Consider the following 288,358-nt stretch of genomic DNA (forward strand, 5'->3'; position numbering starts at 1 on the left):
AAAATGACTAAAGTGAAAGTCACCCAATAAAATACCACTTGAGTAAAAGTATTTGGTTTTAAATATACTTAAGTATCAAAAGTAAAAGTATAAACCATTTGAAATTCCTTATTTTAAGCAAACCAGATGCCACAATCTTCTTTTTTTACGGATAGCCAGGGGCACTCCAACACTCAGACATAATTTACAAACGAAGCATTTGTGTTTAGTGAGTCCGCCAGATCAGAGGCAGTAGGAATGACCAGGGATGTTCTCTTGATAAGTGTATGAATTGGACCATTTTCCTGTCAAAATGTAACGAGTACTTTTGGGTGTCAGGGAAAATGTATGGAGTAAAACGTACATTATTTTCTATAGGAATGTAGTGAAGTAAAAGTAAAAGTTGGCAAAAATATAAATAATAAAGTAAAGTACAGATACCCAAAAAAACAACAGTATTTTTACTTAAGTACATTACACCACTGCCTGGGAGTAGATTCTACGCCTAGTAGGGAGCAGGCGTAGGGTGTTAAATTTGGACTATCTTCTTTCGTGATATGTTCAGAAAATAATAGCAATCTATATTTTCTAAAGTATGTGAGTCTAGCGTTCATATTTCATAACCTCCGCAGTCTTTTCAAGTTGCCTATGCACGAGTCAATAGCAAAATAATACACTTGATTTATGCTACATAGCATGCTAAATGTGTCTAATAAGATATTAGCAAACGAATAGATGAGCTGCCACCTCCACTTATTTGCCAAGACAGAGATCAAATAACAAAATATACAGTGAAACAAAATCACATTGATTGATTATCAGACAAGTCAAGGACTTTTAGTCGGGATATAGCCTAGGCTACTACACGAAAGTAGTAGAAGAGCAAAATAAGGCAAATGTTTGCCGTTTTTAATATGATAATTGATGACCAATGAGCCCCACCCCGCTGCCCGCTAGACTAATTTACCAATCTACAAAAGGTTTTGCTGACGTGCTAATTGAGTGACTGCTAATGCACAACCAAACTTCGAAACTGCACCTTGTGTATTCTATTATTCTAACTCTCAACAGTAAATTAGGACCCCGACTGAGTATCCCCCCACAAAATAAAAAAATATCTAAAATTGGGCTGCGTCCTTCTGCGTCCAGTTGCCCATCCCTTCTTTAAAGTATTTAAAACGGTTGGATGACTTTGGGAGTTTCAGTAATCAACAATATGATAAATGCCTTCAATGGCAATAGCCTACTTTATTCCAATATTTTCGTCATTTTAGTGATATTCATTCCGACATTAATTATCGATTGAAACATCCAGTTGTGATTAAGAAAACGTGCATGCATAGTGGTGATGCGACGTGATGAGCAAAGCTACATACAATGTTTAGAACTGCCACGAGTAACGGGCGCTGCCTTTCAATCATCATTATGAAGCATAATGAACGCACATTGCTTATGCCGGACCTAGCTACGACTAGTCTTATTTTTGGTTGGTGCAACGGGTGTACATTTTGATCCCAGTCGGATGTAGCTATGCCCGACCTAGCATTTAAAGACCAACTTTTTTCTTTGCACCCAACTGGCGCAACCAGCCCCTGATTGGTGAACCACTGATCCATTCACAGCTCTTTGTCTGTTGGCAAAGTTAGGGACAACCACATCCACACATACAAACAATGCTTTAACATAGGCCTACCATGTTTTCAACTTACATATTTTACACACTATGGCTGCGTTTACACAGGCAGACCAATTATTATATTTTTTCCACTAATTGGTATTTTGACCAATGGCCTCTTGGGACATCACTGGAACATTCCTATGGAAACGTTAGGTAATGACCTAATGAGACTTAAGGGAACGTTCTCTAAAGTTGTGGGAACGTTTGTTGTTACCTGGTCAGATTTCCCCATCATATTCAGGTGACTTGGTAGCCCTTGCAAAATAAAAGTTAAATAACTTACCTCTGTTTCCTCTCCTCCACTGTCCTCTTCTCCATGTTCTCCAGGTGCTCTGTGAAGGTCTTCAGTAGCTCTCTGCTGTACATCTTCTGGGCCAGGTTTGTCGTCTCGATCAGATACCTCCATCCCTCCATGTCACACTTGTCCTGATGGACCTCTCTTATGTTCTTCTCCCCGATTTCCCTATCTCTGCCCTGGTCGACCTGCATCACCGTGCCACAGATGTGTCTCGCCATCTCCAGCCACCACCTCTGCTCTCCTCTTCCTCCTTCACCTTTTCTTTCTCCTCATTGTCCCCATATTTCTTCTCCATCTTCATCTCCAACTCCATGGTTTCCATCCTCTCCATCTATGTCGCTATGCGGAATTCAGTGTCAGAGGTTCTGGTTTGCTTCCACTCCTGCTCCAGCCTGTTGTACCTCTGCCCGTTCTGCTCTCTTGGGCCAGGTCTCTCTGAAAGCAACCCAGACCCTCCTCCAGCATGGTCTCTTCCTTGGCCATGGTCCACTTGGAAGGGATCTTTTGCTGCTTTTGTGGGACCAGTGCAGGCAGTGCGGGCCCAACGGTTCTCGCCTCCCTGGGGCTCCAGTTGCCCATGTGGGTATTCACAGAGGCAGCGAGTCCGGGAGAGACCTGGAGCTAAAAAAACATATACTATATGATCATATATCCGTCAAAGTCACTGAATTTATCAATAATTGCTCTGAAATTGTTGCACGTAGGCTAGATATTATCAGAATGGGGTTCCCGCTATATGACTCTGCTCTTGTATCTTGCGTTCTATGACGATATTATTGCTCCGCATAGTGACGTCATAAACAAATTGACATGAAACACCCAAGATAATGAATGTATCTCAAATTATAGCCTACCTGAACATTAAGCCTAATTGTTATCATGTCTATAAATGTAACCTATTTGACCAGTAGATGGCACCAGTAAGCCTAGATATACTTTCAAATACTGTCAATAACTTATTACATTTGGCTTTTGTTTTGCACTTTTTCCCTCGAGTAAAATGGCACAGTTGAACTCACACAATAAACGAGACTCGCTCAATGAATGAGAAATAAAAATATATAAAAATACAGCAATTTAATAAAATACTATGTCACCAAACTATAAATTGTCAGGATTCTCAACCTATAATCTGGGATGTCAGAGTGTTGCAGACAGGTTGTAAAAAGGGTGGCTATCTGTCACCCCTGGATGATTTGTACCACTGAACTCTCTCTTCAGTGCTCCACCACCACCCTTCATCTGTCTGTAATCACACACTTGTCTCTCTGACTCAGCATCCTCACATGCACAGAGTGAATGTGTACAGTTATGTCTCTCAGCATCCTCACAAAGTAAAATGTGTTGAAGCAAGCATAAAACTGTGTGTGAGTGAGTGAGTGAGAGAGTTTGTGTGAATGTGTGCGAGAGCAAGAGCACCCTGCAAAATGTATTATTAATAATTACACTGCTCAAAAAAATAAAGGGAACACTTAAACAACACATCCTAGATCTGAATGAATGAAATAGTCTTATTAAATACTTTTTTCTTTACATAGTTGAATGTGCTGACAACAAAATAACACAAAAATTATCAATGGAAATCAAATGTATCAACCCATGGAGGTCTGGATTTGGAGTCACCCTCAAAATTAAAGTGGAAAACCACACTACAGGCTGATCCAACTTTGATGTAATGTCCTTAAAACAAGTCAAAATGAGGCTCAGTAGTGTGTGTGGCCTCCACGTGCCTGTATGACCTCCCTACAATGCCTGGGCATGCTCCTGATGAGGTGGCGGATGGTCTCCTGAGGGATCTCCTCCCAGACCTGGACTAAAGCATCCGCCAACTCCTGGACAGTCTGTGGTGCAACGTGGCGTTGGTGGATGGAGTGAGACATGATGTCCCAGATGTGCTCCATTGGATTCAGGTCTGGGGAACGGGCGGGTCAGTCCATAGCATCAATGCCTTCCTCTTGCAGGAACTGCTGACACACTCCAGCCACATGAGGTCTAGCATTGTCTTGCATTAGGAGGAACCCAGGGCCAACCGCACCAGCATATGGTCTCACAAGGGGTCTGAGGATCTCATCTCGGTACCTAATGGCAGTCAGGCTACCTCTGGCGAGCACATGGAGGGCTGTGCGGCCCCCCAAAGAAATGCCACCCCACACCATGACTGACCCACCGCCAAACCGGTCATGCTGGAGGATGTTGCAGGCAGCAGAACGTTCTCCACGGCGTCTCCAGACTCTGTCACGTCTGTCACGTGCTCAGTGTGAACCTGCTTTCATCTGTGAAGAGCACAGGGCGCCAGTGGCGAATTTGCCAATCTTGGTGTTCTCTGGCAAATGCCAAACGTCCTGCACGGTGTTGGGCTGTAAGCACAACCCCCCACCTGTGGACGTCGGGCCCTCATACCACCCTCATGGAGTATGTTTCTGACCGTTTGAGCAGACACATGCACATTTGTGGCCTGCTGGAGGTCATTTTGCAGGGCTCTGGCAGTGCTCCTCCTGCTCCTCCTTGCACAAAGGCGGAGGTAGCGGTCCTGCTGCTGGGTTGTTGCCCTCCTGCGGCCTCCTCCACGTCTCCTGATGTACTGGCCTGTCTCCTGGTAGCGCCTCCATGCTCTGGACACTACGCTGACAGACACAGCAAACCTTCTTGCCACAGCTCGCATTGATGTGCCATCCTGGATGAGCTGCACTACCTGAGCCACTTGTGTGGGTTGTAGACTCTGTCTCATGCTACCACTAGAGTGAAAGCACCGCCAGCATTCAAAAGTGACCAAAACATCAGCCAGGAAGCATAGGAACTGAGAAGTGGTCTGTGGTCACCACTTGCAGAACCACTTCTTTATTGGGGGTGTCTTGCTAATTGCCTATAATTTCCACCTGTTGTCTATTCCATTTGCACAACAGCATGTGAAATGTATTGTCAATCAGTGTTGCTTCCTAAGTGGACAGTTTGATTTCACAGAAGTGTGATTGACTTGGAGTTACATTGTGTTGTTTAAGTGTTCCCTTTATTTTTTTGAGCAGTGTATTTGCCCTTTGTAAAATAGCTATTATTTAGTGACTAGCTCCCAGATAATACCTTATTCCCTATATATTGAGCTACTTTTGACCAGGGCCCATAGGGCTCAAGCCTAAAATATTGCACTATATAGGGAATAGGTGCCATTTGGGACGCAACTAAATGTCTTGCAGGTGACCTGGCGATTCACAGTAAGGAAGCAATTCCATTTTGTTCCCCTGGTTATTCTACTGAGCTTTTTTTTTGGTAAAGTGTCCCAAGGTTAATGCAGTAGGCCCTAATGCAGTGGGTTTCGATGAACACTGGCATTTAATAGAACCACCTGGAGCAGCTCAGATTGGAGGTGGATTAATTTAAGAAATGCATGGTTTTTCACACAGTTTTCATACACACCTAGTTGGTACTGTATGGGGACTGTAAATGGCATTGACATTGTGGACTAATGAAGGTGTGTACCCAGTAATCAAATTAAATATCCCATTTATAGAAGACTACTCTTCTACTGTTGTTTTGTTATCCAACATGAATAACACATTTACTTTCATTTATGATACATTTAAGTATTCCTTAGTCAAGGCTTGTAAGTGTTTATACTTGTGATTGATATGTGTGGATGGCTAATCTGTTAGCATATTATTTATGGGGAAATATACCATCAGTTGTCACAGTGTGTATCATTTGTGCATTGTTTCACATAAGCGTAGAGCGATGGTTTAGCACCACAATTAAGCAGAGACAGGGGTGCGTCCCAAATGGAACTCTATTCCCTATATAGTTCACTACTTTCAGCCAGGACCCATAGGGCGCTGGTCAAAAGTTGTGCACTATGTATGGAATAGGGTGCCATTTGGGCCGCAGACAGGGTCAGCAGCACAGACAGGTAGACGACCACTTTGGGGGGAAAGTATAGGGATTACTATAAGGTGTGTAAAGTGGTGTACCTCTGTAGCTCAGCTGGTAGAGCACAGCGCTTGTAACGCCAAGGTAGTGGGTTCGATCCCCGGGACCACCCATACACCAAAAAAATGCACGCATGACTGTAAGTCGCTTTGGATAAAAGCGTCTGCTAAATGGCATATTATTATATTATTAACGTGTGTTTAACAACAAGGTACAACAAATACTGACTCTCAAGATTTTAAATGAGAAAGGGTGGAACATGTCTTGTAAATTGTCTGACAATTTTTCTGATTAGGGTGCATCAAATAAATCATCAGTAAGCCTACTGGAGGGATTTTAAAGCTTTCAACATATCACAAATTTGATCCAATTGATGCTATTTCCATTTATAAACTTAATATTTACTGTATGCAGGTACTCATACTCTCCTGGTCACCAATGTGCCTCTTATCTCCATATCCCCACACAGAACAACTTGCAGGAACTACTTCAAAACATACATAGTGGAAGGTCTTCCTATTGAGGACATTTGCTGCTGGCTCATTTTGACAGCAGAACGTTGGTAAGAATACCATGCATGCACCTCCCCTATGGGTATCTGACAGTGCACAGTCCTTATCCACCAAGTCTGAAAACAGACAACCTAGTGCTTCAAGCATTCAATTGTACACAGCGGACCTCATTTATCAACCATGAGCAGCACCAATACGTGTGTAAATTGGTCGCAGGCCCAATAACCAATTTCTTTTCACAATTATTTCTGCATTCACTAGTTTTCGTAGTTTGAGCAGGTAAATAAACAATTTCTGAGGTCAGGTGTAGGAATAATTTGTTTAATCTTGAATGTGTTTGTGTATACATTTTCTGGCCCCACTTAAAACTAAGTACAACTTAAAAAAGGCTTTATATAGCATACATAAAGGCTCTATAAGCACTACATAAATGCTTCACAAATCATCTATAAGTGTATGTCATACTCTATAAATGGTATATAAACATAAATAGTGCAGAATGTAACATTTGGCAGTTCACCCTACAGTGGGAATGGTTATGTCACCCTTTATACACCATTTATAGCGCATGACATATGCTTATAGATGATTTGTTAAGCAGTTATGTAGTGCTTATGAAGCCTTTATGTATGCTATATAAAGCCTTTATAAGTTGTAATTTTTAATAAGAACAAATATATGTATTTAAGGCCCAGTGTTATTACATTTCAAACATGGCAAACATGTCCCTCAGTGTTGAATTTCTAGGTGAACTTTGAAGGCAGCGATGGATGGGATCAGCATGCACAGTGCACACCGCAAAGGCTGTTACTGTGGCAACCAGGTAAATTGGGATGTGTGGGGGTGCAGCCAGGTTGTGATCAAGATAAGCCGTTGGCGAAATATGACGGAGAAGTCTGCTTCCCTGAGTACGAGTGTACTTTATACACACACACACACATATATATATATATATATATATATATACATACATACATATGCAGTACCAGTCAAAAGTTTGGACACACCTACTCATTCAGGGGTTTTTCTTTATTTTTACTATTTTCTACATTGTAGAATAATAGTGAAGACATCAAAACTATGAAATAACACATATGGAATCATGTAGTAACCAAAAAAGTGTTAAACAAATCAAAATATATTTTATATTTGAGATTCTTCAAAGTAGCCACACTTTGCCTTGATGACAGCTTTGCACACTCTTGGCATTCTCTCAATCAGCTTCATGAGGTAGTCACCTGGAATGCATTTCAATTAACAGGTCTGCCTTCTTAAAAGTTAATTTGTGGAATTTTTTTCCTTCTTAATGCGTTTGAGCCAATCACTTGTGTTGTGACAAGGTAGGGGGGTATACAGAAGATAGCCCTATTTGGTAAAAGACCAAGTCCATATTACGTTAAGAACAGCTCAAATAAGCAAAGAGAAATGACAGTCCATCATTACTTTAAGACATGAAAGTCACTCAATCCGGAAAATGTCAAGAACTTTGAACATTTCTTCAAGTGCAGTCGCAAAAACCATCAAGCGCTATGGACCGCCTCTCAAGATGACCGCCACAGCAAAGGAAGACCCAGAGTTACCTCTGCTGCAGAGGATAAGTTCATTAGAGTTAACTGCGCCTCAGATTTCAGCCCAAATAAATGCCAAGAAACATGAGCAATGGATATTAGACCGGTGGAAATCTGTCCTTTGGTCCAAATTTGAGATTTTTGGTTCCAACCACTGTGTCTTTGTAAGACGCAGAGTAGGTGAATGGATGATCTCCGCATGTGTGGTTCCCACAGTGAAGCATGGAGGAGGAGGTGTTATGGTGTGGGGGTGCTTTGCTGGTGACACTGTCTGTGATTCATTTAGAATTCAAGGCACACTTAACCAGCATGGCTACCACAGCATTCTGCAGCAATACACCATCCCATCTGGTTTGCGCTTAGTTGGACTATCATTTGTTTTTCAACAGAACAATTACCAAAAACACACCTCCAGGCTGTGTAAGGGCTATTTTACCAAGAAGGAGAGTGATGGAGTGCTGCATCAGATGACCTGCTCTCCACAATCCCCTGACCTCAACCCAATTGAGATGGTTTGGGATGAGTCGGACGGCAGAGTGAAGGAAAAGCAGCCAACAAGTGCTCAGCATATGTGGGAACTCCTTCAAGACTGTTGGAAAAGCATTCCAGGTGAAGCTGGTTGAGAGAATGCTAAGAATGTGCAAAGCTGTCATCAAGGCAAAGGGTGGCTATTTGAAGAATCTCAAATAGAAAATATATTTTGATTTGTTCAACACCTTTTTGTGTTCATAGTTTTGATGTCTTCACTATTATTCTACAATGTAGAAAATAGTAAAACATTAAGAAAAACCCTTGAATGAGTAGGCGTGTCCAAACTTTTGACTGGTACTGTGTACTGAACAAAAATATAAACGCAACATGCAACAATTTCAAAGATTTTACTGAGTTAGTAAAAGGAAATCAGTCAATTGAAATCAATTTATTAAGCCCTAATCAATGGATTTCACATGACTGGGAATACATATATGCATTTGTTGGTCACAGATACCTTAAAAAAAAGGTAGGGGCATGGATCAGAAAACCAGTCAGTATCTGGTGTGACCACCATTTGCCTCATGCACCGCGACACATCTCCTTCGCATAGAGTTGATCAGGCTGTTGATTGTGTTCTGTGGAATGTTGTCCAACTCCTCTTCAATGTCTGTGCGAAGTTGCTGGATATTGGCAGGAACTGGAACAGCTGTCGTACACGTCGATCCAGAGCATCCCAAACATGCTCAATGGGTGACATGTCTGGTGCGTATGCATGCCATGGAAGAACTGGGACATTTTCAGCTTCCAGGAATTGTGTACAGATCCTTGTGACATGGGGCCGTGCATTATCATGCTGAAACATGAGATGATGTCGGCAGATGAATGGTACGACAATGGGCCTCAGGATCTCGTCATGGTATCTGTGCACTCAAATTTCCATAGATAAAATGCAATTGTGTTCGTTGTCCGTAGCTTCTTCCTGCCCATACCATAACCCCACCGTCACTCTGTTCACAATGTTGACATCAGCAAACCACTCACCCACACAACGCCATACACGTGGTCTGCGGTTGTTATGCCAATTGGATGTACTGCCAAATTCCCTAAAATGATGTTGGAGCGGCTTATGGTAGAGAAATGTCCATTAAATTCTCTGGCAACAGCTCTGGTGGACATTCCTGCAGTCAGCATGCCAATTGCACTCTCCCTCAAAACTTGAGATATCTGTGGCATTGTATTTTATGACAAAACTGCACATTTTAGAGTGGCCTTTTATTGTCCCCAGCACAAGGTGAACCTGTGTAATGATCATGTTGTTTAATCAGCTTTTTGATATGCCACACCTGTCAGGTGGGTGGATTATCTTGGCAAAGGAGAAATGCTCACTAACAGAAACGTAAACACATTTGTACACAAAATTTGAGATAAATAAGCTTTTTGTGCAAATTGTCAAAGACTCCAATCACGCAAGTCATAGACTGTTGTCTCTGCTACCGCACAGCAAGCGGTACCGGAGCACCAAGTCTAGGTCCAAAAGGCTTCTTAACAGCTTCTGCCCCCAAGCTGTAAGACTGCTGAACAATTAAGCAAATGGTCACCCAGACTATTTACATTGACCCCCCCACCCTCCCCTTTTGTTTTTACGCTGCTGCTACCCGCTGTCTATTATCTATGTGTAGTCACTTTACCCCTACCTACATGTACAATTGACCTCGACTAACCTGTACCCCCGCACATTGACTCGGAACCGGTACCCCTTGTATATAGCATCATTATTGTTATTATATTGTGTTACTTTTTATTTTATTGTTTATTTAGTAAATATTTTCTTAACTCTATTTCTTGAACTGCATTGTTAGTTAAGGGCTTGTAAGTAAGCATTTCACGGTATGGTCTACACCTGTTGTATTCGGCACATGTGAAATTTTATTTGATTTTATGAAACATGGGACCAACACTTTACATGTTACGTTTATATTTTTGTTCAGTGTGTGTGTGTATATATATATATATATATATATATATATATATATATAAACTCAGCAAAAAAAGAAACATCCCTTTTTCAGGACCATGTCTTTCAAAGATAATTTGTAAAAATCCAAATAACTTCACAGATCTTCATTGTAAAGGGTTTAAACACTGTTTCCCATGCTTGTTCAATGAACCATAAACAATTAATGAACATGTACCTGTGGAACGGTCGTTAAGACACTAACAGCTTACAGACGGTAGGCAATTTAGGTCACAGTTATAAAAATTTAGGACAGTAAAGAGGCCTTTCTACTGACTCTGAAAAACACCAAAAGAAAGATGCTCAGGGTCCCTGCTCATCTGCGTGAACGTGCCTTAGGCATGCTGCAAGGAGGCATGAGGACTGCAGATGTGGCCAATCAAATTGCAATGTCCGTACTGTGAGACGCCTAAGACAGCGCTACAGGGAGACAGGACGGACAGCTGATCGTCCTCGCAGTGGCGGACCACGTGTAACAACACCTGCACAGGATTGGTACATCCGAACATCACACCTGTGGGACAGGTACAGGATGGCAACAAGAACTGCCCGAGTTACACCAGGAACGCACAATCCCTCCATCAGTGCTCAAATTGTCCTCAATTGGTTGAGAGAGGCTGGACTGAGGGCTTGCAGGCCTGTTGTAAGGCAGGTCCTCACCAGACATCACCGGCAACAACGTCGCCTATGGGCACAAACCCACCAACGCTGGACCAGACAGGACTGGCAAAAAGTGCTCTTCACTGACGAGTCGCGTTTTTGTCTCACCATGGGTGATGGTCGGATTTGTGTTTATCGTCGAAGGAATGAACGTTACACCGAGGCCTGTACTCTGGAGCGGGATCGATTTGGAGGTGGAGTGTCTGTCATGGTCTGGGGCGGTGTGTCACAGCATCATCGAACTGAGCTTGTTGTCATTGCAGGCAATCTCAACGCTGTGCGTTACAGGGAAGACATCCTTCTCCCTCATGTGGTACCCTTCCTACAGGCTCATCCTGACATGACCCTCCAGCATGACAATGCCACCAGCCATACTGCTCGTTCTGTGCATGATTTCCTGCAAGACAGGAATGTCAGTGTTCTGCCATGGCCAGCGAAGAGCCCGGATCTCAATCCCATTGAGCAATTCTGGGACCTGTTGGATCGGAGGGTGAGGGCTAGGGCCATTCTCCCCAGAAATGTCTGGGAACCTGCAAGTGCCTTGGTGGAAGAGTGGGGTAACATCTCACAACAAGAACTGGCAAATCTGGTGCAGTCCATGAGGAGGAGATGCACTGCAGTACTTAATGCAGCTGGTGGCCACACCAGATACTGCCTGTTACTTTTGATTTTCTGTTACTTTTGATTTTGACCACCCCTTTGTTCAGGGACACATTATTCCATTTCTGTTAGTCACATGTCTGTGGAACTTGTTCAGTTTATGTCTCAGTTGTTGAATCTTGTTATGTTCATATAAATATTTACACATGTTAAGTTTGCTGAAAATAAACGCAGTTGACAGTTAGAGGACGTTGTGCCAAGAGTGTGCAAAGCTGTCATCAAGGCAAAGGGTGGCTATTTGAATAGTCTCAAATATAAAATATATTTTGATTTGTTTAACACTTTTTTGGTTACAACATGAGTTATTATGTGTTATATGTGTTATTTCATAGTTTTGATGTCTTCACTATTATTCTACAATGTAGAAAATAGTAAAAATAAAGAAAAACCCTTGAATGAGTAGGTGTGTCCAAAATTTGGACTGGTAGTGTATATATAATATATTTACACTGACTGTACAAAACACCTGCTCTTTCCATGACATGTACTGACCAGGTGAATCCAGGTGAAAGCTAGGATCCCTTATTGATGTCACTTATTAAATCCACTTCAATCAGTGTAGATGAAGGGGAGGAGAGAGGTTAAAGAAGGATTTGAGGCTGTTCTGAGGGCAAAGGGGGGTGCAACTCAATATTAGGAAGGTGTTCCTAATGTTTTGTACACTCAGTGTATATTTTATAAATGTGGGTGTGTGCATTAATGTGCTTGTGCTTAAGTGTCCATAACAGTTCGTTTTACACTTTTAATAATTCCCTCCATTGATTCCTTGTTGCTTAATTGGGGCTCAATTCAATCCGCGTTGTGGAAGTTCAGAGGTACAGCGTAATTGAAATGTAAAGGCAATGTTCTAAATATGAACTGGAGACAGTGTCCAAGATGGCTGACCATTTTTTTCAACGTAATCTACTCATGTTTGCATACGCCGTTTCGTGGTGGTTGCCTTCTGCTTTACAGAGCCGATAATGGCTGTGCACTAGCACAGTGCACACTGGAAGCAGCGGGAGCAGCGACGACGTCATCACGTCTTCCAGAAACATGAGAGACATTGGATGAATACAACATTTTATTATCTTCGGCTGTGAGTGATGGAACAAAATCGGCCTTGAAGACAATTACTTAAAACAATTCAATAGATATTTTTAGCACCAAGGTGATAGCGAAAGTGTCATTTTAGGATTTTTTAAATTGGGTTATGGGGCCTTCAGCGATACAGATTGAATAGAGTTGTTCTCTTGTGTGGTAGCTTCTGATGAGCAGTGTTATCTTACACCCCTCACTATGTCTGTCTTGTGTGTGTGTGTGTGTGTGTGTGTGTGTGTGTGTGTGTGTGTGTGTGTGTGTGTGTGTGCAAAGGCATCATGCCCATAGGGGGCACGTGCCCCTCAGATTTGTCCTGTTCAAAAAATTTATAAATATATATATTAAAATAAATATTAAAAAAATTTTTTGTTGTTTCTCTGTAATACTACTAGCTACCTAACAATCTTGTGAAGTTGGCTTTAGCTAGGTTCCCAATCTCCCAACCCCATACCTAGCTACCAAGAAGCCATTTCAGGCTATCAATCAAGTTAGAGTAGCTAGCTTGTCTATCTTAGCTCGTATGCCTGCTGGCAAGGTTGGTAGACTTTAGAAAAGCAAGTAATTACTACATGTACTGAATAAGACTTACATTTCAAAAAAATAAACCACCAGTCAGGAGGATACAGACATCTCAATAGGTATGCTTAGATATGCAGAAAAATAAACATATTTTTTACATAGAATTAAGCATAATGATTATGGCTCTAGATTGCAGCAAAAAGCTCTTTCAGGTGTTTCAAAAATGCAAAATTCTCCAACTTTCGGACGGATGGGCCTAGCCCCCCTGCAGACCACCCCTCAGACATCCTCTCGTACTCTGTGCCTCCTCACATTTTTGGGGTGCATGACGCCCCTGTGTGTGTGTGTGTGTGTGTGTTTGTGGGCCCTACACTCAGCTTTTATTTTTAGGGAACCTTGTCGTTGATCAAGCATGGTGCCAAAGGACTTCCAGGGAAGGACATAGCTAAAACTCCAAGTATGTTTCCACAGCACATCCATCACTGTCCAGCTGACAGCTGTCTCACACATACACGCCACTGCACACTGGGCAGAGCTCACACAAGCATATATCTCTGGCAAAGTCACCCACAGGCATCCGCTTTTGACCGTGGCCCAACAATTTGAATGAGGGTGGGGGTGGAGGGGCGATAGGCCTACAAGGCAGAGGAGTGTTGGAGTGATACAACATGGTCAACATTTTCCCTTGACCCGCCAGCACATATATCTTCACAAAGTGACAGTTGTTGGTGTGGGGGTTAATAATAGAAGTAAACATTGACAGACACTGAACTGTTAGCTATGCCTGTAATTATTTAACAACTAATGTTTCCTTCAATTGGCCCCCTTACTTTTGTGTGGGATGAAAATGACCACAGATAAACAGAGTTTTTCCTTTGACTGAACTGCGATGGAGACTGTTTATTTAATGTCATAATGTGTTTTGAAGTTGAGTATTGAAATCTAAACATTGCTATTTTAGATATCGTGGAAATAATGAGTCTCCAAATAAATATAGAGCGCCTGTCCTATATAAGCTATCCACAAATAAATGTTACTAATTTTAAGAGTAGGCTAACAGAGTAGGCTAATAGAAATTGTAAAATGATCAACAACATACACATGCCATGTGTGACCTACATGGGCTCTGAGCAAAATTCATATTTCCCCCGCCTTATAGATGGAATTGTATCGGGTGTGCACAGGTGCAACCTTGTTACGTCTAGTCTATGAGACCAGGCTGACCTGTGCCGCATCGCGCGCCCTTACAGCGTTTTTATCTTGGCGCACTCGTGAGACACAGCCGCGCACTTCAATCCGAAACCCGCAGAGCAATGTTCGGTACAAACGAACACGGAACTATTTTGAAACAGTCCAGAGCAGGTAGGCGAACATTATATTAAATACTAAGAAATGAAATAATTTTACTGACGTATAGCCTATTGTTTTTGTGCAGGAAGATAATGCGCGTCTGTAAGTATATCGAGGAGTAGACAAGCCTACCTGTGGCAGATTAGCCGCCTATATGAATCTAAATCGACTTTTACATGCATGAGGGTTATGATATCGTGTAAAACTAGTTTACCCTTCTCTCTGGAAAAAAAGTTAACTGTAAACTGTATATCCAGAACGGATACAATAGTGAGTCGTGGTTGGTGCGTTATTAATTCTGTCAACTTCAAGTCTGGTGCAACGTGGAAGCACTGCCATTGTTGACCCAATAATTGTACTTAATTTCTACAAGATTATTAATGTTATTTAATTACATAAGGCATCGTTTTTATGAAGTAAATCGCATTATTTTGGTGATAACACAAATAATACAAAAGAGCGTAGTGTAGCCAATGTGTCTATAATGCTGTGTTTTAACATGGTAGTTACACAGGCAGGTTCAGTGGTGGACAAAGTACCGCTCATACTTGAGTAAAAGTAAAGATACCGTAGTAGAAAATGACTGAAGTGAAAGTCACACAGTAGAATACTACTTGAGTAAAAGTCTAAAAGTATTTGGTTTTAAATATACTTCATTTAAAAAGTAAATGTAATTGCTAAAATATACTTAAGTATCAAAAGTAAAAGTACATGTATAAATCATTTAAAATTCCTCATATTAATCAAACCAAACTGCACAACAACATTGCTAGCAACAACATTGCATTTACATTTTAGTCATTTAGCAGATGCCCTTATCCAGAGCGACTTACAGTAGTGAGTGGATACATTTTCGTACTTTTTTCCATACTGGCTCCCTGTGGGAATTGAACCAACAAGCGCCGAATTGAACCAGCAAGCGCCGTGCTCTACCAACTGAGCCACAAGTCACCATCAGTCGATTCTTGTAAAAATGTCAATTCTGAAAATGCTTCACTGTACCTATGTTTGTTGCGGAAGGACCGCAGTTGTACAGAAAAAACATAGGTACAGGTAAGCGTTTTCAGAATTGATATTTTTACAAGAATCGAATGGCGACTCAATGTCCCGCGACCAGTTACCAAAACTCAACTCTGCCTCGATATAAGAGAATGGAGTTGAGTGTTACTCCACTAGTTATAGGTGTGAATACAGTAGGATTACACATTGTTACATAACAGCTGTGATACCTGGTTTGGCCCCTGCACAATTTCAAGGATTTGCATATAAATCCATATGAGGTGCCAACAGACCACCTCACATAACCTTTTGAGTTGTTTTACATTTACATTTTAGTCATTTAGCAGACGCTCTTATCCAGAGCGACTTACAGTTAGTGAGTGCATACATTTTTTTCTCATTATTTTTTTCTCATACTGGCCCCCCGTGGGAATCGAACCCACAACCCTGGCGTTGCAAACGCCATGCTCTACCAACTGAACTACATCCCTGCCTGCCATTCCCTCCCCTACCCTGGACAACGCTGGGCCAATTGCGCGCCACCCCATGGGTCTCCCGGTCGCGGCCGGCTACGACAGAGCCTGGATACGAACCAGGATCTCTAGTGGCACAGCTAGCACTGCGATGCAGTGCCTTAGACCACTGCATCACTCGGGAGGTTTTCACAGAGGCTGCTAGTGGAGAAGACACACATAGTCGACAGTACTACAGAAACACTGCTGAATATTTCATTGGGCTTCCATTTGACAAAAAGCTCACATGAGGCCAATCAGGCCATTCCTCTTGCTTTTCCTTTACAGAGAGGAGAGCTGAGCTAGGGCCATTACAAACTCCATTAGATTCCCCCTCTCCCTGATACCCCAGATAATGGAAAAAAATTAAGACTTCAGAGAGAAAGGTTTGAGACAACCCAACAAGCCACTGTAGCTGTAACAGGGTTCAATGAATCAGCGTTGAGATGCAGAGTTGAGTGTTTTACCTTTTGATTAGTGATATGACATGAGGCTTAGGAGTGAACTGAAAAGTGACTGATGCAATGGGCTGAGAAGTTCATGCTCGTCATTGTTTTACAGAAATTGTGGAGCAATAGCTCTTTCCTTAACTTTGGCAACAGCAGGCCAAGCCAGAGAAAAAATGGCAAACATCTGTACCAGCATGTTGGGGTCTAGCGCATCGGGGAAATCCCCTCCCCCTTCCTTTATTTCCATGCCTTACTGTACTTAGTATTTGCTTCAGTGCAAGTGTGTAGTCTACCTATACATTTTTAAAGGAAATGCAATATAGGCTAACGGAAGAATGATTCGAAAGATATACAACAGTGACATAGTGAATAAAGACATCTTATTTAAAGATTCTTATAGATAATCCCTGAAACTGAAACAGGGACTACCTGGTTTCCTCTTTCTATCTGTGGTTTATTTATTAGAACCTTTTATTTCTTATCCACTTCTTAAGAGCAAGGAAAGTAACGGATAGGGTTGACTGTGGAATTCAAAAGTCAGACGGTAAGATTACGGCTAGGCATAATCTCACCTCCCATCCATTCACTTGCCCTCACTTATTTTACACCCTTCTGACTAAGGAGTTGTTGCAGGAAAGTCTAATTGCGGGTACTGGCCCTTTAGTGTCATTGAATGCCGTCACTAGCAGTCACATTCCAGTATTTTATCTACATAGACATCTTAGGAGATGCAAACCATTTTTCAGGAGCGGGACACTAATCCGGGCGCTTATAAGAAATCCCGCTATGCCCTCAGACGAACCATCAAACAGGCAAAGCGTCAATACAGGACTAAGATTGAATCCTACTACACCTGCTCAGAGGCTCGTTGGATGTGGCAGGGCTTGCAAACTATTATGGACTACAAAGGGAAACCCAGCCGCCAGCTGCCCATTGACGCAAGCCTACCAGACGGGCTAAATGCCTTTTATGTTAGCTTCGAGGCAAGCAACACTGAAGCATGCATGAGAGCACCAGCTGTTCCGGACAACTGTGTGACCACGCTCTCCGTAGCCGATGTGAGCAAGACCTTTAAACAGGTCAACATTTACAAGGCCGCGGGGCCAGACGGATTACCAGGACGTGTACTCAGAGAATGCGTGGACCAACTGGCAAGTGTCTTCACTGAGATTTTCAAACTCTCCCTGCCCGAGTCTGTAATACCTACATGTTTCAAGCAGACCACCATTGTCCCCATGCCCAAGAAAGCGAAGGTAACCTGCCTAAATGACTACCGCCCAGTAGCACTCACTCAGTAGCCATGAAGTGCTTTGAAAGGCTGGTCATTGCAACAACACATCTGCCACGCTGAACCTCAACACGGGGGCCCCTCAGGGGTGTGTGCTTAGTCACCTCCTGTACTCCCTGTTCACCCACGACTGCGTGGCCAAGCACAACTCCAACACCATCATTAAGTTTGCTGACGAAACAACAGTGGTAGGCCTGATCACCGACAACGATGAGACAGCCTATAGGGAGGAGGTCAGAGACCTGGCAGTGTGGTGCCAGGACAACAACCTCTCCCTCAATGTGAGCAAGACAAAGGAGCTGATCGTGGACTACAAGAAAAGGAGGGCCGAACACGCCCCCATTCACATCGACGGGGCTGTAGTGGAGCGGGTCGAGAGTTTCAAGTGGCCACCCGGACTATTTGCATTGACCCCCCCGCTGTTTATTATCTATGCATAGTCACTTTACCCCTACCTACATGTACAAATTACTTTGACTAACCTGTACCCCCGCACACTGACTCGGTACCGGTACCCCCTGTATATAGCCTCGTTATTGTTATTCTATTGTGTAATTTTTTTATTCATTTTTACTTTAGTTTATCTAGTAAATATTTTCTTAACTCTATTTTCTTAAAAATGCATTGTTGGTTAAGGCCTTGTAAGTAAGCATTTCACGGTAAGGTCTACACCTGTTGTATTCAGCGCATGTGACAAATACAATTGATTTGATTTGATTTGCTGTTTGTAAAATGTGTCACTCCTGTTCTTTGTTGCCATTGGTCAAACTTGTCTCTCATTACCACTCTTCTCCTCTCATTACCGTGAGTGTTGTCATGGCACACAAAACTGCCACTCAAGCCAAGTGCGGCTCTCCATTTATCTAATAAGACAAAACATCATCTTCATTATCATCATCTTCCCTGTCCCCTACAAATGACCTTGGTCTGATACACCCTCCATACCCCAGCAGGGCTTTTAAATCTAAATCGGATCAAACTCTTCCACAATTTTTTGTTGATTGTGGAAGAGTTTCCAGCAGCAGAACCAGGCTATCATTCTCACCAAGGCGTCTCTCATCAGGTCCTTCCTCTGCCACCAACCCACCACCGACTCCCTTGGGTGACACCATAATTTTCACCTGCCATTCGGTTGCCAGATTGAAAGTGGTGTTCACACCTCCATTACCCCAGCGTACTACGTGTGGGTCTCTACTGGGCTTTAGATGTGAAGGCAGCTGGGTGTCACGCCCTGGCTCTGGGGACACTGTTATGTTGAGCCAGGGTGTGTAATTCTATGTTTGTATTTCTATGTTGGCCTGAGTGACTCCCAATCAGAGGCAACGAGGGTCAGCTGGTTGTCTCTGATTGGGAGCCATATTTAACTGTCTGTCTTTCACTTTGTGTTTGTGGTTTCTTGTTCGTGTTGGTTTGTGTTGAAACCATAGACGTCACGTTTTTCGTTTGTTGTTTTGATCGTGTGATCATTAAATAAATATAATATGTTCACCTTCAACGCTGCGCATTGGTCCTCCTCTCTGGTAGACGATCGTGTCAGAAGAAACCACCAAGATGTGACCAAGCAGCGTGTCCAGGAGCCATCGCCAGGGAGATCCCTAACAGATCTCCTTCGCCTCCTCGACTGGGTCAAGCCGAGTGAGGAAGAGAAGGGCTTGACATTGTGGCAGAAGGGCGAAAGGCTGGCGAGGGACATGGAGACCTGGTCCACGGGTAGGGGAGACGCCCAGAAATTTTTTAGGGGGGGGCTAACGCCGTGGACGACGGGCCAGCAGGAGACCGCGGCAGAGCGGCCCAGCGGATTGGCATAGGAGGCCGCCAGGTTACGGGGGCCACTGGTCGAAGAGGGGGTGGAAGATGTAGAGGCACGGCGAGAGGTACTGGCGTGTGTTGCCAGTCCGGTCCGGCCTGTTCCTGATCCCCACGTAGGGCCAGTGGTGTGTGTTCCCAGTACGGTCCGGCCTAAGTCTACGGTGCGCATCGCCAGCTCGGCCCGGCCCATTCCTGCTCCCCGCACCGAGTCAGTGGTGCGTTTCGTCAGCCCTGTCCGGCCCGTTCCTGCTCTCCGCACCACGTCTGTGGTGCGCGGCCGCCAGCTTCGGCCCGGCCCGTTCCTGCTCCCCGCACCAAGTCTGTGGTGAGCTTTCGTCAGCCCTGTCCGGCCCGTTCCTGCTCTCCGCACCAAGTCTGTGGTGCGCGTCGCCAGCCCAGTCCGGCCCATTCCTGCTCCCCGCACCAAGTCTGTGGTGCGTTTCGTCAGCCCTGTCCGGCCCGTTCCTGCTCCCCGCACCAAGTCAGTGGTGCGCGTCGTCAGCCCGGCACGGCCCGTTCCTGCTCCCCGCACCAAGTCAGTGGTGAGCTTCGTCAGCCCGGTCCGGCCCGCTCCTGCTCCCCACACCAAGCCAGTGGTGTGCGTCGTCAGTCCGGCACGGCCCGTGCCTGTTCCACCCGGTGGCGGGTCCGGCACCGGTCGGGTGCTGCGTCACGCCGGAGCTAGAGCAATCCGCTCCACCAGTGTTCAGTTCAACTCTGGTCAGCAGGGCCAGATCGGACCAGGGGTACTTTGGGGGTTAGAGAAGGAGTGGGGATCATGCCCGGAGCCGGATCCGCCGCCTAGGGCGGAGTGCCCACCCGGTCCCTCCTGTGGTAGTGAAGTTGGCGCGGTCGGAGTCCGCGCCTTTAGGGGGGTACTGTCACGCCCTGGCTCTGGGGACACTGTTATGTTGAGCCAGGGTGTGTAATTCTATGTTTGTATTTCTATGTTGGCCTGAGTGACTCCCAATCAGAGGCAACGAGGGTCAGCTGGTTGTCTCTGATTGGGAGCCATATTTAACTGTCTGTCTTTCACTTTGTGTTTGTGGTTTCTTGTTCGTGTTGGTTTGTGTTGAAACCATAGACGTCACGTTTTTCGTTTGTTGTTTTGATCGTGTGATCATTAAATAAATATAATATGTTCACCTTCAACGCTGCGCATTGGTCCTCCTCTCTGGTAGACGATCGTGACACTGGGTCAGCTCTCTCCTGTGTCTTTCTATGCATGAAAGGAGAGAGATAGGCCCAGCGCTCGTTCTGCTCTCCTCCATGACCCTGCATATCCTTCATTCTACAGCTTGGCTCCTCCTGCTGTCTCAGAAGCGTGTTCTCTCAGGCTGGATGGAGCTCAATGCCTTGGCATTTCATAGCTGTCGTTAGTCTCAGTGGAAAAACCATCAGCTGTGAAATTGAGAATAATCATGTGGAACGGGATTGGTGTGGAGCAGCTCGAGCTGGAGTCTTCACTATCATTTGACTCATGGCAGCACTGATGATGTACTCAGCCCAGGAACAAGCTCCACAATCCAAACAAAAAGGTCCTTTAAAATGTCTATGACATTGTACATTCTCCATGTTTCTCTCGTATTTTTAACCAGAAGATAGGCTAGGTTTTGCTTTTTTGGTATCAAATCTGACCATTTTGACTTATGGCGATGCCAAGGAAGCTCTTTAAAACCTAGACGTATTTATACATTAAAAAAAAATCTTAGAATGCCTCATTGTTTAACTTTCTAACATAGTATTTTACTCATTAAGTCACTGAGTCTACGAAATGCGTAGGTTCACCGTGCTCCCTGATGATGAGGGCTGAAAGGGGAGGGGGACGGACTTGGGCACAGATGGTGGCACCACCTGTCCTGTGGCAGGGCCTAAATCCTACATTTGTCAGGGCTACTCACCACGACTGGTGCCCCATGGTGTGTGCCCCTTCAGACGGATCTCATGTCAGACAGTTACACTGCCGATCTTTAGCTCAGTGGGAACAGGTAGTCCAGTGGATAAAAGCCCAAAAAGACTGTTGTGCACTTGTGCACTTTCGCATAAAATCTCATGCTATAAAAATTTTCTCATGTACCATTAGCTATCAAGAAGTGGGGGAAATGTTTAAACAGTCACTAGCCTAATACTGGGAGGTATGGTATGGTCCTTCTGGTCAACAGCTCTAAATTGTGCGCCAGTGAATCATTTCAATCAGGATGGTAGTCGTGTGACTAAACTGATGACATAAGCCTGAAGATTTAGCCTAACAACGGTAGTGTTTTTGTCTTACTTTCATGACTCTGACTCTGGCTCTCGTTTTGGAAGGCTCTCACGAAAGATTGCTTTTCTACAACTTTCCCTCATACGCAGTCTCTCTTTTGACCGGCACTTTCTGATCACCCATCAGAGAGAGAGAGGGGTTGACTGAAATAAGTGTCTTTGGCGGTGATTAAAAGTCAAAAGAAGACAGCCAATCTGTCCCAGTCCCCATGTTATTCTTCCTTTAAATTGATAACCATGACCTTTCCATGGCTGCTCTGGTGTAAAGAGAGCTGGACAAAGTATCCCCCCAACCCAACCCCACAGCTCTCTGTAAATCTCCAACAAACTGTAATATCTCAAGCTTAAGAAAGAAAAACACTTATTTAAGGCTCTGTTGAGATGTGACAATTGGCAGGGAAAGATCAATAGATGGGTGAAATGACACAACAAGTTGGCCAATGCTGGGCTGTGATTTAGCCTACTCTGCAGAGAAACTATAGTTCATTGGTCTACATGTTGGCTAGTTGATTAAAACGTGTTCCTTTATCTCTCTTATTCACCTCTCTGATATACTGAACATCTCTGTAAACGAGTTTCCTTTAAAAGGTCAGAGTGATTGTCTTGCTAGTGAAACACAGGTGGAATAAGACTTGCCCTCAAGAAAACACCATCTCTGTGTTAGGCCATATTAAATGTTTTAGTATGTGCAGTCTGTCAAGATGTTTTATTTTAATACCAGTTATTGCTAAGTATTGACCAAGTTATTTCACACAAAAAGAACACTAACCCCGATAACAATGTTTGAAGACGCTTTCATCCGAAGTTGATTTGCTATCTTTCCATTTAAAGGTCAGAGAGACCTTTATTGGCAGATTGGATAATATGATGATTGATATTGTGCCTATTAACACGACATTCACAACAATACTGTATAGCCTACACACATACATTATATATACAAAACGATGTGGACACCCCTTCAAATTAGTGGATTTGGCTATTTCAGCCACACTCGTTGCTGACAGGTGTATAAAATCGAGCACACAGCCATGCAATCTCCATAGACGAACATTGGCATTAGAATGGCCTTACTGAAGAGCTCAGTGACTTTCAACGTGGCACCGTCATAGGATGGCACCTTTCCAACAAATCAGTTCGTCAAATTTCTGCCCTGCTAGAGCTGCCCTGGTCAACTGTAAGTGCTGTTATTGTGAAGTGGAAACGTCTAGGAGCAACAACGGCTCAGCCGCGAAGTGGTAGACCACACAAGCTCACAGAACGGGACCGCCGAGTGCTGAAGTGCGTAGCGCGTCGGTCCTCAGTTGCAACACTCACTACTGAGTTCCAAACTCGGCTGGAGTGTTGTAAAGCTCGCCACCATTGGACCTTGGAGCAGTGGAAACGTGTTCTCTGGAGTGATGAATCACGCTTCACCATCTGGCAGTCCGACGAATCTGGGTTTGGCGGATGCCAGGAGAATGCTACCTGCCCGAATGCATAGTGCCAACTGTAAAGTTTGGTGGAGGAGGAATAATGGCCTGGGGCTGTTCTTCATGGTTCGGGCTAGGCCCCTTAGTTCCAGTGAAGGGAAATCTTAACGCTACAGCATGCAATGACTTTCTAGACGATTCTGTGCTTCCAACTTTGTGGCAACAGTTTGGGGAAGGCCCTTTCCTGTTTCAGCATGACAATGCCCCCATGCACAAAGCGAGGTCCATACAGAAATGGTTTGTCGAGATCGGTGTGGAAGAACTTCACTGGCCTGCACAGAGCCCTGACCTCAACCCCATCGAACACCTTTGGGATGAATTGAAATGCCGACTGCGAGCCAGGCCTAATCGCCCAACATCAATGCCCGACCTCACTAATGCTCTTGTGGCTGAATGGAAGCAAGTCCCCACTGCAATGTTCCAACATCTAGTGGAAATCCTTCCCAGAAGAGTGGAGGCTGTTATAGCAGTAAAGGGGGGACCAACTCCATATTAATACTCATGATTTTGGAATGAGATGTTTGACGAGCAGGTGTCCACATAATTTTGGTCATGTAGTGTACACTAAGGCACAAAACGTTTTTTTGTACTACATAATAGCTCCGTGCAGTCTAATTTCTGAAGTGAATAACTAAGATCTGATGGAATACACTGCTGTCATGTAATTAGTATAATAAATCCCCATAAAAATCAGTCTAAGCTAGAGATATCTGTTTTTTTGCATGGCCTGCATTTTAATCCACCGCATCCACCATTATCGGCCTTCCGCATCTGCAGTGAAAGGTGGCAGAGCTACGGCTGTGTTTGTCAGAAGTGGTCTTCTCTGTAGCATCCAAACGGTTTGGCCTACAAAACTATTATGAAAAGGTGAGTCTCTTGCGAACACGTACATGTCGGTTGTTGATGCCCCCAAAACTTGTCTGAAGGTAACCCGGTACCAGTTTAAAAATGAATGGAAGGGGGGCCTCCCGAGTAGCGCAGTGGTCAGAGGCACTGAATCACAGTGCTAGCTGTGCCACTAGAGATCCTGGTTTGAGTCCAGGCTCTGTCGCGACCGGGAGACCCATGGGGTGGCGCACAATTGGCCCAGGGTAGGGGAGGGTTTGGCACTAGCGACTCCTGTGGTGGGCCAGGCACAGTGCACGCTGACTCGGTCGCCAGGTGTACGGTGTTTCCTCCAACACATTGGTGCTGCTGGCTTCCAGGTTAAGCGGGCACTGTGTTGTGTTTCGGAGGACGCACGACTCTCGACCTTCGCCTCTCCCATGTCTGTACAGGAGTTGCAGCGATGGGACAAGACTGTAACTACCAATTGGATACCACAAAATGTGGGGTGACTATGGTGACTATGGTCCCAGCTGCCTTGAGATCATTGACAAGATCCTCCCGTGTAGTTCAGGGCTGATTCCTTACCGTTCTCATGATCATTGCAACTCCACGAGGTGAGATCTTGCATGGAGCCCCAGGCCGAGGGAGATTGACAGTTATTTTGTGTGTCTTCCATTTGCGAATAATCGCACCAACTGTTGTCACCTTCTCACCAAGCTGCTGGGCGATGGTCTTGTAGCCCATTCCAGCCTTGTGTAGGTCTACAATCTTGTCCCTGACATCCTTGGAGAGCTCTTTGGTCTTGGCCATGGTGGAGAGTTTGGAATCTGATTGATTGATTGCTTCTGGCTCCCAGGTGTCTTTTATACAGGTAACAAGCTGAGATTAGGACCACTCCTTTTAAGAGTGTGCTCCTAATCTCAGCTCGTTACCTGTATAAAAGACACCTGGGAGCCAGAAATCTTTCTGATTGAGAGGGGGTCAAATACTTATTTCCTTCATTTAAAAAAATAAACATTTTTGACATGCGTTTTTCTGGATTTTTTTGTTGTTATTCTGTCTCTCATTGTTCAAAACCTACCATTAAAATTATAGACTGATCATTTCTTTGTCAGTGGGCAAATGTACAAAATCAGCAGGGGATCAAATACTTTTTTCCCTCATTGTAGTACAGAGAGCCTCTGTATTTGAGTCTTCTAGAAACACCTATTTTAAACACACACTATGAGGTCACGTCTCAAATAGGGTAGTAAAGAGGGGTGTGACTTTCACCTACCCTCAGGAGGACTGCTAGCCTGACTACCCATCCAATTCGCTCTGGCTAAACGCCACGCCCACTAGTGTTTCTTCTCCACGATGAGTCTGGATTTGCTTTCCTCCCTGACTCCTGTAGAATGCGAACACATTCTGACCATACTGATTGGTCCCAGAAGCCGATGGGTTCGGCCAGAGCCGGCCTACATGATGACATTATCAATATTTGTTACTCTGATTGGTTAGAGATGATCTAATCACTAATTAATTTGTTTTGTACAATGGGATCTGTATCTATTTCATAATTATTTTACCAACATTTTCAAAAATCTACAAACAAATATTTTTTACATTGCTCCCCTAATGAAAAGGCCTGAGTTAAACATAACACCTTCAAATTAAATTATACAATTATTATACATTGGGGTAAAGGGGGTGTTTGAGAATAAAAACCTAATTCTGAAGGCATATAAGCAAATAAATGAAATGAACTTGTGCTCATCTAAGGACTACTCCTCTAGATGATGCATCATGGGTGAATAAAACTTTATTTAAAAACTGATTGGAGTTTTTACAGGAACTTGAAAAACTGTTACTGTAATGAGACACATGTCCACAGACACTGTGTTTGTACATAATAATTATGATAGATTCATGTAAACTTCAAGTAGTATACAATTGTTATGATTTAAGGACAAGCTACAGCAACATATTTTGTGTTTTATTCAAATAAGTTAGGTTTTTCAACAACAAAAAATATATAAAATGACCCAAGAATTTAATCTGGATGCATTTTTTGGTAATGAGAATTTGGGGTGAAAATGAAAGAAAATCTGGAGAAAATGTAAATTGTATTTAAAATAAGAAACTTTCCCATAAACTAGACATATTAGTCCTCAGAATGATAGTGTAGGGTTTGCACAAGGTGCTTGAGGTGCTCAAAGTACTTGAATTTGGCACTCTGAAATTCAAGTTCTGGAATACCTTGAAAATCTGACATTTTCTCACGTTGGTACTTGAAAAGTACTTGAATTAAAATGGGAGGAGAACAGAAAATCAGCAAATATGTTAATATGAAAAATATTATAAAAATGTATTGGTCTTGCGAATTAATTTCCAGGCAGACTACCGAGTTTTATTTCCTCACGTGTTTCGCATTCTGGTTGCCAAGCGAGCTCGCTCATTTCACCAACACTGCCACTCAGCCAGGCAGGTACAGAACTGACTGATTAGGCGCCGCCAAACATCACATCGATATCTAAAACGCCAGGCAAATGTAGATTCAACCCTGCCTGGCAGGATATTGATGTTTATGAATGGGTTTTGCCAGACCCAACCAGGGATGGAGTGGAGGGTAAACGCACCTTTTTATTTGTGAAATAGCGTTTACTCACCTTTTTATTTTATTAATGATCATTTACCCACTTATTATTGCGTTCCCAGTGTTGATCAACGCTCAGAAGGCTTCTTGATCTGAGTTCTAATCGCGCCTACCTCTGCGAATGAGTGGAATCATGAATGATTCATGTATGCTCGTTATGTTCGCCTGTTTCCCCGGATTTGCCTTGTTAGCAGCGCATTAATTCACCACTCTGTCCAACGAGAAACGAGCTACCTCAGCCCAGACCTACAGTGGCAAGTAGCAGAGAGATGCCACTGACAGTGGGAATTATTTTAACATCCCTCGACCCCTGCCATGTCAACAGACATCCCCCAAACAAACCCCCTCTGACTCTCGGAGAATGAGTGTACAATTGGTAAATAGTCACTGATATTTCAGTGAGATGTCTAGCTAGCTAGGTAGCTCAAGGGCTCTGGCTACAGTGAGGGAAAAAAGTATTTGATCCCCTGCTGATTTTGTACGTTTGCCCACTGACAAAGACATGATCAGTCTATAATTTTAATGGTAGGTTTATTTGAACAGTGAGAGACAGAATAACAACAAAAAAATGTCAAAAATGTTATAAATTGATTTGCATTTTAATGAGGGAAATAAGTATTTGACCCCTCTGCAAAACATAATAATAATAATAATAATAATAATAATAATAATATGCCATTTAGCAGACGCTTTTATCCAAAGCGACTTACAGTCATGCGTGCATACATTTTTTTGTGTGTATGGGTGGTCCCGGGGATCGAACTCCCTACCTTGGCGTTACAAGCGCCGTGCTCTACCAGCTGAGCACGGCGCTTGTAACGTGACTTACATGACTTAGTACTTGGTGGCAAAACCCTTGTTGGCAATCACAGAGGTCAGACGTTTTTTGTTGTTGGCCACCAGGTTTGCACACATCTCAGGAGGGATTTTGTCCCACTCCTCTTTGCAGATCTTCTCCAAGTCATTAAGGTTTCGAGGCTGACGTTTGGCAACTCAAACCTTCAGCTCCCTCCACAGATTTTCTATGGGATTAAGGTCTGGAGACTGGCTAGGCCACTCCAGGACCTTAATATGCCTCTTCTTGAGCCACTCCTATGTTGCCTTGGCCGTGTGTTTTGGGTCATTGTCATGCTGGAATACCCATCCACGACCCATTTTCAATGCCCTGGCTGTGGGAAGGAGGTTCTCACCCAAGATTTGACGGTACATGGCCCCGTCCATCGTCCCTTTGATGCGGTGAAGTTGTCCTGTCCCCTTAGCAGAAAAACACCCCCAAAGCATAATGTTTCCACCTCCATGTTTGACGGTGGGGATGGTGTTCTTGGGGTCATAGGCAGCATTCCTCCTCCTCTAAACACGGCGAGTTGAGTTGATGCCAAAGAGCTCCATTTTGGTCTCATCTGACCACAACACTTTCACCCAGTTCTCCTCTGAATCATTCAGATGTTCATTGGCAAACTTCAGACGGGCCTGTATATGTGCTTTCTTGAGCAGGGGGACCTTGCGGGCGCGGCAGGATTTCAGTCCTTCACGGCGTAGTGTGTTACCAATTGTTTTCTTGGTGACTATGGTCCCAGCTGCCTTGAGATCATTGACAAGATCCTCCCGTGTAGTTCTGAGCTGATTCCTCACCGTTCTCATGATCATTGCAACTCCACGAGGTGAGATCTTGCATGGAGCCCCAGGCCGAGGGAGATTGACAGTTATTTTGTGTTTCCTCCATTTGCGAATAATCGCACCAACTGTTGTCACCTTCTCACCAAGCTGCTTGGCGATGGTCTTGTAGACCATTCCAGCCTTGTGTAGGTCTACAATCTTGTCCCTGACATCCTTGGAGAGCTCTTTGGTCTTGGCCATGATGGAGAGTTTGGAATCAGATTGATTGATTGCTTCTGTGGACAGGTGTCTTTTATACAGGTAACAAGCTGAGATTAGGAGCACTCCCTTTAAGAGTGTGCTCCTAATCTCAGCTCGTTACCTGTATAAAAGACACCTGGGAGCCAGAAATCTTTCTGATTGAGAGGGGTCAAATACTTATTTCCCTCATTAAAATGCAAATAATTTTATAACATTTTAGACATGTGTTTTTCTGGATTTCTTTGTTGTTATTCTGTCTCTCACTGTTCAAATACACCTACCATTAAAATTATAGACTGATAATTTCTTTGTCAGTGGGCAAACATACAAAATCAGCAGGGGATCAAATACTTTTTTCCCTGACTGTATAAGACAGGTAGCTAGCTATAACTAGCTGGCTACAAGGAGGAAGTTAGATGCTAACGTTGAACAGAGCCTGACCTCAGCAGGAGCAATTGACTGAAATTAAGCTAGCTATAATCAAAAGATCGGCCACTATAAGTTCTCATAACAAAATACAATTTCTTTATAGAGAGTAGTGAGACAGACAGTGGTGAGTCAGGCTGCAATGAAGGAGGCAAAAGAGATACACTGAGAGAGGAAGCATTGAAGCAAGCAGGGAGAGAGGTTAGTAGTACAGTGGTTCCCAAACTTGGGGTCCGGGACCCATGTGGGGTCCCCTAAAATGTAAATAGGGTCCCCTGAGCGAGTCTTTCATCTTATCAAACACATTAATTACTTGTTTCTCTTCAAATGGGTATACAATACAAAAATGTAGGGTTAACTAAGTGCCTTTTACACGGTCAGAATTTAGTTTCATGCATTATGCATTGGGACAGCCTGTAGGACCTAAAATTTACAATTTAATATTATGTACACTGAACAAAAAAATATAAATGCAACATGCAAAAATGTCAAATATTTTACTGAGTTACAGTTCATATAAGGAAATCAGTCAACAAATGACTGGAACGAACTACAAAAATCTCTGAAGCTCGAGACACTTATCTCCCTCATTAACTTTAAGCATCAGCTTACCGATCACTGCACCTGTACACAGCCCATCTGTAATTAGCCCACCCAACTACCTCATCCCCATATTGTTATTTACGTTGTTATTTATTTTGCTCATTTGCACCCCAGTATCTCTATTTGCACATCATCTTCTGCACATCTATCACTCCAGTATTAATACTAAATTGTAATTATTTTGGCCTATTTATTGCCTTACCTCCACAACTTACTACATTTGCACACACTGTATATAGATTTTCTATTTTCTATTGTGTTATTGACTGTACGTTTTTGTTTATTCCATATGTAACTCTGTGTTGTTGTTGTTTTTATCGCACTGCTTTGCTTTATCTTGGCCAGGTCGCAGATGTAAATGAGAACCTGTTCTCAATTGGCTTACCTGGTTAAATAAAGGTTAAATAAAAATAAATAAATAAATTATCAGTCCGGACTTACCACGCATGTATGTGGTAAATAAGTAGTGAAACACGGTTAATTGAGTAGAACTTGTAAGGTAATAATTAATAGTAAGTTAATTTATTTTTTTCATGAGGTTGTGGCGATATACTGTCATCTGTTGGCGACTTATAACAATTGGACAATAGGAACTATTACAAATTGATGGTCCTTGAAAATAAATATGAGTGCTTGAAATAGTACTTGAAAAGTACGAACCCTGTAGTTGATTTTTGCAGATGCATCATGGTTTTGTAACTAAATTTGCTACAGACACTTTAAAACTGGTTTCATGAGAATCACCCTGCTGTCCTTCACAGAAATGTGAATGAGGTGGCTGTAGAGGGAAAATGTGGTTGGTGCAAGCCACTAACCCACTTGGTTGGGCCATTTAAGATTAGGCCTACAGGTATTTTTGACAGCTGATTTTATTGCATTTTTTAAAAGAGAAGGAAACTAATAACATCCTTTCAGAAGGTGTTTAGACGTGGGACACAGGGGTGGCATGACACACATGTATGTCTCCATCCTTTCCACTCCACTGTTTTCTATCAGTCCCCATACGACTTGAACATCCTACGTCAGTGTGTGTGTTTGTGTGTATGAGTGTGTGTGTATATGTGTGTGTGTGTGTGTGTGTGTGTGTGTGGAGGAATGAGGACAGGAGGGGGTGGTTTAAAAGACTGTGTCCTCCCAGGTCCAGAGGAGATGTTTTTTCCCCTCCCTCTGCAGATCTCTCGCCTACTCTTTATACTCGACTGCGGTGTGTGTGTGTGTGTGTGTGTGTGTGTAGTTTTGTCCTGAAGGAAGGATGTGATGTTTTAATCCCTAGCTGAGTCAACCGTAATTTAGAATTGAAAATGAAATGGAGGTATTCCTGCAGTGTGGAGGTGAGCCTGCCAGGGTAAAAGCAGGGATGATTGAAGAGAACTGTAGGCTACATTGTAAAAAAATAAGAAAAGGAAACTAATGATGTTCTTGCATGTATTACATGTAACTCCGGTGACTCAAAACCATGACATCTTGACCTCTTTTCTCTTTAATTTAGCACTGGCAAATAACAGTGCACTCATCATTACTAGGCTCATAGCAACCAACAGATTCAGACTTAATATGTAACCTACATTTATATTTAAATTTAAGTCATTTAGCAGACGCTCTTATCCAGAGTGACTTACAAATTGATGCATTCAACTTAGGATAGCCAGTGGGACAACCACCTTTTTTATGGGGGGGTGGGGGAAGGATTACTGTTATACTATTCCAGGTATTCCTTCAAGAGGTAGGGTTTCAAGTGTCTCCGGAAGGTGGTCAGTGACTCCGCTGTCCTGGCGTCGTAGGGGAGCTTGTTCCACCATTGGGGTGCCAGAGCAGCGAATAGCTTTGACTGGGTTGAGCGGGAACTGTGCTTCCGTAGAGGTAGGGGGGCTAGCAGGCCAGAGGTCGATGAACGTAGTGCCCTCGTTTGGGTGTAGGGTCTGATCAGAGCCTGAAGGTAAGGAGGTGCTGTTCCCCTCACAGCTCCGAAGTCAAGCACCATGATTTTGTAGTAGATGCAAGCTTCAACTGGAAGCCAGTGGAGTGTACGGAGGAGCGGGGTGACATGAGAGAACTTGGGAAGGTTGAACGCCAGACGGCTGCAGCGTTCTGGGTAAGTTGTAGGGGTTTAATGGCACAGGCAGGGAGCCCAGCCAACAGCGAGTTGCAGTAATCCAGAAGGGAGATGACAAGTGCCTGGATTAGGACCTGTGCCGCTTTCTGTGTAAGGTAGGGTCGTACTCTGTGAATGTTGTAGAGCATGAACCTGCAGGATCGGGTCACCACTTTGATGTTAGTCGGAGAACGACAGGGTGTTGTCCAGGGTCACGCCAAGGTTCCTTGCACTCTGGGAGGAGGACACAATGGAGTTATCAACCGTGATGGCGAGGTCATGGAGCGGGCAGTCCTTCCCCGGGAGGAAGAGCAGTTCCGTCTTGCTGAGGTTCAGCTTGAGGTGGTGATCCGACATCCACACTGATATGTCCGCCAGACATGCAGAGATGTGATTCGCCACCTGGTTATCAGAAGGGGGAAAGGAGAAAACGAATTGTGTGTCGTCTGCGTAGCAATGAAAGGAGAGACCATGTGAGGATATGACAGAGCCAAGTGACTTGGTGTATAGAGAGAATAGGAGAGGGCCTAGAACTGAGCCCTGGTGGACACCAGTGGTGAGAGCACGTGGTGCAGAGACAGATTCTCGCTACGCCACCTGGTAGGAGTGACCTGTCAGGTAGGACGCAATCCAAGAGTGAGCAGCGCCGGAGATGCCCAACTCGGAGAGGGTGGAGAGGAGGATCTGATGGTTCACAGTATCAAAGGCAGCAGATAGGTCTAGAATGATAAGAGCAGAGGAGAGAGAGTTAGCTTTAGCAGTGCGGAGAGCCTCCGTGACACAGAGAAGAGCAGTCTCAGTTGAATGACCAGTCTTGAAACCTGACTGGTTTGGATCAAGAAGGTCATTCTGAGAGAGATAGCAGGAGAGTTGGCTAGAGACGGCACGCTCAAGAGTTTTGGAGAGAAAAGAAAGAAGGGATACTGGTCTGTAGTTGTTGACATAGGAGGGATCGAGTGTAGGTTTTTTGAGGAGGGGTGCAACTCTCGCTCTCTTGAAGACGGAAGGGACATAGCCAGCGGTCAAGGATGAGTTGATGAGCGAGGTGAGGTAAGGGAGAAGGTCTCCGGAAATGGTCTGGAGAAGAGAGGAGGTGATAGGGTCAAGCGGGCAGGTTGTTGGGCGGCCGGCCGTCACAAGTCGCAAGATTTCATCTGGAGAGAGAGGGGAGAAAGAAGTCAAAGCATAGGGTAGGGCAATGTGAGCAGGACCAGCGGTGTCATTTGACTTAATAAATGAGGATCGGATGTCGTCAACCTTCTTTTCAAAAGTCATCCACAGAGAAGGAGGAGGGAGGGGGAGGAGGAGGAGGATTCAGCAGGGAGGAGAAGGTGGCAAAGAGCGGAGATGGTGGCAAAGAGCTAGTAGTATGTTAGAGTGGTTTTCCCATTTTCAAAGGTAGTAGTACATTTTGTCCTGTTGAGAAATGTCAGAAGCCCTTCAGTAACACATTTTAATCTGTGCAGCTGCAGCTTGAGGACCTCAGGTTTTTCAATGTTCAATTTAGCACAGGGGCAAACGGACATGGCGGCCATTTCGAAGTTTCTTTGGCCTCATGGTGTTTCTTCTCCTCCGATGACTTTGCTTAGTTAGCACCTGAGTTTACAGTTTTCTCATTAAGTCTAACAAAACGTTTTGTTCTGAAAATTCTAGGCCATTCCTTTTTATTCGAATTTTATAGTTTATCCTTTTAGTTCTTTCAGTACCCATACGGAAAAAAATACATTTCAATATATTTAACGTCATGTAAAACGTATTTCAAATACATGTAGATACATTTGCATCTTTGAACAAATGTATGTAATACCTTAAAATGTATGCCACATATGCATGCACATACATTTGCTCAAATGCATGTAATGCCTGACAATATTCCTGAAATGCATGACTATGACATCTAGTCTACAGGGTAGCCAAAGTGGTTCCTAATTCGGTTTCTTAAATTACTCTTTACGTATTGATCAATCAAAAAAAAAAAAATTGTGATTGCACTAGGCAGTTAAAAATACAATTATTTGAGTTATCAATTTAAACAAAAACTATACGTCAATCAACGCTCCACAATATGCCAAAGTGTAGGTCTAGGAGTGTAGGTCTAGGTCTTGCGCTTCAAAGGAGTGGTATTATACAGCTCTACAGTGGATAGTTAACTGTGTTATGGTGCGTTCGTAACCAAGTGAGAAGTGGGAATTTACCACATCTGGGAAAAATTCATGATTGGCCTGGTAATTACTAGTTACTTAAATCAGCCATGAATCCCCTTGTGACAGGGGGAATGGAACCTTGTTGTGTGCAACAGAGAGGGGCAATTGAATGCATGATTCACAAAAAAATTTTAATGCCCAGTGCAGTCAAAAACTTGATTTTCCTGTATTTTTATATATAATATATATATATATATATATATATATATATATATATACAGTGGGGGAAAAAATATTTAGTCAGCCACCAATTGTGCAAGTTCTCCCACTTAAAAAGATGAGAGAGGCCTGTAATTTTCATCATAGGTACACGTCAACTATGACAGACAAATTGAGCATTTGTTTTCCAGAAAATCACATTGAAGGATTTTTAATGAATTTATTTGCAAATTATGGTGGAAAATAAGTATTTGGTCACCTACAAACAAGCAAGATTTCTGGCTCTCACAGACCTGTAACTTCTTCTTTAAGAGGCTCCTCTGTCCTCCACTCGTTACCTGTATTAATGGCACCTGTTTGAACTTGTTATCAGTATAAAAGACACCTGTCCACGACCTCAAACAGTCACACTCCAAACTCCACTATGGCCAAGACCAAAGAGCTGTCAAAGGACACCAGAAACAAAATTGTAGACCTGCACCAGGCTGGGAAGACTGAATCTGCAATAGGTAAGCAGCTTGGTTTGAAGAAATCAACTGTGGGAGCAATTATTAGGAAATGGAAGACATACAAGACCACTGATAATCTCCCTCGATCTGGGGCTCCACGCAAGATCTCACCCCGTGGGGTCAAAATGATCACAAGAACGGTGAGCAAAAATCCCAGAACCACACAGGGGGACCTAGTGAATGACCTGCAGAGAGCTGGGACCAAAGTAACAAAGCCTACCATCAGTAACACACTACGCCGCCAGGGACTCAAATCATGCAGTGCCAGACGTGTCCCCCCTGCTTAAGCCAGTACATGTCCCGTCTGAAGTTTGCTAGAGTGCATTTGGATGATCCAGAAGAGGATTGGGAGAATGTCATATGGTCAGATGAAACCAAAATATAACTTTTTTGGTAAAAACTCAACTTGTCGTGTTTGGAGGACAAAGAATGCTGAGTTGCATCCAAAGAACACCATACCTACTGTGAAGCATGGGGGTGGAAACATCATGCTTTGGGGCTGTTTTTCTGCAAAGGGACCAGGACGACTGATCCGTGTAAAGGAAAGAATGAATGGGGCCATGTATCGTGAGATTTGGAGTGAAAACCTCCTTCCATCAGCAAGGGCATTGAAGATGAAACGTGGCTGGGTCTTTCAGCATGACAATGATCCCAAACACACCGCCCGGGCAACGAAGGAGTGTCTTCGTAAGAAACATTTCAAGGTCCTGGAGTGGCCTAGCCAGTCTCCAGATCTCAACCCCATAGAAAATCTTTGGAGGGAGTTGAAAGTCTGTTGCCCAGCGACAGCCCCAAAACATCACTGCTCTAGAGGAGATCTGCATGGAGGAATGGGCCAAAATACCAGCAACAGTGTGTGAAAACCTTGTGAAGACTTACAGAAAACGTTTGACCTGTGTCATTGCCAACAAAGGGTATATAACAAAGTATTGAGAAACTTTTGTTATTGACCAAATACTTATTTTCCACCATAATTTGCAAATAAATTCATTAAAAATCCTACAATGTGATTTTGTGGATTTTTTTTTCTAATTTTGTCTGTCATAGTTGACGTGTACCTATGATGAAAATTACAGGCCTCTCTCAGATTTCTGGCTCTCACAGACCTGTAACTTCTTCTTTAAGAGGCTCCTCTGTCCTCCACTCGTTACCTGTATTAATGGCACCTGTTTGAACTTGTTATCAGTATAAAAGACACCTGTCCACAACCTCAAACAGTCACACTCCAAACTCCACTATGGCCAAGACCAAAGAGCTGTCAAAGGACACAAGAAACAAAATTGTAGACCCACACCAGGCTGGGAAGACTGAATCTGCAATAGGTAAGCAGCTTGGTTTGAAGAAATCAACTGTGGGAGCAATTATTAGGAAATGGAAGACATACAAGACCACTGATAATCTCCCTCGATCTGGGGCTCCACGCAAGATCTCACCCCGTGGGGTCAAAATGATCACAAGAACGGTGAGCAAAAATCCCAGAACCACACGGGAGGACCTAGTGAATGACCTGCAGAGAGCTGGGACCAAAGTAACAAAGCCTACCATCAGTAACACACTACGCCGCCAGGGACTCAAATCCTGCAGTGCCAGACGTGTCCCCCTGCTTAAGCCAGTACACGTCCAGGTCCGTCTGAAGTTTGCTAGAGTGCATTTGTATGATCCAGAAGAGGATTGGGAGAATGTCATATGGTCAGATGAAACCAAAATAGAACTTTTTGGTAAAAACGCAACTCGTCGTTTGTGGAGGACAAAGAATGCTGAGTTGCATCCAAAGAACACCATACCTAATGTGAAGCATGGGGTTGGAAACATCTGCTTTGGGGCTGTTTTTCTGCAAAGGGACCAGGACGACTGATCCGTGTAAAGGAAAGAATGAATGGGGCCATGTATCGTGAGATTTTGAGTGAAAACCTCCTTCCATCAGCAAGGGCATTGAAGATGAAACGTGGCTGGGTCTTTCAGCATGACAATGATCCCAAACACACCGCCCGGGCAACGAAGGAGTGGCTTCGTAAGAAGCATTTCAAGGTCCTGGAGTGGCCTAGCCAGTCTCCAGATCTCAACCCCATAGAAAATCTTTGGAGGGAGTTGAAAGTCTGTGTTGCCCAGCGACAGCCCCAAAACATCACTGCTCTAGAGGAGATCTGCATGGAGGAATGGGCCAAAATACCAGCAACAGTGTGTGAAAACCTTGTGAAGACTTACAGAAAACGTTTGACCTGTGTCATTGCCAACAAAGGGTATATAACAAAGTATTGAGAAACTTTTGTTATTGACCAAATACTTATTTTCCACCATAATTTGCAAATAAATTCATTAAAAATCCTACAATGTGATTTTGTGGATTTTTTTTTCTAATTTTGTCTGTCATAGTTGACGTGTACCTATGATGAAAATTACAGGCCTCTCTCAGATTTCTGGCTCTCACAGACCTGTAACTTCTTCTTTAAGAGGCTCCTCTGTCCTCCACTCGTTACCTGTATTAATGGCACCTGTTTGAACTTGTTATCAGTATAAAAGACACCTGTCCACAACCTCAAACAGTCACACTCCAAACTCCACTATGGCCAAGACCAAAGAGCTGTCAAAGGACACAAGAAACAAAATTGTAGACCCACACCAGGCTGGGAAGACTGAATCTGCAATAGGTAAGCAGCTTGGTTTGAAGAAATCAACTGTGGGAGCAATTATTAGGAAATGGAAGACATACAAGACCACTGATAATCTCCCTCGATCTGGGGCTCCACGCAAGATCTCACCCCGTGGGGTCAAAATGATCACAAGAACGGTGAGCAAAAATCCCAGAACCACACGGGAGGACCTAGTGAATGACCTGCAGAGAGCTGGGACCAAAGTAACAAAGCCTACCATCAGTAACACACTACGCCGCCAGGGACTCAAATCCTGCAGTGCCAGACGTGTCCCCCTGCTTAAGCCAGTACACGTCCAGGTCCGTCTGAAGTTTGCTAGAGTGCATTTGTATGATCCAGAAGAGGATTGGGAGAATGTCATATGGTCAGATGAAACCAAAATAGAACTTTTTTGGTAAAAACGCAACTCGTCGTTTGTGGAGGACAAAGAATGCTGAGTTGCATCCAAAGAACACCATACCTAATGTGAAGCATGGGGTTGGAAACATCTGCTTTGGGGCTGTTTTTCTGCAAAGGGACCAGGACGACTGATCCGTGTAAAGGAAAGAATGAATGGGGCCATGTATCGTGAGATTTTGAGTGAAAACCTCCTTCCATCAGCAAGGGCATTGAAGATGAAACGTGGCTGGGTCTTTCAGCATGACAATGATCCCAAACACACCGCCCGGGCAACGAAGGAGTGGCTTCGTAAGAAGCATTTCAAGGTCCTGGAGTGGCCTAGCCAGTCTCCAGATCTCAACCCCATAGAAAATCTTTGGAGGGAGTTGAAAGTCTGTGTTGCCCAGCGACAGCCCCAAAACATCACTGCTCTAGAGGAGATCTGCATGGAGGAATGGGCCAAAATACCAGCAACAGTGTGTGAAAACCTTGTGAAGACTTACAGAAAACGTTTGACCTGTGTCATTGCCAACAAAGGGTATATAACAAAGTATTGAGAAACTTTTGTTATTGACCAAATACTTATTTTCCACCATAATTTGCAATAAATTCATTAAAAATCCTACAATGTGATTTTCTGGATTTTTTTTCCTCATTTTGTCTGTCATAGTTGTCGTGTACCTATGATGAAAATTACAGGCCTCTCTCATTTTTTTATGTGGGAGAACTTGCACAATTGGTGGCTGACTAAATACTTTTTTCCCCCACTGTATATATATATATATATATATATATATATCTGTGCTTTGGGCACAGGTGGAGCAGGCCGTCACGAAGGATCTCACATCCTCAGTCATGTTTGGCCACCAGAATCTCAGCCTCAGGAACTCCAGTATCCGATTAACCCCTGGATGCCCAGTTAATTTAGAGGAGTGTCCCCATTCTAGTACTCGGGAAAGGGCTGATCGCAGAACATAAAGTCTGTTAGTGGGACCCCATCGGGGTCAGGTTCTCGGGTCTGGGCTTGGCAGACCGTGGTCTCAATACTCCATATCACGGGGGCCACAATGCGGGAGCTGGGGATGATGGGCTCGGAGTCCCTATCCTCATTAGAGACATCGTGTTGGCGGGACAGGACATCTGCTTTCTGATCCCGGGCAATAGGCTAGTGTGAAGTTGAACCTGTTAAAAAACAGAGCCTGCCTGACGAGCGTTTAACCTCTTGGCTTCTTGAATGGAGACCAAGTTCTTATGGTCCGTCCAGATCACGAAAGGATGAGGTGCCCCCTCCAACCAGCATCTCCACCCCTCAAGGGCCCACTTCACTGCCAAGAGCTCCCGGTTGCCTACATTGTAGTTGCATTCCGCTGGCGAGAACCACTTGGAGAGAAAGGCGCATGGGTGCAGTATCTTGTCCTCATTGTTCCGCTGTGAAAGGACCGCCCCTGCTCCAGTGTCCAGGGCGTCCACCTCTACCACGAAGGGATGAGTAGGATCAGGATGGATCCGGAGGTAAAACGTCCCTTGAGCTCAAACGAATGCCCTTTCAGCCTCAGGGGTCCATAAAAAACCGTGAGAGGCGCTGCCACCGCACCAAAGTTGCGTATAAAACACCTGTAAAAATTGGCAAACCCGAGGAACCGCTGGACTTGTTTGAGTGAGGCGGGACTGGGCCAGTCGGTGACCGCCTTAACCTTTACAGGGTCCATTTGGATGCCGGCGGTAGAGATAATGTGACACAGGAAAGAAACTTGGGATACGTGGAACTCACATTTCTCTATCTTGACGTATAGTTGACTCTGCAGGAGGCGTCTCAGGACTTGGCGGTCGTGCAGGATGTGTTCCGGAAGGGTCTTGGAGAAGATCAGGATGTCGTTGAGGTAAACAAAGAGGAACCGATTCAACATATCCCTAAGAGTGTCATTGACCAGTGCTTGGAAGACTGCCGGTGAGTTCGATAATCCGAAGGGCATGACTAAATACTCATAGTGGCCACTAGGAGTGTTAAAGGCAGTTTTCCATTCATCTCCCTCCCTGATTCTCACCAGATTTTAAGCGTTGCAGAGGTCCAGTTTGGTGAAGAATTGGGCCCCTTGGGCCAACTCCAAGGCGGCGGACATCAGGGGTAGGGGGTAATGATTCTTAAATCGTAATCCTGTTCAGCCCTCTGTAATCGATGCAGGGACGCAGACCTCCATCCTTCTTTCCCACGAAGAAGAAGCCTGCACCAACTGGGGATGTAGAGTATCGAATGCAACCTGCCTCCAGTGACTCCCGGATGTAATTGTCCATGACTGCTGCTTCAGGGGTCGAGAGGGAGGACAGACGGCCCCGGGGAGGTGTGGAGCCGGGTAGGAGTTCTATGGCGCAGTCGAATGGACGATGAGGGGGGAGGGTGGTGGCTTGCCTCTTACTGAGAAGTCTTGGTCTTCGAGGGATGCTGGGGAACGCGGTGAGGCTCTTGGTGGGGGTCTTAGGCATTTAGTCTGGCAGTTCTTACCCCAGTCTAGTAGGTGTCTCGTGGACCAGGAGAATAGTGGGTTATGTAGCACTAGCCAGGGGTACCCTAGGATCAGGGGATTCTCAGGAGCAGTGATCAAAAGAAAACTAAGAGTCTGAGTGGTTCACCCCAACCTGCAGTAGAATGAGCTTGGTCAGAAACTCCACCTGGCCGGAGCCGATGGGGCATCCATTGAGAGCTTGAATCTACAGAGGGATGGGACATTTCACGCAGGGGATTTGTAATTCTCTGGCGAAGTCTTGGTCCATGAAATTATCCGCGGCCCCGGAGTCCACAAAGGCTTGAATGTGGTGCTGATGGTTGTCACAGTGGAGGGTTGCGGGTAGTGACAGACGGTGACTAGGTAGCTGTGTGTAACTGCACAGCTCGTCATTGTCTCCCCTTGTCCTGGCGAGCCCTGGCGAGCCCTGGCGTTTCCCGTCAGCTCTGGGCATGTAGCACGGAGATGGCCGAGACCTCCACAGTAGAGGCAGCAGCCTTCGCGCATGCACCTGTCACGTTCCTGTGGGCTCAGATGTGTGCCTCCCAGCTGCATGGGCTCCTCAATGCTGGGCTCGGGGGGCTTGGGGTGCTCAGGAAACCGGGATAACCTGGGGTGGTGTCAAAAAGGCGCTGTCTCACACGTTGGATGCGGTTGTCAATCCTGATTGCCAGCGTTATCAGTGACTTGAGGTCCTCTCCCAGTTCCCGAGTGGCCAGTTAATCCTTGATGGAGTTAGACAGACCCTGGTGGAAAGCGGTAACCAGTGCCTCAGTATTCCACCCGCTTTCGGCGGATAGTGAAGAACTCAATGGCAAGTCAGCCACTGGTCTGGCCCCTTGGCGGAGTCTGAACAGTCGGCTTGCCGCTTCTCGTCCACCGACTGGGTGTTTGAAGACTCGTCGCAACTCGGCAGTGAAGGCTAATATGGAGCTACAGGATGGTGGCTGCTGTTCCCACACCACCGTTGCCCACGCTAGGGCCTTGCCCGAGAGTAGAGAGATGATGTAGGCGATCATGGCCCTATCGGTGTGGAACGAGGATGACTAGCTCGAACACCAGAGAGCACTGAGTGAGAAACCCTTGCATCCTCCCGGGTGGCCGTCATACCGCTTGGGGGCTGGGATCTTGGGTTCCCTGGAGGAACTACGGCGATGCCTGTAGCACTGGGCGATGAGACTTGGGCATTGGCTCCTCCTGGGTTGGGGTTGGGCCGTGGTTGGAGGGAATCGGTAAGTGCCTGCAGGGTCTCTGATATTTGGGAGAGTTGTTCTTGCTGCCGCCCCAGCAGTGCTTCTTGGTGGGTTATAACATTCTTGATCTGGGTGATCTCTGCTGGGTCCATGTTGAGAGGCAGAAGCTTGCTGTGACGTGATGAGGTTGGACCCAGGAGCAGAGAAGAGACCAGATGAGGAATCAGTGGTTTAGGATAAACGTAAATACTTTACAGAGAATTGGTAACAGATGGATCACAGTAATACTGGTGAAACAACAAACACTAGGGCTAGAAAACTCACTCAGGAGACAAACGCAAGTCTTAAAAGGGAAATCATATTTAGTGATAGAACACACCTGAGTGTCATTATTGTCTCTAGGACGGTCTCTGCCGCCCTCTGGTGGCAGGTGGAAACATGACAATATCCACACTGTGAGGCTGGAATAATACTGTGAAATTGTGAAAATTATGATAATGCCCTTTTAGTTTAAAGGTCCCGAACAGTCATTATGATTCCCATGTAAAATAGTCTTTAAAGTGACTAAAATTTCACCCATAAGATTTTTGGGGGATAGAAATGCTAAAAATTTGAGATTGGCTAACTACCAGGAAGTTTGAAAAAAAAACTAACAGGCTGAGTGGATGGGGAGCTTATGTTCATTAGCTCCCCTTGACTGACAGCTCTTTGAAAAGCCTATATCAAGAAACTTGGATGCAGTAAAATAATCTCAAGCAAATTTGGTGATACACAAAGCAACTCAAACAACATCGAAATTGCATCAATGTACATTATTTTTTTATACATCTCCCGTTTGGCATGTCTCTTGTGATGAGGTTAACAGCAGCACTGACGGAGGTGTTGACATGACAACTCCATCACAATTTTGAACGACCCTTCCCCCCTTTTGTTCCATGCTGGCTGAAGACCTAGCTAGCCAGTAACTAGCTAACACCAGACACAGATGAAAGGGGAGATGTAAAAAAAATATGTATCTTTGCCATAGATGAATAGTGTAAACCTTTTATTACTACAGTCAAATGTTGGCACCAGTAGAGTAGCTATGTAGCTATATAAACCAAGCCCCTCCGCAAACTGGCCTTCTCCGATGTTGGTTACGTGGCGGTACTTAATTAAATTAGGTAAGAGAATATCATGTTACCATTGGTGTATTCAAATGAGAGCTAGGGTGATGTCACCTTATCCCCTTAATAATCCCGCCTCTTGAATCCAAGTCTTTGACATGGGGGAGGGGACCAGTAATGTTAAGATCACATTTTATCAATGTAGAAGCAACAGTAATTTTTCATACTTTGGTCATCATACTTTGATCTGGTTTCATCCAAATATCATCCAATTTCATGAAAAACAAGATTTCAACTGTTCATGACCTTTAAGAGCTGTTTGAGAAGACCACCTGAGACCCCCGGATTGTCATGCCAGTTAATGTGTTATGTTGTGTTCTGTGAGTAAAGGTTAAGCTTCTACACTGCCTGTTCTGTAGTCTTAATGAGACTGTGCTTGTGATACCAAAGAGCCTACTAAAGTTTCATTGTTAAGATAGTCATAATGTTGTGAAAATATGATTTGTCCAAATACATTTTAAAATGTGTTTACCAAATATATATAGAAAATACATATTTTCTAAAATACATTCTTTCAGAAGTGAGAGAGCACGAGAGAAAGAGAGAGAGAGAGAGAGAGAGCGCAAGAGAGTGTTGTTCTCTTGCTGTGAGTTTTACATTTCACTCCAAACCTTCACACTATGAATTGTGTCCCCTTGAGCATTCTGTAGCTATATTTGGAAAACCCATTCACCTTGGTAATTTCTCTGTTTGGCCCAATTAGGTGGGGAGGAAAGTTAAAGTTGTGGTGAAGAAAGCATCATCAATGCCAAATATAGACTTTGAATATCCACATTTCCCCTGTATTAGGCCTACCCTTCGATTAGTCACCCAGTTAAGCTATCACTGTAAGATAATATATAATGTAAGAGTTGTGCTGACTCCCTTAGTAGCATTTCTGGCTGCCATGGGGGACAAATCAATTCAGCAAGCTCAGGGATTATTATATATATTTTTAATTAAATATTAGCCTTTTCAATTTGAAATTACAGATGTGAGAAAACAATGGTGGTTTTGCTTTTGCAATATAGGGCTGTCTGTTCAAATGCCAGTATTATATATAGTGCCTTCAGAAAGTATTCATACCCCTTGACTTATTCCAGATTTTGTTGTGTTACAGCCTGAATTCAAAATGAATTAAATATTAATTTTTCTCACTACACGTTTTTAGAATTTTTTTGAAAATTAAATACAGAAATATCTCATTTACATTTTAGTCATTTAGCAGACGCTCTTATCCAGAGCGACTTACAGTTAGTGAATACATATTTTTTTTTTATACTGGCCCCCCGTGGGAATTGAACCCACAACCCTGGCGTTGCAAACGCCATGCTCTATCAACTGAGCTACATCCCTGCCGGCCATTCCCTCCCCTACCCTGGACGAATTGTGCGCCGCCCATGAGTCTCCCGGTCGCGGCCGGCTGCGACAGAGCCTGGATTCGAACCAGGATCTCTAGTGGCACAGTTAGCACTGCGATGCAGTGCCTTAGACCACTGCGCCACTCAGGAGTACGTATTGTATTTACATACAGTACCAGTCAAAAGTTTGGACACACCTACTCATTCAAGGTTTTTTTCTTTATTTTTACTATTTTCTACATTGTAGAATAATAGTGAAGACATCAAAACTATGAAATAACACATATGGAATAATGTAGTAACTAAAACAAGTGTTAAACAAATCAAAATATATTTTATATTTGAGATTCTTCAAAAAGTAGCCACCCTTTGCCTTAATGACAGAGTTGCACACTCTTGGCATTCTCTCAACCAGCTTCATGAGGAATGCTTTTCCAACAGTCTTGAAGGAGTTCCCACATATGCTGAGCACTTGTTGGCTGCTTTTCCTTCACTCTGCGGTCCAACTCATCCCAAACCATCTCAACTGGGTTGAGGTCGGGTGATTGTGGAGGCCAGGTCATCTGATGCAGCACTCCATCGCTCTCCTTCTTGGTCAAATAGCCCTTACACTGCCTGGAGGTGTGTTTTGGGTCAATGCCCTGTTGAAAAACAAATGATAGTCCCACTAAGCGCAAACCAGATGGGATGGCGTATCGCTGCAGAATGCTGTGGTAGCCATGCTGGTTAAGTGTGCCTTGAATTCTAAATAAATCACAGACAGTGTCACCAGCAAAGCACCCACACACCATCACACCTCCTCCTCCATGCTTCACGGTGGGAACCACACATGCGGAGACCATCCTGTTCACCTACTCTGCGTCTCACAAAGACACGGCGGTTGGAACCAAAAATCTCAAATTTGGACTCATCAGACCAAAGGACAGATTTCCACCGGTCTAATGTCCATTGCGCGTGTTTCTTGGCCCAAGCAAGTCTCTTCTTCTTATTGGTGTCCTTTAGTAGTGGTTTCTTTACAGCAGTTTGACCATGAAGGCCTGATTCATGCAGTCTCCTCTGAACAGTTGATGTTGAGATGTGTCTGTTACTTGAACTCTGTGAAGCATTTATTTGGGCTGCAATCTGAAGTGCAGTTAACTCTAATGAACTTATCCTCTGCAATAGAGGTAACTCTGGGTCTTCCTTTCCTGTGGCGGTCATCATGAGAGACAGTTTCATCATAGTGCTTGATGGTTTTTGCGACTGCACTTGAAGTTGTTGCTACAATTTGAGTCGACCTGTGGCCAATTCAAATGTTTGGATGTCATTTAGAAAGAAACACACCTGTCTAAGTCCGAGGAACTGTCCGTAGATCTCTGAGATAGAATTGTGACGAGGCATATATCTGAGGAAGGTTGTAAAACAATTTCTAATGTGTTGAAAGTTTATTGTCACCATCATTGGGAAATTGAAAAAATATTAAACTCCCCAGAGCTGGCTGTCCGACCAAACTGAGCAACCGGGCAAGAAGGACCTTGGTCAGGGAGGTGACCAAGAACCCAACTGAGTTCCTTGGTTAAGATGGGAGAACCTGCCAGAAGGACAACAGTCTCTGCAGCACTTCACCAATCTGGGCTTTAAGGGAGAGTGACCAGACAGAAGCCACTCCTGAGAAAAGGCACATGACAGCATGCCTGGAGTTTGCAAAAAGGCACGTGAAAGACTCTGAGCGCATAAGGCAAAAGATTATGTGGTCTGATGAGACAAAAATGTAACTCTTTGGCCTGAATGCAAAGTGCTACAGTGGGGGAAAAAAGTATTTAGTCAGCCACCAATTGTGCAAGTTCTCCCACTTAAAAAGATGAGAGAGGCCTGTAATTTTCATCATAGGTACACATCAACTATGACATACAAATTGAGAGAGAAAAAATCCAGAAAATCACATTGTAGGATTTTTAATGAATTTATTTGCAAATTATGGTGGAAAATAAGTATTTGGTCACCTACAAACAAGCAAGATTTCTGGCTCTCACAGACCTGTAACTTCTTCTTTAAGAGGCTCCTCTGTCCTCCACTCGTTACCTGTATTAATGGCACCTGTTTGAACTTGTTATCAGTATAAAAGACACCTGTCCACAACCTCAAACAGTCACACTCCAAACTCCACTATGGCCAAGACCAAAGAGCTGTCAAAGGACACCAGAAACAAAATTGTAGACCTGCACCAGGCTGGGAAGACTGAATCTGCAATAGGTAAGCAGCTTGGTTTGAAGAAATCAACTGTGGGAGCAATTATTAGGAAATGGAAGACATACAAGACCACTGATAATCTCCCTCGATCTGGGGCTCCACGCAAGATCTCACCCCGTGGGGTCAAAATGATCACAAGAACGGTGAGCAAAAATCCCAGAACCACACAGGGGGACCTAGTGAATGACCTGCAGAGAGCTGGGACCAAAGTAACAAAGCCTACCATCAGTAACACACTACGCCGCCAGGGACTCAAATCATGCAGTGCCAGACGTGTCCCCCTGCTTAAGCCAGTACATGTCCAGGCCCGTCTGAAGTTTGCTAGAGTGCATTTGGATGATCCAGAAGAGGATTGGGAGAATGTCATATGGTCAGATGAAACCAAAATATAACTTTTTGGTAAAAACTCAACTTGTCGTGTTTGGAGGACAAAGAATGCTGAGTTGCATCCAAAGAACACCATACCTACTGTGAAGCATGGGGGTGGAAACATCATGCTTTGGGGCTGTTTTTCTGCAAAGGGACCAGGACGACTGAGCCGTGTAAAGGAAAGAATGAATGGGGCCATGTATCGTGAGATTTTGAGTGAAAACCTCCTTCCATCAGCAAGGGCATTGAAGATGAAACGTGGCTGGGTCTTTCAGCATGACAATGATCCCAAACACACCGCCCGGGCAACGAAGGAGTGTCTTCGTAAGAAACATTTCAAGGTCCTGGAGTGGCCTAGCCAGTCTCCAGATCTCAACCCCATAGAAAATCTTTGGAGGGAGTTGAAAGTCTGTTGCCCAGCGACAGCCCCAAAACATCACTGCTCTAGAGGAGATCTGCATGGAGGAATGGGCCAAAATACCAGCAACAGTGTGTGAAAACCTTGTGAAGACTTACAGAAAACGTTTGACCTGTGTCATTGCAAACAAAGGGTATATAACAAAGTATTGAGAAACTTTTGTTATTGACCAAATACTTATTTTCCACCATAATTTGCAAATAAATTCATTAAAAAATCCTACAATGTGATTTTCTGGATTTTTTTTTCTCATTTTGTCTGTCATAGTTGATGTGTACCTTTGATGAAAATTACAGGCCTCTCTCATCTTTTTAAGTGTAAAAACTTGCACAATTGGTGGCTGACTAAATACTTTTTTCCCCCACTGTATGTCTGTAGAAAACCAGGCACAACACCATCCCTACCATCACCTGTCTAACACCATCCCTACCATGAAACATGGTGGTGGTAGCATCATGCTATGGGGATGCTTTTCAGCGGCAGGTACTGGGAGACTGGTAAGGATAGAGGGAACAATGAATGGAGCCAAATACAGGCAAATCCTTGATGAGAACCTGCTTAAGAGTGCAAACAATCTTAGACTGGGGGCGAAGATTTACGTTCCAACAGGACAATGACCCCAAGCATACAGCCAAAGCAACGCTGGAATGGCTTCAGAAAAATAATGTGAAAGTCATTGAGTGGCCCAGCCAAAGCCCATCTAACTTAGCAGAGCTTGAGAAAATCTGCAGGATAGAATGGGAGAAATCCCCAAATCCAGATCTGCAAAGCTGATACAGGCATACCCAAAACTGTAATTGCCACCAAAGGTGCTTTTACAAAGTATTGACTCAGGGGAATATGTACGCATACCACGCTGTACCTTGGTCTGATCCGTCTATCAACGAGCGTGACAGAAGATCCCACCACCAACGGACCAAGCAGCGTGGCCAGGAAGAGCAGACATCCTGGACATGGGAGGATATTTTGGACGGTAAGGGATCCTGGACTTGGGAGGAGATCCAGGCAGGAATGGATCGCCTCTCATGGGAGCAGATGGAGGCAGCGAGGGAGGATAAACGGCGACTCTGAAGGTCACGACGACGAAGGAAGCCCGAGAGGCAGCCCCAATAAAAACATTTTTTTGGGGGGCACACGGGGTGGTTGGTGAAGCAGCAGGAGGCCCTGAAAGGGCTGACTGTGTAGGAGGAGGAGGCCGCTATGATAGAGGCCCTCCAAGACCTGAAGCTCAGCACTGAGAGAGGAGGCCACCACCTTACGGGGGCTGTTAGCTAAGAGGGAGGCGTTGCAGGAGGCCCACAGGGAGAAGGAGTCAGTGGATGCACTGAGAGAGGAGCTGGCCAGGCAACAGGAGGAGCTGAGAGAGGAGTTAACCCTCCAGCAGCAGAGAGCTCAGTCCTTAGAGCAGAGGCTGGCTGAGTCAGGTTTCAGAGTAGAGCCAACTCCCCGCACTCGCGTTAAGGAGCGTGGGACCGTTCAGGCACCCTGTTATGCTGTGATACTCACTGTGTCTCCAGTGCGCATTCACAGCCCGGTGCGCTTGGTGCCCGCGCCCCGCACTTGCCGGGCTAAAGTGAGCGTCCAGCCAGGACGGGTTGTGCCTGCTCCTCGCACCAAACCAGTGGTGCGTGTCTCCAGCCTGGTACGGCCCGTTCCTGCTCCTCGCACCAAACCAGTGGTGCGTGTCTCCAGCCCGGTACGGCCCGTTCCTGCTCCTCGCACCAAACCAGTGGTGCGTGTCCCTAGTCCGGTACGGCCCATTCCAGCGCCGCGCATCCGACCTCCAGCGAGGGTCCTCTGCTCCACCCCGGTGCCAGAGAAGTCCGCTCCACCTGTGCCTAGTCCAGCTCCGGTCAGCTGGTCCAGTCCGGTGCCAGAGCAGTCCGCTCCACCGGTGCTAAGTCCAGCTCCGGTCAGTGGCTCCACTCCAGTGCCAGAGCAGTCCGTTTCACCGGTGCCCAGTTCAGCTCCGGTCAGTGGCTCCACTCCAGTGCCAGAGCAGTCCGTTTCACCGGTGTCTAGTCCAGCTCCGGTTATCTGCTCTTCCCCCAAGCCGAAGCCATCCGCTCCACTGGGGTCCGAGGCGGAACCAGACGTCAACCCCTCTCCAGGGTCGGGGTCTCCCACACCAGGGTCCAGACAGGGCTTGGTGCATCGCGGGAGGACTGCCGGGCCGGAACCAGATGTCGGCCCCTCTCCAGGGTCGGGAGGACTGAGAGGGGAAGCATCGCGCCGGGGTCCAGACCGGAGTGCAACGGGGAGGCAGGAAGGGAGAAGAGGTTAATACCTACGTTGCACCCGAAGTCGGAGCCGCCACCGAGGCTGGATGCCCACCCGGACCCTCCCCTAATGAGTCATGTTGTTGCGGCCGGAGTACGCACCTTTGGGGGGGTACTGTTTTCTCTAGTTGGTTTGGTTAGGGTGTAAATTCTAGATTTTCTATTTCTATGTTGGCCGGGTGTGGTTCCCAATCAGAGGCAGCTGTCGATCGTTGTCTCTGATTGGGGATCATACTTAGGCAGCCATTTTGCCTACCTTAGTTGTGGGATCTTGTTTCTGTTTTGGCTTGTGTTGGTGTAGCCTGTTGAACTTCACGTTCGTTTGTATTTTGTTGTTTTGATTCTGTATTCAGTTAATAAAGGAATATGTACGCATACCACGCTGCACCTTGGTCTGATCTGTCTATCAACGAGCGTGACACATGGTGATTATGAAAAGCAGCTTGAATGAGTACATGATGACCAGATTTGTTATGAATTTAGATATTGACACCATTAGGCTACATTATGCAAATCAAGAAAAAATGTTTACCTTGCGAGGCAACACTTTAGTGCTTTACAGATGAGTTAGCCATCATGACATGTCCTATCTTACTCAATCAAATGTACTTATAAATCCCTTTTTACATCAACAGTTGTTTGTTCGTTCCTCAAAGGGACTCTCAGTCACACATGCCGATATAGCCTGTCAATGGAAAGCTGTCTCTAGACCCCTGTCGAAAGCCCCCCCCCCCCCCATTACCTAGAATCCCAGTCTAGCTCTTTCTCCTCGTTAGTGGTTACTGAGAATCCCTGGCAAGAGCCGGGCTCCTGGGCTCAGTCCAGACTGAAAGGCCACTGGGCTCCTGAGCAGGTGTCCCCCCTCCACTGACTGTCACTGGCATGTTAATCAGCTAGGATTAGACCTAGCAGTGTGTACAAATGGGATAGAAAACCATCTAAACGACACCTCGTAGTTATCCTCTTAGTCGTCCTGCGCTCCCTGGCGTGCTAATGCTAATGCCTGACCCCCAATGCAAGCAGAATACGCTTCCCCTCAAAACGGAGGGAAACAAGCTAGAGCATTGTTGGCTTGAGCTGCGTGTTTGGAGCCCTATGCTAATGGTAAGATGGAAAGGCATGGGTAAGGGGTGTGTGGAGAATGGGGGGTCATATTGTAGTATGGCACTTTGATTGAGATGTCATCAGTGCATCTGTCCCCTGATGCGCTCTGTGGCTTTACTTAATCTACTTAATCAGTATTATCCAAGGGCAATTACTGTCTGTGCTCTTTAGCAGAATCACAATACACAGTGGCCTCTTATAATCCTGAGTCTGAAGTTAGATATGGTAACTGTAAAATGCTTTTTTTGGTTCACCTTGTAGTGTTTTTTTGTGTTCACTGCTTTGCTGTCTCCCATCCTAACAGTTTATTCACATTGCTCACTACATTGAGCTACCTTTTTGCTGAAATCTACCCTTGTGGGTGTTTGCATGCCACCGGCCCGCCACAAAGAGTCGCTAGAGCAGGATGAGCCAAGTAAAGCCCCCCGGCCAAACCCTCCCCTAACCCAGACAACGTTGGGCCAATTGTGCACCGCCTTATGGGGCTCCCGATCATGGCCGGTTGTGATACAGCCCAGGATCGAACCCGGGTCTGTAGTGACACCTCTAGCACTGTGATGCAGTGCCTTAGACCACTGTGCCACTTGGGAGGCCTGGAGACAAGTTGTTGACACGACAATGTTACGGTAGCTGGCAAATGAGTTTAGGGGGGGTTGCTAACTAGGCTAAGCCTAAACAACTTCAGCTAGCTAGCTAACCATCTTGGCTAACTGTGGGTCGAAACAGTTCCCTTATTTACGGTTAGCTGTGCACTGCTCTTTCCTAGCAAACATAAGGCTGTCTCCAAAACTGACGTGTATCCAGTTTCGTTCACATACAGTGGGGAAAAAAAGTATTTAGTCAGCCACCAATTGTGCAAGTTCTCCCACTTAAAAAGATGAGAGAGGCCTGTAATTTTCATCATAGGTACACGTCAACTATGACAGACAAAATGAGGAAAAAGAATCCAGAAAATCACATTGTAGGATTTTTTATGAATTTATTTGCAAATTATGGTGGAAAATAAGTATTTGGTCAATAACAAAAGTTTCTCAATACTTTGTTATATACCCTTTGTTGGCAATGACACAGGTCAAACGTTTTCTGTAAGTCTTCACAAGGTTTTCACACACTGTTGCTGGTATTTTGGCCCATTCCTCCATGCAGATCTCCTCTAGAGCAGTGATGTTTTGGGGCTGTCGCTGGGCAACACAGACTTTCAACTCCCTCCAAAGATTTTCTATGGGGTTGAGATCTGGGGACTGGCTAGGCCACTCCAGGACCTTGAAATGCTTCTTACGAAGCCACTCCTTCATTGCCCGGGCGGTGTGTTTGGGATCATTGTCATGCTGAAAGACCCAGCCACGTTTCATCTTCAATGCCCTTGCTGATGGAAGGAGGTTTTCACTCAAAATCTCACGATACATGGCCCCATTCATTCTTTCCTTTACACGGATCAGTCGTCCTGGTCCCTTTGCAGAAAAACAGCCCCAAAGCATGATGTTTCCACCCCCATGCTTCACAGTAGGTATGGTGTTCTTTGGATGCAACTCAGCATTCTTTGTCCTCCAAACACGACGAGTTGAGTTTTTACCAAAAAGTTCTATTTTAGTTTCATCTGACCATATGACATTCTCCCAATCCTCTTCTGGATCATCCAAATGCACTCTAGCAAACTTCAGACGGGCCTGGACATGTACTGGCTTAAGCAGGGGGACACGTCTGGCACTGCAGGATTTGAGTCCCTGGCGGCGTAGTGTGTTACTGATGGTAGGCTTTGTTACTTTGGTCCCAGCTCTCTGCAGGTCATTCACTAGGTCCCCCTGTGTGGTTCTGGGATTTTTGCTCACCGTTCTTGTGATCATTTTGACCCCACGGGGTGAGATCTTGCGTGGAGCCCCAGATCGAGGGAGATTATCAGTGGTCTTGTATGTCTTGTATTGGTCCTGTATTGCTCCCACAGTTGATTTCTTCAAACCAAGCTGCTTACCTATTGCAGATTCAGTCTTCCCAGCCTGGTGCAGGTCTACAATTTTGTTTCTTGTGTCCTTTGACAGCTCTTTGGTCTTGGCCATAGTGGAGTTTGGAGTGTGACTGTTTGAGGTTGTGGACAGGTGTCTTTTATACTGATAACAAGTTCAAACAGGTGCCATTAATACAGGTAACGAGTGGAGGACAGAGGAGCCTCTTAAAGAAGAAGTTACAGGTCTGTGAGAGCCAGAAATCTTGCTTGTTTATACGTGACCAAATACTTATTTTCCACCATAATTTGCAAATAAATTCATAAAAAATCCTACAATGTGATTTTCTGGATTTTTTCCCCTCAATTTGTCTGTCATAGTTGACGTGTACCTATGATGAAAATTACAGGCCTCTCTCATCTTTTTAAGTGGGTGAACTTGCACAATTGGTGGCTGACTAAATACTTTTTTCCCCCACTGTATTGTAGTTTTTGACGTCTCCATGTTCCCAGTGTATTGTAACGACTTGGGATGAATTTAGGCCTACAGTCATGAGGCTGAAAGGGGATATAGGCTCTTGTACCCCCCCTGTGGAGGAGGAAGAGGAGGAGGAGGATTAAATTGCTGTGACTCTTCGTCACATCAGTGAAGTGGAATCCCATCCAGAGCTAGCCCACCTCTTTCTGGCAGCCAGAGCCCACAGCACTTCTAATCTCTTCCCATTCAAACGCAGCGTCAACTCACTCTCCCAGTCCTTATATATAATTCCCCATATTACCATCACGCACATGACCTATATTTTGGGTGAGTCACCAGATTAGGCTGGTGGGGGGTTGTTTTATAGGTAGGAGTTTATGCAACTGAGCCATTGTAGGGTGTCAAACATACGTAGCAGTTGTATTCAATGAACTGTGAAGATTCCAGGTTATTTGGGGATGGTTGAACTAGTCAAAGTGAAACCAGGTTTCAGAGAGAGTTAGTGGGTGATGTGTCACCATGCCTAAAGTTTCTCAAGGTTGTGAAACCTACGGTTACTTTTGTAACCCCTGTTCTCTGAAAATAGAATGAGGTGTCTCACATTGGGATATGGCCAACTCCCGTATCGCAGACATGCTCTCCGAAGCCGGGGTAGTCCCAACACTATCACCCCTCAGCGGCGTCGAGCCAAAACAGTTCCTTCGTCTCGACCGGAAAATCAAGGAAATCTGCCTTTTCTACATCAAAGTGCTTCTACATCTACATTGCTTGCTGTTTGGGGTTTTAGGCTGGGTTTCTATATAGCACTTTGTGACATCTGCTGATGTAAAAAGGCTTTGTAAATAAATTAGATACATTGATTGATTTGATTGATTGGACAAGTTGAACCACATGGCTCTCTCCCCCACCACAGCAAGGCTCATGGTGCGCCCACAGCCTTGAATGGAGCCTCTGGAGGCACGGAGGTTGAGCTCTGCAATGATGCAGATCTCCTCCCATACGTCCTGGTTGGCTGTGCGGATGGCTAGGAGATTTCCCATCTCGAGCAACAAATCGGCCTGGTAAGCCAACAGTAGGACGTTAGGTTAAACGCCCATACTGAACGTGCAGCAGACTAGTAGACCTTCTGGAAAATGGAGGTGGAAAAGCGCTCCGTCTTCCCAGGGATAGTGGTGCCGGTCAGTGACGAGGGACTGGGGTTAAGGTGATTGGCCAGTGACGGCTCAACTACCGGAGGCTTGCCAGCTCCTCCATGTCCTTAATGTCCATGTAAGCAAAGTGCCTGGTTTGGACCTTTCTGGACAAAGTCTTGTCCTAGTTGTGTTTGGCTTCGGCCACGCAACCTGGGACCACTGGGAGGAGTTGCTTTCCCGGGACGTTGCGAGAGGGGAGTCTCCTCCCATCGAACCAATCCCTTTCGGCACTGCAAACCTCCACGGGTGCGGGCCACTCGATATGGAGCCTGGCCACTGCCCGTTTGCAGACATCAATAAGCCCGAATTTGGCATCGGGCAACGATGCTCCGCTGAGGGCAGAAGAGAGCCTCGAGCCGTCGGCTTGAGCTTCCTCCTTTTCCTCGTCTAGGTGGAAGAGACGGTTAATGCACGCAGGACTCAGGGTTAATGAGTGCTGCTTTAGCATGCTCAAAACCCAAGCAGGTGACATGCAGAGTGTGTATCCTTGTCTGCTATCGTATCCCCACATGGACACAGGTGTGCCGGTGCTGGGGCAGGAGATAGCCGTGTGATGCTAGCTACCACAGGATACTTTTTCGGTCAGTTGTTCCTAAGTTCATCAGCGTTAACCTTGCGGTTCGCCTGAGAACAGTTAAGCAGGAAGACAGGGATCAAGTCGTGCTGAGGAGAGCTTCAGGAGTGTAGTGATTTTCGCAAGGAATAGAGCGAGAATCACTAGAGGACGGACGAGTGGCGCCTTATAAAGAGGGAGGGGCTCACCTTATTCGCCACTCGGCCTGTCTGTCTTGTGTGATTGACGTTGTGAGATTGGTTCTTCCAAATAGTGATCCGCTCGAGCGAATCCCAATGTGAGACACCAAACGATTATTTGAAAGATAACTGATTTTCCATTGCCTTTAGTAACTGCTGCGTCTAAGCTAGGTCCTTAGGTGGATGCAATGACTTTCTCTGAATTGGTGCCCTATACAACTATTCTCATATAGGAAATAGGGTGCCATTTCAGATGCAGAAGGATCTGGCTAGTGGCATGGTGTGCAATGACGCAGAGATGGTGTTTCAATGATAGTGGCAGCAAAGAGAAGTTAAAGAAGAAGTTGCTGCTATTTGAGGACATAGTTGCTGTTGATTTGATCCTATTGTGGACAGAGGGCTGAAGCCCTCCCAGATGGCATTTGACAGATGCCCACCACCCCTCTAGTCTAGCCATTGCCCTTAGTTAGAGTGGATCCTCCTCTAACTCTACCAACACTCGACCTAACCCCATTCCCTCCCCCTCCCTGTTCTTCCTCCTCTCTTCCTCTGTTGTCTCCTCTCCAGTCCCTGTATCCTTTTGTTTGTCCCTATTTTCGCTCTCTTCCATTCCCTGTCTTAATCCCAATTAGTCCATTCCTTACTATTTCCCCCTCTCTTTATCCCCCTCCTTGTCCCTCTTTCCTCCTCTCTGCTCCACTCACCAAAATGTTCCTACAATCAGCACTAGGATGCCTGTCCTTGGCTTGGTCCATGTCCTTTCCTATATGATCATCATAGTGGCTGGATGCTTACCAAGTATTTTGGCCACAATGGGATGCTTGCTTAGCATCTTTTATGTCCTGTCGCTACTTTTCTACACAAACACCAAGCACAGGCTCTCTTTTCTTGTCATTAGTTGATTACGTTTACTGGATACACTCTTCCAAAAGGGTTATTTGGCTGTCCCCCGTAGGAGAACCCTTTTTGGTTCCAGGTAGAACCATTTTGGGTTCTAGGTAGAACTGGGTTCTACATGGACCCCAAAAAGGTTCTACCTGGATCGAAAAAGGGTTCTCCAAAGGGTTATCCTATGGCAGAGCTGCCTAACCCTGTTCCTGGAGAGCTACCCTCCTGAAGGTTTTCGCTCCAACCCCAGTAGTAACTAACCTGACTCAGTTTATCAACCAGCTAATTATTAGAATCAGGTGCACTAGATTAGGGTTGGAGCGAAAACCTTCAGGATGGTAGCACTCCAGGAACAGGGTTGGCCAGGCCTGTCCTATGGGGACAGCCGAAGAACCCTGTTAGATTCTAGATGACACCTTTGTTTCTAAGAGTGTACAGTTGTGAAACACGTACAGCATGGCTGTTTAATTCCGGTCCTCAAGGACTGAAACGCTTCTGTTTTTTGTTTATACCTGGTAGTTAATTGCACTCACCTGGTGTCGTTCCAGGTCTGAATTAGTCTACCTGATTAGAAGGAGAGAATTTTGGGGCCACCAAGAGATTTTGTGCAATTTTCAAGGGAACTTCAGAGCTTTCTTCTTCGGGCCTTTGTGCTCCTTCAGGAAATTAAAACTTGGGGAAAAACTGTGTATTTTATCATTCTGTGTGAATGTCAGCAGCAAATGCCACCAGATGACAAACAGCTCCCTGTGTGAGTTTACTACCATCCTTATGAGAGGGAACAGAGCCTGTGTGTCTGCATGGCTACGCTGCCAATTGAAATAACGAGGGGAGATGAGATTGCGTTTCTTCTTAAAACTCACAGTTGCTTAATGGAGCAGTAAAAACAACCTTTTGCATGAAAACCCTCTCAAGGCCTTACTCCAGAAAATGTCCCCCCAGTTGCTGAAAGACTCATTTGCATCAGATAATTTGGCTATATTCTGGCGAGTGGTTTGGCGAGTGGCGACAATCAATGTATTGTTTTCCTTTGCCTTTACAAGGGCTGTTATAAGGAGCCAAGCTGTCATGAGTGGTTTTCTACCATGTCTTACAAGGGCATCCGGCATTGGGTGATAGAAGTGACCATTCATAATGCTCTACACACAGGTGGTTGTGACATAGACTGCATTAGGCTCCACTTTCCTCCTGACCTGTCTTTACTGTGTAACACATACACAGATAACAGCAGTTTAACACGGAGGTGCAGCGTCTCCTGACACCAGTAGATACTGATAGCCAAGGTCGTAGGTCAACCGGGGGAGGGCACCTGCTCTGTCTCAAAGTGGCTTTGTAAAGCCTCAAACCGGGCTGGGTCGCTGACGAATGGAGTGGCAGCATGAGTGACAGGGGGCTGAGGTGTGGAGGAACGCGGTGGCCGGACGAGCAACACAGCAACTGCTGCCCACACATCATTAATCACCATGGAGAACTATGGAGGCCCATAGAGCTGGGGACAGACAGGGCCTTTTATAATGGGTCTGGCCTGGTCAGAGCAAAGGCCCTAACAGGTTGCTTGTGCTTGAGTGTGCTTTGTTAGTGTGTTTGGGGGGATGCCTGAGTATGTTTTCGTGTTTTGATGTATCTACGCCTATGCATGCTTGTGTTCGTGCGAGAGTGTGTGTGTGTGTGTGTGCATACAGTAGGGCAAAGGTCTGCACTTTGTCTAAGTATAGTCCGATGTACCCAGAGAAGAGGCATGAAACAGATTGCCTATATCACATCTATCTCAGCCAGCTTGTCATGTCGGCCACTGGAGAGACAAAGGGCTGCGGGTGGTGGCAGTGAGTGGGTCGCACTCGAGTAGAGTGTGTGTGTGTCCAAGGCGAAAGTGTGTGTGTGTGTGTGTTTGTCAAAGGCTAGAGTGTGTGTGCGTGTGTTAAGGGCTAGAGTGTCTACGTGTGTGTGTTTGTGTATGTGTGTGTGTGTGTGTTATCAGCTCTGAGTGCCACAGACACAAGTGGCCTAATTAAAGAGCTGGCATGTTTCGGACCCGGTGCAGCCTCTGCTCTGCTGTTAAATGCTGCTCCATAATCTTTGTGTGTGTGTGTGTGTGTGTGTGTGTGTGTGTGTGTGTGTGTCTGTCAGCACAATCCATGCCAAACCACTGCAGATGTTTGAGTACTCGAGTCAAGGTTTGTATTAGAAAATTAATCATTTTGTGTTTCAGAACAACCAGTAATTAAAACAACCAGTAGCATATTCTAAACGTTTTTGCTTTCAGCCCTGTTTCGCGCTAACATGTGAGTTCTTGTGTTGTCGAAATTATTTGCTTGAGAGTACTCGAACACAGACATTCTGTCAGATACCCATCTCTACTTTAAGAGTTTGCACTTATCTGAACTAAGTTCATTAATCAGGAGTTGAATGCTCACACCCTCTTATAGGCACTTGTGATAGGCACGGTTAATCGATTAATCAAATATCCGAACGAACATAAGTATTCGATTACTTGAGTGAGCTTTAAATGTATTATTATTATTACAGTTTTTGGTGGCCTATTTTAACAATGAAAAAGCTTTGTCTAAATTAAATGTAAATGATCCTTGTAACATTGTTACCTACAAGGATATACCATGACATTTGAAATTCTTAATGTAATAAAACAACAAACTTTTTGTGACACTCTGGCTCTAGGACTTTTGTATGTGAGCTAGAGTGTATGTTGTTTTGTTGGGGATTTGGGTGTTTTTCTATGTTTGCAGGTCTGTGGGTTGTTTTTCTAGGTGTTGTATGTTGTAGTCAATGACTCCCAATCGGAGGTAACGAGTGTCAGCTGTCGGCTCGTTATCTCTGATTGGGAGCCATATTTAAACTGTCAGTTTTCACCTTTGTTTTGTGGGTTATTGTTCCAAGTTCAGTGTATTGTTACGTTAGGACTTCACTATCGTCTTTTGTTGTTTTTACGTGGTTGCTTTATAAATAAAGTCATCATGTTCACTCCACGCGCTGCGTATTGGTCCGCTCCTTCCGACGATCGTGACAGAATAACCCACCATAAAGGGAACCAAGCAGCGCGTCCAGGAACAAAGGGTCTGGACATGGAAGGAACTGGTGGAAGGTAAAGGGTCCTGGACTTGGGAGGAGATCCTGAGACGGTATGGATCGCCGACCATGGAACGGAGACGGTGGAGAGGGCGATGGCCATGCAGAGGAGCAACGCATAGCAGGGCACATCGACGGAAGGACTGAGAGGCAACCCCAAGAAATTTTTGGGGGCACATGGCTTGAGGCGAGGAGCAGCAGGAGGCTGACAAGGCAGAGCACAGAGGGCTGCCAGGTTAAGGGGGCTGATGGAGGCAGAGAAGGGACGGATTCAGTGGGCTACCAGGTTTTGAATGCAACCTAATTTGAATAACAGTGCATTGAGCTACTGCTGTGCATTTAGCCCTCCAGTCTACCCTGACATCGGTATGCTATTTTCCCCACTTTAAATAGCAATTACCCGCCCACAAGACCTGACACAGATCAATACAAAACACCTTTTGGTATCAGAATCAGTTCTATCGTGGCGAAAATCAGACTTCTCTTTTACTGTTGCTGTTAGTGTTAGTCAAAACTACCTGAGAAAAGCAGTCTGTCTGTCCTCTGTTTACCTCTGCCAAGGCACACTTCACACAGCATACAGTAGAAATCAGTGTATTAAGTGTATCAGTGAATGGCGCCTCGGTGGATGACCTTGTTTTATATAACCTTGATCAATAAAGCAGCCATTCGTGTTGATGTATCTAGGCCTATGCCTGCTTGTGTGCGTGTGTGTCAGGTACTGTATATAGCCTCTCTGTCTTGACTCATCTGTCTCTTTGGGACTAGCCCTTTGTCTATCGGTCGGTCTGGTCTGGCTGTCCGTCCGTCCATCCACCCGTCTGAGCTCCTCGTTTACCCGTCCTGGATAAAAACATCTTTATGCCGTTTAAGACGTCGTGTCAGCTTTGTGTTCGCAGCCATGTTGCAAAACATTTCGGAGGAGATGTGGGAAGTCTGAGCCCCTCCACACCCAAGGAGGATTGGATGTTTTAATTACCCCGATGTGTCTCCCTATTTACGGATCACAGATCATTTACCTCTCGCTGTCTTTCTACCTCTCTATCCCCTCTTCACATCTCCCTTGTTCTTTTCTCTCTCTTGTTCTCATTTTGTCTCTCTTATTCTTTTCTCTCTCTTGTTCTTTCTCTCGGTCTCCCTTTTCTCCTCCCAATCTCACTCTCTCTCTCTTTCTCTCTCTCTTTTCAACCCATCTCAAAGTTCTGTGATCAGAGAGGGCAGTGCCAGCGGATGAACTGTTGGAATCATAGAAATAGAATGATACATCAAATTCTATGGTTGGTGTTGTTTAGCATGAAAACGAATGAAAAAGCCAGGTACAGTATGAAGATAGGATAAAACTGCTTCTCCAGTAGAAATCCCCGATCACACTTGCAGGCGACATCATGGCGATGTTGGCTAGCTAAGCTCATGCATAGAAACACGTCATCGGGTTTAATGGCCGTCTCGCGCCAAACTGCGCATGTGCAGGCCATCAAAGGCACTCCTTCGATATAAAGTTGTTTTTGACAAAAATGAAAACATGTCAGATTGTCACTTTCACAAGGTTGGAGTAATAACATGTTCAACTACTTAAAACCTTGGCTCGAATCTAGATTGTGCTTTTAGATTTTTAGAAAATTAACAACTAAGGCAGAATCTTTCACTTCTCTTATTGACTTTTCAAACCCCGGCCTGGTCTGTTTGGTCTGTTTCGCAAGCGTTCCCGGATGTCTCGCGATGTTGCGCCTCTGGGTTAAGAAACTCTGTGGTAGGAGTTTTTGTGACCAGGTAGGAACCAAATTGTTGGTTAGTGTTATGTGTATTAAAGTAGTCAAAAGGTTAGGATATGGTCCCATATTCCTAGCACGCAATGATTACATCAGGTTTGTGACTCTACACACTTTTTGGATGCATTTGCTGTTAGTTTTGGTTGTGTTTCTGATTATTTTGTGCCCAATTGAAATTAATGGTAAATAATTTATTGTGTAATTTTGGAGTCAAATAATATTTTTCTAAACACTTCTACATTAATGTGGATGCAACCATGATTACTGAATGAATCGTGAATAATGATGAGTGAGTAAGTTACAGACGCACAAATACTGTATCATACCTAAGACATGCTAACCTCTCACCATTACAATAACAGGGGAGGATAGCATTTTTGCAGGGGGGTATGATATTTGTATATCTGTAACTTTCTAAACTATCGATGCCAGATGCCCAGCAAAGGGCTACCTGTCATCAGCATCTGGCTCCGAGGAGCATTCCTCTGAGACGAGGCCATACCCCAAACGTTTTAATAAAATACTATATTGCATTCCGTCTCGGTTGTTCATTCAGTTAAGCCTGTACTCGATTGAAATGACAATACAACAGAACAGATTAACAGGAGTTACATTTACTCGCAAGGGTGGTCTAAAAAGAGCCTCATGTATGTATATGAGGCTCTCAGGTGTTCTGTGTCTGGCTGCTCTATTCATAGACTGTTCCCCTGGACTCTATGGGTCCCTTGAGAGTAAGTAATAAATAATAACAATGCCTTGTAGTATTTATAGGGCATGTTTCATTTGACCGCTCATGTACGGTAGATGTTTTACATGTATATTGTTGCGACCCTTGTCTAGGTAAGCCAGTTAAGTCGATCCTTCCCAAGTTGGTTAATCCTATTGGAGCAGTGGTTAGCGAGTTTGCCTACGTGCTTGGAGACCCGGGTTCGAGATCCGGTTCGAGACCCTCAAGGGGCGTTGTGGTCATTTAAGTTATGCTTAAATGACTGGTAGGTTACAAAATACACAAACATGGGAAAAGGTTACATAGTACAAGTTTCAACCCTTTATGGAACTGCTGTCAGTCCGTTGTTCTGTCAGTGGGTTGTTCCAATTATACTACCAATTATATGATCCACAGCCCTCATTTATCAAATCCCATTGATAAATTAGGCAGCCTGCCTGGTGTGGAAAGGATACAGTCAGCCCATCAAACAGATGGCGAGAGCAGGTGGAGAGAGAAAGAGAAGGATAGAGAGAGAAGAAGAGAAGTAGAGGGCGGAGGGAGGGAGGCAGGGAGAGAACAAGAGTGAGTGAGAGAGAGAGGGAGGGAGTGAGCAACAGAGAAAGAGAGACAGGCAGAGACAGAGAGAGACAGAGAGAAAGAGAAAGAGCAGACAGAGAGAGAAATAGAGAGAAAAAGAGAGAGAGAGAGAGGGCCTGTACATTTCCCCTGGTACTGTGTAGAACAAGGAGCCAGTTTAAAAACTGTCCATCAGCTCCCTCTCTCTCTCCTTTAATCCGGCACTGCCGGGGTCGCTCACTCACGGGCCACCACCGCACGCTGCTAATCGCCTTCCCAGAAGGCCTGTGTGAACGGCTGAGGGGCTGCACGGGGCACTGACTGGGCCGTTGCATGCAGCTGTTGAGGACTGTAAAATATCACTGTATTCTGATATAGTCGTCAGGGCAGAGGAAACAGTGTGTGTGTATATGTGTGTGTCTCATCATGGATTATACTAGCAGTTGACAGACAGGCCCTTTAAGTGTTTTGGTACATTGTTCCCTCAACAACTGGTGGAGGGTCAGGTGTGTTGATCGTGATCCTAGATCAGTTATTAAGGCCCTCAGTTTTCTATGTGCTCATGTATTGCAAAGCCTACTAACTAGCCAATGCGACTTGTGAATCAGCCCTTAAAGGCCTAGTGCTGTAAAAAAAAAAAAAAGATTTTCCTGTATTTTATATATATTTCCAAATTATGAGGTTGGAATAATACTGTGAAATTGTGATAATGCCGTTTTAGTGTAAGAACTGTTTGAGAAGACAGCCTGAAATTTCAGCCTGTTTTTGTGGGGTGGAGTTTTGGCCTTCCATGGTGACATCACCATGCGCTAAATTAGAGAGTTCCAAACCTCTCTGCCAATAACAGCTAATTTTCTGTTTTCCCCTCTCCACTCCCAGACAGTCCTAGCAAAATTATTGCTTGAGAAATTGCTCTTTGCATTTTTTCCCACTTTCACATTAAGGTACTTAATTCGTCAGGGACTGGGAAACTGGTCAGAATTGAAGGAATGATGGATGGTGCTAAATACAGGGAAATTCTGGATGGAAACCTGTTTCAGTCTTCCAGAGATTTGAGACTGGGACGGAGGTTCACCTTCCAGCAGGACAATGTCCCTAAGCATACTGCTAAAGCAACACTCAAGTGGTTTAAGGGGAAACATTTAAATGTCTTGGAATGGCCTAGTCAAAGCCCAGACCTCAATCCAATTGAGAATCTGTGGTATGACTTAAAGATTGCTGTACACCAGCGGAACCCATCCAACTTGAAGGAGCTGGAGCAGTTTTGCCTTGAAGAATGGGCAAAAATCCCAGTGGCTAGATGTGCCAAGCTTATAGAGACATACCCCAAGAGACTTGCAGCTGTAATTGCTGCAAAAGGTGGCTCTCCTAAGTATTCTTGTTTTGTTCACCCCAAAAAATATTTTGCATCTTCAAAGTGGTAGGCATGTTGTGTAAATCAAATGATACAAACGACCAACAAAATCCATTTTAATTCTAGGTTGTAAGGCAACAAAATAGGAAAAATGCCAAGGGGGGTGAATACTTTCGCAAGCCACTGTAAATTAGGTTACTTACATTGTGTCTTCCAACGCCCCTGGGATAATGTACATTTGCTGCAGCATAATGACAACTCAGCGACACAATGGTAGGGATTAACTGAGCTGGGCTTGGGTCATTGATAACTCATTGTCTCAACGCATCCTTATAATGCTGTGAAAGGATCCAGGAACCCACATGATTTGGGTGGATCCCATCCTCTTTATAAAATTAGCTTTGTTTCCAGAAGTTATTAAAATTGTCAGTAAATGTTACACCCACAGAGCTGCATTAGTCACGTAGCCAGTTATGGAGGGCTAAAAGTCTGCTGAAACGGGCATTTGTTGGTGTCAAGCAGAGACCCAATCAGTTCTTTGTAATCCATCTTCAGCTGTTCTGAGCTGCCCTTCATAATGTCATTGAATCCCACATTAACTATGATAGACTCAATTTCCGATGAAGGTTGAAAATGTGTGGGAGCAGCTTATTGATGTCCTGTACTCGTGCTCCTGGATAGCACAACGTTTTTGCTCCAGGGACTGAGGCATTTCTCACTGTTGAACTGCCCAATACAACGGCCGGAGAAGGGGATGGAGAAATCTGCTCATTCCTACCCCTCCCACAACTCGTGGAACCTTTCACGGGCCCACGAGAAGCAGGATAGCATACGCCCGGAGCTCCCGGCGATAGGTCCAGACCTCCCACAGCAGGCAGTGCCACGTCAGATTCAGACAGAGGGAAAGGAGCCGAACTCGACGACGAAGCTGCTGCTGGAGTCAGCGTAGTTGGAGTCAGCACAGCCGTCGCAGCCACAGGCAGTCCCAGCGATTAAGGTAAATCAGCACCAGGGCGGCAAAGCTATTCCTAATGTCAATCTGGAGTATAACGTCCCTTTTACTGCAGTGGGCTAAATCAGGGAGACACAGAGTGTTTCTTCATAGTCTTAAACAAATCTACTTTGAAACAAAAGTATACACCTCACACACATGGTTATGGGCAACAACAAAAAAGAAGACACCTGTACCATGTCAGATATAGAGTTGAAATGTATTCAAATTTTTAGTTTGCGTCCCAATATTACACTTTATATACATCACAGAAGACTGAAATATAACACAACTGTTTGACATAGAAACACCGGATTTTCAGCGTAATAAAACAAATAAAGTTGATTAATTATGGAAAATATTAATAACATTCCACCCATGAAGCCGCTAGAGGGCGATTTGTTCATTTGACTGCAGTAAATAATAAAGGTTCGCTTCCCTTTTATCATCCCTTTTCAGTGGAAAGTTTCCAACTGAAAAAATAAAAAGTGATAAATATTTACACATTTCTGGACATTCATGATGTGTGGGCAGTGTCGTTTCTAGGCAGTGCAATTTCTAAGAAGTCAGTCGGTGTCTCAACTTACTGTTAGTTAGGACAGTAGAATACACAACGTGCAATTTCAAAATGTGGTAGTGCATCAGCAGCTTTCCTCTTGTAATGTCAGTCACTGACAGTCACTCAATTAGCCCATGTCAGCTAATATTTTATAGATTGCTAGGTAAGTTAGTCTAGCCAGCTATTGTAGTAATCATGGTCGAATTACTGACCGGGCACGCAAGGCCCTAACCTCCAGGGGGGCCCCATTGATTTTGTTAGTTACTCTCACTCAGATATTATATGAACATGGCATAAGTCATGGCAAAATGTGTAGAATTGCTGGAAATTAGCTTTACAATTGCAAAATGTTCTCTCTATCCCATGGCAAAATGAACTGCAGGAAATTAGCTTTAAAACGGACACATTTTACTCTCCACAGCCAAGAGGGTGGCAACTAAAAGGTTTTGCCCGCTAAAAATGGCTCTGTGTGTGGGGACGTGTGACATGTGCTCATCTAAGTTAGGATTTGACCCTGAGAGCAAAAGCACCAGCAGTTTCAGAAAGCCAGGAGTTGAAATGAGGCCATGGTGAGCTCCTGGGTGAAGTTTCCAGGTACAGATCTAGGATCAGCTTCCCCTCCACAATCCTAACCTTAACCATTAGTTGGGAAAATGCAAAAGTGCACCAATATCTGTTTCTAGGGAAAACTTCACCCTGTACCCCATGGCGATGATGTGATTGGGGGAGGGCAGGGTGTGGGTTCAGGCATGCCATGGATCAGGTGAGAATAGGGGATATCCTTAATCTCAGAGGCCTCCCCATAACAAGCCGGGTTAATAGATCATGTCAGGTCATTATCTGTTTCCAACTTCTCTTCAACATTCAATCCAAGCTGCTATAAATTGATGTGACTCAAAGGTCAGCCCTACTCACAAGTTTAAGTATATGTTCTAAGCACAAAAACACACATATTCGCGTACACACATAGGCGCACAGAAGACACGCTCAGAGTAGACACATGCTCAGAGTAGACTATACACACACAATACAAACACACACACACACACACACACACTCAACCCTACTCCTTCTCTAGTTTCCCAGCTGCCAGCTGATCTGGGAACAGCATTCTGTCACCATCTTTATGAGGTGCAGCGAGGGAGAGGGAGGAAGGAAGGGAGGGAGGGAGAGAGAAAGAGTGTGTTGGGCATAAAACATCCTTTACGGCCTGCTTTTATGTGCCTGTCTGAGACACATCATGGTTTTATTCTCTTTACCAACTCGGGACAGGCTGATGAGTGCTAGTATTTACAGGGGTAGAGATATGCTGGGCCATCGTCTAGGGGGGTCGTCTACTGTACATATGGTGCTGGGCACATAGCCTCATATACTGTATGTGGTGGTGGGTTTTAAAGCACATTTCCTTAAATTATACACATTTTGCCATGGGGCAGAGAGAACATTTTGCAGTTTGTATGTATATAATTGCAAGAAATTAGTTTGAAACATTTTCTCTCAGCCCCATGGCAATATGTGTAGAATTACAGGAAATTAGTTTGAAACTGACATTTTACACTTTTTGCAATGGGGCTGAAAGAAAATGTGAAATTTTAAAACAAATTTCCTTCAATTAAACACATTTTGCAATGGCTTGTGCCTTGTTCTTATGCTATCTGAGTGACTCAAACATTACAAAATCAAAGGGGGCCACATGCGCGCCGCTGCTAAATGCATATAGGGGAAACACTGCATAGCCTTGTGTGTGGTGCTGGGTACCTCGTGTGTGGTGCTGGGTACCTAGCATCGTGTGTGTGGTGCTGGGTACATAGCCTTGTGTGTATGGTGCTGGGTACATAGCCTCGTGTGTATGGTGCTGGGTACATAGTCTCGTGTGTATGGTGCTGGGTACATAGTCTCGTGTGTATGGTGCTGGGTACATAGCCCCGCCCCGTGTGTATGGTGCTGGGTACATAGCCTCGTGTGTATGGTGCTGGGTACATAGCCCGTGTGTATGGTGCTGGGTACATAGCCTTGTGTGTGTGTCATGCTGGCTGGCTGTACCAGACATTAAACTGTTAGTGTGTTTCTACTCAGCCACTGTTGGCAGGTGAGTCACACTCTGTCACCGGGAGATCAGCCAATGATTGGTGACCTTCAATGGGCTGCCTCAAGGGAAATCCCAAAATGTTAGCGGTAACTTTCGAAATCATCGAAAACTTTCAAGGACTTTAGGTCATTTTCATAACATGTAAAATATAAAATAATAAAATAAGTTTTAATTATGTAAAATAGAATGACAAAGCAGTAAACCATTATCCTAAATATAGCCTAACCCATCAACTTAGTGAATACCGTTGGTGTTTAAAATGAGGGTTTCAGCATGGAATATCCGTTATATTTTTACACGCTTTTATTTATTTTACTATGTCAATAGGTCTTTGTTGTAAGTGCTTTGATGCCGAACTGGTGGCAGTTGTGAAAAAGTAAATAGTTGGAAGAGTTTATTGCAAATGATGTCATTGTTGATTACATGTTTATTTTCTTCATTAATTACCCTTACAAAATAACAAATTTAAAAAATCACATTCCAGCAACATAGCACCCTGTATCCCACTGCTGGTTTGCATTTGAAGCTAAGCAGGGTCAGTCCTGGGTGGGAGCCCAGATGTAGCTGTAAGTGGTAAGAAATAAACATGTGAAAAATAAACGTGTGAGAAAAAAAAGTCACGTGTGGGAACGGGAAAAATTCACGTGAAACTTCACACGTGCCCGAAAACCACTTGTCTAATACAATTGAATAAATAATAATAATCTTCATGTGAAATGTATCACACGTGTCCGAAAACCACGTGAAAATGAATGACTTCCATTTTTCACGTGTTTTTCCCTTGTGCTACATCTGGGCTTCCATCCATCTGGGCTTCCATCCAGGGACCGACCAGGACCAATCCTGCTTAGCTTCAGAGGCAAACCAGCAGTGGGATGAAGGGTGCTATGTTGCTGGAATGAATGTGTCAAAACTTGCAAGGAAAGAGGGAGGCAGGAAACTGGGAGGCATTTTGTTTAATTGCGTTATCATCCAAAAGAAATCACAGAAAACTATTTTTTTGCATCCATTTAAAATGTATTTGTTCTCGCATTTAAAAATGATTTCCTTGCAATATTCTGTTTTACTATCAATACTATTGGGTTCATGTTTTGCTTTCAATATCATTATTTTTGTTTGAAATGCTAAGAATTTTGTTCTCGACTTCAGAAGTTTTGCTTGATAAATTGCACAAAAGTAACTCACTCACTAGAGGGTTGCACCATATAATAACACTATTACTCTATTAAAGGTGTTTAAAGTGGCAATTCTTTATTGAAAAAATAACAGAGGACTCCCCGCCACAGCTTCAGTAAAAAGCTGAGGGATGGGCTGGAGAAATATAACCACTCTCAAATCCATAGACTACGCTATGGATGCAAAGACTGACCATCCATGTTTAAAAAAATGATAGTTTTAACCATATTTAAACAGTGGTTATTTACATTTACTTTGTTTACAAACATTGGAGTTAAACAAGCTTATATTCTGAGTTCTGATTGGGTATGACAGTTGAACTAAGCTTATGAGGCATTTATACGTTATGTTCTTCAATAATCAATGGGTACACATCATGAATTTCAAAATGATGTAGCAACTAAGGATAGCCCGTTTAACAGGCAGTGACCATCAAACAGCAGAACTATGTCGCCATTTGAACCTGATCCATTAACCTGCCCCAGAAAATGTATTCTGTCTACTGTTACACAAATGTCCTGCAAAATATTTTCCTTGTCCCGCATTTGGGCTTTTTAGAAGTGGTCACCTTAATTCCACCGGTGGAAACATTGCTACTGCAACGTGTTAACACCATCTTTTCACATGTGAGGAGAATAACATTATTTCTATGCCACATTTGAATTTGCAATTCCACATGTGAAATTGTCACAGACTGACTTTTCTTACATGTGAACCTGCAAGTTAGATTTTCACATGTGAAAGTGAGTTTTTCACATGTGAAACTGCATATCCGATTTTCACATTGGAAAGTTTTTAACGTGAAACGGAAAATGTGTGAGGTGAATCTCAGAACACTCAGGATCAATGCACAATTCAATTTATTTAGGCTGAGCTTTCGGTCGTCAGACCTCCTCACATGTGAAACTGAAAACTTGACATGTGTTTTTTTTGTACGGGTAGGCTATTTTCTCTTGAACCGTACCATAGGTCTGTCTATACACTAGATGGACAATATGGACACAGATATATACAGTACCAGTCAAAAGTTTGGACACACCTACTCATTCCAGGGTTTTTCTTTATTTTTACTATTTTCTACATTGTATAATAATAGCGAAGACATCAAAACTATGAAATAACACATATGGAATCATGTAGTAACCAAATTTCTTTTAAACAAATAAAAATATATTTTATATTTGAGGTTCTTCAAAGTAGCCACCCTTTGCCTTGATGACAGCTTTGTACACTCTTGGTATTCTCTCAACCAGCTTCATGAGGCAGTCACCTGAAATGCATTTCAATTAACAGGTGTGCCTTGTTAAAAGTTAATTTGTGGAATGTCTTTCCTTCTTAATGCGTTTGAGCCAATCAGTTGTGTTGTGACAAGGTAGGGGTGGTATACAGAAGATAGCCCTATTTGGTAAAAAACCAAGTCCATATTATAGCAAGAACAGCTCAAATAAGCAAAGAGAAACGACAGTCCATCATTACTTTAAGACATGAAGGTCAGTCAATCCGGAACTTTTTAAGAACTTTGAACGTTTCTTCAAGTGCAGTCGCAAAAACCATCAAGTGCTATGATGAAACTGGCTCTCATGAGGACCGCCACAGGAAAGGAAGACCCAGAGTTACCTCTGCTGCAGAGGATAAGTTCATTAGAGTTAACTGCACCTCAGATTGCAGCCCAAATAAATGCTTCACAGAGTTCAAGTAACAGACACATCTCAAAATCAACTGTTCAGAGGAGTGTATGAATCAGGCCTTCATGGTCAAATTGCTACAAAGAAACCCCTACTAAAGGACACCAATAAGAAGAAGAGACTTGCTTGGGCCAAGAAACACAAGCAATGGACATTAGACTGGTGGAAATCTGTCCTTTGGTCTGATTAGTCCAAATTTGAGATTTTTGGTTCCAACCGCCGTGTCTTTGTGAGATGCAGAGTAGGTGAACAGATGATCTCCGCATGTGTGGGGGTGCTTTGCTGGTGACACTGTCAGTGATTTATTTAGAATTCAAGGCACGCTTAACCAGCATGGCTACCACAGCATTCTGCAGCGATACGCCATCCCATCTGGTTTGCGCTTATCATTTGTTTTTTCAACCTGTTTCAGTCTTCCAGAGATTTGAGACTGGGACGGAGGTTCACCTTCCAGCAGGACAATGACCCTAAGCATACTGCTAAAGCAACACTCAAGTGTTTTAAGGGGAAATATTTAAATGTCTTGGAATGGCTTAGTCAAAGCACAGACCTCAATCCAATTGAAAATCTGTGGTATGACTTAAAGATTGCTGTACACCAGCAGAACCCATCCAACTTGAAGGAGCTGGAGCAGTTTTGCCTTGATGAATGGGCAAAAATCCCAGTGGCTAGATGTGCCAAGCTTATAGAGACATACCCCAAGAGATTTGCAGCTGTAATTGCTGCAAAAGGTGGCTCTACAAAGTATTGGCTTTGGGGGGGTGAATAGTTATGCACGGTCAAGTTTTCAGTTTTTTGTCTTTTTTCTTGTTGTTTCACAAAAAAATTATATTTTGCATGCCAAGGGGGTTGAATACTTTCGCAAGCCACTGTACTTTGAAGAATCTCAAATATAAAATATATTTTGATTTGTTTAACACTTTTTTGTTTCCTACACGATTCCATATGTGTTATTTCATAGTTCTGATGTCCTCACTATTATTCTACAATGTAGAAAATAGTAAAAATAAAGAAAAACCCTTGAGTGAGTAGGTGTGTCCAAACTTTTGACTGGTACTGTATATTTCTTATGAATATTTTATATGAATACATTTATTAAAAGTTATTCAAGTATAAATTACCAAGATTTTCATAGATTTACAAAAATGATCTGTTAATTACCAAATGTACAAAAAAATCAGGTAACTTTGGTACATTTGCAGTAGTTTTTCAACCCTAGTTGTGTGGGAGAAACGGGCGGTAGCTGGCTCTTTGCGTACGCTTGTGTGTGTGCATGTACCTGCTTGTGTGTGTGTGTGTGTGTGTGTGTGTGTGTGATTTGTATGCTTGCACTTGCTTGCATGTGTGTTTTTGGTAGAGACGCTGCAGTCAATAGAGCTTGCTCCAGGTGGCACAGTTGGCCCTCTCCTGTGCCAATCTCTGATCCCACTTTAGGGCCACCCATCGCTCAACGTTCGCTCACTACAGGGCAGGCACTACCCAACTACCCACACAGGTGCCAGGCAAAGAGAGAGGATAACCATTTACATTGGAAACTCTGCCAAACCTTAACTGAACTGGCCGAAAACCACGTTGTTAAGCGGTTTGTGGTGTCCAGATGGGTTGGTCCTCATTCTCTAAGCCTCCTGTGTATTATTATATTCAGGTTTTCATTTTAACTGATCCCATAATGATAACTGACTTTCTGAGCTGCTGAATTAATGGTTATGTGGATGGGACTGCCATATTTGTGTCCACATATTTAAGGCTATGTAACGACCCAGTTATACCGAAAGCTACAAAGTAGTAAGGAATTGTTGAGCTCTCTCTTTGTGGGTGTTGTCACGTTGCCTTTTAAGCATGGGGTCAAAGCTGGCTAGCAAGACCCTCCCTCCTCTGATTTGCATAAACTTGGGATTTTCTGATCTCTGGTCGCCGAGCTCATACTCGCCAACTGTTAAGTCACTTAATGTATCCTTGTGTCTCCTCCCCCCATTGAAAATTAATGGTTTCCAGTTGTGAGTTCGCTAGAGGTAATGCCTTCTGGTTTCAAATGGGACACTTTTTAATACAATATAATATATGGCATTTAGCAGATGCTTCTATCCAAAGCGACTTACAGTCATGCGTGCATCATGATTACGGATGGGTGGCCGAGTGGCAGTGGTGTAAAGTACTTAAGTAAAAATACATTTATAGTACTACTTAAGTCGTTTTTTTGGGTATCTGTACTTTACTTGACTATTTATATTTTTGACAACTTGTACTTTTACTTCACTACATTCCTAAAGAAAATAATGTACTTTCTACTCCATATAGTGGCTTGCGAAAGTATTCACCCCCCTTGGCATTTTTCCTATTTTGTTGCCTTACAACCTGGAATTAAAATTGATTTTTGGTCATTTTTATCATTTGATTTACACAACATGCCTACCACTTTGTAGATGCAAAATATTTTTGGGGGTGAACAAAAGAAGAAATAAGACAAAAAAACAGAACACTTGAGCATGCATAACTGTTCACCCCTCCCAAAGTCAATACTTTGTAGAGCCACCTTTTGCAGCAATTACAGCTGCAAGTCTCTTGGGGTATGTCTCTATAAGCTTGGCACATCTAGCCACTGGGATTTTTGCCCATTCTTCAAGGCAAAACTGCTCCAGCTCCTTCAAGTTGGATGGGTTCCGCTGGTGTACAGCAATCTTTAAGTCATACCACAGATTCTCAACTGGATTGAGGTCTGGGCTTTGACTAGGCCATTCCAAGACATTTAAATGTTTCCCCTTAAACCACTCGAGTGTTGCTTTAGCAGTATGCTTAGGGTCATTGTCCTGCTGGAAGGTGAACCTCCATCCCGATCTCAAATCTCTGGAAGACTGAAACAGGTTTCCCTCAAGAATTTCCCTGTATTTAGCGCAATCCATCATTCCTTCAATTCTGACCAGTTTCCCAGTCCCTGCCGATGAAAAACATCCCCACAGCGCGATGCTGCAACCACCATGCTTCACTGTGGGGATGGTGTTCTCGGGGTGATGAGAGGTGTTGGGTTTGCGGCAGACATACCGTTTTCCTTGATGGCCAAAAAGCTCCGTTTTAGTCTCATCTGACCAGAGTACTCCCACATGCCTTTTGGTGAACACCAAACGTGTTTGCTTATTTTTTTCTTTAAGCAATGGCTTTTTTCTGGCCACTCTTCCGTAAAGCCCAGCTCTGTGGAGTGTACGGCTTAAAGTGGTCCTATGGACAGATACTCCAATCTCCGATGTGGAGCTGTGCAGCTCCTTCAGGGTTATCTTTGGTCTCTTTGTTGCCTCTCTGATTAATGCCCTCCTTGCCTGGTCCGTGAGTTTTGGTGGGCGGCCCTCTCTTGGCAGGTCTGTTGTGGTGCCAATTTGGACTATTTTGTGTATGTCCATTACATGAAATCCAAATAAAAATCCATTTAAATTACAGGTTGTAATGCAACAAAATAGGAAAAACGCCAAGGGGGATGAATACTTTTGCAAGGCACTGTACATTTTCCCTGACACCCAAAATACTTGTTATATTTTGAATGCTTAGCAGGACAGGAAAATTGTCTAATTCACGCACTTAAAGAGATAATCCTTGGTTATCCCTACTGCATCTGATCTGGCGGACTCACTAAACACAAATGCTTTGTTTGTAAATTATGTCTGAGTGTTGGAGTGTGCCCCTGGCTATCCGTAAATTAAAACATTCACTTTCACTTGAGTCATTTTCTATTAAGGTATCTTTACTTTTACTCAAGTATGAAAATTGGGTACTTTTTCCACCACTGCCGAGTGGGAATTGAACCCACATCCCTTGGGGTTGCAAGCTCCATGCTCTACCAACTGAACCACATGTTCTACCAACTGAACCACACAGGACCACTCCTTACCATGAATGATTCATGCAGGGCTAAAGTAGGATACAATGTTTACCCTGCCATTGTATAGGGCTCTGTTCCCTCTGCCTAAAATTGTTTGGCTTCAATTGGTTTCAATTGAACATTTTGGTTAAGGTCCTAGATGTTAATTTGGGGGCCTTTGTGCCCTGTCCTGGACAATTATCTATCTAGGGAAATGCTTGCATAAGGCTATTCAGCTTACTTATACAGTAAGTGTTCATTCAGTGCCAGCACACCAACCTTATAAAAACATCCAGGCAACCCTAGTCGTCACACAACCTTGAAAAGCCTATCATTCCATGGCTTAGCTGCTTTCATACAACATGTTCATTTGTAATATTCCTTCACTCATTTCATGTGTACAGTGAATTTTAACTGAGCTTCAAGTATAAACTCCACAACTAAATCATTATCATGTTAATTATGGCACTATTATCATTTGAAAAGCACAAAGCTAAATATTTGTATTTGTATTTATTATGGATCCCCATTAGTTCCTGCCAAGGCATCAGCTACTCTTCCTGGGATCCAGCAAAATTAAGGCAGTTAAACAATTTTAAAACATTACAATTAATCTCACAACAGATTTCATAACACATTAAGTGTGTGCCCTCAGGCCACTACTATCCTACCACATATCTACAACACAAAATCCATGTGTACGTGTGTGTATAGTGAGTATGTTATCTTGTGTGTGTATGCATGTGTCTGTGCCTGTGTGTGTGTCTCTTTACAGTCCCCGCTGTTCCATAAGGTTTATATTTATCCGTTTTTTAAATCAGAATTTACTGCTTGCATCAGTTACTTGATGTGGAATAGAGTTCCTTGTAGTCATGGCTCTATGTAGTACTGTGTGCCGCCTATAGTCTGTTCTGGACTTGGGGACTGTGAAGAGACCTCTGGTGGCATGTCTTGTGGGGTATGCATGCGGTGCATTCAACCTGTCAATACCTCTCACAAATACAAGTAGTGATGAAGTCAATCTCTCCTCTACATTGAGCCAGGAGAGATTGACATGCATATTATGAATGTTAGCTATCCATGTACATTTAAGGGCCAGCCGTGCCGCCCTGTTCTGGGCCAATTGTAATTTTCTTAAGTCCCTCTTTGTGGCACCTGACCACACGGCTGGACAGTAGTCCTGGTGCGACAAAGCTAGGGCCTGTAGGACCTGCCTTGTTAAGAAGGCAGAGCAGTGCTTTATTATCGACAGACCTCTCCCCATCTTAGTTACTGTTGCATCAATATGTTTTGACCATGAAAGTTTACAATCCATGCTGCGATGTTGGTTTGAGATATGTTGATCAGAGTTATATGCAGATGACTCAGCGACATTTGTACCAAGCTTGATTTAATTTCATAACATGAACTCCACATCTTCGTACCAAGCTTGATTTAATTTCATAACATCAACATAATAATAATATGCCATTTAGCAGACGCTTTTATCCAAAGCGACTTACAGTCATGTGTGCATACATTTTGGGATCGAACCCACTACCCTGGCGTTACAAGAGCCATGCTCTACCAATTGAGCTACAGAGGACCACATCTTTGCTGTCTGTCAATCTCATGTAATCAGGGAGCTATTACAGGTGTTACACACTTTCAAAGGAAAGCTATTCCTGGTTTGTTCTTCTGAGGAATAATCTTTAGTATCTGATCTATTAGAAATAAGCCGAAAGATGGTTCTTATCTTGCAGTGTCTCGACTCGGTAGTTGGTACTGTAATGCTGCAATGTTGGTTTAAGATAAGTTGATCAGAGTTAATACATGTGCGATTAAAGCATTTGAAGGGACTTGCAAGCTAGTTTGAACAATTCATTTGGTCAAATAGAACTCTGTTAACTCACATAGCCCTAATGAATGTACTACAGCACTAATTATTGTGGAAATAAAAAGAGGTGGGATGGATGATATCCAACTCTGGTCCTGGTGATAGCTACTGGGTGCTGTAAAGGCTTTTGTTCCAACCAAGCACTAACTCACCTGTTTCATAGTCTTCTGTCTGGACCTTAATCATCAAGGATCAGTCAGAAGACCATGATACAAGTGTGCTGGGATGGAACAAAGGACTGCACATCCAGGTGCTCTCCAGGGCTGGAGATGGAGATCCTTGAGAAATAATGGAGAGGTTGTGAGTTTTCCTCTTCAACTTCCCGCCATAAAGATGAACTGTGCACTTCTGTCCCCTTGTGGTTGTTCTGGAAATATTCACACTAAGGCTCCAGAAGCATTGTGTGGCCCACCTTTGAGATCTATTACCATCAATAACCAACAATGGCCAAGTATCTGATGACTTTTTCGCCACTTCACTCCAGCTTCAATCTATATAAAACTCCATCGAAGTTTTAAGAGCCATTTCATTGTTGCACATATGCATTATCAAGACTGCTTGTTTTAGAAATGATTCATTGCATGGGGAGTATAGCCCTTTTGTAAGAATATGTGAAGAATTTGTGTATATGCAAATAAGGCACATATCATTTTCTTTATTTTATCATCAAAATATTAAACAAGTACCTGATATACTAAGAAAATGTATAAATGAGTGCATTATTAAAGTGAGATTTGAAAATAAATGTCATCCCAGAATTCCCACCAAAATGCCTGAACTCAATTCATTATGTTGTCCATGCCAGTGAAATGTTGTATGTGCTATAATTCAGTCAATATCTGATGGATTTTAACACATTTAAAAGTTTGAAGTATCTTTATCCATTGTCCAACTGTTACATTTATCAGTATTGTATTTTTAATATTTTAACAATTTTGACGACCATTGCTACAGTAAAGGAATCTTAATCTGGTTGATGCAAAAATCAGTGTTGCGTCTCAGCCTTAACTGATCCTAATGTATTTACATTTGGTTGACCTCTCCCAGGGATGAAGAGGCCCAGGAGCCCTGGGCTGCTGGAGAATGTCTTCCCCCCCAAGGCCGAGGAAGATGAGGAGGATGAAGAAGAGGAAGAGGAGCGGACCGCCCAGGGGCGGAGGCCTAAGCGGGAGAGGAGACAGGGCAGTGTGACTCTATGTGAGGTGTGTGACATCCATAGGAAAAATAAGGAAATGTCCCGCTCTGTGCGTGTGTCTGTGTGTGTGGGTGTGCGCGCCTTTTTGAGTTTGTGCCTGTGTGTGTGTGTGCGCCTGTGTGTGTCTGTTTGTGTTAGGGATGTGAATCTTTCCTTTTAAGCACGATTCGATACGCCTCTAGATACATGGGCTCCGATACGATACAGGAATGATACTTTTAGTTTAAAACGATTCGGTGCGATTTGGTTTGATTCAATACGATACGATTCGATGTACTAACATTTGTAGCAGGAACACATTCATTTTCCATTCTAAATTAAAATCTGATACTGATTGAGCTCAGGAGCTGGGCCTTCAGAAACTATTCATACTCCTTGACTTATTCCACACTTTGTTGTGTTACAGCCTGAATTCAAAATGGATTAAATACATACAAATTCTCACCCATCTACACACAATACCCCATAATGACAAAGTGAAAACATGTTTTTAGAAATTTGTGCTAATTGATTGAAACTGAAAAACAAGAATACTGTATCTCATTTACATACAGTGGCAAGAAAAAGTATGTGAACCCTTTGGAATTACCTGGATTTCCTCATATATTGGTCATAAAATTTTATCTGATCTTCAACAATAGACAAACACAGTGTGCTCAAACTAATAATACACAAATTATTGTATTTTTCTTGTCTATATTGAATACATAATTTAAACATTCACAGTGTAGATTGGAAAAAGTATGTGAACCCCTAGGCTATTGACTTCTCCAAAAGCTAATTGGAGTCAGGAGTCAGCTAACCTGGAGTCCAATCAATGAGACGAGATTGGAGATGTTGGTTAGAGCTGCCCTGCCCTATAAAAAACACTCACAAAATTTGAGTTTGCTATTCACAAGTAGCATTGCCTGATGTGAACCATGCCTCGAACAAAAGAGACCTCAGAAGACCTAAGATTAAGAATTGTTGACTGGCATTAAGTTGGAAAGGGTTACAAAAGTATCTCTAAAAGCCTTGATGTTCATCAGTCCACGGTAAGACAAATTGTCTATAAATGGAGAAAGTCCAGCACTGTTGCTACTCTCCCTAGGAGTGGCCGTCCTGCAAAGATGACTGCAAGAGCACAGCGCAGAATGCTCAATGAGGTTAAGAAGAATCCTAGAGTGTCAACTAAAGACTTACAGAAATCTCTGGAACATGCTAACATCTCTGTTTACGAGTTTATGATACATAAAACACTAAACAAGAATGGTGTTTATGGGAGGACACCACGGAAGAAGCCACTGCTGTCAAAAAAAACCCATTGCTGCACATCTGAAGTTCGCAAAAGAGCACCTGGATGTTCCAAAATATTCTGTGGACAGATTAAACTAAAGTTGATATGTTTGGAAGGAACACACAACACTGTGTGGAGAAGAAAAGGCACAGCACACCAACATCAAAACCTCATCCCAACTGTAAAGTATGGTGGAGGGAGCATTATGGTTTGGGGCTGCTTTGCTGCCTCAGGGCCTGGACAGCTTGCTATCATCGCCGGAAAAATGAATTCCCAAGTTTATCAAGACATTTTGCAGGAGAATGTAAGGCTATCTGTCCGCCAATTGAAGCTCAACAGAAGTTGGGTGATGCAACAGGACAATGACCCAAAACACTGAAGTAAATCAACAACAGAATGGCTTCAACAGAAGAAAATACGCCTTATGGAGTGGCCCAAGAGAGCGGTTCACACCAGACATCCCAAGAATATTGCTGAACTGAAACAGTTTTGTAAACAGGAATGGTCCACAATTACTCCTGACTGTTGTGCAGGTCTGATCCGCAACTACAGAAAATGTTTGGTTGAGGTTATTGCTGCCAAAGGAGGGTCAACCAGTTATTAAAGCAAAGGGTTCAAATACTTTTCCCACCCTTCACTGTGAATGTTTACACGGTGTGTTCAATAAAGACATGAAAACGTATAATTGTTTGTGTGTTATTAGTTTAAGCAGACTGTGTTTGTCTATTGTTTTGACTTAGATGATCAGATCAAATTCTATGACCAATTTATGCAGAAATCCAGGTAATTCCAAAGGGTTCACATACTTTTTCTTGCCACTCTAAGTATTCACACCCCTGAGTCTACATGTTAGAATCACCTTTGGAAGCGATTACAGCTGTGAGTCTTTCTGGGTAAGTCTGTAAGAGCTTTGCACACCTGGATTGTACAATATTTGCAGATTATTCTTCTTAAAATTCTTCAAGCTCTGTGAAGTTGGTTGTTGATCATTGCTAGACAGCCATTTTCAAGTCTTGCCATAGATTTTCAAGCCAATTTAAGTCAAAACTTGCTTAGCTTTATTCCATTTATTTTTATCCTAATAACTCCTTAGTCCATGCCGATGACAAGCATACCCATAACATGATGCAGCCACCACCATGCTTGAAAATATGAAGAGTGGTACTCAGTGATGTGTTGGATTTGCCCCAAACATAACACTTTGTATTCAGGACATAAAGTTAATTTCTTTGCCACATTTGTGCAGTTTTACTTTAGTGCCTTATTGCAAACAGGGTGAATGTTTTGGAATATTTTTATTCTGTACAAGTTTCCTTCTTTTCACTCTGTCATTTCGATTAGTATTGTGGAGAAATACTCAGTTTTCTACTATCACAGCCATTAAACTCTGTAACAGTCCTTAACGATTACAAGCATACCCATAACATGATGCAGCCACCACAATGCTTGAAAATATGGAGAATGCTACACAGTATTATGTTGTATTGGATTTGCCCCAAACATAACACTTTGTATTCAGAGCAAAAAGTGAATTGCTTTGCCAAATTTTTTGCAGTATTACTTTAGTGCCTTGTTGCAAACAGGATGCATGTTTTGGAATATTTTTATTCTGTACAGGCTTCCTTCTTTTTACTCTGTCAATTAGGTTAGTATTGTGGAGTAACTACAATGTTGTTGAGCCATCCTCAGTTTTCTCATATCACAGCCATTAAACTCTGTAACTGTTTTAAAGTCACCATTGGCCTCATGGTGAAATTCCTGAGCTGTTTCCTCCCTCTCCGGCAACTGAGTTAGGAAGGACGCCTGTATCTTTGTAGTGACTGGGTGTATTGATACACCATCCAAAGTGTAATAACTTCACCATGCTCATCTACAATTAGGTGCCCATTCTTTGCGAGGCATTAGAAAGCCTCCCTGGTCTTTGTGGTTGAATCTGTGTTTGAAATTCACTGCTAGACTGAGGGACCCTGCAGATAATTGTGAATGTAGAAAAATGTAGAAAATCATAATTCCACTTTGACATTATGGGCCAGTGACACAAAATCTAAATTTTATTTCATTATAAATTGAGGCTGTAACACAACAAATGTGGAAAATGTCAAGAGGTGTGAATACTTTCTGAAGGCACTGTATATGGTGTGTGTAGCCACATGAACTGAGCCATAGGGCAGAAAGCATATTTTGACCGTTTGGAGCTGCTCGTCTCCCTCTCCAACCATAAGCCTACAGTGCGTTGCGCAAAGATTATTGCTGTTATGAATTTACAACTTTACCCTGTTCATGTAAAAATTATCAAATGCAAAGACTGTTTAAATATTTTTTCATACCCAGGCAATCCCTGGGTGAAAAACCTGAAATTCACTACTTTATCTGCTTGCTCTGCCCTCAAATTTAGCCTCACATTGAAGTGTTTTACCATTTTCTCTTCAGGACAACCAGGGCTACAAGTAGAACACAAAACTATTTGACATAAACAGTTGCATTCATGAGTTTTATTGACAATAAAAATAATATAAAGAATCCAATGCAAAAAATAAGACTCTAGCTCAAACACACAATGTTAAAGAGGGGTTGGAAGCACTAAATCACTCCAATATGACCGTGGGACTCAAGGAGTTTAAAGCAAAACTACCAAAACTATTTCTTAGGTAAACCTGGCAATCGAAAAGATCCAATCAGCAGTTAGATGTGCAATCAGTAAGATGTGAGTTGTGTTCACTTTGGTAGCCTACACAACTCCGCAGGTAAAACAACATTTTCTATAGCGCATTTGCTAAGGATGACCCAGCAAATGACATTGGTTGTCACCCAACTAATAAAGCCTATAATTTGACATTGCGAAAGCCATTTTGCAAGCATTTGAATGCTGAAGATGTATGAATATTAGAACAGGGATATGATCTTTTTGGCAGGAGCAGCTGCGCTCTGTGCGCACAGTTGTTATCTGACTTGGAGATCAATGACTGTCATATGCATTTGCGTGCTTTGTTCGATAGCTACTGAAGGAGAGGACGCAAAAACATAGAGGTATTTTCAGCGGAGGGAAATAAAATTATATGAGTAAAAAACATTAGTGAACCTGCGGTTCGAAACATTTGAATCGATTTTCGGACCGATTCATGTTACATTTGGTTCGGTTTGGGCTCTCAAGGATCCATGCACTCCTATCTTAAACATTTGAACGGGCACTAATGCATATCAGTGAATCGTTACATCCCAAGAATGTGTGTGTGTGTGTGTGTATGACAGCGAGAAGCCTTTTTGTAGAGTTGTTTTTTTGTCCAGCCCCCGTGTCAAGGTGGATACAAAACCAGATAATTAAATAGAACATATCATTCTAATAGTAGTAAAAGTACAGTGTACATAGAATGTATATCTCTATGTGTAAAAACATCTCTCTTTTCTAAGGTGTGTAAAATCCAGCTTAACTCATTGGCCCAGGCCCAGATCCACTACAACGGCAAGACTCACCAAAGGAGGCTTCACCAGTTCAGCCTCGCCAAGGCCTCCAGCGCCACGCGCACACACACAGGTACTGGACACAGACACATACACATTTTAGTGTTGTGTGGCAGTTAACTCACCTGGCTGCTCCTCTCTCTTTCTCTGCTGGTTTAGCTTGCATCTAGGTTGGGGCTCCCTAAGTATATGTGTGACTGTGTGTATATGCATAAGCCTGAGTGTGTGTTTGTGTGTGTGTGTGTGCACGCCATGACCTTGCTTCTTTGGAGAACAGCACTCGAGTCTCAGTCACTGTGTGAAATTAGACCAAAGACAACTGCACCCTAGAAACACTAGGTAAAAAGACAAGGGAAAAACAATACATAACTTATCTCTCAAGAGATACATAAATATGCAAAATAAATGTGTAGGTTGACTCACTGTAAGTAAAAATCCTAAAAAGAACAAATATTTGAAGTAAAATAAAAGGCAATTTATACTTCAAATTGCTGACTCACAGACAGCAAAAATATGTGTCTCGGGGTTGCTTCTTTCTTATTTCCTTCATATTCCCACATCTGTTTCTGTGACAAGCCATTAATCAACTGAAATCATCTCCACCTGTGTCGCTCAGTCAGCCATACTGGGTATGTTCACATGCACACAATAATGCAATTATTGTGAATAGTCAGATTAAGTATTCAGAGACCCTTTACTCAAGACTTTGTTGAAGCACTTTTGGCAGTGATTACAGCCTCAAATCTACTTGGGTATGACGCTACAAGCTTGGCACACAAATACAAATACAAATATATGGGGAGTTTCTCCCATTCTTCTCTGCAAATCCTCTCAAGCTCTGTCAGGTTGGATGGGGAGCATCGCTGCACATCTATTTTAAGGTCTCTCCAGAGATGTTTGATCGGGTTCAAGTCCGGGCTCTGGCTGGGCCACTCAAGGACATTCAGATACTTGCCCCAAAGCCACTCCTGCGTTGTCTTGGCTGTGTGCTTAGGGTCGTTGTCCTGTTGGAAGGTGAACCTTCACCCCAGTCTGAGGTCCTGAGCGCTCTGGAGCAGGTTTTCATCAAGGATCTGTCTGTTCTTTGCTCTGTTCATCTTTCCCTCCCTGTTCTTTGCTCTGTTCAGTCTCCCAGTCCATGCCGCTGAAGAACATCCCCACAGCAAATTCAGTTGATTGGACATGATTTGGAAAGGCACACACCTGTCTATATAAGGTCCCACAGTTGACAGTGCATGTCAGAGCAAAAACCAAGCCATGAGGTCGAAGGAATTGTCCGTAGAGCTCCAAGACAGGATTATGTCGAGGCACAGATCTGGGGAAGGGTACCAAAACATTTCTGCAACATTGAAGGTCCCTAAGAACACAGTGGCCTCCATCATTCTTAAATAGAAGAAATTTGGAACCACCAAAACTCTTCCTAGAGCTGGCTGCCCGGACAAACTGAGCCATCAGGGGAGAAGGGCCTTGGTCAGGGAGGTGACCAAGAACCCGATGGTCACTCTGACAGAGCTCCAGAGTTCCTCTGTGGAGATGGGAGAACCTTCCAGAAGGACAACCATCTCTGCAGCCCTCCACCAATCAGGCCTTTATGGTAGAGTGGCCAGACGGAAGCCACTCCTCAGTAAAAGGCACATGACAGCCCGCTTGGAGTTTGCCAAAAGGCACCTAAAGACTCTCAGACCATGAGAAACAAGATTCTCAGGTCTGATGAAACCAAGATTTAACTCTTTGGCCTGAATGCCAAGCGTCACGTCTGGAGGAAACCTGGCACGATCCCTACGGTGAAGCATGGTGGTGGCAGCATCATGCTGTGGGGATGTTTTTCAGCGGCAGGGACTGGAAGACTAGTCAGGATCGAGGCAAAGATGAACGAAGCAAAGTACAGACAGATCATTGATGAAAACCTGCTCCAGAGCGCTCAGGACCTCAGACTGGGGCGAAGGTTCACCTTCCAACAGGACAACGACCGTAAGCACACAGCCAAGACAATGCAGGAGTGGCTTCGGGACAAGTCTCTGAATGTCCTTGAGTGGACCAGCCAGAGCCTGGTCCACTCGATCTAACATCTCTGGAGAGACCTGAAAATTGCTGTGTAGCGACTCTCCCCATCCAACCTGACAGAGCTTGAGAGGATCTGCAGAGAAGAATGGGAGAAACTCCCCAAATACAGGTGTGTCAAGCTTGTAACGTCATTCCCAAGAAGACTCAAGGCTGTAATCGCTGCCAAAGGTGCGTCAACAAAGTACTGAGTAAATGGTCTGAATACTTATGTAAATGTGATATTTCTGTTTTTTCTTTGTCATTATGGGGTACTGTGTGTAGATTGGTGAGGGGGGGAAAATGAATTAATCAACTTTAGAATAAGGCTGTAATGTAACAAAATGTAGAAAAAGTCAAGGGGTCTGAATACTTTCAGAATGCATTGTATCATACACTGCAGTTGAGGACCAATGGGAAAGTAATTCTGGTTTGAAAGTTGATCAACTTGTAACCCCACTTTTGAGAAAGTTGCCCGTGAATGTTTTGGGACACCTACTGCAGAGCTCTTCTTTGTCAACACCCATTCAACATCATTCACACCCTCTTAAGCCGTAGGCCATTTGCTAAACAGAGTGAATAAGTTAGTGTAGTAAACAACCAAAGAGTTCAAGACTAAAGGTGGTGAAAGTAGTTTCAAAAAGTAGTAGTAAAAATACACTTTATCTATTCCTTGGCCTATATACTAATCTGATTTTAGTGCAGGTCATGTTGTTCTTTATATTACCGTCTCTGGTAAACACAAACTATATCAAATAAAATCAACGTTTATTTGTCACACGCACAGGATACAGAATGTGTAAATGGTATAGTGAAATGGTTACTTGCATAGTGGAGTCTTTTGTGTAGACATGTAAACAATGAACCATAATCCCAACTCTAATTCCACGTTCAAAACAACTGGGAACTCAGAACTGGGAACTGGGAAATCTCTGACTTCCGACTTCAGTGCGTTCAAAACAACTGGGAACTCAGAAAAAAACGAGCTCCGACTGGGAAATATCTATTTGAACGGTCATCCAACTCGGAATTCCCAACCGGGAACTCAGGCTTCTTTCTAGAACTTCGGCTTTCCGACCTGAAGATCACTGATGTCATGATTTGACCTTGTATTTTTCCAAGTTTCCGGTTGCGTGAATCTGCTGGTACAGTAGCTAAAGCTAACCAACTAGGTTAAATGTTATCTAGCTAGCTAGCATTAGGCTAGCAATGCAAAATACTTTCTGAGATACAAATAATATTACTACACAAATCATACAAGTAACGTTAGCTAGCAAGCCAGCCAGCTAACGTTAGCTAGCTAGCTAACAGTAAGCTTTAATTTGCAATAAAATTGACTTTCAGACAAAATTAGTTACTTATAATATCTGAAAATGTAGCTAGACTCTTACCCGTATACATGGATGAACACTTCTCCCTCTCTGTCATGGATGCCGTGGTTCAAAATAAATAAAATCAAATTGTATTTGTCACATGCGCCGAATACAACAGGTGAAATGCTTACTTACAAGCCCTTAACCAACAATGCAGTTTTAAAAAAAACTAAGTGTTAAGTAAAAAATAGATAAGTAAAAATAAAAAAGAAGAAAATTAACAAAATAACAAATAATTAAAGAGCAGCAGTAAAATAACAGTACCGAGGCTATATACAGGGGGTACCGGTACAGAGTCAATGTGCGGGGGCACAGGTTAGTCGAGGTTGCCCTTAGTTTGAAGATGTAATCCGGAGGTGTTTTATACAACAGCCTTCTGTGTTCTCTTTTCGACTCTCTCCGCATTTGTCAATCATCTATCTACTTCCACCGGGCATTTCACTGATTTCAAAACTCAGTCAACTTCTTCCGTGAAAACAGCACATCACTCACTGTCTGTCATCAGAAGACTCTACAAGTGCAAGTGCTGGTTAAATTATTTTTTGGGGGGTGGGGTCGAGGTGAGGAGGAGGATTATTTAAGATACTGTTTGAAGAGGTAGGGTTTCAGATGTTTTCGGAAGATGGGCAGGGACTGTGCTGTCCTAGCTTCAGGCGGAAGCTGGTTCCACCATTGGGGTGCCAGGACAGAGAAGAGCTTGGACTGGGCTGAGCGGGAGGGCCAAGAGACCTGAGGTGGCAGAACGGAGTGCTCGGGTTGGGGTGTAGGGTTTGAGCATAGCCTGAAGGTAGGCAGGGGCAGTTCCTCTTGCTGTTCCGTAGGTAAGCAACATGGTCTTGAAGTGGATGCAAGCTTCGACTGGAAGCCAGTGGACTGTGCGGAGGAGCAGGGTGACATGAGAGAACTTGGGAAGGTTGAAAACCAGACGGGCTACAGCGTTCTGCATAAGTTGCAGGGGTCTGCTGGCTAAACAAACTAGGCTCGTAATTTAACGGGCTTTAATTTAATTTGATTCGTATTTACAGATGGCATACAAGTTTGTTATTAAGGCACATGAAAGTTCACATGTTCCAGAAGACATTTCTGCCAAAAAACACATTTTGATAAAATAAAATAAATAAAAACGTTCAAATGCCTCTCCTGTGAAGTAGTGACGTGTGACATACGCCAGCTTCTTGAAACGGGTCACATATACCAGGCGGTGATTCAGCCCGACAGAATGCTCTCAATGGTTCATCTGTAGAAGTTTGTGAGGGTTTTAGGGGCCATGCTGAATTTCTTCAGCTGCCTGAGGTTGTAGAGGAGCTGTGTCGGTGTGGTGAGACCATTTCATGTCCTCAGTGATGTGCACGCTGAGGAACTTGAAGCTTTTGACCCTATCCTCTGCGGCCCCGTTGATGAGGATAGGGGCGTGCTCCCTCTTCTGTCTCCTGTAGTCCACGATCAGCTCCTTTGTTTTGTTGACATAGAGGGAAAGGTTATTTTCCTAGCACCACTCCGCCAGGGCTCGAACCTCCTCCCTGTAGGCTGTCTCGTCGTTGTTGGTAATCAGGCCTACCACTGTCGTGTCATCAGCAAACTTGATGATTGAGTTAGTCTTGCATGGCCATGCAGTCATGGGTGAATAGAGAGTACAGGAGGGGGCTGAGCACACATTCTTGAGGGACCCACAGGTTGAGGGTCAGCGTGGCAGAGGGGTTGTTGCCTACCCTCACCACCTGGGGTCGGCCCGTCAGGAAATCTAGGACTCAGTTGCACAGGGAGGAGTTCAGACCCAAGGCCCTGAGCTTAGTGATGAGCTTGGATGCCACTACGGTGTTGAAAGCTGTGCTGTAGTCGATGAACAGCATTCTCACATAGGTATTCCTCTTGTCCAGGTTTCTTGTCCACTATACAACTAGAAATATACCATATCACCAACATTTTCCAAAACTTCGGTTGAAGCGTTCATATAACACACACACACACACACACACACACACACACGTACACTGGAGGGTGTGTCTGTGAATGGAGCGGTGCTGGCAGCTGGCACGGGGGCAGGCACAGCTTCCCTGGCAGTCTCCCTCGCAGGGCTGTGAATGGTTCACTGAACCTGGCACCGTGATGTCAACTGACAGCAAGGAGCTAAAGCCCGAGAGGATGGAGCGAAGGAGCAGTAAGGCCAGGAAAGAGAAAGCAGAAGGGAAGAGAGTGGTGGAGTGGAGAAGGGTTAGGGACAGATGCATGTATTTCTTTCTCATTCTCTCACTTATTCTTCACTGTTTTAGGGTCAATGCACCACAGGTAGAAACAGGGTGGACCACAAAATGTGTTCGTAGCGGTTTTCGAATAGCTGTCGGTAATCCAGTTGCAAGATTGAGACACACATCAAATAAATCCAATAGAAAGAAACATTTGTCCAAACAATGGCTTGATGAATAAAACGTCAAACGTTTTATTTGTAGAATCCAAAATGATAAGATGCAAGGTAAACAAGGGTTCCACTATTTCAGGTAAACAAAATAAATCAAGGTAAAACGTGTGGTACAGAAAATCTACCCCTTTCCCGGTATCCCAAACATTTGCCATAACTTGTAGGCCTTACTTCCTATCTCTATATACTGTGGCAGACCAGGGTGTTTGGTCAAAACGTTTACATAGATCAGACACGGACAGAATTGTATTAGCTTGGTTTCAAGGGTGTGTATTATCTCTGGTACTGAGCACAACTATACAGGAATAACCTCTCTTCCCCAGTCCCCACTCCCGTGTGGTGCCCTTCTGGCAGCTTTATGGGACTCGTCCAGCTGGTGAGCAATCAGCCCCTTGATTACTCACCAACCACAATCAGCCCCAATTAGTCCTGGCCGGAGAGCCCGTCGAGACCTGGCACGTCCAGCAGAGAGAGCCATCGCTGCGTGATGTAGACTCCGTCTGTCACCAGGCCTCGACGAGTCTCCCCCTGCTGGCTAACCTGCGGTACGCCACAATACCCAATAGACAGGTTGGCCGACAACGTCACGAAAATTATGCGCGAGCATCGATGGGGCCTGAAGCTATTACATTTACATTTGACATTTAGCAGACGCTCTTATCCAGAGCGAGTTACAGTTAGTGAGTGCATACATTTTCATACTGGCCCCCCCGTGGGAAACAAACCCACCACCCTGGCGTTGCAAGCGCCATGCTCTACCAACTGAGCTACAGGGGACTATCCATTGTTATTATTCTGAATGGTAGCTGCCATGTGGGGAATCGTAGGTGGCTTGTTTCAGCTAGTTTTAGCTTGTTCTTGATACCATGTGTTGTTTTGAGATGTTTTGACTGATTTCATGTCAATGCTAATATGGTTAGAATTCTCTAGCTAGCTAACCAACAACTCTAACAATGTATTTGAGAGACAAGAAGTGCTCATTGTGCTCGTTTATTTATATTTTCAATAAACATTGGAGAGGAAATATAGTTTACATGTTGTCAACAATCTAAGCCTACCCCGTCTGTTTTGCCCCATAGTTGCACACGCGTCGGTTTTGTTGCTAAACAACCAACCTGTCTATATGTGGCTTCTTGGTGGGCCCACCTGTACTTCCAACTAATTGAGGCTAGAGGGCGTAATTGACCTATTCCAATTCAAATCATAGGACCATAATAAGAGACCACATAACCAAATGAATGCATAAACCATATATTTATATGACTGCGGTGTGAGGTGATGCAGAGGCAGATATTGGGAGATTTGCAGGACTACTGCTGAGGTGTGGTGGTCTTACTGGCACTTTTACAGTGGCTGAATCATCACCCAGGTGGGTGCTACATTTCAGTAGTGGACAATCCAGCCTGATCTACGGAGGAGGAGCTGTGAACATCGAAGACAACGAGGTGCCCGATGAAGAGCTCCGTGGCCTGTCTGTCAGATGTCACTACCTCTCTGCCTGGCTGTACCATCAATGCTCCCTCCGCTCAAGATACTACCTCTCTAAATTGTCTATCATGTCCCTGACTGAGTCTGTAATACCAACATGTTTCAAGCAGACCACCATAGTCCCCGTGCCCAAGAACTCTAAGATAACCTGCCTAAATGACTACCGACCCGTGGCACTGACGTCTGTAGCCATGAAGTGCTTTGAAAGACTGGTCATGGCTCACATCAACAGCATAATCCCAGAAACCCTAGACCCACTCCAATTTGCATACCGCCCCAACAGATCCACAGATGATGCAATCTCTATCGCACTCCACACTGCCCTTTCCCACCTGGACAAGAGGAACACCTACGTGAGAATGCTATTCATTGACTACAGCTCAGCATTCAACACCATAATGCCCTCAAAGCTCATCACTAAGCTAAGGATCCTGGGACTAAACACCTCCCTCTGCAACTGGATCCTGGACTTCCTGACGGGCCGCCCCCAGGTGGTAAGGGTAGGTAACAACACATCTGCCACACTGATCCTCAACACGGGGGCCCCTCAGGGGTGCGTGCTCAGTCCCCTCCTGTACTCTCTGTTCACCCATGACTGCATGGCCAGGCACGACTCCAACACCATCATTAAGTTTGCCGACGACACAACAGTGGTAGGCCTGATCACCGACAACGATGAGACAGCCTATAGGGAGGAGGTCAGAGATCTGGCCGTGTGGTGCCAGGACAACAACCTCTCCCTCAACGTGACCAAGACAAAGGAGATGATTGTGGACTACAGGAAAAAAAAGAGGACTGAGCACGCCCCCATTCTCATCGACGGGGCTGTAGTGGAACAGGTTGAGAGCTTCAAGTTCCTTGGTGTCCACATCACCAACGAACTATCATGGTCCAAACACACCAAGACAGTCGTGAAGAGGGCACGACAAAGCCTATTCCCCCTCAGGAGACTAAAAAGATTTGGCATGGGTCCTCAGATCCTCAAAAAATTCTACAGCTGCACCATCGAGAGCATCCTGACTGGTTGCATCACCGCCTGGTATGGCAACTGCTTGGCCTCTGACCGCAAGGCACTACAGAGGGTAGTGCGTACGGCCCAGTACATCACAGGGGCAAAGCTCCCTGCCATCCAGGACCTCTATACCAGGCGGTGTCAGAGGAAGGCCCTCAAAATTGTCAAAGACTCCAGTCACCCTAGTCATAGACTGTTCTCTCTGCTACCGCACGGCAAGCGGTACCGGAGTGCCAAGTCTAGGTCCAAAAGACTTCTCAACAGCTTCTACCCCCAAGCCATAAGACTCCTGAACAGCTAATCATGGCTACCCGGACTATTTGCACTGCCCCCCACCCCATACTTTTACGCTGCTGCTACTCTGTTAAGTATTTATGCATAGTCACTTTAACTCTACCCACATGTACATATTACCTCAACTACCTCAACTAGCCGGTGCCCCCCGCACATTGACTATGCAACGGTACCCCCCTGTATATATAGCCTCCCTACTGTCACTTTATTCTATTGTATATATAGCCTCCCTACTGTCACTTTATTTTTACTTCTGCTCTTTTTTTCTCAACACTTTTTTGTTGTTGTTTTATTCTTACTTTTTTGTTTAAAATAAATGCACTGTTGGTTAAGGGCTGTAAGTAAGCATTTCACTGTAATGTCTGCACCTGTTGTATTCGGCGCATGTGACCAATAAAATTTGATTTGATTTGATTTGATTTGATCATCTAAAGCTGTGGAAGACCATCACCCAATAACTTCCAGATCCTCCTACATTTGTTTTAATAAATTGTTTTCTGTTTGTTTTGTTTTTAAAGCGACTTTGTGATTCAACGTGTAATGAAAAGTTGTATATAAAATAAATATATTATTATTATATATAGAAATTAAATGATTCTTGATGAGCATATGATTTAATAAACAAATATTTGCATAACCAAGAAAATACGAAAACTGGCTGCAACAATGTTTATCATTCTTCTTTGGTGTATGGTAGATTTTTAGAAAGCTAAATGTTCTTAAAATCCCTGTCAAGAATTATGAGATCCAGTAAAACCAAAAAGAGGGAGGCCAAAAAGTGGTGGTTGTAACTTTAATTATTTGTGGACATGGGTGTTGTTGACAATTCAGCCATAGCCTTTCTTGAGACAAGATGCAAGGTCATGAAATGACATTATTATCCTTGAGAGTTGAACCGATAGTTCAAGACAGTAGTAGAAACCTCACCTATTGACAAACCAATAAGAGCAAGCTTTCTTCCCTTTTCTTGGTTGAACTGTTCTAGGCACCCATTCTCTCTCCTGTACACCCCTTCTTTTTCATTTCATCACCAGCTGGGGGGTCTTGAAATTGGATGCAAAATCAGACAACAAGAATCATTATAGTTAGAAATTATGGGGGCGATTTTTTCCTCCGCCTCAATATCCTGGAAGGCATTTACTTTCTAAAGGAGAAAATAAAAATAGAAAAGGGGGAGAAGCTTAAGAGGGACAAACAATGTGTCATTCTCCTTTAGAAATAGAAATAGAGATATGGATTTTCTCCTCAACAGTTCCTGAAAAAAGGGCTGCATGGTAGAGCAACAAAGTAAGGATGTAAAGCTTTACTTATTTTCTCCACATTGTACCACTGCAATACAGACGCATACACATATGCATACACTTGCACAAACACACACACACAGACACACACACACACACACACACACACACATACACACACACACACTGTGTGAGTTGTGTGGCATGGAAATGAAGCTGGGCTGTGAAATAGGACATTATCAGCTGGAGTTGAGGTGGTCTGGCCTCATTTCACAGTGGAGACTGGAGAGTGGCGGCCATTTTGAGGAGCTCCTTTGGGGAGCTGTCATAAGAAGCCATTCTCAACGGTTGAAGGCCTGGGGCGTAGAGAGTGATGGGAAGGTTCACGATGTGTATGGAGTTTGTACTGTGGGTTCCAGGAGGTAATTTGTAGGTCAGAATATCAGTGTGCGTGTGTGTGTGACTGACTATATTTCTATGTACATATGGCTATGTTAGGCAGGCAGCAGGAGTACTCTCTTTCTTTCTCTCTTTTTTTCTATCTCTCTCTTTTCTCTGTCTCTCTCTCTCTCTCTCATCTCTTTCCCATTTCTCCATTCTCATTCCATCTGGCCTTTTATCTTGGTTATTTACATAGGAGATGTCCTTGTCCATATGGCTTCCCCAGTCAACCTCAACCGCTCCTGAAATACATTGATTTCCATACATCAGCAATTTACATTTTGAACACACACGACGCATGCATGGATACATGCACGCACGCACGCACGCTGGTTTACATAATCGGTTGGAGTTGTGTACCCACCCGCTGTGCGGTCCTCCGGCTCTGGGGCAACTTTGCAGATTTATTTGAATCCAGTACCTTCAAATGAAGTGTATAACTGTCAGTGTGTGTCAGTGTCGGCCTTCCCAGCCGCCGTTATTCGGGTCGACAAGGGAGCCAGAGCGAAACACACAGGCTGAATCCACACACATATGCACGCCACACACACACACAACCAAACACACACACCGACTGAGTCCACCCCGGCGCTCGCTGACATTTATGTTTGTGTTCCGAGGTCGACGAGGCTCAGGGAGAGCAGGGGAATTATTCAGCTTTATTGAAATTATGATAATGTGTTAAATGATTATGTCTAGCCTTGTCTAGTGTTTCACTGTAAAAGCCTTAACCAACACTATGGTGAGTACATTACAGTAGATGACCAAATATGGACTGAATCTGCCTGTGTACATGCCATGATAGTCAATGTTTCTTTAAGGTAATTGATTAGCTATAAAGCCCACACCTAGTTGTCCAGGTCTGAATCAGACACACATTTAGGAAAGAACAACAACTGTGACAGCATGGATCTTTCTGAATTCATCTGTTTTTGATTCCTTGCATCCTACCTCCTCTAGCGTTTTGGGGGCCATGAGATTGAGTTGCTGCCCCCCCACCCACCTCTCGACCCCTTGGGAAAAGTTTTTTTTTTTTTTATTGGACCCAAAACATGACTCAAAAGCAGGGCCAGACTAACCAAATGTGACCGACCGTCTCGATTCTGTCTGTTTGTAGCAACATTTGAAATTGTGTTTTTTTTACATTGGATAAAAGTCGAGACTCACAGCTAGAAAATGGTATATCATACACTGCAGTTGAGGAACAATGGGAAAGTAATTCTGCTTTGAAAGTTGATAAACTTGTAACCCCACTTTTGAGAAAATGGCCCTTGAATGTTTTGGTACAGCTACTGTAGAGCTCTTCTTTCACTACACCAATTCAGCATCGTTCACACCCTCTTAAGCCTTAGCCCCACCCATCTCTTTAAGGATTCACATGTGAGGCCATGTGGTAAACACACGATATATCAAATCAAATCTAAGTTGATTTGTCACATCCACAGGATACAGAAGGTGTAAACGGTACAGTGATGTGGTTACTTGCATAGTAGCAATATCAAAAACAGAAAGTGTCCAGATAAAAATATTTTATACATATTTTATCATTATTAGATGATGCTTACCCGACACACTTGTCTAAATTGATGGGTCATGTGAAGGAAATGCTATAACCACATCTAGCTAAGTGGATGGGTCACTATTGTCTATGAAATACAATAGATGGCCATAATCACCCCCAGACACACCTGGCTAATTTGATGGGTCATATAATAATCCAGCCGAAGTGGAGCCTTTTGTTTAGACATGTAGCTAGCTAGGTAGCTAGCTAGATAGATAAACAATGAACCGGCATAATCCCAACTCATACTACTACCAATACAAACATTGTCATAGCTGTAGTATGAATCTGCAGGTAGCTAAAGCTAACAAACTACGTTCAATGTTAGCTAACTAACATTAGGCTATAACTAGCAATGCAAATGGATTTCTGATTCGAATAATATTACTACACAGATCATACACATAACGTTAGCTAGCGAGCCAGCAAGCTAACGTTTGCTAGCTAACAGTACGCTTTAACTTGCAATAAAAACGACTTTCTGACCAAATTCTGAAAATGTAGCTAGACTCTTACCCGTATACATGGATGAACACTTCATGGCAGACTGGAACCATTTAACTCCGTTTTGTTTGTAGCTACATCTTGTTTGGCCAGCGTTGTGTCAAGTCACTCCGGTTCACACTGACCGGTTCACACTAACCGTGGCGTGTGCAGAAAGTTGCCCATCACTTTTTTCCAACTGATCTGTCGATAGCGCCTGCTAAATGCAGGGCATCAATGTTGTTGAGAAAAGCAGCAAAACCTTTGTAGTTCTCGATGGCGAACGTAATATCGTTAAAAAAAACGGCGCGATAGAAAGGACTGTCAACACATACTGAACTCACGTTATAGACAGAAGCATGCTGCTATATGGCAGACCAATCCAAACTGGTGGCAGCATCATGCTGTGGGGATGTTTTTCAGCGACAAGGACTGGGAGACTAGTCAGGATCGAGGGAAAGATGAACAGAGCAAAGTACAGAGAGATCCTTGATGAAAACCTGATCCAGAGCGCTCAGGACCTCAGACTGAGGCGAAGGTTCACCTTCCAACAGGACAACAACCCTAAGCACACAGCCAAGACAATGCAGGAGTGGCTTCGGGACAAGTCTCTGAATGTCCTTGAGTGGACCAGCCAGAGCCTGGTCCACCCGATCTAACATCTCTGGAGAGACCTGAAAATAGCTGTGCAGCGACGCTCCCCGTCCAACCTGAGAGCTTGAGAGGATCTGCAGAGAAGAATGGGAGTAACGGCCCAAATACAGGTGTGCCAAGCTTGTAGCGTCATACCCAAGAAGACTCAAGGCTGTAATCGCTGCCAAAGGTGCTTCAACAAAGTACTGAGTAAAAGGTCTGAATACATATTTAAATGTGATATTTCAGTTTTTTATTTTGAATAAATTAGCAAAAATGTCTAAAAACCTGTTTTTGCTTCGTCATTATGAGGTATTGTGTTTAGATTGATGAGGGGGAAAAAACTATTTAATCAATTTTATAATAAGGCTGTAACTTAACAAAATGTGGAAAAAGTAAAGGGGTCTGAATACTTTCCAAATGCACTGTATAGATCGTACCTTCGTTGCACATGGGGGTTCTGGCTGTGCTACTTACCCAGTCAGACATTCCAAACTTTATTTTCTGCTTCAGCAACGTGAAAAGGATTATTTTATTTTAAAAATCTACCCTGTAAAATGCTCTTTAATACTACTTTGTGTTATTTCCAAACAGATGCATCTGCATTGTTGTGCAGTTGTGTAGTTTCTCAGGTGGTGGTGGTGGAGAGGGTTCAGATACAGTGTGTTTTTAAAAAGCCATTGTAAGTAGACTGATGTTTCTGCTATCTGGCAGGGACTATGCAGGTATGAATAATGAAAGGAAAACAGAATAGTTGTGAGAGCCAGTTGGATGGCAAGCGGGAGAGAGAAAGAAGACAAAGGTTAAGAGGAAACAGTTGGTTCTGGCCAACACCAACTCATCTCCATCTCTTATTCTCTCTTTCCCAGGCTCTCCCACTCCCTTCCTCTCCCCCTTGTCTCCGCACCTCTCTCTCTCCTCACTCTCACTCTTTATTCTCCCACTTTCTCTCTCTCCCTTTCCCCGTACTCTCTGTTCCTGTCTCTATGTCTCTCCCTCTCCCCCATGGCACCCTGATCAGTGTAGCATGAAGCTTTTAATTGAGGCGCATGTGTATCATTCCTGTGAGCTGCGGCAGATTGGATTAGCAGAGCGATGTGTCATTGAGTTGCCTGACAAAAGACTACCACTGCACGGAGGGAAGTAGAGTGAGAGAGGCAGGCACAGAGAAGTGAGAGAAAAAATAGGCTGCTCTGGAGGGTTTCTTTTAGAGAACGTTAGGGAACATTGTGGCAATGTTTGCCAGGAATCTGTAGCTTCATTCCAGAAGAAGACACCGCTTCAAAGGGATAGGAGTTTAAAAAGGAATCACAATACCCGGCACCATGCTTCTAGGTAAGTAATGTTTACTAAGTGGATGTCTGAGAAAAGTGTTGAAGTGTGGTCGCAAACTTGACATTTAATTTGTCTCGCAGGTTTCTTGATAGTCTGTAAAAACAGTGGTTGTCAGTACTGTACACACATTGTGTTGCATTATTAAATATTGTTAGCCTATTTGAAATAGCATTCATAGCACTCTTACTGTCGGTTGTCATTTGTGACAGACACAGGGAATCCGTGTAGTATAGTTATCCCTGTTACTGTCAAGTGTCCATTTTCAACGGTAGAATTCAGTGTATGCAGGAAAAAAACACTCAGAGTAAAGCATCCTTGTTTTTCCCTGATTTGACCCTTTGAGAAGAGCAGAGAAATTAACAATTGTAATGTCGTTTCGAAGGGAAGGACATAATTGATATCGCTGACCATATTGTTACAGACAATTATGTCATCTCTCATCTGTGGTCCTGATTAGCTGATCTAGGCTAATTGTAGCCAATTGATGATACACTCGTGTTTTGTCTGGTAATAATACAAAAAAAAGGTTGTTGTTCGAAATATCTTGATAAAAAACTAATTATAATATTAAAAATGTATTAAATAAATATATCTGATGTCCCATCTGTATGTATGTACTTTGCCTTCAGAAAGTATTCACACCCCTTTACTTTTTCCACATTTTGTTGTGTTACAGCCTGAATTTAAAATTAATTAAATAGAGGTTTTGTATCACTGATCTGAACACAATCCCCCGTAATGGCAAAGTGGAATTTTGTTAGTAGAAAATGTTTGAAATTAATAAAAAACTAAAACCTGGTATGTCTTCAGTGAATAAGTATTCAACCCCTTTGTTATAGCAAGCCTAAATCAGTTAAGGAGTAAAAATGTGCTTAACAAATTGCATAATAAGTTGCATGGACTCATTCCGTGTTCAATAATAGTGGTTAACATGATTTTTGAATAACTACCCATCTCTGTACCCCACACATACAATTATCTGTAAGGTCCCTCAATCGAGTAGTGAATTTCAAGCACAGATTCAACCATAAAGACCAGGGAGGTTTTTCAATGCCTCGCAAAGAAGGGCACCTATTGGTAGATGTGTAAAAAATAAAAAAAGCAGACGCTGAATATCTCTTTGAGCATGGTGAAGTTATTAATTACACTTTGGTGTATCAATAAACCCAGTCACTACAAAGATACAGGCAACCTTCCTAATTCAGTTGCCAGAGAGGTAGGAAACTACTCAGGGCTTTCACCATGAGGCCAATGGTGATTTTAAAACAGTTACAGAGTTTAATGGTTGTGATAGAAAAAACTGAGGATGGATCAACAACATTGTAGTTACTCCACAATACTAACCTAAATGATATAATGAAAAGAAGGAAGCCTGTACAGAATACAAATATTCCAAAACATGCATCCTGTTTGCAACAAGGCACTTAATTAAGTAATACTCCAAAATATTTACTTTTTTGTCCTGAATACAAAGCGTTGTTTGGGGCAAATCTAACACAACACATCACTGAGTACCACACTTCATATTTTTAAGCATAGTGGTGGCTGCATCATGTTATGGGTATGCTTGTCATCAGCAAGGAGTAGGGAGTTTTTTAGGATAAAAAGAAATGGAATACAGCTATAAGCACAGGCAAAATCCTAGAGGAAAACCTGGTTCAGTCTGCTTTCCAACAGACACTGGGAGACTAATTCACCTTTCAGCAGGACAAAAACACATGGCCAAATCTACACTGTAGTTGCTTACAATGATGACATTGATGTTCTTGACTGGCCTAATTACAGTTTTGACTTAAATCGGCTTAAAAATCTATGGCAAGACTTGAAAATGGCTGTCTAGCAATGATCAACAATCAACTTGCCAGAGCTTGAAGAATAAAACAAATAATAATGGGAAAATATTGTACATTCCAGGTGTGCAAAGCTCTTAGAGACTTACCCTAAAAGACTCACAGCTGTAATCGCTGCCAAAGGTGCTTCTACAAAGTATTGACTCAGGTGTGAGAATACTTATGTAAATGAGATATATCTGTATTTCGTTTAGAAAAAAATTGCAAAAATTATGAGGTTTTGTGTGTAGACACAACAAAATGTGGAATAAGTCAAGGGGTATGAATACTTTCTGAAGGCACTGTAGACGTTGAATAATATCAGCTAGCAATGAACACTGGCTGCAATGCAAGCAGTACTCCACCGTGGCATAGCCCAAGCCCCACGCTACTTTCTTTAAACAAGATTAGGGAGATCAAAGGGAGGAGGTTATGAGGAGATAGCTCTGTGGTTGCCTTGTGGTGATGCTGCAGCTGTTTTTATTCTCCTGCCAGTATCACTTTGAGCTTGAGCTGCTGACAATCTTTTATGGAGAAATTGTTGGATGCGTCCCCTATTCCGTATTTAGTGCAGTACTTTGAGAAGAAAATGGTGCCATTTGGGACGCTTCCCTTGTCTGTGTCAGAGTGTTGAGCGATGGAACAGTGGTGTGGTGTGAATGCTCTGCCGCTGTTGTTGTCCTCAACCAAGTCAGTTATATCATCCATAATTGTTGAGATTATGATATAGTTTCCTCATGTCTTAGATTTGTAGCTCTAAATTGTCACAAGCCGGGCTAGAACTCCGGTCTCAAATGTGTAGAGCTGGGGGTACTACCCCTTAGCCACAGAGGAGATGTTGTAGGACCCAAATGAAACACCCAAGGCAATACTCCAGGTAAGTAGATTTAATGTTCCAAAACAGGAGGCAAAACAAAACAACTCCCCGAGGGGAGAAAAACAAACTAAAGATAACTTCGAATAACTTACTAGGACTGACACGGTGGGACAAAGCAGGAGACACATAGACAGGACGCAATAACCAAGTGAGAAACAAGGGGAAAACACACAGCTAAAATACTCAAGGGGAAACAAGGCACAGGTGACATAGATAAGCTAATTAGGACACATGAGGAAAAACTAAGGCAAAGGGGAACACAGCTGACCTCTAGAGGCCAGGAGACAAACAGGGGAAGCAGGAAGCTGACATAAATAGAGGTTTCTCTTTAATTTTCAGTTCTAAGTGAAAGTTGAAAATATGTATTTTACAGATGTTGAAAATATGTATTTTACAGCCATTGAAAATACATACTTTTTGGTCCTTTCTACGGCCAAATTTAAATCGTACATAATTTCACTTACATCTACATGTCACTGACTGTAAATCGATCTGGATAGAAGCATCTGCTAAATGACCTAAATGTAAATGTAAATGTAAAAATTTACCACACAGGGTATTATTCTAATGAGCCCCCAAACAAGACCAAATTTGGTCGGTCTTGACCGGACCAAATATGAATCAATCATAGATGTCTATGTTTGGGCCAAATCTAGGCCGGACCGGACCAAATCTGAACCAATGTTTGGGCCAAATCAAAGCCAGTCCGGACCAGACCAAATCTGAACCAAGTTTAGCACGAACAAAGGCTGGTCCGGACCAGACCTAATCTGAACCAAGTCTGGGCCAAATCAAAGCTGGACCGGACCAAATCTGAACCAAGTTTAGGATAAATCAAGGCTGGTCCCAACCAGACCAAATCTGAACCAAGTTTGGGCCCAATCAAAGCTGGTCCGGACCTAATCTGAACCAACCATAGACTTCTATTTGTGAGCCAAATCAAGGCCGATCTGGACCGGACCAAAATCAAAGTCTGTGGATGTTGAAATCAAGGCCGGCCCGGACAAACATTTTTTTCATTGCATTCCCCTGATCCTAAATGCGAGTTTGATAAAATATAGATGATGATGTTGTGTTATTGTTGTTGATGATAATAAAGATTATGATTACAGTGGCAGTAATGATTGCAGCGATAATGCATAGCATAGTCACCATATGTTTTCACCAGCATCTAGCTCTATTCTCTTCTCAATCCTTTTTTTCAGTTCTGGTCACATGTTTGCTACCCACAGTGTGTGGCACATTAAGGGTGCATTCAAGTCTCTGGTGTGCCCATGGCGCGTCCCCCGTCCCCCTGTCCCCCCCGCTGCGGGCCACATTGCTGAGATTGATGGCTAGTGTTAGTCATTTCAGAGTGGTGACAGCATGGGATTGATTAGCCTGTCTGATAATGTCACTGGGAGCTGGCACACTGGCTGGTATGTCTGATGACCCCCCTGGGACAGGCATATGTTCCGCCCACACCCCGGGGATGCCCACAATGGTTCTGGTGCAGTGGATAGAATAACCAATGCTAGACAATACTTCCTTAAAGGCTTAATGACATCATTTCTGGTTGTAAAATGGTTTGCTTGGTTGAGAATAGGTCATATAGCTAACCTGCCTACAACCTACTGGTCTCTGCTACAACTAGGTACAGGTGTCTTTTTCATTTCTAGATCAAGTCATCATGGCAAAGTTGTTATATTGTTAGGTCGCTATATGGTTGCCAACCTGTATACAACCTGACTATGACATCATAATTAAATAATTCCAACCAGTTTTGCCCTCTGGGACAATCCATCGTTTTTCTTCCTCTATTGGCTAGGTCAGTGTTCTGACCATTGTCAGAGAGATTTTATGTATTTGGCATCCCGCTGAGTATAGACTATGAACCCATGAAGCCCATGGAAATTTGTTTTTTTGGCTAGATGTTAGGATTTGAGGAAGATACATCATAGGAGTGACATCTATCAGGGCCAGGTGCGTAGGAGCGACTCTGGCATTAAATGCTCATTTCTAGTGACTTTTGAGAAAAGGATACAGACAAATCTTAACTTACAAATGGGCAAATTTACAAGGCTAAGAAGGGCCTTGCAGAGAGGCACTTACTCTGTTACAGTCCAATCAGTCTTAGGACCATGGCCATTCATACTGTACTGAATACCAATGTGACTGTTAATGTGGATACTGTATATTCAATTAAACAACCATTTTATACTCTTTCTCTGCTACTGTATGACTAATTTCCTAGTATTTTTCTCACTTCCCCTATGGCAGGTTGTTACTACTGCTTCTCTACATACTGTATGGTTTGAAAGTTAACGTAATATTTTCCAAGTTAAATACAGTTATTATACTGTATTATAAACTGGGTTGTTCGAGCCCTGAATGCTTATTGGCTGAAAGCCGTGGTATATCAGACCGTATGCCATGGGTATGACAAAAATTTATTTTTACTGCTCTAATTACGTTGGTAACCAGTTTATAATAGGAATAAGGCACCTTGGGGGTTTGTGATATATGGCCATTATACCACGGCTAAGGGCTGTGTCCTAGCACTCCGCGTTGCGTCGTGCATAAGAACAGCCCTTAGACGTGGTATATTGGCCATTTACCACACCCCCTCGGGCGATATTGCTTAAATAATAACCAGCAACATACACAGTTAAAAACTGTTTTAATTTTTAAAAGGTAGGCATGGAACTGAAATTAGTCAATCTCCACTCTACACAATTATCAAAAATAAAATATAGTCATGGCTGCCTCTCTCTTTCATGAAGTAAACACATGCAATGCACCCTCTAGACTTAAAGACATGCTCCGGAACTTTGGCCACTACTAAGTATTTTTTAAACCTCCCGCTTTGGGCTGGATATGTCAATGTGTACATACATAATCTATGAGCAAAATTACTGATTTACCTTAATTAGCCACAAAATCCATAGTTTGAAAGTGAATGTTTTCTGGAAGCTGTGCGGTGCCAATTTCCCTAAATATTTCCCCACATGGGCCAGCTCCTTAGCAATTCGAGTTTCAGCCAATGAGCTTCAGCCCCTCGCCATTTGAGTGACAGCTAGCAAGATGCACACACAGCAGAGCGAGAGTGAGAGCAATGACGTGGTGCACATATCTGCACATATGTGACGTAGTACGCAATTTTCGGGGGCCACTTTTGGCTCGTGAGTACTACTTTCAGAACTACTGGCTCAAAAGTACCAGATAATCTCTTTAAGCTGCTATCATTTCATCAGAGATCATATATGATAATTCAGATTGATTCACACAATGACAGATCATCAGTCTATGAACTCTATGAGCTTGGAGAGGCACTTCTCACAATCTTACCTGTTAGTTTGTGGCCTCTCTCTCTCTCTCTCTCTCTCTCTCTCTCTCTCTCTCTCTCTCTCTCTCTCTCTCTCTCTCTCTCTCTCTCTCTCTCTCTCTCCATGGCTGTCACTCTCCTGCCATGATCATGATAGCACTGAAGAGGTCTTAACAAATGGAACACCTTCATGACCCATAATCAGTGTGATGAAGTTAAAGACATCTCAGCAGAAAGCAAATTTGCCAGCTAGTTTGCCAGGGATGGTGTGCGGGCAGTTGCCAAGAACCTTACTTACGTCCTCTTTTTTTAATCTTCTTGACTAGTGGCACATCCATTGCTAACTTGCTGACCCTATGATGCAGACTAACACAATGATTCAAATCAAATCAAATCAAATTGTATTCGTCACATACACGTGTTTAGCAGATGTTATTGCGGGTGTAGCGAAATGCTTGTGCTTCTAGCTCTGACAGTGCAGTAATATCTAACAAGGAATATCTAACAATTTCACAACATATACCCAATACACACAAATCTAAGTAAGGAATGGAATTAAGAATATATACATATATGGACGAACAATGACAGAGCGGCATGGACTAAGATACAGTAGAATATTATAGGATATAGTATATACATATGAGATGAGTAATGCAAGATATGTAAACATGATTAAAGTGACTAGTGTTCAATTTCTTAAAGTGGCCAGTGATTTCTAGTCTATGTCTATAGGCAGCAGCCTCTAATGTGCTAGTGATGGCTATTTAACAGTCTGATGGCCTTGAGATAGAAGCTGTTTTTCAGTCTCTCAGCTTTGATTGTGCAAATAATTCTGTAGCTAGTAAGTATTCTTGGCTTCAAAACATTCACTATCAGTTTTTCACACAGCCAGAACTACCCAGCCTTAGCTAGTTAGATAAAACGTTGCGTTATGGTCCCCTGGAAGTTTTGTCTAGTTCCCAGTTAATTTGTGGAATTTCTTTCCTTCTTAATGGGTTTGAGCCAATTAGTTGTGTTTTGACAAGGTAGGGGTGGTATACAGAAGATAGCCCTATTTGGTAAAAGACCAAGTCCATATTATGGCAAGAACAGCTCAAATAAGCAAAGAGAAACGACAGTCCATCATTACTTTAAGATATGAAGGTCAGTCAATACAGACAATTTCAAGAACTTTGAAAGTTTCTTCAAGTGCAGTCGCAAAAACCATTAAAGTGCACTCTTTGGGAGCAAGGATAAATAATTGGGACATAGCCTGTAAGTCATCATGAGTCAGATAGTTATGCAACCATGCTGAATGTCTGTCTGTGCAGTGTCAGACTTGATAACCATAGCATCTCCCTGGTTGTATATAGGACAAATTCTGTAAGATTTGAAGAAGCTATTGCTATTTTTACCTTTCGAACATATCTTTATCTCTCCGATTTTAATTTGACCTCTATGAATGAATCGAATGGCTTGAAACAACTCATGTAACAAGGAAAATATCCTGGCAATGGGTAAAAGTCATGATGCCGTTGACCTTAACAATGGCCCCTTCTGAATAGCTCTTTATCTCTCCGATTTTAATTTGACCTGTACGCATGAATCGAATGGCTTGAAACACCTCATGTAACAAGCAAAATATCCTGGTACTGGATAAAAGTCATGATGCCGTTGACCTTAACAAAATAGCCCCATAACATCAAAGATCCACCACCATATTTTACAGTAGGTATGGGGTTATTTTCTGCTCATGCATTCTCATTTCGACGCCAAACCCACCACTGGTGTGCGTGGCCAAAGAGCTCTACTTTCATGTCATCTGACCAAAGCACTGGTTCCAACCCAATACCAATGCTGTTTAGCAAACTCCAGGCATTTACATTTATTGGATGACATGAAAATAGAGCTATTTGGCCACGCATACCAGTGGTGGCTTTGGTGTCGAAATGAGAATTCATGAGTAGAAAATAACTCCATACAGTGCCTTGCAAAAGTATTCATCCCCCTTGGAGTCTTTCCTATTTTGTTGCATTACAACCTGTAATTTAAATTGATTTTTATTTGGATTTCATGTACTGGACATACACAAAATACTCCAAATTGGTGAAGTGAAATGAAAAAAAAACTAACGGAAAAGTGATGTGTGCATATGTATTCACCCCCTTTGCTATGAAGCCCCTAAATAAGATCTGGTGCAACCAATTACCTTCAGAACTCACATAATTAGTTAAATAAAGTCCACCTGTGTGCAATCTAAGTGTCACATGATCTGTCACATGATCTCAGTACATATACACCTGTTCTGAAAGGCCCCAGAGTCTGCAACACCACTAAGCAAGGGGCACCATCAAGCAAGCGGCACCATGAAGACGTAGGAGCTCTCCAAACAGGTCAGGGACAAAGTTATGGAGAGGTACAGATCAGGGTTGGGTTATAAAAAAATATCAGAAACTTTAAACATCCCACAGAGCACCATTAAAATTATAAAAAAATGGAAATAATATGGCACCACAACAAACCTGCCAAGAGAGGGCCGCCCACCAAAACTCACAGACCAGGCAAGGAGGGCATTAATCAGAGAGGCAACAAAGAGACCAAAGATAACCCTGAAGGAGCTGCAAAGCTCCACAGCGGAGATTGGAGTATCTGTCCATAGGATCACTTTAAGCCATACACTCCACAGAGCTGGGCTTTACAGGAGAGTGGCCAGAAAAAAGCCATTGTTAAAAGAAAAAAATAAGCAAACATGTTTGGTGTTCGCCAAAAGGCATTTGGGAAACTCCCCAAACATATGGAAGAAGGTACTCTGGTCAGATGAGACAAAAATTGAGCTTTTTGGCCATCAAGGAAAACATTATGTCTGGCGCAAACCCAACACCTCTCATCACCCCGAGCACACCATCCCCACAGTGAAGCATGGTGGTGGCAGTATCATGCTGTGGGGATGTTTTTCATCATCAGGGACTGGGAAACTGGTCAGAATGGAAGGAATGATGGATGGCGCTAAATACAGGGAAATTCTTGAGGGAAACCTGTTTTAGTCTTCCAGAGATTTGAGACTGGGACGGAGGTTCACCTTCCAGCAGGACAATGACCCTAAGCATACTGCTAAAGCAACACTCGAGTGGTTTAAGGGGAAACATTTAAAATGTCTTGGAATGGCCTAGTCAAAGCCCAGACCTCAATCCAATTGTACACCAGCGGAACCCATCCAACTTGAAGGAGCTGGAGCAGTTTTGCCTTGAAGAATGGGCAAAAATCCCAGTGGCTAGATGTGCCAAGCTTATAGAGACATACCCCAAGAGACCTGCAGCTGTAATTTCTGCAAAAGGTGGCTCTACAAAGTATTGACTTTGGGGGGGTGAATAGTTATGCACGCTCAAGTTTTCTAAAATATTGTGCATCTTCAAAGCGGTAGGCATGTTGTGTAAATCAAATGATACAAACCCCCCAAAATAATCATTTTAATTCCAGGTTGTAAGGCAACAAAATAGGAAAAATGCCAAGGGGGGTGAATACTTTCGCAAGCCACTGTACCTACTGTAAAATATGGTTGGTAGATCTTTGGTCTTATGGGGCTATTTTGCTTCCGCTAGTCCTGGGGCCATTGGCATATTTGATGAAGCAGAAATTCATACAGGTCACGTGGTCCTCTGTAGCTTGGTTGGTAGAGCATGGCGCTTGCAATGCCAGTATAGTGGGTTAAATTGCCTGGACCACATGTACGTAAAATGTATGCACGCATGACTGTACTTTAGATAAAACTGTCTGCTAAATGGCATAATGAAAAAATAATAAAAAATGAAGATGGCATAGTGAACATATTTCATTATACAGTGGGGAGAACAAGTATTTGATACACTGCCGATTTTGCAGGTTTCCCTACTTACAAAGCATATAGAGGTCTGTAATTTTTATCATAGGTACACTTCAACTGTGAGAGACGGAATCTAAAACAAAAATCCAGAAAATCACATTGTATGATTTTTAAGTAATTAATTTGCATTTTATTGCATGACATAAGTATTTGATACATCAGAAAAGCAGAACTTAATATTTGGTACAGAAACCTTTGTTTGCAATTACAGAGATCATACGTTTCCTGTAGGTCTTGACCAGGTTTGCACACACTGCAGCAGGGATTTTGGCCCACTCCTCCATACAGACCTTCTCCAGATCCTTCAGGTTTCGGGGCTGTCGCTGGGCAATACGGACTTTCAGCTCCCTCCAAAGATTTTCTATTGGGCTCAGGTCTGGAGACTGGCTAGGCCACTCCAGGACCTTGAGATGCTTCTTACGGAGCCACTCCTTAGTTGCCCTGGCTGTGTGTTTCGGGTCGTTGTCATGCTGGAAGACCCAGCCACGACCCATCTTCAATGCTCTTACTGAGGAAAGGTGGTTGTTGGACAAGATCTCGCGATACATGGCCCCATCCATCCTCCCCTCAATACAGTGCAGTCGTCCTGTCCCCTTTGCAGAAAAGCATCCCCAAAGAATGATGTTTCCACCTCCATGCTTCACGGTTGGGATGGTGTTCTTGGGGTTGTACTCATCCTTCTTCTTCCTCCAAACACGGCGAGTGGAGTTTAGACCAAAAAGCTATATTTTTGTCTCATCAGACCACATGACCTTCTCCCATTCCTCCTCTGGATCATCCAGATGGTCATTGGCAAACTTCAGACGGGCCTGGACATGCGCTGGCTTGAGCAGGGGGACCTTGCGTGCGCTGCAGGATTTTAATCCATGACGGCGTAGTGTGTTACTAATGGTTTTCTTTGAGACTGTGGTCCCAGCTCTCTTCAGGTCATTGACCAGGTCCTGCCGTGTAGTTCTGGGCTGATCCCTCACCTTCCTCGTGATCATTGATGCCCCACGAGGTGAGATCTTGCATGGAGCACCAGACCGAGGGTGATTGACCGTCATCTTGAACTTCTTCCATTTTCTAATAATTGCGCCAACAGTTGTTGCCTTCTCACCAAGCTGCTTGCCTATTGTCCTGTAGCCCATCCCAGCCTTGTGCAGGTCTACAATTTTATCCCTGATGTCCTTACACAGCTCTCTGGTCTTGGCCATTGTGAAGAGGTTGGAGTCTGTTTGATTGAGTGTGTGGACAGGTGTCTTTTATACAGGTAACGAGTTCAAACAGGTGCAGTTAATACAGGTAATGAGTGGAGAACAGGAGGGCTTCTTAAAGAAAAACTAACAGGTCTGTGAGAGCCGGAATTCTTACTGGTTGTTAGGTGATCAAATACTTATGTCATGCAATAAAATGCAAATTATTTACTTAAAAATCATACAATGTGATTTTCTGGATTTTTGTTTTAGATTCCGTCTCTCACAGTTGAAGTGTACCTATGATAAGAAATTACAGACCTCTACATGCTTTGTAAGTAGGAAAACCTGCAAAATCGGCAGTGTATCAAATACTTGTTCTCCCCACTGTATGTTAGCTGTGAAAATCAAGGACATTGTTTTCAGTGAAGAAAGATCGGTCAGTCAGTCTGTTTAAATCTGCCGTGGTGCTCATTAGCGAAAATAGCATTTGTTCTGTCCAGACAGTTCTTTCTCTGTCTCAGTATCATGCATGGTTGATGGATTCTGGAGGGCTCCACCACTGATGTAATTCCCTGCTCACTGAGCGCTCCAAGTCTAGAAAAGCCTTTAGGCTGTGATGAAATGTTCTGCATTAAGCAACAGTATCTACTTGGAGGTTTTTATCATGTGGTTTTGCCATCATCGTCAGAAGGCTTAGGTTGCCTTCCAAGATGGCTAGATTTGAGCTATATAAATTGGTACTGTAGTACTTTTAGATGTTAGCCAAATGCTGGATACCTGATTAAAATGTAATGACTTCACACTACTCTGAATCTATATCTCACTAGTTAAAACCTGGAAATAGGCTAAACCTATTTAATTCTGACAAATACAATACAAAGGACGAGGGCCTGTATTCACAATGTGTAGTGCTGAGTAGTACTGAGCAGGGTAGTGCTGATATAGGAACAGTTTTGTATTTTAAGTCATAATGAATCATATTATATGGACAGGTGGGACCTTATCCTAGATTAGCACTCCTACTATGTGATGCTTCTTGAATATGGCCCCTGGTCTCTCACTGCCCCAAATAGCACATTGTCTACATCACATCTCTAGGAAACAAAACACTTTGTCAGCAGTAAGGAGTCACACATTGATATCTGCCCAAGTGCTGCTGACTTGACCGATAATCTTGCATGCCACAGTATCCAGTGAATTGTCACGACAACCGAGCGGAAATATGCAGGTTTCAGGAGAACCGACCTCACAAAAACGTGGCCAGCAAGCCTTAAATCTTTCCATTATAGGGATGGATATAGTAAAGGGAGAGGGTTTTTCACACATCCTGATCCAAATATGCACAGGAGCTAGGCAAAAAATGAATGTCCACTCACTGTTTGCTGTTGCCAGTTTGAAGTGGTAGAGGTTGTTCACCACAGTATTTGGAATATACTGCTGAATATACAAGCTGTCATCATTAGCTTCATATTAATACAAAAATGACCAAACCTTAGTAACGGCCCTCTGGTAATGTCTAAAAATCTATGTCTCAAACTAATGGCTGAAATAGCAGTGTCTTATTTTTCTTGTCTCCAACGCTATTAAGAGGGCACTTCAAGCCTCTTTGCTTGCCACTCTCCCAGTCTTGCTGAGACTCAGAGGAACACTAATACTCTGAATGCGTCTAATTGGGAAGTCGATCGGATGGAGAAAGACACCAACGGACATGAAATATGTTTGCTGGCACATCTGCCGAGCACCATTCAATGGAGCGATTGGCCCAGCCTTATCTTAATGGGTGCAGATGGTGTCAGTTTATTTTTAGGGGGTATTCAGAGGTCCTCACATTCCTACAGCTCAGCTATGCTGAGTTCATCCTTAAGGAAATGGTAACAGAATCTGTGGAAAATCTCTGTAGCTTCCTCTCTGCATTCATGATTGAAATACTGTAGATCGGTACTAGTGAATCCCAAAATCATGGTGTTTGTAACATTCTTATTCAAGAACATTTCCCCAGTCACTATACGGATTAAATTTGAACCAAAACAAGTTAGCACTCAGCTTCCTGATTTTACCTTTATAATGCCTGGGTGTAGGACCCACAAGTGTTCCCTTGATAACCGTTGTCTAACACCAGGGTGTGTTCACCTGAATGGGTGACCACCAGTTATTTGCTTTGTTCCCCTGAAGAGGGTGCCTGGAATAGGTCTAGTTGCTGTAACACAGGCTCGTTCCCCAGTAAGTAGCATAGCCTCTGAGAAATACAGACATGACTCAAATGCTATGCTCAACGTAGCAGTCATGGACTGTTGCCACTGGGCTGCCTCCTGTTGATAGTTAGAGCAAACATCAGTATAACGAGGAAGAAGAAGGAGTGCACCATTTATTTGCACCTGCTGTAGAGAATGTTTAGTCAACTGTTTATATAGCTATTGATAGATTATTTGTCACTTTTTGTAGAACAGCAACATTTCAGGTGGCAAATTGGAAGGACACTACTGGCATTCTAGCCATAGGCAACTGGACAATGTACATATTGGCCAGTGTTATCTAGTGTTGATTTTTCAGTGTAACATTTCTAGTGTTGATTCAGGTGTTAAATTAACACTCATTGGTGTAAACAAAACAAAAAACAGTGTTGGTTTTAATAACCAGTGTTAAACCAAACCACACCCATCATTATCATATTTCCCAGCATGCTCTACATTGCAGGTAGATTTTTGGAATTGTTTGTTTCAATATTTATGTACATTAATTGATTAATATATCTTATGCTACTCAAATGTAAATAACATACAGTGGCTTATTCCACATTTTGTTGTCTAAAAGCCTGAATTGAAAATGTATTAAATATATATTTTTTCTCACCCATCTACATAATGACAAAGTGAAACATGTTTTTAATATTTGTAGAAATGTTTTTGAAAATTAAATACAGAAATATGAATTGTTTTGCATTTTAATGAGGGAAATAAGTATTTGACCCCCTCTCAATCAGAAAGATTTCTGGCTCCCAGGTGTCTTTTATACAGGTAATGAGCTGAGATTAGGAGCACACTCTTAAAGGGAGTGCTCCTAATCTCAGCTTGTTACCCATATAAAAGACACCTGTCCACAGAAGCAATCAATCAATCAGATTCCAAACTCTCCACCATGGCCAAGACCAAAGAGCTCTCCAAGGATGTCAGGGACAGGATTGTAGACCTACACAAGGCTGAAATGGGCTACAAGACGATCGCCAAGCAGCTTGGTGAGAAGGTGACAACAGTTGGTGCGATTATTCGCAAATGGAAGAAACACAAAAGACCTGTCAATCTCCCTCGGCCTGGGGCTCCATGCAAGATCTCACCTAGTGGAGTTGCAATGATCATGAGAACGGTGAGGAATCAGCCCAGAACTACACGGGAGGATCTTGTCAATGATCTCAAGGCAGCTGGGACCATAGTCACCAAGAAAACAATTGGTAACACACTATGCTGTGAAGGACTGAAATCCTGCAGCGCCCGCAAGGTCCCCTGCTCAAGAAAGCACATATACAGGGCCGTCTGAAGTTTGCCAATGAACATCTGAATGATTCAGAGGAGAACTGGGTGAAAGTGTTGTGGTCAGATGAGACCAAAATCGAACTCTTTGGTATCAACTCAACTCGCCGTGTTTGGAGGACGAGGAATGCTGCCTATGACCCCAAGAACCCCATCCCCACCGTCAAACATGGAGGTGGAAACATTATGCTTTGGGGGTGTTTTTCTGCTAAGGGGACAGGACAACTTCACCGCATCAAAGGGTCGATGGACAGGGCCATGTACCGTCAAATCTTGGGTGAGAACCTCCTTCCCTCAGCCAGGGCATTGAAAATGGGTCGTGGATGGGTATTCCAGCATGAAAATGACCCAAAACACACGGCCAAGGCAACAAAGGAGTGGCTCAAGAAGAAGCACATTAAGGTCCTGGAGTGGCCTAGCCAGTCTCCAGACCTTAATCCCATAGAAAATGTGTGGAGGGAGCTGAAGGTTTGAGTTGCCAAACGTCAGCCTCGAAACCTTAATGACTTGGAGAAGATCTGCAAAGAGGAGTGGAACAAAATCCCTCCTGAGATGTGTGCAAACCTGGTGGCCGACTACAAGAAACGTCTGACCTCTGTGATTACCAACAAGGGTTTTGCCACCAAGTACTAATTCATGTTTTGCAGAGGGGTCAAATACTTATTTCCCTCATTAAATGCAAATCAATTCATAACATTTTTTACATGCGTTTTTCTGGATTTTTTTGTTGTTATTCTGTCTCTCACTGTTCAAATAAACCTACCATTACAATTATAGACTGATCATTTCTTTGTCAGTGGGCAAACGTACAAAATCAGCAGGGGATCAAATACTTTTTTCCCTCACTGTAAGTATTCACATCCCTGAGTCAATACTTTGTAGAAGCACCATTGGAAAGCGATTACAGCTGTGAGTCTTTCTGGGTAAGTCTCTAATTGTGCAACATTTGCCCATTATTCTTTTCAGTGTTCTTCAAGCTCTGTCAAATTGGTTGTTGTTCATAGCTAGACAATAATTTTCAGGTCTTGCCATAGATTTTCAAGCAGATTTAAGTCAAAACTGTAACTCGGCCACTCAGGAACATTCACTGTCTTCTTGGTAAGTAACTCCAGTGTAGATTTGGCCTTGTGTTTTAGGTTATTGTCCTGCTGAAAGGTGAATTAATCTCCCAGTGTCTGGTGCGAAGGATTTTGCCTGTGCTTAGCTCCGTTCCGTTTATTTTTTATCCTGAAAAACTCCCCAGTCCTTAACGATTACAAGCATACCCATAACATGATGCAGCCACCACAATGCTTGAAAATATGGAGAATGCTACAAAGTAATATGTTGTATTGGATTTGCCCCAAACATAACACTTTGTATTCAGAACAAAAAGTTAATTGCTTTGCCAAATTTTTTGCAGTATTACTTTAGTGCCTTGTTGCAAACAGGATGCATGTTTTGGAATATTTTTATTCTGTACAGGCTTCCTTCTTTTTACTCTGTCAATTAGGTTAGTATTGTGGAGTAACTACAATGTTGTTGAGCCATCCTCAGTTTTCTCATATCACAGCCATTAAACTCTGTAACTGTTTTAAAGTCACCGTTGGCCTCATGGTGAAATCCCTGAGTGGCTTCCTTCCTCTCCGGCAACTGAGTTAGGAAGGACTCCTGTATCTTTGTAGTGACTGGGTTTATTGATACACCAAAGTGTAATTAATAACTTCACCATGCTCAAACGGATATTCAATGTCTGCTTTAGAAAAACATTTTTTTACCCATCTGCCAATAGGTGCCCTTAATTGCGAGGCATTGGAAAACCTCCACGGTCTTTGTGGTTGAATCTGTGTTTGAAATTCACTACTCGACTGCAGCTTATTAAGTGACTTGTTAAGCACATTTTTACTCCTGAACTTATTTTGGTTCGCCATAGCAAAGGGGTCGAATACTCGTTGACTCAAGATATTCTAGCTTTTTATTTTTTATTAATTTGTAAAAAAACAAAAAACAAAAAACATAATTCCACTTTGACATTATGGGGTATTTTGTGGAGGCCAGTGTCAAAAAAAAATCTCAATTTAATACATGTTTTATTCTGGCTGTAACACAACAAAATGTGGAAAAAGTCAGGGGGCGTGAATACTTTCTGAAGGCACTGTACATTATTCTAAACTAACCAAATCTGTTACTTGAACTTATTGCACCTGTTACCGAGGTGGTTGTTTCAGTTTAGATGGTTTAGGTAGTCTCATATCTTAGTCTTCCAACCCGGCAGTCATTTTTTGGGCTGTATTCCAATACTAATTACACATCACTTTGCAAGCCAGCATGATGTGACTTGCAGGCCTGATGTGGCCTGTAAACCATACGTTTCAGGGCACTGTATTAGGGTAAAACTATGCCCTCAAAATTAGGCCTCATGAAATATGTGTTGTATTGTGTTAAATGGCTACATTTTTATGATAACATATTCACTTAGGATCTCACTTGGTGAAGGTCACAAGACTTAAAATGGATAAATGCAATAACCATGTCTCTGTAACTATCAAATACAGTCTTGGGTGGTAACTGTACAATTCACTCGAAAGGCAAAGCACTCTGGGAAATATGCAAATAAGTCTTTAAACTAAGCAGTGAGTTAATTTAACACAGAAAAGTGTGGACCCATGTAGACACTGGGCTGTATTTACCTGGCTGTAATAGACTACTTGGTTGTAATCTGGTTATTTGAGGACTTACAGTGCCTTGCAAAAGTATTCATCCCCCTTGGCGTTTTTCCTATTTTGTTGCATTACAACCTGTAATTGAAATAGATTTTTATTTGGATTTCATGTAATGGACATACACAAAATAGTAGAAATTGGTGAAGTGAAATGAAAAAAATAACTTGTTTCAAAAAATTCTAAAAAATATATAACTGAAAAGTGGTGTGAGCATATGTATTCACCCCCTTTGCTATGAAGCCCCTAAATAAGATCTGGTGCAACCAATTACCTTCAGAAGTCACATAATTAAATAAAATCCACCTGTGTGCATGATCTCAGTATATATACACCTGTTCTGAAAGGCCCCAGAGTCTGCAACTGCACTAAGCAAGGGGCACCACCAAGCAAGCGGCACCATGAACACCAAGGAACTCTCCAAACAGGTCAGGGACAAAGTTGTACAGATCAGGGTTGGGTTATAAACAAATATCAGAAACTTAGAACATCCCACGGAGCACCATTAAATCCATTATTAAAAAATGGAAAGATTATGGCACCACAACAAACCTGCCAAGAGAGGGCCGCCCACCAATACTCACGGACCAGGCAAGGCATTAATCAGAGAGGCAACAAAGAGAACAAAGATAACCCTGAAGGAGCTGCACAGCTCCACAGCGGAGATTGGAGTATCTATCCATAGGACCACTTTAAGCCATACACTCCACAGAGCTGGGCTTTACGGAAGAGTGGCCAGAAAAAGGCCATTGCTTAATGAAAAAAATAAGCAAACACGTTTGGTGTTCGCCAAAAGGCATGTGGGAGACTCCCCAAACATATGGAAGAAGGTACTCTGGTCAGTTGAGACTAAAATTGAGCTTTTTGGCCATCAAGGAAAACGCTATGTGTGGCGCAAACCCAACACCAGTCATCACACCGAGAACACCATGGTGGCGGCAGCATCATGCTGTGGGGATGTTTTTCCATCGGCAGGGACTGGGAAACTGGTCAGAATTGAAGGAATGATGGATGGCGCTAAATACAGGGAAATTCTTGAGGGAAACCTGTTTCAGTCTTCCAGAGATTTGAGAATGGGATGACGGTTCACCTTCCAGCAGGACAATGACCCTAAGCATACTGCTAAAGCAACACTTGAGTAGTCTAAGGGGAAACATTTAAATGTCTTGAAATGGCCTAATCAAAGCCCAGACCTCAATCCAATTGAGAATCTGTGGTATGACTTAAAGATTGCTGTACACCAGCGGAACCCATCCAACTTGAAGGAGCTGGAGCAGTTTTGCCTTGAAGAATGGGCAAAAATCCCAGTGGCTAGATGTGCCAAGCTTATAGAGACATACCCCAAGAGACTTGCAGCTGTAATTGCTGCAAAAGGTGGCTCTACAAAGCATTGACTTTGGGGGGGTGAATAGTTATGCACGCTCAAGTTTTCTGTTTTTTTGTCTTATTTCTTGTTTGTTTCACAAGAAAAAATATTTTGCATCTTCAAAGTGGTAGGCATGTTGTGTAAATCAAATGATATAATCCCCCCAAACATTCATTTTAATTCCAGGTTGTAAGGCAACAAAATAGGAAAAATGCCAAGGGGGGTGAATACTTTCGCAATCCACTGTATTAACCAGAAAAATAGTTTACAACCAGAAAATGACGTCATTAAGACGTCCACTACATCAAAAATAATGGTATTTATTTGGCACTCTAAAAAGGAAATGGGAAATTTGGAGGAGCTGTGTCCTCTTTAAATCTATATAATCAAAGTAAACAGGCTTTCAGAATGCCCTGCTGGTCCAATGACTCGAGGACACCAGCAGTAGATGTAACCTTGAACAATTCATTGTATGTTTTAAATGCCAGTGTGAAAGTGGGCTCAGAGTGCAATAAGCGAAAATAGGGCAGATTACCATGGGAGGCCTGAACTTGGCTGGATGTTACCCTGCAGGAAGACTTTCTCACTAAGCCGTTGGGTTGCTGTGTGCGTGTTTGTGTGTGTATGCGTGTGTGTGCATGCGCATGTGTGCGTGCATGGAGAGTGACAGAGTGAAAGAGAGTTTGCCTGGAAAATTACAGGGGTGTTTTTTGCTGTCAAGAAAAGGAAGGGCCCCTTCTCTCTCTCTCTCTCTCTCTCTCTCCATCCATCCCTCCCTCTCTCTCTCTCCACCATCTCACTCTCTCGTTTAGCTCCACTGTAGCTGTCGATGGTAGTCTGCTTGTCTAATGGAAACTAACAACTCTTCCCCATCCTGTCAGCCTATTGTCCTAGTCTATAAGCAGCAAATAGCATCATCATTATTGCATAAGCACAGTATAGTACAGTAACTGATTTTATTCCGTGACTAAATAAATTATTTGTAATATATCCCTCAAAGGAACGTGACAGACTGGAAGAAAACAAGTTTTAAAATGCTCATTATGTGAGAAACGGTATGTTTTGCACGATTAGAAGTAGCCATGGTTGATGAGCGTCGTGACGTAGTTACAACGGTGTGTTCAATTATTAGTGTACGTAGTCCTCTCTCTAAAGTCGTTCCAATTTAATTGTGTTGTTTTTTCAGCCATGATTCTCCATCATTTGTGCAAAAGGAGAATGAACAACAGAGACTGAATGAATATTTATTTTAAATAGATTTGGGGGATGACCTCGTCTCTGGGGGATGAACCCCAGAGCCAGACACAGGGATGGCAGATAGCCCTTTGATGGGCATTTGGCATCAGGACCCCACTGGCTGGGTGTAAAATGCTGTATTCTGATGCTGGGACCCTCAGCTGGTGGCGGTGGGGAGGAAGAGGGGTGACGGCGTAAACTTTTGCTGCAAGTGCGAGACAAGGGCTAAGCAATTATTTAAATACATCTCATGATTTCCCCCATTGGTGAGAATGAGAGCAAGGTGATTATTGAACTGCTATGCCCATAGGTATATTAGGAAGCCTGGTGGAATTACGTTATTCTGCTGTAGCTCATTGGCTAATGGCAACAAGTGACTGTAATTCCGCATGTGGTTAATTGATAGTGAAGGAAGAGTGACCTGACGTTGTCCTGTTGATGATACTATTTGTAAACATAACAAATATAAAGTTCCCACTGTGCCCATGTTAGGAGAAAATTCCATCAACGTTCGACCATGCATACACAGTACATGGTTGCCATGTTCTCAGAATATACAATAGTAGTGTTCTAGACACGTTTTATGGGATGTTGCAAAAACATTCCCATGTGTCCAGTTTTCTGAGGGTTAGGAGAATATTCCATCAATTTCCCACCAAACATACACAGGATATGGTTGCCATGTTCTCACAATATAAGATATTAATGTTCTAGACATGTTTCATGAGAGGGGTATTTTATTAGGATTCCCATTAGCTGTTGTGAAAGCACCTACTCTTCCTGGGGTCCACACAAAACATGACATATTACAGAACATATGTAATGTTTAGAGTGTGCAAAGCTGTCATCAAGGCAAAGGGTGGCTATTTGAAGATCTGAACGTGACTCCTGCAGTAGAGAGAGAGAGAGAGAGAGAGAGAGAGAGAGAGAGAGAGAGAGAGAGAGAGAGAGAGAGAGAGAGAGAGAGAGAGAGAGAGAGAGAGAGAGAGAGAGAGAGAGAGAGAGAGAGAGAGAGAGAGAGAGAGAGAATCCCAAACCTTGCCAACATTGTAATGAAATATTTTTGAGGGGTAGAACGTTTCTTTGGGACCATCAGGCGAGGTCCTGACAACTGATACAGAGAAATCTTCCTGCAACGTTCCCATTAAACGTGTCTAGAACATGAATATCTTATATTCTGAGAACATGGCAACCATGTTCTGTGTATGTTTGGTGGGAAGTTGATGAAATATTCTCCTAACCCTCAGAAAACTGGACACGTTCATGTTCTTGTAACGTTTCCATGAAACGTGTCTAGAACATTAATATTTGAAGTTATGAGAACATGGTAACCACGGTCTGGGTAAGTTCTATTTGACATTAAGGGAATGGTCTCTTGGAAACATTCCTTGCACATCACGGGAACATTACTATGAAAACGTTAGTTAATGACCTAATGAGACTCTTAAGAGAACGTTCTCTAAAGTTGCTGGGTAGCCAACCCCTGAATAAAATCCACACTTTTAGTGACACTTTCAGTTTGAGCGAAGACAAAATGAATTGATCTCAGAGCGACAATATGGTGGATCCTAAGGGATGGCGTCAGCTCTGAAACACTCTTTTGAGGCGCTCTGTCACTGCGATCCTCTGCGTTGAAAGGCTTATTACCCTTTTCCTCATCAAAAGAATGATAAGCACTGGGACGGTGAGTCACCCAAAGAATAATCCTCAAAATAATAGCGATTAAGCCTCTCCTCCAGTTTGCAGTGTGCCATAATTTCTCTACCTCATAAGCTTTTATACCCACTCTATGAAATGGATCATTGCAAGGATCTACACTCCTATCAGCCATGAATATGGTATCTTTCTCTGGGGAAGTCGAAGCCGGGTTTAAAGAGGAAAACTGTTTTACAATCAATTCAATAGATCGCAAAGGGCAACTCTTGTGTAGCATAAAAAATGCATATATATATACATACTTACAGACATACACACAGCAAATATAAGGGTAAGATTAAAAGGCATGTGTAAGATTAAAAGGCATGTGTTAAAAAGCATGATTCAATGCACAGTCGACCAGTTGACAACAAAGACAGCAAAATACTGAGTGTGTGGTTAAAAGTGTCAAATGAAGGCCAAAATGTGGTATAAAAAAGGTAAAATATAAAACTCTACCTTGTAGCCAAAATATTTTTCTGAGCCAAATATAAATGCACACACAGTTGATGTTAGTACCCGCTTCTATGGAGCAAAATATCATAAATTACATTTCTCGCCCTGGTACTTTTTGTGACTTAATGCTTGGAAATTATTGAGATCAATTGCAGATTTATGTGAGAGAGAGAGAGAGAGAGAGAGAGAGAGAGAGAGAGAGAGAGAGAGAGAGAGAGAGAGAGAGAGAGAGAGAGAGAGAGAGAGAGAGAGAGAGAGAGAGAGAGAGAGAGAGAGAGAGAGAGAGAGAGAGAGAGAGAGAGAGAGAGAGAGAGAGAGAGAGAGAGTCAAGGTCCCCAAAAGTCACAACTGATAGGCAGATTAAGCACCCCATTGGAGGTGAAAATGTTCCCTTACTTTCTGCTCTATCACACACACACACACACACACACACACTCACTCACACACACATTCTATTTAATGGATCCTGATTGCTATTAATGTGTGCTGATGGTAATATCTCCAGGGGTAGTGTTCACCTCCATCAAGATCAAAAGGAATATAATTGGCTATTTAAGCCCCATTCACTCTCTCTCTCTCGTATTTATTTTTAGTTATTTATTTAACCTTTATTTAACCAGGTAAGCCAGTTGAGAACAAGTTCTCATTTACAACTGCGACCTGGCCAAGATAAAGCAAAGCAGTGCGATAAAAACAACAACAACACAGTTACATATGGAATAAACAAAAACGTACAGTCAATAACACAATAGAAAATAGAAACTCTATATACAGTGTGTATAAATGTAGTAAGTTATACATTTACATTTACATTTACGTCATTTAGCAGACGCTCTTATCCAGAGCTACTTACAAATAGGTGCATTCACCTAATAGCCAGTGGGATCACCACTTCACAATGTTTTTTGTTTTTTTTGGGGTTGGGGTAAGGGGGGGGTAGAAGGATTACTTTATCCTATCCCAGGTATTCCTTAAAGAGGTGGGTTTCAAATGTCTCTGGAAGGTGGTGAGTGACTCTGCTGTCCTGGCGTCGTGAGGGAGCTTGTTCCACCATTGGGGTGCCAGAGCAGCGAACAGTTTTGACTGGGCTGAGCGGGAACTATGCTTCCGCAGAGGTAGGGGAGCCAGCAGGCCAGAGGTGGATGAACGCAATGCCCTCGTTTGGGTGTAGGGACTGATCAGAGCCTGAAGGTATGGAGGTGCCGTTCCCCTCACAGCTCCGTAGGCAAGCACCATGGTCTTGTAGCAGATGCAAGCTTCAACTGGAAGCCAGTGGAGTGTGCGGAGGAGCGGGGTGACGTGAGAGAACTTGGGAAGGTTGAACACCAGACGGGCTGCGGCATTCTGGATGAGTTGTAGGGGTTTAATGGCACAGGCAGGGAGCCCAGCCAACAGCGAGTTGCAGTAATCCAGACGGGAGATGACAAGTGCCTGGATTAGGACCTGTGCCGCTTCCTGTGTAAGGCAGGGTCGTACTCTTCGAGTTATGGAGGTAAGGCAATAAATAGGCTATAGTGCAAAATAATTACAATTTAGTATTAACACTGGAGAGATAGATGTGCAGAAGATGATGTGCAAATAGAGATACTGGGGTGCAAATGAGCAAAATAAATAACAATGTAAATCACAATATGGGGATGAGGTAGTTGGGTGGGCTAATTACAGATGGGCTGTGTACAGGTACAGTGATCGGTAAGCTGCTCTGACAACTGATGCTTAAAGTTAATGAGGGAGATAAGTGTCTCCAGCTTCAGAGATTTTTGTAGTTCGTTCTAGTCATTTGCAGCAGAGAACTGGAAGGAATGGCGGCCAAAGGAGGTGTTGGCTTTGGGGATGACCAGTGAGATATACCTGCTGGAGCGCATACTACGGGTGGGTGTTGCTATGGTGAACAATGAGCTAAGTTAAGGCGGGGATTTGCCTAGAAGTGATTTATAGATGACCTGGAGCCAGTGACGAATATGTAGTGAGGGCCAGCCAACGAGAGCATACAGGTCACAATGGTGGGTAGTATATGGGGCTTTGGTGACAAAACGGATGGCACTGTGATAGACTACATCCAATTTGCTGAGTTGAGTGTTGGAAGCTATTTTGTCAATGACATCGCCGAAGTCAAGGATCGGTAGGATAGTCAGTTTTACGAGGGCATGTTTAGCAGCATGAGTGAAGGAGGCTTTGTTGCGAAACAGGAAGCTGATTCTAGATTTAACTTTGGATTGGAGATGCTTAATGTGAGTCTGGAAGGAGAGTTTACGATCTAACCAGACACCTAGGTATTTGTAGTTGTCCACATATTCTAAGTCAGACCCGCCGAGAGTAGTGATTCTAGTCGAGCGGGCGGGTGCAAGCAGCGTTTGATTGATTTAGTTTTACTAACGTTTAAGAGCAGTTGGAGGCCACAGAAGGAGTGGTGTATGGCATTGAAGCTCGTTTGGAGGTTTGTTAACACAGTGTCCAATGAAGGACCAGATGTATACAAAATGGTGTCGTCTGCGTAGAGGTGGATCTGAGAGTCACCAGCAGCAACAGCGACATCATTGATATACACAGAAAAGTCGAGTCGGCCCGAGAATTGAACCCTGTGGCACCCCAAAGAGACTGCCAGAGGTCCAGACAACAGGCCCTCCGATTTGACACATTGAACTCTATCTGAAAAGTAGTTGGTGAACCAGGCGAGGCAGTCAGTTGAGAAACCAAGGATATTTAGTCTGCCAATAAGAATGCGGTGATTGACAGAGTCAAAATCCTTGGCCAGGTCGATGAAGACGGCTGCACAGTACTGTCTTTTATCAATTGCGGTTATTATATAGTTTAGGAACTTGAGCGTGGCTGAGGTGCACCCATGACCAGCTTGGAAACCAGATTGCATAGCGGTGAAGGTACGGTGGGATTCGAAGTGGTCGGTGATCTGTTTGTTAACTTGGCCTTCAAATACTTTCGAAAGGCAGGGTAGGATGGATATAGGTCTGTAACAGTTTGGATCTAGTGTGTTGAAGAGGGGGATGACCGCGGCAGCTTTCCAATCTCTGGGAATCTCAGACGATACGAAAGAGAGGTTGAACAGGCTAGTAATAGGGGTTGCGACAATTTCGGCTGCTAATTTTAGAAAGAAAGGGTCCAGATTGTCTAGCCCAGCTGATTTGTAGGGGTCCAGATTTATGCAGCTCTTTCAGGACATCAGCTATCTGAATTTGGGTGAAGGAGAAGCGGGGGGGTGGGGGCATGGGCAAGTTGCAGCGGAGGGTGCAGAGCTGGTGGCCGTGGTAGGGGTAGCCAGGTGGAAAGCATGGCCAGCCGTAGCAAAATGCTTATTGAAATTCTCGATTATCGTAGATTTATCGGTGGTGTCCCAAAACCTTTTGGAGTTAGTGCTACAGGATGCAAATTTCTGTTTGAAAAAGCTAGCCTTTGCTTTCCTAACTGATGTGTATATTGGTTCCTGACTTCCCTGAAAAGTTGCATATCGCGGGGGCTGTTCGATGCTAATGCAGTACGCCACAGGATGTTTTTGTGCTGGTCAAGGGCAGTCAAGTCTGGGGTGAACCAGGGGCTATATCTGTTCTTAGTTCTGAATTTTTTGAATGGGGCATGCTTATTTAAGATGGAGAGGAAAGCACTTTTGAAGAACATCAAGGCATCCTCTACTGACGGAATGAGGTCAACATCCATCCAGGATACCCGGGCCAGGTCAATTAGAAAGGCCTGCTCGCTGAAGTGTTTTAGTGAGCGTTTGACAGTGATGAGGGGTGGTTGTTTGACCGCGGACCCATTACGGACACAGGCAATGAGGCAGTGATTGCTGAGATCCAGGTTGAAGACAGCGAAGGTGTATTTAGAGGGTAAATTAGTCAGGATGATATCTATGAGCGTGCCCATGTTTACGGATTTAGGGTGGTACCTGGTAGGTTCCTTGATAATTTGTGTGAGATTGAGGGCATCTAGTTTAGATTGTAGGACGGCCGGGGTGTTAAGCATATACCAGTTTAGGTCACCAAGCAGTACGAACTCTGAGGATAGATCGGGGGCAAGCAATTCACATATGGTGTCCAGGGCACAACTGGGGGCTGAGGGGGGTCTGTAGCAAGCGGCAACAGTGAGAGACTTATTTCTGGAAAGGTGGATTTTTAGATGTAGAAGCTCAAACTGTTTGGGCACAGACCTGGATAGTATGATAGAGCTCTGCAGGCATCTCTACAGTAGATTGCAACTCCGCCCCCTTTGGCAGTTCTATCTAGACGGATAATGTTGTAGTTCGGGATGGACATTTCTGAATTTTTGGTGGCCTTCCTAAGCCAGGATTCAGACACTGCTAGAACATCAGGGTTGGCAGAGTGTGCTAACGCAGTGAATAACTCAAACTTTGGGAGGAGGCTTCTGATGTTAACATGCAAGAAACCAAGGCTTTTACGGTTACAGAAGTCAACAAATGATAGCGCCTGGGGAGTAGGAGTGATACTGTGGGCTACAGGGCCTGGGTTAACCTCGACATTACCAGAGGAACAGAGGAGGAATAGAATAAGTATACGGCTAAAGGCTTTAAGAACTGGTCTTCTAGTGCGTTGGGTACAGAGAATAAACGGGGCAGATTTCCGGGCGTTGTAGAATAGATTCAGGGCGTTATGTACAGACAAGGATATGGAAGGATATGAGTACAGTGGAGGTCCTCTGTAGCTCAATTGGTAGAGCATGGCTCTTGTAACGCCAGGGTAGTGGGTTCGAACCCCGGGACCACCCATACGTAAAAATCTATGCACACATGACTGTAAGTCGCTTTGGATAAAAGCGTCTGCTAAATGGCATATTATTATTATTATTATTATTATTATTATTATTATTAGGTACACCTAAGCAGTTGGTAACAATGAAAGAGATAGCATCACTGGAGGTACCGATTGAGCCGGACTCCGCATGTATGGGGGGTGGGACAAAGAAGCTATCTGCGGCAGGTTGAGCGGGACTGGGGACAACTGATAATGGCGATGAAAGTTTGGGCTGAGGCTAAACAAATAAACAGGATGGGGTACCGTGTAAAGGAACAGTCCAGCGGGCATCAGATGTGTAGCTGAGTGATCATAAGGTCCAGTGAACAGCAATAGGTAAGTCCGGGAGCAGTTCGTAGGCTACTACAGCACAGGCGAGCAGGAGGCACGGCTGTTGATTGCGCGTGCTAGCGGGCCGGTGCTAGCAGATGGATCTTCGTGGTCGTCGCAACGGGAAGCCTGTTGAAACCACATCAGACGATTACGTCGGCAGACCAGTCGTGATGGATCGGCGGGGCTCCGTGTCGATCCTGGCTCGAGGCTAGCTCAATGCTAACTGGTGCTAGCTTTGGGACAAGTGGTGATTAGCCAACAACAACATCCATTCGGTTGCAGCTAGCTAGTTGTGATCATCCGGTGTTAAGGTCCAGTGATTCAGTGATTCCGGCAGAAAATCCTAAATGCTCTGGGTCGATAGCACGCTGTGCAGACTGGCCGATAATTGTCCAGGCTAGAGCTGGCTGGTAGGTAGTGCAGGCCACGGACAGTGGTGAAGACCGCTAACGGTGGCTAATAGCAATAGCTAATAGCAAGTAGCTAGTTAGCTGGCTAGTTTCAGCTGTGGGTTCTTGATAAAAGGTATGAAGAAATAATAGAATCCTTTCCACATTGGGTGAGGCGGGTTGCAGGAAAGTATATTTAGTTAAGGATGGAAAGTGAGATAGAGAAATATATACGAAAAAAGACAAAAAAACTGGCTATTCACACGAGGACACAACAGAATACAGGACCGCACTGCTATGCCATCTCTCTTTTCCCTCTCTCTCTCTCTTCCCTCTCTCTCTCTGCTGACCAACCTCCTATAGCTGTACCACAATAGAAATGTGTGTGCCAGCTGCAGTACTCCAAACTTGATTTGGATTAAGTGCTGTCCTTAATCCTTAAAATGTTCTGGTTATTTTTGGACAATTTTGCACATTGAGAGTTCTGCTTACTAGACAGAAGGACAGAAATGTGTAGATTGAAGTACTCAGTATGGCAGTAGGGATTGGCACGGTTATTCGAATATCCGAACAGACATTAGTATCCAATTACTTGGGAGAGTATTCATTTCTGAGAGAAAGGTTTTAAAGGCTTTGTCTAAAATTCAATCAAATGATCTGTGACATTGCTAGATAGCTTACAAGGATAGACCATTACATTCAAAATTGTAATAAAACAACTGTTTTATGACAGTTTTTATGAGTGCGTCCCTTAAAAAAGACACCCCGGTAGCCTACACCCAATACCTCAAGTTGTTGTTATTGTCGGTCAATCAAAGCAGCGCTACAGTCAGAGGCTCCATTTATTTATTTTTTACCTTTATTTAACTAGGCAAGTCAGTTAAGAACAAATTATTATTTACAATGACGGCCTACACCGGCCAAACCCGGACGACACTGGGCCAATTGTGCGGCGCCCTATGGGACTCCAAATCACGGCCAGTTGTGATACAGCCTCAAGCACTGAGATGCAGTGCCTTAGACCACTGCGCCACTCGGGAGCCATCCATGTGTAGCAAGTGAAGTGAGATTTAAAATTATGGAATTAAGTTGGCTAAATGAGAAGGAGTAGGCTATAATGATCAACCAACAGGTAAGCTGTTGTTTCATATGAATCGAGTTGTTTTAGACAAGGATGGGAAGTGCAGCAAAATAGCCTAAATTAGCTGGCTCCTGTAGCTAGCTAGCTTCTTTACAACAATTTGATGCGGTCAAGACAGGCACTACCAGATGGTATGACAGATAACCTATTTGTCACAGCGACGTGTATGCGGTAGGCGAAGTCAAGAGCAGGACACCGAGCTACTGGCAGAAACTTTACTGGATGCAGTTCAAATACAAAGTACAAAGGCAACCTCAATCAGAGAGGAAATAATATGACCCGCACACATGGGCAACTGCCGCAAAGACCAAAACAATTACGCACAATACACAATGAGAAACAGAGGGTTATAAAGGGAACACAATAAAACATCATGGGAAACAGGTGTAAACAATAAAGACCAAACAAGACAAACACAGAAACATCGATCGGCAGCAGCTAGTACTCCGGGGACGACGAACGCCGAAGCCTGCCCGAGCAAGGAGGAGGAGCAGCCTCGGCTGAATCCGTGACACTATTGCAGCACCAAGTTTGTCTAACTAGCGTGAGTCGGTTTGGCTTCTCTCTTGCCCTCTCTCTCTCTTTCTCTCTCCCTCCGTGCCACACTGACTGTCACACACACCGGCCCCTGAAAGCGGAGCGCATCGCACCGGTTCTCTCTCAAGTCTCCATTGAAGTTTAAAAATTATATATTTTCTTTAAGACATTTGTATTTTGACTATCTGGATATCCGAAAAATTATCATGATATTATTCGAATAGCAAAATAATTTAAAATTCTCATCCCTATATGGCAGTCAGAATTTATTTCAAGGAGAGGTGTGGCTTTGTATTCATTTCCAATGAAAAGGTCCACAAGATGTCAGTCTGAGTGCACAAGGATGATAGGTAGTCATAGTCTACCAAGTAGCTTGGGAGGTGTGTTGATCACCTCCAGTTGACACCGCCAATACAGCAAAGAGTTGTCGGTGACAATTGAATTCCAGTCTTAGCCCATTGTCTTACGCCAGACAGTATGTCAGGTAGAATTGACAACACCTGTTGGAAGACAATGGATTTTCAGCATCTGTATGTCCTCCACCCACCCTCTACAGGTACACTGTCCCAGGTCAACCCCCTCCTGGCCTCCCTGTCCCTCCCGGGACGGCCCCTCCAGACCCAGCTGGACATCAAGCACTTCCTGCCGCTCCACGTCAATGCCTCCTCCTCCTCCCCCCTCAACCTCTTCCCCAACTTCAACAGGGTGAGCTGCTCTCACACACATGCATGTATACAGGCATGCACACACTAGGGTTGGGAGGTATCCAGATTTTCATACCGTCATACCGTTTCTGTACCATACCGGGGTATATGGTATTACAGAGTGTGCACACAAGGGGCGCACAAATGGGAGGGCGCACAAATATATTTAGGCAACAGGGATCTTGATCCAGGAGGGGATTGCATATATCTGCTGTAACCAAGAAGCTTGATCTTGACATCTAGCCACATAGTTAGCAAGTTAGCAAACCAAATGCATAGCTGGAACCCAGAGCTGGATATCATTTATTTGACACATCTTTGATTTCTTATAGTTCTACTTAATTTATAATTATAAGCAGTGGCGTCGCACGCACCCCCGCAGCCTCAGCGAGGGAATTGAAAATCATATCGTCGGTATTTCAAAATACCCCGATATACGGTATAAACGGTATATCGCCAAAGCCTAGCACACACACACACACACACACACACTGTTCGGGAGTATGTCCAGTTCCTGTCTTATTACCTGTTCCCTTATGTACTTGATGACATGTACAGTTGAAGTCGGAAGTTTACATACACCTTAGCCAAATACATTTAAACTCAGTTTTTCACAATTCCTGACATTTAATCCTAGTAAAAATTCCCTGTCTTAGGTCAGTTAGGTTCACCACTTTATTTTAAGAATGTGAAATGTCAGAATAATAGTAGAGAGAATTATTTATTTCAGCTTTTATTTCTTTCATCACATTCCCAGTGGGTCAGAAGTTTACATACACTCAATTAGTATTTGGTAGCATTGCCTTTAAATTGTTTAACTTGGGTCAAACGTTTCGGGTAGCCTTCCACAAGATTCCCACAATAAGTTGGGTGAATTTTGGCCCATTCCTCCTGACAGAACTGGTGTAACTGAGTCAGGTTTGTAGGCCTCTTTGCTCGCACACACTTTTTCAGTTCTGCCCACAAATCTTCTATAGGATTGAGGTCAGGGCTTTGTGATGGCCACTCCAATACCTTGACTTTGTTGTCCTTAAGCCATTTTGCTACAACTTTGGAAGTATGCTTGGGGTCATTGTCCATTTGGAAGACCCATTTGGGACCAAGCTTTAACTTCCTGGCTGATGTCTTGAGATGTTGCTTCAATATATCCACATAATTTTCCTTCCTCATGATGCCATCTATTTTGTGAAGTGCACCAGTCCCTCCTGCAGCAAAGCACCCCCACAGCATGATGCTGCCACCCCCGTGCTTCACAGTTGGGATGGTGATTTTCGGCTTGCAAGCAGCTCCCTTTTTCCTCCAAACATAACGATGGTCATTATGGCCAAACAGTTCTATTTTTGTTTCATCAGACCAGAGGACATTTTATCAAAAAGTACAGTCTTTGTCCCCATGTGTAGTTGCAAACCGTAGTCTGGCTTTTTTATGGCGGTTTTGGAGCAGTGGCTTCTTCCTTGCTGAGCTGCCTTTCAGGTTATGTCGATATAGGACTGGTTTTACTGTAGATATAGATACTTTTGTACCTGTTTCCTCCAGCATCTTCACAAGGTCCTTTGCTGTTGTTCTGGGATTGATTTGCACTTTTCGCACCAAAGTACGTTCATCTCTAGGAGACAGAACGTGTCTCCTTCCTGAGCGGTATGACGGCTGCGTGGTCCCATGGTGTTTATACTTGCGTACTATTGTTTGTACAAATGAACGTGGTACCTTCAGGCATTTGGAAATTGCTCCCAAGGATGAACCAGACTTGTGGAGGTCTACAATTTTATTTCTGAAGTCTTGGCTGATTTCTTTTGATTTTCCCATGATGTCAAGCAAAGAGGCACTGAGTTTGAAGGTAGGCCTTGAAATACATCCACAGGTACACCTCCAATTGACTCAAATGATGTCAGTTAGCCTATCAGAAGCTTCTAAAGCCATTTTCTGGAATTTTCCAAGCTGTTTAAAGGCACAGTCAACTTAGTGAATACATGCTCAACTTCAGTCCTGGAGGGCAGCAGTGTTGGTTGGCTGTCTTCTTATGTCCTTGCCATACAATATCAGACCAAATTAATTGTTGGAAAATGTCTTGCCAATCAAGAAATCAGCAGGACTCGCGTTGTGTAACCCTCCCTGACCTTGTAGTTCAGGGGTGGTCATGGACAACAACCCTCCTGAGGAGCTATACCCCCCTGCAGGCTTTTGCTCCAGCCCTGCTCAAACACACCTGATTATACTAATCAGCTGCTCCTCAAGACCTTGATTAGGGTCATGTTCATTAGGCCCCAAACGGAATCAAACCGACTGAAACAGGGAATACCTGGACCTGCACTAATTTTCACTTTCCGTTGTGAAGCATTCTAAAGGTTTTCCGTTGCGTGCCCTGATGAACATGAGCCAGGTATGTTAGAGCAAAGGCCTACAGGAGAGTAGCTCCCCAGGAGGGTTGGTTGACCGCCCCTGTAATAGTTAGACACAACTAAATCTGAGTAATGTTTGGGTTTAGTCTGGCTTGTTTTGTGTGCGACAGATGGACCCGGTCCAGAAGGCGGTTATCAACCACACGTTCGGCGTGGCACCGCCCAAGAGGAAACAGATAATCTCCTGCAACATATGTCACCTCCGCTTCAACTCCACCGTAAGTCAGTCAATTCCGTTACAACGATAATACAGGCTGAAGCTATCCTCCTCTCTGTCAGATCGTTCATCACTCTGACGGTGTGTGTGTGTGCGTGTGCGTGTGCATGTGTGCGCATGCGTTCTCCTGTTCCTCTATCTCTGTGAAAGTTGTGAGCCTTTCTCCGCCTATCAGCCAGAAAAAGCAGTAAACCCAGACACCCTCTCTCTGCTGGCATCCAAATCCACACATAGAAGAACCATCGCAGTCCACACTCACAAAAACTGACACTCACACTCACACTCACTGAGCACACACACACACTCACTGAGCACACAGAGACTCATGAACACAGAGGCAATGCTCAATACATCTGTGGACTGGTCCATTCACGAGAACTAATTAAATTTTTGGGGCTCAAGCTATGCTTATCAAGGAATTGAAGAACTGCTTGATGGGGCTATTATGTACTGTATATATACAGTGCATTCGGAAAGTATTCAGACCCCTTGACTTTTTCCACATTTTGTTACATTACAGCCTTATTCTAAAATTGATTACATTCTTTTCCCCCCTCATCAATCTACACACAATACCCCATAATGACAAAGCGAAAACAGGTTTTTAGAATTTTTTGCACATTTATTACAATTAGAAAAACTGAAATACGTTATTTACATAAATATTCAGACCATTTGCTATGAGACTTGAAATTGAGCTCAGGTGCATCTTGTTTCCATTGATCATCCTTGACATGTTTCTACAACATGATTGGAGTCCACCTGTGGTAAATTCAATTGATTGGACATGATTTGGAAAGGCACACACCTGTCTATATAAGGTCACACAGTTGACAGTGCATGTCAGAGCAAAAACCAAGCCATGAGGTCGAAGAAATTGTCTGTAGAGCTCAGACACAGGATTGTTTCGAGGCACAGATCTGGGGAAGGGTACCAAAACATTTATGCAGTATTGAAGGTCCCCAAGAACACAGTGGCCTCCCTCATTCTTAAATGGAAGAAGTTTGGAACCACCAAGACTCTTCCTAGAGCTGGCCGCCCAGCCAAACTGAGCAATCGGATGAGAAGGGCCTTGCTCAGGGAGGTGACCAAGAACCCATTGGTCACTCTGACAGAGCTCCAGAGTTCCTCTGTGGAGATGGGAGAACCTTCCAGAAGGACAACCATCTCTGCAGCACTCCACCAATCAGGCTTTTATGGTAGAGTGGCCAGATGGAAGCCACTCCTCAGTAAAAGGCACATGACAGCCCGCTTGGAGTTTGCCAAAAGGCACCTAAAGGACTCTCAGACCATGAGAAACAAGATTCTCTGGTCTGATGAAACCAAGATTGAACTCTTTGGCCTGAATGCCAAGCGTCACGTCTAGAGGAAACCTGGCACGATCCCTACAGTGAAGCATGGTGGTGGCAGCATCATGCTGTGGGGATATTTTTCAGCGGCAGGGACCGGGAGACTAGTCAGGAACGAGGGAAAGATGAACAGAGCAAAGTACAGACAGATCCTTGATGAAAACCTGCTGCAGAGCGCTCACGACCTCAGACTGGGGTGAAGGTTCACCTTCCAACAGGACAACGACCCTAAGCACACAGCCAAGACAACGCAGGAGTGGCTTCGGGACAAGTCTCTGAAAATAGCTGTGCAGCGATGCTCCGCATCCAACCTGACATAGCTTGAGAGGATCTGCAGAGAAGAATGGGATAAACTCCCCAAATACAGGTGTGCCAAGCTTGTAGCGTTATACCCAAGAAGACTCAAGGCTGTAATCGCTGCCAAAGGTGCTTCAACAAAGTACTGAGTAAAGGGTCTGAATACTTATGTAAATGTAATATTTCAGTTTTTTATTTTTAATAAATTTGCAATAATAAAAAATAAAAAACAGTTTTTGCTTTGTCATTATGGTGTATTGTGTGTAGATTGATGGGAGGAAAAAAACGATTTAATCCATTTGAGAATAAGGCTGTAACGTATCAAAATGTGGATAAAGTCAAGGGGTCTGAATACTTTCCGAATGCGCTGTATAAACTGTGTAACTAGTTACCAAGTTGTTTGCCAAAATCCTTTCCCCTTTCCTCATTTCTTGTCACTTTTGGTTGCTGTTCTGATGCTGAGATCCAGAGATCTCATCTCCTCTCATACTGTTTCTTTGTCTACTCTATGACCAGAACCAGGCTGAGGCTCACTACAAGGGCCACAAACACGCACGCAAGCTGAAAGCCATGGACGCCCAGAGGAACCGTCAGAGGGGCCAGGGCTCCATGGCAGGGAGGGAGAGAGACAGGGAGAGGGGGAAGACTGGAGTGTCAAAGGCCCTACCAGCACTGATGGACCCCAGCCTCACAGAGGGAACAGGTAAAATACCAGGTCTGGAAAAAAAAGTTCCACTCTCGCCTGCTCTCCTCCTTCCTTTGAAGTAAGGGTTGAGATCTGATTGCCATCAGCAGTTAGGATTCATGTCAGATCAGTGATCATAGCAAGGAACATGCATGCGGAGGATGTGGTATTGACGTGTTGGAGCAGAGCTGTTGTTGTAAGCTATCCTGGAATCCACATTGAATATTGTTCTGTTTCGCCATTGTTTCAATTCATTGAATAAGTGTGGATTCCAGGTTAATTGTAACCTTGTTTTCTGTCCGCAAAACAGTTCTCACAGCAAAGAAACTTGCCAGTTTAGGTAGACAAGACAGCTACTCTTAATCCAAGTTTGGAATGCTACTGCTAGGGATTGCATTGCATGCAACCCATCTTCACGACACTTGTGTTGAATCCGCTTTAAAGATCACAGATTTCTCACAGACATCGTAAAAACCTAAGTTACGGTAGGAGATCATTCCTGCTAAAAATATTGATAATTTTAGTGCTGTTTTGTGGACAGAAAATGTCGGCCATGCCGTTTACCAATCAGAACAGTATCTTTGTCTTGTCATTTGTCAAGCCATTTTTCTCATCTGAAAATAACCCCATCTCCTGTCGCTCCTTCCTTCGCTGTATTTACAAGACTCATCTTCTTTTTCTATCGATTCTCTCCTTTGTTCACCATATTTCAATTCCATTTAACGACATAATGATAGAGCCTTTATATCCAGGGTAACCATGGCAATTGATTGATGGAGAGAAAGGGAGAGGGAGAGAGAAAAAGGGAGAGAGAGAAAAAGGGAGAGAGAGAAAGGGAGAGAGAGTGAGAGAAAGGTGAGATTATTGATTTATTACAAACATTCTAGTATACAGTGCCTTGCAAAAGTATTCATCCCCCTTGGCGTTTTTCCTATTTTGTTGCATTACAACCTGTAATTTAAATGGATTTTTATTTGGATTTCCAAATTGGTGAAGTGTAATGAAAAAAAAACTTGTTTTAAAGAATTCAAAAAAATAAATAACGGAAAAGTGGTGCGTGCATATATAATCACCCCCTTTGCTATGAAGCCCCTAAATAAGATCTGGTGCAACCAATTACCTTCAGAAGTCACATAATTAGTTAAATAACATGATCTCAGTATATATACACCTGTTCTGAAAGGCCCCAGAGTCTGCAGCACCACTAAACAAGGGGCACCACCAATCAAGCGGCACCATGAAGACCAAGGAGCTCTCCAAACAGGTCAGGGACAAAGTTGTGGAGAAGTACAGATCAGGGTTGGGTTATAAAAATATATCAGAAACTTTGAACATCCCACAGAGCACCATTAAATCCATTATTAAAAAATGGAAAGAATATGGAACCACAACAAACCTGCCAAGAGAGGGCCGCCCACCAAAACTCACAGACCAGGCAAGGAGGGCATTAATCAGAAAGGCAACAAAGAGACCAAAAATAACCCTGAAGGAGCTGAAAAGCTCCACAGCGGAGATTGGAGTATCTGTCCATAGGACCACTTTAAGCCATACACTCCACAGAGCTGAGCTTTACGGAAGAGTGGCCAGAAAAATGGCATTGCTTAAAGAAAAAAATAAGCAAACACGTTTGGTGTTCGCCAAAAGGCATGTGGGAGACTCACCAAACATATGGAGGAAGGTACTCTGGTCAGATCAAGGAAAACGCTATGTCTGGTGCAAACCCAACACCTCTCATCACCCTGAGAACACCATCCCCACAGTGAAGCATGGTGGTGGCAGCATCATGCTGTGGGGATGTTTTTCGTCAGCAGGGACCGTGAAACTGGTCAGAATTGAAGGAATGATGGATGGCGCTAAATACAGGGAAATTCTTCAGGGAAACCTGTTTCAGTCTTCCAGAGATTTGAGAATGGGATGGAGGTTCACCTTCCAGCAGGACAATGACCCTAAGCATACTAAAGCAACACTCAAGTGATTTCAGGGGAAACATTTAAATGTCTTGGAATGGCCTAGTCAAAGCCCAGACCTCAATCCAATTGTACACCAGCGGAACCCATCCAACTTGAAGGAGCTGGAGCAGTTTTGCCTTGAAGAATGGGCAACAATCCCAGTGGCTAGATGTGCCAAGCTTATAGAGACATACCCCAAGAGACTTGCAGCTGTAATTGCTGCAAAAGGTGGCTCTACAAAGTATTGACTTTGGGGGGGGTGAATAGTTATGCATGCTCAAGTTCTGTTTTTTTTGTCTTATTTCTTGTTTGTTTCACCCCCCAAAAATATTTTGCATCTTCAAAGTGGTAGGCATGTTGTGTAAATCAAATTATACAAACCCCCCAAAATTCCATTTTAATTCCAGGTTGTAAGGCAACAAAATAGGGAAAATGCCAAGAGGGGTGAATACTTTCGCAAGCCACTGTATTCCTGTCTTTGACCATCGTTGTTATATGTTTACTTTGACAATGTACAGTGCCTTCAGAAAGTATTCACAGCCCTTGACCTTTCCACATTTTGTTGTGTTACAGCCTGAATTTCAAATGGATTCAATTGAGATTTTTTTGTCGCTGACCTACACACAATACCCCATAATATCAACGTAGAATTATGTTTTAAAAATGAAAAGCTGAAATGTCTAGAGTTAATAAGTATTCAATCCCTTTATTATGGCAAGCCTAAATAAGTTCAAAAATAAAAATTGGCCTAACAAGTCACATAATAAGTTGCATGGACTCACTTTTTGTGCAATAATAGTGTTTAACATGATTTTTGAATGACTACCTCATCTCTGTACCCCACACATACAACTATCTGTAAGGTCCCTCAGTTGCGCAGTGAATTTTGAACACAGATTCAACCACAATGACCAGGGAGGTTTTCCAATGCCTCACAAAGAAGAGCACCTATTGGTAGATGGGTAAAAAAACAAAAAACTGATATTGAGCATGGTGAAGTTATTAATTACACTTTGGATGGTGTATCAATACACCCAACCACTACAAAGAAGGAAACTACTCAGGGATTTCACTGTGAGGCCAATGGTGACTTTAAAACAGTTACAGAGTTTAATGGCTGTGATACGAGAAAACTGAGCTTGGCTCAACAACATTGTAGTTACTCCACAATACTAACCTATTTGACAGAGTGAAAAGAAGGAAGCCTGTACAGGATAAAAATATTCTAATACATGCATCCTGTTTGCAATAATACTTTTTTTACCTGAATACAAAGTATTATGTTTGGGGCAAATCCAATAGATCAGATCACTGAGTACCACTCTCCATATTTTCAAGCATAGTGGTGGCTGCATCATGTTATGGGTATGCTTGTAATTGTTAAGGACTGGGGAGTTTTTCATGATAAAAAAGAAACGGAATGGAGCTAACCACAGGACAAATCCTAGAGGAAAACCTGGTTCAGTCTGCTTTCCACCAGACACGGCCAAATCTACTCTGGAGTTGCTTACCTAGAAGACAGTGAATGTTCCTGAGTGGCCGAGTTACAGTTTTGACTTAAATCTACTTGAAAATCTATGGCAAGACCTGTAAATGGTTGTCTAGCACGTTCCATGTCAATAAAGTATATTGAATTGAAATGAAATATTCAGAGAGCAACAGACTGAGAGATGTAGAGATACACTTATGTGGTTGTAATTGTAATTTTAAATGATCAAATCAATTTGACCTATGTATGTATCTAGAGAGACAGGTAGAGAGAGGCTAAACATGCTACCAGTGTCGAGCACTGCTCTCAGTAAACACAGCAGAATCTACATTGATTAGCTGCTCTGCATGTGTATTTAATTGAATCCAGCTCTCACATGAATCCACTGTCTTTGGCTGCCTGATATAGTTGCCAAGTTAGTGCTGGCCTTTCTCTCCCCATGTAGCCCTAACTCCATTGTCTGACGTCAGATAGAGATTAGAGTCAGTTGAGGGGCTAGTGGTGTGTAGGACCTGTCGGAAGACAATGTAACCCCAATCCCTGTTTGTATGTGAATAACACATGTACGATAACTCTCAAACAGCAACGTCTCTCTCCCCAGGCCTGCTATCGGCTCCCCAGCCCCCCACCAGACCGAAGCTGGATGACACCCTCCAGGGGGTCTCCCCAACCCCTACGCCCGTCTCGGAGACCTCTTCCCTGGACGCCTTGGCCCTCCTCTCCCCCCAGGTCTCCCCTGCTGCCTACCAGCTCTCGGAGCTCACGTCAGACGGTAGCCCTATGGAGGGTCCCAGCCCGACCCCGGACTCCAACCCGCCGCTGGAGGGCCAGGGGGAGTCCCCAGGGGCACCAGAAGGGGAAGAGGAGACCAGGCATGGCAAAAAGAGCCCCCCCGCCAAGCAGCACCTCCACTGTCCCATGTGCAAAGTCACAGTCAACTCCTCGTCCCAGCTAGAAGCCCACTATAGCGGTATGCACTGCAATATGTCTATTTATTTATTTATTTATTTATTCATTTATTTTACCTTTATTTAACTAGGCAAGTCAGTTAAGAACAAATTCTTATTTACAATGACGGCCTACACCGGCCAAACCCGGACGACGCTGTGCCAATTGTGCACCGCCCTATGGGACTCCCAATCACGGCCGGTTGTGATACAGCCTGGAATCGAACCAGGGGTTCTGTAGTGATGCCTCAAGCACTGAGATGCAGTGCCTTAGACTGCTGTCTATATGGTGTTTTCTATTGAGTGATAAGTAGACACTATTTAAATGGTGACCTATGATTCTGATTAAATTAACATTTTAACTGATAAAGGAATCAATAGCCATGTGGTCGTGTCTGTGAATGGTGTCTGTGATGTGTCTGTGGTGTCCTAGGCTCCAAACACAAGCAGATGCTGGAGGGCCAGGCGGGTGCTCAGGCGCGACGCCGAGGCAAGGTAATGTCATCGCCTAGGCCGACGTGCAGGAGCAAGCAGTCAATCAGCAGCAAGGCCAGGGTGGGCGTGGCCCTGGCTAGCCAACCATTCCACTGCGAGATGTGTGAAGTGTCCGTCAATTCGGAGACGCAGCTCAAACAGGTGTGTGTGTTTCTGAGTGTTTTTGAGTGTGTGTAGTACAGCTTCAGTATATATATGCCATGCACTCAGTCCTTGCATGTGGAGCTCTGTCTATGAATTTGAGAGGGGTTACATTTCCCTAGTCCTATCGCTCAGCTGTAGACGAAAACAAGTGGGATTTTCAAATGTATTTCGAATGAATCCCACAATGGAGCTTTTAAGGGATGTTTCACTCAAGGGGAAAAAAGGGGAAAAAAGGTGAAAAAGGGGGAAAAAGTATTTGATCCCCTGCTGATTTTGTACGTTTGCCAACTGACAAAGACATGATCAGTCTATAATTTTAATGGTAGGTTTATTTGAACAGTGAGAGACAGAATAACAACAAAAAAATCCAGAAAAACACATGTCAAAAATGTTATAAATTGATTTGCATTTTAATGAGGGAAATAAGTATTTGACCCCTCTGCAAAACATGACTTAGTACTTGGTGGCAAAACCCTTGTTGGCAATCACAGAGGTCAGACGTTTCTTGTAGTTGGCCACCAGATTTGCACACATCTCAGGAGGGATTTTGTCCACTCCTCTTTGCAGATCTTCTCCGAGTCATTAAGGTTTCGAGGCTGACGTTTGGCAACTCGAACCTTCAGCTCCCTCCACAGATTTTCTATGGGATTAAGGTCTGGAGACTGCTTAGGCCACTCCAGGACCTTAATGTGCTTCTTCTTGAGCCACTCCTTTGTTGCCTTGGCCATGTGTTTTGGGTCATTGTCATGCTGGAATACCTATCCACAACCCATTTTCAATGCCCTGGATGAGGGAAGGAGGTTCTCACCCAAGATTTGACGGTACATGGCCCCGTCCATCATCCCTTTGATGCGGTGAAGTTGTCCTGTCCCCTTAGCAGAAAAACACCCCCAAAGCATAATGTTTCCACCTCCATGTTTGACGGTGGGAATGGTGTTCTTGGGGTCATAGGCAGCATTCCTCCTCCTCCAAACAGGGCGAGTTGAGTTGATGCCAAAGAGCTCGATTTTGGTCTCATCTCACCACAACACTTTCACCCAGTTCTCCTCTGAATCATTCAGATGTTCATTGGCAAACTTCAGACGGCCCTGTATATGTGCTTTCTAGAGCAGGGGGACCTTGCGGGCGCTGCAGGATTTCAGTCCTTCACGGCGTAGTGTGTAACCAATTGTTTTCTTGGTGACTATGGTCCCAGCTGCCTTGAGATCATTGACAAGATCCTCCCGTGTAGTTCTGTGCTGATTCCTCACCGTTCTCATGATCATTGCAACTCCACGAGGTGAGATCTTGCATGGAGCCCCAGGCCGAGGGAGATTGACAGTTATTTTGTGTTTCTTCCATTTGCGAATAATCGAACCAAATGTTGTCACCTTCTCACCAAGCTGCTTGGCGATTAACTTGTAGCACAGTCCAGCCTTGTGTAGGTCTACAATCTTGTCCCTGACATCCTTGGAGAGCTCTTTGGTCTTGGCCATGGTGGAGAGTTTGGAATCTGATTGATTGCTTCTTTGGACAGGTGTCTTTTATACAGGTAACAAGCTGAGATTAGGAGCACTCCCTTTAAGAGTGTGCTCCTAATCTCAGCTCATTACCTGTATAAAAGACACCTGGGAGCCAGAAATCTTTCTGATTGAGAGGGGTCAAATACTTATTTCCCTCATTAAAATGCAAATCAATTTATAAAATTTTTGACATGCGTTTTTCTGGATTTTGTTGTTGTTATTCTGTCTTTCACTGTTCAAATAAACCTACCATTAAAATTATAGACTGATCATTTCTTTGTCAGTGGGCAAAGGTACAAAATCAGCAGGGGATCAAATACTTTTTTCTCTCACTGTAAAACCTAACATGCTTTGCTTTTGTCCCTCAGCACATGAGCAGCAGAAGACACAAAGACCGGTTGTCAGGAATGCCCCAGAAACCGAAGTTCAGCCCTTATACTAAGAGCCAGCCAAACCCTGTTTTAGCGGTGAGTGTCCGTCCAACACACACACACACACACACACACACACCAACTACCCCTCCTGTCCTGCCCATTCATTCCCACACAGCCAGCGTTCTTATTTTTTCGCCCCCTTTCCCCCGTTCTTGTGTCCTCTCTGCAGAGCGTGAGATGGAGTGGTTTCCCATTTGGGGGGGTGACCTCGGCCATAGGGAAACTGGCCAGCCACTGCCACCTCAGCACTTACAACCCTCAGGTGAGGGCCAAGGGCCCGAGAGAGAGATTGGAAAGGAAAGGGGTCCATATTCTACCATGCCATCTGTCATGTAGATATCACTAAATGCAAAAGCTGAAATCTGCATGTTGTGACAGTTGAAAACCAGCTGGCAAAACTGGTTGCAATAACGTCGCTACGAAGTCTTTCATGGCGTCATGGTCAGGTTGTATACTGCTTATATGAGGATGTTTTGTGAATGTCTTTATAGCAACCGGAGACCGATGTCTTTATCTGGTTGTCTGGATGTTTTACCAGATAACCAAACTATGACGTCCATGACATCAGACGTCTTTACCTGGATGTAACAGAGACCAGTTGGTTGTATTTTAGTTATATCCGGTCTTCTAACCCAGAAAACCAGTTTATAGGCTGAAAATAACATCATTAAGACGTCAGGGGCCACATTTTACCCACTTAGGAAGGAGAAGAACCTGAATTTGAATTGGGCTACTGTCTTAGGTGGCTCTGGTCACATAAAAGGCAAACACACATCAATCAATCAATTATAAAGCCCTTTTTACATCAGCAGATGTCACAAGTGCTATACAGAAACCCAGCCTAAAACCCCAAACAGCAAGCAATGCAGATGTAGAAGCACGGTGGCGAGGAAAAACTCTGTAGAAAGGCAGGAACCTAGGAAGAAACCTAGAGGAACCAGGCTCTGAGGGATGGCCAGTCTTCTTTTGGCTGTGCCCATTGTCTATCTATGGGGTTAATGAACTGAGCGCTATAGCGTGCTGCTGTTATATCGGATAGCTGAGAAAGGGCCATGTTTGGGAATAGGCATGGTCACGTTCTTCCACAGTTTAATAACTACAAAAATAACTTCTTGAAAGTTGGTGAGGCCAAATATACTGGCAGGCACAAAAATGTCTCTCACACACTCATGTAAACATAGCCTCACTCACACACAAACATTGTCACATAACCACAACACACACGCAAGCACATGCTCACATACACACACACACACACACACACACACACACACACACACACACACACACACACACACACACACACACACAGACAGACAGAGGGCCACACAGGATTTGTGTTTTGCCAGCTGCTGGGTAGAGGCAGTGTCTTAGGTCCTGGTCACAATCTTGTCTGGGATATTTAAGGCCAGCTCATGAGGTTGCCAACAATCCACACTGGCTTCACACAGATTGATGGTGATGGACATTCACCATCATGTTTCATTCACCCTCACTCTGACATTAATGTTGTGGTTGCCTTAATAAGTATGGGCCTGAGCTAGAGTATATCACTGTAATGACTAGAAATACTTTTTGTATACAATTGTATGGGCTTGAATAGAGACATGGTGACAGGTGAAAATACTTTCTGGCCAAACAATAGCTAGGTTTCCATCTAATTAGCGACAAATTGTCATGGAAATATTCTAAAATATGCGTAAAGAAAATATGCGCATTTTCCCACCAGTGATGTGTTTCCACCAAACTGGCTTCCACCAACAATCAGTTCGTGATGACATAATGCACACAAAAGTTTTTATGTACCAAATACATTTTGTAAGCTTGTGTTTCCGTCGCATTTTCAACTCTACCGATAGTTTTGTCACAAAAACTGTTGCGTAAAATAGCAACTGTGCCAACTCTGGTCTTGGCACGTCCGCTCTAACCAACAGCCCACATATACAGTACGGGTAGGCTAGTCTACATGATGAGATTATTATGGATAAGAGCAAGAATATTTTTATTTGTCAAACGGCAGGCAAGCATCAATCATCATGTCACCAGAATAAGACCCTCAATATTTATTGGAAAGGAGCATCAAGATCACTGTGCACTTTCACAACCCTGTGAAGTTCATAACTTATTTAATCTGTAGCCTAATCAACTGCATCGTTTCCTGAGTCATAGTGGGAGGACCACACACCATATCATCACATGACTCCAAGTTTACTTCGATATGATGGTTATTATATCAATATTTGCGCATAAAGGCATTTCCACTGCCAATCAAATAATTTGACTGACAAAAAAATACATTTATAAAATTGTACCGAAACTTCCTGTTTCCATCACAGCTGTCGTGATTTTTTTTATAAGCTATGACTTTACTCGTATATAAACTGTGGATGGAAACGTGGTTAGTGACATGAATCAATCAAAATAATTGATGACTTACCAGGGAATAAAGAAAACCAGCAGTACCACAGACCTTGAGGTGGCTGGTATTCAATCAAGTGCAGATAGTGGGTTTTTCAAATATTTCTTTGAGAAGTAAGTTGAATTTGCACAGCAGTATGTCCTGGATGGAGGGAGTTATCGAAAATCCACTATCAGGAATTTACTGAATACCAGACAAGGGTCAAATACATACTTTTGTATATATAGTGGAAACCCTTTTTTCGTTGCATGCTCTAATGAACGTGACCTGCCGCAGACTCGTACTAAAAACCCTATGGTTCCTCTCTTCCAGACCAAACTGGCCCTGCAGAAGCAGCTGTCCAAGGCCCTGTCGGCAGGTTTCCTGGCCAGCCACATGAACCCGGCCACCCTTTGCACCATGGCCTCCAATCCACTTACCCTGCGGGGGCCCCCGGGCCCCGGTCACACAGCCCTCATCCAGAACCCCCTGCTCAGCCCCGCGCTCTTCAGGCCCGCCCCGGGGCCCCTGAGGGCCACTCACACGCCCATCATCTTTTCGCCGTACTAGCTGAGTTTGGACAGGCCTGGATCAAATTGACCTAGCCTGGACAAGCCAAACTTGGACTAGCCTGGATCAAATTGGCCTACATTTAAATTTTAGTAGAGCAGACGCTCTAGCCTTTCTAGATGAAAAATAAGGACCCTAATTGGAGCTACTCTGAGGCCCTGTCCAGAAACAACCCTTTACCCCCCATTCTAGATGAAAAATAAGGACCCTAATTGGAGCTACTCTGAGGCCCTGTCCAGAAACAACCCTTTACCCCCCCCCCCCCACCTTGTAACTTGTGTACAGTACTATATATAATTTTATACTGTATAAAATGATTGGATAGATACTGTATATAAGCAAAATGGTTGGAGCTCCACTTTAACTTCTAATAGGCTAAGTGGTATGTTCACCCTATCGCTGAAACCCATCCAATCCTTTCGGATCTTCACAACTGCATAGAGGTTAGTGGTTGATTTTGGACAGGGCCTAAAACATTTCTATGCAGCCAATGAGAGCAGAGCAGCGTGCCACCAAGTCCAACATACAAAACCCCTTACTGGCTACGGTGCTACACACTGGAGAACCAGAGATGGCCGTGGCGTTTCAGCCACAAAACTGTTGCCCTTCTCTCCCGTTGGCTCTCTGAAGACTGTCGACTGCATGCTCCAACGTGGTCTGGAGGACCCTCTTTGAAGCCATGACGACGAACTATCGAGTTTTATTTGTTTTGTGCTATTTATTAGATGACGATAGAGAAGTAGGCCTATATTTATGTCCGTTGCCAATGTCCCCTCGCTTTTCCAAACAGTTGCATTCTGGGAGTAGGCCTACACTTTCAGATTTCCCCTGTCCAGTATTAATCTGTCACCTTTTATCAAGGATACTGTTTTATTTGTGTTCTGCTTTCTGCTAAGGTGCTTTTCAACTAACACTTTCACTGAAACCCGGTATTAAATCCCAAAAGAACAAACCTAGGTATGTTGACTCAAATGTTATAGGTTGAGCCTCTCTCTCTCTCTCTCTCTCTCTCTCTCTCTCTCTCTCTCTCTCTCTCTCTCTCTCTCTCTCTCTCTCTCTCTCTCTCTCTCTCTCTCTCTCTCTCTCTCTCTCTCTCTCTCTCTCTCTCTCTCAGCTCTCTCTCTCTCTCTCTCAGTACTTCAGCTTTCTAAAGCCTTGTTGATGTTGGCCAACCTAAATAAACAGGTTTGGTTTGCCAGGTTGCGGCACCGATCACGGTAAATGCTGCATATGTCGGCTCAATCGGAAATGACCTTCAAATGTCAATTCGCTATAACGCGGAACTACCTGATCAGTTAGAATCCTGGCCTGGGTCTGGGAACATGATGCCAATGTGAGACCCCGAGTCCCAGCAACCACAGACCCATCAGACAACACATTATTAGTAGTTCTGTGTGGCTCAGGCAACGGCATGGTCATGTGTTCAATTCTCACAGGGAACACATACACCTACTAAAGAATGTATGCACTCACTGTACTTCAAGTCGCTCTGGATAAACAATGTATGCCCTGCTCTCAGCATTTGACAGAGAAAGAGACATCAATGTAGCTGGTCCCAGATCTGTATATGCTTTCAAGATATTCAGAGGAGCTGGCTCAAGCAGATCTGAAGCCAGGCTAACATTGAGGGGTATTAGAAGGTATCGATGAGGTAAGGGTCACGCTCTCTCGTGCTCTTTATTTTCTCTATTTCTCCCTTTCTTCCCTCTGTTTAAAAATCTGTATTAGTACAGCCCCAATTAGCCCCCCACTCAAACTGAATGGAAACAGGAATGTTCAGGGAAACAGGAATAAAGAGACAGAGAGAGGGGGAAGGGAGAGAGAGAGGGAGAGAAGCCTGCGTTCAAAACAGCCATAATCTGGGGCTTATTCAGGAGGGGGCAACATCACAGAACATTTATCATTTAACATAGAAGTATGTCACATAGATAAGCAGTCCTCTTTGTCATAGAGAATAGGCAATCATGTCCACTCTATACGGTGCATTTCTATCTGCAAAGTTCTGAAATGTTTCACTCTTTTGAACAGTCTCCAGATGCCACCAAGCAAACTCTGTTGATGGGAGTCTGAAGTAAAGGAGCTCCTTGGTAACAAGTGGGAATCGTTTCCTGATGCTGTAGGCTGATAATGTGTAATATGAGGACTTATTAAAAAAGGTTGCTCCTCTCAATCACTTTATGTTAATTCCTGAGGAAGCTGGTAAGTGTTTCACAGAAGGGGACTATTGAAGATGTAACACCTCTGTAGTATTAAGCTGCTACTATCCCTCAGTTTTGTATCCTTTGTTCCATGTGTCATCCGGTGGACTACATGGGTAGCTTAATTTTCCATCCATTGCAATAATGTAAATTGGTATTCGTAAAGAAAATGTCTATATAATGTCTGTATCGTTGTACATGACCTTATAAAGAATACAGATTTTTCATAGAGATGTGTCTCCTGTGTTACCTTACTGTACAGTGCCTCTTGTTGTTACACTGACGCACAAATGTAAGGACACATTTATTCTCTGGCTGTTACAGACCAATCATGCCCTCTGCTGGCCAGATCTGCTATCTGACATCTGAGATCACACAGAACCAGGAAGCCACCATCGACAGAATACAAGCCACTCCTACTCCTCAGAAAACTAAACTTATCTCTGGTTCTCTTGCTATGTTTGTTAGTGTGTGCATCAAAATGGCAGAGGCCATGGATCAGTTGTCCGATCAGTCTGGATCTACTGAAGGATCCAGTGACTATTCCCTGTGGACACAGGTACTGTATGGGCTGTATTAAGGGCTGCTTGGATCAGGAAGATGACAGGGGTCTACAGCTGCCCCCAGTGCAGACCTTTATCCCAAGGCCTGTTCTAAACAGAAACACTATGCTTTCTGAAGTGGTGGAGAAACTGAAGAAGACAGGAGTCTAAGCTGCTCCCCCTGCTCTGTCCTTTGCTGGACCTGGAGATTTGGAGTGTGATTTCTGCGCTGGGAGAAAACTCAAAGCCATGATGTCCTGCCTGGTGTGTCTGGCCTCTTACTGTGAGACTCACCTCCAGCCACAATGAAGTAGCTCCATTAAAGAAGCTCAAGCTAGTCAAAGCCTCCACACAACTACAGGAGAAGATCTGCTCTCATCATGACAAACTACTGGAGGTGTACTGCCGTACTGATCAGCAGTGTATCTGTTATCTTTGTATGATGGATGAACATTAAAGCCATGAGACAGTATCAGCTGCAGCAGAAAGAACTGAGAAACAGGTAAAGATGGGAACTCCACAGTTAGATGTAATATGCCTCAATAACAATGAGGAAGTGTTTTAGTCTAAGGTGATATAACTGAAAGAGAGAAAAAATCTGGCAATGCCCAGAAATGTCAAAGTACACACACAACCAATCAAATCAAATCAAATGTTATTTGTCACATGCACCAAATACAACAGGTGTAGGTAGACCTTACTGTGAAATGCTTACTTACAAGCCCTTAACCAACAATGCAGTTTTAAGAAAATAAAAAAGTAACACAAAAAAATAACAACAACGAGGCTATATACAGTGGAGAAAAAAATGTATTTAGTCAGCCACCAATTGTGCAAGTTCTCCCACTTAAAAAGATGAGAGAGGCCTGTACACGTCAACTTTGACAGACAAATTGAGAAAAAAAAATCCAGAAAATCACATTGTAGGATCTTTAATGAATTTATTTGCAAATTATGGTGGAAAATAAGTATTTGGTCACCTACAAACAAGCAAGATTTCTGGCTCTCACAGACCTGTAACTTCTTCTTTAACAGGCTCCTCTGACCTCCACTCGTTACCTGTATTAATGGCACCTGTTTGAACTTGTTATCAGTATAAAAGACACCTGTCCACAACCTCAAACAGTCATACTCCAAACTCCACTATGGCCAAGACTAAAGAGCTGTCAAAGGACACCAGAAACACAATTGTAGACCTGCACCAGGCTGGGAAGACTGAATCTGCAATAGGTAAGCAGCTTGGTTTGAAGAAATCAACTGTGGGAGCAATTATTAGGAAATGGAAGACATACAAGACCACTGATAATCTCCCTCGATCTGGGGCTCCACGCAAGATCTCACCCCGTGGGGTCAAAATGATCACAAGAACGGTGAGCAAAAATCCCAGAACCACACGGGGGGACCTAGTGAATGACCTGCAGAGAGCTGGGACCAAAGTAACAAAGCCTACCATCAGTAACACACTACGCCGCCAGGGACTCAAATCCTGCAGTGCCAGACGTGTCCCCCTGCTTAAGCCAGTACATGTCCAGGCCCGTCTGAAGTTTGCTAGAGTGCATTTGGATGATCCAGAAGAGGATTGGGAGAATGTCATATGGTCAGATGAAACCAAAATAGAACTTCTTGGTAAAAACTCAACTCGTCGTGTTTGGAGGACAAAGAATGCTGAGTTGCATCCAAAGAACACCATACCTACTGTGAAGCATGGGGGTGGAAACATCATGCTTTGGGGCTGTTTTTCTGCAAAGGGACCAGGACGACTGATCCGTGTAAAGGAAAGAATGAATGGGGCCATGTATCGTGAGATTTTGAGTGAAAACCTCCTTCCATCAGCAAGGGCATTGAAGATGAAACGTGGCTGGGTCTTTCAGCATGACAATGATCCCAAACACACCGTCCGGGCAACGAAGGAGTGGCTTCGTAAGAAGCATTTCAAGGTCCTGGAGTGGCCTAGCCAGTCTCCAGATCTCAACCCCATAGAAAATCTTTGGAGGGAGTTAAAAGTCCGTGTTGCCCAGCGACAGCCCCAAAACATAACTGCTCTAGAGGAGATCTGCATGGAGGAATGGTCCAAAATACCAGAAACAGTGTGTGAAAACCTTGTGAAGACTTAGAGAAAACGTTTGACCTGTGTCATTGCCAACAAAGGGTATATAACAAAGTATTGAGAAACTTTTGTTATTGACCAAATACTTATTTTCCACCATAATTTGCAAATAAATTCATAAAAAATCCTACAATGTCATTTTCTGGATTTTTTTTCTCATTTTGTCTGACATAGTTGACGTGTACCTATGATGAAAATTACAGGCCTCATCTTTTTAAGTGGGAGAACTTGCACAATTGGTGGCTGACTATGCATAGATAATAAACAGCGAGTAGCAGCAGTGTAAAAACAAAGGGTGTGGGGGGGTATCAATGCAAATAGTCCAGGTGGCCATTTTATTAATTGTTCAGCAGCAGTCTTATGGCTTGGGGGTAGAAGCTGATAAGGAGCCTTTTGGACCTAGACTTGGCGATCCGGTACCACTTGCCGTGTGGTAGCAGAGAGAACAGTCTATGACTTGGCTGACTGGAGTCTTTGACAATTTTTTGGGCCTTCCTCTGACACCGCCTAATCCTGGATGGCAGGAAGCTTGGCCCCAGTGATGCACTGGGCCTTATGCACTACCCTCTGTAGCCTTACAGTCGGATGCCGAGCATTTGCCATTCCAGGCAGTGATGCAACCGGTCAGGATGCTCTTCGATGGTGCAGCTATAGAACATTTTGAGGATCTGGGGACCCATGCCAAATCTTTTCAGTCTCCTGAGGGGGAAAAGGCATTGTCATGCCCTCTTCACGACTGTCTTGGTGTGTTTGGACCATGATAGTTTGTTGGTGATGTGGACACCAAGGAACCTGAAACTCTCTACCCGCTCCACTACAGCCCCATCGATGTGAATGGGGGCTTGTTTGGCCCTCCTTTTCCTGTAGTCCACGATCAGCTCCTTTGTCTTGCACACGTTGAGGGAGAGGTTGTTGTCCTGGCACCACACTGTCAGTCTCTGACCTCCTCCCTATAGGCTGTCTCATTGTTGTCGGTGATCAGGCCTACCACTGTTGTGTCGTCAGCAAAATTAATGATGTTGTTGGAGTCGTGCTTGGCCACGCAGTCGTGGGTGAACAGGGAGTACAGGAGGGGACTAAGCACGCACCCCTGAGGGGCCCCAGTGTTAAGGATCAGCGTGGCAGATGTGTTTTTGCCTACCCTTTCCACCTGGGGGTGGCCCGTCAGGAAGTCCAGGATCCAGTTGCAGAGGGAAGTGTTTAGTCCCAGGGTCCTTAGCTTAGCTCGCATCACTGGGCAGCTCGCGGCTAGGTTTGCCTTTGTAGTCCTTAATCATTTGCAAGCCCTGCCACATTCGACGAGCGTCAGAGCCTGTGTAGTAGGATTCAATCTTAGTCCTGTATTGATGCTTTGCCTGTTTGATGGTTTGTCTGAGGGCATAGCGGCATTTCTTATAAGCGTCCGGATTAGTGTTCCGCTCCTTGAAAGTGGCAGCTCTAGCCTTTAGCTCGGTGTGGATGTTGCCTGTAATCCATTGCTTCTGGTTGGGATATGTACGTACGGTCACTGTGGGAATGACGTCATCATCGATGCATTTATTGATGAAGCCAGGACTGAGGTGGTATACTCCTCAATGCCTTTGGATGAATCCCGGAACATATTCCAGTCTGTGCTAGCAAAACAGTCATCTGACCACTTCCGTATTTGCTTGTAAGCAGGAATCAGGAGGATAGAAATATGGTCAGATTTGCCAAATGGAGGGCGAGGGAGAGCTTTGTATGCGTCTGTGTGTGGAGTAAAGGTGGTCTAGAGTTTTTTTCCCTCTGGTTGCACTTGACATGCTGGTAGAAATTAGGTAAAACGGATTTAAGTTTGCCTGCATTAAAGTCCCTGGCCACTAGGAGTGCCGCTTCTGGATAAGCATTTTCTTGTTTGCTTATGGCCTTATACAGCTCATTGAGTGCGGTCTTAGTGCCAGCATCGGTTTGTGGTGGTAAATAGACAACTACATAAAACATAGATGAAAACTCTCTTGGTAGATAGTGTGGTCTACATCTTATCATGAGGTACTCTACCTCAGGCGAGCAATACCACAAGACTTCCTTAATATGAGACATCGTGCACCAGCTGTTATTGACAAATAAACACACACCGCCACCCCTCATCTTACCAGACGTAGCTGTTCTGTCCTGCCGATGCACGGAAAACCCAGCCAACTCGGTGAAACATAAGATATTACCGTTTTTAATGTCCCGGTGGTAGGATAGTCTCAAACGGAGCTGATCCAGTTTATTCTCCAGTGATTGCACGTTGGCCAATAGAACGGATGGTAGAGGCGGGTTACCCACTCGCTGACAAATTCTCACAAGGTACCCGGACCTGCGCCCCCTGTATCTCCGTCTTTTCTTCATGCGAATGACATGGATTTGGGCCTGGTCCGGGAGAAACAGTATATCTTTCGCGTCAGACTCATCAAATAAAAAATCTTCATCCAATTCAAGGTGAGTAATCGCTGTTCTGATATCCAGAAGCTCTTTTTGGTCATAAGAGATGGTAGCAGCAACAATATGTACAAAATAAGTTACAAACAATGCGAAAAAACACACAAAATAGCACAATTGGTTAAGAGCCCGTAAAATGGCAGCCATCCCCTTCGGCGCCATTATTATCTGAACTGTTGTTAGGCTAAACTTAGCTTGACTTTGAGCAATACATTGATTGTCATCGAGTTTATAATAGGGCACACAATGTTTAACATTTCTCAAAGTCATATTTGTAAATGTATCGATATTATTTATTTATCTGTAGAAAGAGTGGGGGGAGAAACGTCAAAAATCCCAGAAGAGAATTCAGGAGCGTGAGAAGGAGATTCAGGAGCTGAGGCAGGCTGTGGATTCTGAAGGTGAGTGTTGGAGCCGATATATATATATATATTTACATTTACAGGCTGTCTGGGCTTCTGTTCAGAAATGAGTGAATGGCCTTGTTGAAATGGACCCCCCTCGTCTCGCTGTGTCCTAACAGTGCTCAGCACAGGCAGCAGTGGAGGACAGTGACTGGATCTTTTCTGATCTGATCTGCTCCATTGAGAGAAAGCACTCTGAGGTGAAGGAGCTGATCAGAGCCCAGGAGAAAGCTGAAGTGAGTCGGGCTGAAGGACTCCTTGTCACGCCCTGGCTCTGGGGACTCTGAAATGTTGAGCCAGGGTGTGTAGTTTTTGTGTTATATTTTCTATGTTGATGTTCTAGATCGTTTAGATCTATGTTGGCCAGGGTGGTTCCCAATCAGAGGCAGCTGTATCTCGTTGTCTCTGATTGGGGACCATACTTAGGCAGCCTGTTTGGCACTAGTCGGTGTGGGATCTTGTTCTGTTAAGGTTTGTTTTGTGTAACCTAGGACTTCACGTTTCGTTTGTTTGTTGTTTTGTCGTGAGTTAAGTACTTAATAAAATGTACGCTTATCACGCTGCGCCTTGGTCCGTATCTTCCATAAACGATCGTGACACTCCTGGAGCAGGATGTGGCTGAGCTGAGGAGGAGAGATGCTGAGCTGAAACAGCTCTCACACACAGAGGATCACATCAATTTTTCTCCAGGTGACATCACTAACTTAGCCATTACAGATGATAAGGTACATCTATCTCTAGATTTATTTTCCATGGAAATGTGCTTGAATTATAGTAACGTTTTGTCTTTCTCAATCCCTTCTACTGTTTCCCTCTCTCTGTAGAGTTTCCAGTCTCTCTGTGTCTCTCCTGGATCTAAAGCCTTACCCAGCATCATTGTCTATCCACGCGTCTCTTTTGAGCATGTGAAGAAATCAGTCTCTTAACTGAAAGATCGACTACAGGACATATGTAAGGAGGAAATGGACAAGATATTTGGGAAAGGTTGGTCAATTGTATTTCAAGACCAAATAATATATTTTTGCTAGTCATAAAATCTAATAGTAACTGCATGAAACCCTCAAAAAGCTATAAGTATAGAGGCCAACACTAGCCACACCCTCCACAGTACCTGCCTGGAGCATCGTAATGCGATGGCAGACAGATTTATTTGACCTAGGGCCAAAACAGAACGTTTCCAGCAGATCCTTCTTACCATATGCTATGAGGCTTTTTAACACGAACACTTAGTTTTTTATTTTCATTGATGATGTGCTGCTTTCAATGTCTGTGTGCCCTTGTTGTGTTTTTATGGTGAATTTATTGGTAATGTATGTATTTGCTGGTGCATTCAAATTTTCCCTCTGGGGGATTAATAATGTACTATCTTATCTTGTCTTAAGTATATGGTTAATGTTTATGAAACTGAATAGTTTGTGATATGAGTCTGTCTCCATAGTGACTACATTTCAGATTGAACACCTTGCTGAGCCCAAGACCAGAGAGGAGTTTTTAAAATGTGAGTAAACTGGCAAACACAAACATGTCTGTTTGCTTTCTTTTAAAAAGCCAAGTACCTTGTTGACTATATCCAAGAAATAGCAGAGTATTTGGAATGAATATAACAAACATTAGCTAACAAACAAACAGAAGTGCATGAGACACACATACACACACATAAACGCATACATACAAGCGTATCACTTTCTTTTTCATCTTCTTAGACTCTTGCCAGTTGACATTGGATCCAAATACAGCACATACTAGCCTGTGTCTGTCTGAGGGGAACAGAAGGGTGACCAGGAGTGATAAGGCCCAGTCCTATCCTGACCATCCAGACAGATTTCCCTCCTACCAACAGGTGCTGTGTAGAGAGGGTCTCTCTGGAACCTGCTACTGGAAGGTAGAGTGGAGCGGGGAAGGGATTCATGTAGCTGTCTCAAAGAAAGGGATCAGCAGGAAAGAAGATGGTAATGAGTGTGTGCTTGGGGGTAATGATCAATCCTGGAGGTTATACAGCTCTTCATTCAGCTGCTGTTTCTTCCACAGTAATAACAGGACTGATATCCATGACACCTGCTCCTCCAGAATAGGGGTGTGCCTGGACCACATGGCAGGAACTCTGTCCTTCTACAGCATCTCTGACACAGTGACCCTCCTCCACAGAGTCCAGACCACATTCACTCAGCCATTCTATCCTGGATTCTTTATTCGTATTGGAACTTCTGTGAAGATACTGACACCTACTCAGTGATAAAGCTATCAGTCTGCTGGTATCAATTTTTTGAGCTTTATAGATTGATTTTGGATTGCAGACATCATAGAGTACAGTACACTCATAAAAAAAAAGGTGCTATATAGAATCTAAAAGGGTTCTTTGGCTGTCCCCATATGAGAACCCTTTGAAGAACCCTTTTTGGTTCGAGGTAGAACCCTTTTGGGCTCCATATAGAATCCTTTCCACAGAGGTTTCTACATGGAACCAAAAAGGGTTCTACCTGAAACCAAAAAGGGTTATCCTATGGGGACAGCCGAATAACCCTTTTGGAACCCTTTTTTCTAAGAGTGCATAATAAGTTTGCTTCATTTGCATATACAGAGGTGTAAATAAAACCAAGTGTAACAGACTGAGCCTTTGGCTCTTGAATGAACATGAACACATAATGATGAGACATACATACACTTCAATGGTGGAAGTTTGATTGACAGATGAAAGGGACCAATCATCGTTGAGTTTAGTTTAGTCAGTCTGGGAGTGGAACACTGCTGAACAATTCCAGGGGAGGAGTCATTTGTAGTTGATCATTAAAATATTTTGACTTAGTTGTTGCACAATATATTGCACTATAACTGAAAAGTGTGTATTTGAGACATTATGGAAAACGTTGTACGGAGGATAGTGAGACACGTGCACTACATGCACTATAGATAATTTTTGTCTCTGTGGTTTATATGTTTGTTAAATAATATTCACAATTTTTGTGGTCCTCTGTAGCTCAGCTGGTAGAGCACGGCGCTTGTAACGCCAAGGTAGTGGGTTCGATCCCCGGGACCACCCATACACAAATAAATGTATGCACGCATGACTGTAAGTCGCTTTGGATAAAAGCGTCTGTAAATGGCATATTATATTATTATTTATTCGTATCACATGCAACAACTTAATCAAAGTAAAATGAATTGTACTTGCAAGGATACACTACCGCCTATTTTTCATTTGGGATCATCTCAGTGTTTTCAATTAAGACATACAGCAATTGTGAATCAAATAGCTTTTATTAAAGTATTAGTGGTTAGGGAATGAGTCATTACATGGTACAGAATTCATATGCATTATTTAACCAACATGAAAAAGAGATGTGTGGGGGGGGGGGGTTAAACAGGCTTTAGTGTCTTAGTAAACATAGGCTTTAGCTGTGGGGTTAAAGCAAGTATTTTCACAGAGGGTTTGGAGACAGTGGAAGCAAATTAAGATGAATTGGTTTTGCAATAAAGGCAGTTGCACTGCTGTGGCAGTGATTCACATTATATACACTTACATACATGAAAATTAATGGTAGAAACTACAGGTTTGGTCAACTGGTACTCTATGTATAGTATAGTATACAGGTCTGGGTTTGGAAACCTGGGCCGTGTTCTCTAGGCACCAAACAAAAGAAAATGCACTTTTTAGGTAGGGACTACCTTGACTTGTCCAATAAGTAACACTAATGTCCGTGTTCTGTTGCAAAACGTTTTAAAATGTTTCTGTTCTGTGCCACAATGAACAAGACCCAGGACATCACTGATACTGAAGTACTGCCTCCCCCTTTGTTACAGTTTGTAGGAAAAGTCTGTTTCACCTCACCTTCGATCAATTGATCCAACTATTTATCTGTTTAGTTGAAAATTAAAGTTGAAAATTAAATTAAAATTAAAATAGAGAACTTGTCTGTATGAGATCATTAGCGACGGTGATGGTGCATTTATGTGCTGTTGGAATAATCAGTGACTGTGAGTCTGTGAGCATGCCCACATTAGGCCAGGATTAGATTGAACCCCAGCTTTATATTATCTCTTTGCAAAACAAGTCAATGTGTCAATAAAAACTAAAAAGGGTTGAATCGGATATTAAAAACATTCTGATTCTAAACGCAACAAGAGAATCAAAGCACAGTTGACTTGCATCAGCCAGGTTAAAAATGTTAGAGAAAACAAGTGCTTGGTATCGGCCCATTGGGATTTAAGGGTTGCTCTTACATCAGTGAAAAGTAGTAGTTGATGGGCGGCTTTCTTAAGGAGATGCTGGTCTCAGCACGGCTGCGTTGTAAATGTCCCTATGTGTAATACCATACATTGCCACTAGGTTGTGCACCTCTTCAAAACACTCTTAAGGAGAGTAGACGTTAAAAAAGTGTCGGGAAAATGAGTGTGTAAGTGGCTGGTTAGTCTACCGTCAACTCAACACATAAGACACGTTGATAAAACATTGATAAAACAAATGATTGCTATTGTACAAGGTATATATAGCACACCAGTGGCAGGATTTACATTTTTCCACCAGGATCGTGAAGAAATCTTATAGTATAGCTCCTTATCTTTGTTGTCACGTCAAAACAGAGCTTTTGATGACTCGAGATTTCATCAGAATGTCCTTTCATATCTAAAACTCAGGCAGTGAATGAATACATGGGTGCGTAGTCTACCTACAGCACATGAGTGACGTTTCATGAACGTCTCATGAACATTTTGTGTTTCTTGCAGATGTTAGGATCCTTCATTTGAGCTTAGACCCCTTTGTTAGACTCAGTGTATTTCATTTGTGACAGTGGTCTCATTCTCTCATCTTTCTTCACACACAGCAAAAAGGTGATGGCATAAGATGTAATCTTTATCAAGACAATACACCCAAATGACACTGTGTTCATGAACTGGTCAAATTCACAACATATATGCCTATAGGGAAAGTGTGTGAGTGTGTGTGTGTGTGTGGGGGGGGGTGAATAATAATAATAACAATAATTAAGTAATACTTTCGTCGTATAGGGGGCCTAAATCAGGTCTTCAAAATACATATTTATAAAATATCCAAAAGCACTACATAATCATTCATGTCACTGTAAACTTTATGTCAACCTTTGGTTGTTTGTAGGTTGGTAAAATGATATAAGCATTTATGAATAAATGAATGCAGTGCTTAGAGATTTTATAATCACTTACACGATGGGAAAGTGACCGCCCATTTCGCCTTACTTCCTGGATCCAGTCCCATACTGTTTTTTAATGGGCTTCAGGATTATATCACGGCATAGAAACTTTATTCTGTATTCCTTACCCCCCCATTCTCTCCCTTTCTTTCCCTTCCAACCCCATGTTGTTGTTTGTTGTCTCATTCTTCTTCCTTTTATTTTTCTCTTCATGGCCTCTCTAGCGCCCAATCCCAAAATCAATCCCTAGCCCCTCCCCCCTAGACACTTTTGTAAAGTGGATTGGACAGGTGTAAGAAATACAGCCTATCAGAAGACAATGGGAAGCTATTACCGTATTGCTTCTACCTATCCAGTCCTTTTTAGATATACACAAGGCCCTCAGGGAGTTTGGTTCTAGTGGGCAGTTTTGGGATTGGGCATAGTTGTCTTGTTCACCTTCCTCCTTTTCCTCCTCTTCCTCCTCTTCCTCCTCTTCCTCACCTAGTCGCTGTCCCTATCCCGCTCCACCAGAACATGCTCTGAGTCCTCGTGCATCTCCTGCAGGGAATGGCTGTCCTCCTCTTCCTCTTCCTCTTCCTCTTCATCCTCCATCACCTCCTCCTCTCCTCCTCCATTCATCATATCCACGTCCACGTCCAGATCCACACGCCCCTCATGGCAGTCATCCTCCAGTCCCTGAAAAGGGTTCAGGTCCTGGGATACCTCCACCATCTCTGTCCCCTGGACCTCCACGGGCTCCATGGCGCCCTCGCGGAACTTCTTGACATGGAAGGTGAAGGGAGGCACCTTGTAGACGGCGGTCTTGTCGCGGGCGTAGACGGTGTGGTCGGGGGTAAAGGATTTCATCATCTTCTGCCGCGACACCTTTATCTTCTCCTTCTGCTCGGGGTTGACACTCATGCGTGTGCCCAGCTTGCCCATCTTCTTCTCGATGTTGTGGCGCGTCTTCTCCAGGTTCTCCTTGGTCTTCTGCTTGGTCTTGTCAAAGTTCTCTTTGGCGTTTTTTTTGGTCTTGTCAAAGTTCTCTTTGGCGTGTTGTTTGGTCTTGTCAAAGTTCTCTTTGGCGTTTGGCTTCGGGATTTTCTCCACATTCTCCTTATTGGTTTTCTGCCTGTTGAAGCCCATCTTTTCCTTGGTCAAGGCCATCTTCTCCTTGGTCAAGCCCATCTTTTCCCTGGTCAAGGTCATCTTCTCCTTGGTCAAGCCCATCTTCTCCTTGGAGAAGGCGCTTTTGATGTTTTGCACGCGCTGGAGGCTGCTGCGCTTGATGCGTTCGGTGCGCGACTCCTCGATGACGTCCTCGATCTCCAGCTCCTCCTCGTCAGAGGAGAGGTCCAAGTGGGGCTTCTCTTCTCCCTCCTCTCCGTGCTCCTCAACTCCCTCTTTCAGGTCCAGCACGCTGCCTCTTCCTCCCTCCACCAGCTCTGGGAGCTTCATGGACTTGGACACGGTCAGTTTAGAGGGAATCTTCACCTCGTCCTGCAGACAAGAGGAGACATGAAGCGGTTAAAACAGATGATAGACATGCTCTATAGGTCAGATAATATGTTTTTGGAACAATAAATATGTTTTCTTTGTATTGGGCAATCCCCCTACCCCCCTACAAATATCTTATTGACAATAATAGTTAAAAGTCAAATTATGCAGGGAATGGGTATCTGAAGTTACACATTTGTATCGTAAACACTACCCTTTCTTTGATTACATTCATGAGCAACTTCCTGTTGCTTTGAACTTCAAAGCAACAGGAATAGTACATCTTAAAAAAGGCTGACATGAGAATCCCACATGAGAACCCTTGCTCTGTGTTTGTACCAGTAAAACAACCTTTGTGTGTGTGCATGTGTGTGTTTTTGTGTGTGTGTGTGTGTGTGTGTGTATGAGAAACAGAGAGAGTGTGTGTGTGTACACGCCTGTGTGAGGAAACCCTGAGATCCCAAACATCTCTCCTCTCCCAGTTCTCCACCTCATAACAACATCCCCCCCCCCTCCCCCCGTTTCCATATTTCCACTCCTCTACAAGACCATTACATTTTCCACTGTCGCGTCTCCCTATGGCATGAAAAAAATAAGTAACCTTCAACGTCCAAGCTATCTAATGGATCCCAGCCTTGCCAGAAGCAATCAGTGTACCTCTAGGCTTAATGACTCTATTGTTTAACGCCTGTACTCCTGATGCTGGTGAGTCATGTTCCTCACCTCCTTTGCACTGCACACACACACATTTTTTAATGTACACACACACACATTTTGAAATGATCACACACACACACACACACTTTTAAATGTTTGTGCACACACATGCACACTGGCTGGCTAGCTCTGGAGGGGTGGAGAGACCTCCAGGCTTTTTCCTGTCAGGAACATGGTGATTCCAAGGCCTCTGAGCTCTGTATCTACCTGCAGGCTGCCACACGTTCAGAGTCAGACGCCCTCTCCTAACCAAACCTCACTGCATCACATCACCTGGCTGGAACTGGGGAACCTAGACACTGAAGACAGCTTTCAACCGAAACATTTGTGTATAATTCCCCTGTGCAGACCAACTGTTTCCAATGAGGAATGAAGTACACTCTTTAAAACTTGAAGGATGCTCTTTGACAAATGTTTAATTTGTCCACATTTACAAAGGACAGGTTCCACTGGTGTTAATGCCTTATTGACATGAGGATGGATAGAAAGTAATCCATTAGTCTAACCTAGTGGATGAGGCCATTGATTTTCATATTCCACATGATCTAACCCACCAAGATAGCTGCTTCTCAAAAACACCTGATGTCTTGACCTGCCTCAGAGTGTTTCTGAACAGCACAGGCTGAACACGTCTCAAGTCTTTGTTGTCGTTTCCTCATTCCTACCCTTCCCCTTTCCCACCCACCCCTTCTCACCGGCCTAGCCCGCCTCTCCCTCTTCCTCCTCCTCGCATTCCAGGCTCGCAAGCCCCTCGCTCTTTTCCCGTGTGCGTGTGTTCCTGTGTTCCGCCAACCCGTGTACAATGCACCGGCTTGTTAATGGAAAATACATGTTCTTTTTTTCCATCACGGCAATCTCCCTGAGTCACTCGCTTACACTGCCAAATGGCTCCTATGTGTCTCCAGCTAAAATTGTGTATTGTCCCCCCCCCCCTCCACCCTTAAGAAAACAGGAACAGTAAAAGGCATTAACAAAGGGGCTCTGAGTGGGGGGGCCAAGAAATATCTCTTGGCTGAGTTAAACGAGGGAGACACCGCCGGCTATTTTGATAAGCACAAAGGTGATGATGCTTTTACGGCCGTCTGGAAAACCATGTGCTCGCATCGCTATTGGAAAAAAACAACTGGAGTGTCAAAGCAGGTGGGAGAGGAGAACTCCCTATTGTGTTTCATTGTTCTGTGACTGGGGTTATACTTTTGGTCATGCATTGTGTTCTAGTGGTGTCGAGGGTAAACTCAACCTTGACCTTATTTCCTTAATAGCACACAGGGGTTGTGTTCCAAATGGCACCCTATTCCCTATGTAGTGAATTACTTATGACCAGGGCTCATAGGGCTTTGGTTAAAAGGGAATATGGTGCCATTTGGGATGCTGCCAGGAAGAGAGTCTTACATTGATTTACATCACAAGCATAACATGGGTTTTCGTGAAACAATTTCCTAGACTTGTATGTTATCAACGTTGTTCTGTAGGGCAGAACGATTCCTATTGGTTCTGGCGAAAAGGTTGCAGGGCGTGGTTTAACGAGCAGCCAATAGGGTTGGGCGGTATCCAGATTTTCATACCGTCATACCATTTCTGTACCATACTGGGGTATACGTTATTACCGAATGTGGACACAAGGGACAAACATTTTTGGGCCGTTTTTTTTTTACGCACAAAACAATTTAGGCAACAGGGATCTTGATCCAGGAGGGGATTGAATGTCTCTGCTGTAATGTCTCTGTTGTTTGTTTTAAAACGGTATAAATCATACCGTTGGTATTTCGAAATACCCTGGTATACGGTATAGGTGGTATATTGCCCAAGCCTAGCAGCCAAGTCAACAACCGAACCAATCAGATTTGTTCTGACCCCAGTAGACCAATCATATTTGTTCCACCCGGGGACAATTTTGATGAAATGTAAGGCTAATGTGCTCTTAGCGCAGGCTTTAACAGTCTGTTACAACAGCCTTTTTCATTGCAGGCCTATGTAATGACTCAACTTCCTCAACCTTTTCTTATTTCAAAGCCCATTTACTCCTACCGTACTGATCAAATCTGCATGAGACCACCAGGCACGTACGTACACAGCACAGGAGGTTGGTGGCACCTTAATTGGGGAGAACGGGCTCATGGCAATAACTGGAGTGGAATTAGTGGATGGGTAACAAATACAGCAAACACATGGTTTCCATGGTTTCCAGGTGTTTGATGTCATTCCATTTGCGCCATTCCGGCCATTATTATGAGCCGTTATCCCCTCAGCAGCCTCCTGAGTTGCACAAGTCTACAAGTTCCACAGCACACCTACCCAAATCCCTCTCCCCACCCCCACCCCCCTTGTGTGAAAGTAACCCTCCGAATACAAATATGACTAATCTATCGAGTTTTAGATTTTGGATGGTAAAAACTGGACATATGTGCCCTTTCTCGACTTTAATCTGCCTCCCTACAGTGAATACCTCTGCCCGGCCTGGCTTGGGAGACCTCCAATCTGTCAGTATGCAACTTCAAAGAACGGAAGTTCAGAGGTCAAGGCACTTATATAAGGCTTCTTGAGGAGCCAAAACGGGCGGGTGTAACGGAGGGAAGTGTGTACATGGAAATAAAGTGGGTCTGTGTCCCAAATGGCACCCTATTCCCTATGAAGTGCACCACTTTTGACTGGTCAAAGGTAGTGCACTTTATAGGGAATAGGGTGCCATTAGGGCTACAACCGGAGTGTGACAGGAAGCCAGGCATTCACCTTGGCGTGACTGATATCCTGACCCCTTCTGATTTAATAGGACATTGTTCTCTCAGGCCGACGAGGGGGAGACCGATAGAGAGAGAGGCAGGAAGGTAAATGACAAGGGGGGAGGGGGGGGGGGATTTTGTGTGTGTGTGTGGGGGGGTATACATGCCTGTGTGTGAGCGTGAGCATGTGAGGAGATGATCGTGGACTTCAGGAAACAGCAGAGGGTGCACCCCCCTATCCACATCGACCATCGACGGGACCGCAGTGGAGAAGGTGGAAAGCTTCAAATTCCTTGGCGTACACATCACCGACAAACTTAAATGTTCCACCCACGCAGACAGTGTGGTGAAGAAGGCGCAACAGAGCCTCTTCAACCTCAGGAGGCTGAAGAAATGTGGCTTATCACCTAAAACCCTCACAAACTTTTACAGATGCACAATTGAGAGCATCCTGTCGGGCTGTATCACCGCCTGGTACGGCAACTGCACCGCCCACAACCGCAGGGCTCTCCAGAGGGTGGTGCGGTCTGCCGAATAAATTACCGGGGGCAAACTACCAGCCCTCCAAGACACATACAGCACCCGATGTCACAGGAAGGCCAAAAAGATCATCAAGGACATCAACCACCCGAGCCACAGCCCGCTATCATCCAGAAGGCGAGGTCAGTACAGGTGCATAATAATAATATGCCATTTAGCAGACGCTTTTATCCAAAGCGACTTACAGTCATGTTCGCATACATTTTTACATATGGGTGGTCCCGGGGATCGAACCCACTACCCTGCCGTTACAAGCACCATGCTTTACCAATTGAGCTACAGAGGACTACAAGCTGGGACCGAGAGAATGAAAAACAGCTTCTATCTCAAGGCCATCAGACTGTTAAATAGCCATCACTAGCACATTAGAGGCTGCTGCTGCCTATTGAAATCACTGGCCACTTTAAGAAATGGAACACTAGTCACTTTAATAATGTTTACATATCTTGCAGTACTCATCTCATATTTATATACTGCATTCTATTCTATAATATTCTTCTGTATCTTAGTCCATGCCGCTCTGTCATTGCTTGTCCAAATATGTATATATTCTTAAATCCCATTCCTTACTTTTTTGTGTGTATTGGGTATATGTTGTGAAATTGTTAGATATTACTGCACTGTCGGAGCTAGAAGCACAAGCATTTCCCTACACCCGCTATAACATCTGCTAAACACGTGTATGTGACAAATACAATTTGATTTGATTTGATTTGACATCTGTGTGTGTGGAAGTGTCTAAATGTTGCAAAGGAAAACTTGCCCAATACCTACAGTATTATCGCCATATTTGATTTGAACTTTGCCCATCAATTACAAATGGCAGGCATTGCAAAACACTCTGTGCCAGGGTTAAATGTGTCCTGTAGTGTTGGGTGTAGTCTATGATTTGTGTTTCATCATTACATTGGCTGCAATCTTAATCTTGTGCTGCTTGGTGTCAGTCAAGGCAGGGTGTGGTGTGTCTGTGCATGTAGGGTGGTGGGGGGCGGGGGTAATGTGTTTGTGTATCTGCTTATAGTTTTTCGATGATTTCAGACCTCCCCTCCTCTGCTCCAGATTCCATTGGTTACTTCTGCGTTCCATTCTACCACCACTGATACACAGCTACAGTGTATACACACACTCCTCTGTTGTCCTTAGCAACCACCACAGATAAACTCCCTCCAAGCCGCTGCTTCGTTTGCTGGGACCGCAGTGGTGAATACAGTCTATTTTTCTCTCTCTTTCCTTCTCCTCTCTCTCCTTATTTCTCTCTACTTTCTCTCTTTTCTCTTCGATGTCTCCCTCTCTCTTTATCTCTATATTTCTTTCTCTCTCTCTCTCTCTCTCTCTCTCTCTCTCTCTCTCTCTCTCTCTCTCTCTCTCTCATTCCTCTTTCCCTCTCTTCTTCTCTGTCTCTCTATTACCCTCTCTTTCCTCCCTCCCCCTCTCTTTCCTCCCTCCCTCCCTCTCTCCTTCTTTCACTTAGTCTTAGTCATGGAGAGAGTGGTGCATTAGCTCTGAGACATGGCCTGTGGAAAAGTAATCTGTCTTAAAGGTGTTTACAGTGCAGTTAGACTCACACTCACTGAGTGCCTCTGCCACCCACTAAGAGTGTCTGTGTGTGTGTGTGTGTGTGTGTGTGTGTGTGTGAGGCCAGTCTATCCACAATAATTAAACACCACACATTGCACTCCAGTGTACATACTGAATGTTAAGCTCAAGTGAAACATTAATGAGCGTAACGTACAGTCTGGTTTAACCAGGTTATGTCATCTCCAGATGAGTACAGACATTATAAACGAGAGTATGTAGAAAGACTATTTACAGTATGTAGAAAGAAATGTGACTATCCACCTATGACTACCAACACTAACACACCCAAATGTCTCTTTTGTTAAACATTTCTCTACTTTGCTGCAAACAGCACAAACAGTGGGGGCTGGCTAGGCTAGCAAAGTCAAAACAGGCTACCCATGTTGAACTGTTGTCTGCATGCTTTGTCATTGTGTTCCGGTGGGGGTGGGGGGTATGGGGACTGGGAGGGGGTGGGAGGGGTGGGGGGCTCATATGCTGAGATCAGCTGGCTGCAGCCCCGTACAGTCAGCACAAAAAAGTCCCACTCTTTCACTAACAAGCCTACGTGTCCCCCCCTCTCCCCCCCCCTCTCTCTCTCTGTCTGTCTGTCTGTCTGTCTGTCTGTCTGTCTCTCTGTCTCTCTCTCCCCCCCTCCTCCCTTTCTTGCCTCTCTCTTTCTCTGGCTGTCCAGTATCCACAGCCCTATTCTGCTTTTGGCCTGTTTTTCTGCCTTGTGGAATGATTTGGTGGTGGGACGTGCAAGTGTAATGCATGTGCAAAAATGATATAGGTAGGTGCAATAAATGTTCCTAGACAATCGTCCTTCATATTGTAATTGTAATATTAATTTCCTTATCCTTACCATCACCATTACCACTATACTTTACTACGTGTATATTCCGAGTCGATATTCACGTCATAATAAGGAATTCCCCTTGACCACGCCCATAAATTGGGGAAAACAAACATTCTTTAACATTGACCCCCATTGTAAAAGAGCCAACTTCTTCGTACATTTTTTGTTATACAGCAATAACAAAACATGCTGAAGAGCTGCTTTTGTTGAATGTACATGGTCCTCTGTAGCGCAATTGGTAGAGCATGGCGCTTGTAACGCCAGGGTAGTGGGTTTGATCCCCGGGACCACCCATATGTAAAAATGTATGCACACATGACTGTAAGTCGCTTTGGATAAAAGCGTCTGCTAAATCGCATATTATTATTACATGTAACCAGATCAGACCTACGGTTCACAATGCTCCCATGTAGGGAAATGGAGCCTGCGAGAAGAGCCCAGTGGCTTCAGGCTATTCGGCGTGGGAGAGAGGGAAATGTGGGGATCCGGTACCCAAGTAGACTACTCATAGCTATGTGTGTGGAAAACATCTAATCACAGGTAAGACATTTAACTTGTTTAGTATAGTCAGTTTGTAACTCCAGTCACTACTTGTAGCTGTATAGTCTGTTTGTATTGTTGGTCTTGGCTAGCTTAATGTTTTAGTTGGTAGCTAGCTAGCTAGCACTCACTCACGTGGCTGCTAGCTCCATTATGAAAAGGTGCATGAGGGAAGCCCTACAATATTACGTTTTTCTAAGCATTGAGAACGCTCGGCAGCAGGCAATGTTGAAAAGTAATATTTGTAGTTTTGTAATTGACTAAAACAAGCAAACAACAAGAAAATTGCATTTGAAAAATGTAAAGTTTTTGCTGTGAGCCAATTAGGTAACCAAGGTAACCATGGGTTGTTTTCCCCCAAGGCGGGCGGGGCTACGTTCTATCGAATACCGACAGGGAGTATCTGCCTGTCCCTGAGTCTATGCTTTGTCAGTATTTCCACGTTCCAACCTCAGCAGGAAAAATAAATTCCACTTTACAAACAGGCATGTGTCAGAGGACCTCGTTTGACCGCGGTAAGGCTTGAGGACCCGGGTGAGGCTCACCATGGAAGCTTTCCTCCAGCCCAGCCCAGCCCCAATACCCAAATCACAGTATAACCACTCATCACTGCCATGTGTACAGCTCTTTTACTGTGTGTGTGAGTGTGTGTGTGTGTCTGCCCGACTACAGAGGAATCCCTCTCTCACCAACACTCCCTCTCTGTCCTCCTCCTTTTCCGTTTTCATGGTGCAAAATCAGTTTTACATTATTTTTTGCACACATTTGAACTTTTATGCATCACGAAAATGTCGCTCTTGAGCACAGAAGCAGAAAGAAACCAAATATCCCTTTTAGGAATAATTTCATGCCCTTAAATTTAAGTCCCTTTGAGCCCTGGTCGAAAGTAGTGCACTATGTAGGGATTAGGGTGCCATTTGGGACGCAAGCTTAGATGAAAGAAACTTCCTGCCTTGAAATAGAAATCCTTCACTGGACTAACGTGAGAATGAATTGCACCACATTCCAAAGCAAACCACTGACTGTAGATCGTATTAGGCCTGGTCTGGGATGCTGATCTAAGGTCAGTTGTGTGTTCCCCCACTAATGGTTAAAGTTACAATTGGGGGAGGGGAGGCTGATCCTGGATCTGTGCCTAAGGGGTGTGTGTGTGGGGGAAAGCATGTGATGGGCAAACAGTGACAGAGCCTCTGGGGGAGAATGGCTGCTCCTTTTTTCCATTCTGATTTTCCCCTGGCCCTTTGAGTGAGTGAGTGAGAGGGAGAGTGAGTGAAAATGAGAGTGTGAGTGAGAGAGAGAGAGAGAGAGAGAGAGAGAGAGAGAGAGAGAGAGAGAGAGAGAGAGAGAGAGAGAGAGAGAGAGAGAGAGAGAGAGAGAGAGAGAGAGAGAGAGAGAGAGAGAAAGTAGACAAAGTGAGAAAAAGAGCGAAATAGAGAGAAAATAGAGAGACAATATAGAGAAAATAGAGAGAGAAAGAAAATTGAGAGAGAGAAAAAAGAAAAAAGCGAGAGAGAGAAAATAGAGAAATAAGGAGGGAGAGAGAAAGAAAACAAAAGAAAGAAAGAAAGAGAGAAAATAGAGAATGAAAGAAAGAATGAGAGAGAGAAAATTAAGAAAGAGAGAGAAAGAAAATTGGAAAGAGAGAGAGAAATACAGTGTGTAGGAGAGAAAGATCGAGCGAGAGAGAGAAAGGGAGAGAGAGAGAGAAAGTCGGAGTCACAGAAGGAGAGGAGAGGAGAGATTGCTATATAAAGTTATGGCATGCCAGAGGTCCCTCAGGGGGAGCGGAGCTCGATGAATCACAAGCTCTGTTGTTGAGACATCTCTCCTCCTCTGCCCTGTGATCACAAACTGGCCATAGCAACACATTCACTGCCTCCCCTATGTTATTCCTATTGGGATGAGTACACTCTGACTCCCCTATGCGGTTCTCTTTGAGATAAGTGCACTTTGACTCCACTATGTTGTTGCTATTGACTTTTCCACACCTTCCTTGAATGGTTTCTGAAGGTGGAGCAGTAGACACACTATGTCATGTCATAAGGAAAACTGAGTAACTCAGTGAACATATGGTACAAAGGACATGAAGTAATGCTTTTCAATGAGGAACATTGGAATTTTGGTTTACTTCATCAATTGACTGAATTGAAAGGTCTTCAGTGAGGTCTCACTGAACACAAAGATAAGTTCCCTTTAGGGACAAGTACACTCTCACTACACAGTTCCTTTATGAGCTACAGTAAGCCCATGCCTGGCCAACACTAGCTGACCCCTGACTCCTAAAAGATAAGCAGCACACCCTTACGGACTCCCCTATTTTTTTCCCCTCAGAAAAGGTCTGCTCTGACTACCTAGTGTTAGCTGTTCTCCTATGGCTTTGTAGGGTGATTTAGTTATAGTTAGTGCAGTGGGCCTATACTGCGGTAGTGTAATGCTAAGCCGTTCAATTTCGAATGATAGCTTGCTATTTTTCCAGAAACAGTCTTAAAGATTTCTCAGTGAGTCAGACCTATGATTCCTTTTCACAAACGCCCTAAATTACAAAATGCACTAATCTGATCACATGATTTCATATTTGATGTTCTGCTTACAGGAATTTGCTTATTAGATATCGCAAATAGGCTCGTCTTTGTGCTTGTTCAAGATGTAAGGCTGTAAATATGAATCTTCAAAACACTCCAGGGCTAATAAATGTTACAGTTTAATAATTTCACAGATGCAGACCAACAGTAAGTCCATTCAACCAACCAAAGTGAAACAAACAACCACTGGAGTGTCACAAGTAAAACCTCTGTCATAAAGAACTGACATCACTGTGTATAAGAATATAAAACAACAACATGATGTGAGTTTATACCTCAGAGCCATGCTAGGGTACGTTTGTGAGATGGCTAGCAGTGCCATAGTATTCTTGATACAGTACAGTGAATGCAGGGGTTGTCCTCATATGTTTTGTCTGAGTGCAGACTCAACCCACTGGGCAAAAACTGGTTGAATCAACGTTGTTTCCACGTCATTTCAACCCCCAAAATCAATGTGATGACGTTGAATCAACGTGGAAAACGGATTGGATTTGCAAGAAGTCATCAACTTAAGGGCATTTGGCATTTTGTGGCTTTCACCCAACTATTAACCTAAATCCAATGACATGGTGACATTTTTTGTTGATTTCACGTTGAATTCACGTTAGTTGAAAACTCAACCAAATGTAAATCAAAACTAAACGTTGAACTGACGTCTGTGCCCAGTAGGAAGTTGTGTGGAGAGGAACAGTGTTAAAGGAAGTGCCCCCTTCTTCTTTGGATACACACACACACACACACACACACACACACACACGCGCACGCGCACACGCACACGCACACGCACACGCACACGCACACACACACACACACACACACACACACACACACACACACACACACACACACACACACACACACACACACACACACACACACACACACACACACACACACACAGGCTCCGTCACTTGTGTTTGACAGTGCTTTCAAAATGCCCCCTAATTGTACCTTTTTTAGTGTTGCACACCATCCAAATTGCTCACATAAAGCCGAATGTATTGTTTTTACTATTACAAGCCCATAATGTTTCCCATTTGAATTCAAGATTGAAACCAGTGATTCATAACACAATGATGAAAATCTACATGTTAGAAGCTGCCTTGAGAAAAACTCTCATACTCAAACCTTTCTATCTTTGACATGTTATTTTATAAAGGGCAAATCCATTTGTTCACCTCTCTCCAGTCTACAGTGCCATATAAGGCAAGGTCTCAGGAATGCTTTGGTTCTCTTAACTCACTTACTAGTCGGCAGGTAGCTTAGTGGTTAAGAGCGTTGTGCCAGTAACCGAAAGGTCGCTGGTTCTAATCCCCGAGCCGACTAGGTGAAAAATCTGTCGATGTGCCCTTGAGCAAGGCACTTAACCCTAATTGCTCATGTAAGTCGCTCTGGATAAGAGCGTCTGCTAAATGACAAAAATGTAAATGTAGTCAAAATGTATAACATTCAACATTAATTTAGCAAGTTTCTTTCTTTCGGGAGACTTTGGCGGGTAGGGTAGCGTGCTTATCCTCTCCGATATGACATCATACATTCGGCAGAGAGCTTGTCAACGGACAGAATCGCAGGAAAACAGAGGACACATCTACACAGCTGGCGTAGTGGCGACTCCGACTCGACTTGCCACTAGTAGGACCCACGGGAAAGGGAGGTAGAGGGGTCGGTGAGGGAGGGGGGGCTGCAATCTAAAAATAGCGACTATCACATACTTGTTTGATTGTGAGAAGGAAGTGGCCTTTATGGGATCAGGTTCCTGTTTAGTTTGTCTTGGATTTGAACCAATGTTTTTAGTTTTTTGTCCTGCGAAACTCTATCTCTTGTGGCTTTCGGCATGCCATGTCGTCATGGTATGGTTGTGTTTAAAGGGATAGTTCACCCCCCAAAAGAAGTTGCCAGGTAAACAAAACCAAAGCATGGATTGCTGTCTTACATTGTCCAAAGACTGGGTAATGAATAGTCAGTAATTTTGTAATTTGGGTGAACTATCCCTTTAAATGTGTCAGTTGACAGTTGTGGCAAATTATTGCTTGTTAATTCACTGTACCAATTAAGTGCCAGCTGACTGAAGGATGGCTTCATTTCTGGACAAGAGGGTTTGTTGAGGGCCTTCTGTGTCCCAATTTGCATCTCCCTCTTCATCCCCCCTCTTGGAAGGCCCATACCAGATCAACAGTAATGCCGGTCATTTGACTCGTATCAATACATTTATTGTTTAGTCGATAATAGCTTGATGTTCTGCTTATAGGAATTTGGCTCGTCTTTGTGCATGTTCAAGGCTGTAAATATGCCCTGAGCCATGGCGATCTCAGGGCTATACATGGCTATGGTAGCAACCATGCCTCTTATAGGGTTACCCGGGATACCAACAGGTCTGTGTCAAGTACTCTGAGCACTTTTCACAGACACCCTCCACCGCCACTGCAAGATACAGCTTGCCATTGTGAGAAGTCAGGGTTGTTTTCCTTTTCCTACATACTTTGTCCGGGGCTCCGATCAAACATCTGCACATTCATGCACACACACACACACAACCACACACACACACACACACACACACACACACAAACGCGCACACACACACACACACACACACACACACACACACACACACACACACACACACACACACACACACACGGTCATAAATCTCTCCATAAACAGAAATCTCCTCCATTGTTATTGGAAAGAGTAATGGGGGGGCATGGCAACGGTGGTGACTTTCATCCCATTCGGAGTCACCATAAGTCAAGCGTACAGAACTGTACATAAACAGGCCTGGACAGAAAGAATGGAGTCAGTAGCAAAAGCTGGTTACAGTTCGCAATGGATTGTGTCTACAAATGTCCATGTGAGTTCTTGAGTGCATACGTAGGCCACTGTATTTTATAAGGTATTGTATTTATACTACATGTCCTATTCCACCCTTGCGTTGTGTTGATAGACGCAGCGGGTGTGGGAAGAGACTACACTTTATGGAAAGTGAAATGCCTCGGAGGGGAATGGAATGGAAAACCTCAAAGTATTCCTATGGCTGTAACATGAATGACTGGGAATAATTAATTACAGGTATATGTGTTTACTCATTACAGCGGATGGTCTGTGTGTGTGTGTTTTTGGTTTTACTATCCTTGTGGGGACCAGAAGTCCTCACAAGGATAGTAAAACAAGGACAATTCAGACAAGTGGGGACATTTAGCTATTTTAGGCTAAGGGGTTAGGTTTAGGGTTAGGGTTACAATTAGGGTTAGTGTTAGGGGTTAAGGTTAGGTTTAGGGTAAGGGTTAGGGTTAGGGAAAATAGGATTTTGAATAGGAAGATGCCTATTCTTCCGAAAGTATTCACCCCACTTGGCATTTTTCCTATTTTGTTGCCTTACAACCTGGAATTACAATAGATTTTTTGTATCATTTGATTTACACAACATGCCTACCACTTTGAAGATGCAAAATATTTTTTGGGGTAAACAAAACAAGAAATAAGACAAAAAAACTGAAAACTGCATAACTATTCACCCCACCAAAGTCAATACTTTGTAGAGCCACCCTTTGCAGCAATTACAGCTGCAAGTCTCTTGGGGTATGTCTCTATAAGCTTGGTACATCTAGCCACTGGGATTTTTGCCCATTCTTCAAGGCAAAACTGCTCCAGCTCCTTCAAGTTGGATGGGTTCCGCTGGTGTACAGCAATCTTTAAGTCATACCACAGATTCTCAATTGGATTGAGGTCTGGGCTTTGACTAAGCCATTCCAAGACATTTAAATGTTTCCCCTTAAACCACTCGAGTGTTGCTTTAGCAGTATGCTTAGGGTCATTGTTCTGCTGGAAGGTGAACCTCCGTCCCAGTCTCAAATCTCTGGAAGACTGAAACAGGTTTCCCTCAAGAATTTCCCTGTATTTAGCGCCAACCATCATTCCTTCAATTCTGACCAATTTCCCAGTCCCTGCCGATGAAAAACATCCCCACAGCATGATGCTGCCACCACCATGCTTCACTGTGGGGATGGTGTTCTTGGGGTGATGAGAGATGTTGGGTTTGCGGCAGACATAGCGTTTTCCTTGATGGCCAAAAAGCTCAATTTTAGTCTCATCTGACCAGAGTACCTTCTTCCATATGTTTGGGGAGTCTCCCACATGCCTTTTGGCAAAGACCAAACGTGTTTGCTAATTTTTTTCTTTAAGCAATGGCTTTTTTCTGGCCTCTCTTCCGTAAAGCCCAGCTCTGTGGAGTGTACGGCTTAAAGTGGTCCTATGGACAGATACTCCAATCTCCGCTGTGGAGCTTTGCAGCTCTCTCTTGGCAGGTTTGTTGTGGTGCCATATTCTTTCAATTTTTTAATAATGGATTTAATGGTGGGATGTTCAAAGTTTCAGATAGTTTTTTATAACCCAACCCTGATCTTTACTTCTCCACAACTTTGTCCCTGACCTGTTTGGAGAGCTCCTTGGTCTTTGTGGTGCCGCTTGCTTGCTGGTGCCCCTTGCTTAGTGGTGTTGCAGACTCTTGGGCCTTTCAGAACAGGTGTATATATACTGAGATCATGTGACAGACCATGTGACACTAAGATTGCACATAGGTGGACTTTATTTAACTACTTATGTGACTTCTGAAGGTAATTGGTTGCACCAGATCTTATTTAGGGGCTTCATAGCAAAGGGGGTGAATACATACAGTGGGGAGAACAAGTATTTGATACACTGCCGATTTTGCAGGTTTTCCTACTTACAAAGCATGTAGAGGTCTGTAATCATTGTATGATTTTTAAGTAATTAATTAGCATTTTATTGCATGACATAAGTATTTGATACATCAGAAAAGCAGAACTTAATATTTGGTACAGAAACCTTTGTTTGCAATTACAGAGATCATACGTTTCCTGTAGGTCTTGACCAGGTTTGCACACACTGCAGCAGGGATTTTGGCCCACTCCTCCATACAGACCTTCTCCAGATCCTTCAGGCTCCGGGGCTGTCGCTGGGCAATACGGACTTTCAGCTCCCTCCGAAGATTTTCTATTGGGTTCAGGTCTGGAGACTGGCTAGGCCACTCCAGGACCTTGAGATGCTTCTTACGGAGCCACTCCTTAGTTGCCCTGGCTGTGTGTTTCGGGTCGTTGTCATGCTGGAAGACCCAGCCACGACCCATCTGCAATGCTCTTACTGAGGGAAGGAGGTTGTTGGCCAAGATCTCGCGATACATGGCCCCATCCATCCTCCCCTCAATACGGTGCAGTCGTCCTGTCCCTTTTGCAGAAAAGCATCCCCAAAGAATGATGTTTCCACCTCCATGCTTCACGGTTGGGATGGTGTTCTTGGGGTTGTACTCATCCTTCATCTTCCTCCAAACACGGCGAGCTCTATTTTTGTCTCATCAGACCACATGACCTTCTCCCATTCCTCCTCTGGATCATCCAGATGGTCATTGGCAAACTTCAGACGGGCCTGGACATGCGCTGGCTTGAGCAGGGGGACCTTGCGTGCGCTGCAGGATTTTAATCCATGACGGCGTAGTGTGTTACTAATGGTTTTCTTTGAGACTGTGGTCACAGCTCTCTTCAGGTCATTGACCAGGTCCTGCCATGTAGTTCTGGGCTGATCCCTCACCTTCCTCATGATCATTGATGCCCCACGAGGTGAGATCTTGCATGGGGCCCCAGACCCAGTGTGATTGACCTTCATCTTGAACTTCTTCCATTTTCTAATAATTGCGCCAACAGTTGTTGCCTTCTCACCAAGCTGCTTGCCTATTGTCCTGTAGCCCATCCCAGCCTTGTGCAGGTCTACAATTTTATCCCTGATGTCCTTACACAGCTCTCTGGTCTTAGCCATTGTGGAGAGGTTGGAGTCTGTTTGATTGAGTGTGTGGACAGGTGTCTTTTATACAGGTAACGAGTTCAAACAGGTGCAGTTAATATAGGTAATGAGTGGAGAACAGGAGGACTTCTTAAAGAAAAACTAACAGGTCTGTGAGAGCCGGAATTCTTACTGGTTGGTAGGTGATCAAATACTTATGTTATGCAATAAAATGCAAATTAATTACTTAAAAATCATACAATGTGATTTTCTGGATTTTTGTTTTAGATTTCGTCTCTCACAGTTGAAGTGTACATATGATAAAAATTACAGACCTCTACATGCTTTGTAAGTAGGAAAACCTGCAAAATCGGCAGTGTATCAAATACTTGTTCTCCCCACTGATGCACGCACCACTTTTCCGTTATTAATTTTTTAGAATTTTTTGAAACAAGTTATTTTTTTAAATTTCACTTCACCAATTTGGACTATGTTGTGTATGTCCATTACATGAAATCCAAATAAAAATCCATTAAAATTACAGGTTGTAATGCAACAAAATAGGAAAAACGCCAAAGGGGATGAATACTTTTGCAAGGCACTGTAACTCAAAACATTAGCTGATTGCCAAGTGTGACATATCCTATTCATCTTCATTAAAAACACCAACCACAAACTATTCTGTTTTCTGTACTACTTCTCTTAGAGCCTCCAACACACACATACACACATCATGTATGCTATCAATGTTTCTGGTACTTTGGATACATGAATACTAGATACAGTACACAGATACTTGCTTTTTTGAGCATTCAATTTGTAGACTATTTGGAGGTGTGTGTGTGAAAATAGACAAGAGAACAGCATACTTTATCATCCCTTAGGGAAACGTGGTTTGTAACATACAGGGAGAGCTAGGTGGGGTTGGCAGTGGTGTGGAGGGGTGGGAGTTAGGGTGGAGGGGGAGTAGGAGAGAGGGAAGTGGGTTTGTAGTTAGGGTGGAGGGAGGAGTGTAGGGGGAGTAGGAGAGAGGGAGGTGGAATGGGAGTTAGGGTGGAGTGATGGTAGTGGAGGTGAGAGAGCAGAACAGAGCTGGGGAGCTGCAGATGCCGATGGTATGAATCAGCTGTCTAAATATGTGCTGCTCTGGATCAAAACACACACCCTCATCACGCACTCCTTACACAAAGAAGATGGACCCTCTCTTTCTCTCTCTCTCTCTCGCTCTCTCTCTCTCACACACACACACACACACACACACACACCAGAGGATGCTGGTGGTAGGAGCTATAGGAGGACAGGCTCATTGTAATGGCTGGAACGAAATCAATGGAACGGAGTCAAACATGTTGTTTCCGTATGTTTGATGTGTTTGGTACCATTCCACTGATTCCATTCCAGCCATTACAATGAGCCTATCCTCCTATAGCTCCTCCCACCAGCCTCCTCTGACACACACACACACACTCACACACACACACACATACACATACACATACAAATATTCATTTTAGAAGGCTCATAGCAAGACTAGCTTTACGCTTGCCATTTGATCTGTTTCTAATCAAACAAATGATTATGGTACTGATTGAGAAATAATCCAATCATCAAATTAGACCCAAAACAGTAATCCTATGAGTCAACCGATAAGAATGTAGTATTCTGCTCTGCATTGCAACAGTTTAATCTGTGGTGGATTAAATGTTCCTGTGTTGCCCTTATTTACCTCTATTTATCTCCCTATCATACTACTCTCTCTCTTTCCTATTTATCTCCCTATCATACTACTCTCTCTCTTTCCTATTTATCTCCCTATCATACTACTCTCTCTCTTTCCTATTTATCTCCCTATCATACTACTCTCTCTCTTTCCTATTTATCTCCCTACCATACTACTCTCTCTCTTTACTATTTATCTCCCTATCATACTACTCTCTCTCTTTCCTATTTATCTCCCAATCATACTACTCTCTCACTTTCCTATTTATCTCCCTATCATACTACTCTCTCACTTTCCTATTTATCTCCCTATCATACTACTCTCTCTCTCTTTCCTATTTATCTCCCTATCATACTACTCTCTCTCTTTCCTATTTATCTCCCTATCATACTACTCTCTCTCTTCCCTATTTATCTCCCTATCACACTCCTCTCCCTCTTTCCTATTTATCTCCCTATCATACTACTCTCTCTCTTTCCTATTTATCTCCCTATCATACTACTCTCTCTCTTTCCTATGTATCTCCCTATCATACTACTCTCTCTCTTTCCTATTTATCTCCCTATCATACTACTCTCTCTCTTTCCTATTTATCTCCCTATCATACTACTCTCTCTCTTTCCTATTTATCTCCCTATCATACTACTCTCTCTCTTTCCTATTTATCTCCCTATCATACTACTCTCTCTCTCTTTCCTATTTATCTCCCTATCATACTACTCTCTCTCTTTCCTATTTATCTCCCTACCATACTACTCTCTCTCTTTACTATTTATCTCCCTATCATACTACTCTCTCTCTTTCCTATTTATCTCCCAATCATACTACTCTCTCACTTTCCTATTTATCTCCCTATCATACTACTCTCTCACTTTCCTATTTATCTCCCTATCATACTACTCTCTCTCTCTTTCCTATTTATCTCCCTATCATACTACTCTCTCTCTTTCCTATTTATCTCCCTATCATACTACTCTCTCTCTTCCCTATTTATCTCCCTATCACACTCCTCTCCCTCTTTCCTATTTATCTCCCTATCATACTACTCTCTCTCTTTCCTATTTATCTCCCTATCATACTACTCTCTCTCTTTCCTATGTATCTCCCTATCATACTACTCTCTCTCTTTCCTATTTATCTCCCTATCATACTACTCTCTCTCTTTCCTATTTATCTCCCTATCATACTACTCTCTCTCTTTCCTATTTATCTCCCTATCATACTACTCTCTCTCTTTCCTATTTATCTCCCTATCATACTACTCTCTCTCTCTTTCCTATTTATCTCCCTATCATACTACTCTCTCTCTTTCCTATTTATCTCCCTATCATGCTCCTCTCTCTCTCTTTCTGTTTCCCTCTCTGCCCCCCTTCCCCCTCCCTCTCCCACTCCCCTCTCTCTCTCTTTCTGTCTCCCTCTCTGCCCCCTTCCTCTCTCTCTCTCTCTCTCTCTATCTCTCTCTCTCTCTCTCTCTCTCTCTCTCTCACTCACTCACTCACTCACTCACTCACTCACTCGCTCACTCACTCGCTCACTCTCTCGCTCGCTCGCTCTCCCTCCCTCTCATGGAGCTGTCACATTCCACGAACACAGCAACACATACATTCAGTCAGCTGTCCAAGCCGATACATCAGAGAGATTAAACAAGGAGTTATAGTAAATGTACATAAATTAAATGCACGCACACAAGTGCATGCACGCACGCACACACATACACACCATGCATGCATACACACATACACACGGAAGGGAGGACAGCTGTTCCTGCTAATAGAGCGTTGGGAGCCGTCAATATCGCTGATGCGCTGACAGACCTTACACAGATTAAGGTCCACTCACTCCCCCTACTTACTTTAGTTTAGCCTAGCTTAGCCTAACTTAGCATACCAATGGCTTCTCATATTAGCTTAGCCTAACAAATGCCCGTTTACCCTTTAGTCAGCGCCCCCACCACCCCACTGGAGGGAGTGGGGTGGTGGGGCGCTGACTAAAGGGTAAACAGGCACTTGTAAAGGGAAGATAAATACCAGTGCTCCTGCCGACTACAAAGCACCCCAGCTGTGCCCTCGCCGTTCTACCGTCCCTTCAGGATGAGTTACAGTAGGTTTTTACTACAGTATCAGAGGAGGGCCGTGGCTCAGTAGGGTTTCCTAAGGGCTTGGACAAAAGTTAGATTCTCTCCAATGAAAAAAATTGTTTCTATCAGGAACGACTGAATCACACAGGCTGTTTTTGGCGTGACGTCATAATTGGAGTTAGTTCTGAGAACGAGGCTTGAAAAGAACATTGGAAAGATACACAGAAACCCAAAAGTTTTATTTTATTTGATCCATTAACAGGAAACATGTTTCTGATAGGTACCAGTATCTTGTTGACTCCTGGGCTGCGTTCCAAATGGCACCCTATTCGCTATGGGCCCTGGTTAAAAGTACTGTACTATATAGGGAATAGGGTGCCATTTGGGACGCATCCCTAGTGTTGTGTAAGAATAGGCATCTCCACGCTACATTCTATGTCTCTAGCTTGACCTCTACATCACTGATACACACAGTACCACTCACTGGCTGGAACGAATAAACAAAGCCCAAAGAACCACACCCCGAGTATCAATCACCGGGAAGGGTTGAAACCAACTAGCGTAAGTTATGGGGTTTTTTCCTACTCTATTCCATCCCCCCTCTCATACATCACCTAGTGGACTCTCCCTCATAGTGAAAGTGTACACATCTTGCCATTGGAACCACCTAACACTATTTGGCAGGGTGAGATAGAAATTCATCACCAACAGTATCCTCCCCTCCAAATAGCCTACAAATGGAATGCTCCAAAAAGCTATTATCTGCGTACTGTATCCAGTATTCATGCACCCCAAAGTAGCAAAAACATTGATAGCATTCATGGATGTGTGTTAGTGTGTGTGTGTGTGTGTGTGTGTCTGTGTGTGTGTGGGGGGGGGGGGGGGATTTGACCTTGATGTCTCTAAGAGAAGTAGTACAAAACAGAAAACAGAATATGTTGTGGTTGGTGTTTTTAATGGAGATTAATATGATGATATGTCACATTTGTCTCTTCTACACCACAGAGCCCAGAATTTATTCTTACACACAAATACAAACACAAACACAAACACACACAAACACACAAACACACACATATTTCATTTTAGAAGGCTCATAGCAATACTAGCTTTACGCCTGCCATTTGATCCATTTCTAATTAAACAAATGATTTATGGTAGTGATTGAGAAATAATCCAATCATCAAATTAGACCCAAAAAAGTAATCCTATGAGTCAACCGATAAGAATGTAGTATTCTTCTTTGCATTGCAACAGTCTCATCTGTGGTGGATTAAATGTTCCTGTGTTGCCAGTGTATCTCTCAACATAATTGAGGAGAAAGACTGTTTTGTGTGCTCTTGTGTATCATATGTATGTTATGCCTGCCTCGTTTGGGTATGATATGATTTGAATCATTTTTGTAGTTAAAATAAGACTTGTACAAATGGGAGAGTGGACAGCTCTTTGTTGTGTGTGTGTGTGTGTGTGTGTGTGTATGTGTGTGTGTGTGTGTGTGTGTGTGTGTGTGTGTGTGTGTGTGTGTGTGTGTGTGTGTGTGTGTGTGTGTGTGTGTGTGTGTGTGTGTGTGCATGGTACTGTAGGCCTGGATTATTTGTGTATCATTCCCATTTGATTCGATTTATTCTGGGTTATAAAAAGACATGGACAGATTGACTTCTACAATATGGCTCAGAGGATCTACATATCTGCATCTGGATGCCAGTAAGTGACATGAGGCAACCCAACACATACACACACACCCACGCATGGGCGAGAGCACACAAACACACAGACAAAAACATGTTATTATAGACAGGCAAGGGGGGAAGGGAACAGAGCAAGAACGAGAGAGAGAGAGAGAGAGAGAGAGAGAGAGAGAGAGAGAGAGAGAGAGAGAGAGAGAGAGAGAGAGAGAGAGAGAGAGAGAGAGAGAGAGAGAGAGAGAGAGAGAGAGAGAGAGAGAGAGAGAGAGAGAGAGCGAGAGAGAGAGAGAGAGAGAGAGAGAGAGAGAGAGAGAGAGAGAGAGAGACAGACAGACAGACAGACAGAGAGACAGACAGAGAGAGAGAGAGAGAGAGAGGGGGGCTGCCCAAGCCGTGCTTGAGTCATTTAGGAGGATGGAAACTCTGAATGTTCTCACATCGCTGTGCAAAGCTGCAAGCCATTACACATTATACCATGGCCGGGGCTAAAAAAAGACCTGCGCGGTGCTCCCGCGCTCGCTGCAAAACTACAGAGTGTCTTTTCAAATGAAACATCTGCCATTCAAACTCTCCTCTCCTTTCCTCTCCTTTACTTTCCTCACTCCCCCCTTCCAACAACCACTCCTGCCTCTCTCTTGGCGAAGAAGTCGAGTGTGCTCGTGGTATTTTCCATCTTTGTTTAAAGAAAATAGAAAAGGGATGACTTACAGATTCCTTATGACCAAAGAAGTGAGCTGTATCCACATGGGAAGCCATGTATGTATTAACTCGGTGGGGTGTCAAATAGGATCAAAGGCAAGAGCAATGGGTAGTCGGTAGTGGACATTAGTGAGGATGACCCTACTTCTACCATAGGGTGTGGCACATGGTACAGTATGATATAATCCTAGATCACCCAAGGTATACCAAAACAATGAAACATATATTGCGTAGAAATATGACACAGTGGAACATATTATTGTAAATGTATGTGGTACTGGATAAACCGCTTTTTGAATTATATGAATCTGATTGAAGTTTGAGTTCAAGTTCAAATATAGATTTTTTCCCCCGACTTGATTGATTGCTTTCATCCGGCAATTGTGTCCTATAAACATAGTGATGTGTGATGTGAAATATACTTATTTTTGAATGGCATGTTTGTACATCCATATTAAAGAACAAGCTGTCATTTGGGCACTTGCCAATGATGCCTTGAGGTGAGCCACACCCCAAACTCCTCTCCCTAGCCAGTACACACTCAGCCGGGTAATATGCAAACTATCATCTGCAAAAAATACCTGTCAATTGAGCATTAACCTTTTCACCAAGTTCAAATTGTTTGTCTGTTTGCCATCCACCCCTAGTCCAGTACCCTCATGATAATCCCCAATCCTCACCCATCCCGGTGTCAAGCGGGCGTGCCGTGCCCAATTCCCCCCTCAACCAACTCACACATCACCCCACACACCTCCCCCCATCCACACACACATCCACACACACCCCTCAACCCACCACCCACACACCTCCATCCCATCCCAACTCCACATCCACATCCCCAACATCACCCACACACCTTCACCCCCCGCTCACCTGGTAGATCATGACTTTGAAGTTACGTCTCTTCAGCAGCTCGTTCTCGTTGCTCTCCAGCCTCTTGATCTGACCCCCTTGCTTCTCCAGGTTGGCACGCACTGTCTTCACATTGACGCTCACCTTGCGCACCTTCTCCAGCATCTTGTTGACTGAGTTGGACGTGGTGCTGTGGCTCTTGGTCAGTTTGGTGAGCTCGCCCTGGATCCCCGTCACTGATCGCTCCATGTCCTGCTGCCGAGCCTCCAGGCCACTCTGCGTCTGTTGGATCTGGTCCACAGCCCCGATGATCTTGTCCAATAAAGCCAGGACCATAACACCGTTCACCTGGGCGCCCGCTTTATCCTCTTCCTTTTCGTCCTGGTCGCCCTCGGAGATGGCTAGCGCTACCGACGAACGTTCCTTGGCGGCACCAGATTCCTCATCATCCGACGGTGGCAGGTTGACTTCGTCGTCAGAGATCTCGGTGAGGGTCTGATGCTGCTCCTGCAGCTCCAAGTGCATGCTGGATGTTTCCACTTCCATGACTTTCTGGATTGTTTTCTGGATTAAGAAAATAAGTCAAAGGACTGTGTATTCAAAAGAATTAGACGCCGGAAAGAGATCCTTTGTCAAAATGTTTGGACTTCAGTCGAACTCCTTGGTTGTCAGTTCAGTCTTTGCTGCTTTCTCTCACCTGACTCACACACTTCTCTGTCTGCTCTGCCCTTCTGTGGACCCTTTACACTTCTCTCCTGTCTTTCTCTCAAACTCTCAAACTCTTGCTCTCAAACACACAAGCAGGCTCTCTCTCTCTTCCCTATGTTCCTAATCCTTGGACAAAGTCCAGTCTACAGGGAAGAAGTCTGCTTTAGAAGTAACCGTAGGAGCGCTGGGATGCGAATGACACTCTTCCCGGAGAAACCCTTCCAGTCAAAGCAGAGCCAGCTGCTTTTTTCCTTTCCGGACCCCTTTTTCCTGGGACTCTCCCCTTTCCCTTCCTCTCCTCTCCCGTCCCTGGCCCCTCCTCTCCCGTCCCTGGCCCCTCCTCTCCTCTCCCATCCCTGGCCCCTCCTTGTCCGTAAGACTCCACCTCAGCTGAGCGGGGAAACCCAGCCCCCCCCTCCCCCAGACCCAGACGGCCCATCCCTCTGGGCCCGCTCCCCTTTCTCTCTCCAGCATGGTTGGAATAGTTAGAGTGGAGCTGTAGAGAGCTGTAGACTGGCCGTCACATGCAAGCTCAGGCACAGCAACAGGAGGAATGTGAGGCAGGAGTTTTTATATATGTAAAGTATATATCTACAGTATATATATACAGTGCCTTCGGAAAGGATTCAGACCCCTTGACTTTTTCCACATATTGTTATGTTACAGCCTTATTCTAAAATGGATAAAATTGGTTTTTCCCTCATCAATCTACACACAATACCCCATAGTGACAAAGCAAAAACAGTTTTTTTGTCATTTTTGTTCGATCTGGTTTAACTCCAGAGATGTTCGATCAGGTTTAAGTCCGGGCTCTGGCTGGGCCACTCAAGGACATTCAGAGACTTGTCACCAAGCCACTCCTGCGTTGTCTTGGCTGTGTGCTTAGGGCCATTGTCCTGTTGGAAGGTGAACCTTCACCCCAGTCTGAGGTCCAGAGCGCTGAATAAGGCTGTAACGTAACAAAATGTGGAAAACGTCAGGGGGTCTGAATACTTTCCGAAGGCGCTGTATGTTTATATATATATATATATATATATATATATATATATATATATATATATATAGTGAGGGAAAAAAAGTATTTGATCCCCTGCTGATTTTGTACGTTTGCCCACTGACAAAGAAATGATCAGTCTATCATTTTAATGGTAGGTTTATTTGAACAGTGAGAGACAGAATAACAACAAAAAAATCCAGAAAAACGCATGTCAAAAATGTTATAAATTGATTTGCATTTTAATGAGGGAAATAAGTATTTGACCCCCTCTCAATCAGAAAGATTTCTGGCTCCCAGGTGTCTTTTATACAGGTAACGAGCTGAGATTAGGAGCACACTCTTAAAGGGAGTGCTCCTAATCTCAGTTTGTTACCTGTATAAAAGACACCTGTCCACAGAAGCAATCAATCAATCAGATTCCAAACTCTCCACCATGACCAAGACCAAAGAGCTCTCCAAGGATGTCAGGGACAAGATTGTAGACCTACACAAGGCTGGAATGGGCTACAAGACCATCGCCAACAGCTTGGTGAGAAGGTGACAACAGTTGTTGCGATTATTCGCATATTGAAGAAACACAAAAGACTGTCAATCTCCCTCGGCCTGGGGCTCCATGCAAGATCTCACCTCGTGGAGTTGCAATGATCATGAGAACGGTGAGGATCAGCCTAGAACTACACGGGAGGATCTTGTCAATGATCTCAAGGCAGCTGGGACCATAGTCACCAAGAAAACAATTGGTAACACACTACACCATGAAGGACTAAAATCCTGCAGTGCCCGCAAGGTCCCCCTGCTCAAGAAAGCACATATACAGGGCCGTCTGAAGTTTGCCAATGAACATCTGAATGATTCAGAGGAGAAACTGGGTGAAAGTGTTGTGGTCAGATGAGACCAAAATGGGGCTCTTTGGCATCAACTCAACTCGCTGTGTTTGGAGGAGGAGGAATGCTGCCTATGACCCCAAGAACACCATCCCCACCGTCAAACATGGAGGTGGAAACATTATGCTTTGGGGGTGTTTTTCTGCTAAGGGGACAGGACAACTTCACCGCATCAAAGGGACGATGGACGGGGCCATGTACCGTCAAATCTTGGGTGAGAACCTCCTTCCCTCAGCCAGGGCATTGAAAATGGGTCGTGGATGGGTATTCCAGCATGACAATGACCCAAAACACACGGCCAAGCAACAAAGGAGTGGCTCAAGAAGAAGCACATTAAGGTCCTGGAGTGGCCTAGCCAGTCTCCTGACCTTAATCCGATAGAAAATATGTGGAGGGAGCTGAAGGTTCAAGTTGCCAAATGTCAGCCTCGAAACCTTAATGACTTGGAGAAGATCTGCAAAGAGGAGTGGGACAACATTTCTCCTGAGATGTGTGCAAACCTGGTGGCCAACTACAAGAAACGTCTGACCTCTGTGATTGCCAACAAGGGTTTTGCCACCAAGTACTAAGTCATGTTTTGCAGAGGGGTCAAATACTTATTTCCCTCATTAAAATGCAAATCAATTTATAACATTTTTGACATGGGTTTTTCTGAATTTTTTTGTTGTTATTCTGTCTCTCACTGTTCAAATAAACCTACCATTAAAATTATAGACTGATCATGTCTTTGTCAGTGGGCAAACGTACAAAATCAGCAGGGGATCAAATACTTTTTTCCCTCACTGTATATATATATATATATATATATATATATATATATATATACAGTGCTTCGGAAAGTATTCAGACCCCTTGACTTTTTCCACATTTTGTTATGTTACAGCCTTATTCTAAAAATGATTAAATAAATAAAAATCCTCAGCAATCTACACACAATACCCCATAATGACAAAGCGAAAATAGGTTTTTTAGCAAATGTATTAAAATAAAAAACAGAAATACGTTATTTAAATCAGTACTCAGACCCTTTGCTATGAGACTCAAAATTGAGCTCAGGTGCATCCTGTTTCCATTGATTATCCTTGAAATGTTTCTACAACTTGATTGGAGTCCACCGGTGGTCAATTCAATTGATTGGACATGATTTGGAAAGGCACACAGCTGTCTATTTAAAGTCCCACAGTTGACAGTGCATGTCAAAGCAAAAACCAAGCCATGAGGTCGAAGGAATTGTATGTAGAGCTCCGAGACAGGATTGTGTCGAGACACAGATATGGGGAAGGGTACCAAAAAATTTCTGCAGCATTGAAGGTCCCCAAAAACACAGTGGCCTCCATCATTCTTAAATGGAAGAAGTTTTGAAACACCAACTCTTCCTAGAGCTTGCCGCCCGGCCAAATTGAGCAATCGGGGAAGAAGTGCCTTGGTCAGGGAGGTGACCAAGAACCCGATGGCCACTGACAGAGCTCCAGAGTTCCTCTGTGAAGATGGGAGAACCTTCCAGAAGGACAACCATCTCTGCAGCACTCCACCAATCAGGCCTTTATGGTAGAGTGGCCAGACGGAAGCCACACCTCAGTAAAAGGCACGACAGCCCGCTTGGAGTTTGCCAAAAGGCACCTAAAGGACTCTCAGACCATGAGAAACAAGATTCTCTTGTCTGATGAAACCAATATTGAACTCTGAATGCCATGCGTCACTTCTGGAGGAAACCTGGCACCATCCCTATGGTGAAGCATGGTGGTGGCAGCATAATATAATATAATATGCCATCTAGCAGACGCTTTTATCCAAAGCGACTTACAGTCATGTGCGCATACATTTTTACGTATGGGTGGTCCCGGGGATCGAACCCACTACCCTGGCGTTACAAGCGCCATGCTCTACCAATTGCGCTACAGAGGACCATTCTGTGGGGATGTTTTTCAGCGGCAGGAACTGGGAGACTAGTTAGGATCGAGGCAAAGATGAACGGAGCAAAGTACAGAGAGATCCTTGATGAAAACCTGCTCCAGAATGCTCAGGACCTCAAACTGGGGCGAAGGTTCACCTTCCAACAGGACAACAACCCTAAACACACAGCCAAGTGTGGAGTGGCTTCGGGACAAGTCTCTGAATGTCCTTGAGTGGCCCAGCCAGAGCCCGGACTTGAACCCAATCGAACATCTCTGGAGAGACCTGAAAATAGCTGTGCAGCGACGCTCCCCATCCAACCTGACAGAGCTTGAGAGGATCTGCAGAGAAGAATGGGAGAAACTCCCCAAATACAGGTGTGCCAAGCTTGTAGCGTCATACCCAAGAAGACTCTAGGCTGTAATCGCTGCCAAAGGTGCTTCAACAAAGTACTGAGTAAAGGGTCTGAATACCTATGTAAATGTGATATTTCAACAACATTTTTTTTAATATAAATTAGCAAACATTTCTAAAAACCAGTTTTTGCTTTGTCATTATGGGGTATTGTGTGTAGATTGATGAGGAAAAAATACAATTTAATCAATTTTAGAATAAGGCTGTAATGTAACAAAATGTGGAAAAAGTCAAGTGGTCTGAATACTTTCCGAATGCACTGTATATATATTTATTTATTATATATATATTTTTGGGTCTGTCGAATGTGTGACGAATTGGAGGTGTGTGTGTGTATTGCTGATGTTGAAAGCTAAACATGATGCATAACTAGCCTCATTTTATATTGGGGACTTATGTTTGACCAATTACTTCTTACTGCCATAGTTGTGAGGACAGATGCTGGGAGACGAGAAGCAAGTACAGGGAGTGAACATTTAATATATACAGACATGAAACAATACATGGACAGCTTCTGGACAGGGGAAATATAACTACATTAATGCAGACACCAGGATCAAACTGGGGAACAGACAGATATAGAAGGGGCAATCAACAAAGTGAAGGAGTCCAGGTGAGTCCAATGAGCGCTGATGTGCGTAATGATGGTAACAGGTGTGCGTAATAATGGGCAGGCTGGCGCCCTCGAGGGGGAGCGGGGGTGGCGATAGTATTTTACAGTATTTATAACTTTACTAATACCACAGTTTTTAAGGTAAAGGGGAAAGATACCATCACTAATCCTAAGGTTTTGCCAATAATGGCAGCAGCCTTCAAGTACTTAATAGGAAGTACACATTGCCAGATGAAAACAAACAAAATTAATTAATATGTTAAAATGACGTTTTTAAAACCTAAAAAGAGGATACATTTGAATAAAGATTATGAGGTGAATAAGACAAGTGGATAGTCACAAAATTGTAGTAGATTTCAATCATCCAGATAAGGTCATATTCACATGAATAACTCCTATTGGGGATATCGGGGTTGGTTGTCTCAAGGCACAAAATGCGTTATTTTGTTAGGAATATCATTAGATCAAGGCTTAGCCATTTTTAAAACTCTGTATGCTATATTGCTTCATTTCCTTTTTCAAAAGGAATACGTTTCTAGCAAACATTGTGACAACCAACCCCATACTGTGTGATAACCAACCCTGCGCTAGGGCTGGTTGTCACAAGTGGACAGAGTGTGTTTGATGGCTTATAACTCCATTTTGGAATAAGATATGAGGATAGAAATGGTCCCCATTTCAACATTTGTCTTTCTTCTAATATTGAAAAGAGTGTTGTAAGATATACTAGTGCTGAGGAATAGACACAAGAGTAAAAAGTATGACAACCAACCACAGTCTTCCCTATGTAAGGCATCTGACTTTTTCAGAATTTCCACTAGAGGGTATATTTTCAAATTATAGTAATAACCTTTAGAGATGTCTCTCTGTCTGGCAAACAATCAATCAAAATGTATATATAGAGATAGCTGGTTTTGAGTGACTGTATTTTTTTATATATAGATCATAGAACTCAAAGTCTTATACACTTTGGTGAATGGGTACACAGTAGTATCTGGATGAGAGGCAAACATTATAGTTGATTTAAGGGAACATATCATATAGATTGAGATGTAACAAGAATTGTTATATACCATTTTCCATCATTTGAGATACAGAGTGCTTTTATATATCGGTAGTGCATTATAATTAAACCAAGCTGAAAAAAATAAATAATAATCAACCTCCGTATGATCCATTACATCAGTCAGTGACAACCTAAACATTCTGAAATGAGTGGAATCAACTCTGGGCAGTTCTGGGCCATTGTGACATTGACACAGCACAACCATAGAGATCCTATTCAATTACTAATAGATGCGGTAAAGAGGTCAATGGAACGCAGACTGTGGGGGATAGAAGAATCATCACATTTAGAAGTTGTCCCACACTTTTCGGTTGAATGCATTCAGTTGTGCAACTGACTAGGTATCCCCGTTCCTTTCCTTTTCAGGTTTAGATGCTAACTCCCATTCTAATAAGCTTGTAGCATAGCTAGCACAGCTAGCATACAGAAATCGGTGGTAGTAGTCCGTTGTATTTAACTTTAATGCAAATGATTGGTGACGATGACATGAACATGTATTGGGGTTGACATCCAGACAAGCATTATACTCCAATTTGTACTTCAACATAGTGTGAAATAAAAATATAAACAATACCCTAAATGTAGGCAATGTTGCTGGGGGGCTAGTAGGAGATTTGGGATCTTTCCCCCACAGTATCTTTCTCCCATGCATTTCCATGGCATTTCCATTGTTTTGGTCGGGTTCCATTGACCTCTTTACCGCATCTAGAATGAGGAATTAGAATACTTAAGTATTCTAATTCCTAATTCTATGAGCACAACAATGTGAGCCATGATGTCAGAATTGATCAGTGCACCTTGAACATTCCGTTTGAACCATTTGATGGCTGACTACTGAAAATATAGCAGCACCTCTAAAACAATGTAGAAAGTGGTATCAAAGCAATTGGCTTGCAATGGAGCCTCCGGAAAGTTATGAGGAATTACTGCGGGAATACCTGAAACTGAGGGAGGAGAAGGAGCAGATGAACCAGGTGATCATCTGGATGACGAAGAGAAATAGTCAACTAGAGGATTTGTGCTCACAACATGGCCTCAGTATAGCTACTTCAGTTCAGCAGAAGGCTAAGCTTTCCCCGCATTCGCCCTCCAGACTCCCTGTGCCCCCCACAGCAGTCCTCGGGGCGAGCAAGGTGTGGCTAGAGAGCTCAAGTAAGACCAAGTTGGCCGCCATGATAGAGAAGGTAGATAAGGTGACTTTGAATCAGGTTCTTTTGTATTGCGATATATTTCTATTGAAGAATAGTATGCAAAATGACAGATATCACATGACATGTAACAGTGTTCACCTGTTTCCTCCAGGTGACTTTGAATCCAGTTCAGGAGAAGAAGAGGTGTGAAGTAGTGGAGGCGAAACAGCAAGGAGGGTTACAGCTTTCGATGAGCGTGGCCGACTCCAACCGGAAAGAGTGTGATATCTGCGGCCGGCGCTTTCATCCTGACCGCCTGGAGAAACACAGCCTGATATGTGCCAAGGTCGCCTCCGAGAGCAAAAGACGTGGGGTCTACGACTCCTTCAAGCACCGGTACAAGGGCACCAACCTAGACAGCTTCATCAAGCGACCTATTGATCCATGATTCATGTGATGTGGTGTGTTGCCTGTCCTCCAAGGCTATAGGCCCTCCTGACTATGACAAAGTTTAATAACTCCACCCCTATTAGAGAAACCTTTTTATTTTCACTTCAATAAAAAGTATACGTAAATTGTTTGGATTTATCAGTGTATTTCAAAATAAAGATATATTGATGTGTGTTTCCATCTCAGTCAATTGGTGCATTTACACTGTAAATATGTCCAATGGTGGAAAATGTACAGATTATTTTGGATCTGGGTTGAGCAGGCAGAGGCAAACACAAATTACAATTTTCAAAGATGTATTCTTAAGGCATGGTTTTGTCCATAAATCATTGCAATCAAGTTCCAAACATCAATCCATATCCATATTCAATCCATATTCAGTTCTGCATACTTTGCTTTCCATTTATCTTTTACATTAAAAATCATGTTCATTAAAATCACAAACCAAATAGAAAACAAAAGTGGCACAGGAAGTGACGCAGCCCAGCAGGCAGGTGTCCATTTTCTTAAAAAGAAGAAGTGGATATTGTGTTTTGACCCTTACCCTAATGCAGAGAAAACTCTCAAGAGTACATCATTCTTTTTAAGCAGCACTTCAACATCGAACATTTTTCACAGATACAATCTATAGGTTTATCTTACGTGCGTAGACATGATATACGATGACTAACAAGGCCTTACTATTTTAATTGCCTTTTTAAATGCCAACACCAGTAGAAATCCACTTTTTCGAGCTGACAGACGATGGCCAGAGCTTATGATGATGCACAAGGATTTAAGTCAATCATTTCTCGTTTTAGTCAAAGTATGATATATTTGGGCTTGAAATAACAAATCCTAACTGCCCACTTCGTACAAATCCGTGTGACTGCGGTGTCTTTTCCTTTGATATGAAATACAAATTATTTTCAGCCTACGTTTCATTTCAGGGGTTTTATTTGAACGTTACCACCCACCAGCATGGCATTGTTTATTAATCAGAAACTGTTGCAATGTTATTCCTCTTCATGACTGAAACGGCATTGGAGCAAATAAAAATAGGAGAATTATCATAATCCATTGGATAATTTGACATCTAAAGCTAATTTCTTGCATTTCTACACAATTGAATATGAACCATGGCCCTTCTAGCCGTATCTACTTAAAACAAAAAGTAAGCAAAAATGCCCACAGTGTCACGATCGTTATAGAGAGTAGACCAAGGCGCAGCGTGATGAACGAACATATTTATTTATATAATGAATGCACGAACAAAACAACAAAATGAAAACGTGACGTCCTCGGTATAACACAACCGACACGGCAACAAACCAAAACGGAACAAGATCCCACAAACACTAAGGGAAACAGACTGTTTAAATATGGCTCCCAATCAGAGACAACCAGCCACAGCTGACACTCGTTGCCTCTGATTGGGAGCCACTCGGGCCAACATAGAAATACCACAACTAGAACTCCCACACAGAACATAAACACATAGAATTTACACACCCTGGCTCAACATATAGAGTCCCCAGAGCCAGGGTGTGACAGTACCCCCCCCCCCCCCAAAGGCGCGGACTGCGACCGCGCCTCAACATAGACAAACCAGGGGAGGGCTGGGTGGGCATTCCTCCTCGGAGGCGGTTCCGGCTCGACCAGCACCCTTCAATACTCCCCCCATAGCGCCCCTGGTCCGGTCCCGCTGGCTGGAGCTGGACTGGACATCGTAGGAGCGGATTGCTTCAGCTCCGGTGTGGAGCAGCTGACCGGTACCTGACCAGGCACCGGTGACCCAGGCACGGGTTGTGCCGGACTGACGACGCACACCCCTGGCTTGGTGCGTGGAGCAGGAACGGGCCAGACCGGACTGACGACACACACCCCTGGCTTGGTGCGTGGAGCAGGAACGGACCGGACCGGACTGACGATGCGCACCCCTTGGCTTGGTGCGTGGAGCAGGAACGGGCCGGACCGGGCTGACGATGCGCACCCCTGGTTTGGTGCGTGGAGCAGCAACGGGCCTTACCGGGCTGACGACTCGCACCCCTGGCTTGGTGCGAGTGGCAGGAACAGGCCGGGCCGGGCTGACGACTCGCACCCCTGGCTTGGTGCGAGTGGCAGGAACAGGCCGGGCCGGGCTGGCGACGCGCACCGTAGGCTTGGTGCGAGTGGCAGGAACAGGCCGGGCCGGGCTGGCGACGCGCACCGTAGGCTTGGTGCGAGTGGCAGGAACAGGCCGGGCCGGGCTGGCGACGCGCACCGTAGGCTTGGTGCGAGTGGCAGGAACAGGCCGGGCCGGGCTGGCGACGCGCACCGTAGGCTTGGTGCAGGGAGCAGGAACAGGCCGGGCCGGGCTGGCGACGCGCACCGTAGGCTTGGTGCGAGTGGCAGGAACAGGCCGGGCCGGGCTGGCGGCACGCGCACCGTAGGCTTGGTGCGTGGAGCAGGAACAGGCCGGGCCGGGCTAGCGACACGCACCGTAGGCTTGGTGCGAGGGGCAGGAACAGGCCGGGCCGGGCTGGCGACGCGCACCGTAGGCTTGGTGCGAGTGGCAGGAACAGGCCGGGCTGGCGACGCGCACCGTACACTTGGTGCGAGGGGCAGGAACAGGCTGGGCCGGGCTGGCGACGCGCACCGTACACTTGGTGCGAGGGGCAGGAACAGGCCGGGCCGGGCTGGCGACGCGCACCGTACACTTGGTGCGAGGGGCAGGAACAGGCCGGACCGTACTGGGAACACACACCACTGGCCTTAAACGGGGATCAGGAACGGGCCGGACCGGACTGGCAATACACCTCAGTACCTCTCGCCGCGCCTCTACATCTTCCTTCCCTCTTCTCACCAATGGCTCCCGTAACCTGGTGGCCTTCTGAATTCGCCCCTTGTCTGCCTCTGTCAGCCCCGTCATCCATGCCCTGTGCCCCCCCCTAAAAAAATTTGGGGGTTGCCTCTCGTCCGTCCGACGACGACACTGATTACGCCGTTGCTCCTCTCTCCGTCGCGCCTCTACCGTCTCCTTCCATGGCCGGCGATCCATCCCGGCCTGGATTTCCTCCCAGGTCCAGGACCCCTGCCCGTCCAAGATCTGCTCCCACGTCCAGGCTGCCTGCTCCTGGACACGCTGCTTGGTCCTGTGTTGGTGGGATCTTCTGTCACGATCGTTATAGAGAGTAGACCAAGGCGCAGCGTGATGAACGAACATATTTATTTATATAATGAATGCACGAACAAAACAACAAAACGAAAACGTGACGTCCTCGGTATAACACAACCGACACGGCAACAAACCAAAATGGAACAAGATCCCACAAACACTAAGGGAAACAGACTGTTTAAATATGGCTCCCAATCAGAGACAACCAGCCACAGCTGACACTCGTTGCCTCTGATTGGGAGCCACTCGGGCCAACATAGAAATACCACAACTAGAACTCCCACACAGAACATAAACACATAGAATTTACACACCCTGGCTCAACATATAGAGTCCCCAGAGCCAGGGTGTGACACACAGTCATCAAGCTAGGTAAAATATCATTATTAAATATATTTAAGTGATTGATAAGACTGAACTAGATCAATGATAATTCAATAATCAATTTTGTGTTGCACCTTTAACCTCTACGGGATCGGTGTCCCTATACCGGGACGGTTGCTGCTCAATATGCGATATGTGACTAGAATGGCGTTGTAAACAATGCCAACTTTCCGGGACATGGGCAGAAAGCTTAAATTCTTGTTAATCTAACTGCAGTGTCCAATTTACAGTAGCTATTACAGCAAAAAGAAGACCATGCTATGGTTCGAGGAGAGTGCACAACAACTAAACACTTTTGTCACAGCAACTGGTTTGATACATTCACCTCTGAAGGTAAATAATGTACTTAAATTCAGTAATCTTGCTCTGATTTGTCATCCTGAGGGTCCCAGAGATAAAATGTAGTATAGTTTTGTTTGATAAAATCAATTTTTATATTCAAATGTAAGAACTGGGTTCTACAGTTTGACCCCCTGCTGTCTCTGGCTCCATTCTCCTACATTGATTTCACATTTCCACAAACTTCAAAGTGTTTCCTTTCAAATGGTATCAAGAATATGGATATCCTTGCTTCAGGTCCTGAGCTACAGGCAGTTAGATTTGGGTATGTCATTTTAGGCAAAAATTGAAAAAAAGGGTAGGATCCTTAAGAGGTTTAACCAATAGCCTAACAAATTAACTCTTACAAATAAAGTACAAAGACTTAATTTTGGATTGTCTTTATTAAGACATCCTCTATATCAAATATTTGCCAGACCGCCCAGCCAGCCTGAGCTGCTTTCACGCCCGACCCCCACCAGTCTAGTCAATAACTCAACTCTCTCCCCAACAACTTCCTTCCCATCTTTTTTTATGTCTCAAGGGAAAGGTTTGGAAAACAAACATTTAATAAAAACACATATACACCTACACATTAACACACAGAAACAGTACATCATCCATATAATTCATATCATAGGCCTAATAGTACTGTAGAGCTCTTTTTGCACACATAGCTGGGTCACCCCGTCCTGCCCCTAGGGGTCTACAGCCCTGCAGTGCCCCAACCCAACACACCGCACTCAGCTTTAGGATCTTAGCGAAACATTCATTATTGGTTTCAGGTGTGTTAGGCCAAGGCCAGAGTGACAACCAACAGTATGGCAGACCTCCAGGGCCAGGACTGAGCAGCCCAGCAACTAGGATTTGCCTAAATGGTTATCTCCCCTGATGTGGGCATGTTTTCAATACAGACTCCTTTTGTCATACAGTATTCCATATAAGGCATCCAGATCTTATGAAAGTTGCACAGTATACCCTTAATCTTGTAATAAATCTAATCTAGTGATACATAACTTTACATTTCTGCCATCCATTGTGGGAGGATAACCAACCTTCCAATTAATGGCAATGCATTTCTGAGCCAATATAAATCCTACGTTACACAGTTTCTTCTGATAACAGTCTCCAGCATCAACATTTCCAAACAAACAAAAACAGGGAGAATCTGTAGACATGCTGAGATAAAAGAACATACTCTTTGCCAGAATTCAGCCAGCCTTCACAAGACCATAACATATGCAAATATGTCCCCTTTTGTGTTTTACACCTCCAACAGAAGAATGACATTTCTGAGTGCATGATATTCAGTTTCACTGGCATATAGCACATTCTATAGATGGTCTTAAACTGCAGTAATTTATGTCTGAGATTATATGAACATGATTGGGCATTCTAACATATCTGTTACCATTCATCAACATCAATAGAGCCTCCCAGGTCTCCCTCACATTTTTTGATTTACATATTTTGTGTCATCGGGAAAAGCCTCTATCAACCCTTGATACAGTTTGGAAATCAACTTTAGAGGTTTGTCAGACTGCCTTCAAATAGTTTAAGTATTTGAAGCTTCTTGCTTGTCCAGTGTTTGTTGCAAAGAGAGAATAAAGTGTTGTATTTGCAAAAGTTCCCTGGCTGCCTGACCCTGATGAGACCCCTGTCACCAAAGAATTACCTTGGTGTACATTTATACATTATATTATCCAAGAATAGAATCAATGGTTCAATAATTGAAATGACCATTATTCCCAGATCCCAGACTGTAACCTACCCATCAACTCAAGATCGAATTTTGTATCTATTCACTGATTGTTATAATATACTGCAAAATTCACCTGAGCTCTGTAGACTGGTCTTTCCTGGCTGTCTGACCCTGCAGGGACACCTTTCACCAGCTGATCCTGCTAAGACATGATGAGCATATTGTTGTGTACTGACTGTGCCCCATGGCAGTGAAGCCTGTAGAGCTGTTTATACCTTGTCAGTGTGAAAAGTAGGGAATTAGCTAGGGAAACTGACAGATCAACAACGTTACATTGCTATACTCACTAATAAAAACGCATATTGCTCTGAAAAAACATACGAATATCGGTCTTCAATCGTTTGGATCCTGGTTTCATCGTTTGATTCAGGTCTAGTGTGATTGAGGCAAGAATAATAGCTAAAGTTAGTGAGTTAGCTAGCTAACGTTAACAAACTTTCGGCTAGCTCTAGCTAATGGTACAATGGTACATCATCAAATGTACTTCTGTTGAAACGGGACAAAACAAAGGCTACAAAACATTTCCATACACACAAGAGCTGTTAGATACTGCTACCTGACAGATAGCTAGAGGCTAGCTAGAGCTGAACTGGCTGTGGTGGCTACTAGCTATTTACCTAAACTAGCTGCTAGTAGTTCATTCACTTCAGTGGAGAGGGGATGCAATATTAGCTAACGTAACATGTCAGTTACACTACTAGCTCAGCACTGGGAATAAATACTTTTTTTCTGTCAAACAGCAGTTACCTTGCCAGCTAGATCAGTCAACTAAAATGGTAGTCAGTTTCTGCTGCACTTGCTTTTACAACTCTGAGAAAAAGCACAACACACACAGACAGCAGCTGCCTCTGTTCATCTCTCCGGTGCTGGTCCTATTCAACAGCCTTTCGGAAGCTTTGCCTTCACACAGCCAGCCTGTCCGCACGATTTGTGGTGTCTGTGAGGTCCTAAATCCAGCTGGCTAAAACCGGAAAACAGCCTACCCAACCGCTCTGAGGCCTCTGCGTGGTCCTAAAGCACACCGGTGTCGCATTTTGTATCACAGTGCAATAATAAAACTGGCGGGACAAAAATGCAATTTTAGAATGTGGGGGGGCATGTCCCTCTTGACCCAATGAAAGTTGCACCCCTGATTTTGACCACTAAAGTTTTGCTTCAATACAGGCTCCACTGCTTTGATTGGTGTAATGTTAGCTAGAAACCACACGTGTCTATTCAGATAATGAAAAGACAACCACAAAAGAAAATTCAAGGAACTTATAGTTACATCTCATTTGTAGCACGCATTATCATGAGCAAAGTCATTGTAGCCTATCATTTCACTTCCCCTGGGGTGAAAAGCAAAAATAAACATTAGATCAGTGCTTAGGGAGCCGGAAAACTAGTTTGAGTACCTTTCAGGAGTTCCATAGTGGGTCAGTTTCCCAGACACAAATAAGCTTAATCCTGGACAAACATTTATTTTATTTTATCCAGCGCCCCTCCGAGTGCTTCTGAAACAACATGTTGAGCATCTTGATAGTTGACCAATGACCAGTCATCAGCATTGGCGCACAAATGCAGGCGTGCATATACAGATTAGTGACCACAAATAACTTGTTTCATTTCTTCCAGTTTTGCCTGGCAAAAACAGAGTAGGCCTATATTTATCAGCCATATGAGATACAGTTTAGCGATCTACTACAGACTCATCTTTGCCAGAACAATAGGCTCCCTGGCGATTTGATTGATCATTTTCGAATTTCAGATAGGCGTATTTGGGATAGGCAGCTGTGACATCACACTGCCTTCAATATTATGGGATGAATAGAATGGCGCCGAACGAGATGGCTGCCGTTTTACGGGCTCCTAACCAATTGTGCTATTGTGTGTGTTTTTACGCGTTATTTGTAACTTATTTTGTTTCTGCCACCATCTCTTATGACCGAAAAGAGCTTCTGGATATCAGGACAGCGATTACTCACCTCGTACTGGACAAATATTTTTTCTTTAACGAGTCGGACACGAAGGATTTTCTTCAGACACCCGACAAGGCCCAAATCCCCGTCATTCGCATCAGAAAGAGACGGATATATCGCGGGACGTAGGTCGGGGTGCCTTGTAAGGATCCGACGGCGAGTGCATAATCTGCCTCTACCATCAGACTTATTAGCGAACATATGGTCATTGGATAACAAAATAGACTAACTAACATCACGGATAGGCCCCGTGTAGCTCAGTTGGTAGAGCGTGGCGTTTGCAATGCCAAGGTTGTGGGTTCGATTCCCACAGGGGGCCAGTATGAAAAATGTATGCACTCACAAACTGTAAGTCGCTCTGGATAAGAGCGTCTGCTAAATGACTAAAATGTAAACATGATACCAACGGGACATTGAAAACGGTAATATCTTATGTTTCACCGAGTCGTGGCTGAACGACAACATGGATAACATACAGCTGGCGGGATATACAGTGGGGAAAAAAAGCATTTAGTCAGCCACCAATTGTGCAAGTTCTCCCACTTAAAAAGATGAGAGAGGCCTGTAATTTTCATCATAGGTACACGTCAACTATGACAGACAAATTGAGATTTTTTTTCTCCAGAAAATCACATTGTAGGATTTTTAATGAATTTATTTGCAAATTATGGTGGAAAATAAGTATTTGGTCACCTACAAACAAGCAAGATTTCTGGCTCTCACAGACCTGTAACTTCTTCTTTAAGAGGCTCCTCTGTCCTCCACTCATTACCTGTATTAATGGCACCTGTTTGAACTTGTTATCAGTATAAAAGACACCTGTCCACAACCTCAAACAGTCACACTCCAAACTCCACTATGGCCAAGACCAAAGAGCTGTCAAAGGACACCAGAAACAAAATTGTAGACCTGCACCAGGCTGGGAAGACTGAATCTGCAATAGGTGAGGAGCTTGGTTTGAAGAAATCAACTGTGGGAGCAATTATTAGGAAATGGAAGACATACAAGACCACTGATAATCTCCCTCGATCTGGGGCTCCACGCAAGATCTCACCCTGTGGGGTCAAAATGATCACAAGAACGGTGAGCAAAAATCCCAGAACCACACGGGGGGACCTAGTGAATGACCTGCAGAGAGCTGGGACCAAAGTAACAAAGCCTACCATCAGTAACACACTACGCCGCCAGGGACTCAAATCCTGCAGTGCCAGAAGTGTCCCCCTGCTTAAGCCAGTACATGTCCAGGCCTGTCTGAAGTTTGCTAGAGTGCATTTGGATGATCCAGAAGAGGATTGGGAGAATGTCATATGGTCAGATGAAACCAAAATATAACCTTTTGGTAAAAACTCAACTCGTCGTGTTTGGAGGACAAAGAATGCTGAGTTGCATCCAAAGAACACCATACCTACTGTGAAGCATGGGGGTGGAAACATCATGCTTTGGGGCTGTTTTTCTGCAAAGGGACCAGGACGACTGATCCGTGTAAAGGAAAGAATGAATGGGGCCATGTATCGTGAGATTTTGAGTGAAAACCTCCTTCCATCAGCAAGGGCATTGAAGATGAAACGTGGCTGGGTCTTTCAGCATGACAATGATCCCAAACACACCACCCGGGCAACGAAGGAGTGGCTTCGTAAGAAGCATTTCAAGGTCCTGGAGTGGCCTAGCCAGTCTCCAGATCTCAACCCCATAGAAAATCTTTGGAGGGAGTTAAAAGTCCGTGTTGCCCAGCGACAGCCCCAAAACATCACTGCTCTAGAGGAGATCTGCATGGAGGAATGGGCCAAAATACCAGCAACAGTGTGTGAAAACCTTGTGAAGACTTTCAGAAAACGTTTGACCTGTGTCATTGCCAACAAAGGGTATATAACAAAGTATTGAGAAACTTTTGTTATTGACCAAATACTTATTTTCCACCATAATTTGCAAATAAATTCATTAAAAAAAAATTTCTCATTTTGTCTGTCATAGTTGACGTGTACCTATGATGAAAATTACAGGCCTCTCTCATCTTTTTAAGTGGGAGAACTTGCACAATTGGTGGCTTACTAAATACTTTTTTTCCCCACTGTACGCTGCATCGGCAAGATAGAACAGCTGCCTCCGGTAAGACAAGGGGTGGTGGTCTGTGTATATTTGAAAACAACAGCTGGTGCACAAAATATAATATTAAGGAAGTCTCTAAGGTTTTGCTCGCCTGAGGTAGAGTATCTCATGATAAGCTGTAGACCACAATATTTACCAATACATTTTTCATCTATATTTTTCGTAGCTGTCTATTTACCACCACAAACCGATGCTGGCACTAAGACCACACTCAATGAGCTGTATAAGGCCATAAGCAAACAGGAAAACGCTCATCCAGAGGCGGCGCTCCTAGTGGCTGGGGACTTTAATGCAGGGAAACGTAAATCTGTTTGACCTAATTTCTATCAGCTATCAAAACTCTAGACCACCTTTACTCCACACACAGAGACGCGTACAAAGCTCTCCCTCGCCCTCCATTTGGCATATCTGACCATAACTCTATCCTCCTGATTCCTGCTTACAAGCAAAAACTAAAGCAGGAAGTACCAGTGACTCAGTCAATAAAGAAGTGGTCAGATGACACAGATGCTAAGCTACAGGACTGTTTTGCTAGCACAGACTGGAATATGTTCCGGGATTCTTCCGATGGCATTGAGAAGTATACCACATCAGTCACTAGCTTCATCAATAAGTGCATTGATGACGTTGTCCCTACAGTGACCGTACGTACCCCAACCAGAAGCCATGGATTACAGGCAACATCCGCACTGAGCTAAAGGGTAGAGCTGCCGCTTTCAAGGAGCGGGACTCTAACCCGGACGCTTATAAGAAATCCCGCTATGCCCTCCGACGAACCATCAAACAGGCAAAGCGTCAATACAGGACTAAGATTGAATCTTACTACACCAGCTCCGACGCTCGTCGGATGTGGCAGGGCTTGCAAACTATAACAGACTACAAAGGGAAGCACTGCCGCGAGCTGCCCAGTGATGCGAGCCTACCAGACGAGCTAAATTACTTCTATGCTCGCTTCGAGGCAAGCAACACTGAAGCATGCATGAGAGCATCAGCTGTTCCGGACGACTGTGTGATCACGCTCTCCGTAGCCGATGTGAGTAAGACCTTTAAACAGGTCAACATTCAAAAGGCTGCAGGGCCAGACAGATTACCAGGACGTGTACTCCGAGCATGCGCTGAGCAAATGGCAAGTGTCTGGAGTCTGGAGTCTGGAATACCAACATGTTTCAAGCAGACCACCATAGTCCCTATGCCCAAGAACATTAAGGTAACCTGCCGAAATTACTACCGACCCATAGCACTCACGTCTGTAGCCATGAAGTGCTTTGAAAGGCTGGTCAAGGCTCACATCAACACCATTATCCCAGAAACCCTAGACCCACTCCAATTTGCATTCCGCCCCAACAGATCCACAGATGATGCAATCTCTATTGCACTCGACATTGCCCTTTCCCACCTGGACAAAAGGAACACCTATGTGAGAATGCTATTCATTGACTACAGCTCAGCGTTCAACACCATAGTGCCCTCAAAGCTCATCACTAAGCTAAGGACCCTGGGACTAAACATCTCCCTCTGCAACTGGATCTTGGACTTCCTGATGGGCCGCCCCCAGGTGGTAAGGGTAGGTAACAACACATCTGCCACATCTGATCCTCAACACGGGGGCCCATCAGGAGTGCATGCTCAGTCCCCTCCTGTACTCCCTGTACACCCATGACTGCATGGCCAGGCACAACTCCAACACCATCACTAAATTTGCTGACGACACAACAGTGGTAGGCCTGATCCCCGAAAATGATGAGACAGCCTATAGGGAGGAGGTCAGAGACCTGGCCGTGTGGTGCCAGGATAACAAAATCTCCCTCAATGTGAGCAAGACAAATGAGATGATTGTGGACTACAGGAAAAAGAAGAGGACCGAGCACGCCCCCATTCTCATCGACAGGGCTGTAGTGGAGCAGTTTGAGAGCTTCAAGTTCCTTGGTGTCCACATCACCAACAAACTATCATGGTCCAAACACACCAAGACAGTCGTGAAAAGGGCACAACAAAGCCTATTCCCCCTCAGGAGACTGAAAAGATTTGCCATGGGTCCTCAGATCCTCATAAAGTTCTACAGCTGCACCATCGAGAGCATCCTGACTGGTTGCATCACCGCCTGGTATGGCAACTGCTTGGCCTCCAACCGCAAGGCACTACAGAGGGTAGTGCGTACGGCCCAGTACATCACTGGGGCCAATCTTCCTGCCATCCAGGACCTCAATACCAGACGGTGTCAGAGAAAGGCCCTAAAAATTGTCAAAGACTCCAGTCACCCAAGTCATAGACTGTTCTCTCTGCTACCGCACGGAAAGCGGTACCGGAGCGCCAAGTCTAGGTCCAAAAGGCTCCTTAACAGCTTCTACCCCCAAGCCATAAGACAGTTGAACAATTAATGGCCACCCGAACTATCTACTCGCTGTTTATTATCTATGCATAGTCAATTTAACCCTATCTACATGTACAAATTACCTGTACCCCCGCACATTGACTCTGTACCGGTACCCCCTGTATATAGCCTCGCTACTGTTTTTTTTTCACTTCTGTCTTTTACTTTACAATTATTTTTCTTAAAACTGCATTGTTGGTTAAGGGCTTGTCAGCATTTCACTGTAAGGTCTACACCTGTTGTATTCGGCCATGTGACCAATACAATTTGATTTGATTTGATTTTATGAACATATTCTGTCAAATGTATTATGCTATTTGTGAGGAACAACACCGCCACCCGGCTGGCAACGAGCACTCTGCAGGCAGGCTGCCCTCCAAAGTGATAGTGCCACAGATTGAACAATGAGACAGGCTCTAGCTTTTTGGGGACCCTAAGCGAGATTTGGTAGCAAAACATTTTAGTGCCCCCCCACACAAACACATTTCCGCAATTTTATGACAAATTTCATGCAATTCTACAAATTTTGCCATGGGGCAGAGATATATTTTCTTGAAGTTTTATAGCTAATTTCCTGCAATTCTACCCATTTTGCCATGAGGTGGAAATCCTTTTTTTTTTCAGTTTTAAAGCTAATTTCCTAGAATTCTACACACTTTGTTATGACTTATGCCATGTTAATGATATCTGAGTGAGAGTGACTAACAAAATCAATGGGGGCCCCCTGGAGGTCAGGGCCCCTGGGCACGTGCCTTGCATGCCTGGTCAGTATTCGCCATGATTACTACAACTTTAGATAGCTGGCTAGACTAGGCACCTAAGCGACCGCTTGGCTGACATTCTGCAAATGTTCTCATCGATGAAACATTTGATCTCAATACAGTTTTCTGTTCCTAAAACTAAAATATGTTACTAACAGAGTGGACTAAGTTTTGTAGACTTTACCATTTGCCAAAGTTTCAATTTTTTTTGCTTTGTATAGAAGGAGTGTAAGGGCGAATTTAGTTATTGTACACACATACTTCACAGAGTAGGCATTCCCTAATGGAAATATGCAAATACATTCTAGAACACCCGAATAGGATCTTGCTAGCTCGTGCTTGGTTCTGCCCACCTCCTAGCTTGTTCAACAGACTACATTTGTGCAGCGATTGTGCGCGCATCCCTAATAAATAAATAATTTAAGATTCCAATACAAGAATCCAATAGAAAAATAGTCGCAGATTTTGGATCCAGTCCTATTGGACTCCTATAGGATATGATTGTCACGAGTTGCTAAGCCAGAACCCAGAAGCAGACCAGGACAAGGTAAGTTGAAACGAAGGTGAGTGTTTATTTACAAGTTCAAGAGTGATGCTGAATAATCCAGGGAACAGAGCGGGCGGCGTTGATTAGTTGTTGGGGGTGCAGTGGTTGATCCCATCCTGGGTCGGCAGCCGCCGACCACCAGGCAGAGGTTGGATGAAGGTTCCGGACGGGTGACTGCAGATGGAACAAAACGGGGGTAAGTAAGCAACAAACCAACAAGGTGCAAAAACAACAAAACTAACGCTAGGCTCTAAGACTGATACTCTGGTAAACCTACTGTTCATGGCTAACGATCCGGCAGGGAATGGATGTTAGGCCAGAGCCTAAGAAGGGTGATGATCAGGACCAGGTGTGCAGATTGCTGATGGGATGCAGGTGCGGAAATCAAGAGAGCTCCCCGGAGCGTTCCAGAACCCTCGGGAAACTGGAGATCACGAACATAACAACTAGTCCACAGACAGGACCCGACTCAGACTGCCGGGATCGTTACAGTACCCCCCCTCCGACGAACGCCACCGGGCGGACTCCCCGGAGCGCCAGGATGGAGGCGGTAGAAGTCACTGATGAGGTCAGCATCTAGGACCTGTCGCCGCGGAATCCAACTCCTCTCTTCAGGACCATACCCCTCCCAGTCCACGAGATACTGGAAACCCCGGCCCCGCCGTCTGGAATCCATGATGCGACGCACCGTGTAGGCAGGACCACCTCCGATCATCCGAGGAGGAGGAGGAGGAGGAGGAGGAGGCGGAGGAGGCAACAGAGGACTGAGGAAAACAGGCTTGAGGCAGGAGACATGAAAGGTGGGATGGACTCTGAGCGTCCTCGGGAGTTTGAGTCGAACTGCCACCGGATTGATCACCTTCTCCACCACAAACGGACCAATGAACTTCGGTAACAACTTCCTAGACTCAGTCCGTAAAGGAAGATCCCGTGTGGCCAACCAGACCCTATCTCCGATGGTGTAGGTGGGAGCGGGGATCCGGCGACGATTCGCCTGGAGCTGATACCGGTCCGAAACTCTAAGGAGTGCTTTTCTGGCCCGATGCCAGGTCCGGTGGCAACGACGAATATGGACCTGAACAGAAGGCACTGAGAGCTCCTTCTCCTGAGAAGGGAACAAGGGAGGTTGGTAGCCATACAGGCACTGGAAGGGAGACATCCCAGTGGCAGATGTAGGGAGAGTATTGTGGGCATACTCAACCCAAGGCAACTGAGAGACCCAGGAGGTGGGGTTGGAAGAGGCCAGACAACGTAGCGTGGATTCCATCTTCTGGTTGGCTCTCTCCGCCTGACCATTAGATTGGGGGTGAAAACCAGATGTGAGACTGACTGTAGCTCCAATGGCCAAACAGAAGGACTTCCAGACAGCAGAGGTAAACTGAGGGCCACGGTCGGAAACGATATCACTGGGCAACCCGTGGACCCTGAAAACCTCCCTAACCAGGATCTCGGACGTCTCCGAGGCAGAGGGAAGCTTGGCAATAGGCACAAAGTGGGCGAACTTGCTGAATCTGTCCACGATAGTCAGAACGACCGTGTTCCCCTCAGAAGCGGGCAACCCAGTGACAAAGTCCAGGGCCAGATGCGACCATGGTCGCCGGGGAATAGGAAGGGGGTGAAGTAGTCCAGAGCTGGGCCGATTGGTACTCTTATTCTGCGCACACACTGGACAGGCAGCAACATAACCCCGAGTATCCTCGGCCATGGCAGGCCACCAAAAACGTCTGCGAAGAAACGCCATTGTCCGAGCCACGCCAGGGTGACAAGCCATCTTGCTGGCGTGGGACCATTTGAGGACAGCAGGACGAACCGACTCAGGCACAAACAACCGACCGGGTGGACCGTTACCGGGACCGGGCTGAGTCCGAAGGGCCGCCAGCACCTCCTCCTCAATCTTCCACATAACTGCTCCCACGACGCAGTTCCGGGGGAGAATTGTCTCGGTCTTGGACCCACTCTCCTCCGTCTTGGAGAACATCCGGGACAAGGCGTCCGCCTTGCCGTTCTTAGATCCAGGTCGGAACGTCAGGGAAAACTTGAATCGTCCGAAAAACAACGCCCACCTGGCCTGACGGGAGTTGAGACGTTTAGCCGATTGCACGTAAGCAAGATTCTTGTGGTCAGTCCAGACAATAAACGGTTGCTCCGCCCCCTCCAACCAGTGGCGCCACTCCTCCAAGGCAAGTTTCACCGCGAGAAGCTCCCGGTTACCCACATCGTAATTCCTCTCCGCAGGCGAAAGGCGACGAGAGTAGTAGGCGCAGGGATGGAGTTTACTGTCCGTGGAGCATCGCTGCGACAGGATGGCGCCAACTCCCACATCAGACGCGGCCCACTTCAACGACGAACTGATGGGCCGTGTCCGGTTGAGAGAGAATCGGTGCGTTGGTGAATCGCCTCTTCAAATCCAGAAACGCTCGATCCGCCTCCGGATTCCACTTGAAGGTCCTGATACTGGAAGTCAAGGCAGTTAACGGAGCGGCCACACGGCTGTAATCCCGGATGAATCTGCGGTAGAAATTCGCAAACCCCAAAAATCTCTGGAGCTGCAATCTCGTACCGGGCTGGGCCCATTCCAGAACCGCTCTAACCTTCTCCTGGTCCATCCTAATCTCTCCCCTGGAGATGATGTACCCGAGAAAGGATGTCGTGTGGGCGTGAAACTCGCACTTCTCGGCCTTCACGAACAGGCGATTCTCCAACAATCGCTGCAGAACCTGCCGGACATGCTGGACGTGGTCGGAAGGTTCCTTCGAGAAGATCAGAATGTCATCCAGGTAAACAAACACAAAGAGACCGATCATATCTCTCAGGACGTCGTTCACCATACTCTGGAATACCGCTGGAGCATTGGTCAGTCCAAACGGCATCACCTGATACTCGAAGTGACCCATCGGTGTATTGAAACCCGTCAACCACTCGTCCCCCTCTCTGATCCGGACCATGTGATACGCATTGCGTAGGTCTAGCTTGGTGAACACCGTAGCACCCTGTAAGGAGTCGAAGGCAGAACTCATCAAGGGCAGGGGATACTTGTTCTTGACCGTGATGTCATTCAACCCCCGATAATCAATACACGGTCGAAGAGAGCCATCCTTCTTACCCACAAAGAAGAATCCTGCCCCCAGGGGTGATGACGAGGGACGAACGAGACCAGCAGCTAGGGACTCCTTGATGTAGGTCTCCAAAGCCTCACGTTCAGGTCGGGAGATACTGTATAACCTTCCCTTGGGGTAGACAGCTCCAGGGAACAGGTTGATGGCACAATCATATGGTCGGTGGGGGAGGGGAGTGACAGAGCCTTCTGCTTACTGAAAACTTCCCCCAAATCGTGATATGTCTCGGGAACCAGGGACAAATCTGGGGGTTTAGCCTCAATCACCTGACTGGGAACCGAATGGGGGCAGGCAGTCTTGAGACAGTTAGCATGACAATCAAGGCTCCAACTCGTTACCTTGCCCGTCACCCAATCGAACGTGGGATTGTGTTCCTTCAGCCAGGGGTATCCAAGGACCAGAGGAACCTGGGAAGACGGCAGAATGAAGAATGAAATCATCTCAGAATGATTCCCCGACAACCGCATCTTAACCGGTTCAGTCCTCATCGTGATACGTGCCAGACTACTGCCGTCCAGAGTGGTAGCTTCAATGGCTTCCGGCAATTGCTCCTTGGAAAGCCCCAGCTGTTCCACCAACTCGGCATCTAGAAAGCTTCCATCGGCACCTGAATCGATAAAAGCGTTAATCGCTAAGCTCTGATTCCTGTTCATAAGGGTAGCCGGAAACGGGGTCTGACAGAGGTATTGAGAGGTCGAAACTGGCTCGCTAAAAGTCCTCCCAACTTTAGCGAGCCGCGCAGTTTGACGACCCGACTGGAACCTGAGAAGCTGATCGGTTGGACGGAGCCCATTGCTTCTCCCTCCTTCGCTCTCGGACTCGATTATCCACCCGAATAGACAAGGCTACCAAGCTGTCCAGGTCACTAGACTCGGATAGGAGATCAACTCATCCTTGAGCTGCTCCGACAGACCCTGGTAAAAGGCCGCTTGCAGAGCCTCCTCATTCCACCCACTCTCCACAGCCAACGTCTTGAACTCGATCACGAAGTCGGCCACGCTGCGAGTTCCTTGGCGAAGCGAAAACAGGCGCCTAGCTGCGTCCCTCCCTCGGACGGAATGGTCGAAGAGCTTCCTCATCTCGGCCGTGAACCCCTGGTATGAAGCCATGCAGGGATCCTGTCGTTCCCAAACGGCTGAAGCCCACTCCAGCGCTCGACCACGCAGCAACTCAATCACAAAGGCTATCCTAGCCTTGTCTGTGGCATAAGAGTAGGGCTGTAGATCGAACACTAATCCACACTGCATAAGGAAGGAACGGCATCTTCCCAGCTCCCCCTCATATTTCTCCGGTGTCGGAACCTTGGGCTCACGGAAGGACACAGCTTCAGAAGCGGCAGGCGAGATGGGTGAAACCGGTAGTGGATCTTCCACCGGACACTTGCGTTGGTTCTGGACCTCCGTCAGACCGGTAGAAAGGTTCCGAACTGACAACGCGATCTCCTGTAGTACCGTGCTATGATGGCCCAACATCTTCTCCTGCTGGGTAATGGCATGGCGAACAGAGTCCAGGTCCGCTGGGTTCATTACTGGCCGGATCGTTCTGTCACGAGTTGCTAAGCCAGAACCCAGAAGCAGACCAGGACAAGGTAAGTTGAAACGAAGGTGAGTGTTTATTTACAAGTTCAAGAGTGATGCTGAATAATCCAGGGAACAGAGCGGGCGGCGTTGATTAGTTGTTGGGGGTGCAGTGGTTGATCCCATCCTGGGTCGGCAGCCGCCGACCACCAGGCAGAGGTTGGATGAAGGTTCCGGACGGGTGACTGCAGATGGAACAAAACGGGGGTAAGTAAGCAACAAACCAACAAGGTGCAAAAACAACAAAACTAACGCTAGGCTCTAAGACTGATACTCTGGTAAACCTACTGTTCATGGCTAACGATCCGGCAGGGAATGGATGTTAGGCCAGAGCCTAAGAAGGGTGATGATCAGGACCAGGTGTGCAGATTGCTGATGGGATGCAGGTGCGGAAATCAAGAGAGCTCCCCGGAGCGTTCCAGAACCCTCGGGAAACTGGAGATCACGAACATAACAACTAGTCCACAGACAGGACCCGACTCAGACTGCCGGGATCGTTACAATGATAGGATTTTCTATTTGATTTTTTATTTATTCGAATCCTATAGGATTTTTTGAGTAGTGGTCGCGTGTGCACACATGCATGTGCGTCTGCTGTGATCACAAGTTTTCTACCACTCCTTTTTGGAGGCTGCAGGTCACAAAAAATGTAAAACCACTGGGAAACATGATAGTGGCAACAAATGGAGTTGGGTTGGATATAGTAATGGTAGGATGCAGTATTTCTTACAATCTTCTATTTTGACTGGAATTGTGTTGGTCATTGTTCATAAGTGCAGCATTTATTCCAGTTCAAAATAGTTTAGCAAAATACTTTACTCATCAGATAGTGCTGCTTTCCCCTCTTCTTGTAATAATTGCTCAATGAGTCTGTGACCGGGGGAAGTATTTTTTGGGGTGCCCTTTTTTTTGTTTGAGCACATGCCGGTGTGTGAATAATATCACTGGGGAAGCCAAGCCAGAAAAAAATAGCCATATTACAACCTGTGTTGTGATAATTGCATTGTTTGCTTTATTACCTGTTAGTTCATGTGCCTTGCCACCGTGGTATATAGGCCTAAGGCCAAGACAATAAGAAGACACAGTGGCAGACTAAATTCAACCACACCTTTGTTTCATCACAAAACCAGAGAGCAAGCTCTGTCCGGTGAAGTCCACAAAGCACATTGCATGTAACAAACAGTTACATGCCCTACAGCATGGGCAAGCAAGTTAATGTTTACGACATTTCGGACTACTAAACAACTATTGATTTAGAACCACTATTCCAGCACCATTGTGAGGGAGGCCTGTGTGTGTGTGTGTGTTCGTGCAAGTAGAAAAAAACATGTTGACTCACCCTATTTGTAGAGACACGCTAATGCCATCCTCCTCTCTTTCATGTTGACAAAATGGTCCATGACTCTGTCATACAGTACACGCTTTTAGTTTTTGTTGTCCTAGGCTACCTGGCTAAAATGCTTGCTCGCTAGCCTAACTTCCTTTCATCGGCAAATATGAGCCAGCTAGTTAACATTAGCCTACTACATCTAGCTACATATTGAACTACCATCCTCTCAGGCCAGGGGCACAATGTATGAATTTATGGTTGGATCAGGATCACCGTTACAGTGAGGGAAAAAAGTGTTTGATCCCCTGCTGATTTTGTACGTTTGCCCACTGACAAAGACATGATCAGTCTATAATTTTAATGGTAGGTTTATTTGAACAGTGAGAGACAGAATAACAACAAAAAAATCAAGACAAACGCATGTCAAAAATGTTATAAATTGATTTGCATTTTAATGAGGGAAATAAGTATTTGACCCCTCTGCAAAACATGACTTAGTACTTGATGGCAAATCCCTTGTTGGCAATCACAGAGGTCAGACGTTTCTTGTAGTTGGCCACCAGGTTTGCACACATCTAAGGAGGGATTATGTCCCACTCCTCTTTGCAGATCTTCTCCAAGTCATTAAGGTTTCGAGCCTGACGTTTGGCAACTCGAACCTTCAGCTCCCTCCACAGATGTTCTATGGGATTAAGGTCTGGAGACTGGCTAGGCCACTCCAGGACCTTAATGTGCTTCTTATTGAGCCACTCCTTTGTTGCCTTGGCCGTGTGTTTTGGGTCATTGTCATGCTGGAATACCCATCCACAACCCATTTTCAATGCCCTGGCTGAGGGAAGGAGGTTCTCACCCAAGATTTGACGGTACATGCCGCCGTCCATCGTCCCTTTGATGCGGTGAAGTTGTCCTGTCCCCATAGCAGAAAACACCCCCAAAGCATAATGTTTCCACCTCCATGTTTGACGGTGGGGATGGTGTTCTTGGGGTCATAGGCAGCATTCCTCCTCCTCCAAACATGGCGAGTTGAGTTGATGCCAAAGAGCTCGATTTTGGTCTCATCTGACCACAACACCTTCACCCAGTTCTCCTCTGAATCATTCAGATGTTCATTGGAAAACTTCAGATGGCCCTGTATATGTGCTTTCTGTCACGATTTAAACTGAATATGAACCCAAATGCAGACAACTACACAGAGCCAGAGAAGGTTTAACAGGTTTATTTCAAAGTTAAATTGTCCAGGTTTCCAAAAAATAGGGGAAGAGCAAGTCCAGGTCTACAGGGAGGGTAACAGATCCAGGGTTCTGAGCAGGAGTGGTACCGTAACGTCCTAGTGTCCGTGGTGAGTCCAAATGTGAGGTCCAGTAGTGGAAAGCAGGATGGTGGTGGCAGGAGTGAAGCGGAAGCAGGAGTCAGGTTCCAATAATCTGTGGCACAGGAGAAATATAAATAGAACCGGCCAAAAACACAAAGAGCGAAAACAAGCAGGTTGAGTCAGCAGCGAGACTAACATGGTCGTCTTGACTATGATCTGACGATGAGTGGCAAGTTTGACCGGGTCTTTAAGGCTGAGGTGATTATGGTGAATGAGCTGCAGCTGGAACCCTGACTCCCGCACACCAGACTTCACTCCTGCAATTAAGAACAGACAGAGGGAGGGGGGAGAGCAGAGAGAGAGAGCTACCTAGCAGCAGTAGGCCTAACAGTACCCCCCCCTCTACGGACGCCACCCGGCGGCCGACAGGGTTTATCAGGATGTAACCGATGAAAATCACGGACCAGAGCAGGATCCACAATGAAGCTCCTGGGAACCCAGGAACGTTCCTCAGGACCATAACCCTCCCAATCCACCAGGTACTGGAAACCACGACCCCGGCGGCGAACATCCAGAAGTTGCCGGACAGTGTAGACAGGACCCCCACCCACGACCCTGGGCGGAGGAGGGGGACGAGAGGGCGGGCACAGAGGGCTAACAGACACAGGCTTAATCTGGGACACATGAAAAGTGGAATGAACCCGTAGGGAGGCAGGAAGCTGTAGTTTAACCGCGCAGGGGTTAACAATATACAGTATTTTAAACGGTCCTATAAAACGCGGCGCCATCTTCTTAGATTCCACTTTTAATGGAAGATCACGTGACTTAAGCCATACCTCTTGACCAGGAGAGTAACCGGGAGCCTGGGACCGGTGACGGTTGGCTTGCCTCTGCATGTACGACGAAGCTCGGGACAGAGCTACCCTGGCCTTCCTCCAGACCTTGAAGCAGCGGTGCATGTGGGACTGCGCCGAGGGTACCGCCAGTTCCCTCTCTTGAGAAGGGAACAGGGGAGGTTGATAACCAAGAGCACACAGAAAGGGAGACAAACCAGAGGAAGCGTTAGTCAAGGTGTTATGAGCATATCCCACCCAGGGGAGCATGGAGCTCCATGACCCAGGGTTAGACCCTGTGACACAGCGGAGAGCGGTCTCCATCTCCTGGTTCGCTCTCTCGGCTTGCCCGTTGGTCTGGGGGTGATATCCAGAGGACAGGCTGGATGTGATGCCCAAAGCTTTCCATACCTGGGAGACAAACTGGGGACCCCTGTCAGAGACAATATCAGTGGGTAGACCATGAGAGCAGAACACATATTCAACCAAAATATCAGCAGTTTCTCTGGCAGTGGGCAGTTTAGGTAGGGCCAAAAAATGAGCAAACTTAGAAAAACGATCAATTACAGTAAGAATGACAGTCTTTCCAGACGAGGGGGGAAGTCCAGTGACAAAATCCAATGCAATGTGGGACCAGGGACAGCTGGGTATTGGCAGAGGTCGTAGATGACCAGCGCTGGCCTGGGTGGAGTTCTTACTTCGTGCACATACCGTACAAGCAGCAATGAAGGCTCGAGTGTCCGCCTCCATCCTGGGCCACCAGAACTTCCGTCGCAAAATGTCAAGGGTCCGAGTAACTCCAGGGTGACAGGTAAGGGGAGACGAGTGAGCCCACTGAAGTACCTGGGAGCGAACAGACTCAGGGACAAACAACCGGTTAGGAGGACCGCTCCCAGGGTCAGCTTGTAGATGTTGAGCCTGTCTAACAATCCCTTCGATGTCACATGTAATGGCAGCAATACTGCAGGTAGGAGGCAAGATGGTTTCAGGGTTACTACCAGTATCAACAGTAGAATGAACACGAGACAGGGCGTCAGGCTTGACGTTGCGTGACCCAGGACGGTAAGACAGGGAAAAATTGAATCTACCAAAAAATAGTGCCCCCCTGGCTTGACGGGGATTGAGCTGCTTCGCTGACTGGATGTATGCAAGATTTTTATGATCCGTCCAAACGATGAAGGGTTGTTCCGCCCCCTCCAACCAATGCCGCCACTCCTCGAGAGCCAGCTTAACGGGCGAGCAGTTCACGATTGCCAACATCATAATTCCTCTCTGCCTGAGAAAGTTTTCGTGAAAGAAAAGCACAGGGATGCAGTTTGTTATCTTCAGGTGAACGTTGTGACAACACCGCACCTACCCCAGTGTCGGATGCGTCCACCTCCACGACAAACTGGCGGTCGGGGGTCAGGCTGCATCAGAATGGGAGCCGAGGCAAAGCGATGTTTCAGCTCTTTGAACGCTGATTCGGCCCCTTCATTCCAAGCGAACGGTAGTGAGATGGAGGTGAGAGTGGTGAGTGGCGCAGCAATGCGGCTGTAGTCTTTGATGAACCTCCTGTAGAAGTTCGCAAACCCCAGGAATCGTTGAAGCTGTTTGCGGGTGGAGGGGGCTGGCCAGTCCGTGACAGCAGAGATCTTAGCTGGGTCCATCCGCTACTCCCCCTGAGCTATTATGTAACCCAAAAAAGAGGTTTCAGACACATGAAATTCACATTTCTCCATCTTCACAAATAGTTTGTTTTCCAACAACCTTTGCAACACCTGGCGCACATGCAGTTCATGTTCCTGGGAGGACTTTGAGTAAATCAGGATATCATCCAGATAGACAAAAACAAAACGATTCAACATGTCCCGAAGGACATCATTCACTAGTGCCTGAAAAACAGCAGGGGCATTAGACAAACCAAAAGGCATAACCAGATACTCAAAATGTCCCAAGGGTGTGTTGAAGGCCGTCTTCCATTCATCGCCTTTACGAATGCGCACCAGGTGATACGCATTTCGTAGATCCAGTTTCGTAAAGATAGTTGCACCATGAAGGAGGGGAAAAGCAGAATTAATTAAAGGCAGAGAATATTTGTTCTTAATGGTGATGTTGTTAAGTCCACGGAAATCAATACAGGGTCTGAGGGTCTTATCCTTTTTCCCAACAAAAAGAATCCCGCTCCTACAGGTGACGAGGAAGGACGAATAATACCTGCCGCCAAGGAGTCCCGAATGTAGTTCTCCATAGCCTCCGTCTCCGGGCGGGAGAGATTGTACAGGCGACTGTTAGGGAGAGGGGCTCCTGGCTGGAGGTCAATGGCGCAGTCGTATGGCCGGTGAGGAGGAAGAGAAGTAGCTCTGTGTTTGCAGAAAACGGATGCCAGGTCATGATACACGTCAGGGACAGCAGAGAGATCCATGGACTCCAGTGGAGGTTGAGGAACAGTGCTGGCAGGGGTCTGAGCAGAACACAAACAGTTAACATGACAAAATGTGCTCCATGAAACAATTCTACCTGTCACCCAATCAATGTGTGGATTGTGTCTTATGAGCCAGGGGATACCAAGGACCAGGGGGGCAGTCAATTATGTGAAATTGAATGTTCTCCTGATGATTACCCGACACTCTGAGACAAACAGGGACAGTCTGATGAGTAATACGGGTCAACAATTGTCCATTTAGACCCTTAGCCTGCAGCGGACGGTCCATAGGAACAGTCTCTAAATCCATTTGTTGAGCCAACTCTCGATCTAAAAAGCTTTCATCGGCACCAGAGTCAACCAGCGCACTAACAGGGAAATTCTGGGACTGCCACTGGAGGGATGCCTGGAGCAGAATGCGGGGAGAAGAGGAAGAATCCGCTGCTCGGCTCACCAAAACTTCTCCCATTAATGATGAGCCGGCCCTTTTCCCGGACGAACTGGGCAGGAAGGAACGAAATGACCAGCTTCTCCACAATACAGGCAGACACAAGCCTGAATTCGACGTGCACGCTCCTCTGAGGACAACCGTGCACGACCCACCTCCATGGCTTCGGGTTCAGTGCTCCTAGTATTGACTTGGGAAGACTTGGCCTTCTCCGTAGGGAAGAGGCGGGGAGGAGTTGGTTGACGACAGACAGGTTGCTTGGAACTAACACTCCTCTCACGGCGGCGCTCCCGAATCCGATTATCCAACCTGATGGTGAGTGAAATAAGATTATCCAGCGTAGGCGATTCATGATATGACACCAATTCATCTTTCAAAGTCTCAGACAAAGCATTAATGAACACTCCTTGTAATGCCTCGTCATTCCAACCACTCACTGCCGCTAAAGTCCGAAACTCCACTGCCATCTCCGCCACACTGCGAGACCCCTGCCGAAGAGAAAACAACCGTTTAGCAGCCTCCTTGCCCCGTACGGGGTGGTCGAAAACCTTCCTCATCTCAGTGGTGAAGGCAACGTAAGAGTTGCAAACGTCCGACTGACTCTCCCAGACCGCTGATCCCCAAGAACGAGCGGAACCGCTAGTAGAGTTGATAAGGTAGGTAATACGGGATCTTTCTGAGGTGTAGGTGAGTGGCTGTTGTTCAAACACTAACGAGCATTGAGTCAAAAAAATCACCACAGGTTCCCATGTTCCCGTCATAGCGCTCTGGAGCAGGAACAAAAGGCTCTCTGATCTGGGCTGGAGGAGCAGGAAAAACAGGCGGAGCGGGAGAAGGAGCAGTTTGTATGCCATGAACGGGGGGTGCAGTATTAACTTGGGTAGTAAGGGCAGACACTTGATTGGTGAGTAATTGAACCTGATTAAGCAGCATCTGACTGTTCTCAGAAATAGTCTTAAACAAAGTATCATGTTGGCCAAGTAAAATGCCCTGATTGGCTATGGCAGTCCGAATTTGAGTGAACTCTGGGGTGGTATCTGAGCTACTGTCTGCTGGGTTCATGTTTGGTCAGATCATACTGTCACGATTTAAACTGAATATGAACCCAAATGCAGACAACTACACCGAGCCAAAGAAGGTTTAACAGGTTTATTTCAAAGTTAAATTGTCCAGGTTTCCAAAAAATAGGGGAAGAGCAAGTCCAGGTCTACAGGGAGGGTAACAGATCCAGGGTTCTGAGCAGGAGTGGTACCGTAACGTCCTAGTGTCCGTGGTGAGTCCAAATGTGAGATCCAGTAGTGGAAAGCAGGATGGTGGTGGCAGGAGTGAAGCGGAGGCAGGAGTCAGGTTCCAATAATCTGTGGCACAGGAGAAATATAAATAGAACCGGCCAAAAACACAAAGAGCGAAAACAAGCAGGTTGAGTCAGCAGCGAGACTAACATGGTCGTCTTGACTATGATCTGACGATGAGTGGCAAGTTTGACCGGGTCTTTAAGGCTGAGGTGATTATGGTGAATGAGCTGCAGCTGGAACCCTGACTCCCGCACACCAGACTTCACTCCTGCAATTAAGAACAGACAGAGGGGAGGGGGAGAGCAGAGAGAGAGAGCTACCTAGCAGCAGTAGACCTAACACTTTCTTGAGCAGGGGGACCTTGCAGGCACTGCAGGATTTCAGTCCTTCACGGCGTAGTGTGTTACCAATTGTTTTCTTGGTGACTATGGTCCCAGCTGCCTTGAGATCATTGACAAGATCCTCCCGTGTAGTTCTGGGCTGATTCCTCACCGTTCTCATGATCATTGCAACTCCACGAGGTGAGATCTTGCATGGAGCCCCAGGCCGAGGGAGATTGACAGTTATTTTGTGTTTCTTCCATTTGCGAATAATCAAATCAAATCAAATCAAATCAAATCTTATTGGTCACATGCGCCGAATACAACAGGTGCAGACATTACAGTGAAATGCTTACTTACAGCCCTTAACCAACAGTGCATTTATTTTAAACAAAAAAAGTAAGAATAAAACAACAACAAAAAAAGTGTTGAGAAAAAAAGAGCAGAAGTAAAATAAAGTGACAGTAGGGAGACTATATATACAGGGGGGTACCGTTGCAGAGTCAATGTGCGGGGGCACCGGCTAGTTTAAGGTAGTTGAGGTAATATGTACATGTGGGTAGAGTTAAAGTGACTATGCATAAATACTTAACAGAGTAGCAGCAGCGTAAAAAGGATGGGGTGGGGGGGCAGTGCAAATAGTCCGGGTAGCCATGATTAGCTGTTCAGGAGTCTTATGGCTTGGGGGTAGAAGCTGTTGAGAAGTCTTTTGGACCTAGACTTGGCACTCCGGTACCGCTTGCCGTGCGGTAGCAGAGAGAACAGTCTATGACTAGGGTGGCTGGAGTCTTTGACAATTTTGAGGGCCTTCCTCTGACACCGCCTGGTATAGAGGTCCTGGATGGCAGGAAGCTTTGCCCCAGTGATGTACTGGGCCGTACGCACTACCCTCTGTAGTGCCTTGCGGTCGGAGGCCAAGCAGTTGCCATACCAGGCGGTGATGCAACCAGTCAGGATGCTCTCGATGGTGCAGCTGTAGAATTTTTTGAGGATCTGAGGACCCATGCCACATTTTTTTAGTCTCCTGAGGGGGAATAGGCTTTGTCGTGCCCTCTTCACGACTGTCTTGGTGTGTTTGGACCATGATAGTTCGTTGGTGATGTGGACACCAAGGAACTTGAAGCTCTCAACCTGTTCCACTACAGCCCCGTCGATGAGAATGGGGGGCGTGCTCAGTCCTCTTTTTTTTCCTGTAGTCCACAATCATCTCCTTTGTCTTGGTCACGTTGAGGGAGAGGTTGTTGTCCTGGCACCACACGGCCAGATCTCTGACCTCCTCCCTATAGGCTGTCTCATCGTTGTCGGTGATCAGGCCTACCACTGTTGTGTCGTCGGCAAACTTAATGATGGTGTTGGAGTCGTGCCTGGCCATGCAGTCATGGGTGAACAGAGAGTACAGGAGGGGGACTGAGCACGCACCCCTGAGGGGGCCCCCGTGTTGAGGATCAGTGTGGCAGATGTGTTGTTACCTACCCTTACCACCTGGGGGCGGCCCGTCAGGAAGTCCAGGATCCAGTTGCAGAGGGAGGTGTTTAGTCCCAGGATCCTTAGCTTAGTGATGAGCTTAGAGGGCACTATGGTGTTGAATGCTGAGCTGTAGTCAATGAATAGCATTCTCACGTAGGTGTTCCTGTTGTCCAGGTGGGAAAGGGCAGTGTGGAGTGCGATAGAGATTGCATCATCTGTGGATCTGTTGGGGCGGTATGCAAATTGGAGTGGGTCTAGGGTTTCTGGGATAATGCTGTTGATGTGAGCCATGACCAGTCTTTCAAAGCACTTCATGGCTACAGACGTCAGTGCTACGGGTCGGTAGTCATTTAGGCAGGTTATCTTAGAGTCCTTGGGCACGGGGACTATGGTGGTCTGCTTGAAACATGTTGGTATTACAGACTCAGTCAGGGACATGTTGAAAATGTCAGTGAAGACACTTGCCAGTTGGTCAGCACATGCTCGGAGTACACGTCCTGGTAATCCGTCTGGCCCTGCGGCCTTGTGAATGTTGACCTGCTTAAAAGTCTTACTCACATCGGCTACGGAGAGCGTGATCACATAGTCATCCAGGACAGCTGGTGCTCTCATGCATGCTTCAGTGTTGCTTGCCTCGAAGCGAGCATAGAAGTGGTTTAGCTCGTCTGGTAGGCTTGTGTCACTGGGCAGCTCGCGGCTGTGCTTCCCTTTGTAGTCTGTAATAGTTTTCAAGCCCTGCCACATCCGACGAGCGTCAGAGCCAGTGTAGTATGATTCAATCTTAGACCTGTATTGACTCTTTGCCTGTTTGATGGTTCGTCGGAGGTCATAGCGGGATTTCTTATAAGCGTCCGGGTTAGAGTCCCGTTCCTTGAAAGCGGCAGCTCTACCCTTTAGCTCAGTGCGGATGTTTCCTGTAATCCATGGCTTCTGGTTGGGGTATGTACGTACAGTCACTGTGGGGACGACATCATCGATGCACTTATTGATGAAGCCAGTGACTGATGTGGTGTACTCCTCAATGCTGTCTGAAGAATCCCGGAACATGTTCCAGTCTGTGCTAGCAAAACAGTCCTGTAGCTAGCACAACTGTTGTCACCTTCTCACCAAGCTGCTTGGCGATGGTCTTGTAGCCCATTCCAGCCTTGTGTAGGTCTACAATCTTGTCCCTGACATCCTTGGAGAGCTCTTTGGTATTGGCTATGGTGGAGAGTTTGGAATCTGATTGATTGATTGCTTCTGTGGACAGGTGTCTTTTATACAGGTAACAAACTGAGATTAGGAGCACTCCCTTTAAGAGTGTGCTCCTAATCTCAGCTCGTTACCTGTATAAAAGACACCTGGAAGACAGAAATCTTTCTGATTGAGAGGGGGTCAAATACTTATTTCCCTCATTAAAATGCAAATCAATTTATAACATTTTTGGCATGCGTTTTTCTGGATTTTTTTGTTGTTATTCTGTCTCTCACTGTTCAAATAAACCTACCATTAAAATTATAGACTGATCATGTCTTTGTCAGTGGGCAAACTTACAAAATCAGCAGGGGATCAAATACCTTTTCCCCTCACTGTATAATCATTGGCCAGTACTGAGAATTAAGTAAAACCACAAGTCCAAATCCCTATCTCCATCCATGGCTAATAGGAAAGGGACAATTTTAGCTAGCTAGCTAGCCACCGGGGGACAACGACAGAACAAGATGCAACAATTCAAGTTCTATATCGTGGAGCTCCGCCCCATAGGGGAGCTCTGCTCCTATTGGTTTACCCACTGCCCTAAGGCAGCATCAGCCTGAGACAAAATTATGCACACACCTGCAGCCAATAGGAGTACAGGTGTCCCTATAAGAGGGGCTGCCTCCCCTCAATCTGCCTCCCTTTATCTTCAGCGACTGGACTAGACTGAAGAGCCAAGAAGAGACGAAGAAGCACGAAGAAGACTCAGGACGAAAACGCCGTTGATCTCCAGTCATCAACGTCGTCTAAATGAGCACACCGGGAGATTTCCCACCCCCAAAAGCTCTTTTCAGAGCTCAGTGCAGATGCTCTTCCATGGCGGCCGGTGACCACCACGACCTATGTTTCGTGTGTTTGGGGTCCCAGCATGCCAAAGAAGGCGTCTGCAGTCCCCCGAATTGCGCCTCCTGCGCCCTCCTTTCTTTGAAGGAGAGGAAGCAGCGTTGGGCGTTTTTCAGGGAGGACATCCCCCTTGAGGACGTGCTGTCAATACTAGCCTCTGCTTCAGAGGCGTCGTCTGACGGCACAGACTCGGGGGAAGATAGGGACTTTGAGGAGGGGTCTGGCATTCCGATGGAACAGTCAGACCCCATCCCTCATACTTTCAAGCCCCCCTTTCCTTTGGATAGCGAGAGGGCTTGTAGTCCCTATAGCGAAGAGGATACGAGCTCTGAGAAATCAGAAGCTCTGTCTTTCGCTGCAGCCTCTCTGTCCAGACGTCTGGACATAAAGCTGCCCCCTCTTCCCTCCGCACCGGAGGTTGATATGATGGAGGGCGGACCTTATTCCAGGCCAAGGAGGGCGGCAGAGCCAGTGGCTCCTGCCATGCCTTCTTTGGCTAGGTACGTCGAGGGCTCGTGGGAGGCACCTTTAGCGGCGCGTTCGCCGGTTAAAGCGTACCTCCCATTCACGAGAGTGGAGGGAAGGTTCCAGGGTCAGGGAATCCCCAGGTTAGAGAGCGCCATGGCGGCGTATCTCGTACCGGGTTCGAGTCCTTGGCCCTCTTCCAAGAAGGCCACGTTGCCATCACAGAAGGACGGTCTCACAGCATTGCTGTTAGAGAAGTCCTTCAGTTTGGGAGCCCAAGCTGTAGCAGCAGCTAATAATATTGCCCTCTTGGCGGCCGCTTTGTCCCGTTTAACCACGGGTAAGACAGAGCTGGTACCGGAGGAGGTGGAGGAGGCGTCCAGGATTTCTGGCGCCATACTTCACCTAACACAGGCGTCTGCAGTCTGCGCGGGGAGGTCCATGGCCACTTCGGTGGTCGGGGAACGACACCTCTGGTTGTCTTTGACTTCCATGAAAGAGGCAGACAGGACGTCTTTATTGAACGCCCCCTCTCTGACGACGGCCTCTTTGGGGTCGCTGTCAAAAAAGGCGACGGAGAGGTTCTCTAAGCTGGAGGAGGACAAGAAGCAGCTGGCCAAGCACCTGCCATTGGCAGGGCGACTGGGCCCGGCACCGTCACAGAGGCCATCTACCTCCGCCCCTCAGAGTAGACAGGGATCTACAGCGAGGCGGCGTGACTCGGCGTCATTCGGCGGCTGCAGGCAGCAGGCAGGGCCCGCCCTTCCAGCAGCCACGGTAGCCCCGTTACAGCCGGCGAGGGAGGTGGTGAGGAGGCCGACCTGGCCTCCCAAGGGAGGCAAGAGGAGGCGCACATGATGGGACGCGGGGGAGAGAATAGAGGATCCGTCGACATCGAACGTATCCACTGTTCCCCCCCACCCTTCGGTTGAAGGGATGGGTGATGTGATTGCTTTTGTTGATGTGTTCAATAAAGAGTTGGCTCCACCTGACTTTGTCAAAAAAGAGCCCCTTTTCCATAATACGTCCGAGAGCGTTCAAATCTCACCCTCTCTTCCTTACCACTCTAAGAGCCGTTCAGCCCACCGAGGGTGCGTTTGTCACGGTTAACTAAGCCAGAACCCAGAAGCAGACCAGGACAAGGTACGTTGAGGCAAAGGTGAGTGTTTATTAATAGATTCCGAGTGAGGCTGAATAATCCAGGGAACAGAGCGGGTGGCGTGGATGGGTTGTTGAGGGTGCAGTGGTTGGTCCGGTACTGGCTCGGCAGCCGCCGACCATCAGGCAGAGGTTGGGTGAAGGTTCCGGGTGAGAGATGTTCATGGCTAACGATCCGGCAGGAACTGGATGTTGGGCCAGAGCCTAAGAAGGGTGATGATCAGGACCAGGTGTGCAGATTGCTGATGGGATGCAGGTGCGGAAAACAAGAGCGCTCCCCGGAGCGTTCCGAACCCTCGGGAAACTGGAGATTACGAACAGGAACACTAGTCACCAGACAGGACCCGACTCAGACAGCCGGGATCGTTACAGTACCCCCCCTCCGGCGAGACGCCACCGGGCGGACTCCCGGAGCGCCAGGATGGAGGCGGTAGAAGTCACTGATGAGGTCCGCATCTAGGACCTGTCGCCGCGGAATCCAACTCCTCTCTTCAGGGCCATACCCCTCCCAGTCCACGAGATACTGGAAACCCCGGCCCCGCCGTCTGGAATCCATGATGCGACGCACCGTGTAGGCAGGACCACCTCCGATCATCCGAGGAGGAGGAGGAGGAGGCGGAGGAGGCAACAGAGGACTGAGGAAGACAGGCTTGAGGCAGGAGACATGAAAGGTGGGATGGACTCTGAGCGTCCTCGGTAGTTTGAGTCGAACTGCCACTGGATTGATCACCTTCTCCACCACAAACGGACCAATGAACTTCGGTAACAACTTCCTAGACTCAGTCCGTAACGGAAGATCCCGTGTGGCCAACCAAACCCTATCTCCGATGGTATAGGTGGGAGCGGGGATCCGGCGACGATTCGCCTGGAGCTGATACCGGTCCGAAACTCTAAGGAGTGCCTTTCTGGCCCGATGCCAGGTCCGGTGGCAACGACGAATATGGGCCTGAACAGAAGGCACTGAGAGCTCCTTCTCCTGAGAAGGAAACAGGGGGAGGTTGGTAGCCATACAGGCACTGGAAGGGAGACATCCCAGTGGCAGATGTAGGAAGAGTATTGTGGGCATACTCAACCCAAGGCAACTGAGAGACCCAGGAGGTGGGGTTGGAAGAGACCAGACAGCGTAGCGTGGATTCCATCTTCTGGTTGGCTCTCTCCGCCTGACCATTGGATTGGGGGTGAAAACCAGATGTGAGACTGACTGTAGCTCCAATGGCCAAACAGAAGGACTTCCAGACAGCAGAGGTAAACTGAGGGCCACGGTCGGAAACGATATCACTGGGCAAACCGTGGACCCTGAAAACCTCCCTAACCAGGATCTCGGACGTCTCCGAGGCAGAGGGAAGCTTGGCAATAGGCACAAAGTGGGCGAACTTGCTGAATCTGTCCACGATAGTCAGAACGACCGTGTTCCCCTCAGAAGCGGGCAACCCAGTGACGAAGTCCAGGGCCAGATGCGACCATGGTCGCCGGGGAATAGGAAGGGGGTGAAGTAGTCCAGAGCTGGGCCGATTGGTACTCTTATTCTGCGCACACACTGGACAGGCAGCAACAAAACCCCGAGTATCCTCGGCCATGGCAGGCCACCAAAAAGCGTCTGCGAAGAAACGCCATTGTCCGAGCCACGCCAGGGTGACAAGCCATCTTGCTGGCGTGGGACCATTTGAGGACAGCAGGACGAACCGACTCAGGCACAAACAACCGACCGGGTGGACCGTTACCGGGACCGGGCTGAGTCCGAAGGGCCGCCAGCACCTCCTCCTCAATCTTCCACATAACTGCTCCCACGACGCAGTTCCGGGGGAGGATTGTCTCGGTCTTGGACCCACTCTCCTCCGTCTTGGAGAACATCCGGGACAAGGCGTCCGCCTTGCCGTTCTTAGATCCAGGTCGGAACGTCAGGGCAAACTTGAATCGTCCGAAAAACAACGCCCACCTGGCCTGACGGGGAGTTGAGAGCGTTTAGCCGATTGCACGTAAGCAAGATTCTTGTGGTCAGTCCAGACAATAAACGGTTGCTCCGCCCCCTCCAACCAGTGGCGCCACTCCTCCAAGGCAAGTTTCACCGCGAGAAGCTCCCGGTTACCCACATCGTAATTCCTCTCCGCAGGCGAAAGGCGACGAGTAGTAGGCGCAGGGATGGAGTTTACTGTCCGTGGAGCATCGCTGCGACAGGATGGCGCCAACTCCCACATCAGACGCGTCCACTTCAACGACGAACTGACGGGCCGTGTCCGGTTGAGAGAGAATCGGTGCGTTGGTGAATCGCCTCTTCAAATCCAGAAACGCTTCGATCCGCCTCCGGATTCCACTTGAAGGTCCTGATACTGGAAGTCAAGGCAGTTAACGGAGCGGCCACACGGCTGTAATCCCGGATGAATCTGCGGTAGAAATTCGCAAACCCCAAAAATCTCTGGAGCTGCAATCTCGTACCGGGCTGGGCCCATTCCAGAACCGCTCTAACCTTCTCCTGGTCCATCCTAATCTCTCCCCTGGAGATGATGTACCCGAGAAAGGATGTAGTGTGGGCGTGAAACTCGCACTTCTCGGCCTTCACGAACAGGCGATTCTCCAACAATCGCTGCAGAACCTGCCGGACATGCTGGACGTGGTCGGAAGGTTCCCTCGAGAAGATCAGAATGTCATCCAGGTAAACAAACACAAAGAGACCGATCATATCTCTCAGGACGTCGTTCACCATACTCTGGAATACCGCTGGAGCATTGGTCAGTCCAAACGGCATCACCTGATACTCGAAGTGACCCATCGGTGTATTGAAACCCGTCAACCACTCGTCCCCCTCTCTGATCCGGACCAGGTGATACGCATTGCGTGAGGTCTAGCTTGGTGAACACCGTAGCACCCTGTAAGGAGTCGAAGGCAGAACTCATCAAGGGCAGGGGATACTTGTTCTTGACCGTGATGTCATTCAACCCCCGATAATCAATACACGGTCGAAGAGAGCCATCCTTCTTACCCACAAAGAAGAATCCTGCCCCCAGGGGTGATGACGAGGGACGAACGAGACCAGCAGCTTGGGACTCCTTGATGTAGGTCTCCAACGCCTCACGTTCAGGTCGGGAGATACTGTATAACCTTCCCTTGGGGTAGACAGCTCCAGGAACCAGGTTGATGGCACAATCATATGGTCGGTGGGGAGGGAGTGACAGAGCCTTCTGCTTACTGAAAACTTCCCCCAAATCGTGATATGTCTCGGGAACCAGGGACAAATCTGGGGGTTTAGCCTCAATCACCTGACTGGGAACCGAATGGGGGCAGGCAGTCTTGAGACAGTTAGCATGACAATCAAGGCTCCAACTCGTTACCTTGCCCGTCACCCAATCGAACGTGGGATTGTGTTCCTTCAGCCAGGGGTATCCAAGGACCAGAGGAACATGGGAAGACGGCAGAATGAAGAATGAAATCATCTCAGAATGATTCCCCGACAACCGCATCTTAACCGGTTCAGTCCTCATCGTGATACGTGCCAGACTACTGCCGTTCAGAGTGGTCGCTTCAATGGCTTCCGGCAATTGCTCCTTGGAAAGCCCCAGCTGTTCCACCAACTCGGCATCAAGAAAGCTTCCATCGGCACCTGAATCGATAAAAGCGTTAAGCGCTAAGCTCTGATTCCTGTTCACAAGGGTAGCCGGGGAAACGGGGTCTGACAGAGGTACTGAGAGGTTGAAACTGGCTCGCTAAAAGTCCTCCCAACTTTAGCGAGCCGGGCAGTTTGACGACCGCCGGGAACAAGTGGAGATGTAATGTCCCGAGCTACCACAGTAGAGGCAGCAGTTGGTCTTACGTCTATGTTGACGCTCCTCCTTGGTTAACCCGTGCCGCCCCCACTTGCATGGGTTCAGAATCGGGAGAGAGGACCTCTCCACTAATCCATTGTGGTGGAGAATGATCGACGTGTTCTGGTCCACCACCCGACCCGACTGGGAACTGAGAAGCTGATCGATTGGACGGACCCCATTGCTTCTCCCTCCTTCGCTCTCGGACTCGATTATCCACCCGAATAGACAAGGCTACCAAGCTGTCCAGGTCACTAGGCTCCGGATAGGAGATCAACTCATCCTTGAGCTGCTCCGACAGACCCTGGTAAAAGGCCGCTTGCAGAGACTCCTCGTTCCACCCACTCTCCACAGCCAACGTCTTGAACTCGATCACGAAGTCGGCCACGCTGCGAAGTTCCTTGGCGGCGAAAACAGGCGCCTAGCTGCGTCCCTCCCTCGGACGGAATGGTCGAAGAGCTTCCTCATCTCGGCCGTGAACCCCTGGTATGAAGCCATGCAGGGATCCTGTCGTTCCCAAACGGCTGAAGCCCACTCCAGCGCTCGACCACGCAGCAACTCAATCACAAAGGCTATCCTAGCCTTGTCTGTGGCATAAGAGTAGGGCTGTAGATCGAACACTAATCCACACTGCATAAGGAAGGAACGGCATCTTCCCAGCTCCCCCTCATATTTATCCGGCGTCGGAACCTTGGGCTCACGGATGGACACAGCTTCAGAAGCGGCAGGCGAGATGGGTGAAACCGGTAGTGGATCCTCCACCGGACACTTACGTTGGTTCTGGACCTCCGTCAGACCGGTAGAAAGGTTCCGAACTGACAACGCGATCTCCTGTAGTACCGTGCTATGATGGCCCAACATCTTCTCCTGCTGGGTAATAGCATGGCGAACGGAGTCCAGGTCCGCTGGGTCCATTACTGGCCGGATCGTTCTGTCACGGTTAACTAAGCCAGAACCCAGAAGCAGACCAGGACAAGGTACGTTGAGGCAAAGGTGAGTGTTTATTAATAGATTCCGAGTGAGGCTGAATAATCCAGGGAACAGAGCGGGTGGCGTGGATGGGTTGTTGAGGGTGCAGTGGTTGGTCCGGTACTGGCTCGGCAGCCGCCGACCATCAGGCAGAGGTTGGGTGAAGGTTCCGGGTGAGAGATGTTCATGGCTAACGATCCGGCAGGAACTGGATGTTGGGCCAGAGCCTAAGAAGGGTGATGATCAGGACCAGGTGTGCAGATTGCTGATGGGATGCAGGTGCGGAAAACAAGAGCGCTCCCCGGAGCGTTCCCGAACCCTCGGGAAACTGGAGATTACGAACAGGAACACTAGTCACCAGACAGGACCCGACTCAGACAGCCGGGATCGTTACAGCGTTGCTGAACAGGCACTCAGAGTAGGTACACATAACACTTCATGTATAAGAAGTGCTCTACATAGCAGGCAGCAGTCTCTGTCAGATTCTGACATGATGACGCAGCCGCTATTTGGGGATGGCGCACTATCACAGACTACGGTCTCTGTTAGTACGAGCCAGACCCATGCTGCGTTCACGGAGGGTCCGATTACCGCGGTCACGAAGGTGTCCAGAGTATCGGCGCCCCCAGATATTATGACACAGCAGCTATCTGGGGATGGCGCACTATCACAGACTAAGGTCTCGGTTAGTGCGATTCAGACCCATGCTACGTTCACTAAGGTTATGGGAATAACCAACGTATCGGCTCCTCTGACAAAACGAGCTAGTACTCACCACACTGAGTGTGAATCAACCCACCAGGGGTGCAGAGTTGAACACACACAGAAGGTGAAGGTTAAGAGGGTATCAAGGCGCCGCCTTGTTTTACCTCATAGAGACCTCATATTACAGACTTCTAGGAGTACTGTAGTGAAGGGCTCTAATAGCGAATTGCAGTCACCTAAGATGACGCAATCGCTTGCTGGGGATGGTGCCCTGTCGCAGGCTGTGGCCTCGGTCAGTGCAATTCAGACCCGCGATGCGTTCAAGGAGGGCAGGAATACGACGGTTACGAGTTTAACCGACGTCTCTGCTCCTCTTTCTCTTTCAGAATGCATTGATGGTTCCTCTCCCTTTCTCGGGAGGCCCACCTTGGGCTGTTCCACCACTTCAGTGTTGGGGAACAGTGGCGGTAAGGGCCATAGAGGAATACAGGTCCTTCCTACTGAATGCACCACAGCTTCGTGCTCAGCCGCTTTCTCTGCATTGCTGGCAGTGGCGAAGAAGCTGTACCCTCTCACGCTGGCTAGAACAGACGTTGCAGAAGGGTTATGCTCTCCAATTCCATCGGACCCCACCCCCGTTCAGGGGAGTGGTGGAGACGGTGATGAAAACGCCCGAAAAAGTGGCCGCTCTGGTTTCAGAGATTACGGAACTTTTGGCGAAGGAGGCGGTCACAGTAGTTGCCCAGGAGCAAAGGAACAAGGGGCTATATTCGCCCTATTTCCTGGTGCCCAAAAAGACGGGGGGAGTGAGGCCGATTTTGGATTTACGCATTCTCAACGAGAGCGTAACCAAACGGCCCTTCCGAATGCTAACGACAAAACGTCTGCTGGAATGTGTCCAGAGAGGGGACTTTTGTACGAGTATAGACCTAAAGGACGTGTACTTTCATGTGCCGGTTCAGCCGCATCACAGGAAGTTTCTGCGGTTCGCCTTTCAAGGGGTGGCGTACGAATACACGAGGATGCCATTTGGGTACGCCCTGGCACCTCGCACATTTTCCAAGTGTGTGGAGGCGGCATTGGAACCGTTGCGTCGTCAGGGGATACGGCTACTAGCCTACCTGGACGATCTACTGGTTCTCGCCCGTCAGCAGAGCTGGCGATCACTCACACAACACAGACAGTGATTCATCTCACAAGTCTGGGGTTCGCTGTGAATTGGAAAAGAGCGCGCCCTGGCCCACTCATCAGATTGTCTACCTGGGGATACAGCTAGACACTGTGAGGATGAGGGCTCGAATTTCGGACCTCCGAAGGGTAGCCTTGTTGCTAGCCCTGAGGAAGTGTCGTCCGAATCACACGGTGACGGCGCTGTCGATCATGTCACTTTTGGGTCTCATGTCGTCAGCCCACTCTGTGGTTCCGCTGGGACTCCTGCATATGCGCAGGATGCAGCGATGGTTCGCCCAACTAAGACTAGACCCATTGCGTCAACGTCATCGGTTGGTGGTGGTTCCACTCTCGCTCAGTGCAGATCTGAACTATTGGAGAAACCCGCGCGTTCTTACGCATGGAGTCCCGATAAGCAAGGTGTCCTCCTACATCCCAGTGTTCACAGACGCGTCTCTGACGGGATGGGGAGGGACATGTCAGACTCAAGCGATAGGAGGTGTGTGGCCTCTTTCGAGTCGCCACATCAACCTCTTGGATTTGGAAACGGTTTGACTGGTTCTGACCCACTTCGCGTCTACCCTTCGGGGTCGCGATGTGCTGGTCTGGTCAGACAACCGGACCATAGTAGTAGCTCACATAAATCGCCAGGGAGGAGTCAGGTCTCCTGCTCTCCATCGGGCGGCAGAGGAATTGTGGCTGTGGGCTCACGAGCACCTTCGCTCATTGAGAGCAGCACACATTCCGGGCTACTTCAATGTAGGAGCAGACCTCATGTCAAGAGGGGGTCCTCGAGACGACGAGTGGTGTCTGCATCCGGACATTGTTCTCCAAATTTGGGAACAGTTCGGGAGAGCCGAGGTGGACCTATTCGCGTCACGCGTGAACGCGCAATGTCCTCTATGGTTCTCTCTGAGGGAACAGGACGAACCGCCACTGGGAAGAGACGCTTTTGCGCATCAACCGTGGCCGAGAGTTCTCTTGTACGCATTCCCTCCGCTGTCCTGCATTCTCCCACTGTTAGCCAGGGTGAGGTCAGGAGGGCTGTCAGTGATACTGATAGCCCCCGATCGCCCAGGGGCTCCTTGGTTTGCGGAGATGAGTCAGATGTTGATTGCGCCACCTTGGCCAATTCCACATCGACGGGACGTGTTGTCTCAGGCGGGGGGCACGATAGGGCGATTGCCCATAATCGGCCAACCACTGAAGGCCTGGCTGCTGAGAGGGACAGGCTAGAGCGCCGTGGGTTATCTGATGCAGTGATCAGGACCATACAGGGTTCACGTGCCAGTTCCACTTCTAAGATGTATGCCAGTAGATGGAACGTGTTTTCACGATGGTGTGTCACACAAGGTGTAGACCCCATGAGCTGTCAGGTGGAGAGTATTCTCTCTTTTCTACAGCTTATGTTTGATAAGCAGCGATCGCCCGCCACCATTAAGGTGTTTGCAGCAGCGATTTCAGCTTGTCATGAGGGGTTTGGCAGAGACAATGTCTTTAGCCACCCTCTAGTGAAACGTTTCCTATTAGGAACGCGGCGACTTAGGCCAACATCTAGAGTCACGCTTCCTCAGTGGGATTTGACTTTGGTACTCGAAGCGCTATGTAAGTCGCCGTTCGAGCCATTGAATCAAATACCCCTCAAGATGCTGTCTATGAAGACAGCACTGTTGCTCGCTTTGACTACAGCTAAGCGTGTCAGTGATTTGTGTGCTCTTTCGACGAGACCTGACTGCCTGGCCATCAATGGTGACCTGAGCAGAGCGGTGTTACGTCCTAACCCGGCATTTGTGCCGAAGGTTATTAGGAGTTCATATAGATCACAGACCGTGGAGCTGTGGGCGTTTTCTCCTCCTCCTCATAGAGAGAGGAGTGAGGAAAAGCTCCATCGCCTGTGCCCAGTACGCGCCTTGGCGTGTTACGTCGAGCGCACAGCAGCGATTAGGTCATCGCCTCAGCTGTTTGTGTGTCACGGTGCTGCTGCACTAGGTAGACCACTTTCGAAACAGCGTCTGTCTCATTGGCTTTGTGAAGGCATTGAGACAGCTTATGAGGCAGCTGGGCAACAGTTGCCTCAGGGTATCAGAGCTCACTCCACTCGTGGAGTAGCAGCTTCTACTGCCCTTTTCAGAGGAATAGGGGTAGAGGATATACAGTGGGGAAAAAAAGTATTTAGTCAGCCACCAATTGTGCAAGTTCTCCCACTTAAAAAGATGAGAGAGGCCTGTAATTTTCATCATAGTTACACGTCAACTATGACAGACAAAATGAGAAAAAAAAATCCAGAAAATCACATTGTAGGATTTTTAATGAATTTATTGGCATATGATGGTGGAAAAAAAGTATTTGGTCAACAACAAAAGTTTCTCAATACTTTGGTATATACCCTTTGTTGGCAATGACACAGGTCAAACATTTTCTGTAAGTCTTCACAAGGTTTTCACACACTGTTGCTGGTATTTTGGCCCATTCCTCCATGCAGATCTCCTCTAGAGCAGTGATGTTTTGGGGCTATCGCTGGGCAACACAGACTTTCAACTCCCTCCAAAGATTTTCTATGGGGTTGAGATCTGGAGACTGGCTAGGCCACTCCAGGACCTTGAAATGCTTCTTACGAAGCCACTCCTTCGTTGACGGGCGGTGTGTTTGGGATCATTGTCATGCTGAAATCGTTTCATCTTCAATGCCCTTGCTGATGGAAGGAGGTTTTCACTCAAAATCTCACGATACATGGCCCCATTCATTCTTTCCTTTACACGGATCAGTCGTCCTGGTCCCTTTGCAGAAAAACAGCCCCAAAGCATGATGTTTCCAACCCCATGCTTCACAGTAGGTATGGTGTTCTTTGGATGCAACTCAGCATTCTTTGTCCTCCAAACATGACGAGTTGAGTTTTTACCAAAAAGTTATATTTTCGTTTCATCTGACCATATGACATTCTCCCAATCCTCTTCTGGATTATCCAAATGCACTTCAGACGGGCCTGGACATGTACTGGCTTAAGCAGGGGGACAAATCTCGCACTGCAGGATTTGAGTCCCTGGTGGCGTAGTGTGTTACTGATGGTTGGCTTTGTTACTTTGGTCCCAGCTCTCTGCAGGTCATTCACTAGGTCCCCCCGTGTGGTTCTAGGATTTTTGCTCACCGTTCTTGTGATCATTTTGACCCCACGGGGTGAGATCTTGCGTGGAGCCCCAGATCGAGGGAGATTATCAGTGGTCTTGTATGTCTTCCATTTCCTAATAATTGCTCCCACAGTTGATTTCTTCAAACCAAGCTGCTTACCTATTGCAGATTCAGTCTTCCCAGCCTGGTGCAGGTCTACAATTTTGTTTTTGGTGTCCTTTGACAGCTATTTGGTCTTGGCCATTGTGAAGTTTGGAGTGTGACTGTTTGAGGTTGTGGACAGGTGTCTTTTATACTGATAACAAGTTCAAACAGGTGCCATTAATACAGGTAACGAGTGGAGGACAGAGGAGCCTCTTAAAGAAGAAGTTACAGGTCTGTGAGAGCCAGAAATCTTGCTTGTTTATAGGTGACCAAATACTTATTTTCCACCATAATTTGCAAATAAATTCATTAAAAATCCTACAATGGGATTTTCTGGATTTTTTTTTCTCAATTTGTCTGTCATAGTTGACGTGTACCTATGATGAAAATTACAGGCCTCTCTCATCTTTTTAAGTGGGAGAACTTGCACAATTGGTGGCTGACTAAATACTTTTTTTCCCCACTGTATGTAGAGCGGCGTCTTGGTCGACACCGTCTCCATTTATCAGTTTCTATCTCTTGGATATGTCTTCTAACTCTCTGTACTCAGTGTGGCTGAAGGGAGACTTTGAGCTAGGAGGAGAGGAATGCAGGACTGTAGAGACAAGGTCTCTATCAGGTCCGCTTCTGATAGAAGGACATATTTTTGACATGACTCCTGACTGACAGGTTCAGTACAGTAGAAGGCATGTAGGTTGACAGAGTGTGACGTCATCTATCTGCTTGTTCAGAATAGTATGGGTCATGTTCTGGGATCTGCCCACTAATCTCTGGGGTTCCATTGAGTAAGTGGGGCGGCCTACCGTGTTCACAATGTAGAGTGACACTTGTGTGTCATTCCATTAGTGACTGGTAGTGATGTATCAGAATATTGAGGTATCATCTATCTGCTAGTACAGATTAGTATGGCCGGTATTCTGGTGATCTGCCCACTAGTCATTGGTTTTGCCATTAGACAGGCCCATCTCCCGGCTATCTACCTCTCTGTCAACCGGACGGGACCACCTAGTGTTGACATGGAGCCCCGCCGATCCAACACGACTGGTTTGCCGACGAAATAGTCTGATGTGGTTTCAACAGGCTTCCCGTTGCGACGACCACGAAGATCCATCTGCCAGCCCCGGCCCGCTAGCACACGCAAACTACAACTGTGCTCCCTGCTAGCTGTGCTGAAGCACCAATTTGAACTGCTCTCGGACTCACATATTGCTGTTCACTGGACCTTATGATCACTCAGCTGCACAGCTGATGCCTGCTGGACTGTTCCTTTACACGGTACCCTGTCCTGTTTATTCTGTTTAGTCTTAGCCCAAACGTTATCGCTATTTCCAGTTGTGTCTTAGCTCTCTCTAATAACACCTGTGACTGCTTTATGCCTCTCTCCCATGTCAATTATGCCTTGCCTATTGCTGTTTGGGTTAGTTCTTATTATACAATTTCACTGTAGAACCCTAGTCCCTCTCAAACTGCCTCATATAGTTCCTTTGTTCCACCCCCCATACACGCCGAGACCGGCTCAATCGGTGCCTCCAATGACGCTATCTCTTTCATTGTTACCCAACGCTTAGGGTTACCTGAACTGTACTCATATCCTTCCATATCCTTTTCTGTACATAATGCCCTGAATCTTTTCTACAACGCCCGGAGAACTGCCCCCTTTATTCTATGTACCCAACGCACTAGAAGACCAGTTCTTAAAGGCTTTAGTCGTATCCTTATTCTAGTCCTCCTCTGTTCCTCTGGTGATGTAGAGGCTAACCCAGGCCCTGCAGCCCCCAGTATCACTCCTACTCCCCAGGAGCTATCATTTGTTGACTTCTGTAACCGTAAAAGTCTTGGTTTTCTGCACATAAATATCAGAAGCCTCCTTCCTAAGTTTGAGTTATTCACTGCGTTAGCACACTCCGCCAACCCTGATGTTCTAGCAGTGTCTGAATCCTGGCTTAGGAAGGCCACCAAAAATTCAGAAATTTCCATCCCCAACTATAACATTTTCCGTCTAGATAGAACTGCCAAAGGGGGTGGAGTTGCAATCTACTGTAGAGATAGCCTGCAGAGCTCCATCATACTATCCAGGTCTGTGCCCAAACAGTTTGAGCTTCTACTTCTAAAAATCCACCTTTCCAGAAATAAATCTCTCACTGTTGCCGCTTGCTACAGACCCCCTCAGCCCCCAGCTGTGCCCTGGACACCATATGTGAATTGATTGCCCCCCATCTATCCTCAGAGTTCGTACTGCTTGGTGACCTAAATTGGGATATGCTTAACACCCCGGCCATCCTACAATCTAAACTAGATGCCCTCAATCTCACACAAATTATCAACGAACCTACCAGGTACAACCCTAAATCCGTAAACATGGGTACCCTCATAGATATCATCCTGACTAACTTACCCTCTAAATACACCTCCGCTGTCTTCAACCAGGATCTCAGCGATCACTGCCTTATTGCCTGCATCCGTAACGGGTCCGCGGTCAAACGACCACCCCTCATCACTGTCAAACGCTCCCAAAAACACTTCAGCGAGCAGGCCTTCCTAATTGACCTGGCCCAGGTATCCTGGATGGATATAGATCTCATTCCGTCAGTAGAGGATGCCTGGTTGTTCTTTAAAAGTAATTTCCTCTCAATCTTAAATAGACATGCCCCATTCAAAAAATACAGAACTAAGAACAGATATAGCCCCTGGTTCTCCTCAGACTTGACTGCCCTTGACCAGCACAAAAACATCCTGTGGCGTACTGCATTAGCATCAAATAGCCCCCGCGATATGCAACTTTTCAGGGAAGTTAGGAACCAATATACACAAGCAGTTAGGAAAGCAAAGGCTAACTTTTTCAAACAGAAATTTGCATCCTGTAGCACTAACTCCAAAAAGTTTTGGGACACTGTAAAGTCCATGGAAAATAAGAGCACTTCCTCCCAGCTGCCCACTGCACTGAGGCTAGGAAACACTATCACCACCGATAAATCTACAATAATCGAGAATTTCAACAAGCATTTTGCTACGGCTGGCCATGCTTTCCACCTGGCTACCACTACCCCGGCCACCAGCTCTGCACCCTCCGCTGCAACTTGCCCATGCCCCCCGCTTCTCCTTCACACAAATCCAGACAGCTGATGTTCTAAAAGAGCTGCAAAATCTGGACCCCTACAAATCATCTGGGCTAGACAATCTGGACCCTTTCTTTCTAAAACTAGCCGCCGAAATTGTCGCAACCCCTATTACTAGCCTGTTCAACCTCTCTTTCGTAACGTCTGAGATCCCCAGAGATTGGAAAGCTGCCGCGGTCATCCCCCTCTTCAAAGGGGGTGACACTCTAGATCCAAACTGTTACAGACCCATATCCATCCTGCCCTGCCTTTCAAAAGTTTTGAAAGACAAGTCAACAAACAGATCACCGACCATTTGAATCCCACCGTACCTTCTCCGCTATGCAATCCGGTTTCGAGCTGGTCATGGGTGCACTTCAGCCACGCTCAAGGTCCTAAACGATATTATAACCGCGATCGATAATAGACAGTACTGTGCAGCCGTTTTCATTGACCTGGCCAAGGCTTTCGACTCTGTCAACCACCGCATTCTTATTGGCAGACTAAATAGCCTTGGTTTCTCAAATGACTGCCTCGCCTGGTTCACCAACTACTTCTCAGATAGAGTTCAATGTGTCAAATCGGAGGGCCTGTTGTCTGGACCTATGGCAGTCTCTATGGGGGTGCCACAGGGTTCAATTCTTGGGCCGACTCTTTTCTCTGTGTATATCAATGACGTCGCTCTTGCTGCTGGTGACTCTCAGATCCACCTCTACGCAGACGACACCATTTTGTATACATCTGGCCCTTCATTGGACACTGTGTTAACAAACCTCCAAACGAGCTTCAATTCCATACAACACTCCTTCAGTAGCCTCCAACTGCTCTTAAACACTAGTAAAACTAAATGCATGCTCTTCAACCGAACGCTGCTTGCACCCGCCCACCCGACTAGAATCACTACTCTCGACGGGTCTGACCTAGAGTATGTGGACAACTACAAATATCTAGGTGTCTGGTTAGACTGTAAACTATCCTTCCAGACTCACATTAAGAATCTCCAATCCAAAGTTAAATCTAGAATCGGTTTCCTATTTCGCAACAAAGCCTCCTTCACTCATGCTGCCAAACATGCCCTCGTAAAACTGACTATCCTACCGATCCTTGACTTCGGCGATGTCATTTACAAAATAGCCTCCAACACTCTACTCAGCAATTGGATGTAGTCTATCACAGTGCCATCCGTTTTGTCTCCAAAGCCCCATATAATACCCACCACTGTGACCTGTACGCTCTTGTTGGCTGGTCCTCACTACATATTCGTCGCCAAACCCACTGGCTCCAGGCCATCTATAAATCACTGCTAGGCAAATCCCCGCCTTATCTTAACTCATTGGTCACCATAGCAACACCCACCCGTAGTCTGCGCTCCAGCGGGGTATATCTCACTGGTCATCCCCAAAGCCAACACCTCCTTTGGCCGCAATTCCTTCCAGTTCTCTGCTGCCAATGACTGGAACAAATTGCAAAAATCTCTGAAGCTGGAGACACTTATCTCCCTCACTAACTTTAAGCATCAGTTGTCAGAGCACCTTACCGATCACTGCACCTGTACACAGCCCATCTGAAATTAGCCCGCCCAACTACCTCATCCCTATATTGTTATTTATTTTGCTCATTTGTACCCCAGTATCTCTATTTGCACATCATCTCTTGCACATCTATCATTCCAGTGTTAATACTAATTGTAATTATTTTGCACTATAGCCTATTTTATTGCCTTACCTCCATAACTTGCTAAATTTGCACACACTGTATATTATATGTATTTCTGTTGTATTTTTGACTTTGTTTTGTTTTACCCCATATGTAACTCTGTGTTGTTGTTTTTATCGCACTGCTTTGCTTTATCTTGGCCAGGTCGCAGTTGTAAATGAGAACTTGTTCTCAACTGGTTTACCTGGTTAAATAAAGGTGAAATAAAAAATAAAATAAATAAAAGACTAGCTGGGGCGGGTCTTGAACCGATGACGCAGTATATTGTGACACTTGTATTTTATACAGTGGTTGCAGTACTGCGGGAATTGGTTGCAGCCATTGCTAGGCCTGACCTTTTCGTTTCGATGGGAAGTGTTGCGCTCGGCAGGGAGTACATTTTGGAGCGCTACGCTCCGCCTTAAACCAATAGGAGCAGAGCTCCCCTATGGGGCGGAGCTCCACGATATAGAACGATTAGTTACCGGAGTGTAACTCCAGTTCTATGAGTGGAGCGGAGCCCCATAGGACTTAAGGCCCTGCCGACCCTCTCTAGTCTCGCTGAAGATAAATATCTCGGGAGGCAGATTGAGGGGAGGCATCCCCTCTTATAGGGACACCTGTACTCCTATTGGCTGCAGGTGTGTGCATAATTTTGTCTCAGGCTGATGCTGCCTTAGGGCAGTGGGTAAACCAATAGGAGCAGAGCTCCCCTATGGGGCTCCGCTCCACTCATAGAACTGGAGTTACACTCCGGTAACTAATCGTTTTTTCTGTCAATTACGTTTTGCTTTTGATGTGATGTGATTGGTGTGAAGCCAAATCCGAACACACTTTTTTTTGTGAGCCAGGACCATTCACAGTTGAGCTCACTCAGTCTAGCTCAACACTGATTGGCTATTATTTTATACATTATACTTTATCAAGGGAGGTAAAATGCTCGCTGGCTTCCCTTGCATTCAACGCTACGGGCAGCAACAATGTCATACTCATCTTGACCAGACAGCATCAGATAGATGGGCTACACATACAGAAACAGAGGGGTGCTGTTTCGCTAGCTCGGATGCTTTTTCCGGTGAGATACACTATATATACAAAAGTATGTGGACACCCCTTCAAATTAGTGGATTCGGCTATTTCAGCCACACCCGTTGCTGACAGGTGTATAAAATCGAGCACACAGACATGCAATCTCCATAAACAAGCATTGGCAGTATAATTGCCATACTGAAGAGCTCAGTGACTTTCAACGTGGCACCGTCATAGGATGCCACCTTTCCAACAAGTCAGTTCATCAAATTTCTGCCCTGCTAGAGCTGCCCCGGTCAACTGTAAGTGCTGTTAATGTGAAGTGAAAACGTCTACGAGCAACAACGGCTGAAGTGGTAGGCCACACAAGCTCACAGAACAGGACTGCCGAGGGCTGGAGCACATCAAAATCATCAGTCCTCTGTTGCAGCACTCACTAGCAAGTTCCAAACTGCCTCTGGAAGCAGCGTCAGCACAAGAACTGTTCATGGGAGCTTCATTAAATTGTTTTTTTATGGCCCAGCAGCCGCACACAAGCCTAAGATCACCATGTGCAATGCCAAGCGTCGGCTGGAGTGGTGTAAAGCTCGCCGCCATTGGACATTGGAAACGTGTTCTCTGGAGTGATGAATCACTCTTCACCATCTGGACAATTATGAAACACAGAGAGACGAAATATACATTATTTTATATGTTCTTTTCTTTCATGGTACATTTTTGGGGGAAGCCTGGCTTCCCTTGGCATCCATTAATATAGGCCACTGCATGCCAGCCAAAAGGTTGGTGCAAGGCCCTGTACTGACCTATAGGCTTACTAGAAAATTACCTGTGTGCAATTATGCATTAATTACAATCAGTAATTCTAATTAATTTCAAAATCAGTCATCTAAATTAATTTCTAAATTAATGGTATTGGCTACCATTTGAATGACCGATTTTAATGAATGACATCAAATGGACTTAATATCAAAGATTATATTAGGTCCATCCATAGATATTTGTATATATTATGGCTGCAGCAGTAGCCTACTGTCATTACATAATAGAAATCCCCATTGTAATAGCTCAACTAAAGTGTGGCTGACGTCGAAAGCCACACTAATCATACAGGCTTGCAGCATCCCAACTCATCACATGACCATCCCCCAGCAGATGGTTTGCGTGATGTCACATTGATTCGTGAGGAGAGCGCCTTTCGTTCGATCTGGAGAAATTCTGAAGGATTTTATCACAAGTAAGCTAATTCATAACCGATTAAATCTATATATGTAAATGTTAATTTTACAGACAGAACGGTATCAAACAGAAATATATTGTTATGGTGAATTTGAACGTGCTGTCATCTTGCGCGAGTCCTCACCTTGAGAACATTTCCTCTCTGGTCCATGCACTTCAGCTGATGATGCGATGCGGCTTGGTTCTGCCATAAGCTATTAGGTGTTGTTTAAAATAATAGTGATAGACCTACTGTACTCTATTTCATCCCGAATCAAATGGAAGAAATTGCAAATAATGTCAGTCGACCATCAATCGACGATGTTTGAATCATTCTGTATTTGCATTAGACCGTAGGCCTAATAACCATAGATCTTCAGTCAAAATATAACCGTTTGTGATAAAAACGAAATTCATTATGTATTCATAATACTCAAATGTTTCTCTCAGTGACCATCAAACACAGGTGCTATCTATTTATTTCGTCGTCATTTTGGTTGAAATATGGCTATAGCCGGTCATTTCAAGCAATATTTTATAGACGTGTCCTCATAATTTTCAATTTGCCTACATAATTGTTAGAAACACGTATATAAATTCATCAACAATATTCCTATCATTATTCCCCGTGTTCACCGTTGCCTTCATCATATTATGAAAGATGCTCAATAGTCTACTGGAAGCCTACAGCAGCAACATCATAATGGCGTCCTTGAGATGAAGGACAGTGCGGCAGAGAAGACGCTCGAGCGAACGACGTCGCTTTCTCAAATTGAGAGAACATTTGATATTTTAACGATTGAACGTAATATGCTTTATGTTATTTCCAATATTTTAGAAATGTAGTAGAATATAGCTAACCTATATGAATTATGTTCGGGTTGACTACCTGGGCAGCGGATATATAGGTTTATGATAGCATCTTTACGAACGAGTAGGATTTCCATTGGACACGGACAGTTAATCCTCATATCCGTGTTGACTGATAGTGATGACAGTCCTTTCACATCTGGAAAGAAAAAGGAAGCTATAGAATTAGAAAAATGACATATATATATATATATATATATATATATATATATATATATATAAGTGTAATGTTGTCATATAGGTCGAATATATATTCCAATTGATAGGCCTACTGCTCTTGAATTGTTCAAGCTAGAGACACACCAAACCAACTTTGTTCAGTCTATTCTCTGTCTGTCTGTCTGTCTGTCTGTCTGTCTGTCTGTCTGTCTGTCTGTCTGTCCGTCCGTCCGTCCGTCCGTCCGTCCGTCCGTCCGTCCGTCCGTCCGTCCGTCCGTGTCATTTTGCCCTTAATTTTGCCAACAGGGGTATTATTTTTTTTACCTTAAAGGGGTGAGTGTGTCAGGTGGTCACCATGGGGGAACTGTTCAGGAGCGAGGAGATGACGCTTGCCCAGCTCTTCCTCCAGTCTGAGGCAGCCTACTGCTGTGTCAGCGAGCTGGGAGAACTGGGAATGGTTCAGTTCCGCGATGTAAGTAACATACCAGTCATCTATCTATAAAAAAACATATTTAACCTTTATTTAATTAAACAGGAAGTCCGATTGTGGTCAGAAGACCTCTTTCCCAAGGGAGACCTGGCCAAGAATGGCAACTGTGACACCTGTTTCTGTTGTTTGAATTTTTAGCTCAACCCAGACGTGAATGTGTTCCAGAGGAAGTTTGTGAATGAAGTGAGGAGGTGTGAGGAGATGGACAGGAAACTAAGTGAGTGATTTCATAATATGTTGAATGAATACATTTTATTTGACATATGTAATATACATATAGACCTGTGTCAGCCAAGTTACAATACATAAAATGTTTTTGAGAATTAAAAACACAGTAAGTGTTACACAATAAAGAAATTTCCATTGTGGTCCTCCCTATTTCTAGGTGGGTAACATAATGGACAGCTTGGACAAAACATAGCAGGGACAGTTAATATAATACCACATGAAGTACATGTTTTAATAAACTCTATACAAAGTCCCATCAAGCCCCAAAATATTACATATACAGTGCATTCGGAAAGTATTCCGACCCCTTGACTTTTTCCACATTTTGTTATGTTACAGCCTTATTCTAAAATTAAATATTTTTTTCTCTCAATCTACACACAAAACCCCATAATGACAAAGCAAAAACAGGTTTTTAGAATTATTTGCAAATGTATTAACAATAAAAACGGAAATATTACATTTACATAAGTATTCTGACTTTGTTGAAGCACCTTTGGCAGCGATTACAGCCTCAATTCTTCTTGGGTATGACACTAAAAGCTTGGCACACCTGTATTTGGGGAGTTTCTTCTCTGCAGATCCTCTCAAGCGCTGTCAGGTTGGATGGGGAGCGTCGCTGCACAGCTATTTTCAGGTCTCTCCAGAGATGTTCGATCTGGTTTAACTCCAGAGATGTTCGATCAGGTTTAAGTCCGGGCTCTGGCTGGGCCACTCAAGGACATTCAGAGACTTGTCCCCAAGGCACTCCTGTGCTGTCTTGGCTGTGTGCTTAGGGTCGTTGTCCTGTTGGAAGGTGAACCTTTGCCCCCAGTCTGAGGTTCTGAGCGCTCTGGAGCAAGTTTTCATCAAGGATCTCTGTACTTTTCTCCGTTCATCTTTCTCTCAAACCTGACTAGTCTCCCAGTCCCTGGCGCTGAAAAACATCCCCACAGCATGATGCTGCGACCACCATGCTTCACCGTAGGAATGGTGCCAGGTTTCTTCCAGACGTGACGCTTGGCTTTCAGGCCAAAGAGTTCAATCTTGGTTTCATCAGACCAGAGAATCTTGTTTCTCATGGTCTGAGAGTCCTTTAGGTGCCTTTTGGCAAACTCCAAGCAGGCTGTCATGTGCCTTTTACTGAGGATTGGTTCCGTCTGGCCATTCTACAATAAAGGCCTGATTGGTGGAGCGCTGCAGAAATTATTGTCCTTCTGGAAGGTTCTCCCATCTCCACAGAGGAACTCTGTAGCTCTGTCAGAGTGACCATCGGGTTCTTCGTCACCTCCCTGACCAAGGCCCTTCTCCCTTGATTGCTCAGTTTGGCCGGGCGGCCAGCTCTAGGAAGAATCTCTGTGGTTCCAAATTTCTTCCATTTAAGAATGATGGAGGCCACTGTGTTCTTGGGGACCTTCAATGCTGCAGACATTATTTGGTATCCTTCCCCAGATCTGTCCCTGTCTTGGAGCTCTACGGACAATTCCTTCGACCTCATGGCTTGGTTTTTGCTCTGACATGCATTGTCAGCTGTGGGACCTTATATAGACAGGTGTGTGCCTTTCCAAATCATGTCCAATCAATTGAATTTACCACAGGTGGACTCCAATCAAGTTGTAGAAACATCTCAAGGATGATACATGGAAACAGGATGCACCCGAGCTCAATTTCGAGTCTCATAGCAAAGGGTCTGAATACTTATGTAAATAAGATATTGTTGTATTTTTATTTTTTATAAATGTGCAAACATTTCTTAAAACCTTTTTTCGCTTTGTCATGATGGGGTATTGTGTGTAGATTGATGAGGAAAAACATTTATTTAATCAATTTTAGAATAAGGCTGTAACGTAAAAAAATGTGCTAAATGACAAAAATGTAAATGTAAATACCACTCACAGAATGGGACACAGATGTCTATTTCTCCCACAATGCAGAAACTCACTAGCTTTTTCCCAGATCTGTTTGTGCATCTGCCTACTACATTGTCATTTTCAAGCAATTTGCCATGACAATTCCATAAAGAGTTGGCAAGAGATCAGAAACAGACTGGCAACCAGGGTAGAAACTCACACCTGTATTGAATATTACCTGGTGTTTTGCTTTGCAGGGTTTGTCGAGAAGGAGATCAAAAAAGCCAACATCCCAACTGTGGATACTGGAGAAAACCCTGAAGTCCCCTTCCCTAGGGATATGATTGACCTGGAGGTATCTATCCCTGTTTAATACTGTATGTCAGTAATATGAAATTATGAATGTCATTGACATCAGCCCAAAGATAGCACAATTTCACAGATCATTTAATTACATTTACATTTACATTTACGTCATTTAGCAGACGCTCCTATCCAGAGCGACTTACAGTTAGTGAATACATATATATATTTTTTATACTGCCCCCCCGTGGGAATCAAACCCACAACCCTGGCGTTGCAAACGCCATGCTCTATCAACTGAGCTACATCCCTGCCGGCCATTCCCTCCCCTACCCTGGACGACGCTGGGCCAATTGTGCGCCGCCCATGAGTCTCGCGGTCGCGGCCGGCTGCGACAGAGCCTGGATTTAATCATCTCTTTCGCCTTACAATACTACTCCCCTTACGGAAAAACCACATGAATTTCATGTGATCACATGTGATCTTATGGGAAGTTAATGTGATAACATGTGATAACATTTAAAGCAACATGTGAAAACATGGGATTCTCCACATGTGACATTTTTGTGTAAGGGCCTACCTGACAGTGAAGTGGAACTGTGTAGCAGTTCACCTGCTCTAGCCAATACCTCTAAGACCCATGATGACACTTTACCGGACATTGGCCATAATTATAAGCTGTAGCTAGGACTCATGTTAGGCCCATGACTGCTTGTTATGGAGTTGAATAGGCTATCCCTTCAATAAAAATAAAAACACTAGAACGGGTATCCTCATTCAAATCAATGGGTCTGTAATGGGTGTATCGGCAGCCATTTTGAAAGTGTACCAATGGGAGTAAAGCAGGAAGTAAAGGCTATGTCCATTCTAGTGATTCTAATTCTATGACCCCTTCTACCATTTTCTAATCACGCCCCATCCCATCTAAAGCCCAATCTCATTGGTTGTCTCCGTTTGATTGACAGGCCACGTTTGAGAAGCTGGAGAACGAGCTGAAGGAGATCAATACCAACCAGGAAGCCCTGAAGAAGAACTTCCTGGAGCTGACTGAGCTCAAGCACATCCTGCGACGCACCCAGCAGTTCTTTGACGAGGTCAGCGAGTAGCTTCCCGCCAATATTTTGGGTGCGTTCCAGGCGGACTATATTGCAGATGCATGCCAGATCTCACAACGCCTGGATAGGTTTTTAACATATCAGCTACCCATATCAAATGATATAGCAATTTGATGACCGACTGCCCAGTCAATGACATGGCACACAACCATTGATTGATGCAATGCAACGTCTGCAATGTAGTTAGCCTGGAACGGAACCTCTGTTTTGCTCAATCCCAAAGGGACCCCTACCTCCACAGACACCAGGGTTTGGGGTCAATTTAATTCAGTCAATTCTGGAAATGAGAAAATGTGACCTAATTCCTAGTAGGATTACTCTCAAAGTAGTAATTACTAACTACACTACATGATCAAAGGTATGTGGACACCTGCTCGTCGAACATCTCATTCCAAAATCATGGGCATTAATATGGAGTTGATCCCCCCTTTGCTGCTATAACAGCCTCCACTCTTCTGGGAAGGCTTTCCACTAGATGTTGGAACATTGCTGCGTGGACTTGCTTCCATTTAGCTACAAGAGCTTTAGTGTGGTCGGGCACTGATGTTGGGCGATTAGGCCTGGCTCGCAGTCGGCGTTCCAATTCATTCCAAAGGTGTTCGATGGGGTTGAGGTCAGGGCTCTGTGCAGGCCAGTCAAGTTCTTCCACACCGATCTCGACAAATCATTTCTGTATGTACCTCGCTTTGTGCACGGGTGCATTGTCATGCTGAAACAGGAAAGGGCCTTCCCCAAATTGTTGCCACAAAGTTGGAAGCACAGAATCGTCTAGAATGTCATTGTATGCAGTAGCATTAAGGTTTCCCTTTACTAAGGGGCCTGTACCATGAAAAACAGCCCCAGACCATTATTCCTCCTCCACCAAACTTGACAGTTGGCATTATGCATTCAGGCAGGTAGCGTTCTCCTGGCATCCGCCAATCCCAGATTCATCCGTCAAGACTGCCAGATGGTGAAACGTGATTCATCCGTCCAGAGAACGCATTTCCACTACTCAAGGGTCCAATGGCGGCGAGCTTTACACCACTCCAGCCTACGCTTGGCATTGCGCATGGTGATCTTAGGCTTGTGTGCGACTGCTCGGCCATGGAAACCTATTTCATGAAGCTTCCGATGAACAGTTAAGTGCTGACATTGCTTCCAGAGGCAGTTTGTAACTCGGTAGTGAGTGTTGCAACTGAAGACAGACGATTTTTGCGCGCTTCAGCACTCGGCGGTCCCGTTCTGTGAGCTTGTGTGGCCTACCACTTCGCGGCTGAGCTGTTGTTGCTCCTAGATGTTTCCACTTCACAATAACAGCACTTACAGTTGACTGGGGCAGCTCTAGCAGGGCAGAAATTTGACGAACTGACTTGTTGGAAAGGTGGCATCCTATGACAGTGCCACTTTGAAAGTCACTGAGCTCTTCAGTAAGGTCATTCTACTGCCAATGTTTGTCTATGGACATTGCATGGCTGTGTGCTTGATTTTATACACCTGTCAGCAACTGGTGTGGCTGAAATAGCCGAATCCAATAATTTGAAGGGGTGTCCACATACTTTTGTATATATAGTGAATCTTAACCATGTTGTTGCTGGTTTGTGACTCCAGACTAAATTGCATCTTCCTCCTATCTCCATCATCATCATCTTCCTTACGTTCCACAGATGGAGGACCCCGCCCTGATGGAAGAGTCGTCAGCCCTAATGGAGGGTAACGAGGGGGGCCGGGGAGCACCGCTCCGACTGGGGTGAGACGCACACACACACACACACACACACACACACACACACACACACACTGTACAGCAGTTTTCCCAAAGAAACGTCCAAGCCCTCGGGCACTGAAATTGTCAATTGAAACCCATAGAAACCAACGTTTTTTAGGCTTGGGTCTAACAGAGTTAGGTGGCTCGCCCTTCTTGAACAATGGTAACGGAAACTCTGGTGTGCTAGGAGATGTACTTCTAACATACAGTACATTAGAGTACGCCCTATAGGGCACTTGAGCTGTACATTGAATGTAATCAACTGTACAATACACACGCCATTGAATGCTGTAATATTATTTTGTAGCCCAAGGAAACATTTATTCTAGCTGTGGTGGGGATCATTTAACTCATGGATGTCCAAGTCACCCCTTTTTGGCCTATAGGCATATACAGGCAATTTAAATGAAAGATGGTAGTGGATGGTGTATTAAAAAACTTCTGGCCTCTTAATGGGATTGATTTAAATTAACTTTGAGCCAGGCATTGATCCATGCTTGATAATGTCAGGGCTGTGTGTGTGTGTGTCAGTAGGTCAATGGCAGCATATTAAGCTGCCACACCGACAAAGCAGGGAGATTGACACTCATTATGACATATAGTCACAGTGACAGAACAGCAAACAACTTCAAATCAAATCAAATTGTATTGGTCACATACACGTGTTTAGCAGATGTTATTGCGGGTGTAGCGAAATGCTTGTGCTTCTAGCTCCGACAGTGCAGTAATATCTAACAAGTAATATCTAACAATTTCACAACATATACCCAATACACACAAATCTAAGTAAGGAATGAATTAAGAATATATACATAGATGGACGAGCGATGTCAGAGCGACATGGACTAAGATACAGTAGAATAATATAGAATACAGTATATACATATGAGATGAGTAATGCAAGATATGTAAACATTATTAAAGTGGCTAGTGTTCCATCCGTCAACACATTTGTTTTGCACTGTTCCCATTAGCGCCCATTGCGTCTATTAGCCATTGATGTAGTGGGGTTAAGGGGGATGTATGTTATTAGGCTATCCCAGATCAGTTTGTTCTGTAACAACTCATATGGTTGTTGTTATGCCAAAAGGACAAACAGATCTGGGACCAGGCACCTATGACAGGAAAAATGTTACATGTGACAACCCAGAGGGATCATGTACAGTGCATTTGATTGGCCAGACCCTGAAATATTTTAATTGGCCGAGCAGGTTTGTTGCCGGGGTGATCAGCCGGGAGAGGCTCCCTACCTTTGAGAGGATGCTGTGGAGAGTGTGCCGCGGCAACGTCTTTTTACGTCAGGCAGAAATCGAGGACCCCCTAGAGGACCCCACCACGGTCTGTCATTTATGTTTTTTATATCTTACTTCATATTTAATACATTTATTTTGTTTTTGTTTTGTGTTTTGTCTTGTAAGTTTGTTCTTATTCTCTACTGTCTTTCGATTCTTTGTTTATGTATTTAAAAAAATATATATATTATGTATACACACCTGTCTGTGATCTGAGCGCCTAACAGGAAAAAAATGATAAACTATAAAAAAGCTGGTTACATTTTTTTTTCTTTTTTTTCTTTGACACACCAATAAAGACGAGAAATATGGAAACGTATACACACCCAAGTTTGTGCAACCAAACACCCAATGAGCCAGGACAACAACAACAAAAAGGAAATCTGCGTTGTTCAATCATTTGTTCCAACGACAGTCACTGCTTGAATGGTGAGATGATTTACTATTTCTCTCTTACAGGGCGACCAAGTCCACAAGTCAGTCTTCATCATCTTTTTCCAAGGCGATCAGCTGAAGAACAGAGTCAAGAAGATATGTGAGGGGTATGTCACCACCACTAGTCAGTTCCCAGTTCCTCCATTCATTTAGCATTTGAGTGCTGTCAGAAATTTGGATATATGATTTCCCGACTCGGAAATAACCACTAGAACAACCCTTTAAGTCGGGAAACTTGGGCCAGAATGATGATACCCGAGTTTATGAGTTGTGATGTTTCATTATCTGATCACGGAACATTGATTTAAATGGGAATATCTGTTCTAGTCATTATAATTATATGGTTACCCTCAGTATGTGAACTGTTGGTTGTGTGTTCCAGGTTCCGGGCCTCCCTCTACCCCTGCCCCGAGACTCCCCAGGAGAGGAAGGAGATGGCCGCGGGGGTCAACACCCGTATTGACGACCTCCAGATGGTATGCAAGACAATGAACACAGTAAAATAGTGTCACTTAACAATTTACTGCAGTGGGCAAAATCAGGGACACACAGTGTTTCTTGGTAGTCAAACAAATCTACTTTGAAACAAAGGTATACACCTCACACACATGGTTATGGGCTTAATAAAAAGAAGACACCAGTACCATGTCAGATATAGTGTTGAAATGTATTCCATTTTGGGTTTGCATGCCGATATTATACTTTATGTACATCACACAAGACTGAAAAATAACAAAATTGTTTGACATAGAAACACCAAATTTTCAGCGTTACATTTTTTTAATGTTTATTAATTGCGAAATGATTAAGCATATTAATAACATTCCACCCATGAGGCCACTAGAGGGCGATTTGGTCCTTTAACTGCAAGTACTACAGGAGGAGTTGTGACTCTGATGCAATCCTAATATGGACACCGTACCTAGGGGTAGGCAACTAGATTCAGCCGGGGGACGATTTTTGGATGAGCTGATGGTTGGGGGCTGCAACATAACAATAATTTCAAACCTTAATTACGTTGAGACACGATTACATATCAATTTTTTTATTCGTGGGAATATTTGGGAACAGAGTTCCTAAATTAAACTTATTTTTAGCTGGTGATTTTACCGTTTTCTTTTACACAAAACTAAAATCAAAATCAACAGGCGTCCCGTGGGCCGTCTGTTGCCAACCCCTGCCGTACACATAGACCAAATAAGTGCCACCTACTGTAGATTTTCATATGGTCGAGCTGAGTAAAAACACCCAAAGCTTGTGATCTCCTTGAGCCTGTATGGCTACTAAACTTTCTGTATTCATGCAATCAACAACAATACATCATTGTCTGACAGAAAACAACAAAATATATATATTGCACTGACCTGGGCCTTGACCTGAAACACACGTCCTTCGAAAGTTCAGGTGTAGTGGGTGTCTCAAGTCAGACATTTCTGATGTAACCCTTCTCCTTTCAACTTGAAGTTAGAAAGTTGAAGTTAGAAAGTTCATACAATTTCTATTTGGCATGCAACAGCCTAAACAAGTAATCATATACAGTATCCTCATATGAGAAATTCCCCATTTTAGACGTCGGTCCTCTGTGTATGATGACATCTACCTGAATGATTTATGGTTTTAGTCATTAACATAGACATTACAGACATATTTTTTAAAGAATACTAAAGATACACAAATGTACACTAATAAAATAAAAAAGTCTGTGTGTGCATCTTTCAGTTACACGTAGATGTCAGTACACAAAAAAATTTGGAATAGAGCTAAGCACAGGTAAAATCAAATCAAATCAAATTGTATTTGTCACATGCGGCGAATACAACAGGTGATATGCTTAGTTACAAGCCTTTAACCAACAATGCAGTTCAAGAAATAGAGTTAAGAAAATATTTACTAAATAAACTAAAGTAAAAAATAAAATAAAAAGTAACACAATAAAATAACAACAACGAGGCTATATACAGGGGGTACCGGTACCGAGTCAATGTGCGGGGGTACAGGTTAGTTGAGGTAATTTGTACATGTAGATAGGGTTAAATTGACTATGCATAGATAATAAACAGTGAGTAGATAGTCCGGGTGGCCATTAATTGTTCAACTGTCTTATGGCTTGGGGGTAGAAGCTATTAAGGAGCCTTTTGGACCTAGACTTGGCGCTCCGGTACCGCTTTCCGTGCGGTAGCAGAGAGAACAGTCTATGACTTGGGTGACTGGAGTCTTTGACAATTTTTTGGGCCTTCCTCTGACACCGCCTGGTATATAGGTCCTGGATTGTCTCATGGCTTGGAGGTAGAAGCTGTTAAGGAGCCTTTTGGACCTAGACTTGGCGCTCCGGTACCGCTTTCCGTGCGGTAGCAGAGAGAACAGTCTATGACTTGGGTGACTGGAGTCTTTGACCATTTTTTGGGCCTTCCTCTGACACCGCCTGGTATATAGGTCCTGGATGGCAGGAAGCTTGGCCCCAGTGATGCAGTGGGCCGTACGCACTACCCTCTGTAGTGCCTTACGATCTCATGCCGAGCAGTTGCCATACAAGGCGGTGATGCAACCGGTCAGGATGCTCTCGATGGTGCAGCTGTAAAACATTTTGAGGATCTGGGGACTCATGCCAAATCTTTTCAGTCTCCTGAGGGGGAAAAGGTGTTGTCGTGCCCTCTTCACAACTGTCTTGGTGTGTTTGTACACCAAGGAACTTGAAACTCTCGACCTGCTCCACTACAGCCCTGTCAATGTTAATGCGGGCCTGTTCGGCCCTCCTTTTCCTGTAGTCCACGATCATCTCCTTTGTCTTGCTCACATTGAAGGAGAGGTTGTTGACCTGGCACCACACTGTCAGTCTCTGACCTCCTCCCTATAGGCTGTCTCATCGTTGTCGGTGATCAGGCTTACCGCTGTTGTGTCGTCAGCAAACTTAATGATGGTGATGGAGTAGTGCTTGGCCACGCAGTCGTGGGTGAACAGGGAGTACAGGAGGGGACTAAGCACGCACCCCTGAGGGGCCCCAGTGTTGAGGATCAGCGTGGCAGAACGGTTGTTGCCTACCCTTTCCACCTGGGGGCGGACCATCAGGAAGTCCTGGATCCAGTTGCAGAGGGAAGTGTTTAGTCCCAGGGTCCTTAGCTTAGTGAAAAGCTTTGTGGGCACTATGATGTTGAACGCTGAGCTGTAGTCAAATGAACAGCATTCTCACTTAATTGTTCCTTTTGTCCAGGGGGGAAAGGGCAGTGTTGAGTGCGATTGAGATTGTGTCATCTGTGGATCTGTTGGGGCAGTATGCGAATTGGAGTGGGTCCAGGGTTTCTGGGATAATGGTGTTGATGTGAGCCACAACCAGCCTCTCAAAGCACTTCATGGCTACTGACGTGAGTGCTACGGGGCGGTAGTCATTTAGGCAGGTTACCTTCACTTTCTTGGGCACAGGGACTATGGTGGTCTGCTTGAAACATGTAGGTATTACAGACTTGGTCAGGGAGAGGTTGAAAATGTCAGTGAAGACACTTGCCAGTTGGTCCGCGCTTGCTCTGAGTGCACGTCCTGTTTGATGGTTCGTCTGAGGGCATAGCGGGATTTCTTATAAGCGTCCGGATTAGTGTCCCGCTCCTTGAAAGCGGCAGCTCTAGTCTTTAGCTCGGTGCGGATGTTGCCTGTAATCCATGGCTTCTGGTTGGGATATGTACGCACGGTCACTGTGGGGACGACGTTGTCGATGCACTTATTGATGAAGCCGGGACTGAGGTGGTATACTCCTCAATGCCATTGGATGAATCCTGGAACATATTCTAGTTTGTGCTAGCAAAACAGTCCTGTAGCGTAGCATCCGTGTCATCTTGACCACTTCCGTATTGAGCGAGTCATTGGTACTTCCTACTTTAGTTTTTGCTTGTAAGCAGGAATCAGGAGGATAGAATTATGGTCAGATTTGCCAAGTGGAGGGCGAGGGAGAGCTTTGTATGCGTCTCTGTGTGTGGAGTAAAGATGGTCTAGAGTTTTTTTCCTCTGGTTGCACATGTGACATGCTGGTAGATATTAGGTCAAACGGATTAAAGTCCCCGGCCACTAGGAGTGCCGCTTCTGGATGAGAATTTTCTACGAATAATATAGATGAAAACTCTCTTGGTAGATAGTGTGGTAGAAGAAAACCTGGTTCAGTCTGCTTGCCAACAGACACCTTTCTGCAGGACAATAACCTAAAACACAAGGTCAAATATACACTGGAGTTGCTTACCATGACGACATTGAATGTTCCTGAGTGGCCTAGTTACAGTTTTGACTTAAATCTGCTTGAAAATCTATGGCAAGACTTGAAAATTGCTGTCTAGCAATTATCAACAACCAACTTGATAACGCTTGAAGAATTAAAAAAAGTATAATGTGCAAAAAATTGCTAACATTTCTAAAAATAGGTTTTCACTTTGTCATTATGGGGTATTGTGTCGAGATGGGTGAGAAAAACTATCGATTTAATCCATTTTGAATTCAGGCTGTAACACAACAGAATGTGGAATAAGTCAAGGAGTATGAATACTTTCTGAAGGCACTGTATGAGATGGATTGGAGTTCCATGCAATCAGGGCCCATGAACAGCTAACCATACACTGTGTGTGTCCCAAATGGTACACTATTCCCTATTTAGTGCACTACTTTTGACAAAGGCCCAATAGGGTGCCATTTGGGACGCATCCACTGTGTTCGCTGGTAAGGGAGGGGCAATCATTGTACTCTCTACCTAACCAAACATCTCAATGGTGGCGTTCCTGCCTGACTACATTGCAGATGCCTGCCAGATCTCTCAATGCTTGGATAGACGCTTACACATCAAATAACCACATCATATAATATAGCAATCTGATTCCCGACTATGCAGTCGATGGTGTAGCGCATAATCATTGGTTGATGCGATGCAACGTCTTTCAGGTAGGAACGCAACCCTTCACTGTTGCCAGTGAGGGAGTTATCCAGTTACCCCTTGTTCCGTTCTCAGGCTTGCATTTGCCAATACATCATTCTTGTTACACAGGGCTTTTGTGTTTGTTTTGTGACAGTGTTGCATGCTAATCAACAACATATGCAATGTCAATCATAACTTGTCCCAGAAAGCACGACAGGATGTGTGTGCTTTTGTTAAACACTCCCTGGATACTGTTGGTTTAAGTCACAAAACGTTCTCGATGTGGGGATGTGCACATGTGCAGTATCTCAGTACTAGTCGGTAGAGGTATTTCGCCTTGTATAACAATAATTGTGTTGAACTCTATCCTTAAAAAAAAAGAATGTGGTTCTGCTTGAAAGGGAAAACCCTCTGTCCTCCTCTAACCCTGCCCTCCAGTGGAGTCACCGTGCACAAGCTTTAAATAATATATAAAAACATCATACTGGACGTGTCCGAAATCTGTCTTGCCTATTACTTACTAAAACTACATACTGTGTACTAATCGTACTACATACTATTTAGAACGTACTGTTTAGTCAAAATGAATGCAGTAAGCAACAAATATCAACATACTAGGCTCACCGTTCCTTAGAATGCGTCATCTAATGTGCAATTGCGTTGATTCCCGCAATTCGTTCATTTGGTTACAGCGCATCCCCTTGTCTCATTATCAGCTGACTATCAGCTGTTGTCAAACACACATGCCTGGAAAGACGATTCTGTTCCTCAAAAGATGAAAAGCCGAAGTGAGTATAACATCCTGGCATTTAAAGCATACTCTAATTTGGAAATTTCATATACTATAAAACTTTCTATTTTCGCATACCTAAAATGCCTACTATTTCGAACGCAATAATGGGTATTCGGACACGGCCTATATCTGAACCAACTGAGGCCTGAAGACTTGCGTTAGCTTCCCCGAGATAATACCTACTACCTAGGCTTAGCTAACACCATCATGTTGGCTGTGCAGGTCCAGAACCAGATGGACATTTTTCATAATTTAATCATTAGTCTGCACCAACGACCTAAAGACTTGCGTTAGCTCCCCCGGAATAATACCTAGGCTTTAGCTCAGAGGGCTAACAAAACTCTATTTTCTCCCTTGCAGGTGTTGAACCAGACGGAAGACCACAGACAGAGGGTGCTCCAGGCTGCAGCCAAGACCATGAGGGTGTGGTTCATCAAGGTTAGGAAGATGAAGGCCATTTACCACACGCTGAACCTGTGCAACATCGACGTCACCCAGAAGTGCCTGATCGCCGAGGTGTGGTGCCCTGTATCTGACCTGGACTCCATCCAGTTTGCCCTGCGCCGAGGAACGGTGAGTCGGGTCTGCAAATCAGAATGATTAGAGCTCCGAGGCAGGAAGATCCTTTTAATTAATGACCTCACTTCCTGTTGTTGTTTTGATGCTGTAAATTCTGAATTTCATACAAGATGACGATATAGGATAAAGTACTTTGCATTCTTTATGAACACCATTGTATTTGAGTCGAATAGAAATACTTGGAATTGGACAGAAATCATAACAAAGGGAGAAATTATATTGCTAGATATCAAATACATACAGTATATCATTATGCAATTTGTTTTGCCAGGCAAACTAAGCTAACTGCACACATATCAATTTTCACCAGTTCACCCAGAGGTCTATGGAAAGTACTCTTTCTGTACCCAGTTCTTATCTAAAGCTAAATGAAATTACAGGAATAGGCAAACGTTGATGTAATGTTATCATGTAGCCAAATACAACAATGGTTCTGCCCAGTCTGTGGTCTGCAAAACTGACCTGGTGTCTGTTCCTTCTGCCATTACTCATTGGTCTTAGTGATGTGGCAGCCTCCTCACTGAGTCATCTGAAAATATGAAAATGGTGTTTGTGTATTGGCTGTATCAGGTTTGTAATGGGCTTGCAAAGGTGAATTGGCATTTGTCAGGTAATTCTGGTATAGGGTGGTTGCCCCTAGATGCTGATCTTGGGTCAGATTTGCATTTTCCTCACTAATGGTTAAGGTTAAGATTGTGGGAAGGGAAGCTGATCCTAGATCTGTACCTAGGGCAAACTTCACCCCGTAGCGGTGACTCTTTGGCTTGGTGTGTTTTACAGGAGAGGAGTGGCTCCACAGTGCCCTCCATTCTCAACAGGATGACCACCAAGCAGACTCCGCCCACCTTCAACAAGACCAATAAGTTCACCTCTGGATTCCAGAACATTGTGGACGCCTACGGGATCGGAAATTACCGAGAGATCAATCCAGGTGACATACAAGTCCACACTGTGTGCCTCTGTGTTGTTGTTGTTGTGTCTTTCTGTCGTTGTTGTTGTGTCTATGTGTGCTGTTGTGTCTATATGTGTTGTTGTGTCTTTCTGTCATTGTTGTTGTTGTTGTTGTGTCTATGTGTGCTGTTGTGTCTATGTGTGTTGTTTTGTCTGTCTGTTTTGTTGTGTCTATATAACTGTTATGTCTCTGTGTGTTATGTCTCTTGTGTTGTTTTGTCTCTCGTGTTGTTGTGTCTTTCTCTGTATCTTGTTGTTGTTTTCCCCCATGTCATTGTGTTGTGCTGTCCACTGCACTGTGTCTTACTGTGTGCTCCTTCCTACAGCACCGTACACCATCATCACTTTCCCCTTCCTGTTTGCGGTCATGTTCGGGGACATGGGTCACGGTGTGCTGATGACCTGCGCCGCCCTCTACCTGGTCATCCGAGAGAGCCGCATCCTCTCGCAGAAGACTGACAACGAGGTATGGCCCACCAAGAGTGCCGATGACATTGGGTGCGTCCCAGTAATATCTCCTTTCTCCTGAAGTGTGCACTACTTCCCACAAACCTAAAAGCATTGGATTGGGGGAGGAATGGGCTAGAGGGAGGTTCCACCATGTTTCTTATACCACTCAGTTCCTTTAAAGTCAGTGAAGGGATGTGAGCAAGTGCACACTTTGGGAGGAAGGCGATAATTAGGCCAATGTATTGTAGATTTCATTTGGCAAACTACCCTCTCTTGTACAGTAGGCTACAGTACATAACTTTGGCCAATTTAAGTAATGTTTTAGTGTTTGATGTAGTTGAGTGTTGAATGATGGTTGGTACAGGCGTTGATGGATGCAGACATTCTTTACCAGGTGAGGCCACGGTCGTGTTCATTAGGGTACGCAACAGAACACATTTTCCAACGTTTTGCAAAGGGAAATGAAAATGAGTGTTTCTTATTGGACTGGTCCAGGTAGTCGCTCTCTGTTTCAGTCCGTTTTCTTCCTTTCTGTGCTCAATGAACATGACCCAGGTCAGTGCTCCAATGTGTGTTCATACTCTCCCTGCCCTGGCAGATGTTCAACATGATATTCGCTGGACGCTACATCATCCTGCTGATGGGAATCTTCTCTGTCTACACCGGTATCATCTACAACGATTGCTTTTCCAAATCCCTCAACATGTTTGGCTCCGGTTGGAGTGTCCGGCCCATGTTCAGCCCCAAGGGAGCCAACTGGACGTAAGTTATCCGTCGATCAGTCAGTTAACTGTCCAAACTATAAATCCATCAATAACCAACCAATCACTCACGCGACTTCGCGACAGCCAATTGGGAGAGGGCAGTTCTTGGTAACAAGCTTTGACATTAGCTAACAACAAAAAGATACACACACTACGGGAGATCTCCAAAGCTCGATTGCTGTTTAACGCATTGTTCAACAACAATACTCAAACTTTCATACCGGTTAATGTAGTAGCAGGGTCATTCCACGAAATGAGTCCTTTCTGTGTAGTATAACCTGGTGAAAGCATTTTAATTAACCTAATTTTATAATTCTGTCATGACGAGCGGATGTTAAACTCGTCTGAAGTTGGTAACGCTGATGTGCCAACTTCTGTCTGTAGCGTCCGAACCGTTTGAGATACAAACTAATATGACCCCACTATGGAAAGGGGAGACATTTCTCAGTTTTTGCTCTAATGACCCCCACGGGACTCGTCTGAAGGTAACCCATTCAAACGAATGTAAGTATGGAGGTAGTTTTGTGGCAACAAAAATAAGGGGTTAAATATGTGTCCAAAAAAACAAAAATATTTTCCTGAACTTTCTTATATCTCCTAGATATAGGACAGACACATCAAAACCTTATTCCTTATGATTTATTTTTTGACTGTCTTTTTTGCCATTTATGAATGTGTAATTCAATGTATTTCTAGGCGCTACAGTAGTAAAGGCCAAATTCAATATTTGATCAAATAATATTTTATTTTATTATTATTATTATTAATTTTTTTTGCCCCTTTTTCTCCCCAATTTCAATCTTGTCTCATCGCTGCAAATGCCTCCTGTGCTCCCCAAAGTGCACAGGAGGCGAAGGTTGAGTCATGCGTCCTCCGAAACATGACCCGCCAAACCGTGCTTCTTTACACCTGCCTGCTTAACCCGGAAGCCAGCCGCACCAATGTGTCGGAGGAAACACCGTTCAACTGACGACCGGGGTCAGCCTGCAGGCGTCCGACCCGCCACAAGGAGTCGCTAGAGCGCGATGAGCCAAGTAAAGCCCCCCCCGGCCAAACACTCCCCTAACCCTAATATTGGTGCACGTTCCAGCAATGCATAATATAAACCCCTTATGTATACTGTATGTCAATGATAGCAACACTCTGCAAATTGTTCACTTCGATTGTCTATAATCTATCTAGGTTTGAAACTCTCAATGAAAATAAGGTGCTGCAGCTGGACCCAGCCGTGCCAGGTGTCTTCAATGGCCCCTATCCACTGGGTATAGACCCGGTAAGTCTTTCTGTCTGTCTGACTATTATATTGTCTGTCTCTCTGTCTCTCTGTGTCTGTCTTTCTGTCTATCTATCTGCACCTACCGGGAGTCGTACAATGAGAGCCAGTGTGTGCCACTTAAAAATATGGATTTGCTTGCGTCTACCTCTCTTTATCTATGCCTCTTCTTTGTGATCTTCAGATCTGGAACATTGCCACCAACAAGTTGACCTTCCTCAACTCCTTCAAGATGAAGATGTCTGTGATCCTGGGAGTGATCCACATGATGTTTGGCGTCTCTCTCAGCCTGTTCAACCACCTGTACGTACCCCTCTGTGTTTAATGCTGTATGTGTCTGTATGTCATTTTACCTGTAAACCAGAGCGCCAAAGACAAAGGTCCATTTGTGAAAACGTAATGGACAATAATGTTGTTCTCTTCTCCTCTTCTCATATCTTCTGTTCTCTTACTGTGGGCCAGGTACTTCAAGAAGCCCCTGAACATCTTCCTGGGCTTCATCCCTGAGATTGTCTTCATGGCCAGCCTGTTCGGCTACCTCATCATCCTGGTCTTCTACAAGTGGACAGCCTATGACGCTTTCACCTCCAAGGACGCGCCCAGCCTTCTCATTGCCTTCATCAACATGTGTCTCTTCAACTACGGCGACGTCACGAACAAGCCTCTCTACCGGGGACAGGTGTGACCGGGGGACCCTTCCCTCCCTCCCTCCTTCCCTCTGTCTCTCCTAGGTACTCTGGTCCCTTTGCTGCCCAGTGGAATATGGGGCTGGGTCTCAATAGTGACTCAAAATGTTACTTCCTTTCCTCGCCTTCTTTCTTTCATCTGCTCCCATCAGAAAGAACTTAACAGATGAGAAGATAGACCCTTGAGGTGTGCCTGTTACGACGTGCCTGTTCTCTCTCTCGCTCAGACCAGTACAATCGAAGGAACAGGAAAGAAGGTCACTATTCTAGGCTATTGGGGCGCAGCCAGGGTCCCGGAGAGCGAGTTAGCATTTGTCTCTGATAAGGATCCATGTCCCCAAGATGTTGTCTGTTAACGTTCTCTCTGTTTGTCATCTATAGATGGGGATCCAGATTGTTTTGGTGCTGATTGCCCTTGCATGTGTTCCCTGTATGCTGATAGTGAAAACTATGGTGCTTCGGCGCCAGCACCTGTGGAAAAAGCACCTGGTATGTTCATCAGATCTAACCTTTAACCTTTACGACTCTTGTTGATGACCTGTTTTCTTTCGCTTTTTTCGTGGCCATTAATTTCTATGGACTGTATGTTGTATTTCTGTAATGTCGTGCTTGGTTGTGTTTTGCCATACAATGATGCTTAAAGCATGCCTTGGAAAAGCTGTGAAGTAAAACAAGTTGATTTACTTTGCTATATTTTGATAAAAGATTACAAAGAGATTAGAAATCATAAGCTGCATGTAAAACATTTTATTTATTTTGTTATTTGATTAACACAGGGCTAGCTTTGCTTGTTTGGCATATTAGGGGCACCTAACAAGTCTACAATTTGTACAATATTCCCCATAATTGAAAATGTTTTCTATATATTTTACATGTATTTTTTTCAACGTTTTGTACATTTATTTTGCATACATCATTTTCATTTTTGCATATATTTTACATATTTTTTATATCGATCCACTTGTTGGGTGCCCCCCTAAGTGCCAAACGCAAACGTAACACCCCAAGGCGTGCTTTAAGCCAGACACAGATCTTGTGGCTTTTGTATCTAGTCACAGAAGAGGGAAGAATGCCCTGCAGAGAATCTAGAGCAATCTTTAGAGCAAACAGGCGTGTCCTCATCAACCGGACTCACCCAACAGGGCACACAGAAATTTGGAGGGGTGCGGGTGGGCAATGGGCCCACGGAGGACGAAGCTGGCATCATGGACCACGACGCGCTCTCACAGCACTCTGAGGATGGAGACGAGGTGAGCCAAGGGGTTAACTGACTACGTTCTTTCAGACATTTTAGCTCTGAAGTACCATATTTTCATTCTGAAAGATCATACATTTTTTTCAGAGCTGGAAATCTGTCATCTGTTTTTCTCTCAGTTTAGAATAGAATCTTATCTCTTTTCCCATTTCGGACATTTCTTCCTTCTGCCATTCTAAAACATGGATTATTACCTTTCTCATTTTCAAACGTTGTATATCTTTCTCATTACAAATCACCTCATTCCTCTCTCATTTGAAATCGTCCCATTCTTTATCACACCATTTAAGACCTCTCGTTCATAGCCACAGTATAGAACACTGGATCTTCCTCTCAAACCATTTGAAACCCTTTAAATTAATGAGTCTGTGGACCTTTACGGCATTTGTGGTTACGGCATTTGTGGTATCTTTGCAGACTACTACACGTACTGCCTCACTCTATTCCTTCTGCAGCAGCTCTGATTTTCTATAGCCTGTCACAGCTACACAAAACCCATTAATTTATCCTCACTACATCATCTTCCTCTTAGACGTTTGTATCAAATAGCAGCGCTTTTTTCTGTGTGTTGTTGAGTGAAGGGGGGAATGTGGGCACAAGTGAGGAGAGGGGGGATGGAATGGAAGAGATAAGAAATTGATTTTCCGCTTCACAGTGGGTTCAGAAAAGTAAACAGTGAGGTGATTTTGCATGAGAACCAGCCTCAGTGAGTCATTGCATCAGGGAATGGAATTTGGAAAATATTGTTTGAGTCAGAGGTTCTGGGGTTTTTCATGAAGGCCTAATGTTACATTATAAATCCTGGTAAGAGGTTTGTTTTTACGGAGAAAGTGTACTTGATAGTCCTATAAGAGTATACTTTGATGATTTCTTATGAAAAGGTTTGGAGGTTTACTAAAAATAGCTGGCTTGATTTGTAATACCAACTATGACTACTATGAAATGTGATCATGCACTGTGTCCAAGATGATGGGTGTTGGGAGCATCTTTAAAAAATATAAATAAATCACTGGAAGTCCAACCAGGCATTCTCTGGCACCTCTTCCGAAAGTTTAAACATTTAGCAAAAATGCTGGATTAACTGAAAGTGTAATTTTGTTGTCGCAAAGAGCCATTGCATGTAATGTAATGCATGCTATTCATTTCTTAGTGATCATTTTTGCCATCATGATAGTCATATAACAAATTGCTTCCTGAACCCTGCCACTAACCTTTGACCTCTGCTTACTTTCAAGCATGCAGAGGAGGAACCGGTAAGAGCCAGTCCGTGCATCCCAGCATGTTGTGCGTCTGTCTGTCCCCAATGGCAGTATTCTGTTTACCCAACCTGCCTACCTACCCACTCTCTGTCAACTGCCCAAGAATGGTGTGTGTGTGTGTGTGTGTGTGTGTGTGTGTGTGTGTGTGTGTGTGTGTCAAGGCAAGTCTATCAAAACCAGTTTTGATTGGATTCCCTTTCATTAACTGACATTTAGCCATGCTGGTCTACCATCTGATTGCTCACTTTTTATTTTTTTCTCTAGCTCCTCACCAGTCCTCAGTCCATCCTTCCCCACCAATGTGAATTGAGATATCAAAAAGGCATGATTTTGCTGTGCTGTAATGTTTTGCTATTGATATCAGGATGTTGGATGAAAACCATTATCCGAGCTATTACAACATGTACTGTACAGTAGTGTTGTTTTCCTTAGCAAATCATGTTGGAAGCCCTTTTCAAGTAGAACAATGAGAGCCAGCGCCGGCTTTTCCGTGAACTGTGGGCCGATCGAAGGACAAAAGAGAGGGATGGAAAAAGGAAGCCTTGCCCTTGCCAAGCTAAACTGAATGATTTTCACATCTCATACACAAGGGAAGAAAGCCACATTACCAGTAGTTATGGATAGATTAGATAAAGCAACCTAATGAGGTACGATTCACTCTGTATGGAATTACAGCATACTTACAGTCAACTGTAAAGTGAATTTGAACAGCACCAGCCAGAGTCATGTTCAGTAGGGCACACTGTAACAAAAACTTTTTGCAATGGAAAACGAAAATCTTTGTTTTTATTAGACAAGCTCAGGTTTCTTTCCTTTTTACTCTCTTTCAAATCGTTTTTCTTCTGTTTTGTTCCTACTGACCATGACCAAGCCTAGGTCTGTGTAGCTTCCAGTGGAATGACCATTGTTAATAGTAGACATCTAGTTTCCAGTGGAAAGAGCATTGATCTTAGAATGCATCCCTGATGCGCACCTCCTCTCTCTGCAGTTTGACTTTGGAGATGTGGCGGTCCACCAGGCCATCCACACCATAGAATACTGCCTGGGCTGCATCTCCAACACTGCCTCCTACCTGCGACTCTGGGCCCTCAGTCTGGCCCATGCACGTGAGTGTTACACACTACACACACGTGAATATACTGTGCACATGCATCTACGTACTCTGTGTACCTAGAAATGCGCGCACGCACACACACACAGAATAGACACACACTCATAACACAAGCATAATGCACATGCAATACTGTTCACTTTGATCTCTCAATTACTCAATCATGCACATACTACATTAAGACAAGAGGGTTGACACTAATTGGTGGATAACGACCTACTGGTAGAAGGAACACCGTAGATCTCTCACTCCTCACCTCCCTATCTCCTGTCTGTCTCTTTCTTTCTTTCTTTCTTTCTTTCTTTCTTTCTTTCTTTCTTTCTTTCTTTCTTTCTTTCTTTCTTTCTTTCTTTCTTTCTTTCTTTCTTTCTTTCTTTCTTTCTTTCTTTCTTTCTTTCTTTCTTTCTTTCCACAGAGCTGTCGGAGGTGCTGTGGACCATGGTGATGCACCTGGGCCTATCCTCCAGGAGCGGGGGCGGCTTCTTCGGCCTGTCAATCATCTTTGCGGCCTTCGCCATGCTCACCGTGTGCATCCTGCTCATCATGGAAGGCCTGTCCGCCTTCCTGCACGCGCTCCGTCTGCACTGGTGAGTCTCAAACCCACACGTACACACTACACATATACAGTGCCTTCAGAACATATTCTTACCCTTTCACTTATTCCACATTTTGTTGTGTTACAGCCTGAATTGAACATTTAATGACAAAGTGAAAACATGTTTTTAGAAATGTTTGCAAATTGATTGAAAATGAAATACTGAAATATTCACAACCCTGAGTCAATACTTTGTAGAAGCCATACTTTGTAGCGTCTTTCTGGGTATTTCTCTAAGAACTTTCTACACCTGCCCATTATTCTTTTCAAATTCTTCAAGCTCTGTCATATTGGTTGTTGATCATTGCTAGACAACCATTTTCAGGTTTTGACATAGATTTTCAAGTAAATTTAAATCAAAACTGTAACTCAGCCACTCAGGAACATTCACTGTCTTCTTGGTAAGCAACTCCAGTGTAGATTTGGCCTTGTGTTTTAGGTTATTGTCCTGCTGAAAGGTTAATTAATTTCCCACTGTCTAGTGGAAAGTAGACTGAACCAAGTTTTCCTCTAGGATTTTGCCTGTGCTTAGCTCCATTCCATGTATTTTTTATCCTGAAACACTCACCAGTCCTAAATGATTACAAGCATACCCATAACATGATGCAGCCACCACTATGCTTGAAAATATGGAGAGTGGTACTCAGTAATGTATCCTATTGGATTTGCCCCAAACATAACACTTTGTATTCAGGACAAAAAGTGAATTGCTTTGCCACATTTTTTGCAGTGTGATATGTGTGGGGTACAGAGATGAGTTAGTCATTCAGAAATCATGTTAAACACTATTATTGCACACAGAGTGAATCCATGCAACTTATTATGTGACTTGTAGTTTTACTCCTGCTCTTATTAAGCTTGCCATAACAAAGGGGTTGAATACTTATGACTCAAGACATTTCAGCTTTTCATTTTTTATTAATTTGTAAAAAATTCAAAAAACATAATTTCACTTTGACATATTGTGTAAAGGCCTGTGAAAAAAATCTCAATTTAATCCATTTTAAATTCAAGCTGTAACACAACAAAATGTGGAAAAAGTCAAGGGGTGTGAATACTTTCTGCAGACACTGTACGTGTGCACACACACATTGGGTATACACACGCACACGCACACAGACACCCACACACACACATTACACACACACGCGTACACACACACATAGACACTTACAGTCCACACACACACAAGATGACAGACTCTGTATACCGTATCCATGGCCCTGCGCAACCTCCAAATTCCTTCAGTTCATGTAGTGACTTGTGTTGCCGCCTCACTTGTAATCCCTTGGGGTCTGCTCATCTGTTTTCGTGTAAACTCACAGGAGAGCACACATGGTCGGGAGGAGGAGTGGAGTGTGGAATGCGATGGGTAAAGACTCACAGAGTGAATCCAGTGCCTTAGCAGAGGGGGGCGTGCCACTGACTGATGATCCAGTTCACAGCCCCCACAGTCTATCTTGTTTGCATCCCAAATGGCACCCTATTCCCTACATAATCCAATACTTCTGACCAGGGCCCATATGTAGGGAATAGGGTGCCATTTGGGATGCAAACTAACTGTCCAGTCTTCATGCGATACTCCATTTTTCACTTTCTCTGAAGTGCCCTTTTCCCCCTGAGTTTTCCAGGGCTAGAGGTCATATGGAAAAATAGCTCTGCGCAGTGTAACCAAATAGACAGAGACTGTAGGTAGACAGGCGAGGGGCTATCTTTTTAAGGGTTGAAGAACGAAATAAACAAAAAACTCACTATGGTTCTTTTTTACTTTGTTAGTGGTCTATCTTTCTTAGGTAAAGGTTTTTGGCATGTTACGTAAAGAGTTGGGTTTATTTTCTTTAAACCTTCCTCGTCTGGCACTGGCTATTAAGCACTAATGACCAGCTTACCTCATGGTTGGGAAATGAGGTATAGGAGAGTGTGTTTTTGTTGGATGCCAGTATGAGCTTAATGCCTTACGCCTGCCTGCCTGCCTTTGTACTGTAGTCTGTCAGTGTTGGTACAGTGCTGTACCGCTCTCTCTCCCAAACATCAGTCAGTCTGTCAGCTCCTTAAAATGGCCTCCAGGGAAATGCTATGTAGACCACATCACATAAAGAATGGGTGCATTCTAAATGGCAACCAATTCCCTATAGTGCACTACTTTTGACCAGGACCGCAGAAAAAGTTGTGTTTCTGTGTTTTGTGTCATATTGTACAACAGCTGCTGAAACTTTCTCAAGCAAGAATTGTGCGAAGAATGGGGAGGGGAAAACTGAAAACTATCTGTTATTGGCAGAGAGGTTTGGAACTCTCTTTCTTATTGGTCTATTAATTAATTTACCTGGTGATGCCACCAGTCAGGCCATAACTCCATCCCACCAAAACAGGCTGACATTTCAGGCAGTCTTTTCAAACAGCTCTTGCACTAAAAGGGCATTATCATAATTTTCACAATTTCACAGTATTATTCCAACATCATAGTGTGGAAATATACTGTATATAAAACACAGGAAAATCAAGTCATTGACTGCACTGGGTCTTTAAATGCTGCCCTCTCAACTCAGACAGCTAAATATTTGCTGTGGCGGTTGGACATTCCTTGGTGCTTCCCGTGCTTCCCTCGTATGGCTGTCAGCTGAGGCCGGAGAGGAGGAGCGGGAATTGGGAATCCACTCTTTGTTTTTTCAATGCATCAAGACATCAGGGCTGTGTCCCAAATGGCACCCTATTCCCTACATATTGCTCTGCAGTACTTTTGACCATGGCCCATAGATCTCTGGTCAAAAATAGTGCAATATATAAGGAATAGGGTGCCATTTGGGACACAGCCCAGAAAGAGGGACTATACCAGAGCCTGACCTTGTTCGTTTAACTCTGAAGTATCTCACCTTGGCTTTCGGTAACTTGTAAACATGTAAACATTGAAGTGAACTTCTAAATTGGTCAGCAGAGGAGGGAGGAAAGATTGAGTTTTTGGGTGCACAGAGACCAGAGTCATTACGTAAAGGTGGTCAGTGTGTGTTACATTGGTCTGGGTTTACTGATGATTCTGACAATAACGTCCATAGCCTATATAATTCGAAGCATGCACCATTGATTTTTCTGTTCCTGGTGCCATATGAAAAATACCACAAACGTCCAAAATATAATCTTTCATAATGAATTGAATTTTAATATCTGGTTGGGTTGGTTTGCAGTTCCAGTGTACGGTCGTGGTCAAACGTTTTGAGAATGACACAAGTATTGGTCTTCACAAAGTTTGCTGCTTCAGTGTTTTTAGATATTTTTGTCAGATGTTACTATGGTATACTGAAGTATAATTACAAGCATTCCATAAGTGTCAAAGGCTTTTATTGACAATTACATTAAGTTTATGCAAAGAGTCAATATTTGCAGTGTTGACCCTTCTTTTTCAAGACCTCTGCAATCCGCCCTGGCATGCTGTCAATTAACTTCTGGGCCACATCCTGACTGATGGCAGCCCATTCTTGCATAATCAATGCTTGGAGTTTGTCAGAATTTGTAGGTTTTTGTTTGTCCACCCGTCTCTTGAGGATTGACCACAAGTTCTCAATGGGATTAAGGTCTGGGGAGTTTCCTGGCCATGGACCCAAAATGTCGATGTTTTGTTCCCCGAGCCACATAGTTATCACTTTTGCCTTATGGCAAGGTGCTCCATCATGCTGGAAATGGCATTGTTCGTCACCAAACTGCTCCTGGATGGTTGGGAGAAGTTGCTCTCTGAAGATGTGTTGGTACCATTCTTTATTCATGGCTGTGTTCTTAGGTAAAATTGTGGGTGAGCCCACTCCCTTGGCTGAGAAGCAACCCCACACATGAATGGTCTCAGGATGCTTTACTATTGGCATGACACAGGACTGATGGTAGCGCTCACCTTGTCTTCTCTGGACAAGCTTTTTTCTGGATGCCCCAAACATCAGAAAGGGGATTCATCAGAGAAAATGACTTTACCCCAGTCCTCAGCAGTCCAATCCCTGTACCTTTTGCAGAATATCAGTCTGTCCCTGATGTTTTTCCTGGAGAGATGTGGCTTCCTCGTGCCCTTCTTGACACCAGGCCATCCTCCAAACGTCTTCGCCTCACTGTGCGTGCAGATGCACTCACATCTGCCTGCTGCCATTCCTGAGAAGGGCTGCACTGGTGGTGCCCAGATCCCGCAGCTGAATCAACTTTAGGAGATGGTCCTGGCGCTTGCTGGACTTTCTTGGGCGCCCTGACGCCTTCTTCACAACAATTGTACCTCTCTCCTTTAAGGTCTTGATGATCCGATAAATGGTTGATTTAGGTGCAATCTTACTAGCAGCAATATCCTTGTCTGTGAAACCCTTTTTGTACAAAGCAATGATGACGGCACGTGTTTCCTTGCAGGTAACCATGGTTAACAATGGAAGAACAATGATTTCAAGCACCACCCTCCTTTTAAAGCTTCCAGTATGTTATTCTAACTCAATCAGCATGACAGAGTGATCTCCAGCCTTGTCCTCGTCAACACTCTCACCTGTATTAACGAGAGAATCACTGACATGATGTAAGCTGGTCCTTTTGTGGCAGTGCTGAAATGCAGTGGAAATGTTTTTTTGGGGATTAAGTTCATTTTCATGGCAAAGAGAGACTTTGCAATTAATTGCAATTGATCTGATCACTTTTCATAACATTCTGGAGTATATGCAAATTGCCATCATAGAAACTGAGGCAGCAGACTTTGTGAAAATTAATATTTGTGTCATTCTCAACTTTTGACCATGACTGTAGATGAGGACAGGAATGTTAAGACGTGAAGGGTCTCGTCTGGTCGTCTGGTCGTCTGCCTCTGGATGCTGTGCTTACTTTGGCCATATTTGGTCACCCACCGCTCTGATAGCACGTTCCATTCCAGGACGTTGCCTCCTAGGCGGCAGGTAACCTAGCGGTTAGAGTTTGAATCCTGGGTCTGACAGGAAAAATCTGGCGAGAAGTGAGAGCTGGCAACCGGAAGGTTGCAAAACTCTTAACCCCCCACAACAACAGCTCCCTGGGCGCCCAGTGTGGCAGCCCCCCACACCTCTCCAAAACCTGTCTATAGAAAGTGCCTTTAGAAAGTATTCACACCCCTTGACTTTTTCCACATTGTGTTGTGTTACAAAGTGGAATTAAAATGAATTTAATTGTTTTTTAAAAGTCAATGATCTCCACAAAATACTCTGTAATGTTAAAGTTGAAGAAAAACTCTCTATATTTTTGTTAATTCATGGAAAATAAAACACTATCTTGATAAGATAAGTATTCAACCCCCTGAGTCAATACATGTTAGAATCACCTTTGACAGCTATTACAGCTGTGAGTCTTTCTGGGTAAGTCTCTAAGAGCTTTGCACACCTGGATTGTGCAATAGTTGCCCATTATTCTTTCAAATATTTGTCAAACTCTGTCATGTTGGTTGTTGATCATTGCCATTTGCCATAGATTTTCAAGCCAATTTAAGTCAAAACTGTAACTAGGCCACTCAGGAACATTCAATGTCGTCTTGGTAAGCAACTCCAGTGTTACAGTTTTCTCTGCTAGTGTTCTCCCCGTTTCATTGTTGTTTTCAGTCATAGTTAGTATTTCGTATTTTTGCTGTCATCCTGTTTTTGGAGACCAATTTGCTCCACCTTTATTTGTATAAGTCCGTTATTTTGTATCCTGGCTTTGGGACCACAAGTAAAGATCCTTGTTTCACCATCTTTGCCTACTGTGTATCCTGCACCGCACCTGGGCCTTGGGTTTTAGGTTATTGTTCTGCTGAAAGGTGAATTTGTCTCCCAGTGTCTTTTGGAAAGCAGACTGAACCAGGTTTTCCTCTAGGATTTTGCCTGTGCTTAGCTCTATTCCATTTATTTTTATCCTACGAAAACTCCCTAGTCCTTGCCGATGGTGATGGTGCCAGGTTTCCTCCAGACGTGACGCTTAGCATTCAGGCCAAAGAGTTCAATCTTGGTTTCATCAGATCAGAGAATCTTGTTTCTCATGGTCTGAGAGTCCTTTAGGTGCCTTGTGGCAAACTCCAAGCGGGCTGTCATGTGCCTTTTACTGAGGAGTGGCATCCATCTGGCCTCTCTACCATAAAGGACTGATTGGTGGAGTGCTGCAGAGATGGTTGTCCTTCTGGAAGGTTCTCCCATCTCCACAGAGGAACTCTGGAGCTCTGTCAGAGTGACCATCGGGTTCTTTGTCACCTCCCTGACCAAGGCCCTTCTCCCCCGATTGCTCAATTTGGCCGGGCGGCCAGCTCTAGGAAGAGTTGGTGATTCCAAACATCTTCCATTTAAGAATGATGGAGGCCACTGTGTTCTTGGGGACCTTCAATGCTTCAGAAATGTTTTGGTACCCTTCCCCAGATCTGTGCCTCGACACAATCCTTTCTCGGAGCTCTACGGACAATTCCTTCAATCTCATGGCTTGGTTTTTGCTCTGACGCGCACTGTCAACTGTGGGACCGTATACAGACAGTTGTCTGCCTTTCCAAATAATCTCCAATCAATTGAATTTACCACCGGTGGACTTCAATTAAGTTTTAGAAACATCTCAAGGATGATCAATGGAAACAGGATGCACCTGAGCTCAATTTCGGGTCTCATAGCAAAGGGTCTGAATACTTATGTAAATAAGGTATCTTTCTTTTCTTTTTTACATTTGCAAACATTTCTAAAAACCTGTTTTCACTTTGTCATTATGGGGTATTGTGTGTAGACTGATGAGGGACAAAAAAAATAATAAAAATACATAAAATAAAGCTGTAATGTAACAAAATGTGAAAAAGGGGAAGGGGTCTGAATACTTTCCGAATTCACTGTATGTGTATCTTTCGGCAGGGTTGGGTTAAAAAGGAAAGTACAATTTCGGTTGGACCTTGTGTGCAATTCACTATAATTATCTTAATCTTAATCCCTCTGCCCTTGCTTACTTCCCTTGGCAGATTTGATAGAACTACATAGGGGAAATCAGTATGATGGAAACTAGTTGGAGCTATTGCTTACTTCCACCCATCCAGTTATCTCAGATCTGCCAGAGGAGTGAACGAGGACAGAGGAGAGAGGGAATAAAGTGCAGCCTCAGTCACTGGTAAAATACTGGCGTCTCCCCTCCCCCCTCCCTCCCCACTCCTACCCCCTCTCTGGGAAAAAACCTGATAGCTTTATCAAAGGATGATCGACAAGGGGCTAGCTACATGTAGCTTAGCAGTATAACATATCAGTCATATAATTCAAATGCAAATGGAAGGGTTCCACTTTTTAAAAAGTCATTTTTATCCTTTTCTTAATGTAAATATTGTTAGGTAAGCACACAAAAAGAAGTTGACTTCACTAGGCTTCTCACCAGTTGTCAGCAAGTGGAAGCTGCTGTGTATGTTGCGTTCAGCCAGTTGAAAAGATATTCAGCAACTGTTGGGTAGGACAATCCACCTTGAAAGCAAAGTAGTGACAGCATTAATTTTTCTCTGCAGTGGATCCAGGAGTTAAAATGTTTATTCTTTAAGGTTTGTCCTTATTCAGAGAGGAGATGGTGTTACTGCCAAGCATCTGGCCTCGTAACTGAGGAAAGAACATGCTGCTTGTTAAAGACTGAAATGTGGGATAATGGTGCCGTTCAAAGACCGTCCAAGTTTATTTTAGGCTTTTCGACTCGCGTCCAGGAAATGGTGGACCAAGTATCGTAATTGACTATGATACTTCGTAATTGGTCTTGAAATCCGAGAGGCAACCATTTTTTTTTTGTGTGTTGTAAACCACTGATATTTTGAGGTCCTTTTTGTCTCTTTTTTTAGGGTGGAGTTCCAGAATAAGTTCTACACGGGGCAGGGCTTCAAGTTCGTCCCCTTCTCCTTCGAGAGCATCCTGGAGGGGCGATTCGATGAGTAAACTAGCTCGGCCCCTCCCTGACAAATCCCAGACGAACATCCCCCACCCCCAGGCTTTTTCTCTATAAACGTTTCTGCATGGACCCCCAAACTGCAGCTCTCTTACCCCCTCTAGGAGTCATGTTGTGACGTGTCGGTTCGTGAGTTGTGTATCTATGCTCCTCTTTGCTCCACTCCATCCTCGCAATGTTGTGAAGTGTTGTTGTTTTCCATTTTCAAGAAACTCCCTCCTCCTTCCGTGATGCCATAAGAAGTTGCTACATTAAAAGGAGATGACCTTGTGTGTGTCGTGTTTCACCCATGAGTTTATCATTTGCTCTTCATTCATATGAAAGATGGTCATGGAGGGTTATTAGACAACACCTTTCAATTGACTGGTAATCTCCTGCATATGGCTATGTAATGACAGCTGTTTACAACATGTGTATGTAATGATGTTATCCCATAACACTACTGATACTTACGTCATTCAATTTTGTGAAAGTGGTGAAGAGACAAAATGATGGGTCGGTGACAAAGTAGCAACGCTGTCAGTTTATTCTATGGCATCCTATGGCATCTGCATTCCCTCAATGTGACTGGTGTAAAATGTTCTGGTATATCTATTCAAAGAGAATGTCCCCTGTGTGTTGTGGCTCTCCCTGTATGTATTGTTTTGTGCAGCATGACCTAGCTATTAGCGTGACCGTGTCAAGAGGAAATCATAACAGATGCTTCCTGCTAAGGATATGACCAAATTGAGATGGAGAGATTATGGGGACATGTTCAGAAGCAGTTTGATTTTACTGTATTTTCTGAACCCACTCCATTGAGGAGCAGGCAGGGCAATATTTAAATCAAACATAAAAGGCCTTTCTATTGGTTACTGTACTGTACTAATTTACTTTCCCCTACTTGCAGCTACAGTATGAGGATACACTGTATTGTTGTTTATGATACTGTAGTACTTACACATCATATTATTTCAAATGCTAGATTTATAGATTTATAGTAGCCTATTCTACCCTTAAACTCATATGATGAAAACAACACTCTCTTTGGTTCATATTGGTGGTTGTGTGTGATGTGGGCTGTCAAGTAATGAAACATATCTATCAAAATACACACATTAAGTCCTCTCTAGTACAATCCTGTGGTTTGTAGTCATTAACAAATATTGATTTTGTATTATTTTCATTCTGTGAATACATATTTTAACCGGTTGTCAATGTGGTCATATGAATTGTTGTGTTGTGCGTATGTGTGCGTGTGCATTTGTGCATGCCTGCAGAAGGGATTGGCCTCTATTTAAAAAAAAGTCCTGTTGTTAATGATCGAATTTACTCTGCAGTGTAAAATTATTATTTTTTACATGTGCTCTGTCAGTTGACGTTTGTACATGATAGCAGTCAGATGTGCAGCTAAACATGTATGTGACCAATACAATTTGATTTGATGTGTTTGTGAAGCTAACTATTAAAACAAAGCGTTTGGGGAATGGCCCTAGTGTCCTCTCTTTCATATCGTGATTGTTATTCATTATTTACAGTAACTGTAGTTTTTCAGAGGTATACCCATCAGCTTTAAATGGATAGTTCACCCAAATTACAATATTACATATTGGTTTCCTTACCCTGTAAGCAGTCTATGGACAAGGTAAGACAGGAATCCATGCTTTGGTTTTGTTTACCTGGATACTGTCTCCAAATGCTAACTTTTTAGCATAGACTGCTTACAGGGTAAGGAAACCGATATGTAATTGTGTAATTTGGGTGAACTATCCCTTTACCAGTCATCGATACCTCAAATTCCCATGGTCAAGCACATACTTCCATCCACCATCATCATCCCTGGATTTCTGAACTCACTTCTTAGGGTTCTTGTTTTTTTGATTCCCTGGTCTATTGTTGAATACTTCAGTAATTGATTTCCATGTATGAAGGTAAAGCCCTCAGAGATTTACAGGCCTCCTTTGTTTGAAACGAGAGGAACAATATCAACAAGGCCCTGAATACACAAAAGGGGAGCTCCGCTGCCAAGCCACCCCACCCACTTCCCAATCCCCCCCTTCCATATGGCCTCAGAAGCCTGTGGAAACAAACAACCTGTTAGGACAATGCATCGTTTTAATGGGAATTCCAGGCTCACCTCTCGTACCTCTTCCTGATCAAATCCAGGCATACAACAGCCATACTCAAAAGGCGGTCCGCGTTCCGCATCCGGACCCAGAACTGGGTCAATACGGACCGTGGGTCCTGTCAAAAAGGAACTAAGTTGGCCTTTCAACATACTTTTAAGAGTTGTAATAGTAGAGTGCACAGCTTGCAATTTGAAAATGTCCTCTTGTTATGTCATTTACTTACAGACCGTAGAAATCCATTTACATGTATAATTTATAGCTAGGTTTTTTTAGCCCCATTGATTGTGTTGTAACGTTTGAGTCGCTCAAATGAACACATGTAAGACATGGCAAAATTATCTTTCCACCCCATGGCAGAATGTGTGTAATTGCAGGAAATTAGCTTTAAAACTGCAAAATGTTCTCTCCAGCTGGCAAAAGGGGTTTGAACAGTTTATGCTGTGTGTGTTTAACCATAGAAATAAACGTGGCACAGTTTGCACAGGGGTTGCATGTGCAACAGTGTTGCTTTCGTCCCTCTCCTCGCCCCTACCTGGGCTTGAACCATGAACCCTCTACACACATCGACAACAGTCACCCTCGAAGCACCGTTACCAGTCGCTCCACGAATTCCGCGAAATGGAAACAAATACTTAAAGGGCTCAGAGTGAGTGACGTCACCGATTGAAACGCTACCAGCACGCACCGCTGACTAGCTAGCCATTTCACACCGGTTACACATGGGTCGCGAGATAGGGGTTCGTTACTATGCCGATAAATGACAATTATCCAGCTGGACCTTGCCACCTAGGAAATTTGTGTGACCGGACCATCTCAAATAGTATTTGAGTACCCCTGCTGTACACAATCTGTACACAAGGCACTTCAATTATGTAACTCACAGTTACTGGGTTTGATGAATTTGCATTTATTGTCAAAATTATTTCTCTACATAGGCCTACAGGTAATTTTTCCAAATCTGCTGTGAGCCACTTTGAAACTTCTTAAATCACAACTGAAGAAGATTGTTTTTGGAATTACGTTGGCCTAGACTAATTAGCCTAATTGTCCCTCTTTTCGTAGGCTAATTAGTCTAGGCCATGTGGATTATGTTTTATGTACAAACTGGTTGCCCGGGGACACGAGTGTATTAACAGCTGGGCACATTAAGCCCAGACGATTGTGGAGATCCATAGCGCTTACTACCGGCTGCCCAGGCTATCATGAGGCACTTGGCAACAATCCACTGCAAAATAAAATGTGCCAGGGTGCACTCCCGCGTTTTTCTCTGACGCACATAGGAGGGAGGCTGGGGAGCTCCAGTACAGTAGGTGGCAGTAATGCACATAACGTTGGATTCCAACCGCCGATAAACCCCACAGAAGAAGAATCGGCATGGGCGACAACGGTAGCTAGCTATAGCTAGTACACACCGGTAGGCAGTGTCCTTCGCCCCCGCCTGTCGGCCACTGTTTCCCCAGTTCTGTTAACGCTAGCAGACAGTGTCACCCCCGCCTCCCGCCTGCTGTGTACCGGAGTAGCTAGCGGTAGGTGACACCGTGTGCTAGCTAGCTAACAAACTAGTTAGCTAGCACACGTTCTCGCTCCAGCCTCTCGCCTGCTGTGCTAGTGGGAGGCGAGGACGACCAGTAGGCAATGTCCTTCGCGCCCGCCTGTCGGGCACTGTTTTCTCACAGTTCTGTTAACAACGGTTAGGGTAGATGGGAGCGAAGGACACACTGTCTACCGGTATCACCGCCGCCTCCCGCTAGCAAGGAGGACTCCGGTACAAATTAGGCAGGTCGCAATAAACTCAGATAATACTTTTATTTCCCTTTTGACCCACATTCAAAAGTGTCACACAAGCTTGAAGATGTCGTTCTCGAGGGAGGGGCGTTCATGCAGGAACCAATGTGATGCTTGAGGGGGAGGTGTTCCTGTAGATGCAAGAATGCCCACATGCAGGAACGGGCGAGTTGCAGTTGCACACGATTGGCCGGTTTCCGCCAAATGGATAGCAAGCACGCTCACGGCCATCAGCCCTTACAGTCCTTTGTGGGGGACCTGGCCGATGTCAGTTTATGGGATAGTGTCCTCCCTCCCTCCTTGTCAAATCCGATTTTATATGAAGGGGAATTCCTTCACTCCTGGAATTATTCTCAACTGGAAAGCATTAGAGTACATTATTGAGGGGAAAGTGTTCAAGGAGAAGAGTGACTTTGATAATGTTGCCTGAAGCACTAGCATATATATTTTTTTTAGCTGTCTTTCAACTGTGTTTGAAAACTGTTTCAGCTGTTTCAACGTTATTATATGCTATAATATGATTTTCTTGGTTCCTGAGTATTTACTGAATACACTTTTCTAAGTAGAAAATGTAATATTCCCCTGATGCATCGTTTGATATAATCCAATAAAAATGTATATCCAAAAGATTGTCCTGAAATTTGAGCTGTGTTTACTTTGGGTTGCATCTTCTTATCCTCATGTCCCTTAAATATGTCCCTGGGTGGCAGGTAGCTTAGTGGTTAAGAGCGTTGTGCCAGTAACCGAAAGGTTGCTGGTTCTAATCCCCGAGCCGACTAGGTGAAAAATCTGTCGATGTGCCCTTGAGCAAGGCACTTAACCCTAATTGCTCTGGATAAGAGCGTCTGCTAAATGACCTATGTATGTATGTAAATACGTTTGTGAGATTTCATTTTGTTCATAGGCTGAATCTAAAATCTCAACCTTATCTAAAATCTACTACTATTTGTGTAGTACACTTTTCTTTGATCAGAAACCTAAAGGTTCTTCTTCACTGAACCAAAATGGTTGCATATAGTTCGAACCCTGCATGGTGCCAATAATTATGAATTATGGCTACTACTATTAAATAGTAATATTTTTTAGCTAATGTGATGTCACGAGAGGCTGTGTCCTGGAGGGATGTTACATCCCCCTGAGGTGGCTGCAAACCCAGACAGCTATGGCTCCATCTGCTGGTATGGTCGGGAACTCCACCCCTCTATGGCCAATCTTCCCACGCAGCTGAAACAAATGAGGAGCTGATGAGCTGAAGGTTTGGGGAAGGGAAGAGACACACTGAGGGAGTGGGTGGGGGGTGAAGAGACACAGTCTCCAACCTGGGCTCTCTGGAGGACAAGAGTGCTGCACGTCCACTTCCATGAGGAATATAAGGATTTGGAGATACTTACCTTTGGGAAATACTCACCTTTGGATATATGCACCTGTGGAAATACGTGAGAGACATTTGGAAGGACTTTTTGCTGGGTTGGCCACTAGCTGCAACGTGGACTACAGTAAGGCTGGGGAAAAGTTATCTGAGCGAGTGAGAGTTATGACTTTGGATGTGGAAGAGACATCCCTGAACTGTTAACCCTTAAAGAGCCACAAGAGAACAGAATTTTGTTATATTTTCGTTAATTTCCCAAGACCTATAATAAAATCCTTGTTTTGTTTGAACCTTGTCTCCTTGCACTACTTGAGCAATCCCGCTGAAAGCTGTGTAGCCTCTCGTGACGTCACAGATGGTGGAGAATACAGGCACGCTCAAGCGTTAATAGTGCATGTCAGAGGAGGATACCGAAGGTTTGATCACCCAGTTTTCCAAGTTGGCCGTAGGCTCCCGCCCCGACTGAAATGGAGGACATATTGAAAGCCCTTGTTGCTGGCCAGCAAGCCCAGATGCAAGCAAACGTGGCTCTCTTGGAGGAGCAAAAGAAAGCCAACCTTCTGAAGGCAGAGGAATTGCAGTTGCAGAGACAGAGGGTGGTCCAAAATACCACGCCCAATAAAGGCAAGTGACTTTATATCTAAGATGGGAGCTACCGATGACATTGAGGCATACCTGCATGCATTTGAGGCCACGGCCACTAGGGAAGCCTGGCCCAAGCAACAGTGGGTTGGTCTGTTAGCCCCCTTTCTAACCGGGGAATCGCTGAATGCTGTCCGGGACCTGGGCCCTGACCAGGTTACTGACTATGATGCCCTGAAGTCTGAGATCCTCAGCAGATATGGACTCACAAAGTTTGGTATGGCCCAGCGCTTTCACAGCTGGACCTTCCAACCAGACCAACCTCCTCGGGCGCAGATGCATGAACTTGTCCGAATCGCAAGGAAATGGCTGGATCCGCAGAGGAATACAGCAGCGGCGGTGGTGGAGGCCGTTGTGGTGGATCGTTACCTCACGCGCCCCTGCCTTATGAGGCAAAACGGGTCATCAGTCAACAGGCCTTGACCACGGCTGATCTGACCGTGGAAGCTGTGGAAAAGTACCAGGCCACAGCGGAGATGCTGAATGCTTCCCGAAAAGACCCCAGGAGTGCGGCCCCACCACAAATGGGAAGAACCCGTCCAAAGGACCCCAAGGTCTCGAACCCAGCCACGTCCAGGACTTATCCCGGCTCCAGGGGGAGCCAGAAACCAGGCGGGTCCAAGAAGAGTATACCAGGAGGGGGAAACTTCGACAGTGTTACCGGTGTGGGGAGATGGGACATATCTCCTGGCAGTGTGGGGAAACCAGCCGATGAACCTATGCCCACTGCGGAGTCCTCCAGCTCAGCACCCACACACCGTTTTGCCTCGCTCTTGGGAGTCGTAGATGGCGGCCCAGATCGACCCCCCACCTGCCCGGTAACTGTGAATCACCATGATGTGGAGGCCTTACTGGATTCTGGTAGCCGGGCCACCCTGGTGCGTAAGGATTTGGTGGGCCCAACGTGTCTGACCCCGGGGAAAGGCCTCCCAGTTTCCTGTGTCCATGGGGACACCAGAGAATACCCCATTACTGAACTTACAATGACCAGCACACGGGGAACCATACACACGACGGCGGGGGTGGTTGATTCCCTCCCCGTCCCTGTCCTAATTGGACGAGACTGCCCAGCCTTTTACCCACTCTGGAGAGAGTCTCAGGAGAGGATAACCCGAGTACCTCGGAAACGGAGAGGCAAGACTCATCCTGGGAAGGCTCCGGTGCAATCCTCCGAGTTACTCACTCCCGCCCGGGCTCTGATAGGGATGGCAGGTGCCCAGACCGACACAGAGACGGAGCTACAGAATCTGGACAAAGAACTGTCTGGTCTGAAGGGGACCGCTGAGAGGTATCGTTTGTTAAAGCAACAGTTAGACATGAAGACAGAAGAGTTAGATATCCTCCAGGCTAAACTCCAACAGAGCTCCTTCCTAAGCAACAGGAGGAGCTGGAGAGGCTGCGCAGGACCATCGAGGAGTGTGAGGAGACCCTGCGCAGTAGTAAGGAGGTACAGAAGAAGGCAGAGGAGAAGTACAAGGTGTTGGAGAACAAGATGAAGAATGCGGAGGCAGAGAGAGAGAAGGAACTGAAAGCTGCTCAACAGAAGCTAAACTCTGCTAAAACCAAGGCTGATGCGTTCAGTAAGAAACTCAAGGAGAGACAACAGGAGGCTGAGTCCCTGGTCCTAGAGGTGGAGGAGTTGAAGAGAGAGCAGGCTGGCAAGCACCACGGCAATGCGGACGCCCTCTCCCGGCGTGATGCCTTCTTCGCTGCCTTTACCCGGCGAGGACGTCGGTCCCGAGGAGGGGGATGTGTGATGTCACGAGAGGCTGTGTCCTGGAGGGATGTTACATCCCCCTGAGGTGGCTGCAAACCCAGACAGCTATGGCTCCATCTGCTGGTATGGTCGGGAACTCCACCCCCTCTATGGCCAATCTTCCCACGCAGCTGAAACAAATGAGGAGCTGATGAGCTGAAGGTTTGGGGAAGGGAAGAGACACACTGAGGGAGTGGGTGGGGGTGAAGAGACACAGTCTCCAACCTGGGCTCTCTGGAGGACAAGAGTGCTGCACGTCCACTTCCATGAGGAATATAAGGATTTGGAGATACTTACCTTTGGGAAATACTCACCTTTGGATATATGCACCTGTGGAAATACGTGAGAGACATTTGGAAGGACTTTTTGCTGGGTTGGCCACTAGCTGCAACGTGGACTACAGTAAGGCTGGGGAAAAGTTATCTGAGCGAGTGAGAGTTATGACTTTGGATGTGGAAGAGACATCCCTGAACTGTTAACCCTTAAAGAGCCACAAGAGAACAGAATTTTGTTATATTTTCGTTAATTTCCCAAGACCTATAATAAAATCCTTGTTTTGTTTGAACCTTGTCTCCTTGCACTACTTGAGCAATCCCGCTGAAAGCTGTGTAGCCTCTCGTGACGTCACACTAAGAATATAATTGGATAAACTATTAAATAAGGGACAAAAGAATACCACTATAGTTTTTTTAATGTATTGTCATTATATGCAAACATAGTTTGGAAAATATGCACTGGTGGCCATGGAGGCATCTCTTTGTTTGAATGATGGCCCATGTCAACTCTGGCTGACTTCTTTACAATACAATACAATAGAACTTTGTCCATTAGTTACAGTGAACAAAAATGTGTCTTCTGCTCTGTTCTTAACACCTCCTCCCCAGCAGACCTTACACAAACAGTTGAGACAAGCTGCAGTGCAGTGCCCCTGGATGGAGAGCATGTTGTGGGGTTAAGGGCCTTGCTCAAAGGTAGGGGAATGTTTTAAGGATGTGAACCCAGAAGCCCTCCAGTTGTCAGATCAATTCCACCTGTTTTTTTCCAGCACCTGGCCCGGTATTTGAACCAGCCACCTTTTGGCCACAGATCCAACTCCTTAGCTGCTGGGCTACCTACCGCCAGTGTAGTATAGGTTGTTGCCTGACTGGTTCCATAGAAGAAGAAAAAAGCAAGAACATGAGTTAATCTTCAGAAATAAGCATGAGTTAATCTGCCATAATAAAAACAAAATGCTATGCAGATACATAATTAAACTGAACAAAAATATAAACGCAAGATTCCTCTGCCCGGATAAAGGACTCCTAACACACTCACTTCAGGACTTGAGCTTTGTGCAGGTGTGTGAGCAGTGGCTCTAGATGGTGGTCTGTGAATTTGCAGTGGCTGATGTCCCTCAGAACCAGGGCCAGAGATCCACAGGCCCTCCGATCCAGCCTGGTCTCACTGAGGTACAGTTCCCCACCCAGGGCTCTGCACAGGGACCCCTCTACAAACCCTCACACACAAGGTCCACAAGCCGAAGTAGCAGAGCTCTGCTGGCACGCTTCATGTCCAAATCATCTCTAAATGACTTTGTTGAGCTGCACAATCCATTTGAGATACTTTAGGATGATTTGGACTTGAAGTGCAAAAAATTCTAAAATTCACTCAACACCATACTGTATGTACACTGAACAAAAATATAAACGCAACATGTGAATTGTTGGTCCCATGTTTCATGAGCTGAAAAAAAAAGATCCCAGAAATGTTCCTTATGCACAAAAAGCTTATTTCCCCCCAATTTTGTGCACACATTTGTTAGTGAACATTTCTCCTTTGCCAAGATAATACATCCACCTGACAGGTGTGGCATATCAATAAGCTGATTAAACAGCATGATCATTACACAGGTGAACCTTGTGCTGGGGACAATAAAAGGCCACTCTAAAATGTGCAGTTTTGTCACACAACACAATGCCACAGACGTCTCAAGTTTTGAGGCATCGTGGAATTGGCATGCTGACTGCAGGAATGTCCACCAGAGCTGTTGCCAGATAATTGAATGTTACTTTCTCTACCATAAGCAGCCTCCAACGTCGTTTTAGAGAATTTGGCAGTACGTCCAACCGGCCTCACAATCGCAGACCATGTGTAACCACGCCAGCCCAGGACCTCCACATCTTCACCTGCGGGATAGTCTGAGACTAGCCACCTGGACAGCTGATGAAACTGAGGAGTATTTCTGTCTGTAATAAAGGCCTTTTCCTTTTATGGGGAAAAACTAATTCTGTCTGCCCAGTGGGTAGGCCTGGCTCCCAAGTGGGTGGGCCTATGCCCTCCCAGGCCCACCCATGGCTGCGCCCCTGCCCAGTCATGTGAAATCCATAGATTAGGGCTTAATTTATTTATTTAAATTGACTGATTTCCTTATATGAACTGTAACTCATTAAAATCGTTGAAATTGTTGAATGCTGCGTTTATATTTTTGTTCAGTAGCTAGGTGTAATGTAGAATATACGCGAAGGCTGTAATATAAAAAAAAAAATCGTGATGGCAATATTGTCTCTTACTATTTAATAGTCATGCACATATGCGTGTCTCAATCTGAGATATGTGTATGCGTAATGGTTAATAAATGCCTGGTATCTAACATGTGCTGATCAGCCTTACATAAGTAATACTTAATTATACTCAAGACATTCAAATCAAAATCAAATCAAAGTTTATTGGTCACATACACAGATTTGCAGATGTTATCGCAGGTGCGGCGAAATGCTTGTGTTTCTTGCTCCAACAGTGCAGTAAAACCTAGTAACACAAAACAATACACACATAATCCAAAAAGTTAAAAGAAAGAAATTAAGAAATAGCAGAACGAGCAATCTCACAGTCCGGAATATATTTATACATTCCAAAGCATTATGGAGTGCCATGGAGCAGTTTAGTTACGATACAGCAGATGGCATTGGTGAGCCATCCCAACACCGAAGTAGAACTTGGGTAAGGTTACCTGACCTGGGTTTGTATGATGCAGGCAGTAGTGGATCGCGCCATGTTGTCATATGAATGTTTAATAAACGTAACACATAGTGACAAAGAGGGTCATTATAATAATTACATTTTTGTAATATGTGTACATTTCAAAGTAAAACAAATCCATAACGGAAAGTCAATTTGTGTAAGCAGCAGTGCAAATGTTGAGATGCCTAGCGCACTAAATTGTGTAGGTTACCACCTGGCCAGTCCTTTTCAAGCACTCTTATTAAGTCCTTTGTCAAATATCATTCTGCATTTTTTACAATTTACTATGTACAGTGATAGAGGAATAACACGTAGGCTATGCAATACATTTGTAATATTTGGGAAAAGCTTCTTTGGGGAAAGCATATGCATGTGCACAAAAGATGAGCAGACCATGCAGTTTGACTTTTGTCAAGGACACTTGAAAACATGTTCGGTCACATGCTAACAGGCGAAACAATGGCCATGATTCCAGGTTTTATGTTACGCTACTTATTGCACAAATATACACTGAGTGTAGAAAACATTAGGAACACCTTCCTAATATTGAGTTGCACCCCCTTTTGCACTCAGAACAGCCTCAATTCATCGGGCATGGACTCTGCATGTTGTCGAAAGCGTTCAACAGGGATGCTGGCCCATGTTGACTCAAATGCTTCCTACAGTTGTGTCAAGTTGGCTGGATGTCCTTTGGGTGGTGGACCATTCTTGATACACATGGGAAACAGTTGAGCATGAAAAACCCACACACTCAAACCTGTGTGCCGGGCACCTACTACCATGCCATGGCACACATACACAATCCATGTCTAACTTGTCTCAAGGCTATAAAATCCTTCTTTAACCTGTCTCCTCCTCTTCAGCTACGCTGATTGAAGTGGATTTAACAGATAACATCAATAAGGGATCATAGCTTTCACCCGGATTCCCCTGGTCAGTCTATCTATGTCATGGAAAGAGCAGGTGTTCCTAATGTTTTGTACACTCAGTGTATAGGGGCAGGGGCACAACTTTCACTGGGGACAGGGGCGACATGTCCACCCCACCCCACATTCAGAAATTGCTTTTTTGTCCCCCACAGTTTTATCATTGGAATGTGATACAAAACGAGGCGACGGTGTGCTTTAGGACCATGCAGACGCCTCCGAGCGGTCGGGTAGGCTGTTTGGAGTGTTATAATAATGATGTCCCCCCCACTTCTAAAACCAAAGTTGCACTCCTGTATAGGGGACATGAGGAGTAGGCTACCAAAATGGCGGACGGTGGCTTTAGAACAAATTGTAGTCTCATCAAGTTATTTAAAATAAATGACACAAATTATATTATAATTATCTTGATATTTAAGATGAAATGTTTGTATGAAATATAATCCTATATTCTTACATTAAGTCTTTTTTTTTTTAGATTAATTACCGAACTAGGAGCTATAGGCCTATAAGGAGTGGGAGTAGAACCTAGACGCAGCTGTCTGGAATCAAAGATTTGACACGGTAACAACATGAGATCAACTGATCTGCTGGTTTATTCTTGTGGGTTTTTAGTTACATGCAAGTTTGTTTCAACACGCAGGTGGATGCAATTTCCCGTGAGAAGCGTTTTAAGGAATCCAGCGCTAATACAGAGCTGCATGTGGTTCTGCCTGGTGGTTGCAATTGGCCAGCAAAGTCATTCATCTCTATTTACACAACGACCTGTGCACACACACACACACACACACTGGAAAAATATCAATAAAGACATCCTGCTTTTTCGGTTTCATTCTCCTCTGAAAATAACACTTTGCACTACTCAGAGGTCATCTGCAAACAAACGCTAAATGAAAATACAAATATTTATGAGAAGTTATTGAAACTTTATTGCACTATTCTTTTCAGAGCTTCTTTTATTTTCTTTCTGGCATCAAACATATTCATTGAATACTCAGGAACATAAAAAGATGGGATATTGATTCGTAATAGAGCTTTTAGAGTGAAAGCTTTCATGAACCGAAAATGTATTATGATTACTCTCATCATAATATGTAACACATTATCAATACCTGGGCAAAAATTATTGCTCTTGGTTTGCTAACAGTTAAAGTCACTTATTTCCTTGAACACCTTTCCCCCAGTAGTGAACTCCAATGCTTTCCAGTTGAGAATATTTCCTGGAGTAAAGTTTTTCCCCAGCATATACAATTTGATTTGGCAGGGAGAGATGACACTGTCCCAGAAGTGGACATCGGTAACATCCCCCACAAAGGATTGTGATGCTACAAAACCTCCACTATAACTGCCTTGGTTTTGACCTAAGATTATCATTGGTTTTCCATTTATAGGGCCATTTGGCTTAAGAATCTTTGATGTACTTCGTCTCCCATTCGCCCACATCTGGGTGAGACCAGTTTTAGAGTCCCATGTGCCACAAAAAGAGATCCATGCATTTCTATTTTCCGGCAACCCTTTGATAGTAACAGAATCTCCTCTGATATTCAGTTTATACCCACCAGTTGATTGGAAACACAGATTGATATCTTTGGAATCAGAGGGGGTTGCTAGAGAAAAAAGGGACTGGTCTCGGTGTATCTCAGTGAAGAACCTCTGACACATGGTCATAGCAATAACAGGCTTTGAGACGTTGGCAGAGAGTTTTACAAATGAGTTGCTTGCCTCATCTGGGATGATGAACTTTTTCCCTGAGAGATCTGTATGGGTTAAAAATGAGGGAAGGAGAAAAGCTCACCAACAGAAATGTACAGAAAGCAACTTGACCTAGTATGTCTTGATGTACAGTATGATGAAATATATAGAGCTTTGCTTAGTTATTTCACCACAGATTAGCAGCGATGCAACCTGATCGGAAGAGGAGTTACGGACACTCAATGACAGCAAATATTTGAACAGTTATGTCCATGTAGGGCCAGATCTACTACATGGTTAAAATTACAAGTGAAAACTTTGGAGAGATCGCTCACCTTGATATTCACCATAACAGCCATAGATCAGAGCCAGCAGAAACAACAGCTTCTCCATCCACTTTAGTACACTGTAAAAAGAGAACAACAAAATGTACTGAAAGTATCACATCTGCTGCCTGTTAAACCTGCCTTTAAGAACCATTATGGGTTCTTTGCAGACAAAAAAAGTGCTAAATGTTGCCAATCTGCATAATCAATTGAAAAACTATTCTATTTAGTAAAGTCATTAAAATTACCTTTCCATATCTTCTTTTTTTTTTTTACCTTGATGAAGCAAATGTTCAGGACACCAGTTTTATTCTAGCTCTCTTCTGCATCTTTCTCTTCTACTGTAAAAGTTATATACTTTTAAAAGGGGAAGGGGTGGAACTATTATGAACCAATGGTGAAGAGCGTAAGATAAATACACTCTCCTCCACTGGTTGCCATGTTTTACCAGTGAGTGTAAGTAGGTCATTAAAATCAAACCTGCAGGTCATTCATCTTTGCACAGAGTATATTCCGAGACACAAACTCAGCACCCTCTGCACAGAGAAACAACTAGAACGTATTAGAAGCTGTGTCAATCCCACTGACCCAGAAAAGGGTGACAGTAGCCTACCTCAGGGCTATGTCCGAATTACTCCTATCTTACTCTTACAATTACACTACATGACCAAAAGTATGTGGACACCTGCTCGTCGAACATCTCATTCCAAAATCATGGGCATTAATATGGTGTTGGTTCCCCCCTTGCTACTATAACAGCCTCCACTCTTCTGGGAAGGCGTTCCACTATGTGTTGGAACATTGCTGCAGGGACTTGCTAACATTCAGCCACAAGAGCATTAGTGAGGTCGGGCACTGATGTTGGGCGATTAGGCCTGGCACGCAGTTGGCGTTCCAATTCATCCCAAAGGTGTTCGATGGGTTTGAGGTCAGGGCTCTGTGCAGGCCAGTCAAGTTCTTCCACACTGATCTCGACAAACCATTTCTGTATGGACCTCGTTTTGTGCACGGGTGCATTGTCATGCTGAAACAGGAAAGGTTCTTCCCCAAACTTGTCACAAAGTTGGAAGCACAGAATTGTCTAGAATGTCATTGTATGCCGTAGCATTAAGATTTCCCTTCACTGAAACTATGGGGCCTAGCCCGAACCATGAAAAACAGCCCCAGACCATTATTCCTCCTCCACCAAACTTTACAGTTGGCACTATGCATTCAGGCAGGTAGCGTTCTCCTGGCATCGGCCAAACCCAGATATGTACGTCGGACTGCCAGATGGGGAAGCGTGATTCATCACTCCAGAGAACGCATTTCTACTGCTCAAGAGTCCAATGGCGGTGAGCTTTACACCACTCCAGCCTCTGCTTGGCATTGCACATGGTGATCTTAAGCTTGTGTGCCTCTGCTTGGCCATAGAAACCCATTTCATGAAGCTCTCGACGAACAGTTCTTGTGCTGACGTTGCTTCCAGAGGCAGTTTGGAATTCGGTAGTTACTCAGCAGTCCCATTCTGTGAGCTTGTGTGGCCTACCACTTCGTGGCGGAGCCGTTGTTGCTCCTAGATGTTTCCACTTCACAATAACAGCACTTACAGTTGACCGGGGCAGCTCAAGCAGGGCAGAAATTTGACAAACTGACTTGTTGGAAAAGTGGCATCCTATGACAGTGCCATGTTGAAAGTCACTAAGATTTATTTTATTTTTTTAAACATTTTCTTCAGTAAGGCCATTCTACTGCTAATGTTTCTCTATGGAGATTGCATGGCTGTGTGCTCGATTTTATACACCTGTCAGTAACGGGTGTGGCTGAAATAGCAGAATCCACTAATTTGTAGGAGTGTCCACATTCTTTTGTATATATAGTGTATCTCTCCCTCCTCCCAAAGTGTGAACTTATTCACTTACCTTAACTGATTTGAAAGGAAATGACTGGTATAAGAAATATGGTGGAAACACCCACTAGGCCATGCCACTACCAATCCAATGCTTTTAGATTTGTGCCCAGTGAGCAGTGAAAGACACAACCAGTTGTGCTCACTGGGTGGTCAGTAGTGGGTAGTCAGCCTGTGCCCAGTTTTTAAAAACATTTATTAGATCAGATTTTAGCAATCAGATTGGATTAAATCTTAGAATTGGGTATTTCAAAACTGAAGAATTCGATTAGGAACATTCGGATTGGGATTGGGTAATACAATCTGAACTTTAATCAAGATGAAATGTTGTAGTTGCGTTTTTCAAAACTCAAAAGGTAGTGATTAGGATAGTTTTGGTGCTAAAAAAATCTGGATTCTACTGGAAGGGTGGATTCAGGTTGGATTTAGACAGGTGAAAGGTAACCAAAGGTTCTTGTTAAATTGACTGCAGTATAGGTATGCGGTTAGTTGTTATATTGGGAAGTGTCAAATAAATGAATGTACATACTTATAAGTGATATGCCGGCTCCAGGGGCGGTGTGTTCATTAGGGCGATATGGGCGACGCACTGCCAAACGGGAAAAGGAAGGGATTTTTTTCTAATCAATTATATCACGGCAACAGTAGTTATCAGTGTTCTAATCTAGACGTCTGATCTGCCACTAAATGTCCAATCAGGCTAAAGTCGTGCTTCAAATGCCCCCCCCTTTTGGGGCGATTTCAGTCAGGTTGAAAATCGCCCCAGAAGTCTCTCATAGACTCTCATGTAAAAAAAAATGTTTTCAAATATCAGAGCTTTCAATACAATCTCTATGGGTTTCTGAGGGCTTGCACTTACGCGCTTTCGTCATACGTAACATAACCATGAACGTAACTAAGAAAAGAGCGGGTAGCAGCGTCAATCAATTCACGTACTACTATCAAGATGGCTAACGTTCAGTGCAACTCGATTGTCTCTTTGAAAGAAGTTCACATCAAAGACCATTCAAAACGAGCTACTGGAGTGTATGCTAGCGGTCACGAGGGAACATATTGTGGAGGAGGTGAAGTCGGCGAACTTCGTAGCTATCCAAGCTGACGAGACCACGGACGTTTCTACACAGACACAGCTGGTGCTTGTGCTGAGGTACATAGATAGCAACCACAAAGTGCAGGAGCGCTTTTTTGAGTTCCTTCCCATCTCGGAATCAACCTCAGTCTCAATCGCCAGTGTGCTTTTGGAGAGACTGAACGGTATTTTTGCCGACGACGAGAAAGTCAAACTGTGGTGCACTGGCACTGTACCAGGTTCTCATGAGCTACAACCTCCAGGAGACGTTCTCTGAGACTGTGACTCTGTTGAACATCCTCATAACTACTCCAATGACAACAGCTGAAGCTGAGAGATGTTTCTCAACTTTGACACGAGTTAAGACATTCCTGCGAAATTCAATGGGCCAGGAACGTCTGAATGCACTGGCCATGCTTTCCATGGAGAGGGAACTAGTCCTCAGCATGCCTGATTTCAATGAGAAAGTCATTGACCGCTTTGCTGCATTGAAAGAGAGAAGAGAACAGTTTCAGTACAAGTAATGTAGCCTCTCTCTCTCTTTGTCCCTCCCTGTCTGTCTCTTTAACACACACACGCCCAAATCAGTTCACAGTTGATGTTGTTTAAAATAGTTATTTTTCATTTAATAAAAAAAAAAAAATAAAAAAATCTGTTCATGTTCATTTTTACAAATCTATACAATTGGCCAGAATATGGTTGTTCATATTTACAAATCTATACAATTGGCCAGAATATGGTTGTTCATTTTTACAAAGCCATACAGATAGCTGTGTTTACCTTTTCTAGAAATTATTTTCAAATTCTGTTTTCAGGCAAAATGTCTATCACTGTTCATTTTCACAAATATATACAAGAGGGCAGAATATGGAAGTCTATAAAAATTTCTTATTACCAATAACTTGCATCAATGTTTTCAGTAGCCTCTATCAAAAGCTCCTGCTTGCTTGTTGTGAATTATGCTCAGGTGCACATATTTCCAATTCAACCATGAGGCAAAAAATGTGGTAAAAGCTCTTGTTGATCCTGCAATCTGAACAAATACCAAGATGCTGTATTTTCAGCTGATATTTCATTTGTTTATGGAAATGCATATTGTTTATGCAGTGTTGAGGAATGTGAAAGAACACCCTTGATTATTTTTACTGTGATAACTTATTTTGCTTTTGTAAGCCAACACTTTTGAGATCAGTCAATAAATGCTTCTGGCATTGACTTATATGCTGCCCCTGTCTTCATGTTGTTGCTGGACATATCTTTTTGAAAATGTGTGTAGGTCACCTAAATCATCAGAAAAATTGCCCCCCCTGAGAATTTTTTCAGGAGCCGCCACTGGCCGGCTCTATATTTTAAATAAATGTAGTTTATTCATCTCTTTTTTTCTGTGACAGTGTAAAAGTAGTTACATGACCTGTCCAGTAGATGGCCTATTCAAAGCGCTGAAAATACAGATCTCAAATCAAATCAAATTTTATTTCTCGCATACACGTCTTTAGCAGATGTTATAGCGGGTGTAGCGAAATGCTTGTGCTTCTAGCTCCGACAGTGCAGTAATATCTAACAATTACATAACATATACCCAATACACACAAAAAAGTAAGGAATGGGATTTAAGTATATATATATATATATATATATATAGACAAGCAATGACAGAGCGGCATGGACTAAGATACAGAAGAATATTATAGAATAGAATGCAGTATATACATATGAGATGAGTAGTGCAAGATATGTAAACATTATTAAAGTGGCCAGTGATGTCAATAGGCAGCAGCAGCCTCTAATGTGCTAGTGATGGCTATTTAACAGTCTGATGGCCTTGAGATAGAAGCTGTTTTTCATTCTCTCGGTCCCAGCTTTGATGCACCTGTACTGACCTCGCCTTCTGGATGATTGCGGGGTGAACAGGCAGTGGCTCGGGTGGTTGATGTTCTTGATTATCTTTTTGGCCTTCCTGTGACATCGGGTGCTGTATGTGTCTTGGAGGGTGGGTAGTTTGCCCCCGGTAATGCGTTCGGCAGACTGCACCACCCTCTGGAGAGCCCTGCGGTTGTGGACGGTGCAGTTGCTGTACCAGGCGGTTATACAGCCCGACAGGATGCTCTCAAATGTGCATCTGTAAAAGTTTGTGAGGGTTTTAGGTGATAAGCCAAATTTCTTCAGCCTCCTGAGGTTGAAGAGGCTCTGTTGCGCCTTCTTCACCACACTTTCTGCGTGGGTGGACCATTTCAGTTTGTCGGTGATGTGTACGCCAAGGAACTTGAAGCTTTCCACCTTCTCCACTGCGGTCCCGTCGATGTGGATAGGGGGGTGCACCCTCTGCTGTTTCCTGAAGTCCACGATCATCTCCTTTGTTTTGTTGATGTTGAGTGAGAGGTTATTTTCCTGGCACCACACTCCCAGAGCCCTCACCTCCTCCCTGTAGGCGGTCTCGTCATTGTTGGTAATGAAGCCTACTACTGTTGTGTCGTCTGCAAACTTGATGATAGAGTTGGAGGCGTGCTTGGCCACGCAGTCATGGGTGAACAGGGAGTACAGGAGGGGATGAGCACGCACCCTTGTGGGGCCCCAGTGTTGAGGATCAGTGAAGTGGAGATGTTGTTTCCTACCTTCACCACCTGGGGGCGGCCCGTCAGGAAGTCCAGGACCCAGTTGCACATGTCTTCTTCCTTACGCACAGCGTTAAATGAAACGCGGTGAGAGACCTCACTCATATTATCAGAGAACCGGGGTACCTTAAGTTCCCTTTCAAATACTGGTTTTGGTCTCTCACTATGGGGATATAGCCAACTCCCGTAGCACTCATATAATCTCCAAAGCTAGGTAGTCTAGACAGAATCACCCCTCAGGGGCCCTGAAACTGAGGTCCGTATGCGCCAACGAGGGCGCAGTGACAGCCAGTCGGTAGAACCTCATGAAGGTATGGGGGGTAGCCCAACATTCTGCATTACAAATCTCTTGAAAAGAGATGCCCTTGAACATTGCCCATGACGCAGCCATACCTCTAGTGGAGTGAGCTCTCAAGCCCTCCGAAGGTGATGAACCCTTGCTTTTATACGCCAGTATAATAGCCTCCACTATCCAGTGGGATAGACTATGGCGGGAAATGTGCCTCCCTGTGCAGGGAGTTCCCCAAGAGATTTAAAGACGTAATTTGAGTTATAAGGATCCCCATTAGCCGACGCCAATGGTAACAGTCTTACTGGCTATACAGTTTGTTAACACATTTCTTGTTAACAAACTATAGTTTTGGAAAGTCGGTTAGGACATCTACTTTGTGCATGACACAAGTAATTTTTCCAACAATTGTTTACAGACAGATTATTTCACTTATAATTCACTGTATCACAATTCCAGTGGGTCAGAAGTTTACATAAACTAAGTTGAATGTGCCTTTAAACAGCTTGGAAAACTCCAGAAAATGATGTCATGGCTTTAGAAGCTTCTGATAGGCTAATTGACATCATTTGAGTCAATTGGAGGTGTACCTGTGGATGTATTTCAAGGCCTACCTTCAAACTCAGTGCCTCTTTGCTTGACATCATGGGAAAATAAATAAATCAGCCAAGACCTCAGAGAAAAAATTGTAGACCTCCTCAAGTCTGGTTCATCCTTGGGAGCAATTTCCAAACGCCTGAAGGTACCACGTTCATCTGTACAAACAATAGTACGCAAGTATAAACACCATGGGACCACGCAGCCGTCATACCGCTCAGGAAGGAGACGCGTTCTGTCTCGTAGAGATGAACGTACTTTGGTGCGAAAAGTGCAAATCAATTCCAGTACAACAGCAAAGGACCTTGTGAAGATGCTGGAGGAAACAGGTACGAAAGTATCTATATCCACAGTAAAATGACTCCTATATCGACATAACCTGAAAGGCCACTCAGCAAGGAAGAAGCCACTGCTCCAAAACCGCCATTAAAAAGCCAGACTACGGTTTGCAACTGCACATGGGGACAAAGATCATACTTTTTGGAGAAATGTCCTCTGGTCTGATTAAACAAAAATAGAACTGTTTGGCCATAATGACCATGGTTATGTTTGGAGGAAAAAGGGGGTGGCTTACAAGCCGAAGAACACCATCCCAACCGTGAAGCACAGGAGTGGCAGCATCATGCTGTGGGGGTGCTTTGCTGCAGGAGGGACTGGTGCACTTCACAAAATAGATGGCATCATGAGGAAGGAAAATTATGTGGATATATTGAAGCAACATCTCAAGACATCAGTCAGGAAGTTAAAGCTTGGTCGCAAATGGGTCTTCCAAATGGACAATGACCCCGAGCATACTTCCAAAGTTGTGGCAAAATGGCTTATTAAGGACAACAAAGTCAAGGTATTGGAGTGGCCATCACAAAGCCCTGACCTCAATCCTATAGAAAATTTGTGGGCAGAACTGAAAAAGCGTGTGCGAGCAAGGAGGCCTACAAACCTGACTCAGTTACACCAGCTTTGTCACGAGAAATGGGCCACAATTCACCCAACTTATTGTGGGAAGCTTGTGGAAGGATCCCCGAAACGTTTGACCCAAGTTAAACAATTTAAAAGCAATGCTACCAAATACTAATTGAGTGTATGTAAACTTCTGACCCACTGGGAATGTGATGAAATAAATAAAAGCTGAAAAAAAAAAATCACTCTCTACTAAAACAGGGAATTCTTACTAGGATTAAATGTCAGGAATTGTGAAAAACTGAGTTTAAATGTATTTGGCTAAGGTGTATATAATCTTCTGACTTCAACTGTATGTCAAGTGGTCTTAAATGAGAGATATCTTATTCCCATGCTTTCCAGCGGCCTGAACGGCGGCTGTGAAATGGCTTCAAGCACAATAGATACTGTAGGTCCCATGATGGGACTATCCTGTTGTGGGAAATTCGATCCAAAGATTAAGGTAGAGACTATTTAATTGTTTAATAGAAAAATCTTTAATCAAGCAGCTGCAGGGGAGCTCTATCTCTGATTTCACAGGGAAGAACTCAAATAATAAATGGTTACATGTCCCTTATACAGTGGGGGAAAAAAGTATTTAGTCAGCCACCAATTGTGCAAGTCCTCCCACTTAAAAAGATGATAGAGGCCTGCAATTTTCATCATAGGTACACGACAACTATGACAGACAAATTGAGCTTTTTTTTTCTCCAGAGAATCACATTGTAGGATTTTTTATGAATTTATTTGCAAATTATGGTGGAAAATAAGTATTTGGTCACCCAGAAACAAGCAAGATTTCTGGCTCTCACAGACCTGTAACTTCTTCTTTAAGAGGCTCCTATGTCCTCCACTCGTTACCTATATTAATGGCACCTGTTTGAACTTGTTATCAGTATAAAAGACACCTGTCCACAACCTCAAACAGTCACACTCCAAACTCCACTATGGCCAAGACCAAAGAGCTGTCAAAGGACACCAGAAACAAAATTGTAGACCTGCACCAGGCTGGGAAGATTGAATCTGCAATAGGTAAGCAGCTTGGTTTGAAGAAATCAACTGTGGGAGCAATTATTAGGAAATGGAAGACATACAAGACCACTGATAATCTCCCTCGATCTGGGGCTCCACGCAAGATCTCACCCCGTGGGGTCAAAATGATCACAAGAACGGTGAGCAAAAATCCCAGAACCACACGGGGGACCTAGTGAATGACCTGCAGAGAGCTGGGACCAAAGTAACAAAGCCTACCATCAGTAACACACTACGCCGCCAGGGACTCAAATCCTGCAGTGCCAGACGTGTCCCCCTGCTTAAGCCAGTACATGTCCAGGCCCGTCTGAAGTTTGCTAGAGTGCATTTGGATGATCCAGAAGAGGATTGGGAGAATGTCATATGGTCAGATGAAACCAAAATAGAACTTTTTGGTAAAAACTCAACTCCGTCGTGTTTGGAGGACAAAGAATGCTGAGTTGCATCCAAAGAACACCATACCTACTGTGAAGCATGGGGGTGGAAACATCATGCTTTGGGGCTGTTTTTCTGCAAAGGGACCAGGACGACTGATCCGTGTAAAGCAAAGAATGAATGGGGCCATGTATCGTGAGATTTTGAGTGAAAACCTCCTTCCATCAGCAAGGGCATTGAAGATGAAACGTGGCTGGGTCTTTCAGCATGACAATGATCCCAAACACACCGCCCGGGCAACGAAGGAGTGGCTTCGTAAGAAGCATTTCAAGGTCCTGGAGTGGCCTAGCCAGTCTCCAGATCTCAACCCCATAGAAAATCTTTGGAGGGAGTTGAAAGTCTGTGTTGCCCAGCGACAGCCCCAAAACATCCCTGCTCTAGAGGAGATCTGCATGGAGGAATGGGCCAAAATACCAGCAACAGTGTGTGAAAACCTTGTGAAGACTTACAGAAAACGTTTGACCTGTGTCATTGCCAACAAAGGGTATATAACAAAGTATTGAGAAACTTTTGTTATTGACCAAATACTTATTTTCCACCATAATTTGCAAATCAATTCATTACAAATCATACAATGTGACTTTCTGGATTTTTTTCTCTCATTACAGGCCTCTCTCATCTTTTTAATTGGGAGAACTTGCACAATTGGTGGCTGACTAAATACTTTTTTTCCCCACTGTATAGTGGGAGGTGATAATACAATCATATTGTTTACACAACAGTTCTTTTCTAAGAGCAACAGTTCCAGAACACAATGGCCTTGTGTTAGTGTGCCGACATAACAGGAGTCTATGCAAGGCATAACATCACAGTTCAAAACAGAACATGTCCCTTGAGAAGTTACAACAGCTCACCCCAAATTCTGCCACAACAATCCACTTGGACTCTGGGCATAAGCCACGCACACCCTTCATTAAATGAAAAATAAAGGGATGTTTTCAAACTGTATTACTATCGAAGCCTATATGACAGGCAGAGAGGGCAGCTAGGTACACCTTCACAGTGGAAAAGGCTTTTAAAAAGGTCCTGAAAAAAGTAAAGCACCTCTAGTGGTAGTGAATGATCTGTTTCTGATCTCTCAAACACACGCCCCTTATTGTCATAAAGTGAGCGTGTACAAGGGGCCTAGCACTGAATAGTGTCCACGACTCTCAGCGGTAGGCCTGTTGCGTTAAGATTCATCCTCTCATGGGCCGGGCCCAAAGAGCCAGCATATCCGGACGAGGAGTTCGATTGGGTCAGCACATCCCTGCATAACAGCAGCTGCCAGGGATGGTTGTAGAGGAGTGAAATGATCTCCGCTAGCCATAATTGTCCTAGCCATCGAAGGGGCTATAAGGATGAGGGATAGGCCCTGGTCCCTCACTCTGGATAGAGTGGGAAGCATCAAACTGAGAGGAGGAAACGTGGATTGTATTGTATTTAGTATTTTATTCCAGATCCCCATTAGCTGCTGCCAAGGCAGCAGCTACTCTTCCTGGTGTAAAGCTGCACCCTTGGCCATGGATGTGCCAGAGCATCCACCCCTAGGGGCGTGTCGCCGCTTGCTAGTGCAAAGAACAGCGGACAGTGTGTGTCTTTGCCTAATGCGA

General features: G+C 44.6%; 4 protein-coding genes and 1 pseudogene across 8 annotated transcripts; 3 read left to right on the plus strand and 2 right to left on the minus strand.

Moving 5' to 3' along the window:
- The first annotated feature begins 14,645 nt into the window (after nucleotides 1-14,645).
- On the plus strand, nucleotides 14,646-140,594 carry LOC121559413 (zinc finger protein 385C-like). Of its 3 annotated transcripts, none has more exons than XM_041872672.2 (11): nucleotides 14,646-14,722; nucleotides 76,456-76,610; nucleotides 81,288-81,411; nucleotides 125,398-125,546; nucleotides 128,031-128,162; nucleotides 130,324-130,510; nucleotides 134,532-134,900; nucleotides 135,311-135,513; nucleotides 137,387-137,485; nucleotides 137,622-137,714; nucleotides 140,184-140,594. In XM_041872672.2, the coding sequence occupies exons 1-11, from the start codon at nucleotides 14,674-14,676 to the stop codon at nucleotides 140,418-140,420; spliced, it is 1,797 nt and encodes a 598-aa protein (XP_041728606.1). In that variant the 5' UTR covers nucleotides 14,646-14,673; the 3' UTR covers nucleotides 140,421-140,594. The 3 variants fall into 3 exon arrangements, with proteins under 3 accessions (XP_041728606.1, XP_041728668.1, XP_041728691.1); XM_041872734.2 differs by having other exon boundaries at nucleotides 128,055-128,162; XM_041872757.2 differs by lacking the exons at nucleotides 14,646-14,722; nucleotides 76,456-76,610; nucleotides 81,288-81,411 and adding an exon at nucleotides 95,280-95,655.
- Nucleotides 140,595-142,730: 2,136 nt separating this feature from the next.
- On the plus strand, nucleotides 142,731-150,472 carry LOC121581706 (annotated as a pseudogene).
- Nucleotides 150,473-151,349: 877 nt separating this feature from the next.
- LOC121559671 (caveolae-associated protein 1) lies at nucleotides 151,350-178,090 on the minus strand. The gene is made up of 2 exons (XM_041872821.2): nucleotides 177,120-178,090; nucleotides 151,350-154,760 (listed from the first exon to the last, which is right to left on the minus strand). The coding sequence occupies exons 1-2, from the start codon at nucleotides 177,642-177,644 to the stop codon at nucleotides 153,762-153,764; spliced, it is 1,524 nt and encodes a 507-aa protein (XP_041728755.1). The 5' UTR covers nucleotides 177,645-178,090; the 3' UTR covers nucleotides 151,350-153,761.
- A 55,167-nt stretch (nucleotides 178,091-233,257) lies between these two features.
- Nucleotides 233,258-265,774, plus strand: LOC121559950 (V-type proton ATPase 116 kDa subunit a1). 3 transcript variants are annotated; one of them, XM_041873016.2, is made up of 22 exons: nucleotides 233,258-233,364; nucleotides 234,706-234,846; nucleotides 235,003-235,081; nucleotides 237,179-237,276; nucleotides 238,190-238,318; nucleotides 239,986-240,068; nucleotides 241,298-241,424; nucleotides 241,838-241,920; nucleotides 242,196-242,289; nucleotides 247,852-248,064; nucleotides 248,851-249,001; nucleotides 249,348-249,487; nucleotides 250,070-250,233; nucleotides 251,418-251,508; nucleotides 251,693-251,811; nucleotides 251,971-252,187; nucleotides 252,576-252,683; nucleotides 253,247-253,444; nucleotides 254,685-254,702; nucleotides 255,697-255,814; nucleotides 256,235-256,406; nucleotides 264,201-265,774. In XM_041873016.2, the coding sequence occupies exons 2-22, from the start codon at nucleotides 234,730-234,732 to the stop codon at nucleotides 264,292-264,294; spliced, it is 2,613 nt and encodes an 870-aa protein (XP_041728950.1). In that variant the 5' UTR covers nucleotides 233,258-233,364; nucleotides 234,706-234,729; the 3' UTR covers nucleotides 264,295-265,774. The 3 variants fall into 3 exon arrangements, with proteins under 3 accessions (XP_041728950.1, XP_041729070.1, XP_041729021.1); XM_041873136.2 differs by having other exon boundaries at nucleotides 253,337-253,444; XM_041873087.2 differs by having other exon boundaries at nucleotides 233,259-233,364; nucleotides 234,681-234,846.
- A 10,694-nt stretch (nucleotides 265,775-276,468) lies between these two features.
- Nucleotides 276,469-278,262, minus strand: LOC121560160 (C-reactive protein-like). The gene is made up of 3 exons (XM_041873219.1): nucleotides 278,157-278,262; nucleotides 277,918-277,988; nucleotides 276,469-277,647 (listed from the first exon to the last, which is right to left on the minus strand). The coding sequence occupies exons 1-3, from the start codon at nucleotides 278,162-278,164 to the stop codon at nucleotides 277,031-277,033; spliced, it is 696 nt and encodes a 231-aa protein (XP_041729153.1). The 5' UTR covers nucleotides 278,165-278,262; the 3' UTR covers nucleotides 276,469-277,030.
- Nucleotides 278,263-288,358: the final 10,096 nt, after the last annotated feature.

This window comes from Coregonus clupeaformis, chromosome 1 (assembly GCF_020615455.1).
Source record: "Coregonus clupeaformis isolate EN_2021a chromosome 1, ASM2061545v1, whole genome shotgun sequence".
Classification (NCBI taxonomy): domain Eukaryota; kingdom Metazoa; phylum Chordata; class Actinopteri; order Salmoniformes; family Salmonidae; genus Coregonus; species Coregonus clupeaformis.

Excerpts from the sequence above, each read along its gene's own strand:
- LOC121559413 (XM_041872672.2), top strand. The coding sequence starts at position 14,674 with ATGTTCGGTACAAACGAACACGGAACTATTTTGAAACAGTCCAGAGCA. Across the intron at positions 128,163-130,323 it reads ACCTCCGCTTCAACTCCACC|AACCAGGCTGAGGCTCACTA; the intron begins GTAAGTCAGTCA and ends CTCTATGACCAG. Across the intron at positions 137,715-140,183 it reads TCAGCACTTACAACCCTCAG|ACCAAACTGGCCCTGCAGAA; the intron begins GTGAGGGCCAAG and ends CCTCTCTTCCAG.
- LOC121560160 (XM_041873219.1), bottom strand. Across the intron at positions 277,648-277,917 it reads CTGTTATGGTGAATATCAAG|ATCTCTCAGGGAAAAAGTTC; the intron begins GTGAGCGATCTC and ends TAACCCATACAG.
- LOC121559671 (XM_041872821.2), bottom strand. The coding sequence starts at position 177,644 with ATGGAAGTGGAAACATCCAGCATGCACTTGGAGCTGCAGGAGCAGCAT. Across the intron at positions 154,761-177,119 it reads TCAAAGTCATGATCTACCAG|GACGAGGTGAAGATTCCCTC; the intron begins GTGAGCGGGGGG and ends TCTTGTCTGCAG.
- LOC121559950 (XM_041873016.2), top strand. The coding sequence starts at position 234,730 with ATGGGGGAACTGTTCAGGAGCGAGGAGATGACGCTTGCCCAGCTCTTC. Across the intron at positions 249,488-250,069 it reads CGCAGAAGACTGACAACGAG|ATGTTCAACATGATATTCGC; the intron begins GTATGGCCCACC and ends CTGCCCTGGCAG. Across the intron at positions 255,815-256,234 it reads CCTCAGTCTGGCCCATGCAC|AGCTGTCGGAGGTGCTGTGG; the intron begins GTGAGTGTTACA and ends TTCTTTCCACAG.